Source organism: Schistocerca cancellata, chromosome 3 (genome assembly GCF_023864275.1).
Source record: "Schistocerca cancellata isolate TAMUIC-IGC-003103 chromosome 3, iqSchCanc2.1, whole genome shotgun sequence".
Classification (NCBI taxonomy): Eukaryota; Metazoa; Arthropoda; class Insecta; order Orthoptera; family Acrididae; genus Schistocerca; species Schistocerca cancellata.
In genome coordinates, this window is record NC_064628.1 from 241,496,211 (window position 1) to 241,740,003 (window position 243,793).

The 243,793-nt window shown below is 43.9% G+C and overlaps 1 protein-coding gene across 1 annotated transcript; it reads left to right on the top strand.

The window, feature by feature from the left end:
- The first annotated feature begins 36,504 nt into the window (after positions 1–36,504).
- On the top strand, positions 36,505–241,100 carry LOC126174874 (ATP-dependent translocase ABCB1-like). The gene is made up of 22 exons (XM_049921286.1): positions 36,505–36,570; positions 78,663–78,788; positions 84,238–84,304; positions 88,879–89,277; positions 103,026–103,126; positions 112,456–112,752; positions 120,396–120,591; positions 123,395–123,619; positions 126,459–126,584; positions 134,899–135,102; positions 149,473–149,643; positions 158,004–158,211; positions 161,887–162,161; positions 171,614–171,718; positions 180,844–181,005; positions 187,205–187,408; positions 198,350–198,591; positions 211,600–211,759; positions 213,494–213,688; positions 223,637–223,843; positions 235,441–235,587; positions 239,405–241,100. The coding sequence occupies exons 2-22, from the start codon at positions 78,676–78,678 to the stop codon at positions 239,603–239,605; spliced, it is 4,005 nt and encodes a 1,334-aa protein (XP_049777243.1). The 5' UTR covers positions 36,505–36,570; positions 78,663–78,675; the 3' UTR covers positions 239,606–241,100.
- Positions 241,101–243,793: the final 2,693 nt, after the last annotated feature.

The window sequence follows — 243,793 nt, forward strand, 5'->3', positions numbered from 1 at the left end:
CCCTCTACGTGAATATAGATATGAATGTACAAGTGCAGGTTGTAGATGCATGGTTGACGACGTATGGAAGTTTGGGTGTGTTTGTGATATGTGATCGGATAGTCAAATGGTAAGGTGACAGCTCACGAAAGGCGGGAAATCCGGTGTTCGTACCCGGTCCGGCACAAATTTTCATTGTCGTCATTCCATTATACAGCTAATGGTTGCCCACATTCACAACTGTGGATACATTTCATGTATTTGATAATGGCATGTCTGAAGGAACATTGCATCGTATTTCTGAATAACACGGGCACTGCAGTATCCTATTTATCTTTCGACAGTGGACAAGCGCTTTTCGCTTTAAATGCATATGTATGTACGAGTACAGACTGTAGACACATGATTGAGAACATATGGAAGTTCGAGTCTGGCCGTGATTCGTCCTCGGATAGCCTCATGGATCACTTCTCCTACAGCAACGCCGGGCGATGTTGTTTATCTCTTGTGATTCTCTCAAGTAACTACGCTGAAGACACACATGGCTTACTCCTATAGAAAGTCAACCATCAAAATCAGCTTCTCTACTGGATTCGCGGATCTAAAGCCTTCCAAATCGAACGCTTCGTACGGGAAGAGATCAGAATAGATCCACAGAACCTGATAGGCACCTATCTATTATGAGTGGTGTGGTTTACCTTAAATTGATCAACAACACAGTATGCGATAAAATTGTACATGAGAATAAGAAAGGGCTAAAATTGAAACATTCTGATGGCAACATGGGGACAGTGTTAATCGATAACGCTGGACTTGAACTCCGCACTACTAGGGTTTTTGAATGTACCTTCGAGGTACCGGAAGATGTTGTGGTCAATGCTTTACAACCAAACGAGCGCGTCCTCAGCCCCGTCACAGAAAAATTGACCTCTTTTACAACATATCCCTTTCTTAAAGGGATGAGGCAAGTTCGGATCGTGTTTACAAGGGTTGTCCAATCTTATTTCCTTACTGGTGGCTGCAGAGCGATAATTAGTTACGAGGGCCGCCAAAGACCTGTTCGTATTGTGACAAGAAGGGCCACACACGCTCAGAATACGTCTAAAGGAGAATAATTCAAATACTGAAGAGCGAAGTTGTATCCTCCCCCACTACAGCATCCATGGCTTCTTTGAGAATAGTCCCCCTTGCACGTTCCACAGTACCAAATGACGGACGACCCCATGGAACAGTCGACACAGATGGATGATAATGTGTGCAAGATGTCAAACGAGGAACACCTAGCTGAGCGACTGAAACAGAAGTCTGACGTCGCGGAAACGGAGACGAGTATGGAAATCGGCCGGCTGGTGGTACCGACAGCCGCTTTTGTCCCCTACTTCCAAGACGATGATGGTTCAAAACACCATCCAGATATGGAGATGGATGTACGACATCCCAAACAGAGGTCACCAAAACGGCGAAAGAAAAGACGTCTCACACCATCGCACCATTGCTTTCTCCGTACGGGAGACCATAAACGAGAACAGGCGGACGATGACGACGCCACAGCAGAGAGCGTTGGAGTCTCCGGCGACGATACCATCGAATGTCAACGTCTTCTCTCCACCTTTTAGGTAGATCCCCATGAAGTCCCAGAACGCGGTACAGTGGTTGTAATAGCAGAGAGTGAGAAGGTTCGGCAGCAGGACTTGTCTTAACAGAATTGGACCGATGAAAGTGAGGAAATCCAGCCGCTTACAACCGCGGGAATCACGGTTGAGACAATCCCCCTCCCCCTTCCCGCCCCCTCCCCCCCCCCCCCCACACACACACAGAGCCCATTTTATAATTGACGCTGACCGACTGACTCGCACCGCCGACGTAGAGCGCACTGACCAGGGCAGTGTGCAAAAAACATGCATTGCGTACAACAAACAGGACAGCAGGCGTTCCGTATCGTATCCATTAAAGCCAATACCAGACGATCGGCTGTCAAGATGACCTTACTCGCATATATGTTAGAAGCGGCAGATAAAGTAATCGTTTGACGGCAGCATACGACGACGAATTCTCGTTCCTCTATGGTTACGACATGTTTATGACGCCAACTTCAGAAACCGGTCGCGGCAGAACGATACTTGCTACGCAGGGTATCGTTGCGTAGGACGTCACCTACTTACTATCGGCATAATGGCCGTGACTGTACTTGGCTTATCAGCATCTACGCACCGTCAGTCACGGACAAACAAAGAGAACCATCACGCCTCTTCGCGGAAGAAATAACCCCGCTCTTTCTACGACGGCACGCTCATTACATCCTGTAATTGTGTTCTGGCGACGAAGGATCTGTCCCCACTGCAGAACCCGTTGTAAGTAGGCTGCTTAGGTTTTTATAAAGCCACGTAGCGCTCTGTATGAAAATCACTGACTGTGCTGTGTGCAGTCTGTGGCTGGTTGGACTCATTGTTGGAATATTCGCTTGTGTAGTGTTGGGCGGTTAGATGTGAGCAGCGCGTAGCGTTGCACAGTTGGAGGTGAGCCGCCAGCAGTAGTGGATGTGGAGGGAGAGATGCCAGAGTTTTGAGCGGACGATCTGGACGTGTGTCTGTCAGAAAAACGAAATGTGTTTAATTGGATGTCATATAATTATTTTTGAACGCTATTAAGGTAAATACATTGTTCTCTATCAAAGTTCTCTATCAAAATCTTTCATTTGCTAAGTATGCCTATCGGTAGGTAGTGCCTTCAGTAGTTAGAATCTTTTATTTAGCTGGCAGTATTGGCGCTCGCTGTATTGCAGTAGTTCGAGTAACGAAGATTTTTGTGAGGTAAGCGATTCATGAAAGGTATAGGTTATTGTTAGTCAGGACCATTTTTTTGTAGAGACTATTGAAAGTCTGATTGTGTTGCGCTAAAAAAATATTATGTGTCTGTTTATTGACGATCAGAATGTGTAAAGAGACAAATGTCTGAGTACGTTCAGTTTTACTCAGCTGTCTCTGTATCAAATAACGCAGAAGTTTACTAGCACAGTAATTTATAATTTTTCTAAGGGGACATTTCATATGTCGACCCATAGCCGAGGATACATCACTGGAATCTTCTGATTTATTCTTGTAGTTTGTGTAATTAGTGTAGCTATCGTTTATTGCTAGCGCGTAATTGTACAGAGAATTTCCTTTGCAGTTGTAGTTATTCATTGTTTTACAGTAAAACAGTTGTGGCATGCATTTAGATTTGCCCCAAGTATTTCGCAGCTGCGCTTGCAATTAACTACATACTATTTTCAGTGTTCTGTTAATGTGTTTCCTTATTTTACTCTTCAAATTGTGCTTTTCTGTTTTACCGTGTGAAATATTGTGACAATTGTGGCGTGTGAAAAACGTAATACTAGGCTCCAAAGTAAACTGAGAAATGACAGTGAAGACGAGAGTAGTGTGTTAGCGCCACCGTGTAATGAATTAACAAATTTTCAACATAGTAATGTGGTAACTGTGCATAGGGAAGAGGACCAGACGGCAGATAATGGTGTATACAGTGAAACAATTAGTGAACAGGATAGTACTGTCGATCGATCTTTCGGAAACATCTCACCCCAGGAATCCGAAATGACAGGACACAATACCGTAGATTCAGGTTTTGCGTCCTAAACTTTTTCTCAATTAAGTCAAGACTTACTCTCTGCTTTTCAAAATGCGAATGTCGTCGGTGCAAATGCACTGCCGGAAAGCACAGAGGAACATGTTGCAGACATTAATGCATTGGTATTGCAATTCATGCAACGAATGGAACAAAATCAGAAACAAATGGGACAACAGCTTCAAAAGTTAGACACAATGGAACAAAATCAGGAACGAACACAGCAACAGTTACAAAAGTTAGACACAATGGAACAAAATCAGGAACGAACACAGCAACAGTTACAAAAGTCAGACACAATGGAACAAAACCTTAAAAAGTTAAATACAACCGAGCAAACGCTTGAAAACACACGTGAAGATTTAACTGCTGAGTTACTTAAAATTGAATCTAAATGTCAAAAAGTCTGTAATGACATTAGAACACAAATTTGTGAGCATTTTCAACCTATTTTTTCGCGGCTATAAAATGCATTACAGAACCACGAAGCTGCCATTAAAGAACTGCAAACTATTGTTCATGAAAATCACGAGACCTTGCGGGCTAAAATTGACTCAGTTGTATCTACCGATTCGGTTACGCAACTTGCAAAAACTCAGGAAAACTTAAATGACACAGTAGATACGCTCATTTTTTTGTCATTACTGTTTGTGTTAACTGTTTTGAGCTGCTGTGTTGCCTCGTCCCTTAGTTTATGCATCTCAGCTCAGTACGCTATATAAGAGAATAAGTTGTGAAGAATTGGAAGAAATGCATTGACAAGGTATAAGAAAAAGGTTTGGCCAAAAAAGTAGAGTAAAATGGAGAATAGTTATTTTGAAAGAGAATATGAACAACAAAGTAGGGTTTAGGGACAACAGGTTTAGATGGGACTTTTGGGAATACTGATGTACTACGGGAGATCTCCGAGAAGTAAAGAAAATTTTGTTTGCAAATCAAATAGTATAAATACTTCACTACCAAATGGCACACTGAAAACAAACCTTATCCTTTCCTTTTGCGTTATTCTGCTATGTATTTGTTTTCCCTTGTGTATTTGTGTTCTTCCTGTCTTTATGTGTTTAGCTGATAATAGTTATGTTGTAGAATTTTTCTAATACTATGCTACATTCACCATGATGAGGAATATTGTTATCCTCAAATATAATTTGCATTTATAATATGTTATTTACTTTGTTTAGACATTATTTATTCTGTTCAGTTTTAATGCTCATGGTTGAAGTTCATGTTTTGAAAACTATTCTCATTATTTTATTTATTCACTTATATCATAATTCCTGTAACACTGATGTATATGTTTATTTCTATTCTTTTGTAAAGCCTGTATTACTACAAATGTTACTGTATTATTATGTTCTTTAATGATGTATTTTGTACCTTTGTAATTGTATTCTCATGTTATAAAATTGTGATTGACACCAGTTCATCAAATTAAGTAACTTGTAGGGCTTCTTCAGTGCACTCATTTCTGTTGGTCATAGAATATGCACAATATGTGAGAAAAAAAGGACTGTTAGTGCTCGCATGTGTGTTGATAATTCAGCAAGGGACTTGTTAACAGCATTGCTGGTTCTAAGGACATTTAAAAAAATTGTGAGTGTACAAGTGGTGGTTCATGGATTTGCTATATTATCTGCAAGACACTTCGATGGTGATTGTACAGCCGCACAGTCTTGACAGATGGCTGTTGGCCATCTCTACTAGGTCTGCAGTGGGTCTGCACCTTTGATGGCCCACCAATACCATTATCTCTACACGCAACGGTCGCAGGTTCGAATCCTGCCTCGGGCAAGGCTGTGTGTGATATCCTTAGATTAGTTAGGTTTAAGTAGTTCTAAGTTCTAGGGGACTGATGACCTCAGACGTTAAGTCCCATAGTCCTCAGAGCCATTTGAACCATTACCTCTACGAGGACTACAGTTAGTCTGCACCTTTAATGGTCCACCAATACCATTATCTCTACAAGGACTATAGTGGGTCTGCACCTGTGGTGGCCCACTAATACCTATATCTCTCCAAGAAATACCGTGGATCTGCTCTGTGATGGCCTACCTACCTACACTCCTGGAAATTGAAATAAGAACACCATGAATTCATTGTCCCAGGAAGGGGAAACTTTATTGACACATTCCTGGGGTCAGATACATCACATGATCACACTGACAGAACCACAGGCACATAGACACAGGCAACAGAGCATGCACAATGTCGGCACTAGTACAGTGTATATCCACCTTTCGCAGCAATGCAGGCTGCTATTCTCCCATGGAGACGATCGTAGAGATGCTGGATGTAGTCCTGTGGAACGGCTTGCCATGCCATTTCCACCTGGCGCCTCAGTTGGACCAGCGTTCGTGCTGGACGTGCAGACCGCGTGAGACGACGCTTCATCCAGTCCCAAACATGCTCAATGGGGGACAGATCCGGAGATCTTGCTGGCCAGGGTAGTTGACTTACACCTTCTAGAGCACGTTGGATGGCACGGGATACATGCGGACGTGCATTGTCCTATTGGAACAGCAAGTTCCCTTGCCGGTCTAGGAATGGTAGAACGATGGGTTCGATGACGGTTTGGATGTACCGTGCACTATTCAGTGTCCCCTCGACGATCACCAGTGGTGTACGGCCAGTGTAGGAGATCGCTCCCCACACCATGATGCCGGGTGTTGGCCCTGTGTGCCTCGGTCGTATGCAGTCCTGATTGTGGCGCCCACCTGCACGGCGCCAAACACGCATACGACCATCATTGGCACCAAGGCAGAAGCGACTCTCATCGCTGAAGACGACACGTCTCCATTCGTCCCTCCATTCACGCCTGTCGCGACACCACTGGAGGCGGGCTGCACGATGTTGGGGCGTGAGCGGAAGACGGCCTAACGGTGTGCGGCACCGTAGCCCAGCTTCATGGAGACGGTTGCGAATGGTCCTCGCCGATACCCCAGGAGCAACAGTGTCCCTAATTTGCTGGGAAGTTGCGGTGCGGTCCCCTACGGCACTGCGTAGGATCCTACGGTCTTGGCGTGCATCCGTGCATTGCTGCGGTCCGGTCCCAGGTCGACGGGCACGTGCACCTTCTGCCGACCACTGGCGACAACATCGATGTACTGTGGAGACCTCACGCCCCACGTGTTGAGCAATTCGGCGGTACGTCCACCCGGCCTCCCGCATGCCCACTATACGCCCTCGCTCAAAGTCCGTCAACTGCACATACGGTTCACGTCCACGCTGTCGCGGCATGCTACCAGTGTTAAAGACTTTTTTTTTTCACTAGCTGCTTATATTTTATGACCCACCGTCTAATTTCTTATGGTGGGTCGTATATTGCCACTTAGCCGCTGTGACTGGGTCCGGGGTCCGCAGTGACAAAGTAACACCTCACCGCCTCCCGTCCCCACTCACACCGTTGCCCGTGTCCCGCCACGTGGAGGCGGGCTCTGTTTAGATCCATTTGATATCTTTTTTTGTGCAGCATTAGAAAAACGTATAACTAATACAAAATCAAGTAAGATATTAATAAACAAAACGAAATTAAATATTTAGAAAGAAGGAAGGAAGAGAACTAAATAGAGAAGTTATAGGTATAATATTGCCCGTCACGTGGTTGTGGGCGGCGGCCCGGGTCTTGGAATGAACCTCAAGACGCTGGCCGTTGCTCACCATGCCTTTAACATCTACTATCCTAAAAACTACCTTAACTAGAAGAGATTAGGGTACGTTAAAGCTAGAAACTAAGACTAAGACCTCCATGTCCAGCCTACTAAACTATTTACGATATACAATAGAGGGGTAACTGATTTTGTGCTTGGCTCAAAGTTGCTAATGAAAGGTTACTCGTAGTAAAAGTAATAAGGTAATGACGCTAACGGTTTGTGTTGAGCCTACAAGGCTCCTAGTAGAGTACATCAGGCGCAAGCACCTCCCGGCCCCGCCGACAACACGACCTGAACGGTGGTTTTCCCCGATCTACCATAGGTATCCGTCGGGTTGGGCTCAAAAGAGAGGAACCACAATTAAGATCCTTCCATCCAGGACGTGCGCCGCCTTTTACCAGGGGGGCGTGGGTCCCTTGAAGAGGTGCCCAACTTTAAGCTTCAGATGAGAAGTTCTTAGTATAGTGGAGGTTGAGGTATAGGCTGTGTAGGTTAGTTGTACAAACAGTTCACACTGAGCCAATGAGACTTACAATGATACGTGGTGTGGCAGTTAGCACCTTCCGGCCCCGCCAGCAACACAGCCTGAGCGGTGGTTTTCCCCGATCTACCATAGGTATCCGTCGGGTTGGGCTCAAAAGAGAGGGACCACAATTAAGATCCTTCCATACAGACTGTGCGCTGCCTCTTAACGGAAGGCGTAGGTCCCTTGAAGAGGTACCTAGCTTTAAGCTCTTATTGAACATGGAGATGCTGTTAACTGTTTATATATAAGGTGCAATCTGTTTTTAGGATTGTGTGTGACTTGTGCACCTCATTGTCGGTTGTTCCACTCTATTCTTTGAATTTAACTTGGTTGACACTATGGATCATCCGCGCTGGACGCTTCAATATCTGTGTTGGTGTCCTGGTCTGTATCTGTTTCTTCTTCATCACTCGTGGTGCTAATCATATCTGTTTCCCCCTGGGCATCGTGACGTCTGTTTGGACCGACTTGCCTTCGGTAGGGTCTGTTGCGCAAGTATTCTATTTGTTGGATCTTCGAGATTTCGTCCGTTAGTTTGTTGAGTTCAGTCCACCTTTCCGGGTCGCGTATTATGGCATGTAGTTCGTTCTGTGTGTTCAGGCGATTTATGTGTACTGTGTGTCTTATGTTCGTGCGTTATCCGCAGAAGAAGACAGTATGTTCAGGGGAACCTTCTTCCCCGCATGTGCATCTATTAGTCTGCTGCAGACTCACGCGGTACAGGTGCGTAGGATAAGGGCCATGTCCTGTGATGAAATGTACCATACCGCGGCTGGGATCAATATGTTTTAGTTTTAGTCTTTCCCGGATGTCAGGGAAGAAGTTGTATACACGGCGGCCCTTATCGCTGTTGGCCCACTCGCTCTGCCAGGTATCCACTCGCCATGCTCTGAGTTGGCGTGTTGTCTCAATCGGTACACCAGTGATCTGCCGAACCTGGTCTATTCTCCCCATCCTAAGCCAGTACATTGCTGCGCGGTACCTGATGGTGATATCTATGGGGAAAATTCCCATGACGACACATAGTGCGTCATTTGATGTTGTGTTAAATGCCCCTGTTAGTCGAAGTAGAACACTTCTTTGGCCTCGATGTACAATGGTTCTGTTGGTTGAGAGATTTAACCTGTGGGCCCACGTACTGGCAGCAAAGCATAGTACTGACTCGAAGAGAGCGCAATGGTATGTTCGTGTCACTGACAGGGGTAGTCTGAATTGTTCCGAATTTAGCCTAGCCAGTTTGTGTAGTATCTTTTCTGCTTTGTTTGTGCATATTCGCATGTGTTCGTGGAAGTTCAATCGTTCATCAATGTATACACCTAGATAGCGTGTGACTGCTAGTCTTTTTATGTTAGTGTCCCCGATTTTGACTATTGGGTTCCTGCGCAGGATACCCTTTAGCAATGTATAAGTTGTTTTGTTTCCTGCTATCTTTAATTTATTATCTGTGCACCATTGGGTTATTGTCCTAAGTGTTCCATTGGCTCTTTCTTCTAGCTGGGCACGGTTATTTGCTGAAACTACGACGAGTAGATCATCAGCATAAGCGACAGCTCCATCTGTCAAGATGTGCTCCTCTAGTAACAGTAGGAGCGGTTCTGTTCTGTAAAAGACTGCGATGGAGCTCCGTATGCCACGGCAAACTGGCTGACACTGACGGCGGCGGTGCACAAATGCTACGCAGCTAGCGCCATTCGACGGCCAACACCGCGGTTCCTGGTGTGTCCGCTGTGCCGTGCGTGTGATCATTGCTTGTACAGCCCTCTCGCAGTGTCCGGAGCAAGTATGGTGGGTCTGACACACCGGTGTCAATGTGTTCTTTTTTCCATTTCCAGGAGTGTATATCCTTCAAAACTTCAACTGACTCTGCTGTGGGTTTGCTCTGTTGTGGCCAATTACCTGTCTGCATGTCAAGAGTCAGCAGTGTCTTTCCATAGGAAGGACAACAATATTTCTTAAAGACTGCATGGAAATCCACTACTCTGTGTGCATTTTCTTTTAGTGCACTGACTTTGAAAAAAAAAAAACTGCAATTACTGCTGTGATGAACGATCAGGACTGTCTTTATGAGAACAATTTTTGCTTTTGACCATCATTGTATCAACAACTGTGTGCATTTGATATATTTGTTAGCGTAAACATAAATTTTTTTAACAAATATGTATTGGGCACTGCCGAAAGTAATTTGTAAAATTTTTGTGGGGAGCATGGGGGCTATGTAAGTAGTCTGTTTAGGTTTTTATGTTGGTAATCCCACATAGCACTCTGTATGAAAATCACTGACTGTGCTGTGTGCAGTCTGTGGCTGGTCGGACTCATTGTTGGAATATTCACTTGCGTAGTGTTAGGCAGTTTGATGTGAACAGCGCGTAGCGTTGATTACTTGGAGGTGAGCCGCCAGCAGTGGTGAATGTGGAGAGATGTCGGAGTTTTGAGCGGACGATCTGGACGTGTGTCCGTCAGAAAAAGGAAATGTGTTTAATTGGATGTCACAAAATCATATATATATATATATATATATATATATATATATATATATAATGACTTTTGAACGCTATTAAGGTAAAAGTTAGTGCCTTCAGTAGTTAGAATATTTTATTCAGCTGACAGTACTGGCGCTCGCTGTATTGCAGTAGTTCGAGTAACGAAGATTTTTGTGAGGTAAGTGATTCATGAGAGGCCCATTACTGTTAGTTCTAATTGTTCAAATGGCTCTGAGCGCTGTGGGACTTAACTTGTGAGGTCATCAGTCCCCTAGAACTAGGAACTACTTAAGCCTAACTAAGTAGCTCTGTACGGGCTTTTGTTGAAGTTTAGAGAACATTCCTTGACCGAGGAGTCAAGTAGTATATTGCTCCCTCTTTCCACGAACAATACGAGACTGGAATAGATGTGAGAACATATATAGGTACTCAGGGCACCCTCCGCCACACACCGTCAGGTGGCTTGCCGAGTAGGGCTGTGGATGCAGATGTAGATACAGAACCAAAGGACATCACACACACCCATGCCCGAGGCAGGATTCGAACCTGCAACAGTAGCGGTCGCGTGGTTCCTGACTATAGTGCCTAGAGCCCCTCCGATACCCTGGCCGGCCGTATTGTTAGTCAGGGCCGGTTTTTTTGTAGGGATTATTGAAAGTCAGATTGCATTGCGCTAAAAAAAAATATTGTGTGTCAGTTTATTGATAATCAGAATAAGTAAAGAGAGAAATGTCTGAGTATGTTCAGTTTTACTCAGCTGTCTCTGTGTCAAATAACGTAGAAGTTTACCAGCACAGTAATTCATAATTTTTCTAACGGGACGTTTCACCACGCCCAGAACTGAGGACATTGGTAGAAGATCTGAGGTTGGTAAATTCTTGGGAAAATATCCATGGAGACCAGACTGGATATACGTATGTAACCTCTGCCTTATTTGATCTTAAGTCCTCCAAAGGTCTCTCAAATTCCGATTCTAATACTGCATCCCCTATCTCTTCTAAATCGACTAGTCTTTCTTCTTCTATTACATCAGACAAATCATGCCCCTCATAGAGGCCTTCAATGTATCTTTCCATCTAGCCGCTCTCTTGTCTCTGTGTATCAATGGAATTCCCATTGCACTGTTAATGTTACCACCCTTGCTTTTAATTTCACTGAAAGTTGTTTTGACGTTCTTACATGCTCAGTCAGTCCTTCCGAAATCATTTCTCTTTCGATTTCTTCGTATTTTCATGCTGCCATTTAGTCTTAGCTTCCCGACACTTCCTATTTGTTTCACTCCGCAGCGACTTTTATTTCTGTTTCCTGAATTTAACTGAACATTTTTGTACTTCCTTCTTTCATCGATCGACTCAAGTATTTCTTCTGTTACCCATCGTTTCTTCGCAGTTACCTTCTTTGTACCTACGTTTCTCTTTCCAACTTTTGTGATTCCAGATACAGGACAGTATAAAGTGCCTGGGGAACGTCCTTACAAATGACGTGAGCGCATAATGGCGATGAACTTCAAGAAGCCGCTCCAAGCCTTCCAGAATGGTTTCAGATCGAGCAACATGAGCACCTTGGACATGATTCAATGGGTCACCTACATAAATACCCACTTGGCGTCGCGAATCCCCCACTAAACACAGTTTCTTCAAATGCCGAAGACGATCACTCGATGCGTTCTGGCAGCATTTGGATACTTCGTCAGCACGGGGTTGCTCTTCCAGATCCGATATAATGCCCTGACCCTACCCATTGATAGATGAAGCCTCGGGCTCGTACATGTTTACGATCGTATGGTGACCGTTTATCTCGTCGTGATATTGAGAATATGGGATAGACAACAGCTGAGACTGTCAGGACTCTTGGTAGACGAACTGGCAGAAGCTTTTGGAATTGCAATATTGGCTATGAAAAATATTTCCCAACTATTTCATCGTATCAGAGATTTTTTCTTTCAATATATAGCTACGCTATGAAAGATCTCCCGGCCAATAGACACCTGACAGCGCAAGCCGTCTATAGGTTACTCACGAACAGCTGTCCCGCCAAGTGTGTGGAAGGAAGGCACTCCACAATCCACTGGCCAGTGATATGGCAGACACTTCATCATACCATCTTTGACGTCTAAAAGCTGATTTCCTTCCTTCTCCATTTGGGACAACAATCATTTGAACCTACAACTGCCATCCGGAGTGGCCGAGCGGTTCTCTGGAACCACGTGACCGCTGCGGTCGCAGGTTCGAATCCTGCCTCGGGCATGGATGTGTGTAATGTCTTTAGGTTAGTTAGGTTTAAGTAGTTCTAAGTTCTATGGGACTGATGACGTCAGAAGTTAAATCCCATAGTGCTCAGAGCCATTTGAATCATTTTTGAACCTACAACTGTTCTATTTCCGGACAGAACTTACTAAACACGAGACAAGACGTGTGCAGTGACGTAGATACAAGGCTAAGCGGTGCATTACCCGCTTCGCAACGACCTGAAGAATGTGCTGGACTTCTGGACCCATTTGCATGATCGACATACGGCCACTGTATGCAGCACGAAATACCAACAATATTATTCTGATTACCTAGGGAGTGCTTTACGAGATTCCCCGCGCAGGTGGAACGTCCCGCATATGAGAAGCTGATGTCGAAGTCGATGAAAAGGGATACACTGGCCATGATGAAATCATTATCTCCTTCAGTTCTACGAGACGACATACCCTGAGGCAGCAGCGCCGGCGAGGACCACTCATACTCACCCACCAGCGGAGATTTCTTCCTCTCTTCTTATTCGACAACACGTATTATTTTCTTAGTGAACAGCACCGGTGGCTTTTTAAATTGTTTTAAAAAATGGTTCAAATGGCTCTGAGCACTATGCGACTTAACATCTGAGTCATCAGTCCCCTAGAACTTAGAACTACTTAAACCTAAGTAACCTAAGGACATCACACACATCCATGCCCGAAGCAGGATTCGAACCTGCGACCGTAGCGGTCGCGCGGTTCCAGACTGAAGCGCCTAGAACCGCTCGGCCACAAAGGCCGGCAATTGTTTTCATTTCTCTGCTAATTATGAGCTGTAAAAAATAAAATAAAATGAAAAAAAACATATGTCTGGCTTCAACCCGAGACACAGCGGTATTGGCGAGAAATGCGACCACGAAGAGGGAAGCAGTCCATTATTGTTTTGGTCTGCACGAAGCAGTTTATGTCTATTATTAGTTCCACCATTCCACTTATTAAATCCTATTCCTTAATAAATAAAATAAATCCCTCATTTATACTTTTATTTAAACATGGGACAATGCGGTGCAGGATGTGGCTTGTGCCTGCCGGAGCGCTCGCTACGGATGCGGCGCACGAGTTGGATGTCCTTGGGCATGATGGTGACTCACTTCCTGTGGATGGCACACAGGTTGGCGTCTTCGAAGGCCTCGCTGGCCTCCTGCAGGGCCATGACGGTGGAGCTCTGAATGCACAGGTCGGTCTTGACATCCTGGGCGATCTCGCGCACTAGGCGCTGGAACGGCAGCTTTCGGTTGAGCAGTTCGGCGCTCTTTTGATAGCGGCGGAAATCTCGCAGGGCGACGGTTGCCGGCCTGTAGCTGTGGGGCCTCTTGACGCCGTCGGTGGCAGGCGCGCTCTTCCTCGCCGCCTTGGTGGCGAGCTGTTTGCGCGGCGCCTTTGCACCCGTCGACTTGTAGACCGTTTGCTTTGTGCGGGCCATGACGAAAGCGGTAGCGAGACGTAGCGGAGCGGCGTGGAGGCGTCTGTGCGACATCTCTGTGTGGCGATGAGCGGGAAATACGGGTTCGCGTTCCGGTCCGGCAAAAGTTTTCATTGCACAGCTGACGGTTGTCCATATTCGCAACTGCGAATACATTTAGTGTATTTCATAACGGCTGTAGTCACCACAGTGCCTGCTCCTGCACTGCAATGTCGTATCCTTCGAATTTTTTGATGTTCTCCGTCAATCCTATCTGATACGGATCCCATACCGTGGAGCAATACTCCAGAAGAGGACGTAGGGCCTTGACATGTTTCGGGCCGAAGCACGGAGTGTTAGCTCCCTTAATCAGGTAGCTAAGTTAGAGAAATTAGAAAGGGAAACAGGCATTCTGGAGTCAGATATATCGGGTATTAGTGAAATGATCAGCAGGAAGAAGAAGACTTCTTGTCAGGTCAGTACAAGGTTATCAACAGAAAATGGGCTAGGTTAATACACTGCATGATGAGACATGGAAACTATTCAGGTAGTTAAAGCAGATAAAATTTAATTGGGATGTGAGAATGGAATTCGATAGAAGGCAAAGAAAGAGAAGGCAAAATAGGAGAACATGGACGGCGGGAAAATAAATGAATCAGGAAGCCACCCAGTAGAATTTTGCACATAACATAATTTAACCATCGAGAGAATTGGATTTAAGAATCATGAGAAAAATTTCTATACGTTAAAGACTCCTGGGGCTACCAGAAGATTTTATATCGATTATATAATGGTAAGACAGACCAAAATGTAAACTACAGGACATTTCCAGAGACAGATAAAGATCATTTGTTTGAGCGGCAGACCAGAAGTGAAGAAAATCAAAAAATTTAGATTAAAGAGATCGAACCTAGACAAACTGAAGCTTCCAAAAGCAGTCGAGATTTTCAGAGGGAGCATTACACAACGTTTGCCTGATACAGGGGAAAGTAATGTAACGGAAAATTTATGGGTGGCTTTGAGAGATGAATAGTGAAGGCAGCAGATGATCACACAGATAAGAAGACAAGAAGTAATAGAAATCACAGGAGATATTGAATGTAATTGGTGAAAAGAGAAAATATGGAATGGCTCCAAGCACTATGGGACTTAACATCTAAGGTCATCAGTATCCTAAAAATGGTTTATATGGCTCTGAGCACTATGGGGCTCAATTTCTGAACTCATTAGTCCCCTAGAACTTTGAACTAGTTAAACCTAACTAACCTAAGGACATCACACACATCCATGCCCGAGGCAGGATTCGAACCTGCGACACTAGCGGTCTCGCAGTTCCGGACTGCAGCGCCTAGAACCGCACGGCCACTTCGGCCAGCAATCAGTCCCCTAGACTTATAGGTACTTAAACCTAACTAACCTAAGGACATCACACAGATCCATGTCCGAGGCAGGATTCGAACCTGCGTCCGTAGCAGTCACGCGGTTCCGGACTGAAGTGCTTGTAAACGCTCGCTCACAGCGGGCAGCAGAAAATACACTCCTGGAAATGGAAAAAAGAACACATTGACACCGGTGTGTCAGACCCACCATACTTGCTCTGGACACTGCGAGAGGGCTGTACAAGCAATGATCACACGCACGGCACAGCGGACACACCAGGAACCGCGGTGTTGGCCGTCGAATGGCGCTAGCTGCGCAGCATTTGTGCACCGCCGCCGTCAGTGTCAGCCAGTTTGCCGTGGCATACGGAGCTCCATCGCAGTCTTTAACACTGGTAGCATGCCGCGACAGCGTGGACGTGAACCGTATGTGCAGTTGACGGACTTTGAGCGAGGGCGTATAGTGGGCATGCGGGAGGCCGGGTGGACGTACCGCCGAATTGCTCAACAGTGGTCGGCGGAAGGTGCACGTGCCCGTCGACCTGGGACCGGACCGCAGCGACGCACGGATGCACGCCAAGACCGTAGGATCCTACGCAGTGCCATAGGGGACCGCACCGTCACTTCCCAGCAAATTAGGGACACTGTTGCTCCTGGGGTATCGGCGAGGACCATTCGCAACCGTCTCCATGAAGCTGGGCTACGGTCCCGCACACCGTTAGGCCGTCTTCCGCTCACGCCCCAACATCGTGCAGCCCGCCTCCAGTGGTGTCGCGACAGGCGTGAATGGAGGGACGAATGGAGACGTGTCGTCTTCAGCGATGAGAGTCGCTTCTGCCTTGGTGCCAATGATGGTCGTATGCGTGTTTGGCGCCGTGCAGGTGAGCGCCACAATCAGGACTGCATACGACCGAGGCACACAGGGCCAACACACGGCATCATGGTGTGGGGAGCGATCTCCTACACTGGCCGTACACCACTGGTGATCGTCGAGGGGACACTGAATAGAGCACGGTACATCCAAACCGTCATCGAACCCATCGTTCTACCATTCCTAGACCGGCAAGGGAACTTGCTGTTCCAACAGGACAATGCACGTCCGCATGTATCCCGTGCCACCCAACGTGCTCTAGAAGGTGTAAGTCAACTACCCTGGCCAGCAAGATCGGATCTGTCCCCCATTGAGCATGTTTGGGACTGGATGAAGCGTCGTCTCACGCGGTCTGCACGTCCAGCACGAACGCTGGTCCAACTGAGGCGCCAGGTGGAAATGGCATGGCAAGCCGTTCCACAGGACTACATCCAGCATCTCTACGATCGTCTCCATGGGAGAATAGCAGCCTGCATTGCTGCGAAAGGTGGATATACACTGTACTAGTGCCGACATTGTGCATGCTCTGTTGCCTGTGTCTATGTGCCTGTGGTTCTGTCAGTGTGATCATGTGATGTATCTGACTCCAGGAATGTGTCAATAAAGTTTCCCCTTCCTGGGACAATGAATTCACGGTGTTATATTTCAATTTCCAGGAGTGTATAATACTGGAGCAAATGAATCAGGAGGAAGGGAATAAAGACATCTAAAAATTGATATTGAAAGAAAATCCTTAAATATTAAGTACGCAAAACAAAAATCCAACGAGGAAAGATAAGTGCTGCCTACAAGAAAAGCAGAGCGACCTTTGGAGGGAAGTGAAAGAACTCTGTGAACATGATGATTTCAGACGGTGTTATGCACAGAAGAGAAAGCCGAAAGAAGTGAGGAATATAATATAGGACCTCTTGAGGGAAATGAACTGGATGATAATATTTTGGAAAAGGAAGTTGAAAGTAGGTGAAGATCAGGCGGAAGTTATGATACTGCGAGATAAATTTGACAGAGTAATGAAAGAAGTGGAAACAAGGCCCCTGGAGTAGATGACATTTCCTCCGAATCGTTGAAGTGTTTGTGAGAGCCAGCCAGCTATGACAAAATTATTCATCTTTCCGTGCACAGTATTTGAAACAGGCGAAATACCCTCAGAATTCAGAAAGAATGGAACAATGCGAATTCCAAAGGAGGCAGTTGTTGTCAGGAGTGAATATCACTATCGGACCACAAGCCATGTTTGCGAAATACAGACACGAATTATTTAGAGAAGAATGGAAAAACGGGTAAACGGTGACCTTGGGAAATATCAGTTTGCGTTTCTGGGAAACCGAAGAACGCGTGAGGCAACACTGACCTATTACCAATCCTAGCAGAAAGATTGCGAAAAGGCAAATCTACGTCTACACCATTTGTAGATTTAGGAAAAGTTTTGACAATGTTGACTGGACTGTACTCATTGAACATTAGAAAAATGGTTGGGAAAAAATACGAAGGCCAAAAGCTTATCTGCAACCAGGCTGCAATTATAAGAGCCGAAACAAATAAAAGGGAAGCAGTAGCTGGGAAAGCAATGAGATAGGATTATAAACTATCAAAATGGTTCTAATGGCTCTGAGCACTGTGGGACTTAACATCTGAGGTCATCAGTCCCCTAGAACTTAGAACTACTTAAACCTAACTAACCTAAGGACATCACACACATCCATGCCCGAGGCAGGATTCGAACCTGCAACCGTAGCAGCAGCACGGTTCCAAACTGAAGCGCCTAGAACCGCTCGGTCATACCGACCAGCTATTAATTATCGGTGAAGTTATTCAATATGTACACTGAGCAAGTTGTGAAGATAATGAGAGAGAAATTTGGGAAGGGGATTAAAATTCAGGAAGAAGAAATAACAACTTTTGCTCTCGGCTGATAACATGTTTCTGTAAGAGACGCTTAAGGACCTGAAGATCTTTTGAACGGAGTGAATAGTGTCTTGAGAGGAGATTATAACATGACCATAAATGATAGTAAAAGTAATGCTAATGGAATGTAGTAGAGCTACATCACTGAGGGTATTACATTAGGAAATGAAACACTAAAAGCAGTGTATGAGTTCCGTTGGTTGAAATGCAAAGTAACAGATGATGGCCGAAGCATGAAAGAAATAAGGTGCAGACTGGCAGTTGGAAGTAAAGCATTTCTGAGAAACAGGCGTTCGTTAACATCTAATATAAACCTTAGTGTTGGGAAATCTTTGCTGAAGTTACATGTCTGGAGCATAGCCTTTTATGGAAGACAAAGGTCGGCGATAGACAATTTAGACCAGAATAAGATAAAAGGTGATATGTGATGCAATAAAAAAAATGCCGAATAGCTCGAATAACCAGTGAGGAGTTACTGGTATAAACCGGGAAAAATGAAATTTAAGCAGATTTGACTGAAAGAATAGATCGCTTGATGAGGCACATCCTGAGGCATCAGTGAATTATCAGTTTATTAATGGAGGCAAGTGCGTGTGTGTATGCGTGCGTGCGTGTGTGTGTGTGTGTGTGTGTGTGTGTGTGTGTGTGTGTGTGTGTGGAGCGGGGGGAGGGCAGGGGTGGGTCGGGGGAGGTAGTAAATACTGTGGAGGGAGACCAGGACGAAAGAATAGATCGCTTGATGAGGCACATCCTGAGGCATCAGTGAATTATCAGTTTATTAATGGAGGCAAGTGCGTGTGTGTATGCGTGCGTGCGTGTGTGTGTGTGTGTGTGTGTGTGTGTGTGTGTGTGTGGAGCGGGGGGAGGGCAGGGGTGGGTCGGGGGAGGTAGTAAATACTGTGGAGGGAGACCAGGACTTGAACTGAATACAGCAAGCCGGTTAAAATGGATGTAGCTCGGTCATACCGACCAGCTATTAATTATCGGTGAAGTTATTCAATATGTACACTGAGCAAGTTGTGAAGATAATGAGAGAGAAATTTGGGAAGGGGATTAAAATTCAGGAAGAAGAAATAACAACTTTTGCTCTCGGCTGATAACATGTTTCTGTAAGAGACGCTTAAGGACCTGAAGATCTTTTGAACGGAGTGAATAGTGTCTTGAGAGGAGATTATAACATGACCATAAATGATAGTAAAAGTAATGCTAATGGAATGTAGTAGAGCTACATCACTGAGGGTATTACATTAGGAAATGAAACACTAAAAGCAGTGTATGAGTTCCGTTGGTTGAAATGCAAAGTAACAGATGATGGCCGAAGCATGAAAGAAATAAGGTGCAGACTGGCAGTTGGAAGTAAAGCATTTCTGAGAAACAGGCGTTCGTTAACATCTAATATAAACCTTAGTGTTGGGAAATCTTTGCTGAAGTTACATGTCTGGAGCATAGCCTTTTATGGAAGACAAAGGTCGGCGATAGACAATTTAGACCAGAATAAGATAAAAGGTGATATGTGATGCAATAAAAAAAATGCCGAATAGCTCGAATAACCAGTGAGGAGTTACTGGTATAAACCGGGAAAAATGAAATTTAAGCAGATTTGACTGAAAGAATAGATCGCTTGATGAGGCACATCCTGAGGCATCAGTGAATTATCAGTTTATTAATGGAGGCAAGTGCGTGTGTGTATGCGTGCGTGCGTGTGTGTGTGTGTGTGTGTGTGTGTGTGTGTGTGTGTGTGTGTGTGGAGCGGGGGGAGGGCAGGGGTGGGTCGGGGGAGGTAGTAAATACTGTGGAGGGAGACCAGGACGAAAGAATAGATCGCTTGATGAGGCACATCCTGAGGCATCAGTGAATTATCAGTTTATTAATGGAGGCAAGTGCGTGTGTGTATGCGTGCGTGCGTGTGTGTGTGTGTGTGTGTGTGTGTGTGTGTGTGTGTGGAGCGGGGGGAGGGCAGGGGTGGGTCGGGGGAGGTAGTAAATACTGTGGAGGGAGACCAGGACTTGAACTGAATACAGCAAGCCGGTTAAAATGGATGTAGGCTGTGGTTGTTACGCAGAGATGAAGAGGCGTACACAGAAGAGACCAGCAGGTAGGCAGGGCAGGTTTAAGGCCAATCCGCACCTTGGCGAACCAAGCCAGGAGCGGCACCAAAGGCACCATAACTGAAAGGTTTCCATACACGAAGCTCTGAGGGGTGCCAATGACGCCAAAGCGCAGGATTTGTATACATTTCTATCACAGTCAGTAGCGAAAACTGAGACGGGTAAAAGTGCATGCGAGAAAACGAAGGGCTGGGGGAGGGGGCATCAAATGGTAAGTCACTTGTGTGGAAAGATGTTCTGGAATCGACCCTGCATGGAGAACTGCATCAAACCATTCTTTTGACTGGAAGATCGCAACATCAACAACAGAATAAAATTATTGCACGTACAATAAAATGAAAATAAAACAATACGTCTTATTTTTTTATGTCGGCGACTGCACACTGATTTTTTGTGATGCATATTAACACGATTTTATTTCTTCGTCATAAATTATTAATAGTGTGTAACCTCCCCCTCACTTACCGACCTTAATGACAGTGAAAAATGAAACCGCGTGTACCTAATGGGAGTTTTGGAAAAGCAATCGTCACCGAAGTTAACGTGTCGGTAAAGAGGGAGGAAAGGGTTACATCTAAATGAAAGGAACTGTGCTAATGAAACTGGTGGAAATTAATTTTGAAAAGGGGTAAAGTTAATAAAGAAAGTAAATGTGCAGCCGTTACGTTAACAATTAACTAGCGGTAATTAGGTATTTGAGATTTGGGGGAGATCATGGTCGCCAGTCCTGAGGACAATTACTATAGTAACTGAAAAAGAAAGGTTATTACACATATAATTAGCACTAGAAGCGTGGCAACTGAAGGTTGACACGTGTAGTGTGAAAACTGAAAGTTTGTCAGAAGTAATAAATTTCGCTACACCCTGACTTAATTTAGCAAAAGAATTAATAAAACCGGAAAATCGAAAGTTAATTTAGTGACTGAAGTTAATAGTGAGCTTTCTTTCTGAAGCACATCGAAATTCAGTAAAATACGGATAGTCTTGGACTACCTCAACAATCATTTCAAAAGCTACTTGAATCTACGCAATTTAGAAAGAAGAGATTTAACTTTGAGCCTGAATTAAATGATTCTGAACAATTAACAATAGTAAAATTTAGTATGTACCAAGCTGAGCTTCAGTCACAGGTAAGCTAAAATACGATAACAAAACTCTCACTCTTAATTTGTGCTTGTGTAATCTGAATATTGAAGCCAGCTATGAATACCTTTGAGATTAAAGCAGTGAAATGATGTTACTTTAATGCTGGCGTCTGAATTTCAACGACACTCGGGTGCATTCCGGAAAAGGAAGGGACCCTGCTTGGTAATGCAATTGGGACAATGAGCAACAAAGGTTCATGCTAAGTTGCTGTAATTTTGCGAGGCAAATGGAACAAGATTAAAAGCTGAGGTCTGCCATACAGTTCTAAAACTTTACTTGCTTCCAGTCTTCCTTGTTGGTGGATTGAAGGTTTGAAGCCGTCGATCGAGGAGGTGGCGACAGTCACTCATTGTCGGCCGTCGCTGTTGCAGAAGCTGGATGTTGGCGCGCCTTCTTCTCGACACGGTCACCAGGCGAAACGGGCTCTTGATGTGCGCTAGCTAATGCTTCCCGTCCGCGACACCATGTCAGAAACTATCATCGCAAGTCGAGCGCAATTACACGCTGCCAAACCCCGAAAACGCGGCAACTCGCGGGAGCGTCACACAACACACCTGCTCCACTCGCTACTCCAGCCAGACTCGTTCTGCTCAGCCCGCGCTCCACGCGGCAGAGTTAACACTACCAAAGATCCTACCCACTTTGATTCTTCACACGACCTATCGACGTAATCGTTCGATAGCAGTTTTCCCTAGGCAAGACCCAGCGTAAAAATACAAATAATATTTACGAAACAAACCAATTATACATCGACATAAATGTATAAATCTATATATACAAACAGTAAAACAATTACAATATACAAAAAGACAGAAATGTCATATCTTGAGGTAACAAAGCAAGGAAAAAAAATTAGTACAATAGATGGAAATAGGAGGCTATGCATTTCCGGCGTTACACGTGCCCCACATTGTCTGAGGATGTTCGTGTAACGTAAACAGACTCAGAAAATGTCCCAAAAAAGAAACAGCGGAAATGCATACGCTCAAAACATCAAAAAAATTTTGCATTCGTCTAATTAATCATAAACCAATTTTTATACAATAGTAATTGAGTGGAGATACTCCTAATCTTATTCCACTCTGTCATCTTGCACAAAGTAAAACAGGTTGACAACATATCAAAATTCATAAAAAACATAGAAAATGGTTTAGCTATTCCAAAATCATTAAAATTCGTAACACTATAAGAAATGGAATACTATTTGCAAAATTAATCAGAGTACATGGTCATAAAAAATAGGTATATCAAAATACGCAAACAAATGATTAATTACATAGAATACACATTTTTATGTAACCTTTTCATAATTAATTTTCTCGTCATGTCCAATTAACGCTAAACAAGAAAATAATATACAGCAGATCGAAAAAAACATAAATATTGACAGCAGAATTCTTTCACATCAGCTGTCCGGGAAGAAAAGCAACTCCACATTCCGTACTCGCGAGTACATAGAATGCCGGCAGTGGCACAAGAGCCGATAGCGGCATAAGAGCCGACAGCGGCTTCGCCTCGCAAGTATTGTTGCGCCCGCCTGTGCGGCACGCTTGATCTCACTCGCCCTGTGTAACGGCATTTGCAGAACGTCCGTTTCACTGAATTCTTTCGGAAAAACTCACTCCCGAGTAATCTCAAGGAGTCCATAAACACTATCACAGTGGATAACTCAACACTGACCATCATCACACGCATGTACTAGCCTGAAACTTAAAACAGCGTTCAAGTACATCGGCAATGACTAGTAAATCACATATTTATTAAATCTTACAGCTATTTACAAAATCATATTTACATTACTTATTCTACTGTGACTCAGCTGAAAACTTAAACTAGCAGCTTGGATTTTTCAGTTGATTAGATCATGATTAAAATGATTAAAATTAAATTGATTAATCAAAATTAATTACTTATTAATTACAATTTCTTTAATGACCTTGGTCAGTCAAAAGCATGGAAATCTAGCAAATCGTTAAATCTTACACTCTATTTTACATACTGTACAAATTACCCATTGTGTGGTATTAATCGATCCTAGGTTGGTACAATTTCAAGTCTACAATGTTCCGTATACCTAATAGTTTTCCAAAGCTTGGATACTCTAAGCAATAAGCATTTGTGTGAGGTATACCAATGACTTTATATGGTCCATTATAAACAAACTTAAATTTAGAGATTTCATGGTCTATCTCGCTCGATTTCTCATGAGCTTTTACAAGTACTAAGTCTCCGATTGCAAACTTAGCAAAACGCGCTTTAGCGTCATGACGACGTATGCGAATATCGGTTCTTAGCTTCATTATTTCTGGCAAACGATCTTTTTTCACACCAATACTAATGTCAATCCGTGGAGGGAATTTGATTATCTCTTCCAATTCACTTTCTACACTTTTGTCACTGCCGAGATTCCTTACGTTACGGCAGTTCAAATTCATTCCTATGTCAATAGCATCCGGCCAGTTAACAATGTGTATAGGCTGGTATAGCCTATGCACACAGTCTCCTGCCTCGTCAAAACTAACTGCTATTGCTTTATCTTGTGACACACATGTCAAAGTCTCGCTTTCGCAATTAATCACTGCATGGTACTTTAATAGCCAATCTAACCCGATAATTACTTCCGTAGTTAAGTCTGGCACCACGACAAACTCTTGTTCAAATCGTGCCCCACATATCTCGAAGTGGACGAAAATCTGTTTTGTGACCGTTTTACTGGCCTTCCCAGTAGCACCGATAATTTTCACTCCTGTTACTGGCATAACTACGATGCCAGGTCTGTCTTTCAGTAACTCACATATTTTCCCAGATACAGCACTCAATTCTGCACCGGTGTCAATCAACACGTTTAGTTGTAAGTCGTGCATATTAACAGACACTACTATCTGTCTACACTTGTCCTCGACTGTTTCTTTATTTTCACACAGTAAATCCTCGTCTATATCCAGGTCATTCCAGAAAAAACCATCCGGCTTTGATCCTAAATCCGGCTTATCTGGCGGCTTTTTCAGCCTCTGTTCACATACAGTTTTAATTTCAACACGTTTGTCCTGAGGCTTAGTCTGTAGCTTCGCCTCCAATACCGAAACCTTTTCCTTTAACTCGTCACCTAGTGAGTGTTGCCCTGCTATCATTTCACTAATTGTCACCTTCGTTGATTCCTCTTTGGCCAGATTGATCTCATCCGCCAATCTACCTGGAGGAATGTGCCCAGTACTTTCTGCAATTACTTCCGCTAGATCTGCGCAACCCACAGTGCTATCGTCTGACCGTATAATGTCAGCTCTAACCTCATACACGCTGTAATCTATGTGCTTTTCTACCAATCGTGTCCGGCTATCACTAAAATTTTCGTAATCTTTCTCCTTAATACTCTCGCATTGTTTAAACTGGAGGTTTGCGTCGGATGGGTCGGTTACTTCTACCACTGAAACTTTCGGTAAGGTCTGCCGGTTAGGGCCAGAACTTTCCGTTACTACTTCAACATCTAACTCCTGCGGGACGAAACACGACGAATCTTGCTCGTGCTCCCCCTTAACATCAACTATTTCTAGTAAAGTCTGCCGATTAGGGCCAGAACTTTCTATCATTTCACAAACACTATCTTCCTGCGGGACGAGACGCGGAAAATCCTGCACGCGCTCCCCATAAACGCTTCTCCCATACAGACCCCTATAATCTCTTAGTTCGTCGTATAAGCGACCGAACTGCCTTAACCAGACCTCATCCCTCTCTGCATCCCCTCGCTCGATGACGGACGTTTTATCCGACATCTGATCTTCTCTCAACACTTGTGAATCATTATTAAACTCAATCTCCAGTTCCGCTGTGGGTATTACAGCTGCCACTTTATGATCGATTTCCGGAACACTACTTAAATTGTTCTCACTGACAGTGAATGTACTACCTACTGCCGTGTATACAGCTGATCTACTACTCGTGGGCGCACTCCTTTCTCCTAACACTGGCACACACTCCCGCCGTTGATTATTCCACACGGAATTTTCATAATGACGATACCTGGGTTTTCTCCTGTTATTGGGCCGCCAAAATTTCTCCACGCCCGCTCGGCCCCTCACCGGCGCGGCTAATGGTTTCCCTGTCTCGTCCCAGCAGATACGCTCCCCGGATGCTGCTGAGGCGGCTGATCACACCCTCTGGCGTTATTACTATTCTGTGAAGCCCGTATCACGTTAGTATGATACTGGTTTCTGTCATTCCTGTTATTATTTGCATTGTACCGATTGTTATTACGGTCCGAACCATTATTGTTATTGCTGCGGTATGCATTATTCCCATGGTTATCATTGTTGTGGTTGCTGTGGTACTCGTTAATGTTACCACGGCCTCTACCACTGTCGCGATTATTGCGCCAATTGTCCTCGTCCTAACTCTTTCCAGGAAATCATTCACTGTCCTATAATTGCTTCCTACGTAGCGTTTTGTATCATCTGGAAGCTTCTTGTAGAGTTCCCAGACTATTTCGGATTCCGTGCGGCGATCACGCAAATATTCCAACTTGCGGATCCAGCCCTCACAAAACTCCTTCATCGAGCCGCGCGAATTCGCATCGAAAGCCCTCGATACGACAAATTCGCGCCAGACACTTTGCTGTTTTTGCTCTGACCAGTATTCAGCCAGAAACAAATTTTTAAACTCGTCAAAAGTCAGGTTCGTAATGTTGAGGTTTAAGCCCCAACGCTTGGCATCACCAGCCAGCACATCAATAACCGCATTAATTTTTCTCTCATTTGTCCATGATCTGGGTAAAACTCTTTCACAATTTTTAATGAAATCCGTCGCGTGTATACCGCCTTTTTTCAAGGGGTCGAACCGCTCCTCTTTCGTCAACAATTCCGAACTATGTGCATAGATTGGCACATAGCTCTGTTTTTCGTCAAGTTTCTTTTCTAATTCCGACACTCTAGTAATTACTTGGAAAGTGGTTGTCGCAAGCGTTTCCACTTCCCTCCTTTTCTCTACGCAGGTATTAGCCTGCTCCCTCACTTTAGTATCTACTTCGGACACTAAAGCCTTTAAAGTTTCCACTTTCTTTTGATCCTCTTTTTTCACTAATTGAATTTGTTCCGTCACCTTATTCTCGATGATCGGAGCAACTGGCTCTCCTACACTTTTCTCGATTCTGCTAATTTCGGAATCAAAACGAGTATTTATGCTCGCAATTTCCGCCTGAACGCCTATCATTTCCTGTTTAAGATTACCGATTTCGGTATTAATTACAACAATATCTTCTTTGATTTTATCAACTTTTGTATTAACAACTCCAACATTGTTGTTAACAACGTTAATAGCTTTGTTCTGATTGTCTAGCATCCGTTCAATTTTTTCAGACTGAGCTTCTTGCTTGGCAGCCTGAGCTTCTTGCTTGGCAGCCCGAGCCTCTTGCTTGACAGCCTGAGCTTCTTGCTTGGCAGCCTGAGCTTCTTGCTTGGCAGCCTGATCTTCTTGCTTGGCAGACAGAGCTTTAATTTTTGCCGATTGACTCTTGATTTCGTTAATCAAAACATTCAATAAATCAGTTAAATTCCCGGAAACTACCGGTTTTACTTCCGTAGCGGCTTCCTCTTTAATTGTCCCCCCGTATTCGTCATCAAGGGATTCACATTTGATTTTCACTTCCGATTCCGAAACATTTTCTAAAGTGTGGAATTCCATTTCTGCTCTTTGTTGCGTTTCGGCGGTCGCGTCTTTCATGCTAGCCGCCTGCCCCTGAACAATGGGTACCGCGGTGCGCGTTTCCCACTGTTCGACCGATTGTTCCGTATCCAAGTCTACCAAATTTTGGCAATTGTTGCCTTCACTCATTTTAATAATTTTCAATATAAATGCCAAACCTCAAATATAATTAGGATTACTCCCACTACTTATTCTCGCTGACGTAACGGCCTGTACGTAACCAGTACTTTGTTACGAGATTTGCACAATGCAAAATTCGTGTCCAGAACAACCTCAAATTTGAAGATTGTCCTGTCACCAGGTCGCCACGTGTAACCTCCCCCTCACTTACCGACCTTAATGACAGTGAAAAATGAAACCGCGTGTACCTAATGGGAGTTTTGGAAAAGCAATCGTCACCGAAGTTAACGTGTCGGTAAAGAGGGAGGAAAGGGTTACATCTAAATGAAAGGAACTGTGCTAATGAAACTGGTGGAAATTAATTTTGAAAAGGGGTAAAGTTAATAAAGAAAGTAAATGTGCAGCCGTTACGTTAACAATTAACTAGCGGTAATTAGGTATTTGAGATTTGGGGGAGATCACGGTCGCCAGTCCTGAGGACAATTACTATAGTAACTGAAAAAGAAAGGTTATTACACATATAATTAGCACTAGAAGCGTGGCAACTGAAGGTTGACACGTGTAGTGTGAAAACTGAAAGTTTGTCAGAAGTAATAAATTTCGCTACACCCTGACTTAATTTAGCAAAAGAATTAATAAAACCGGAAAATCGAAAGTTAATTTAGTGACTGAAGTTAATAGTGAGCTTTCTTTCTGAAGCACATCGAAATTCAGTAAAATACGGATAGTCTTGGACTACCTCAACAACCATTTCAAAAGCTACTTGAATCTACGCAATTTAGAAAGAAGAGATTTAACTTTGAGCCTGAATTAAATGATTCTGAACAATTAACAATAGTAAAATTTAGTACGTACCAAGCTGAGCTTCAGTCACAGGTAAGCTAAAATACGATAACAAAACTCGCACTCTTAATTTGTGCTTGTGTAATCTGAATATTGAAGCCAGCTATGAATACCTTTGAGATTAAAGCAGTGAAATGATGTTACTTTAATGCTGGCGTCTGAATTTCAACGACACTCGGGTTCATTCCGGAAAAGGAAGGGACCCTGCTTGGTAATGCAATTGGGACAATGAGCAACAAAGGTTCATGCTAAGTTGCTGTAATTTTGCGAGGCAAATGGAACAAGATTAAAAGCTGAGGTTTGCCATACAGTTCTAAAACTTTACTTGCTTCCAGTCTTCCTTGTTGGTGGATTGAAGGTTTGAAGCCGTCGATCGAGGAGGTGGCGACAGTCACTCATTGTCGGCCGTCGCTGTTGCAGAAGCTGGATGTTGGCGCGCCTTCTTCTCGACACGGTCACCAGGCGAAACGGGCTCTTGATGTGCGCTAGCTAATGCTTCCCGTCCGCGACACCATGTCAGAAACTATCATCGCAAGTCGAGCGCAATTACACGCTGCCAAACCCCGAAAACGCGGCAACTCGCGGGAGCGTCACACAACACACCTGCTCCACTCGCTACTCCAGCCAGACTCGTTCTGCTCAGCCCGCGCTCCACGCGGCAGAGTTAACACTACCAAAGATCCTACCCACTTTGATTCTTCACACGACCTATCGACGTAATCGTTCGATAGCAGTTTTCCCTAGGCAAGACCCAGCGTAAAAATACAAATAATATTTACGAAACAAACCAATTATACATCGACATAAATGTATAAATCTATATATACAAACAGTAAAACAATTACAATATACAAAGAGACAGAAATGTCATATCTTGAGGTAATAAAGTAAGGAAAAAAAATTAGTACAATAGATGGAAATAGGAGGCTATGCATTTCCGGCGTTACAAGTGTATACTTTATTAGCTGTAAATGAAAAGAAAATCGCTGTAGCGAAGTGTTGAGGACATGTTTCTTTTCTAGAATTACGTTTTTATATAATTTTAGTTTCCATATTCTTCTGTTGGCTACCTCATTCAAGTCAGATTTAACAGCTGTGTCATATTCTGTTGACAAGATAGCTGAATTTGAAAGTCAGCGTCACCTTTGCTCAATCGTACGTAGTTCTTACCATGTTTAATCTGGTGAAACTGCGTTGACCAGACGCTGCAGTCAATGGAACTGTCATAAGTTGTAAGCCGCTATTTAATTAACAAGCTCACCTGCATTTATGTTTCTGCTGTATAAGGTAAAGAGCTCATTTTAGGTTTCTGTGAGAAGAAATTGAAGTGAGTTGATATGTTTTTTGTGAGATCTGTTTCCTATTTCACTTTTTATTTTTTTTTAATATTTTGATGCACACTAGCTTAAACAGTTTCACTTCAGCCGTCAGGTGCCAGAAATCAACATATACGTAGATTGAAGTGACGAATGAAAATTTGTACAAAGGACGGGACTCGAAACCGGGTCTCCTGCTCACTAGTCATATGCACTAACCGCTATGTCATCCTGACAGAGTGGTTATGGACAATTGCACAGACTGCCCTAGTATGTTTTTTTCCTCAGTCAATATTCTCATTTAGGCCTCATTGCACTTAGTACTCCCTCTAAAGCCGAAGAGCATTGCAGATGTCCTCCAACGGTATTGGAATAACACCTCAGCACAGTGCGAAAAGCGGGATCCTGTCTCCCAGGCATAGATGGTTTTCATGAAATGAAACTATATGCTTGCAGAGACCTTCTCACGTCTCGAACATCTATGACGTACTTATGGAGACTGAAGCAACTAATGAAAATTCGTTTTGCAGTTCGGGTAGAAGGAAAGGCTTCTTCTCGCAGGCAGGAGATAGCAACACGTCGAGCAAGTGAATCGACATACTTCTCCAGGTTTATTCTTCAACAGTCTTTCTAGACATTTTATTTTTTAATTTTTCAGTCAGTTATTGACCCGCTCCTCTGTGCCGGCGCCCTTGGCAGAGGCTAATGTCGTCAAGGCCCGAGTACTGCCCTGCTTGTACACCAGACGCAAATTCCCCGAAATTTCTTTCTCACCTGAAGTTCCATGTTTAATGAAAAATAGACTTCCTTTGACCAGGAATTATTTCTTTGTCTGAGCTGGTCTGCTTCTTGTGTTTTCCTTGCTTCATACGTCATGCGTTATTTTTATTTCCAAGGTGGTGGAATACCGTAATTTTTTCTATTAAATGGGCCCAACACGTCCAGTGATAAAGTGCTCGATATTTTTACAGAGGACAGCAATGCCATCAGTGATTCTTGTCGTTGATACCCTTTCACCCTGAATTTGGATCATTATGAACATTTCTTTTATCTCCTTCATCGCTTCTACGATAATGTTAGAACAGGAGAGGAGAATACCCTATTGATACCCATATATGTAGTACATTGCGCGTCTTTACCCGTAACGCATACTTGTTTCTACATTATGATCATCTTGCAGTACTTTACTAGGTCGCACGCTTCTGAATCGTCTTGCTTCAATTATTACAAGTCTTGTAACACCAGCCTCTCTCGAACCTTTGCTTTTCCTCAAGGCAAAATCGTCGTCATTCAAAAGACCCACTCTTCTTCTTTCTTTTGTGTATTATTGTGTTCATCAACTAAGACGAGCGAGCTTTGAGATTTTTTACGCCATAATTCCCGCATTTATCCCATCTTATTAACTTCAGCGCTGTTGGATCACATTCTTCAGAAATGCAGTGGTATTTCTCGATCCTAATAGATTCTACACACTGAAAGCTCACTGTTACCTAATATTTCCAGTTAAGAATATTTGAAATTAGTTTTAAGCCATTTCGAGATAAGCCCATTCAATTATGCATCTGACTTTATAATCTGTGTAACATGGGGTCAACAATTAGTCCTCCCAATACAAAGCGCAACGTACATAGCCTATGACGCGTCACCGGAAATGATTAAGTGCAATAATAACTACGAACCCAAAAAATTAGTCATCTTTTGGATGATATTTAGTATAAAAGCAATTTTCCGTATAGGAATAGTCCTTGCTATACACATGTGGTACTTTTTTGTACAATCTGCAAAATCTATGAGTGTTTCTTAAGTGAGTTGATAGAATAATTTCCCTAAGACTGTTAACTGAATGTTTGAAGGGAATTTATCTGAAGGCCCATGATTATGCTTCAGGCTGTTGCCACCAGGTTTACTGCTCGAAGACTTATCTTTTACGGTTGAAAACACATATAATGTTAAAAACCAGAAGTGCTGCGGAAGGTGCGAAACATTTGTAGAGACTGACGTAGTCGCATGCTACATGCTATTAGTATACGTAAAACCATGACGATGGAAAACAAAGGAAATCTCGAGAGAAAGCAGTTATATTCACAATAGTAGTTGAATCACTATAGACAAGAAATAGCTTTTGCGGGGCAAAAAAGTGCACATTTAGTGTCATTAAGCAACGCCACGCGGTCCCACCAAGTGAATATGAACATGTTACAGACAAGGAAATTTCTGTAGTCCTTAAGCACTAGAATTCTGAAGACATATTTTACCAAAAGCTATTCAAGTACTATGGGAAAATAATGGTTTTTGTGGGCCGTGATACATTTTCCCAGCTTTCGAAACTGTGATATTAATTTCATACGAAAATATACTCGAAACAAGTACAAAATAGATTACTTCGAGGGAAAGCATCACAAACAAAGATTTTCGCTATAATCAGAGTAACTTGCTGCCAGTTGAGAAAGGGCACGTACGTATAACAGAGGCACTGTTACCGATAGTGGATAAACAAGCCCACATGAGCACGAGGCCAAACCCATCCACGAAATAAAAGTTCCAGTTTCAATCAGAAAGCAAAAAAAGGAAGAATTTGCATAAAAGCGTGATCTGGGATGAAAATATTCGTTACAAGTGAGTACAGTAGATAGTAAAAACAATGTGTTTCCTAGCCAGAAGCATATCACCATCTCACCAGTAACAGCAGCATCTTGGTCCGCGATCATTTACCTCAGTAAAAAACCACTGGCAACAACGTGTACAGAACGCCGACCGAGAGCAGGACAACGAACGAACGACTGCAAAAATTTAACCGCTGTGAATAGAATCTTCGTGGAAAAGCGTCTCAGTGGCTTAATCTACGCAAAGCGCAAAACCTTGAGAGATGTCTACCTGCTAGTCCAAATAGCTGCCCATGATATTTCTGTCATTTGATTTTGTGGTCGTTCCAAGATTTTCCTTACACAGGACACGGATGTCGGACATAGTAGGCTGGGCAGATAGGTAAAACAGGCGGCGAATGGGGCGGAATTCTCATCAGACTTTAATGTTGGGCAAGATCAGACTTTAATGTTGGGCAGGGTATAAGTGTGTCTGAACACACAGTCCACCGAACACTCCTATCGATGGGCCTTCGCAGCCGACGACCTGTGCATGTGCCAATGTTAACACCACAACATCGGCAACAACCACTCAGATGGGCACGTGAGTAACGGCACTGGACGTTGGTCTAACGAATACCGATACCTTCGTCATCGTGCCTATGGGAAGGAGCGAATCCGTCGTCTTACAAGGGAACTGCTTTTTGACACCTATACGGTGGGACGGAGACAAGCTGCTGGCCGCTCCATTATGCCCCGGGGAACATTCAGTGGGCGTCCATGGGTCCAGTAGCTCGTGCAAGGCACTGTGACGGCCAAAGAGTATCGTTCACTGGTTTAAGAGCACGTACATCCCTACATGAGAATCATGTTTCCCAACTGCAGTGCAATTTCAACAAAATAATGCGCCATGTCACAAGGCCAGGAGTGTGATGGAGTAGTTTGAGGAACACAGTGGTGAGTTCTAATTGATGTGCTGGTCCCCCATCTCGCCAGATCTGAACGCGATCGAACACATCTGGGATGTGATTCAACGTCTTGTCAAAGCTCCTCGCCCCCGTACCTAGAATTTGTGGATGATATATATGACTTATGTGTGCAGATTTGCCAAAGGTCAAAGGTTGACACATGGGCTATTGCGTAAGCCAGTACAATATATATATATATATATATATATATATATATATATATATATATATATATATATATATATATATACAGAGAGAGAGAGAGAGAGAGAGACAAAGAAACTGGTACACCTGCCTAATATTGTGTAGGGCCACCACGAGCAAGCAGAAGTGTCGCAACACGACGTAACATGGACTGGACTAATGCCTGAAGTAGTGCTGGAGGGAATTGACGCCATAAATCCTGCAGGGCTGTCCATAAATACGTAAGAGTACGAGGGGGTGGAGATCTCTTCTGAGCAGCACGTTGCAAGGCATCCATGAGATACTCAATAATGTTCATGTCTGGAGCGTTTGGTGGCCAGAGGAAGTGTTTAAACACAGAAGACTGTTCCTGGAGCCAATCTGTAGCAATTATGGACGTATGGGGTGTCGCATTGTCCTGCTGGAATTGCCGAAGTCCGTCGGAATGCACAATGGACATGAATGGATGCAGGTGATCAGACACGGTGCTTACGTACGTGTCACCTGCCAGAGTCGAATTTAGACGTATCAGGGGTCCAATACCACTCCAACTACCCACGCCGCACACCATTACAGAGCCTCCACCAGCTTGAACAGTCCCCTGCTGACATTAAGGGTCCATGGAATCATGAGGTTGTCTCCATACCCGCACATGTCCATCGCTCGATGAAATTTAAAACGAGACTCGTCCGACCAGGCAACTTGTATCCAATCATCAACAGTCCAATGTCGGTGTTGACAGGCCCAGGTGAGGCGTAAATCTTTGTGTCGTGCAGTCATCAAGGGTACACAAATGGGCTTTCGGCTCCGAAAGCACATATCGATGATGTTCCGTTCAATGGTTCGCACGCGGACACTTGTTGGTGGCTCAGCATTTAAATCTGCAGCACTTATGTCTCGTTGAACGATTCTCTTCAGTCGTGGTGGTACCGTTCTTACAGGATCTTTTTCCGGCGGCAGCGATGTCGGAGACTGATATTCACGGTACACTAGTGAAATAGTCATAAGGGAAAATCCTCACTTCTTCGCTACCTCGGAGATGCTGTGTCCCATTGCTCGTACGCCGATTATAGCACGACGTTCAAACTCATATATATCTTGATAACCTGCCATTGTAGCAGCAGTAACAGATCTAACAACTGCGCCAGACACTTGTCTTATACAGAAGTTGCTTCTTTAAATATCTCTGTATTTGAGTATGCCTACTTATACCTGTTTCTTTGGCGCGTCTAGAACTATATCTGAACTGACCTCGTATTCTGTGATGCCAAGGGCTGGCTATCACTTCATTGAGGATGGTGATTGGTGGTGGAGGGAGGAGGGGAAGGAAGGGAGGTGGATGGTCTGGAGATTTTGGTTCTGGGGAAAGGCATTATGTTTACATTTGGACCAAATGAAATGTGGAGAGCTTCTGTAGGAACATGAAGTTTGGGGATATTAAGATGAAGTCTTTCCGCACTGTGATCTGGTTTATATGTGAGGAAGTGGTGCTTCTTTTGATTTCAGATATGAAAGGATTCAGATTTACTTGTTTCAGTCTTAACGGGAAACAAGAAAGGTGTGAGAGGATGTTATTCTTACAATTAATTAATGAATAGCCACCCCAGATGCTGATATGTTCTTTATTTAAGTCCACGATCTGTTTCAACCTTCATTTCCAGGCCATTTTTAATTGGATCAGAAAATTTTCTTATGTTTAAGTAATATAAAAAATATTCTTAAGGTCGGTGATAGGAGCATGAAGATATTAACATGTTGCAGTCTATAGCTAATACCCGCTTGCGAAGATAACGTTAAAGCTGCTGCAGATGATATTGTTATTTCGATGTATAGTGCTGATGTTGTTGTTGTAGTGGTCTGATCGATGACGCTCTCGATCCACATGCTCCTGGTATGCTTGATGTAGAACACGCAGGAGAGGGGTAGGTTGGAAAAAGAGGGTATTTCCCTGTAAGCCAGAGCAACTACTAGAAGAATGGCTGATTGATAAACGGTCTGACGATTGAGGTTGTGGACGATGATTCACTGACCGACAGATGATGATGTAGCAATTGCTGCCGAAGACGTGATATTGACGACAGATGACATGTTGCAGACTAGCGAAAGTACGAAAGGCGAAGCCAAAGGTAACTGTATGGACGATGAGGCTATGGGCGAAGGTGACTAATAGAGGATAAAATAACAGCTGCTTAACAGCGATACTGAGTATTGATTGAGTATTAGTCTAGTTAGTAGGTGCGAAACTGAAAGCTCAGTAATGGTTTAAGGTAGTTCCGTTAGAGATGTATGAAGGAAATGAAAGAATATCGTGGGAAAGTTGGTAAATGACACGGATGAATGCGATGACAGTAAATAAAATAGCAGGAGGAAGGAAGGAGAGAAGACTGGAAGTGGAGAGGAAATAATTTTGGAGTCACAGAATGTAGTAAGTTAGTAAAGACCAGTAACCCCCCCCCCCCCCCACCTGTCTTTTAAGAGTCGAAATTCCGCCCAAAAAATCAAACTTATAATTACTTTACAAATAAATTAATGTGCTAAATAACTGACGTTGTTTATAAGAAATTATGTTTAAATTTTGTTGGAAGTCCCTAAGTGCTTTCACTACCAAACAGTGGATGAACATATTATGTATAATTTGCAAAAGCTAGTTTTTCACGTATCCCGCTGCTGATGACGTCTCCCGAACTACGTGTCGTACAACGATACAATCTTACAGGTATATTCAATGGATACTGCCTGCAAAACTTATGTTGTGAATAGAGTTAGTAATGAAGAATAAGTTAAAACTTAAAGCCCGGAGCTGAAGATTTGAAACCATGTGTGAAGTTTCTTGCAAGTCACTAAGTGATCTCATTCTCAAATACTCGATGAATACAGTGTGGGTATCTACGCGCGATCAGCTATGCTGCATGTAGATATATTTTCAGTTTCCTGCTGTAATACTTGTGTTACTTGTTAAAACTTTAAAATGAGTATATTGTGAGAGAGTCTTAAATTTTTGAATTAGGCCCTTAACTATACGATGTATTAAAAATGAAATTGTTTTGCTCATGGAAGCTGTTAGAATGCACAATGAACCTTGTATTGAGTTAGGCGTTCAGTAATATACGCGATGGGATTAGAAAGAGAGAACGTTTTCAGAGTACGAGAGGGGCGGATAACGGAAAGGAAGAACTCTTTGGCCGATATTGTAAATCAGCCTGTCTCTGTCTCGTGCTTACACTGTCCGTCGGTGGTGCCTTACACTACCGCACAGTGACTTAGTGAGGTAGGCCTACGCTGGTTGGAAACTTAGTGCACAGAACTCGCGGCTTCACAGCGCAAGTCACCCGTTATCTCTGACGCTGTCTCTAGATAAAAGTTCCGTCCACGTATTTTCAGCTCATATCGATTCGCTGGACTCTGGCCGCCTCTTACGTAAAGCACATTGGTTTTATCCTGTCAGTGTAGAATTTCCATCGCAGTGCAGGTGGCAGCTCACAGGTGACCAGTGACTGTCTGGCGTCGGAGGAACTGGTAAGTTCAGTGGCACTTTCTCAATACGGCTTCAGTCTTGTCTGTCCCTGAGTTGGGAAATCTACAAAAATCGTTTTGTTTGGTTTTCAAAGTACTTTGAAGTTACTATTTACTGAACTGAGCAGGTTTTATACAAGCATGCTGCGTATCCCTGCTAAATTACTGCTTTAGGACAGTAATTTAATTTGTTGTGAATGACACAGATTCTAGCACTGTCCCCTACTTAATTTGGTCAACACTGTTTAACAATTTCTGAAATGAATATAAGCAGTTACTGGCAGATACTAGCAGTTTTTCACTATCTAAACCTTTTCATCCAACAACGGATCGTTAACTACAACATCAAATCTAAACGTTTATCCTGTGTGTGTGTGTGTGTGTGTGTGTGTGTGTCTCATTAAAAAATGGTTCAAATGGCTCTGAGCACTATGGGACCTAACTTCTGAGGTCATCAGTCCCCTAGCACTCAGAACTACTTAAACCTAACTAACCTAAGGACATCACACACATCCATGTCCGAGGCAGGATTCGAACCTGCGACCGTAGCAGTCGCGCGGTTCCAGACTGTAGCGCCTAGAACCGCTCGGCCACCACGGTCGGCTGTCTGATTATAACAGCTCTTCAACTTGGCCACTAAATTTTCCTAAGATCTTTCCTAAGATCTAAGTATTATAATTTTTATTTTTTGCTCTTTCGGTAAGAGCCTACATTTTCTTTTGTAAATTTGAAAAGTGTGTACTGGGAATAGAGGAAGGCAAAGTTATACTGGTACTGCGTCTCAGTAGCTCTGAAATTCTTGTTCTTGTGTTAAAGCTTTCAAATGACTCCATTGTATCATAGCACCATGTACACTGAAGAGATAAAGAACAACTGTACTCGAGGGAACAGAATTTCGTAATACTTCTACAAAAACTATGCACGCGTGAACATTTTTGAATCTTATTGGTTCAAGGTACTGTCTGACGAACGGTAAATAGTTTCTTTTCACATAACGAAAACATTCCCAGACTTCGCAAACTCTAATTTTCTTTTTTTACTAATTCAATTTTATAAAACTTCCAGCTTTTTAGGCCCCTGACACTTGCCTACTCTCCACGTGGTTCATGATAAGAAATTTTCGTTTTTAGAAAATTGAATTATCACCCTTGTTAATCTACCCCTCCCGAGTAACTATACGGAATGTTTAAGATACATTATTTTCTTCCAGAAACCTCGAAAAAGTAAAAAAAAAGTGACTAACGAAAAACATAAACGGTAATCATAGCCACCACGACTTACTTCTCGTTTCCTTTGTAATCATAGCCACCACAACTTACTTCTCGTTTCCTCTAAGGAACACGTCTTCCACTCAATGTGGGCGATGGAAAGTAAATAATAAATGAGGACACCTACATTCCTAAAGAACGGTGCAATTTTAAAAGATGGAGTAACTGCGTGCTGAAGAAAACTGCACGTGAAAGAACAGGGCGATGGCAAAACTCAAAAGACAGTTTGTCACCGAAATCCACATCCGTGCTGAAGTTTGACAACCTATTCTGCTGATGATCATATAAGTTGCGGCAGCAAAAGGTGAAAAATATTTGAATCACAGTACTTTTTCTTATGTCTTGTTTATCTACTAGCCGTATCCGTGCACCCCACCACACAAGTAATCGAAGCACTTATGGAAACTGAACTGAGGACTATTTAATACACAATGGGCAAGTAAGGAAATGGGACGTTGAAGTTATTAGAGATAGAAAACTAGCGCAGATTTGGAAAACAGGAAGTGTTTTCTCGTGAAATTTCTGATGAAATCATTCCAGTACTCCACTGAAGTGTCTTAGGGAAACTCGGTAAACCTAAACCACTACGTTCTCTTGTATACAAGTCCAGAATTATAACCAAAACTACTTTTTTTCTGTAAACAGTGCTGCACAGCTTCTATGATTTTAAAGAACGAGCTCCTGAAATCACCAAAAGCAGTGGTAATCAATATTTATTTCCAGATAGTTAGTTTCGGTTAAGTGATCGTTTTCAAGCCATCAACGTGTGCATCAACAATTATAACAAATATTACATGACAAAACTGTTGCGGTAAACCATTGTACCTAAAAGATTCTTACGGAAGAACACTACACAAATTTTAAGGAAGCTTCCTTGGCATCAGATACATGTTTCTTTCTTTCTGCATCTACAAGAGAGTTAAAAATAAGATATGTATAACATCACTAAAATACAGAGTCATTAAAAAAGATTGTACAAATTTCAGTTGTTTATTACACACAAGCTAAGAAAAATAGAAACACATTACGAACGTCGCTGCATAGAGGAAGACTGAAAGTTTATGGTCCGTATAGACAGTACACCATGCACTCAACATGAGCACCTCACGTTCCTCAAGAAACATCGAAACGGTAGTCCATTTTACTCCACATACGAGTCAACAGGTCACCGTTTATGGAATCGACAGCTTCAACAATTAAATTTCTCAGCTCTTGAAGAGTAGCTGCCATAGGTGAAACAAAGATTTTGCATTTTATGTTCCCTATGGGGAAAAAAAAACAAACCACAGCGCAGCTGTGTCAAAACTTTCAACATTCCCGCATAAGGAGACATGCGCATTGCGGTTCTGTCTTTCATACTTTACAATAAACAACTGAAATCTGTTCTTTGTCTTTGAATATCCAGGTATTTAGTTTACCAATTTATACAAGTTATCTGCAGTATGTATACATAGTTTTATCACGAGTACCTTTCGCATACAAGTACTTCTATTACCTCATACGATTTCCAGAAGTCTCCAAGAACAAAAATCAGTAGTGTGTTACAATGCTGAGGCCGAGCGAGGTGGCGCAGTGGTTAGCACACTGAACTCACATTCGGGAGGACGATGGTTCAATCCCACGTACGGCTATCCTGATTTAGGTATTCCATGATTTCCCTAATTCGCTTCAGGTAAATGCCGGGATCGTTCCTCTGAGAGGGCACGGCCAATTTCCTTCCCTAATCCGATGAGACCGGCGACGACGCTGTCTGGTCTCTTCCACTAAATCAATCCAATCCTATGAAGCTGAGAATTTATGACTCTATCAGCCGACGTTTGCTTTACTCACGAGTACAGCGACATTTGTTAGAAGTTTGCACATCCAAATGTATGTAGAAAAGCGATCATAACTTTCTCAAAGATGCATTACATGAGTACATTGTGTCCTTTATTGTGGATGATGAGGAATTATACGTCATACGTCTGTGTGGAACAATCGTTGTAAACTCGTGTAGCCTTGGCTGTTAGTTATATAAAAAAATAGCAATATATTATAACGTAATTGTCTAAAAGCAAGATTGTTTTATGGATGGCAGATAATACAAAGCAACTGCGCCGTACCTTAACTTACATGACGTATCAGGTTCTATAGGTTAACGTACATTTTTCGTTTATGCTAGTATAATCCACGCTTCAGCACAGTCATTTTATGGTTTGGCAGTCCATATGGCTTATTATATGTTACCAACGTTATTTTTAATCATCCATAACTAAGAACATACGAGATATTTTTACTTGTAAAAATTCAATTATCAGTATCTGGTACCACTCTGGTCTGACAGTGAGGTTAACAAAGTAATATTGTGTTGAATTTTGTACTTAATGACTGTTGTAAAATTTATGAGATAACAGAAGCACGATTATGTCACGGATATTGGAATACACATTTTTATACTATTCATTATAATATTTAACATGTGTTTTACTTTTTACTAACTGCTGTAGATGATCTAACTAAGAAACATTTATGTAGTGACGCCAAGCAATCTTCTTGAAACTTGAGGTATACTAGCGTTTAAGTATCTGTTGCATACAATAGCTCACTGCAACGATTTTGCCATGTAACGCATCCATACACAGGTTAGCTAAAGATGTTAGCCTGATTGAAACTAGTTGTCTGGATATAAATATTCATTACAAAAAGCTACTGCTGCTTCCGCGATGTCGTTGTTAACCACTGTATAACCGTTAGTTTAATCAATGTACGATTTAATTTAGCGACGCTGGTGGTGTTTACGTCGTTTCTCTGACCGTATAATGGCATAGCTTGATACAAAACGACTAATATAAATGTGAAAAAAGGTTAAAAAATGGTTCAAATGGCTCTGAGCGCTATGGGACTTAGCTTCTTAGGTCAGCAGTCCCCTAGAACTTAGAACTACTTAAACCTAACTAACCTAAGGACATCACACACATACCGCTCGGCCACCCCTGCCGGCTGAAAAAAGGTTACTAAATTAATTCATTTACCCTGTTATGTGTTTGCCTCTGGGTTATCATATTCTTCAAAATGTTTTTCTTCTCCAGATAAGTTTCACAAACTTTTAATGTACGGTTCTGTCCAGTCACCTGTAAGCGATGGCAGGCAGCGAATTTCCGTAATCTTAATTCCATTTGTTTTCTTCGAGTTCAACAAATGATTGTTCACTATATGATTGTTATTGCCCTTTCATCTTCAATATGGCAGCGATCCTAGAAGAGAGAAGTAACATGATCTCTCTACTGTTCAGTAGTATTCCTATCGGCAGGTGACCGCGTCATGATATAAAGTAACAACTGACGTTTAGGCTGTTGTTATAGACACCAATCTTCATGGTGACTAGATCAAATCATACATGATGACGTGGTCGAACATATAAAAGCACTTTGGAGAATTGGTCTCTAATAGCGGAAACCAGCGCTGGAAGGTCCTCAAAGTCTAATAAGATGCTCATTAAGGCAATCAGGCTACAAGCGCTCAAGTCGGTTTGAGAATTAGATTCTTATCACGGGATATGCCGTTTATTGAGTACCACAATATCTCACTAGTAATAACATTCAGTGAACCAGGGAAGTTTATATAAGTTGCTAATGCACCCATATTCTGCACTAGACATGCGCGCCATGACAGCATTTCATTTTGACAGAAACCGTTGCTTTGGCGGAAATGAACGGAGTTGTCAAACGCACCTAGCTTGCAAGAAGTTCATGAAACAGAAATCAAATCGCTAGTTTCGCTAAGCGTATCAGCAGTCCGTATATTTTTTACACCATTCAGCGGTCACCGATCTAGTCATCGGATACCAAACACGATCAATAGCCTTATGTGCTTAGTGTGGAACACGTGTCCAATTAGAGGCTTAAACATCCCGCTTCATATTATTTTCAGTCATTAATCTATAATTTGGCATGTACATTCGAAAAGACGAAACTGTTTCGCAGGAAAATCCGAAGGGCCTCGGCTGGAATGGCCGTAAGTGGGTCACAAGGTCGTGGATATATTCTCGAGGTGAGCACTGGTCGGTAGGACAGTCAACTGATTCACAGTCGATAAGTACCGGTCGCTGAATTCGAAGCTTCCCTCAACTCTGAAACTCCCACTACATTTCTGATTTGTGCTGACAGGTGACAGTTTCTCCGTGTTCATTCCGACGATACACCATCGCTGTTCTATTCTCACACAAACGCAACAGTTTGAACGATAATTGTCAAAAATCATGTGGAACCCCATCGTTCCTCCTTTATCCGTGTAAATACCACCTATTGTCTGATCAGTACCCTCACACTGTGCGAAGATGAGGTGGCTGAGTTGTATCGTGGCCAACAAGTGAGTTACGTAGTACTTATGATTCAGTATAGTCTCGTATATATTGTTTAAATGTACCTTTAGATTTATTTCGTGTTACTGTTAAGTAATTTTAAAAAGAAGATTACTGACCACTTGGAGACTACGTCACTGTACAACAACGGCTAAGAACGTAGCACATTATGCTACAAAAGCAATGACATTGGGCAAGTGGTGTTTTGCACAGCAACAGAAATTGCATTCACACATAATAAGAGACATACCAGCCATGGAATAATATGAAGTTCAGTCATATACACTCCTGGAAATTGAAATAAGAACACCGTGAATTCATTGTCCCAGGAAGGGGAAACTTCATTGACACATTCCTGGGGTCAGATACATCACATGATCACACTGACAGAACCACAGGCACATAGACACAGGCAACAGAGCATGCACAATGTCGGCACTAGTACAGTGTATATCCACCTTTCGCAGCAATGCAGGCTGCTATTCTCCCATGGAGACGATCGTAGAGATGCTGGATGTAGTCCTGTGGAACGGCTTGCCATGCCATTTCCACCTGACGCCTCAGTTGGACCAGCGTTCGTGCTGGACGTGCAGACCGCGTTAGACGACGCTTCATCCAGTCCCAAACATGCTCAATGGGGGACAGATCCGGAGATCTTGCTGGCCAGGGTAGTTGACTTACATCTTCTAGAGCGCGTTGGGTGGCACGGGATACATGCGGACGTGCATTGTCCTGTTGGAACAGCAAGTTCCCTTGCCGGTCTAGGAATGGTAGAACGATGGGTTCGATGACGGTTTGGATGTACCGTGCACTATTCAGTGTCCCCTCGACGATCACCAGTGGTGTACGGCCAGTGTAGGAGATCGCTCCCCACACCATGATGCCGGGTGTTGGCCCTGTGTGCCTCGGTCGTATGCAGTCCTGATTGTGGCGCTCACCTGCACGGCGCCAAACACGCATACGACCATCATTGGCACCAAGGCAGAAGCGACTCTCATCGCTGAAGACGACACGTCTCCATTCGTCCCTCCATTCACGCCTGTCGCGACACCACTGGAGGCGGGCTGCACGATGTTGGGGCGTGAGCGGAAGACGGCCTAACGGTGTGCGGGACCGTAGCCCAGCTTCATGGAGACGGTTGCGAATGGTCCTCGCCGATACCCCAGGAGCAACAGTGTCCCTGATTTGCTGGGAAGTGGCGGTGCGGTCCCCTACGGCACTGCGTAGGATCCTACGGTCTTGGCGTGCATCCGTGCGTCGCTGCGGTCCGGTCCCAGGTCGACGGGCACGTGCACCTTCCGCCGACCACTGGCGACAACATCGATGTACTGTGGAGACCTCACGCCCCACGTGTTGAGCAATTCGGCGGTACGTCCACCCGGCCTCCCGCATGCCCACTATACGCCCTCGCTCAAAGTCCGTCAACTGCACATACGGTTCACGTCCACGCTGTCGCGGCATGCTACCAGTGTTAAAGACTGCGATGGAGCTCCGTATGCCACGGCAAACTGGCTGACACTGACGGCGGCGGTGCACAAATGCTGCGCAGCTAGCGCCATTCGACGGCCAACACCGCAGTTCCTGGTGTGTCCGCTGTGCCGTGCGTGTGATCATTGCTTGTACAGCCCTCTCGCAGTGTCCGGAGCAAGTATGGTGGGTCTGACACACCGGTGTCAATGTGTTCTTTTTTCCATTTCCAGGAGTGTAGTTCGAGGCAGGAGCTGCACCAGAGCATAGCACCAAAGAGAAGAATAAACACGCGGGACACTTAATGAGGATAGACTACATTACGTAGAACACAATAAGTTTAAGTAGAAGTAGGAAGTAAGAAAATACTGGGATGTAATTGACATTTTCGCGGTAACATTCACAGATGTCGGTACAAGATCAGAATACTAATGAAAGATTATAGGCAAGCTTAGACTAGAAAATAGACTCAGGCCAATGAAGTAGAGAAACAGCACGAAAAGAGAACCATTAATCCACTGACCTTGTTGTTCAGGGCTCTGTTGGATCGAAACCTACCTCGGAAAATCTAATAAATGATGTGTCCAATTAACGGTTGACAAATTATCGAGGTGATTCAGAATGAAAATATTATCTCTCAAGAGCGATCAAGATCACTTTTCGTAAACTATTTCTGGAGATACGTTGAGGTTGTAACGTTTTTCATTATACAGAGCATAACAGAAAATAGAAGATAAATGTCTTCCATCAAATTTAAATAACGTTGCATACTTGCACCTGTATGAAAATGTGGCATTCTTTCAGACACCTATCGATGTATTGAATTCAAAGACTAGTACTGTGTAATGAGCTATGCATGGTTACTTTTGTAACAAATTTTTTATATCAGTAAAACACAGAACAGGTTTTAAATAATTTGAATCGTTTCTTAATAATATGATATAGCACATTTTATTGCTTCTATTACCAAGATCTACACATATTATGCAGCTAACTAAGAAATAGACTCGAACCAATGAAGCAGAGAAAAAACACGAAAAGAGATCAGCTGATCCATTGAAATTGTCACTCAGGACCATTATGGTTCGAACTCTCCCAGATAAAAATTTAATAAATGATACAACACGTCCCTTTAGTGGTGGATAATTAACCACGGTGATTCAGAATGAAAATGTTACTTCTCCAGAGTGATAGTGACTTCCTTTCTTAAGGTTTTCTAGGGACAATCTCAAGATATAAAGTTCTTCATCATATAAAGTTAATCAGAAAGTAGAATACAGGTTCCTTCAATCAGAATTCAATTTTAAACAAACGTTCACATTTTCACCAGGAAAAAAACGTACCATTCTTTCAGACACAGATCGATGTACTAAATTTAGACACTTGCAATATGCAGTGAGCTTCCTTCGTTAGCTTTATATCAGATTTTTTTACATCATCAAAATACAGAGAGGATTTTAAATAAATTTACACATTTACACAATTATACATTTTACACATTTACTTCTTTTGTTACCAATATCTGTAATATTAAGCAGTTAACTACGGCATCGTCTATAAGAAGATCAGACCTGCTTTTTCAGTGAGATAGTTGGGTGAATTTGACACTCCTATTAACGATGTGGTAAGTCAGTTCAAAAGTATTTTCTGAATATTTTCGCGATGTTGTCATCAAACGATCTTGCCAGTAGACTGTTACATAACAGCATTTATGTAACGGTACAGTCAGCAGCACTCTTTTTATATAACCAGTCGCAAGTGATAGCGACCGCTATCTACCATTGTCCTCTGACGATAATTCTTTTAAAAGGTTATTGCAACACGGCAAAGGAAGTAGTTTTGCAACCCTGATCTACGTCATTCTTGAGCATGATACATTCGCACAGTGTTCGATTAAGACTTCGAGACATAACGGTGTTCTTTGTGTCGAACTTCACGATTCGACACAGAGACGTTTGTTTGAGTGAGTAACCTCAACGACAAGAATTTTCGATTCTTCTGTTTACGGATGAATTTTCGACATTTATTGGCAGTTTCGACGTAAACTTGTCCTTATATTCCAGGAAGTACACTTCACGCCAACAGATGAAAGTACTAGGACGCGCAGGAGTGGAAATGCAAGGGAGTGGAAGAGGTACTGCAGAGTAGCGGACGGGCAAAGGGGTTAGGGGCGGCACGAATGTAGATGCGAAAATATAAGCGAGTTTTTTCGTAAGCACTGTGACGAGAAAATTTGGTTGCAAACAGTAGCTTTACTGTTAAGAGGACCTTCACAGAGCTATAGAGTAATTGCAGACACAACGGCACACTAAAAATAATACAGTTCATCGTTCGACATAATGCTGTGGATCTTTCACTGTCTGTATTTCCACACCCAAAACACATTTAGAAAACGCTCCACCCTACGTTTCTTCATTTTCAGTAGCCGCATCTGCTTCACTTCCACTGGCAGTGTCAATGGATTCACATTCATCTTATTTTTCGGAATTAATATTGCTTGCATCGCTATGACTGTACCACTTCCCAAGTTTATGATCTTCTCCAGCGCTTGGCCCAGTAAACCATCACTGGAAATCATCGGAGCTTTTATTTCGCTCTTCTTTTGTCATGGAAGTAACTTGTTAATCTATAAGTCTTTATAATGTGTTCATTCTGAATGTCGCATTGCGTTCAGAACGCCCTCTTGATTCTTGGCCATTTCAGCACCTTATCTACATCTATATGGACACTCTGCTAATCACATTTAAGTGTCTAGCAAAGGGGTTTATCGAACCACCTTCACAATTCTCTATTGTTCAAATAAGTTATACCACGCGGAAAGAACGAACACCTATATCTTTCCGTACGAGCGCTGATTTCCCTTATTTTATCATGCTGATCGTTTTTCACTATGTAGGTTGGTATCAACAAAATATTTTCGCATTCGGAGGAGAAAGTTTTAAATTGTAATTTCGTGAGAAGACTACTCTGCGATGAAAAACGCCTTTGTTTTAATTATGTCCATCCCAAATCCTGTATCATTTCAGTGACACTCTCTCCCCTGTTTCGCGATAATACAAAAAGTGCTGCCCTTCTTTGAACTTATTCGATGTACTTCATCAGTGCTACCTGGTAAGGATCCCACACCGCTCAGCAGTATTCTAAAAGAGGACGGACAAGCGTGGTGTAGGTAGTCTCCTTCGTAGATCTGTTACATTTTTTAAGTGTCCTGCCAATAAAACGCAGTCTTTGGTTAGCCTTCCCCACAACATTTTCTGTGTGTTCCTTCTTATTTAAGTTGTTCGTAATTGTAATTCCTAGGTATTTAGTTGATTTTACGGCCTTTGATGTGACCTATGCAACTTTCCAGTCTTTGGGTACGGGTCTTTCGTAGAGCGAACGGTTGCGAGGTGCCGTGGTGGAGAAGAGTTTGTACTCCTTTAATTCTGGGGAATTTTGCATGGGAACTGGACATACACTCCATCTCCTCCTTACCTACCACCTAATTATGTGCGCAACGGTAAGGAAAGGTATTGATGGTGGACCCTGATAGTTGGTAAAATAAGGAGTGCACACTCACAATAATTTAGTAAAAATCATTATCTACTCAGTAAAGAAAAAGCGAAATTTTATCGTAATAAACGACAGGAAATGGGATTCTACATCTATCTATGAAATGATATGCGGATTAAATATTACAATGTGATTTATTACAAATCAGAACACAAAGGTACTTGATTGCCAATACAAACAGTAGGCTATAGCGTAGGTTATACAGAACTATTTTTGAGAATGAGAGTTGGCTCGAGAACAAGTGGCTTCTACTCTCTGTGATGTAATAGATTGACGATAATGACTGGACGTCATAATGAATCAAATATTACTCCCCAAACTCTAATTGCGATTAGTAGTGAGAGCTCAAATGGGGTCACATGGAAAAACAAGCAAGATGGACTTGTAGCAAAGCGAGCGTGCTGCTGAAGGATTCAGTATAAAAATGATAGGTTCTACAAGGCCGAAGTCGCAATATACTGTACCAGTTCTGAAATCTGCAGCACGTCGTCGGTAGGCAACGTTCTGATGATGTAGGCGCCGACGTCTGCAGTGCATCAACACTGTTTCAACCCCTGGCCTCTAAGGCTGTCTGAGTATTGTAAGTTCTGCCGAAAAAGTGCGACTAAGTCACAAGACCTTCCGACTCTGACGAAGATCAGATCCCGAATGCCCTACGCCCGCACAACGAAAGAGCGAAGCCGACATTGCTCAACTCCCTACTACCCTCGAAAACCGTGAATCAGCATTCAGTGCTGATTCTAAAATTCCCTCACACTATCTGAGACCATCATTCGCGCCAATAGCGACCGTTCCCTCCAATTTCGAGCAGGGCTTTATGACGTCAACTAAGTTTAAATTGACCAATCATGCCTCTGCTATTTAGTTGAGAGCACTGAACTTGCCGTTTGACCGGCTACGAAAATATGCCTAGACCACTGCCCATACGGCGCCAGGCAGACGCGCCCAGCAGGGCACGGTCCACAAGTATTCTCAGAATGATGCGGACAATGCAGTCAGTCGTCACCAGCAGTCAGACGCGCCGGAGCGGTAAACACATAAACTGCGGTGACACTCAGAGGTCTCACAGGTCGTTTCGCCCTGCATACAATAGGCGAAACTCGACCGACATTAGTCGTTCCGCCAGGCGCTTAAGCCCATTGATGAACGACCCTCTCAGTATTCGTGGAAGTGCAGCTCCCAACCGGAAACGCAGCGTGCCGCGTCCTCCAGTTCTCGCCTCGCACTGGCCACCCAGGGAAGTAACCCAACATGCATAGGAATCAAGTGAAAAGTATTTTGAGCTCTCAGTACAAATACTCTCATTACAATAACCTTATTTGGCCTGTTATCACCGTGCAATGACATAAAACATTAATAAAATTTATGAAAATGAGAGGCTACATGCAAAGGAGGGCATGGAACCTATCACGGTTGTATATGATTGTTAAGTATGGAGCTATTGCATCAGCATACGCTGAAACCTAATTGGTATATAGTCTGGACCAGTAGACTTGTTTTTATTAAGTCATTCAAGTTGCTTCACTGCTCCGAAGACATCTACTTTTACGTTACTCATGTTGGGAGCTGTTCTTGATTCGAATTCTGCAATATTTATGTCGTCTTCTTTTCTGAATGCATTTCACAAGGCTGTGTTTAGTGACTGCTTTGGCAGCACTGTCTTCGATAGCATCAGGCACTGAAGCCCACACTAAATTTCGAGCTTATGTAAAAGATCGCCAATCTTGGAGATTTTGCGTCTGTTTAAATTTGTCACCTTTTCCTCATTGTTTCTGTAACAGTGTTCTGATCCATTTTGTGTAGCATAGGAAACAGTAACACAGTATGACTATGATTGGTTAAAATAGTATAAGTGATGTAATCTAGTTTGTTCAGGTTGATCAGTGTACATAATTACGGTCTAAACATTCCCTTGTGGAAAGGAATTCGCTTTTCTGTTAACCAGGACATCCTTTGTCTCCTCATGAAGATTGATATTGGACAACGAGTCAGTTGCTTCTTGTTGTAAGGGACGTTATCTATAACAGTATGAGGTAGTAGATTAGGTATTAATCCGACCCTGAGCCACTTCTGGTAATTTGAGAGATCCATGACGTTTTGATAATCCCCTGTTTTCTGGCCAGATTTAAACATTATGCAGGCGTTCGGTGCAAACCGTTTTCGCCGCCAATATCGATTATGACGGTTTCGCTTTTTTTCGAAACAAATTTCGACAGACCCCGTAGTGAATTATCACGATACCCATACGAACCTGTTTGACAACTGTGAACACATGTCTCATTCATATAGATATATGGACGATATTCACGACTGCCTGCCTACTATCGGGTACTTTTTAAGTAAGAAGTTCGTTTTGCCCTAATACTACTATGGTCCTTCAAAATACAGGGTGTTACAAAAAAGTACGGCCAAGCTTTCAGGAAACATTCTTCACACACAAATAAAGAAAAGATGTTATGTGTACATGTGTCCGGAAACGCTTAATTTCCATTTTAGAGCTCATTTTAGTTTCGTCAGTATGTTCTTCCACCTACGCTCAATGGAGCACGTTATCATAATTTCATACGGGATACTCTGCCTGTGCTGCTAGAACATGTGCCTTTACAAGTACGACAAAACATGTGGTTCATGCACGATGGAGATCCTGCACATTTGAGTCAAGTGTTCGTACGCTTCTCAACAACAGATTCGGTGACCGATGGATTGGTAGAAGCGGACCAATTCCATCGCCTCCACGCTCTCCTGACCTCAACCCTCTTGAGTTTCATTTATGGGGGCATTTGAAAGCTCTTGTCTACGCAACCCCGGTACCAAATGTAGCGACTCTTCGTGCTCGTATTGTGGACGGCTGTGATAACAATACGCCATTCTCCAGGGCTGCATCAGCGCATCGGGTATTCCATGCGGCGGAGGGTGGATGCATGTATCCTCGCTAATGGAGGACATTTTCAACATTTCCTGTAACAAAGTGTTTGAAGCCACAATGGTACGTTCTGTTGCTGTGTGTTTCCATACCATGATTAATGTGATTTGAAGAGAAGTAATAAAATGAGCTCTAACATGGAAAGTAAGCGTTTCCGGACACATGTCCACATAACATATTTTCTTTCTCTGTGTGTGAGGAATGTTTCCTGAAAGTGTGGCCGCACCTTTTTGTAACACCCTGTATATTGAATTCAGTAATTTTTTAAATCTAATTTAAAGTGGATCTTCTTTATCGGTAATGTAGAAATTTTTCACCATCCGGCGGCCGGCTTGCTCATTAAAATTGTCTGAAATGGCCTTCCTAGAGCTTCTGGGCCTTTCCTCATTAGGCGTTGAAAATGTCGAGGAATCATCTACCTGGTCCCTTTGAAAATGTCGAGGATTCAGCTACCTGGACTCTTCCCAGATCTCCTGATCGCTTAACGGAGGTAAATTATACACAATTTGCTTCTTCCATTCTGTTCAACGTGGATTTCAGTTTGAATGGAGCACCTGACACATCTCCTTTCTTCATAAAATGGTAGAAATTTGAGAAAACTTCGCGCGTTAGGCTATGAAGAACTTTACCATTTAACTTGCTTTGTATCAGTGGAGATTTCAACTATGAAAGTGTTCTCCCAGAGTATTTACTAGTGGACTTGACTTGATAGCAGCACGCAACACGCCCGACGCCGGTGGTCGACTGAACGGGACCTGCTGCATATTGTGTTTACTGTGTTCACGTCTGTTTGCGTGAATCGTACACCTCTCTTAACCTAAAGAATATATACCTGATTGGTTGTTTGGCTAAAATGGTTCAAATGGCTCTGAGCACAATGGGAGTTAACAGCTGAGGTCATCACTCCCATAGAACTGAGAACTACTTAAACCTAACTAACCTAAGGACATCACACACATCCATACCCGAAGCAGGATTCGAATCTGCGACCGTAGCGGTCGCGCGGTTCCTGACTGAAGCGCCTAGAACCACTCGGTCACACCGGCCGCCGATTGGTTGTTTCTCACGGTATTTGTATACAGGATGAAGAAAAAATGCCGCACTTGGTGGTCGGCTTGCGGCTCCTCATCATAGTTCAAGACAAAAGTCTATCTGGCAAAACCTAGTCTCAGCAACAGATTTAAAAACCGGGGCTCTGGCATCGCTGTAACTGTGTGCAGCACGGCCAGGAATAGGTAGCATGAAATGTGTGCTCCGCGGGAGTTGTCCCATTGGTTTAGTAAGGCATTCCTACTCGCGCGTTGAGGTAGCAGGTTGTCCTAGTTCCTCCTCTTACCGAGCATCCCGTGTCTCCCTTGGTTGCGTTCACTGTCACTGGAGTCCTTACGTGCATTGACTGCATAGTTACTGGTGTTTGGGGTGCCCTTTCTGAAGCGGTGTTGTCTTGTGCTGTGATTTACAACATGCTTCCCACGTCGATTCCACATACAGTTACTATCAGCTTCAGTTTGATAAATCCACGCAGAATGTGCAACCCGGCTCTTTAGAGATACACGACGAGTTGGTGGACAAGATCAAGGTTACCAAAGATCAAGGGCATACTGCGTACTTTGACTCGGAATTGTAAGTGTTTTTTGTTAAATTTCTTGACCACTTCAGGTAGACAGGATGTTATTACGTCCGGATCTCAGGTGCCCTTTACTCATCGTGATGGTTCCTCTAGCATGGTTGTTTTGGCGAATGCGGAAGTGGTCCTTATAAATGTTCGGGTTCTCAATCTTCTGCCCGAGATAAATGACAATTTTCTGAAATTCATACTGCCCTTTTATGGTGATGGGTAATAGAAGTGATTGTTCAGTCGGTGGAAACGGTGATTAAAAAATTATTCCTTCTCATATGTAGGTATGTGGTTATCGGGTTCATATTATTTATACTGGCCAGGAACGAACCTGCTTTTTTTGTAATCTGAGCGGCCACCTCCGTACGAACTGTCCGCGTCGTGTGGGTGGTATTAAAATCCGCTTATAGAAAGCGTAAAACATTGACTTTGTAGATCTTCTCCCACAAGCTGAGCAAACCATTGTCACCGAAGATCAAGGTGGATACTTGAGATGTAAAGCTCGTGATTTTTCCCTGCTGCCCACACGTAGAGGCATTAACGTCGTCACTCCCCTCAATGCCGGCCACGTCACAGAACGCAGGACGATGATGCAGTTGAGGAATCTTTCATTGGGTTCTCCCTTTGGATAGTCTTTCATTGAAGGACCTTTTCTTCAGCCTGAATTTGTGGACGAGGAAGGCTGCTTATGCACTTCGTCAGGTGGTTTGTGATACGGGAGACAGCCTTGTAGGTACGGCAACCACAGCTATGTGTAATCATGTTGGTTATTAACCAACCGCTTCAGATGTATTTAGTCCTTTAGTTTTAGATTGCTACCGATTTCGCGGCACTAAAAGATGAATTTACAGGTGAACATGTAACTAAAACGTAAAAGCTAAAATGCTCCAAGGTGAAAGCGAACATATAACTATAACATTGGAGCTAAAAAGCTCTAATGTTTTAATTGTATGTTCACCTAAAGATGTGGCTTTTAGTGTAAAGAAACTGGTAGTGAGATCATAACGAGTTTCGTGATAAGGACGAAACACAGTTGAAGCGGCTGATTAACATCAAAGATGGTTACTGATACGTCATCTGGCGATATTCTCGTCATCCAGGCCGCTTCGTCGCCGCCACCTATTAGGGTATCTGTTTCAGAACCCCACTTTCTCCCTCGGCTCTATCGATACGTCTCCTGTTGTCTCAGCTTCCCAAACTATTTCCGCACCACCTATCACAGCCTCCATGACACAGCCATATAAGAGCAAGACTTGATTGATTCCCAATGACAGGAGTACCTCGTCGTTATTGAACAAACCTCCACACGCGAACTCCTGTCCGGCGACGAATGGGCTGCGGAGGTCTCCTCTCTCAGAAGTGGACTTTCTGCATGACCCATCCACACAAGCGCACGACAGTAAACAACGTATGCAGGCTGAGAGAGCCGCATCATCGAAGAAGAAAAAACAACTGCAAGTTAGGGGAGATGTTCATACTTCTTCTCCTTCCATTTCGTCTACTGTTTCTGTCATGGATAATGATACATGCTTTTGTTCGATGATGGTTTTGTAATTTTGTAGCTTTTGTTCCAGTTCAAATGTCTATGTAAGCACACGCTTTCCTCACTTTGGATATTAACAGGGCTAGTTGCGAACTCCGGCTCCCCGGTTTACCACAGTTTATATATCACTCTGGTGCAGACGTTATTTTTTTACCGGATGTGTTATTTGAACCGTTTTCAATTCCTGGGTACTCTACCCTTTTTAATGCGGCTTCCGAACTCTCTATGAGTATATGGAACGAATTTCATTAAGAGATTTCTAATTTCACGATAATGGTAGGGGTATAGGATGCACCTTTTGTAATCTCACTTTAATTCTTCTTTATGCCCCTTTCGGCTGCGGTCGTTCTATGGAAAGTTCGCGTTCGTACAGAGAGGAAGTCACTTATCTCCTTCGTAAATCTTTTTTGACGCATGGGTTTGTCGGTATCCCACACTTTTCCGATACACTTTTTTTACTGCCACCTCTAGCAGTCGATCGCCTTTACTTTTCTGATTCCTTGTGCGGGCCGTTTCTGGACGTTGACATGATACCCGCCCGTTTTACTGATCACTGTGCTGTAGCGGTCACATTTAATTACGTGCAGCAGCCGGTAAAACTGTATCGCCTTCCCTAGATGCTCAGTATAGCCTACCTACAGGACCATTCCCTTGGTGTCGTCATTCGGCAAGAGTGGGCCAGTTGCTCTCGTTCTATAGGACGATACTAGGAATGATGGACGCTGCACGCCAACCCAAAACTTCGTAATGTACTCGTGCGTTTTGGTGCTGTAAGGCGGCAGACGTCGGGAGGACCAAAGAATTTTATCACTCCGTATTACTTTTACGATAGCGCTAAGCAAGTTCCTCTATGGATTATTGATGTACGGCGAACCAAAGCGAAATTGCTACAGTTAAATCAATTTCAGGTGGAAGGACTCCAGTCGAGATCTCAACCACGTTCCGTTTTACAAGGCGAACTGACTTCGCTGTACCATCTTATCCCTATGAGGGCACGCAGGAAATGAATTTCCACTGTATCCCTTGCTAACGCCAATTGTCGAGTGCCTACGTCCCGTTGTGATATTTTCAGCTTAATTTCTGACTACTCTGCTGAACTGTAAGATTCCCACCTTCCGGCTGAAAAGTTTCCTGCGACTTTACCCCTTTGCTGGTTTGCGTCGTCACCTCTGAACTAAATGACGTTTTTTTGAATGATTTCCGCAAGGAAAATATATGTGATGTTGCTACCAAGTCTCAATCACGCAAGTCATCTGGATTGGGTGGTATTCCTAACGAATTTTATGATCACTTTTGGTCTCTAATAAATGACACAGTAACGTCGATGGTCAATGAAGTGATACAGGGTGTTTCGCTACCTGCTCCTTTCAAGGAAGGTAAAATGGTCCTCATCCCGAAAACCAAGCATCGACCCGATCTTGACTCACTTCGTCCGATTATTCACCTAAACTTCGATATAAAATTGTCGCTGGAGCTATAAACACCCGTCTGTTTAAGTTGTTTCACAAAATCATTGCTGTTCACGATGGTTGTGTGCCTAGACGCACGATACGGACTTCTGTTATCGAATGTTGAGATGTCGTTTCGGTGGCTGCGGCCACTAATGTCTTGGAAGCCTTTATTTTTTCGACTTCCACAAGGCATCTGACCGTATCAGTCAGTATTTTAATGAGTATGTTAACTTCTGGATTTAACGCATGACGCATGCCAGCTCCCAGTAAATCTTTTCTCAGTGGTTCTGAATGGCCACCTTACCACCTTCCCTCACCCCGGCCCCACCTGTATTTCGATCGACGGGCTCTACCCCAGGGAAGCCCAATATCACGTCACTTCGTTTTGTTCTTAGAACTCTTGCTTCGGTTTATTGCCGTGGAATTGTATTGCTGGACTCTATTGTGAGAACGATTCTCGGTCCGCGCTTCCGCTGGTGGCGTCACGGCTTTAGTACGAAATAGCGACATTTCCGGACTCGAAGATACCGCTGATTATTTTAGTTCCTTAGCTGATGCCCACATCAATGATCTCGAATGCACGTCACTGGGCTGTAACCAAATGGTAATACCTTGTGCGACGGTGGTCGATCGTCTCATTACTTTAAGAATTAACCCCACCAAAATTGCGGCTCTTAATTGGCGGAAGGTTACTACTCGTGTTCAGGTAGCGACTCTTTAACATGAACTCCGTTTCCTTAGCCTTCTTCACCAAGTATTGGTCTTGGACGCCTGTGTTATCATTAAAGACTATTAAACTCCACAGATATTCCCTCTTCTTACAATGATGGCCCGTAGACTCAAAGAATTATCCAGTCGATTGCTGTGGCGGTGACACATCTTTCGAGTTTAGTCTAAAGCGGTGGCCAGGCCCCACAAACATCAAGAATTAAGCCTTTCCAATATTAAAGTGAAGACCTCCATCTTGTTTGTACGACGCAGTGTTTTAACATGTACACAGGCGCCGTATTCCATTACATCTCGTTTATTTTCCTCCACTAACATTTTATTATTGTCAGTTTCTTAGGTACTAACATCCCTTCGAAGACGCATTTCACTGTCGGAGACTTATTACCCCTTTAAGGTCAACTGTCTTGCATCTCCCTTATTGAAACAGCTTCCCCGTCAACACCGTGGAAAACTGTCTGGTCCCATATTAACCTTCGCATATTTCCGGTGGATACTGCTTCGTCGTGTTATAGAATCAGTCATCGTTTGATTCCGACTGTCGACCGTCTTTTTCACATAGGGTTTTGCCCGACTGATCCGTGTAACGAATGTCATCACACTGATACCTTACTTCACCGGCTGGTATGTTGTGGTCGGAATCATTGACTCTGGATTCGTCGACATTTGGATTTTCTTTCCCGAGAGCCTAAATTCGCTTTTTCGGATGAATTTCCTATTCGTCCGGAAGTATCCTTTTTTCCTCAGACGAAAAAGAATTCGGTCGTCTGGCTCTTGGGTCACTGCGTTGTTGAGGGAGGGAACGACCCTCATCCCCGTGTCTTTCACCAGTATTTGAAGACGGCGCTTTGGTAGTGGCTGAGGTTCCCACGTTATCGAGTGCTTTTCGCAAATATGCTTTTTCTTGTTTTTAATCGACAGGGTGTTGTTTAAGTTCACCTGTAGTATTTGTTTCTGGTGCCCAGTCACGTGAAGCCTTGTCTCTTTATCTTTTCTTCCTTATAAAAAAAATTAAATAAAAAGAGATAAAAATATAAATTAGTAAAATTAAAAAATTTACAATCGGTTGCGAGTTAGTGGCCTGGTTATTCAGAAACTTTTTCTCTTGTTTTGTTACTAAAAATTGTATTTTAAGTTTGCAGCTCATATTAAACGGTGCTTTTGACTGTGGTTTTCTGCATGCTCATGTAAGTACCGAGTCAATTTGATAACAAAAAGATGTGAGACGACGCAAATGCCGTGGGGAACGGGTACGCAGACTCGCCGATATTCGATTAGCGTTCGCGCCTATAATTTTATCAGTTAAAAAGTCGAATTATATCCAATTACACTTCCACAATGCGGTATGTTGCGTATTTCTTTCTGTAACTGTTACTTCAATTTAAACATTAAGGCATAATATGAAATTCTTACAGACGGAAATCACCAGTTTGTTTCGCCCATGACACAAATAAAGCCGAACGATGTTCAAAATGGTTCAAATGGCTCTGAGTACTATGGGACTTAACAGCTGTGGTCATCAGTCCCCTAGAACTTGGAACCACTTAAACCTAACTAACCTAAGGACATCACACACATCCATGCCCGAGGCAGGATTCGAACCTGCGACCGTAGCGGTCATGCGGTTCCAGACTGAAGCGTCTAGAACCGCACGGCCACACCGGCCGGCGCCGAAAGATGTTAATAGTGGATACAGTAACATGGTGTGTTTCTAATGATCTACAAAAAACATAATATGTAGGCTACACTAGATGGCTAATTATGCGTCCCGGCTTATCTACTCAGAGCCGGTACGTACACGTACGGGCAAAGTTCACAACGACCGCCTTGAATCTGCAAGTGCTTCGCCACTCGGTCGACCCTATGTAGCGCACCTGCATCCATCATTGCCGAAGTGACATGCACGCGAGCCACTATGCCTTGTACATCCATAGGTGGAGTACTATAAACTTTTTCCATTAAGTGTCCCCAAAACTAAAAATCTACATGCGGACCTGCACGACCAACTCACTTACCTTGAAACGGTTCATTTAAATAGCAAAGAATATTCATTCCAAAGTGTGATCGTGCACTGTCACTATAAAACCATAGCTGTCACCGAACATCAAGTGCAGCATTTCCTAATGTGTCAGATAAAGTACTGCAAAGTTACCTACTATACTGGGGCTCATTTAACTTGTCCGGCAATAGGTAAGGGCCCAAAAGTACTTCCCCACGATTTAAGCCCACAGGTTTATGCATTAGCGTGCGTGCAAGTCACGTTCAAGGTTACATTTGGATTGTGTTCCCATCAACAATGACCTTTTGGAGGTTGGAAAGAGCTTCACGAGTGAAGCTATATTCATCAGTTATTGTCACGTTATTTATAAAATGTTTGTTATCTTCCACTTGCTGCAAGAGCCATTCGCAAAACTGTACTCGTCGAAAGTCGTCTTTTAGCCGCTAGTGTTGAGTGAATGTGTAATAATATGGATGCAGTTCTTCATCGTGCAACACTTTAACAACCAGTCTTTGAGATATCTGGAACTGTCTTGCAATATCACGGGTACATCAGTGACGCGATATGTGAATGGCGTCAAGAACCGCTTCCTCTTGTCGTGGAGTACGTCTCGTCCTTGATCAACCTCTGTCCATTACTTGTGGACGAAAATTACCGGTATCACGAAGCGTTACTCCAGGTGACGAGAAACATTTACACCGGGGATGGCGCCTTACATGGTACCGTGCAGCATACACAGGAGGTACTGCAGCAGCAACAGCTTGGTTATCGGAATCATCCAACACCAAAAGCATATCGACGGATTGATCGTTTGTGTACTTTATCGAAGAGCCACCCTACATGAACTTTACAGGACCATTGTTGTGTACTGCATGGTTCCCTAGACACATGCATGCAGTTTAACGAATCCCACTATCATGTGATAGGCTATTCTCACGTGACAATATTATGTCCTGTTTATAAACGACGAGAAATAGGGCACTGGTGTCTTAAAAATAAAAGAAGGACCTAACTAAGATTCGAAGCATATGGTAGCCGCATTGTAGATGGGGGTTTGACGTCCCAGCGGTCTACTCAGTGAGCTACGATGACTGGTAAGGTATTGCCGGGTGGTACATATTTCTCTGTACATTCCGATGTACTGCACAACATGTCTTGCTAGCTCCTCGTTTTCACACTTGTGTTTTCAAAATGCACTCGATCTGGTTTTGCTAGATGAACTTGTCTCTTGAATCTGGATGACCAATCGCATGCCGACCTCCAAGTACCACATTTTTTCTTCGCCCTGTATATCTATATCTTGTGACAAAGAGAGACGCCGGACAGCCGTTTGTACATTGTTGTCATGATCCTGCTACAGATAACGATATTATAGCCTCCAGTGCCGTGTTTTTACCGGTAACTATCGGTAGAACATGGGTGTTCACAAGGACTTGACTGTAACAGGCAAGAACAAATGTTATTCGATAACTTCTGAGATATTATATCTACTATCTCCCCATTGCTTTCCGCCCCTTGCTGGTAGGGTAAGCGTAATAGGAATTATGTGGGTGACATCATGCGTTGCCCCACGAATTTCTCTCTTCATCTGAGATAAGCAGTTGCACCCGACATCCCCGATTATTTGCTGCATGTGTTACAATCTCTGTCATCCCCTACAGTTTTTGCCCTCCATAAATCCTTCTAATACCATGGACTTTAGTCCCTGATGTCTTAACATACACTCCTGGAAATTGAAATAAGAACACCGTGAATTCATTGTCTCAGGAAGGGGAAACTTTATTGACACATTCCTGGGCTCAGATACATCACATGATCACACTGACAGAACCACAGGCACATAGACACAGGCAACAGAGCATGCACAATGTCGGCACTAGTACAGTGTATATCCACCTTTCGCAGCAATGCAGGCTGCTATTCTCCCATGGAGACGATCGTAGAGACGCTGGATGTAGTCCTGTGGAACGGCTTGCCATGCCATTTCCACCTGGCGCCTCAGTTGGACCAGCGTTCGTGCTGGACGTGCAGACCGCGTGAGACGACGCTTCATCCAGTCCCAAACATGCTCAATGGGGGACAGATCCGGAGATCTTGCTGGCCAGGGTAGTTGATTTACACCTTCTAGAGCAAGTTGGGTGGCACGGGATACATGCGGACGTGCATTGTCCTGTTGGAACAGTAAATTCCCTTGCCGGTCTAGGAATGGTAGAACGATGGGTTCGATGACGGTTTGGATGTACCGTGCACTATTCAGTGTCCCCTCGACGATCACCTGTGGTGTACGGCCAGTGTAGGAGATCGCTCCCCACACCATGATGCCGGGTGTTGGCCCTGTGTGCCTCGGTCGTATGCAGTCCTGATTGTGGCGCTCACCTGCACGGCGCCAAACACGCATACAACCATCATTGGCACCAAGGCAGAAGCGACTCTCATCGCTGAAGACGACACGTCTCCATTCGTCCCTCCATTCACGCCTGTCGCGACACTACTGGAGGCGGGCTGCACGATGTTGGGGCGTGAGCGGAAGACGGCCTAACGGTGTGCGGGACCGTAGCCCAGCTTCATGGAGACGGTTGCGAATGGTCCTCGCCGATACCTCAGGAGCAACAGTGTCCCTAATTTGCTGGGAAGTGGCGGTGCGGTCCCCTACGGCACTGCGTAGGATCCTACGGTCTTGGCGTGCATCCGTGCGTCGCTGCGGTCCGGTCCCAGGTCGACGGGCACGTGCACCTTCCGCCGACCACTGGCGACAACATCGATGTACTGTGGAGACCTCACGCCCCTCGTGTTGAGCAATTCGGCGGTACGTCCACCCGGCCTCCCGCATGCCCACTATACGCCCTCGCTCAAAGTCCGTCAACTGCACATACGGTTCACGTCCACGCTGTCGCGGCATGCTACCAGTGTTAAAGACTGCGATGGAGCTCCGTATGCCATGGCAAACTGGCTGACACTGACGGCGGCGGTGCACAAATGCTGCGCAGCTAGCGCCATTCGACGGCCAACACCGCGGTTCCTGGTGTGTCCGCTGTGCCGTGCGTGTGATCATTGCTTGTACAGCCCTCTCGCAGTGTCCGGAGCAAGTATGGTGGGTCTGACACACCGGTGTCAATGTGTTCTTTTTTCCATTTCCAGGAGTGTATATCCTATCATCCTGTTCTTTTTACTTTGTTGTGTTTTCCGTATGTTCCTTTCCTCATCGCTGTTGATTTTCAGCGTTCTTTTGCATGTCAAACGTCTGGATTCTTTTGTTTTCCGTTGTTCCCACAGTTCAAGATTCCCTACCATAGAATGAAGTGCTCCAAACGTACATTTTCAGGAATTTTGTTCTTATATTAAGCCCTTTATTTCATCCTAGGAGACTTCTTTTGGCCACGAATGCACTCTTCTCCTGTGAACCTTGCTTCCATCACGTTTGCATCTATTTCTACATCTGTACTCTGCAAACCACTGCGAAGTGCATGGCAGAGGGTCCGTCTCACTGCACCACTTATACGGGCTTTCTTCCGTTTCATGCACGCATCGATCACGGTGAGAATGATTGGTTAACTGCCTGTGTGCGTGGTCTAATTACTTTAATGTCGTCTTAGTGATCAATATGTGAGTGGTACGAAGGGCTTGTAATACAGCTAAATTCAGCACTTTGGTTCATCACTTAGAAACTTACTAACTTGGTTGCCACGGTATAGTTTGCCTCTATGTTCAAGCATCTGCCACTTCAGCTTCTTCGTGGCACTCTTCCGTGGATCGAATAGCTTGGTGATCATTCTTGCAGTCCTTCTTTTTATCGTTCAATATCCTTGTTAATCTATTTGGTATACACACGTTTGAGCAATATTCCATGATGGTCATACGACGCTCGGTGGAGAACATCGAGAAGAAGCGCCTGAGGCAGCTGGCTTATATCTCTTTAACTAAGCTTCTAAAACACACAGCGGCTGCGGTATGTGCATTTTCATATTTGCCCTTCATTTATAACAGCTTAGTTCTGTGGAGCATATATTATGTATTCCCACTGGAACCAGGATGCGCGATGGAAAGGAGGAGTTCAACGGTCGTTGGTATTTGTGCGAGGAAATCATACGACATCATGCGAGAGACCGTCAAACGATGTTCAGAAACTACACATATATCGAATAACGCGCAAGGTCTGTTCACAATGATTCAAAACGCTAAGTTCAAGTGTTAGGATTAACTGGTGTCGGCCTACCCATTTCAATTATCACGCTATAAATACATTTCTTCTTTTTCCTTTCATTTTTTCTTTCGATTGGTTAGTTTTTGTTCTCCTTCTCTTCCCATCAAAAACACGTTTCCTTCTCTACATATGTACTATTCTTAATACCTGCGAGCGAGACGGCGCAGTTGTTAATGTGCTGGACCCGTATTCGGGAAGAGCGACTGTCATAATCCCGACCACCCGCTTCCCATGAGTTTCCATAAAGTTTAGCTCGTAAATGGCGAGATGATTCGTTGAAGAAAGACGGCCAGTCTTCCTCCCCATACTCATCCTGAGGTTCATACCCTCCTCCTCGACGGGACCTTAAACACCAAACCTTTTCCTTTTTTTACCAACATCACCTCTTCCATATATTATGGCATTTCCCCATCACTAAAATTCTCTACGTATTAATTTTCTTATATTGCGTTCGAACCTTTATACTGGCTGTTCCTTTATTACAGTCTTGAATAAATTTCCTTTCACACACCCAAAAAGCAGCTGAAAACCGTCACATCACTGTTTCCTCATTTTCACGAAGCCGTGTTGCGTAATATGTCGGTCGGCAAAATGTCCCCCGTCGCGTGTTATTAGTTTCTGAAAACTTGTTCCTATAGCTTGCTTTGTTTATATACACTATTTCATTACGTGACAAAAACAGTGTATCATCCAGGTTAACATTGTAATTTCGTATACATGCATACCATCAACGGATATTTGAAAGACTAGAGCTGCAATTCTCTGTAACAGATACAACGGCTGCCGGAGTGTGTAGTGTCATTACCAGGTCTGGTACGGTGCGTGAAGAGCGTCATATGCTATGTGGTCAAAAAAAAAAAAAAATGTGAAATCTTATGGGACTTAACTGCTAAGGTCATCAGTCCCTAAGCTTACACACTACCTAACTTAAATTATCCTAAGGACAAACACACACACCCATGCCCGAGGGAGGACTCGAACCTCTGCCGGGACCAGCCGCACGGGCTATGAGGTCACTGTGAAAGACACGGACATGACGCGTAACGTATGAGACAACGCTATCAGCATCTGACAGCGTTTGAAAGGGCCTCATTATGGGACTCCATTTAGTCGACTAGTCGAATCGTGCAACATCCAGATTTGTGGGGCATTCGGATGTTGGGCTGCATGGGAACGTGATGGAAGGCACACCCTTCGTCAAGATTCCAGCCGACCACGTTTGATCGTGTCAAGGGAGGATCGCCATATTGTTGACCAAGCACCCGAAAACTCTTCATATCTGTACGTTCCAACCACGAACGAGTAAAGGACTCTCGGAAACGTTCTGTCATTCCGCACCATTAGTCTGAAACCAGTAGAAGCCAGACTACGGACCGACCGCTGTGGCCGAGCGGCTCTAGGCGTTTCAGTCCGGAACCGCGCTGCTGCTACGGTCGCAGGTTTGAATCCTGCCTCGGGCATGCATGTGTGTGATGTCCTTAGGTTAGATAGGTTTAATTAGTTCTAAGTCTACGTGACTAATGACCTCAGATGTTAAGTCCCATAGTGCTCGGAGCCATTTGAACCATTTTGAACCAGACCAGGGAATTACCGTGCCCTGGGTAGGCCGCCGCTAACGCTTCAACACAAGTACCGAGCGAGGTGGTGCAGTGGTAGGACACTGGACTCGCATTCGGGAGGACGACGGTTCAATCCCGCGTCCGGCCATCCTGATTTAGGTTTTCCGTGATTTTCCCTAGATCACTCCAGGCAAATGCCGGGATGGTTCCTTTGAAAGGGAACGGCCGACTTCCTTCCCCATCCTTCCCTAATCCGAGCTTGTGCTCCGTCTGTAAAGATCCTCGTTGTCGACGGGACGTTAAACACCAATATCCTCCTCCTCCTCCTCCTCCTCCTCCTCTTCTGCTTCAACACAAACCGTTACGTCTGGAGTCGTGTCGTGAGCGGAAGGATGGACTGCTGATGAATGGCGTCGCTCTGTGTTTAACAGTGAACCACGGTTCTGCTGTATCTCCGGCGAGCATTTGTGGTGGAGACAATGGATGCGGTCACATTCTTCTAATGTTCCAGAGAGGCACAGCGGTGTTGCCCTTGGCGTCCTGGTCACGGATGGAAGTCACTCACGGAACTCTGACGGTGTGACGGTACGTCAAACACATTCTGCGTCCTCGTGCGCTACATCTCATGTGGCTTAATCGTGATGCCATTTTTCAGTAGGACAGTACTCGTCCACGCATGACACTTGTCTCTATAAACTGCCTGATTAATGATGAAGTGCTCCTGTGGCAACAAAATACTCAGAAGTGGCTAGGTAAGACTTGGGGCTAAGTAAGACGTTGATTCCGTCATGGTGCCTATATCCAGGATATTAAGGACCAACTATAACAATTTTGGCCCAGCTCGCTTCAGGTGAGAATACCACGACTTCATGACAACGTTCCCAATCAAATCAGTGCATGCATCCGGGCCAAAGGGGTTGTAAATTCACAATGAAAAGTAACCTCACACTGCCAAGTTCTTTGGAAACTGTACTCGATTTTGTAATTCCTGAATCACATACCTTCTCAACCTGTGAAGTTTCATTCATTTTTCTCCTCCTTTTCTGTGTGTGTGTGTGTGCGTGTTTTTTCTATTTTGCAGGCACTCTGTTACGGGTATTCGTCTCACAGCTTTATTTACATAGTACAAGTAATTTTGAGGTAAATTCTAGAGAAAGGCGCTACCACGAAAGTGTTTCGAAATCTAAAGAACACAGTATGCATGAAAACATTACCCCAGCGACTGGCATAACACCTTCTTCAACACTTTCGCATCACTTCTTGACTTTACTGATCAAATGAGAAACAGAGATCAACAATTAACAGTGATAAAATTTTTTAATTAGAAGTCTCCAGTTTCTGGTGGTAGTTAATTGGAAGATGTCGACCTGAACACAAATTTTCGTAATAAGTTTAGTACCTAATTTTTTTTAAGCAACTTCGTACGAAAATGTGCAAAACTACTTCCAGAAGAGTTGGTCAAGTTAATAACATTTGTTCTTGCCTGTTACAGTCAAGTCCTTGAGAACGCCCATGCTCTACCGATAGTTACCGGTAAAAACACGGTACTGCAGGCTATAATATCGTTATCTGTAGCAGGATCATGACAACAATGTATAAACGGCTAAAGATATACAGGGTGAAGAAAAAATGTGGTACTTGTAGAACAGCATGCGATTCTCATCCGGATTCAAGCCACAAGTTTATCTAGCGAAACCAGATCGAGTGCATTTTGAAAATACATCTATGAAAACGAGGAGCTGGCAAGACAGTCATATCGTGCAGCACATCGGACTGTCTATGTACCACCTGGCAATACCTTACCAGGCTTCGTAGCCCACTGAGTAGGCTGCTGGGACACGAAGCCACCATCCGCAATGGCGCTACAACATGGTTCCAATGTTCGTTAGGTCCTTGTTTTATTTTTAAGACACCAGTGCCCTAGTTCTCGTCGTTTATAAACAGGACATAATTTCGTCACGTGAAAATAGCCTATCACATGATAGTGGGATTCGTTAAACTGCATACATATGTCTAGGGACCCATGCAGTACACAACCATGGTCCTGTAAAGTTCATGTAGGATGGCTTCTCGATAAAGTATACGAACGGTCAATACGTCGATATGCTTTTGGTGTTGGATGATTCCGATAACCAAGTTGTTACTGCTGCAGCACCTCGCGTCTATGCTGCACAGTACCATGTAAGGCGCCATCCCCGGTAAAAATGCCTTTTGTCACCTGCAGCAATGCTTCGTGAAACCGGTAATTTTCATCCAAAAGTAATGGGCAGAGGTTGATCAAGGACGACACGTATCCCACGACAAGAGGAAGCGGTTCTTGACACGGTTCACCTATCAGCTCGCTGATGTACCCGTGATATTGCAAGACAGTCCCAGATACTCGTATGTCAAAGACTGGTTGTTAAAGTGTTGCGCGATGAAGAACTGCATCCATATTATTACACATTCACTCAACACTAGCGGCTAAAAGAAGGCTTTCGACGAGATTTTAGGAGTAATACTGCACTGTAAATGCGAAGATGTTAGGTTAGGGTTTACTGTGTTATTGATATTAAATGAAACAATAAGTTTACTGTTACCAGTCGCTGTTTATTTATCTCCACGACGCGTTTCAAAGGTTTTATTCATTTAATAGTATATTGCCCAGTCATATTAAACTGACCACTTGTCAAAATCATTTTCAATCAACTTTTGCAGCTCAAAAAATGCAGAAAGAAAGTCTGTGACGTTGGAAGATACCGACAGGGATGTGGAACAATGGCTATGGCAGTGCTGTGGCAGGCGGGGCTAGGTTAAGGATCCTCGGTTAAAGGATAAATGGAGCAAACAGCCCGATTGGGATGGTCCCACAGATTCTCGATTGGCTTTAAATATGGGGAATTTGGTTGCAAGAGGAGTCCGATAAACTCATCCTGGTGATGGTGCTCTTTAAACCACTCAGGTGCAATACGAGCTGTGTGACACTTCGCATTGTCCTGCTCGTAGATGCGATCGGACAGAGGCAAAACAAACTGCATCCAGGAGTAGACACGGTCCCCAAGGACAGATACGTACTTATGTTGATCCATTGTGCGTTCAAGAATGACGAGACCACACAGGGAAAGCCACTAAAGTTTCCCCAGACCGTAACGTCCCCTCCTCCGGCCTCTAACCTTTCGATGAATGTTGTAGGATGTTTGCTTCCAGACGTTTCACGACGTACACACCAACGGCCACCTACCCAATGGAGCATAAAACGAGATTTTTCGGAAATGGCTACCTGTCGCCACTCAGTGGACGTCCAGTTTCGTTACTGGCGTGCAATTTCAAGCCTTCGTAGCCGATGAGCAGCGGTCAGCATGGGTGCAAGAAGCAGGGCCTGTTGCGGAGGTAAGCTCCTCTACACTTGCTCGTGTATTCACCTGCGCACATCTTCGCAGCCCTCGTTCACCCCTGTCATTTACGGCCCATGGGCACCATAGTTACCTTGGCATTAGTTTTGCCGTTTAGCTATGCATGGTCTACCATAACCATGGCGGCTCGCGAACAGCTGCCAAAGTTAGACCCTTCGGAAATTGTTACACCCTTGGCCCGATAAGCTATGATCAGGCCATTTTGTATGAAGCAGCCACCTGCCGTCTGTGAATGGTTACTGCACGTTGATGTCGAACATAGCTGTTGGTCACATTAATGCGACCGTATCGAGTAAGACGTGATATGGAATGGGACAGTCAGGTGAAATCACTATTAGGGAACTCGAATGGAAGATTTAAGTTAGTTTCACGTATCCTGGAAAAATACATTGAATCTGCAGGACTTGGCGTCCTTACCAAACATGAATGAGAACAGACACCGAAGAGATTCAGAGATGCGTTGTCAGGATCGTAACAAGTCAGTGAAGCAGACAGGAAAGCGTAACATAAATGATCGCTAAAGTTAAATGGCAATCCTTGAAAGGAGACGATGTGGTTGTTGCTAAATATTATTGAGTAAATTTGGAAAACATCTTCTCGAAGAAGATGTTGTTGTGGTCTTCAGTCCTGAGACTGGTTTGATGCAGCTCTCCATGCTACTCTATCCTGTGCAAGCTTCTTCATCTCCCAGTACTTACTGCAACCTATATCCTTCTTAATCTGTTTAGTGTATTCATCTCTTGGTCGCCCTCTAGAATTTTTACCCTCCACGCTGCCCTCCAATGCTAAACTTGTGATCCCTTGATGCCTGAGAACATGTCCTACCAAGCGGTCCCTTCTTCTAGTCAAGTTGTGCCACATACTCCTCTTCTCCCCAATTCTATTCAATACTTCATCATTAGTTATGTGATCTACCCATCTAATCTTCAGCATTCTTCTGTAGCACCACATTTCGAAAGCTTCTATTCTCTTCTTGTCCAAACAATTTATCGTCCATGTTTCACTTCCATACATGGCTACACTCCTTGCCATTGCCAGCCTACATTTTATATCCTCTCTACTTCGACCATCATCAGTTATTTTGCTCCCCAAATAGCAAAACTCCTTTACTACTTTAAGTGTCTCATTTCCTAATCTAATTCCCTCAGCATCACCCGACTTAATTTGACTACATTCCATTATCCTCCTTTTGTTTTTGTTGATGTTCGTCTTATATCCTCCTTTCAAGACACTGTCCATTCCGTTCAACTGCTCTTCCAAGTTCTTTGCTGTCTCTAACAGAATTACAATGTCATCGGCGAACCTCAAAGTTTTTATTTCTTCTCCATGGATTTTAATACCTACTCCGAATTTTTGTTTTGTTTTCTTTACTGCTTGCTCAATATAGAGATTGAATAATATTGGGGACAGGCTACAACCCTGTCTCACTCCCTTCCAAACCGCTGTTTCCCTTTCATGCCCCTCGACTCTTATACTGCCATCTGGTTTCTGTACAAATTCTAAATAGCCTTTCGCTCCCTGTATTTTACCCCTGCCACGATCAGAATTTGAGAGAGAGTATTCCAGTCAACATTGTCAAAAGCTTTCTCTAAGTCTACAAATGCTAAAAACGTAGGTTTGCCTTTCCTTAATCTATTTTCTAAGATAAGTCGTAGGGTCAGTATTGCCTCACGTGTTCCAACATTTCTACGGAATCCAAACTGATCTTCCCCGAGGTCGGCTTCCACCAGTTTTTTCATTCGTCTGTAAGGAATCCGCGTTAATATTTTGCAGCTGTGACTTATTAAACTGATAGTTCGGTAATTTTCACATCTGTCAACATCTGATTTCTTTGGTATTGGAATTATTATATTCTTCTTGAAGTCTGAGGGTATTTCACCTGTCTCATACATCTTGCTCACCAGATGATAGAGTTTTGTCAGGACTGGCTCTCCCAAGGCCGTCAGTAGTTCCAATGGAATGTTGTCTACTTCCGGGGCCTTGTTTTGACTCAGGTCTTTCAGTGCTCTATGAAACTCTTCACGCAATATCGTATCTCCCATTTCATCTTGATCTACATCCTCTTCCATTTCCATAATACTGTCCTCAAGTACATCGCCCTTGTATAGACCCTCAATATACTCCTTCCATCTTTCTGCATTCCCTTCTTTGCTAAAAACTGGGTTTCGATCTGAGCTCTTGATATTCATACAAGTAGCTCTCTTTTCTCAAAAGGTCTCTTTAATTTTCCTGTAGGCAGTATCTATCTTGCCCCTAGTGTGATAAGCCTCTACATCCTGAGAAGTGCGACCATTAAGCTGTGACCACCGGATACTGATCATGATAAAAAGATAGAAATATTAGGGAATGTACAAAGACATACAGACAGTCCTTTTGTCTCGCTCAATTGATGAACTGCATAGGAAAGAAAATCAATAATACTGGTACGGTGTACTCTCGGGCATACAGTTTATTGTAGCTTGTGCAGTATAGAGTACAAATATTATGATCATTTGTATCTAAACAAGTATCCACTTCAGTGTGTTCATTGTTTCGTCTCTGCATATAAAAGTATTCCCACGAGAACGTCACATATTTATTACCTGATGTTTTGTGCAATAGTCGTAACTACACCGCTAAATGGACTACGATTGTCAGTAGAAATTAATCTTCGTGCGTCGAAGCTTCAGAACTTGAACACCTGACGTGCTGCCCAAGGAGAAATAAGCATTAATGGCTTTCTCTTGCCACATGTACTTGGAGATACCAACCTAAAAACATACTACTCCTAATAGCTTTAATCATTAGTCTGCAAATGAATTAAATACTGACGTAACGTTGTTCAGTATACCGTCCTCAGTCACCAATAAAAGCCGGCCGCGGTGGTCTAGCGGTTCTGGCGCTGCAGTCCGAAACCGCGGGTCTGCTACGGTCGCAGGTTCGAATCCTGCCTCGGGCATGGGTGTGTGTGATGTCCTTAGGTTAGTTAGGTTTAAGTAGTTCTAAGTTCTAGGGGACTTATGACCTAAGATGTTGAGTCCCATAGTGCTCAGAGCCATTTGAACCATCACCAATAAAAATATCTACACTTCTACCTAGCACCCTATATGCGTAGGGACGACGCGTGGCGTTCCACGATAAGACAGTAGTGCCACATTGTCGGAAGAGAGCACGTGTTACGGGTTTACTGCAGACACGGTTCTGCTGCGGTATTCACCACAGTGTGTGAGTGAAATGGCACGCCAACTGGGAATGTATTCTGAAGTACATGGGAGAGTAGGCCTACAATTCTTGTGGTCAAGACGTCTAAATTTCACACAGATATTCGCTGCGGTATTCTAGAGGTATATTGAACAATGCTACGCCGCGTCCGGTCCTAGTGAAATGGTGCTAACAATCTAATCAAGGGCGCCCATAATCGGTTGATGCTGATCCGCCATACATTTGAGATATGCATCATGCGATTTCCATCTTTTTGGCAATCTGTAAGAAAATCTGGGGAAATGAGACTTTCCTACGACGAAGACATTCACAAACCGGTTCTCGAAAGGCTTCGTGACCGAGGAGCGGGTCCCTCGTCGGGGGACTGAACAACTGGTAGATTTGGTAACTGTGTTGGAAAATATTGTCATTTTTCTGTGTCACATTGACGATTAGTGAGGCATTCAATAGAAATTACTTACCCTGCCGTAACAACATGTAGCTTGCTTTTGGAAATCCCATATTATCTCGATGAAGCTGTAGAATCAGTGGCCTAAGCGAAGGAAGTATTCAGTTTCTTTTGTACACTTTATAACATAAACAAATATACAATTACATAGTTTTTCTTGAGTGGAAAATAAAGATTAGAATTTAACGTAGCGTTGACGAAACGGTCATTAGCGACACCGCAAAAGCCGGGATTGAGGAGGGGTGAGGAACACCTACGTTCTGTACCATGGTTCCGCCTCAACATTCGACTTAATGGATTTGAGAAAACGATGGGTGGCCTATTTCTGGATAATCACTGGGGAATTCGAAGCCTGTTCCTCTAGAAATCTTCTCCAGTCCGCTAACCACAGAACCACGTCGCTCTCTGCTTTTCTACTGGTGAACTGCCATAAAAACGTGTTTTTATTTCAAGGTGTAGGTTCGAAAAATTGTTACTCAGATAAGACGTGAACCAGCTCAACAAGAACATGGTGGTGTGGAGAGCATTTCGGTAAGTGGAGAGCTTCCATTTTGAAGTGCCAATGAAAATTTCAGGGAATAGTTCTCTTAAGAAGAATCCGGTTCTCCATTATGTGCCTAGTCATATGATGTCGCATTGAGGTTGTGTTGAGGTTCGTATATGAGGTTGTTGTGGGAGGTGACGCGATAAAACTGACGGAAGTACTTTATCTGAAATTTATATAAATCTGTCTGTCCAACACTTATTTCGGTGCGAAAATGGACGTAAGGGTAGCCCAGCCTAGATCAAGACTTTATACAAATCAGTAAATGAAAAACAGAAATGGTTCCACCGTTCCTGATTGTCGGGCCGTATGCGGACGACTGTGTCGTTGGTATCCTGCGTAAGTCCGAGGTGTCTCCAGGCACGCCTTAGGTAGTTAACGGACCTCATTTTGGAGCGTGACTCATCACCGAAGACTGTTCTACTTCAATGAGATTCCAGGCCGAAGAACTGTCTCTTGGCCCCAGACACCCCTGGGATATCAACCTGACTGTGCCCGCCGTACGGCCCAACAACCAGGCATGGTTGTCTGGGGTGCCACATCTTTCACAGAAGAACCATTTTGGTCGCATCCACGGCACGTCAACGACATTCTACGCCCCGTTTTGTTGCCCTTCTTGGGAAGTCTCCAGGGTTTAAATTTTTACAAGATACTGTCTGTCCGCGCACGGCGAGAGTTTCTACTGCTTGCCTTCGAACTTGCCAAACCCTTACCTTGATCAGAAAGGTCACTGGATCTCTCCCTAATGAGAACGGTTGCAGCATTACAAGCTGGGCCCTCCATCCATCTCGGGATTTTGTCCATCTAACCCGCTAATTGGACATAATTTGGCATTATATCTCACAAGAGAGTATCCAACAGTTCTATCAATCAGTGTCAAGCCGAATAACTGCTTGCATAAGGGAAATAGGTGGACCAACGCATTATTGACTTTCTCAGTTAGTGAAGCCGTTTCTCTTGAAAAAATCATCCAATTTTTGTGGTACTGTAATCATTTGTTTGTCTGCAAATGTACATCACATCCACCGATTTCCGGCCTACTCCGATAATTTCGCCATGGTGGGTCATTTTGTATGTCTTAGAGTGTATTTAAGAGTCTGACAGCTTGTTGTTGTGTTACTCCTCTTGCCCTGACGTAACTGTTTAATACACACTGGTGGCAGGACTGCGTCTCACCCATTGCACTTTTAACCTGTCAAGGCGTTTCACGATTTCTTCTGCTTCTGTGCTGTACCGTTTAGGACTGGATGTCCTCTGAACGCATGTAGCAAAAGAATTCGAAATAACTTTAAACAACTGCTGTGAAGACATCCAAAAGACGAGAAACCAAAAGAAATAAATTTAAAATAACTGACGTATGTGATACAAGATCCTCTGCACTAATGCCCGAACTTTGTCTTAAAAGTAATAAAAAGTGCGTATGTGTAGGTTTTACACAAGAGATACAAAGTCAACATCGTGTATACACCTCTAGTTTTCAGAATAAACAAAACTCAGAGACACCAGATCTCTATTTTCAGACAATGGCGCACAAAAAGGCAATGTGGATCAGTGCGGTTTCAAGACTCGCTGACAGGCGCAAAAGCGACTGATCGTATCGTTATCTTATCTCAAAACTCAGACGGTGTAGTACTTTCGCAATCGAACGTGACCAACGGATGTTCCAGATATTTATCAGAATACTGATCGAAAAGCGACAGATATGTGGTTCTCAATAAATATCAGATGAGGAATGTAGTTCGAAGACAATGTACCTAATGCGCATAGAGACAGGGAACATGGATGAGTAGAACGTGACGTCACAACTACTGTGAGGCAGTTGGAGACAGAATACTGAAACAGGAGAGCTCTTCGTTACTTAAATTACTTACCTACTAACGTACGGTATTTTAATTTGGCAAGTCACACATATTATGAGGACGAAACACTGAAGACCTAATCTTATACACGAAGTGACGCGTTTGGATCACAGTAAATGGTGGAAAGCACGCTGTGAAATATACAGTACGCAACACGCGTTTATTACATTGAGAGTAGGATATACGTCATAAGGCCACGTGCCCGCAACAAAGATCACAAAATTCAAAAAAACAATTCATAAATCATCTGAAACTTTGACGATAATTATGCGAAACAAGAATTTAGAAATGGCCAACCCTACGTCCTGATAACGCGTTTGATTTCCTCAATGAACAAAGTAGGTGAAACATTATCTTCCCAAAAGTGACACGAAGTATATACCTCTCTTTCCTAGAGTGCATCCTATCTTAGGGGTTCCACTGTTTTCATGGTGTGACAAATTTAGTTTCATTTAATTTGTGGTCGGATGTTCTTCCTGTCTCCCGTGTCGTCAGTTCACGTCAGGGTGATGGAGAGAGAGAGAGGGAGAGAGAGAGAGAGAGAGAGAGAGAGAGAGAGAGAGAGAGAGAGAGAGAAGACGTGTGAACCATCTCTGAATATTGTAAACTTTGATGTGTGACGTATTACCTAGATCATCTGATCGACTCTTTTAGGGAAATTATGTGGAATGAGTCAGATTACAAGAAAGCTACAGTGAATTTTTTTTACTGATTAGCAGTTTTTATACATAAATGTTCAATGGACTTGAAGTACTGGTGCAGAAGGAATAATTTTAAATTAGATTTAAAACTTGCTTGGCAACCCGTAATAAATTTTATGTTACTCAGCAAATTATCAAAATATTTTGTTGCTCCAAACTGAATTCCTTTCTGAGCCATTGACAGCATTAACAATTGGTAATAAAAATCATTTTTCCATCAAATGTTGTACATATGGACATCACTGTTCTTCTCAAATTGTAAAGGATTATTTATGACGAATTTCATTAGAAAATATTTATATTGTGGCGGTGCAATTAAAATGCCTAGTTCAATGAAGAGATACCTATCTACATGAATTCAGTGCGTCAACATTACATATAATTCCTACTGCTCGCTTTTGTGCAAACAATACTTTAAGTGCTGAGTTGTCCCAGAAAATTATTCCGTACGATAACATTGTGTGGAAATATGCAAATTATGTCAAGAGATTAATATTTCAAATTTTCATCAATATGTACTCCAACAATTTGGAGCCTTCTACCCGATTTACTGACCCTTGCTCGTGTACTACATCAGCCATTGGTGTGATTTTTTTGTTGTATAGAACTGAATGTAGGGCGCTTATTTGAAAATATAGGGTGAGTCCATTTTCAGAGAACCACTTAATAATTCTTTGGAAAATATCATTTCCCTCTTGTATTGTTTTCTCTCTAATAGGATTTATTGTAATACTAGTATCGCCTGCAAAAAGTACCAATTTTGCTTGTTGAATGTGAAGTGGGAGCTCATTCACATATATAAGGAAATGGAGCAGAAGCAAACTCGAACGCTGTATGACTTCCTTTGTGATTTATTCCCCAATCACTAAAATGTTCTACCTTTCCCGACTTAGCCAGAACAATGCAGCACAACCTGTAATAAGTTAAATAAATTGTTTCCACTTAATGAAACAACTATTCAGAATTTTGCCTGAAATTCTATCAACCCCACATGAGCTTTTGTTTTTTAGAATTTTTATAAATGTATTAATTTCAGTGAAGTGTGTTGGTGCTGCTTCTAGCTGCTAAAAGTTCTCTGAAACGATGTTTTTAATGTATTCTCTACTTCTTCAAATGTACCACCTAATCCTATATTTGCTGCTACTGCTTTAAGTCTGCCAAAGACAGTGCTGCACAGCCGTCCAAAACGCTGCAATACTACAGCTAAACTCCAAAGTGTACAGCTTGAAGTGTTTATGTGAATTCTCAGTTCTCCAAAAAATAGACAGTACGATACATGATCAAATGCAGCCTGATACTAATCTGAAGCTGAAGTCGAATTTTTTTAAAGTCTAACTGATGTAGCTACAGTCACTGCAGTTGTGATTCGTCTTTCACTATAATGGCCGCAGAAATTCTTACCGATATGGTTTCTATTAAATACATGAAAAAGTCTTGTAGAAATACTGTTCATCAACCTTTTTTGCGTTGGTTCCGATCGAAGTGCGGCATGTATAAACATATGAGCGATATCTGCTGACCACTGCCATCATTGACATCTACTTGACATCTACCTTTGGTTGAAGGACTTCTCTTTTTTCCATGCATTGTGGTCTTCAGCTATAATACCCACATTACTCTTGCATGTTCTCTACTGTTATCTGTCCGCCTTCCACTATTCATATTCTCCGTCTATTTATCTCTTCTAAACCAATAAACAACCTTCTTGGTCTCATCTACCTCTATTGCCCGCCTTTTTTTTTGTTTTCATTACAATCAGGTTTATGTTTTCCACTCTGTTCTGTACCCTAACCTATTTCTTTCTTTCCTATCTCCACTAATAATTCCTAACACACAAATCGCGAAATTTGGCACGAAGTAAGTTTCCAAGGTATAAATAAAGGAAAAAATCCAGAAATTGCTAATTTCTAATTATATCGCACGAAAAAAATTTTTTTTATTTGTTAGCTGTCTGTGTGCCTGTCTGCCTATTAAGATCCCCTTTTTCTCAGGAACGAGTAGACGTATCAACTTCAAATTTACGTCACACACTAATATCTATGACCACTTGGCGATGTAAGAAATCAAAAGATACAGCCTTTTATGTCACATATTTTTATACTCGTAAATTCACTCATCAAAACCTGTAAGATACTTCCCGTTGACCTAGAGTCACGAAATTTGGCAAGGAGCGAGTGTTCTGTAGAAATGAAGGAAAGGTCCTAAAGTTGTTAATTTGTAATTATATCACACGAAAAAACTTTTTTGTCACTCGTTATCCGACTATCTGTCCTTCTGTTAAGACCCCTTTTCCTCAGGAATTGCAATAGGATAGGAGAAATTTCACAAAAGAATTTAAACTTACCGAAATTCTCGGGACAAATATCTCGCCGTTATCGATATTCCACTTACTTAATTCCTGTTTCAGTTCTAAATTTGTCCACAGCTCGTGGTCTAGTGGGTAGCGTTGCTGCTTCCGGATCACGCGGTCCCGGGTTCGATTCCCGGTCGGGTTGGCGATCTTCTCTGTCCGGGGACTGGGTGTTTAAGTTGTCCTCATCATTTCATCATCATCATCATCATCATCATCATCATTCGTGACAGTGGCTAGATTGGACTGCGAAAAAGAAAACTGGACTGTGTAAAAATTGATGGCTGATGACCTCGCGGTTGAGCGACCCTCAAACCAAACATCATCACCATCAGTTCTAAATTTCTCACGGTTCTGATACCGTCTAATGAAAGCTGGAACAATGATGTAAATTTTCTACTGTGTTCTCAATTGTCTTTAACGTACGTTACGTTCTAACTAGGAATTTACATTCTTGAAATCTATATGGCGTTAATAAACCAAATAATCCATTGTGCTATACCCACTGAAGCCAATTTGTTCGTATACCACGTTTAAATTATAAAATATAAGCGTACGCAACAGAAAAATACTTCCAGGAAGAATTTCGTAACTCACGTCTCTGGCAGAATTACAGTGCCACTGACAAAACTTTAAGTTCATGATACTTCTTCAATGAACATTAACTTGTTTTCTTCGTCTCTCCCTTAATTTACTGCTGTTTACTCGTGGTCTCGCGGTAGCGTTCTCGTTTCCCGAGCACGGAGTCCCTGGTTCGATTCCCGGCGGTGTCAGGGATTTATACCTGCTCCGAGATGACTGACTTTTGTTGCGTCGTTTTCATCATCATCATTCATCCCTATTCCGGTTGGAGGAAGGCTACGGCAAACCACCTCCATTAGAACCTTGTCTAGTACGGCGGTGCGGGTCTCCCGCATCGTTCCCCAACATTCTGTCAAGAAACATGGGACTTCATTTCCATTTCCATGCTGACTGAATAATACGGGGATAGATTAGAGTTCTGAATTGCTGCCTCCTTTTCGCATTCTTGAACTCACATAACTGCAGCCTGGTTTATGTACAACTTGCAGTTAACGTATCGTCCTTTGTATTTTATCCCTTTACGGACGTATCCTCTTAATAGACACTGCTCAACAGAATTGAAGGATCACTTTTTTTGAAAGGCCGTAATTGCTTCCTATTGAGATGCAGGTTTAAGATTTGTTCCAACGGTGCCTAAAACCTTATTATGTATGGTGCAAAGCGTGGCGTCACCAAAGGGCTCAGCGACGCTCCGAACAGCAAAGTGCCGAGACATGCGAAAGAAAGACCAAAGTCCAGAAGTTCATGTGAGCGCAGGAATTGTGACCATTTCGCCAGGCCAGCCAAGCAACCGAGCATTTTGACCAAAAACTTTGCGGCATTTATAGATATACGAAAGCAAGTAGTACACTGATAACCTACCACCACTGATTTCTCTTGATCATCAATAGTACATCGGACTGGATCAGCAGTTTAATCTTTTAATCCAACATGACTGATTTTATTGGGAAATGCCTTCCCTTTACATAGTAGTCATAAAATTCGATATCTTTAGCCTTTATCCCCTATCTCCCTCTGGTATCCCCACTCTCAAAAATCCAAGAACAGCGAAAAGCGCTATCGATAGATAAGGATCCTTGAAGCTGACAAGAGGTTCGACAGAAGTTACGTAATATGTAAATTTCATGTTATCTACAAATCTTTGGGAGTAACCTGTATAGATCTTATCTCGATACTTGATCGAGTATCAGGCCACAGTTCAGTCTTCATATTAACGAACATACGTAAGGCAATTCTTGTAAAACCATTACTGCTGAGAAAATCTTCACTTCTTCTTCTTCAGTAGCTCTACCGCCCTTGGTGAGCCTTGGCTTCTTCAACAATCTTCCTCCACACTTCTCGCTTATTTGCTGCTCTTTTCCACCCCCGGACTCCCATATTGCTGATATCCATTATTACCTCATCGATCCATCTTCTTCTAGGTCTCCCTTTTCGCCTAACTGAATGGATCATACCTTTCATCATTTTCTTTGGAATTCTATCCTCTGCCATTCTCTCCAAGTGTCCTAGCCATCGTATTCGCTGTGATTTCACAAATTTGCCTGCCTTGAATTAACTCTTGTAATTCGGCATTGTAGCGTATTCTCCAGCCTTCTTCCTCCCTTATTGGCCCATAGATTTTGCGTAGTATTTTCCGCTCAATGCTTCTTAGAGCATTTTTATCGTGTTCTGTCAACGTCCATACCTCTGAGCCGTATGTGATAACTGGGCGGACTAGGGAATTATATATTAGCAATTTAGTTTTTCTTGTAACAAGGCTAATTTTGAAAAGCTGCATATTTGAAAAGTAAGCTCTGTTTCCTGCTTGTATTCTTTCCCTTATAGCCTTTCCAATACTGTTATCATTTGTTATTAGGGCTCCCAAGTAGTTAAAAGAGGACACTCCATTGAAGCATTTCCCATTGATGTTTAGGTTTTTGGGGGTTCTTCTGGCCTCAGATTGTGACATTACCATATGTTTTGTTTTGTTTACATTTACTAAGAGGCCAATTTTTAAGGCTTCTGTTTCCATTGCCCGGTATGTTTCTTGGAGTGTATGGTATTTCTTCCCACTATAGCAATGTCATCAGCGTATGCACATATCTGGCTAGTTTTCATAAATATGGTACCTCTTTTGTTGATTTTATTTACTGCACTATGCAGGGCTATGTTGAATAGGACAGTGGAGAGACTATCCCCTTGCTTCACACCTTTATTAAAGACAAAGCTTTCACTTGTTCTGCTAAGCACCTTTACTTTTGCTCTTGTCTCTGTCATTGTCATTCTGATTAGCCCTATTAATTTAGCACATATACCAACTTCTTTCAGTACTCTGTATAAAAGAAAATCTTCACTGGAAGTTTAAATTTTTATTTTGTTTATCTTTCTAACAGGGTTCGCAGAAACATGAAGAACTCCGCAGAAAATGGCATTAATAGTGCGGACGACGTCCACGTGATGAGGGTCAAAAGACTGGACGAAGATGAAACAATTGGAAAGAAACAGGATCCTTTGGATGTGTAAGACACTGTCAAATTTGTTGGATTCGTTTTTTATAGTGTTTAACAATTGGAAAGAAACAGGATTCTTTGGATGTGTAAGACATTGTCAAATTTGTTGGATTCGTTTTTATAGTGTTTGCTTTAGTCCCCAATTTCATGGTTGAGTATACATTTTATATTCATGTCCTTTAAGATAAAGTTTGTGACAGCTCTGATAAATACATACTAGTGGTTAGCGGCGGCATCATAAACTGATGTTTCATGAGAGTAATAAGCAATAATAAACAACAAAAATAACGCAGTTTTTGGTCTTAGTTGAGGTAAAATTATTACGGTGTATAGCTTACACTGAATTATTCACTTCATTTGTTCCCGGTGCACGCTGAACCATGCAGCAAAGTTAGTGCTACTAGGTGTAGTACTTTGTATCCAACGCTACAGAAACAGATGTGGAGATGGCGAGCGATACCAGCAAGAACGTCGTCAAGACAACGTCAGATGTGGAGCTGGACAGTCATCGCGAATGTACACAGTCCTAACAGCAAAACGCGCAGCCATCTAGGATCAAGATGCTGATCTCCCAGATCACAGGCAGACCTTTGTTTACAGCCACGAGCTTCGGAACTGCAACACCCGGAATATTTTGGACCGTCACGACCGATACTCAATACAAACAGAGTATCGCGACGACTTATTGCCAAACAGCTTATTGTGCTTGTGATTGTCTTGTTAGTAATTATTGGCGCTGGTTCTCTCTAGGAACAGCAGTTCATAACACTGCAGGATATTAAACGGCCATCTCTTGGAGAGACTACATTCATACAAATGTTGAGGCAAACGGACAATGAAGCCACTACAGGGACGGACATTGTTTACTTAGATTCTACTGCTAGCCTTGTGCTAGGAGGAGCCCTACACATTGTGATTTGGAACGAGGCATTCTGTAATTATCAGAAGAATAAAGACAAAGTGCACCACAGACAGGAGAGTAATCGAAATCTAAAAGTAAGAATGAGTTGAAAAAATGTAAGGTCACGATAGCCATTCTAAAAAGGGTTCAAGACATAGTTACAGTTTACGCTCACACTGTCTAGGAAATGTGTAAGCGAAGCAAATTTTAGCAGAAAAATAACAGTCATGGAGAACAGGTAACATAGCTCTTTATTTCATGAGTTTTTCTCTCAATACTTCTGCTAAGACCAGGACGTCAACTTCCGGTGAATGTCGAGAACAGGTTACAAGTTTTTTCTTCACTGTTCCTTCGAGCCTCAGCTACCACCTTTAAAGGTTGGAGGCATGCTGGCAGCAGCCATACAACCACTCTTACGACTGGTGATATAAAAAAATACATACATACACTCCTGGAAATTGAAATAAGAACACCGTGAATTCATTGTCCCAGGAAGGGGAAACTTTATTGACACATTCCTAGGGTCAGATACATCACATGATCACACTGACAGAACTTCAGGCACATAGACACAGGCAACAGAGCATGCACAATGTCGGCACTAGTACAGTGTATATCCACCTTTCGCAGCAATGCAGGCTGCTATTCTCCCATGGAGACGATCGTAGAGATGCTGGATGTAGTCCTGTGGAACGGCTTGCCATGCCATTTCCACCTGGCGCCTCAGTTGGACCAGCGTTCGTGCTGCACGTGCAGACCGCGTGAGACGACGCTTCATCCAGTCCCAAACATGCTCAATGGGGGACAGATCCGGAGATCTTGCTGGCCAGGGTAGTTGACTTACACCTTCTAGAGCACGTTGGGTGGCACGGGATACATGCGGACGTGCATTGTCCTGTTGGAACAGTAAGTTCCCTTGCCGGTCTAGGAATGGTAGAACGATGGGTTCGATGACGGTTTGGATGTACCGTGCACTATTCAGTGTCCCCTCGACGATCACCAGTGGTGTACGGCCAGTGTAGGAGATCGCTCCCCACACCATGATGCCGGGTGTTGGCCGTGTGTGCCTCGGTCGTATGCAGTCCTGATTGTGGTGCTCACCTGCACGGCGCCAAACACGCATACGACCATCATTGGCACCAAGGCAGAAGCGACTCTCATCGCTGAAGGCGACACGTCTCCATTCGTCCCTCCATTCACGCCTGTCGCGACACCACTGGAGGCGGGCTGCACAATGTTGGGGCGTGAGCGGAAGACGGCCTAACGGTGTGCGGGACCGTAGCCCAGCTTCATGGAGACGGTTGCGAATGGTCCTCGCCGATACCCCAGGAGCAACAGTGTCCCTAATTTGCTGGGAAGTGGCGGTGCGGTCCCCTAAGGCACTGCGTAGGATCCTACGGTCTTGGCGTGCATCCGTGCGTCGCTGCGGTCCGGTCTCAGGTCGACGGGCACGTGCACCTTCCGCCGACCACTGGCGACAACATCGATGTACTGTGGAGACCTCACGCCCCACGTGTTGAGCAATTCGGCGGTACGTCCACCCGGCCTCCCGCATGCCCACTATACGCCCTCGCTCAAAGTCCGTCAACTGCACATACGGTTCACGTCCACGCTGTCGCGGCATGCTATCAGTGTTAAAGGCTGCGATGGAGCTCCGTATGCCACGGCAAACTGGCTGACACTGACGGCGGCGGTGCACAAATGCTGCGCAGCTAGCGCCATTCGACGGCCAACACCGCGGTTCCTGGTGTGTCCGCTGTGCCGTGCGTGTGATCATTGCTTGTACAGCCCTCTCGCAGTGTCCGGAGCAAGTATGGTGGGTCTGACACACCGGTGTTAATGTGCTCTTTTTTCCATTTCCAGGAGTGTAGTTTTCACAATTGAAACGAATAAAATAATAAGATCAAAGATAAAGGAAGATGATTTTTTTGTAGTATTACTACGAAAAATACAGTTGGTAAAGGTGAGTCTTGTGCTATGGTGAAGATGAAGATCCTTCTTCTGCCAACTACTCCCAGCAAATGCCATCAATTTAGGAAAAGAGAATGGAAGGAAGAGGGGGAAGACTACTGGTACGCATCGGTATGTACGAAGGTAGGAATTTTATAGTGGCAAAACAGTCCTGAAGATGCAATGCCATTGAATTAAATGTCAAATAGCCCACACATTATTTATAACATCAACATCGCAAATGGACTCTTCTTTCCACATCACGCGCATGTGCAGTTGTAAGAAGAATAAAGCCTCGTGTAGCGCACTATCTAACGTAGTGCTGTCACATTGTTTTCGAAACAAGGACAAGGAAGTTGGATAAAAATTGAGTATTCCAGTAAGGTCTTAAAAGAGGCTTGCAAGGAATCTCCGTTGTCTTGTGCAACATGGCACAGTGAGTAAAAGCTACCAACGAGGAACGCCAAAATGTAATATCGGTCATCCCGTCACCAGTGTCAGTCTTTGGTATTACCGCATTACTGAACGGTCAACGACTCCAAATGATTTGTAAGCTGGCCTGAGAGACTGAGGTACAACGTACGGCTGAACTGTACACTCTAAAGGAACGCCTGGGCAAGACACAAATGGTATCATAATGGGTTCGGCATGAATTAACGCAATAGCGGGAACGGCTATGATACGAGGCTATCACGCTACAAACGTGAAGGATATCTCGTACAGTATTATCTACAAGTCACCAAATGAGACGTCATCAATGTGAAAGATATGGTGATTCTCGTATAGAACCGAGCTGGTGTTATCCTAACGTATACCGTTACCCAACGGCATACCGTGATTCCGCAATATTACCGTTCATTCCAGGAACTCGCGATCAACCCTGAGAAAGAGGCGGCAACATTTTCTGCAGAATCCACCCATCACTTTTCGGGTCAATGCTCGCAAGCCTACGGTGCAAGCTATGACTAATTTGTTCCATCGATGATTCTGGGAAGTGCTGTAGTATTCACGATACGCCCTGTCATTAATCTTTGCGGCTTCGACTTGATTCCTAAGATAAAGGACGCGCTTCGTAGCACACGTTTCAGAATTAATACAGAGATTCGTCAGCTAACAGACCACTCCGTTCGATCAACACAACTGGCGCTGGTGAAAGTACTCTACAACTTCCACGTCGTAGCTAGCGGGCTATATAAAAACATGGGGACTACTTTGAAGGACAGTTAAGCTACGAAACATGTATCTCTGCTGTATCAGCTGTAAGTTCGTAGTTGCACTATTAAAGTTCCAACCGTCACAGATACAAAATATTGGTTGCACGTCTTCCCTCCCGTCGAGAGCAGGACCCTGTATCCAAATGTACTGCATTTGAGACACTCCACTGATGTGTGACATTGTCGATTTGCGCATTCGTGGAGTTGAAGCTCGTTAGTCAAATCATCAGTCGTAAAATGCTACTGAAGACGTTTTCCTGAATTTCAGCAGAAATATTGAGGCGAAAAAGTATCTCTTGGGATATGGACTTACGTTATCTGAAGAACTCAACATCATCCGGAAGTGACCTAGAAATTTTATGAAATACTCATTCTGCCAGAAAAGTAAAGATGTACAAATCTAGTTCACCTAAGTCATAACCGATCTGCCCGTGAATGCGTGATATTTAGCGGAACTCTTTAAATGAATGGATAAAGGACTAAGAAGTATTCATTATAAATGATGGAAAGTAACATAAATTTCTACAGCTAGTTGTTAACCTTCAAAATTGAGGAAAAATGGAAGAAGAAGAGTTTTAATACCTTCCCCATGGGGGAGACAAGTTTGTGCAAGACATTCGAAGTAAGAAAAGTATGAGATACAAATTTCTGCAGACGAAGGGTTTTTCACTCAAGCTTCACTAGTGACACGAAACTTAAGTTATTGCTAAAGTAGTAGGCCTGAAATATAGTACTGTACAAAGGGAAATCTGGCGAGTGCCGAACCTAACAAGACATTGGAGGAATTTGAAATGTAGTATTACAGAAATATTTTAAAACGTATTTGGCACGTGATGTAAGAATACAGATGCGATATACCATGCAAGGAAAGAATTATAAGAAAGACGTTTTCCAAATGAAAGGTCATGTTACTGCCGCATCTTCTAGTGTAGTTAACCTAGTAATGGATGGGGAGAACCATTATAATGTAAGACAAAATGTAAAATATATAAACATAGCGAAGTTCGCCAGCGAATGAAGCCATGTTTTACAGCAAAGTAAGACCATTTTTTAGCACTTCCCCCGAACCAATCATCGCCAAAAATACTCCATATTACGCTGCTTGAAATTCCTATCCCCACTACGCTGCTTTTAAAGAATGTCTGTTGTACTTGAGAAAACGCTGGTACCTGTTATTTGCTTCTCTGATGCAATATGTACTTTATACCACAGGAAGCCGACTCTGTTTTAGTTCGAAAATTCCATCATTTATTAACACCTTTATACAAATTATTTTTGTGTGGTATAAATTTCGTGATCTTATGAATATTTCTTTACTTTACTGCAATTTTTTTATGTCGCAATGTAAAATATGTAGTTAAAAAATCACGAAGTGACTTGCTCTCTTTTTCAGACAATTCACAGATAAACCCAAAGAAAAGGGCCCAGAACCACCTCCACCAGTGGGTTTCTTTAAACTGGTAAGTATGCCAGAGTGCACTCAGATTTTAACATATGTATGTATTAATATGAAGATTAAGTTTCTCCAAGCAAGGCACGCCACAGCTAGAACCATTGTGAATAGGCTGTGGAGTCAGACGAAGTAAAATATATTAATTTGTGCAATTCATTGTTACGTAATATCATAATATCCGCTACATTCTAAATTATCTGATAAGAGAACTAAAGTAATATGTTTCATTGGAAATGATCACAATGAAGGAAAAATTATAATGAGTAGTTTTGTATCCCACCTGGATAGGCGGCGCGTGGATCTGCTCCGGCCAGCCGGGGTGGCCGATCGGTTCTAGGCGCTGCAGTCTGGAACAGCGCGACCGACACGGTCGCAGGTTCGAATCCTGCCTCGGGCATGGATTAGTGTGATGTCCTTAGGTTAGTTAGGTTTAAGTAGTTCTAAGTTCTAGGGGACTGATGACCTCAGAAGTTAAGTTCCATAGTGCTCAGAGCCATTTGAACCATTTGATCTGCTCCTGTGAACTGCTTCTGCAAAATAGGCCGAGAGTGAAGGACGCGAGTAGGAGCAGGAAAAGGTGAAGTACTTCGGTACTGCGTATAAGTGAAAGCTCTTTTACTGGTGTATGAATATATACAATCGATAATATTACTTAACTTTGCGTACAGATGAGCACGTGCGAAACCGTTCATGTATCAAAGCTAACAGCTACGAGAAGTTACAAAGGCAAGCCTGTAGTGGCTCACCCCAACAGAAAGAATGTTGCTTGGTCGTCTACTCGGAATCAAATGGGTAGAATGTGGAGCGGCGCTCGTAGAGCTGCACAACGCCGGCTAGAGGGCGCTGTCGTCGGTGTCGGTGTCGTAGTGCCAACCTTAACCTTGTACCTACGCTATGGCATTGTAGCTATCGATACCACAAGTAGTAAAATAACGGAATCAGTTAACCACTGAGATTCTTAGACTATACACCAACGTGCCATAAAATACCGTATCGGTCCTCCTTTTGGCCGATGTGGCATGGAAGACCCCTAAGAAAGCGGACAAAATATGTTTCATTTGAGGTGATCAAACTGAAGCGAAAATTACTATGAATAGTAAAATAAAGGAACCAGTTAATCTCCGAGATTCTTAGACTATACACCGAGGTGACGAAAGTCATTGGACACCTCCCAGTATCGTGTCAGACCTTCTTTTATCCGTCGTAGTTCAACAACTCGACGTGGCATGCACTCAACAACTCGCAGGAAGTCCCTGGAGAAATATTTGCCATTCTGCCCCTGTAGCCGTCCACAATTTCGAAAGTGTTGCCAGTGCGAGGAGTTGTGTACAAACTGACCACTCGATTAAATTCAATAAATGTTCGATGGGATTCATGTCAGGCTATCTATGTGGCCAAATAGTTCTCTAGAATTGTCCAGAACATTCTTCAAACCAATGGCGAACAATCGTGGCCCAGTGGCACGACATAATTGTTTGGGAACATGACGTGGATAAATGGCTGGAAATGGTTTCCAAGTAGCCGAACGTAACCATTGCCAGTCAGTGATAGGTTCATTTTGACCAGAGGATCCAGTCCATTCCATGTCACACTGCCCACACCATTGTCGAGTCACCACCTGCTTGCGCAATGCCTTGTTGACAACTTCGGTCCATGGGTTCGTGTCTGCACCACTTTCTAACCCTAACATCAGCTCCTACCAGCTGAATTCGGGACTAACTGAGCAAGGCACAATTTTCGAATAGTATAGAGTCCAGCCCATATACTCACGAGCCCAGGAAAGGCACCGCAGGCAATGTCGTTCTGTTAGCAAAAGCACTCACATCAGTCTCCAGCTGCCATAGCCCATTAACGCCACATTTCGCCGGACTGTCCCAATTGATACGTTCGTCGTGGGTCCCACATTGATTTCTGCAGTTATTTCACGCAGTGTTACTTGTCTGTTAGCACTGACAACTCTACGAAAATGCTGCTGTTCTCGGTTGATATGTGAAGGCCGTCAGGCACTGTGTTGGCTGTGTGAGAAGTAAAGCCTGAAATTTGGTATTCTCGGCACAGTGTTGACACTATGGATCTCAGAATATTGAATTCCCTAATGATTTCTGAAATGGAATGACCCTTGCATCTAGCTCCAACTACCAGACCGCGTTCAAAGTCTGTTAGTTCCCGCCTTGCTGCCGTAATCACGTCGGAAACTTTACGCGTGGATCAAATGGCTCTGAGCACTATGGGACTTAACTTCTGAGTCATCAGTCCCCTAGAACTTAGAACTACTTAAACCTAACTAACCTAAGGCATCACACACATACATGCCCGAGGCAGGATTCGAACCCGCGACCGTATCGGTCGCGCGGTTCCGGACTGAAGCGCCTAGAACCGCTCGGTCACCGCGGCCGGCTCACATGGATCACCTGAGTACAAATGAGAGCTCCTCGAATGCACTGCCCTTTCATACCTTGTGTACGCGATATTACCGCCATCTGTATATGTGTATAACAAAATACTAGTATGAAAATTACAAGGATATTAAAATTGTTAAAGAGCTAGAATAAATGCAGAAGTGGTAGAAAAATAACAAAAACTGGGAAGATTACTTTTAAATACCAGCTTTGCGTATAATATTAAGATGATAATTTTTGTACGCCGGGCAAAAGAAGGTCTGACACGATACAGGGAGGTATCCAATGACTTTTGTCGCCTCGGTGTATAGATCTGTCTCATCACAACCAAATAAAACAAAATTTTATGCCCTTACGCGTTTCGCCTGTATTACTTGCAAGGTAGGTTCAGTGTCAGATCTCGTTCAGTTGAATTGCAAATACTACACACGTATATGTAAGAACGAAAACTTGAAAAAACAACACAGCAAACAGAGTTTGGAAGGCACAGTAGGCTGCAGGCTGGACGCTTCTGGTGGCATCTCCGTTAACAGCGTTCGTTATGAACAAGTGAATGTATAGCTACTAACGGTCTCGTCTAGGAGCTAGACGAGCGGGAAGAATCGCGGACCACTTTAAACAACTTCCTCTCAATCTCGGGGCGGATTAAACCTTTCTCATACTTGATCGCACTCTATTGTTCAGAAAAAGCAGAACACTTTGAACGACTAGAGATAGGAGGTTCATATTCACATTTGTATGTTCTGCAGGAATGATTAGCATTAGTAATATGTCAGCCCGCGGATTCGAGGTCAACATCGACATCGCGGCGCAACACACCCCATCGGTAGAATGTGCCCGCCGCTCTCACTGCCGCTAATAACCGATGGTAATAGATCAGTGTTACTTGAGCAGAAGTGCAGGATGCCTCGCAGACGTACGTGGGAAGCGTACCGTCAAATCAGTGAGTTTGAAACAGGGCACATTATTGGAATGAGAGAATGTGATGTAACCATACGGGAAATTGTTGCTCGTGTAGGGCGAAGTGTTTCGGCAGTGCAATGGGTATGTGCAGAATGGTTGACGGAAGGACGTACCCCCCCCCCCCCCCCGCCCCCGAGAAGATCGTCACCGCATCCGAATGTCATTGCAGGACAGATCTGCGCCGTCCTCTGCTCTGGTGCAACATTGGAATAACGTAACACATCTTACCGTATCAGGTATGACAGTCCGTCGCCATTTATTACGACGTGTGTTCTGTGTGAGTCGTCCATTTCTCTGCCTACCTTTAACGAAAGTACAGAAAAATGCTAGATGGCAATGGTGCATGCAGCGACGTCACTGGGGACAGGAATGGCATCAGATAGTGTTTTCGGGCGATTCCAGGTTCTCTTTGCTTGAAAAATATGGCAACATTTTGGTTCGCTGCAGACAGGGGGAGCAGCATCACAGTGACTGCATAATGTCAACTCAAGGCCTTATAGTGTGGGGATGCAACCAAAAATCAAAGTTGGTGTGTGTCCTGGGCACTGTGATCCCTGTCACGTACGTGAATGACATCCTGCTACCTGTAGCAGTACCCTTTCTGTACAATGCACCAGACGTCATTTTTCCGCAATACAATGCACGACCACATGTTGCTACAAGAACACGTGCCTTTTTGGTGTCACAGAATGTCAGCCTTTTGCCGTGGCCAGATCAAGAGACTTGTCATCAATCGAAAATGTGTGTGATGAGTATAGTGCTGTGACTCAGTGCCAACTACAACAGATCGATTTTGGAACCAGGTGAATGCAGCATGGGTAGCCATCCTTGGCGACATTCGAGTCTAATACGCGTCGATGCCATCACGTGTGGAACAAATTATCAGGGTCCATGTCTACTAGGCACCAGGACACATGATGAACCGAGGTAAGAGAAATGCTAATCATTTCTGCAGAACATACCAATGTACATGTTCTGTGAATATGACCGCCCTATCTCTAGTCGTTCAAAGCGTTCTGTTTCTTTCTGGACATGAGTGTCTTTGGAGACCCCTCGGTAAGAGCAGTGTCTGCGAAAGACAAGCTTCTGGGTTAGAGTCTCTGTCCGGTGCACAGTTTTAATCTGCCAGGGAGTTTCGTAACAGCACCAACTCCACAGCTGAGCGAAAGTCTCTCAAACCTGCCTGTTTTTCACTGACGCGCCTCTCCCCTGTGCACAGTTCCGCTTCTCGACTACATTTGAGCGTCTACTGATGCTGGTCGCCGTGCTGTCAACGGTGGTGTCGGCCGCGTGCCAGCCGCTCAACACGCTCTTCTTTGGCACCCTGACGGGCGTCATGGTGGAGTACGCGGCGCAGATGAGCGAGGCGGTGGCTCGCGCGGTCGACGACTACCTGCAGGGCCGCTGCGCCCCGGAGGACACCGTCAACGACGTCGTACTGCGCGCCATGTTCGACCCCAACGAGGTCATTGCCAACGGCCAGACCCGGGAGGACGCGAGCGTGGCGTTCCTCGACGGCATTCGGCAGTACTCGGTCCGCGTCGCCAGTCTGGGTGGCATCATGTTCGTCGCCACCTACATCTCCATCACGCTCTTCAACTACGTCGCCACCAGACAGGTACGCATCTAGCACATGTATTTCAGGGTGTGGCTGTATTCGTACTGTACATAACTATCGATAGAAGGGGAATTCAATAATTCTACATCTACATTTATACTCCGCAAGCCACCCAACGGTGTGTGGCGGAGGGCACTTTACGTGCCACTGTCATTACCTCCCTTTCCTGTTCCAGTCGCGTATGGTTCGCGGGAAGAACGACTGCCGGAAAGCCTCCGTGCCCGCTCGAATCTGTCTAATTTTGCATTCGTGATCTCCTCGGGAGATATAAGTAGGGGGAAGCAATATATTCGATACCTCATCCAGAAACGCACCCTCTCGAAACCTGGACAGCAAGCTACACCGCGATGCAGAGCGCCTCTCTTGCAGAGTCTGCAACTTGAGTTTGCTGAACATCTCCCTAACGCTATCACGCTTACCAAATAACCCTGTAACGAAACGCGCCGCTCTTCTTTGGATCTTCTCTACGTCCTCTGTCAACCCGACCTGGTACGGGTCCCACACTGATGAGCAACATTCAAGTATAGGTCGAACGAGTGTTTTGTAAGCCACCTCCTTTGTTGATGGACTACATTTTCTAAGGACTCACCCAATGAATCTCAACCTGGCACCCACCTTACCAACAATTAATTTTATATGATCATTCCACTTCAAATCGTTCCGTACGCATACTCCCACATATTTTACAGAAGTAACTGCTACCACTGTTTGTTCCGCTATCATATAATCATACAATAAAGAGTCCTTCTTTCTATGTATTCGCAATACATTACATTTGTCTATGTTAAGGGTCAGTTGCCACTCCCTGCACCAAGTGCCTATCCGCTGTAGATCTTCCTGCATTTCGCTGCAATTTTCTAATGCTGCAACTTCTCTGTATACCACAGCATCATCCGCGAAAAGCCGCATGGAACTTCCGACACTATCTACTAGGTCATTTATATATATTGTGAAAAGCAATGGTCCCATAACACTCCCCTGTGGCACGCCAGAGGTTACTTTAACGTCTGTAGACGTCTCTCCGTTGATAACAACATGCTGTGTTCTGTTTGCTAAAAACTCTTCAATCCAGCCACACAGCTGGTCTGATATTCCATAGGCTCTGACTTTGTTTATCAGGCGACAGTGCGAAACTGTATCGAACAGTTGATGCAACATTTTTTTTCTGAAAGCAGGTTAGTTTCATTCAGGATTCCAATGCACCTATTAGTCCCCACTCATTTGCCTACAAAACTCTATTTTTCAACATAATCTCCGTTCAATGCGACGCCCTTGCGCCACCTTACTGGAAGGAACTGTATGTCCGCGTCGGAGCCGACGTCGTGCTGCGTCCAGATGAACAGCGAGGCATTTGTTCGTAATCCGCCAATCACCTCAGATGAGGGTGTCCGCACGTTTCAACATTGCAGGCGTCACAGCTGTGCGAAGCCGGCCGGAACACGGAGGATTGGACAGATTTGCGAGACCTTGTTGCGATGACGGCAGGCGCCTCGTCCAGCTACTGCTTTTGTTCACTTCCAAGTCTCTGTAGACGTTCTGCAAGCGCCTGTGAATATCTATGATGCTCTGGTTTTCCGCTAAAAGGAACTCAGTGACAGCTCTCTCCTTGAAATGCACCTCCGTTACAGACACCCTTTTGAAAACTGCTTATAGCGCCGTCTCCTATCAGAACTTCGTAAAATTATAGGGGCTGAAGCAAGAATATTACACGATGTCCCATAGCAAATTCCACATTTGTCTTCTTTCTTTCTTCTTTTTCTTTCTTTTGCTACTGCCTTTATCCTGCATCGTGCGCAGGGTCGGCAGGGTTAAGTGCATAAGTGGCATTGTTAATGCTAAGGGGTGGCCAGATGCCCATCCTGCCGCCACCCCATACCCCCCATGACGGAATTAGTGTACCCCAGCTGTCTGCGTCTACTGTAAATAGTGAAATAGGGTGAATGTGTTTCAAATGTCTGCGAGTCGTGTAGCTGAGGCGGGACGTGGGGACCAGCCCGGTATTCACCTAGGATGATGTGGAAAACTGCCTAAAAACCACATCCAGGCTGGCCGGCACACCGGCCGTCGTCGTTAATCCACCGGGCGGATTCGATCCGGGGCCGGCGCGCCTACCCGAGTCCAGGAAGCAGGGCTTTAGCGCTCTCGGCTACCCTGGCGGGTACGGTAATTCCACTTTTTTTCTCAACCGAAATTATCTTAGGAAAAATATGCGCATTACTTATTGAACAACCCTCGTACTTTCTATCATTAATACTAGATAATACCTAGACTCTCCTTCCCTTCATAGAAGCACCTCGGAAAAATTATTTTATTTTAGCTTTGTAGTGGGATTACTTAGTTATTGCATCATGTAAATTACAATCCTTTGTGTCTAGAAAAGGATCGTGCATTACATTCACAACTTTGGAAGTTTCTTACATAGTACTGCATTTTTTTTCTGAATTCTTGATTTGAATATCCAATAATGACAATATACCTTAAGAATAAATATACAAAAATTCATGATTAGAAAGAATGTGAAAAGAAAATAAGCAATGAAACAAAAAAAATGGAATGTATTGGTGTTGCCTCTGAAGTCTATTGTTGCGCTTCTGTTTGCGGCTTCCTCGGTATGACTTCGAATTTTGCCTACCCAAAGTGGGATAATAGCCTTCTCATTACGTGTCAGCACCATCCCACTACAGATCAGTTGTTCTGTACTGTGCGAGTAGCCCTACAGTTATTGTGTGGCTTGGTAAACATCGACCCAGCACAACATAATGTACTCAGCGCTTCTCTAAGACATCGGGTCATCATAATTTCTTGTAGACGTACATACTATCCTGTTGATAGTTACTAACGTGTTTAGTTCAACTAAATTACAATTACATATCCTACTATACAACAAACACAACATTTTAGTGATAGACAAGTATTTTCGTTATGCATGCCTTTAATTGTTGGTATGGTCACTTGCCTATCACATCGCGTCGCTCATTCTTTCGCCATCGGAGCTACTGTCGTCTAATTACACCCCCAATAACTGTCATCTTGCCTCTCACTCACCCCCTTACCTCCGTTAAAATCTCGCTGACAAGTGTTTCTGATTCTGCTATTAATCGGACTTTGTTTATTCATCACTAGATATGCTGCTTTTTTTTTACTTTCTTCATTTGTACAACAACCAAAATGCATCTACTTTTTTTCTTTTCGGGTTTTCTACAGTCCATGATTGATTTCCATACAAGTATTTACACAAGCGCACACTCTCAGAAATTTCTTCCTCAAATTTAGGTCTATGTTTGGTACCGGTAGACTTCTTTTCATTAAGAATGCCGTCTTTACCTGTGTTACTCTTTCATCGGTTTGCTCTCAATTCTTATTCTGCACTCATTAGACTGTTTATTCCATTCAATACGCCCTGCAACTATTCTTCGCTTTCATTGAAGATAAGAATATCATCAGCGAATCTTATCATTGATATTCTTTCACCCTTAATATAAATAACGCTTTCCAATCTTCCCTTTCTTTTCACCATTGCTTATAACAGATATAGAGTGAACAGTAGGGGTGAAAGATCGCATCCCTGTTTTACGTATTATTTAATCCGCGGACTTCGTTCTTGACCTTACATTGAGATTGTTTCCTCTTGTTTCTTGTACTTACGGTAGCGTCCCCCTACTGTCGAGAAGTTATAATGTTTCACGTAATATTCTAGCGAAGGGGTCGGTTGAATGAGCTGAGTGCAAATGAGCAGCCGATTGTACAGGCATGGTCCGAGATGGGGAATTTCCTCGTCGCATGATTAAATGTGTTACAGAGTGATGGGATACTTCTGAGCAACATTGCCAGCCTTCATCCGGGGATTGAGTGCTTGGCCACAGGCGCCGTATAATCGTATGATTGATGTTAATGGATTTTAGAGTAGTTAGAGATTTGACGGTGTACTTATACGAATTATGCCGAACTGTGTTACCTTTAATTGTCTACGAACGTGGACTAATAGTTCACGTGATATATTACGTCATGGTTTTCAGGGCGATTGTAATGAACTGACCTATGATAAATAAATTAGCGATCAGGTTATGAATTGTATTTAATCTATTCTGCGAAGCTGTATTATATCTTTCCTCACGTCTGGTTAAAATTGTAAGAAATTACACACGATTTCTTCTAATTACTCTGAGTTAGTTAGGACAAAACGATTAGCAAAAAATCGTTTATATGTAGGGAATTACATTTCAGAAGTTTAGCCGTTGGTTGTGTGGGATCCGTCGGAGGTGATAATTACAGTTTGTAACCCTCAGGTTCGAAGTAGGTCAGATGGTGGACAGAACTATTCCTGAAGCAGATGCAAGATCGACTGATACAGAGAGTCCCCACAATATTGTATTTTACCTGTCTTTGCCAATAGCTTACTACTACGTTTGAAAGAATTTCGAAAATCTTGCGCCATTTTACATTGTCGAACGCTTTTTCTAGGTCGACGATTGTATCACTGTGTCTAGATTTTCTTCAGCCTTGTTTCCATTATCAAGCGCAATGCGAGAACTGCCTCTCTAGTGCCTTTACCTTTCAAACAGCCAAACTGATTGTTACCTAACAGATCCTCAATTTTCTGTTCCACTCTTCTGTATATTATTCGTGTCAGCAGCTTGGATGCATTAGCTGTTGATTGTACGATAGTTCGCGCACTTTATTTGCCCTCGGTATCATCGGAACAGTCTGGAAGATATTTTTCCGAAAGTGTGATGGTACGTCCTCAGTCTCATAGACTCTGTACACTAATTTGAATAATGGTTTGGTTGGCACTTCCTCAATGATTTTACAAATTCAGTAGAAATGTTTTCAGTGCTTTCCGGTTGATTTGATGGCCAGTTACCCAAAGCTGTGTTTACCAGTGGGTCTCATATCTACTCCCAAGTCTTCTTATGTCACGTCATCAGACAAGTCCTCCCCCACATAGAGGCTGTCAATGCACTCTTTTCCATCTACCGCTTTTTTGTATGCATTTAACACCAGCATTACCATTGCACTCTTAAGCTCGATGAATCTGCTTTTAAGTTTGCTGACGGTGAAGATTATTTTGACTTTTCCATAGCCTGAATCTGAACTTCCAACGACCATCTCTCTTTCTTCATGTTTTCTCTGAAACTGTTTATCACTTGGTTCCCTGATCTATTTATTTCATTCCTGATTATACTTCTGTAATCCTTTTGAACCTCCTTCTTTTTTCGATCAGTTAAAATGTTCCTTCTGTTACGCAAGGTTTTTGTAGTTACCTTCGATGCATTTGTGTTTTTCTGTCCATTCTCTGTGGTCGCCTTAAGTAGAGACGCTCATTCTTCTCCATCTGAACTGCCTACAGTGGTATTCATTATCGAATTATCTGCAAGCTTACAGAATTTCAAATGCATCTCATAATTCCTCAGTATTTCAGTACCTCACTTCTTTCAGTAATTTTTTGGTCGATTTTATAAAGCTTCAGTCTACTCTTCATCATTTCTAAATTGCAATCGGAATCTGTATGGCATTTGGGTACGCCTTGCGATCCAATATCTGATTGCGGAATCTCCGTCTGACCATGATAGAATCCAGCTGAAATCGTCCCATCTCTCGGGGACTTTTCCAAATATACTACATCCTTTAGCGACTTTTGAGTAGTGCATTCGCTGTTACTAGTTGAAATTTATGGCAGAACTCTATTAGTGTCTCTCCTCTCTCATTATTACTCTACTCTTTTTGCTGCCGCATTCCAACCCTCGTAATTATTACTTTATTATTATATTCATATACACTCCTGGAAATGGAAAAAAGAACACATTGACACCGGTGTGTCAGACCCACCATACTTGCTCCGGACACTGCGAGAGGGCTGTACAAGCAATGATCACACGCACGGCACAGCGGACACACCAGGAACCGCGGTGTTGGCCGTCGAATGGCGCTAGCTGCGCAGCATTTGTGCACCGCCGCCGTCAGTGTCAGCCAGTTTGCCGTGGCATACAGAGCTCCATCGCAGTCTTTAACACTGGTAGCATGCCGCGACAGCGTGGACGTGAACCGTATGTGCAGTTGACGGACTTTGAGCGAGGGCGTATAGTGAGCATGCGGGAGGCCGGGTGGACGTACCGCCGAATTGCTCAACACGTGGGGCGTGAGGTCTCCACAGTACATCGATGTTGTCGCCAGTGGTCGGCGGAAGGTGCACGTGCCCGTCGACCTGGGACCAGACCGCAGCGACGCACGGATGCACGCCAAGACCGTAGGATCCTACGCAGTGCCATAGGGGACTGCACCGCCACTTCCCAGCAAATTAGGGACACTGTTGCTCCTGGGGTATCGGCGAGGACCATTCGCAACCGTCTCCATGCAGCTGGGCTACGGTCCCGCACACCGTTAGGCCGTCTTCCGCTCACGCCCCAACATCGTGCAGCCCGCCTCCAGTGGTGTCGCGACAGGCGTGAATGGAGGGACGAATGGAGACGTGTCGTCTTCAGCGATGAGAGTAGCTTCTGCCTTGGTGCCAATGATGGTCGTATGCGTGTTTGGCGCCGTGCAGGTGAGCGCCACAATCAGGACTGCATACGACCGAGCACGCAGGGCCAACACCCGGCATCATGGTGTGGGGAGCGATCTCCTACACTGGCCGTACACCACTGGTGATCGTCGAGGGGACACTGAATAGTGCACGGTACATCCAAACCGTCATCGAACCCATCGTTCTACCATTCCTAGACCGGCAAGGGAACTTGCTGTTCCAACAGGATAATGCACGTCCGCATGTATCCCGTGCCACCCAACGTGCTCTAGAAGGTGTAAGTCAACTACCCTGGCCAGCAAGATCTCCGGATCTGTCCCCCATTGAGCATGTTTGGGACTGGATGAAGCGTCGTCTCACGCGGTCTGCACGTCCAGCACGAACGCTGGTCCAGCTGAGGCGCCAGGTGGAAATGGCATGGCAAGCCGTTCCACAGGACTACATCCAGCATCTCTACGATCGTCTCCATGGGAGAATAGCAGCCTGCATTGCTGCGAAAGGTGGATATACACTGTACTAGTGCCGACATTGTGCATGCTCTGTTGCCTGTGTCTATGTGCCTGTGGTTCTGTCAGTGTGATCATGTGATGTATCTGACCCCAGGAATGTGTCAATAAAGTTTCCCCTTCGTGGGACAATGAATTCACGGTGTTCTTATTTCAATTTCCAGGAGTGTAGTTTCTCTACCAGTTCATCTCCTGTTTGTGACGTCGTATGGCTGAACTGTTGTGGTTGGCTTTGTTTTGCTCTCGATTCTGATGAGAATAAACTTAGAAACTGACTATTCACGGCAACCCACACTCTGCCTTATTTGTAAAGAATCCTACTCCTGTTACACCATTATTTGCTGCTGCTGATATTTCTCTTTATTTGTGGGAACAGTAACGTTGTCTTCTTCCCATTTCACTCCACTGTCTTCCACTATGGCTAGATAGAACTTTTGCGTGTCCTGGTCAGTTTTCGTTTCCTGTCTAGTGTTCCTATCTTCCCCGCCACGTTCAAACATCTGACATTCAATGCTCCGACATGCAGAATGTTGGTTATTCAACATTTTTTCTCATGGCTACCTCCCCTCAGCGAACCAAAGTCGTTAACCAATGGAGAAATCATTGTGGAACCTCTCATTTACAGGAATACTTATTGAAAATGCAATGGCTTCTATTGGCCCGCCCCGATAGACGCGAGTGTTCTGGGACTCGGGGAGACGGGCTGGCAGCGGATCGAATCTTCCCAGAGGATTAACGCCGAGGGCCGACGTGCCAGCCAGTCTTGATGTGATTTTGACGCCAACGTCTGTCTAGTTACACGATTCGCATACTTTTCGGAAAAAATCTCACACTTCCACGTGGGATAATACTAGACGCAGACAGATACGGTACACAATTTCCATCCCGTGGGAAAGGAGTGGTGACAGAAAGGGCATCCACTAACGTTGCCAAATGCAAATTAAAATGCCCATCCCGTGAAGGTACGGGATAAACGCCTGCAAGAGGAAGGAATGCTGTGGCTTCCACAGGCTTCTGCATCTTCATGCCGTTGATTATTGCTGACTCTTCAGCCTTTTTGTCACAGTTTACCACCTCATGGGCGAGAAGCTGCCCCGACGCCCTTACATTCTGTCCGTTCCACCGTTGACTTTGGCAAGGCTGTTGGCAGGGCGAGGGACTATACCGAAAATCTTCGACCGTCATTTCGGATGATTTTTATTCAAAATTTAAGCAGCTGCTGGATCGAACCATTGCGTGAAGACGACCAGTAAAGGCGCTACCTCTCTTTTTTCCCTCCAAAAACGCCTGTTTTAATTCTTGGGATTATATTTCTTCATATATAAAATGAAAAAGAAAAGTGTTGTTCTTCGGGATTATGATATCCTTTGTGGTCCAGTAAAGATTAATACCTCTTCAAAAAGCGTCGTCGGTCGTAGTTGAATTCCAGTTTGTATTCCTCGTGACTGCAAACCTAGACAGATGGTTCAAATGGTTCAAATGGCTCTGAGCATTATGGGACTTAACTTCTCAGGTCATCAGTCCCCTAGAACTTAGAACTACTTAAACCTACCTAACCTAAGGACATCACACACATCCATGCCCGAGGCAGGATTCGAACCTGCGACCGCAGCGGTCGCGCGGTTCCAGACTGTAGCGCCTAGAACCGCTCGGCCACTACGGCCGGCCTAGAGAGATGATTAAAAATTTTGGAATCACTCAACATATTTCCTGATACACCTTAGTCATGATTCAGGGTCGCTTTGCAGATAAGACTGAAAGTCGAAATGGCCAGAATAGCTGTGGTTATCGAATAGTGAATGAAATGAGCGACATACCACGTATACGACTGGCGTTTTGTTCTTGGGAATATACGCCAGTCCAGTTGGAAAATGATGTTCAAGACTACGGGCCCGTTCTAGTAATTAAAGTACCGGAAATGTAAAATGTTCGACCGAGTCCGAGTCTAAAGAGCTCAAATTTCACGCACTGTCTACCGCATCAAGAAATAAAATACTTCCTCAGTAAGTTACAAGTCACAGTTTCGTGTGCACCCGTACCTGTTAGAAGTGCTGTTCTGGTTTTCGGCGTGTCGTTCGCAGATTTGGTGAAACCTACTCTGCACTCCTCTCTACCGTGAATTACATATTCTTTAAAATACCCCCTTTACTCATTGCAAAACTGTACATCTCGTTGTTCCAGTTCTTCATCCACAGCAATGAGAGCCTTGTACACTTCAGTTCTGAGATGGCTCCAGATAGAAAAATTCAGAGGAGTGACGTTAGGTGACCTTGGAGGCCAAGGTGCAAGCTGTGTTCTATTTATCCATATTTGGACCATATTCGATCGTTTAATGTCGTCTTATACTAGGAAGAATACAGGCTGTCCATAGTTAAAATTACATTTTCGAAACGCTGTACAAATAGAAACATTGTTCAGAATGACGTCATCATCGAACAGCATATTATTGACGCAGCGGGAAATGTCATGAGAAAATAAAATTACCAAAATTTTACCAATAGATGGCGCTGTAAACGTCTTAACGTAAATGAGGTCGGCTACAAATGTCAGATGAATTACGATACGACGGCCTTTTGAGTTGTGCACATTGCACTGTTCAATGCGCGTGACTCGATAAGTTCGATAGGCAACAGTTGTTGCACTGTTAGTTAGGTAAACCCATCCACCATGGCGAGCTCGTACCAAATCGAATAGGAAAAATTGGTTTTTAACTGTCCTGAAGCCAAAAACAGCATGAAAAGCAAAATGACATCGCTTTATAGTTGCGACGCGGGCGCAAGTTCATGTTCAATATTCTGTCCACCCTTTTCTGCCACAAGTTGAAATCGAGAAGCAGGATGTCCCACAAAGGACCGCAGTGTCTCGGGGGTCACGTTCAAAATGCATTGCGCTTTGGGTGCCTTCAGTTCATGTACGTCCGTAACTAGTACACTGAACACAACGTCCTACCGATAACGCCCCCGCCAGAAGTCACAAGGATAAGGATCAGCTGATCAGGACGGCCAGACTGTAGTGAAGCGACGGCTGACAGTTTCAGCACATCCGAAATCCCTATGCAGCAGCTGCCTCTTTGGCTTGTAATGTGCGGAAGAGCGCCATCTTGCATAAAAATGATCCTAACCATACATCCACGCTGTTGAAGGGTTGGGGAATGACGTTGTGCATAAAGTACTCTTACAGCATTTACCAGCGACGGTACAGGTAACAGGATCCTCACGATCCTCCACAGTTACCATTGCAGAAAGAGGTGCTACCGGTTGGTGTGCATACGGATTTTCCGTCGCCCATATTCTACAATTCTCCTTATCGAAATATCTTTGGAGACGTAAATGGTCTTCGTCTGTCCACAGAATGTTCCATGACCTTTCATTGTCCATCCACGCCCGCTAGAAATTTCAGTGCGAAAATTTCTCTTGCTGGCAGGTCAGCAGGAAGAAACTTCTGGATATGGAAGATTTGATATGGATCGCAACGCAGTGTGTTGCGTAGGATTTTACGCACCGTGCTCTTAGGCATGTCCAACGTTTGGGCAATTCCCCAAGCACTGCATGTCTCCACACTACCGCTCGACCTCTCCTGCAATGCTGTGACCACATCTTAGACAGACGGCAGATCAGCTGCTTTCCTCCATCTGCCACATTGCACTTCAAAATAACTTGTCTTTTCGAATTTTGTAATCATTTCCTCCAGACCCTTGAGTGCCCGCAACTTCTGCAGGGCTACTGGTCCACAGTCATCGTTCTAGTAAAAGAGCTTCAGCAACATCGCGCCACGCTTCATGGAGGCAGTCATGTTGGGCGTCTCCGACGCAAACTGAGGAACAACCGCGTGCTGCGCGTCTGTTGGTGTGCGTATCCTGACGGTTACACAGCCATCTATCGGCCAAATTTTCGTTATTTTTTTATGGAATTTCCCCTTGCGCCAGTAATACACTGTTCAAATTTGATGTCGTTCCCAGCAGTGGTTCCCTTCTACAGCGGTTTGAAACTGGACCTGTAATTATGGACATCCTATTATTTCCTATGCCCCATCATGCAAATGTCACATTGTTGTACAAGTTGAGGTAGGCCATGAGTGAAAATTGATACCGAGTTTACTCTCGTTGGCAGCATCTAAAGTACCATATGGTGGTCGATCATCACCACAACACAACAACTACGAAAAACGCTGCACCGAGCGAGGTGGCGCAGACGTTAGCGCACTGGACTCGTATACGGGAGGACGACGGTTCAATTCCGCGTCCGGTCGTCCTGGTTTAGGTTTTCCGTGGTTTCCTTAAATCGCTTCAGGCAAATGCCGGGATGGTTCCTTTCAAAGGGCGCGGCCGACTTCCTTCCCCATCCTTCCTTAATCCGATGAGACCGATGACCTCGCAGTTTGGTCTCCTCCCCAAATCAACCCAACCTAACCCAACCCAAAAGCACTGCGGAATTTACACCAAGATGTGCACAGTTTTCTGTCCAATCGCACTAATTCAGTGAACTTGTATCTGTCGCTGATTGCGCGAGATTTCCTGTTATCTGGCTACGCAAGGACTGTGGCCATACTGGAAAATTATGCCACTTAACAAGTTGTCGTACGATAAGAGGCACTGGGGAATCGATCTTGTGTATGAAGGACAAGTTGCGATAACCGGCCTTGGAGGGCAGCTGCGTGATTCCATCTCACAATTCGGCATGACCTATCCAGTTGGCGTCGCTAACAGAGAAATGCGATATCTTCGACTGACATTCATAACCACGTGTACGCTGCACAAAAGTCGTTACCGTAGAGCAGGCGCAGAGGACGGAGTGACCTTGACTACCCGTCTTTTGACCGTCTGACTACGGCATTACTTGGATGGCAAAGTTGGAGGGAAATGTGCTCAGTAAATGCTCATCAATAACGTAGATTTCTGAGCTAAAGCCGTTACAGCTGCATTATATCGGTTCCTAACTTTTCTTACTATTACGTGGCTCAGCGGTGCCGTCTCCAGCTCTTCCACCAAATTAGATTTTTCATTGATACCGGGTACCGTTCCCGTTCTGTGCGCATGTCAGACATGCTGACTATTTACATGAAACAGAAATATGATAAGTATGAAATTGTAATTACTAGAAAAATCTTCTCCTTGTATTGGTCAGGCTTGATGACTACTCAAGTGAGAAAGAAATATAACGTCGTGGAAAATGTCTCTGACAGTATGATGTAAAAAAAGAAAAAGATTTGAATTCGTCTGATGAATGTGGACAAAATTCAGGGAGAGAAATAAAGTTTACACACACTTAAGTGTGAGTGACAAACAAAGAAAGACAAGCTGACATGAAGATACGGCTTACAGCCACTGTTGATTTACATTTATGGTCCACATTAATTGAGAGACTGACTGTACGTAAGAGTGCACTGAAACACACACTATTGGTAAGATTTGATGACATAGTTTATATGAAAGGAATTTAAATGACCGTCTGCTTACAACAGAGTATGGACCGGGGGTAAAGAAATCTAAGACAAAGGTAAACGAGTACAGTGATTTTGTTAAACATCATAAAGAAGCAGGAGGAAGTCAAGACAGGAAATAGATCTGCAAAATAGTAAATAAATTAGGAGTAGTCCTGATCGTTTAACTATTTTATTGGTGAGCGGTTTCGATCTTTTTATCAGATCATCTTCGGACCATGAATGTCTGCCGGAGGCGGTGGCGCATGGCATACCTGTTGTTTGTGGCTGGTGGTGTACTGCCTAGCGATCAATACTGCTTCTAATTTATTCATAATAATTACAGATCGCTGTTTTCCTATATAAGAACCACGTTCTTTAACATTGCAAATACATAGTAGTGCAGGTGAATATAACCTTGTAATGCTACTGAAAAGTCAATGTAGTAAAACTAGGAACCCTCTAAACTGTGTACTACAGGGTAATAATTATATTACGCGGGCGATAGAGGAAATACACGCTGTTTACCTGTAATCTTTTCGTGTATTTCAGTTGCAGTATTGTTCCGAATTGACAGAACGTCTATTTTCTGCCGAGGTAGGGATACCGCTAATGTGCTCGTGTTCAGTAGATACATAAATATGTAACAGTGATATCTGTTGAAACGTCCCCTTAGAACAATTTATACAACACTGTGCTTAACCTGACACACAATATTATTTAGCGCAACGCAATCTGACTTTCAAAAATCCCTACAAAAGAATGGCCCTGACTAACATTAACCTATACCTTTCACAAATCACTTACCTCACAAAAATCTTCATTACTCGAACTACTGCAATACAGCGAGCGCCACTATTGCCAGCTAAATAAAAGATTAAAACTACAGAAGGCACTAACTACTGATAGGGATAGTTAGCAAATGAAAGATATTAATAGAGAACAAACAATGTATTTACCTTAATAGTCATAATATATATATCAGTTCATGACAAATTACAAAACTCCGCCATCTCTCTCCCCACATCCACCACTGCTGGCGGCTCACCTCCAACTGTGCAACGCTACGCGCTGTTCACATCCAGCTGCCGCTGCCTAACACTACAATGGCAAACAACAATGCAAACTAGCCACAGGCTGCACACAGCACAGCCAGTGATTTTCATACAGAGCGCTACGTAACGTTGCCAATAAGAAAACATAAACAGCCTACTTACATAAAGAAAACATAAACAGCCTACTTACACTGTAAAACTGAGATTTTGTGATTACCGTATCTAAAAACTTATCTTTTTGCGTTACAGATCTACCGAATACGTGACATCTACCTGAAATCAGTGCTACAGCAAGACATCGGTTGGTACGATATGCACCAGTCTGGAGATTTCGCCAGTCGAATGGCTGAGTGAGTATTAGTAACTTTTTAATATATTATTTTATTTTATATTACGCTGAGGTGACAAAACTCATGGGATACATCTTACTATCCTCTGGAACTCCCTTTTGCCCAGCGTATTGCATCATCTTGACGTGACGTGGACTCAAGAAGTAGCTGGAAGTCTCCTGAAGAAATACTGAGTCATGCTGCCTATATAGCCGTTGATAAACGCGAAATCGTTTCTGGAGCACAATTTTGTGCATGGACCAACTTCTCGCTTACGTCCCGTGAATGTTCGATGAGTGGCCAAATTATTTGCTCGAATCGTCCAGAATGTTCTTTAAACTAATGGCGAACAATTGTGGCCCAGTGACATGACGCATTGTCATCCGTCAAAATTCCATCGTTGTTTGGGAACATGAAGTCCACGAATGGTTACAAATGGTCTCCAGGTAAATTAACATAGAAGTTTACAGTCAATGATCGATTCAGCTCGACCAGAAGACCCAATCCATTCCATGTAAACACAGCCCACGCCATTTATGGAGCCACCACCAGCTTGCACAGTTCCTTGTAGGCAACTTGAATTCACGGCTTCGTGCTGTCTGTGTCACACTCTAACCCTACCACCAGCTCTTACCGACTGAAATAGGGACTCATCTGACCAGACTATGCTTTCCCAGCAGTCTAGCCTTCAATCTCGTGTTGCCAGCAAAGGCACTCGCGTCGTCCACTGCTGCCGTAGCGTATTGACGCCAGATTTCACCACACTTCCCTAATGGATACGTTCGTCGTATGTCCCACATTGATTTCTGCAGTTCTTTCAAGCAGTGTTGCTGGTCTGTTAGCGCTGACAACTCTACGCAAACGCCGCTGTTCTCGGTCGTTAAGTGAAGGCCTTCGGATACCGCATTTTCCGAGATGACATGTAATGCCTGAATTTTGGTATTCTCTCCACGCTCCTCACACTATCGATCTCGGAATATTGAACTGCCTAACGATTTCCGAAGTGGAATGTCCTACGCGTGTAGTTCCAACTACCACACCGCGTACAAAGTCTGTTAATTCCCGTCGTGTGACCATAATCACATAAGAAAATTTTTCACATGAAATACCGGAGTACATATGAAAGCTCCGTCGATGCAATGCCCTTTTATACCATGAGTAAGCGATACAACCGCCACCTATATACGTGCCTATCGCTGTCCGATAACTTTTGTAACCTCAGTTCATAGTGCTCCCACAGTAAGTTTATGAGCAGTATTTTTCATTTTGCTAGTGCGATACAATTTTGGATAAAGGACATCTGAATGCTCACTATGAGTCGCACTTCAAAAGTATTTCCAGAATGAGATTTTCACTCTGCAGTGGAGTGTGCGCTGATATGAAATTTCCTGACATATTAAAACTGTGTGCCAAACCGAGACTCGAACTCGGGACCTTTGCCTTTCGCGGGCAAGTGCTCTACCAACTGAGTTACCCAAGCACGACTCACGGCCCATCCTCACAGCTTTACTTCTGCCAGTATTTCGTCTCCTACTTTCCAAACTTTACAGAAGCTCTCCTGCGGGATTTTTATAAAGAAAGTCTTCGTGCTACAAAAACGTCATAATTCTTGAGCATAAAACATGTTACGTTCTGTTTTAGAAGAAGTACTTTAAAGCATTGGTCCCTTACATATCTTGCATTTATCGCGAATATCCCGCCCAGTGCACAGTCCCAAGCGATTAGAAAACAGCACAGGAACAGTTAAAAGAACGAACCGGCAAAATTATAGACCAATATTTTTAACATCGGTTTGCTGGAGCATCCTTAATCATATCATCAGCTCGAATGTAACAAATCTCCTTGAGAGGGAACAGCTTCTGTCCACAAATCATCACGGTTTTAGGAAACATCATTCGTGCGAAACACAGCTTTTTTTCACATGAGTTCCTGCGAACCACGGATGAAGGTCAACAAGCGGATTCCATAATCCTAGATTTCCGTGAAGCATCTGACACGGTGCTGCACTACCGAGTGTTAGGGAAGATACAAGCACACGGGATAGGTTCCCACGTATATGAGTGGCTGGAAGACTCGAAGCAACAGAACCCAGTATGTCGTCCTCGACGGCGAGTGTTCATCAGAGACAAGCGTATTGTCAGGGGTGCCCCAGGGAAGCGAGCATGGTAAACAACAGTCTGCGGCCGTTCGCTGATGATGCTGTGATGTATTGGCAGGTGTCATCGTTGAGTGATTGCAGGAGCATACAAGACGACTTCGACAAAACTTCTAGTTGGTGTGATGATTGGTAGCTGTCTCTAAATATAGAGAAATGGAAGTTAATGCAGATGAGTAGGGAAAACAACCCAAAATGATTGATTACAATATTAGAAGTTAGCTGCCTGACACAGTCACGTCACGTGAAAGATCTAGGCGTAACGTTGCAAAGCAATATGAAATTAAAGGACTATATAAGAATTGTAGCAGGGAAGATGAATGGTCGACTTCGGTTCATCGGAAGAATTTTAAGAAGGTATGGTTCATCTGTAAAGCAGATCGCATGTAGGATAGTAGTGCGACCCATTGTTGAGTACTGTTCGAATGTTTGGGATCCGCACCAGGTTGGATTTTAAAGGAAGACATCGAATCAATTCAGAGGCGGGCTGCTAGATTAGTTACAGGAAGGTTCGAACAACACGCAAGTATTACAGAGATGCTTCAGGCACTCAAAGGGGAATCACTGGAGGGAAGACGACGTTCTTTACAAGGAGCACTATTTAAAAAATTTAGAAAAGCGACATTAGAGGCGAACTGCAGCATGATTCTTCTGCCGGCAACGAACATTTTGCGTAAGGCCCGTGAAGATACTATTAGAGAGATTAGGGCTTGTTCAGAAGCATATGGGCATTCGTTTTCCCTTGCTCCGCTAACGAGTCAAACAGGAAAGGAAATGGTTCAAAAATGGTTCAAATGGCTCTGAGCACTATGCGACTTAACTTCTGAGGTCATCAGTCGTCTAGAACTTAGAACTAATTAAACCTAACTAACCTAAGGACATCACAAACATCCATGCCCGAGGCAGGATTCGAACCTGCGACCGTAATGGTCCCTCGGCTCCAGACTGTAGCGCCTAGAAAGGAAATGACTAGTAATGGTACAGCGTACACTCCGCCACGCACCATACGGTTGCTTGCGGAGTATGCACGTAATTGTGGATGTAGATGTACATTATTCTACTACAGATTGACGTCAACGATATAGGCCATAATTACATACATCTGTTCTACGACCCTTCTTGAAAGCGGAATGATCTGCGCTGTTTTCCATTCGCTGTTCGTTGCTCCAGCGAACTGCGATAATCTGCTGCTAGAAGGGGAACAAGTTCTTTCACACAATCTTTGTAGAAACTTAGAGGAAGTTCTGATGCTCTTTGACTGCAAAGCGGTTGTAGTTGGTTTTCCATTCCACAATCGATTACCTCAGTACCTGCCATTTCGGCATTCGTGAAACAATTTCGAAAGACCGAATTCAGCATTTCGATCTTCTCTCTGTCGTTTTGAGTTTTTCGTGCTTTTATGCTCACTGAGCGATGGAATAGATAATTTCGAATGTCTTACTGACTTTACGTAATACCAAAAATTCTTAGGACCTTTAGTCAGATTGTCTGGCAAAATTTTACTTTGTAACTGATTGAAAGCTTCTCGCATAGCTCTCTTCACGCTCATTTTCGCTTCACTCAGCTTCTGTTTTCCTACCCGGTTGCCGCCACGACGTTAAGTAATTCGAAAGATCTAGGACGTTGTCCTCACACATTGCTGCAGTATCTGCTCGAAAGAATTTTTAGACGACACGTTCAGATTAATCTCACACGAATCGCGTTCTCTGTCACTTGTTTCAGTTGCGTGACTCTCCCATTGTATAGCTGGCAACATGAAGTCTCCCCCCTGCCACTGTAGCATGGTCAGGGGACTTATTCGTGATATTGTCCATGTTCTCTGTGAATCATTCTGCCACTACAGCTTCTGACCTAACTCAGTTGGTCTGTCTATCAACACATCCAATTACCATGTTTGACTCACCTTTGATGCTTATTGTTAGAAGGTCTTTATAAAAGTAAACAATGCTAGAAGACAATTTCCTCCAATAAACAGCTTGATTAGAGACGAAGAAGGAAACATAATAAGTGAGAGTAAACAGACTCTGGAAAGATGGCGAAGATACTTTAATGACCTGCTGAATCGAGAGATAGAGCAAACAGAGGGTATCTCTAATGACTGTGAGCACGAACTGCATGATGAACAGCCACTGGATGGCCTAGGGTTAATGGACGTTAAGAAAGCTTTAAGGAAACTGAAGAATAACAAGACACAGGGCAATGATAGCATTTCTGCAGAATTGCTAAAATGGGGAGAGCAACATTAGAGCACTCTCTGTTTGAACTTACCACTCCCACATGGGAACAGGAAAGGGTACCAGATGAATGGAATGTAGGAATATTATGTCCCATACATTAAAAGGGCGACCGAATGGAGTGTAGAAACCACCGTGGAATCACCCTCCTGTACCTGGGTTACAAGGTGTTATCTAATATTATTTTTGATTGACTACCCCCACAGGTGGAAGAAATTATAATATACCAAAGCTTATTTCGACGAGAAAGATCAACAATAGATCAGATTTTCAATCTGCGCCAAATTTTGGAGAAAACTATTGAATATAGAATTGGAACACATCACCTCTTTATTGACTTTAAGGCTGCATACGACAACGTCAATAGAAACAAGTTGTTTCATGCCTTACAGGAGATGGAGATACAGGGAACGCTCCTGGGAATCGTTAAAATGATGATGTCTGACGTAAGAAGCTGCATTCGAGTTCGAGGAAATTATTCAGATTCGCTGGAAATAAAAAATGGGCTAGGTCAAGGTGATGTATTAGCATGCTTATTATTTAATGTAGCAGTAGAGAAGGTGATTAGGGAAGCAGGCCTACAGACCAAGGGCACCATCTTCTACACGTCAGTGCAGATTTTAGCATATGCGGATGACGTAGACATCATCGCACGGCCAGTAGCAGCACTGAAAGAAGCTTTTATACCCTTAAGTCAAGAAAGTAAGAAGACGGATCTTATGAGAAATGAAGATAAAACTAAGTACATGGCCTGTGGGAAAACATGTCAACTAAATATGCCGTCAACGTTCAGTGTGAATGGATACACATAGGAAAGAGGCGATAGCTTCAAGTGCCTTGGTTCCTCAGTCACTTGCTTTAATGATATCTCAACTGAAATTAAGTTTAGGCTGATATCAGCAAATAAGGCATATTTCACCTTGAGTAATTTATTCCGGTCAAGACTCCTCAGCAGCCCAAGAAAATTCATTATTTATAAAACCCTTGTTAGACCAGTTCTCACTTATGCTTCGGAAACATGGCTCGTGACGGAAATCGATGCAAGGTTGCTCGACGGATTTGAGAGGAAAGTTTTGAGGAGAATAATTGGCCCTTTGTATGACAGAGAACAATGGAGGAAAAGGTACAATACAGAATTGTACACTATATATCCTGATGCTCCTGTAACAATAATATTACGATCAGGAAGGATAAGATGGGCAGGCCATGTGGCAAGAATGGAGGAGTCTGAGGTGATAAAGATGACTCTCTTTGGTAATCAAGGAGGACAAAGAGGGCGAAGTCGACCTCGAGCAAGATGGATGGATGGAGTAGAAGAAGGCTTACGGAAGCTTGGATGCAGAAACTAGAGGAGGGTAGAATGTGACCGTGATGGATGGCGGAAGCTCGTTGGGGAGGCCAGGGTTCATCCTAGACTGAAGCGCCACAGCAAAAGAAGAAGGAGCAGTGTTCAACACGTACTTAGATATTCCAGTTGGTTTCTTTTGAAAAGTGATGCATCACACGTTAGCAGTTGTGTCGTTACCCAAAGTGGCGCTATGACTAATTAGAAGCTTCTCTCATTTTTATGATGTTGTCACAGCCCACCTGACTGTGTAGTAAGCGTATTTGACGTTTAATGGGTTGGCTTACACGTAGCATATGCAAAACATTACGGTTATTTTACAGTTAGAGCCTGTAGTCCACTGGTAGCATCTTAAAATACCAAAGCATATAGCTATTAAAATTATATTGATTCATATGGTGTCGACCAGAGATCGCGGTGCCACACAAAAATTTGGCAATATTAATCGATAACACAGACATTTGCGACGTCTCGCTGCGATCCGTGACAACTAATGGGAGGAACTCCAGGAGAACAACCCCGCCCCATCTCCCCCCAGCATATCAGCGCCCTCACGCTGGGGTCAATATAGTGTCGAGCATACAAGAGCTCTGCCCAATTCTTGACCTCATCTGAAAGAGTCATCATAGTGTAGGATAGAAAAGTTGTTCAAGTTTCTAATGAACTTGTACCATACAAAATCTTGGAAAAAGTGCATCAACAGAACAGTTTGTTTATTAGTGCATCAACTGATACTTAGATTGCCCACGACAATCGTAAATTATCCTTAACTGCTGTGGCAAAGATGTGCTTCAAAGTTAAGTAAATCTTTCGTATATTAATGTCATAAAATGAGCTAATATTTCATGTGTACTAGTTAGATGAGGCTTGTCCTAGATCAATCACAAAATCCACAGCTAAGGTTGGACAAAAGTATTCCGTCTGGTTACAACAATATGTGCCGAATGACTTCAGGTTTCAGCGAAATCAGTAGTGAAATTAAAGCATTTCTTTAGCAGCAGCTGAAATGATTTCCAGAGTGAACATTACATTCTGCCGTGAAGTGTGCGCTATTTTGCAAATTTGTGGCTAATTAAAACAGTGTGTCGAGCTTGCCTCTTACCGACTGAGATAACTACGCACAATTCATGTCACCCTGTCACATTTTATTTCCTCTAATACATATTTTCCGAACTAAAGCTGTGAGTGCGGGTCCTGGATAGCGCACTTGGTAATAGCACTGCCTGGGAAAGACAGGTTCTGGCCCAAAGTTTCAATCCATCAGGAAGTTCAGTTCAGGTGATGATTTAAATATAATTTACAGTTTATCATACGGTTGAACTCATTATTAGGCTACTGTAAGAGTGCCTACCATACAGTAGATGTGTGTTTTGACCGTTACTGCTCAACACTGCGCTATACCAAAACTACACTTTGATATTTTTGGTACACTACATAAAATACACTCCTGGAAATTGAAATAAGAACACCGTGAATTCATTGTCCCAGGAAGGGGAAACTTTATTGACACATTCCTGGGGTCAGATACATTACATGATCTCACTGACAGAACCACAGGCACATAGACACAGGCAACAGAGCATGCACAATGTCGGCACTAGTACAGTGTATATCCACCTTTCGCAGCAATGCAGGCTGCTATTCTCCCATGGAGACGATCGTAGAGATGCTGGATGTAGTCCTGTGGAACGGCTTGCCATGCCATTTCCACCTGGCACCTCAGTTGGACCAGCGTTCGTGCTGGACGTGCAGACCGCGTGAGACGACGCTTCATCCAGTCCCAAACATGCTCAATGGGGGACAGATCCGGAGATCTTGCTGGCCAGGGTAGTTGACTTACACCTTCTAGAGCACGTTGGGTGGCACGGGATACATGCGGACGTGCATTGTCCTGTTGGAACAGCAAGTTCCCTTGCCGGTCTAGGAATGGTAGAACGATGGGTTCGATGACGGTTTGGATGTACCGTGCACTATTCAGTGTCCCCTCGACGATCACCAGTGGTGTACGGCCAGTGTAGGAGATCGCTCCCCACACCATGATGCCGGGTGTTGGCCCTGTGTGCCTCGGTCGTATGCAGTCCTGATTGTGGCGCTCACCTGCACGGCGCCAAACACGCATACGACCATCATTGGCACCAAGGCAGAAGCTACTCTCATCGCTGAAGACGACACGTCTCCATTCGTCCCTCCATTCACGCCTGTCGCGACACCACTGGAGGCGGGCTGCACGATGTTGGGGCGTGAGCGGAAGACGGCCTAACGGTGTGCGGGACCGTAGCCCAGCTGCATGGAGACGGTTGCGAATGGTCCTCGCCGATGCCCCAGGAGCAACAGTGTCCCTAATTTGCTGGAAGTGGCGGTGCAGTCCCCTACGGCACTGCGTAGGATCCTACGGTCTTGGCGTGCATCCGTGCGTCGCTGCGGTCTGGTCCCAGGTCGACGGGCACGTGCACCTTCCGCCGACCACTGGCGACAACATCGATGTACTGTGGAGACCTCACGCCCCACGTGTTGAGCAATTCGGCGGTACGTCCCCCCAGCCTCCCGCATGCTCACTATACGCCCTCGCTCAAAGTCCATCAACTGCACATACGGTTCACGTCCACGCTGTCGCGGCATGCTACCAGTGTTAAAGACTGCGATGGAGCTCCGTATGCCACGGCAAACTGGCTGACACTGACGGCGGCGGTGCACAAATGCTGCGCAGCTAGCGCCATTCGACGGCCACCACCGCGGTTCCTGGTGTGTCCGCTGTGCCGTGCGTGTGATCATTGCTTGTACAGCCCTCTCGCAGTGTCCGGAGCAAGTATGGTGGGTCTGACACACCGGTGTCAATGTGTTCTTTTTTCCATTTCCAGGAGTGTACATAGTCAATGGTGGGATAATTGTATTGGTAGAATTGTAGGGAAAGAACGTCAATTATTGCTGTTATTTTGTAGTCAACAGAACGTCCTTCATCTTGATCAAAGGCAAGAGTTTCCTATTGTTACTGATAAATGTAAAAGTTGTTTACGAATAGCGGAAACAAGTTTTATATAAGTTTGACGAAGAATTGAAGCGATGTTTGACATATTTTGTTTTGTGTTTCTTTCTCTTTATTTTAGCTTATTGTTGAGGAATCTCTATTGTTTTCTTTATTTTTATTACAACGTCCCTCCGTTTCATATCACAAAATAATAATTTTCAAATAAAACCTGAATTAAACGTTGACAATTTCAGTTTTATTATAAATACTGTTTATTCTTAAGCTATGTAGAATAGGAATTTTCAGTACGTTACCCCTCCCTTTATATATATTTACTCAGTTTCTCAATGGTTGACCGCTTCTGGTTTTTAGGAGACTCTTATAAGACACTGACTGCATACGATAAGAAAGCGATCGTTATGAGGTAACGACTGACAGGCATGCAACACACCCAGTGCACGGGTAACGCCGGTATGACCTGAACAGACCAAAGCTAGCAGGAATACTATCGTAGTCTACACTTACCACGGTTACACTAGCCTACGGTTGTTTTACATCTCTACTATTGCTATCTTTCATCAAAGTATCACTGTTGTTTATGACTGCTTGTCCTCGTATTGTGACTTTACTTATTGCGCTGTGCACCTGCAGGGACCTGCTGAAACTTGAGGAGGGCATGGGTGAGAAAGTGGCCATGTTCCTGCACCTGCTGCTGGGGTTCGTGGGCAGCCTGGTGCTCGCGCTGGTCAAGGGCTGGGAGCTGGCACTCATCTGCCTCATCTCACTGCCCATCACCATGATCGCCATGGTCACCATCAACATCATCTCGTCCCGCCTGGCGCGCCGAGAGCTCGAAGAATACGCCAAGGCCGGCTCCATCGCCTCCGAGGTGCTGGGCGCCGTGCGTACCGTCATAGCGTTCTCCGGGCAGGCCACTGAGGCGGAAAGGTACTAGAGCGAGTTGCGTTTGCCGTTCTTCAGTATATCACTAGCTTAGTACCTGGCGTTGCCCGGGTATGCATGTCCAATCTTCTATTAGTCCGTATGCTCCTTCCACTCTCTCAGTCGATCTCCATCACCTTCTCTCTGTACCCATCTTCTCCACCCCCTCTGTGACCGACTCCTCCAGTCCCTCTCACTGTCATCTCCTTCTCCCCCTTCCTCTCTCAATTTGCGCCTCCCCTGTCCGTCCATCTGCTCCTTCTTTACCTCCTCCTTCCTTCTGTAATTCCCTCTCCCCCACACTTTCTCAGTTTCCCCTTCTCTTCTATCTATCCACCTCCTCCTCCATCCTCTTTCTCACCACCTCTTCCTCCCCTGTTCATACCCTCCCCTTTACTTTCTGTGTCCATCTCCTCCTTTCCTCCATCTCTTTCCATCACTTCCTATTCCACTGTTCATTTCCTCCTCCCCCTTTGCTACTCATCTCCTCCTCCCCCATCTCTCTGCCTATCTCTTCCTTCCCCTGTCTCAGTTCGTCTCTTTCTCTCTCCTTTCTTTGGCCATCTCTTCCTCTCGACTCTTTCCTCCCATTTCCTCCTCCCTCTGTCCCTCTTCTCCTCTTCCTATCTCTATCTCCTTCTTCTCCCTCGCTATCTGTCCATCTCATCGTCCTGCCTTCTCTTTCCAAGTTATCGCATTTTCTACAGTAAGAGGCTGGTGGTTGTTACCTCTACAGTACTTCTTTCCAAAGTGTAACTAATATGTGTACCAAATTTGATTGAAATCGCTCCAGGGGTTTAGGATGAGATTTTTACACGTGGCTTTGTTCTCATACGCACATGTCAAATATATTTCACAGATATTTAACATATTTTATACGTATTTGTACACGTATTTCAACCAAATTTCTAGCGAATTTCGTCCTTCAGTTTCATTTTTATGAAACTTAATGTTTGTGACGTCACATCTCCTGACCTTCCTGCTGTACAATGATATAATTTCGCAGGTACATTCAGTGGTACATGTGCCTTATGTGCCAAAGGTATTGTGAATAGAGTTGATAGTAAAGAAGTAATTAACTAAAACGTCATGCATGATGCTACATTTTACCAAGCGCCTCAGTGTTTATGACTTCGTATCTTCTGAACTATGTGTCGTAGAATCATATACTTTTTATAGGTAAATTCAACTGAAAATTTGGTTATTATGTGCGAGAAGTGTTGCGAATCAAGTATGTGTTAACGAAATAATAAATTTAAACATCTCGCATGATGCAGTAGTTATTCACACGTTCAGTGTTTATGACGTCATATCTCCTGAAGTAAGTGTCTTACAACGATATAATTTTTCTGGGACGTTCAATGGTATTTGTGAATATTGTCTGAAAAATGTCTCACGAGTATAGCTGGTAGTAAAGAAATAATAAATTATAACATCGCGCTTCGCGTGACAGTTTTACTGTATTTTCAGCGAATGTGTAGTTAGAGATGGGCTGTTTTTCATCATTTTGTAGGGTCGTCAGCGAGGAAAGTATCTTGAAGCTACGCAATTATGTGTAAAGTTTGTTTCAGATCTATAAGTGCTCTCATTCTCAAGTACTGGATGACTGAAGTGTGACTATTCTCGTGTAGTGGGCTACACTGCTTTTTAACCCCATCTCCACCCTTTGGCAGGTGGGTGGTTCTTACCTCCACAGTTAGTCTTTGCGGACAGAAAGTGGTACGTGTACCAAGTTGAGTCGAAATTGGTTCAGTTGTTTAGGAGGAGATGTGGAACATGCATACATATGAGTGATACCCAAAAGAAACCGAACAAATTTTTTAGTGGGCAGAGCTTTTGTAGTACCTAGTTTGCCGCTAACAGTGCATAGAGCGAACATTCCAGAGTGAGTATGCCGAGTGCCGTTGCTGAAGAAGGTCAGTACTAGTTTCAGCAGATTTTATAGTGACAACTGTTTTTGCGTGATTCTCGTTTTTGCAATAGCTGATTTTCGTGAACAGCATGCAGCGGGAAATTCTTCTTTTTGCTCGGAAAAAAAAAAGAAATAGAAACTCTTGACATGTGAAAAACAGCGTACAAGGACAATGGTCTGGGGTAAAATCAAGTTTTTGAGTGGTTTTTCCCGTTTCAGAAATGGTGAAACATCAACTGATGTCAAACATCCTTCTGGTCGTCCTTCACGGCCCGATCACATGAAAATGTTGAAAACATTCGTGCAATCATCAAAGAGGATTTACGACTGACCATTGAAGAGCTGCCGCCAAATTCGTGCCACGACTGCTGACTGCTGATCAAAAGCAAGGTCGCGTGGAAGCATGCTGTTCTTTGGATGACGACTCCCGAAATAATATGAACTTTTTTTAAAAACTATCACCAGTGATGAAACTTGGTGCTATGCTTACGATCCTGAATCAGAGCAACAATCGAGCCAGTAGACGACTGCAAGTTCGCCCCGACCCTGGGAAGTCCATCAGGTGAAATCAAACATTAAAACACTGTTGATTTGTTCTTTCGATGTGAGAGAGGTCGTTCATTCATAGTTTGTTCCGCAGGGTCAGATAGTTAACCAAGCTTTCCACTTGGAAGTTTTCAAAAAATGTGTAACATTGTGTGGCAGAGGTGGCGTTATTTCTGGCTGTCGGGTGACTGGTTTGCCCATCATGACAATGCCTCTGCTCACACACCCCCTACCTGTGGGATTTCTTGACCAAAAATGGTATGACCCCTGTTTATAACCCATCACACCCACCCGACCTTTCCCAGTGCGACTTTTTTGTTCCCTAGAAGGAAAGGAGACATGAAAGGAAACCGTTTTACTGATGTTGTTGGGGGTTTGAAAAAAAAAATAAATAAAGAAGAAGAAGAAAAAAGGAAGAGCCGGAGGTGCTGTCAGGCATGGCATGAGATGAATTTAAGCAATATTTGGAAACATGGAATAAAAGATCAGACGAATGTATTTGCACAATCGGAGAGAAATTCGAAAGGGATTTAAGGTTTGTGTTTAAAATGTGAGTAAATAAAAATTTATTAAAAAAGTTTGGTTTCTTTTCGGTACCTCCTCGTACATACATACGAGCACATACATACGTACATACATCCATTTTTATGGTTTATATGGATTCGCATCTTTATGCGCCAGGGCTATTAACAAGGTGAAGCAGAAGAAACGTATGAATCTGAAATTTTCTACCTGTCAAAAAAAAAAGAAAAAATGAAACACTCAGAAGACATGACCGGATGTCAACGTAACTCTGGTCACATGTACACCATGGCTGAGAATGTATTATTATTACATTAGTAAATAACTGTGACAGGAAGAACGCCACCAGAATGCATCAGCGTTGTTTATGTTTAGCGGTCATAGCAAGCTTGGTAGGTTAAATAAGGGACGGGAACAGCGTCATGTGCTGAGTGATCATTGTGAAGGACACAAAGGTCCGTGTACTCGTGTGAGAGAGTGTCATCAGCATCCTGGGCTTCATTTGGTCAGCTTGTCGAATCTTGCAATGTCCAGATTTGTGAGGCGTTCAGAAATGACAGTGATCCGACGCTGGACGCCATAGAAACTTGAGGGCAGATGGTCAACCACGTCTGACGGCTAGATGAAAAGATTGCCGTACTGTGCATCAGTGACTTCGTAACCCTGTCACATTTGCGCGTACCATCCGAGGACAAGTAGTAGATTCTGTGTGATATGCTTACGTGTTTGAGGTATGGTGAAACAGAAGAATCGTGAAAATTAAGTGAAATGTTACGAAATGAGGAGGTTTTCTGTAGAATCGGGGAGGAAAGGAATACATAGAAGACGATAACTAGAAGAAGGGACAGAGTGATAGGGCTTGTGTTAAGACATCAAGGAATAGTTTCCGCCCGTGATACCAGAGAGCGCTCCAGAAAGCAAAAGTGGGAAGCAAGCCAGTAGTTAAGAGTATACCCATCCAGTGCTGTAGGACATCATCACACTATTGACAAGCTTGATAAACTGATGCCGCATCATAGGTTGGAGATTACCGGCAGGCAGAGTACGGATTTACCGTTCCATACGAGGACTGCCGTTAACGCCACAACACAAACGGCTGCGTTTAGAATGGTATTCTGACTGGGAAGCATGGACTGCTGGTGAATGTCATTAGTGAATGTCGTTGTTGTGCTCATGGATGAACTGCCACCCAGATGGCCATCATCGCCGAGTATGGCGGTTACTTGTGGAAATGTCCTATTTTTCCAATGTTTTGGAGAGGCACAGCAGTGCTACTTCTGGTGTGGAGGTGTGGAGAGCTGTCGGATATGATTTTTGGTCAGGGCTGGTAGTGACTGAGGGAGCTCTGCTGGCACAACGGTACGTTCTCACGTGACAATATCATGGAGCCATTTTTCTATAGAACAATGCACTGTCTCTACGAAACGTCTGCGTGATATAATTAAGTGTGCTTGTGCGGCCACGGTTATTTGAGATAAAACTTTTCTGAGTGTAGTACCACGTCACATGAAAGAGCTATATTGGAATACCAACCTTTCGGCCACAGTTACTGCAGCCTTCTTCTGGGTACGAATCAGTCCATACGTTCAGGGCAGAGAGGGTGCAACGTGATACAGACAAGTGAGCTTATATTGTCAACTTCCTTCCAAAATGGACTCGATTATGTAATCACAGAAGTAATATCGTATACCCTCCCAGTCTGTGTGGTTTCCTTTCGTTTGCTCCTCTGCTTCTGATGCTTTACGTTTTTCGTCACGTAGAGAACGAGCAATTTGACATACATCGGACTGCACAAATCTTCTAGGTGAAAGGAGCTAGGAATTTTAGGTGGTTTTTAACTTACACATTGAAACTAAATGTTTATTCCCTATCAGCGGTAGACTGCCAGTTCACTCGTTGTCGGTAGCGATCTGCCTGGTGCAGTTGGGGCGCTCGTTGCACGTCTGGCATTTCGAAGTATTTGGTACCACCAGTTTCAAGACTGATGGTCTGTGTAACGGGAAGCTCACATGTCGCCCCCTTGTGCTCGTTCAGGAGATACACTATATTCCACAGTTTTTCACGTTGTCCATTGAAGTCAACCCGTCGTGTGGGTCTCTCTGGCGTGTCAGACGGCTACGTTTGTGCTTCAAACTATACAAGATTCAGTTGCTGTGAGCCCTTCATGATGGTAATGGACTACAACTTAAAGAGTTTTCAGAATTGCTTCGAACTGGAGATGAAAGATAAAAATTGTCCTTTACCTTTAGTTTTCATTGATGAGGTTAAGTTGCATTTCAGTAAGATTATATAAAATACAGGTGCCACATACCACCGCCAAGAACGAGAGAGGCCCGCCTGAGTTTCACATATTTCGCACATTTACTCTTTTTATTTTGCGGAATATTTTGGAGATGCTACAGAGATCCGACCTTTCCGCAGTTGCGATTGCATACCGAATGTTTCATGTTTGAGAGTAGTATAATTTCGTACTGACAGTGCACATAAGAATGTGTATTAACAATGAGCTGTCGCAATGGTGGATCGGTCATAAAGGACGTATGAGTCATCCATTGCAATATTCGCCTCCTAGGCCGTCAGATCTGACAATATGCGATTTATTTCTTTTTGTGAAAGACTCCGTCTATGCTGTCATCCTTGATGTCATTCTGTTCACAACATCATGACTCCAAACTCGTTCATAAAAGTGTGGGACAAAGTTAACTATCGTCTGGATGTTCGTCGTGCGTCCGACATAGTGCGCATCAGCCATTTGTTAAATGAAAAAGCAAACTTTGAACCTGTATGTATTTGAAAGACGTGCTCCTAGGTTGCACGTGGTTGCATGTAAAACATATACCCTACTAAAATTCTATGCCTTTTCTTGTAAATGAAATGTAGTCCCATGCGTATGTTAAATTCAACCGAATTTTCTATTATCTTTTGTCTTGAAGGTCCTGCAAAACGGTGTGAGTCTTTTTTAATCACCTTGTATTTTTTATATACTGTGAACAAAAATTAAGATACGTCGTTGTAAAAACGCCCAGGAGCAAATAATTTTATTTTAGTTCATCAGTTTTATCAATCTTGCGAATAGTGTGATGATGTCCTACAGCACTGGATGGGTATACTCTTTACCTCCCTCCCCACTTTTTGCTTTCTGGAGCGCTCTCTGGTATCATGGGCGGAAACTATTCCTTGATGTCTTAACACAAGCCCTATCACTCTCTCCCTTCTTCTAGTTATCGTTTTCTGTGTATTCCTTTCCTCACCCATTTTACAGAAAACCTCCTCATTTCGTAACATTTCACTTAATTTTCGTGATTCTTCTGTTTCACTATACCTCAAACACCTCTTCTTGTCCGACAACGCCACAGTCCATGATTCACAGAAATTCTTTCTCAAATTAGGGCCTATTTTTTTTACGAGTATGTTTTGTACATGAATGCTCTCTTTACCTAAGCTAGTCTGATACTTGTATCCTTCTCAGATATGTCTGTCACGTGTTAGTTTGCTTTCAAGGTAGCAGAATTTCTTCACTTCGCCTATTGCATGGTACTACCACTGACAAAATTACCATCGAAATTGGTGTCCTCGTGGATTTGTGGAATATTATGTATGGAAGGTAACATACTATCAAGAAGTATTTTCCATAATTTCAGTCATTTAATCCGGACTGCTGAGCAGAGTTGTCCTGGCAGTCTCTAGCATCTAGATTGCTGTACGTGGTTTCTGTAGATAACTCATAGGTGTGTGATACTCCATCATCCTCTCAATCTTTCAAACAAACGAGATATCACGTACTGATAAATCAGGTTTGCACTGCGGCCACGCAACAAAAATAATCCTCTCTAGGCTGTTCTTAAATTCCCGTCACAAAGTTGTAGGACTTATAGAGCGGAATGAGTAGGTAATATGTTGAGTAGGACATATGTTCGGAAACGTACCGTTTCAGTTCTACAACTATTTCAAGTTTGATTTACGAGACTCCACTAGAGACAGAGGAAGATCTGCTGGGAAGAGTTCTGGTAGCTGCACTAGAAACTGAAGAAGCACCAGGTGAAGTGGAGAGTATGCACCAGCACATGCCTAGTGGTCGCGACATCGAATCGCTGTATTAATACATCAGTACTGTTCTGTACGTACAGTATGCTGGGTTATTTACTGGTTTGAAATAATTTAAACGCGTCATGTTTAAGTGTTAATACAAACAAATGTGCTTAAGTGATAATGGATGTCTCGTTATGTTTCTTTTAGAATCATTACTTACTAACTGCGCCGCCTCATTCCTAATTCAGTTCCTCATATAGAAGTGGGTGAGTTAAACTTTTGAACTGAAACCGTCGTAGAACCGAAACGCTAAGTTTAAAGTCATGGGTTCGTATTCAAATTGATATTCAAATTAGTATGCACTCACTCCCCTCTACAAGTCCTACAAGTTTGTAACGGGAGTTTCCGAACTTCCTGCATGAGACATACGTTTAATATACGTATATAAAACGTATATAAAATGCAGAATGTAACAGGGATGGGAGTGGGAGTGATCCAGCAGGGAAATACAGAAGCAGTGCATAATGGTGAACGTTAAAGGAATGAATTACATGGAGGAATGTTAACATTTTTATTTACTTTTACGTTTTTAGTTACAGTCCACTTCTACACTATACAACATTCCCTCATCTGTCTGCAGGTACGAAAAGAACCTCGTGTCCGCAAAGAACATAAACATAAAGCGCAGCTTCTTCACGGCTCTGGGCTTCGGCGTGCTGTGGTTCTGTATCTACTCCAGTTATGCTCTGGCCTTCTACTATGGAGTGGGGCTAGTCATCAAGGAAATCGGCTGGAACTACGAGGACAAGGTGTACACCCCGGCCACGATGATCACGGTGAGTTGTTACAGCAGGGGCGGCAAACCGCGAGCAATGAGATCATTCAGGCATGTTTCGCCGCAGCTCATTTCCTCAGAGAAATCCCTAAAACATTTAAGAAAAGAAACATACAAGAAGAACACTATTTGTTCTACTCTGGATCTAGTGATACTGGTCAAAACAGGACACAAAATAGTAAGCACTATCTTTTCCTAGAAACATACAGGTAGGACGGTGTAAGCTGTAAAAGTCAATAGTACTGTCGGCCCAACAAAGAATGGGTCTAACTCAGCCAAAAGAATGATATTAAGGGTTAAATCAGTTCATAAGTGCTGTGGTCACAGTAATACCATAACTGTGGCGCGAAAGACCAACGAATCAAGATGTTACGAGAGGGATCGTCCACAATATAACTCATAGACCGTAGCGGCAGAACAATCTTCGTGCACGTTATAGACTTCGCCTTTGGTGATTCACCACAGGCTTCAGCACTTTGTACGGGCCATCAGTGGCACGGTGGGACAGGGATAGAGAAACAATTAAAATCGCTCAAAAGAGGAAAGGCCGCTGGACCTGATGGGATACCAGTTCGATTTTACACAGAGTACGCGAAGGAACTTGCCCCCCTTCTTGCAGCGGTGTACCGTAGGTCTCTAGAAGAGCGTAACGTTCCAAAGGATTGGAAAAGGGCACAGGTCATCCCCGTTTTCAAGAAGGGACGTCGAACAGATGTGCAGAACTATAGACCAATATCTCTAACGTCGATCAGTTGTAGAATTTTGGAACACGTATTATGTTCGAGTATAATGACTTTTCTGGAGACTAGAAATCTACTCTGTAGGAATCAGCACGGGTTTCGAAAAAGACGGTCATGTGAAACCCAGCTCTCGCTATTCGTCCACGAGACTCAGAGGGCCATAGACACGGGTTCACAGGTAGATGTCGTATTTCTTGACTTCCGCAAGGCGTTCGATACAGTTCCCCACAGTCGTTTAATGAACAAAGTAAGAGCATATGGACTATCAGACCAATTGTGTGATTGGATTGAAGATTTCCTAGATAACAGAACGCAGCATGTCATTCTCAATGGAGAGAAGTCTTCCGAAGTAAGAGTGATTTCAGGTGTGCCGCAGGGGAGTGTCATAGGACCGTTGCTATTCACAATATACATAAATGACCTGGTGGATGACATCGGAAGTTCACTGAGGCTTTTTGCAGATGATGCTGTGGTGTATCGAGAGGTTGTAACAATGGAAAATTGTACTGAAATGCAGGAGGATCTGCAGCGAATTGACGCATGGGGCAGGGAATGGCAATTGAATCTCAATGTAGACAAGTGTAATGTGCTGCGAATACACAGAAAGAAAGTTGCTTTATCATTTAGCTACAATATAGCAGGTCAGCAACTAGAAGCACTTAATTCCATAAATTATCTGGGAGTAGGTATTAGGAGTGATTTAAAATGGAATGGTCATATAATGTTGATCGTCGGTAAAGCAGATGCCAGACTGAGATTCATTGGAAGAATCCTAAGGAAATGCAATCCGAAAACAAAGGAAGTAGGTTACAGTACGCTTGTTCGCCCACTGCTTGAATACTGCTCAGCAATGTGGGATCCGTACCAGATAGGGTTGATACAAGACATAGAGAAGATCCAACGGAGAGCAGCGCGCTTCGTTACAGGGTCATTTAGTAATCGCGAAAGCGTTACGGAGATGACAGATAAACTCCAGTGGAAGACTCTGCAGGAGAGACGCTCAGTAGCTCGGTACGGGCTATTGTCAAAGTTTCGAGAACATACCTTCACCGAAGAGTCAAGCAGTATATTGCTCCCTCCTACGTATATCTCGCGAAGAGACCATGAGGATAAAATCAGAGAGATCAGAGCCCACACAGAGGCATATCGACAATCCTTCTTTCCACGAACAATACGAGACTGGAATAGAAGGGACAACCGATAAAGGTACTGAAGGTACCCTCCGCCACACACCGTCAGGTGGCTTGCGGAGTATGGATGTAGATGTAGATGTAGATGTAGATGTAGTTACAAGATATTTATTATTTTCTTATCGCAATTAGTGAAACATTTTAGATTTCATTCACCATCGAGCCATTTGGAGCCTACATCAACCAGATAAAACCTTAAATCGAAGCGAAATATGAATCTTTAGTACATAACAAGTATACTAACCAACAAGCTTAAGTCGTGATCTGGCTTAAGCAGCTCAGTGTGATGATTTTCATTCCATTGAAAGAATGAATAGCTGTGTGAGAGTAGTACCGTGGTAGCACAAACTCACGTGTTTGTTTAAGAAACCGACATGCGTTGGGAAGTTGTGTATGGTCTTCAATTGTGGGTGTCTACAGCACACCCCAATGCGCTGAATAACCGGTCAGTGTATTCAGTGTAGCCGTCCGTTGTGACCGAGCTTCAGTCCGGAACCGCGCTGCTGCTACGGTCGCACGTTCGAATCCTGCCTCGGGCATGGATGTGTGTGATGTCCTTAGGTTAGTTAAGTTTAAGTAGTTCTAAGTCTATGGGACTGATGACCTCAGATGTTAAGTCGCATAGTGCCTAGAGTCATTTGAAGCATTTTTTAATCAGTGTACTAAGCGACTGCGATTACACAATCGGATCTTTGCTTTATTTACTTTATTACCGTATTGAGACCTCTCTAAATGAATCCTACAAACACTCTCATTCGAAAATGACCATGAATTTTAGTCTACTAACATCGAGCAGGTGACGATTTTTGTATCACGAGACATCTTGCTGTAGGAAAGTAAGCGGAAATGACACTGTATTGTTCCTTGTGCCCAGGTTTTCTTCTCCGTTATGATGGGTTCCATGATGTTCGGTATGGCTTCGCCGTACATCGAAGCTTTCTCCATCGCAAAAGGTGCAGCCGCCAAGGTGTACAGCGTGGTGGACCGGGTATCTCCAATCAACAGCATGTCTGAGGAGGGCGACAGGCTCAAGGAAGTCAACGGCAACGTGAGCTTCAAGAACGTTCACTTCGAGTATCCGTCTCGCAAAGGCGTCAAGGTGAGCGCTTCATAAACTGCCGCCTTATGAAACTGGGCATGTACCCTTCAAGTGGCACGTAATTGTTGATGTATTTATACACTGAACAATATAGTTTGTATATAATTTATAGTGGTTCTAGATCAGCGATACCATCACGTATTAAGACGTGAAAATTTTTTGATATTTAGAAATTCTTTGTACTTAGCGCCATTTTTTCCGTTTTCCGTTATTCCTTAGTTACTTCATAATTGATGGAAGTACTTTCCGTCCTTACAACTTTTCAGTTTGTTTGTTGCCATACGCGTTTCGCTTCTTTCATTTACGAAGCGTTTTCAGTGGCCAATATATATATATATATATATATATATATATATATATATATAGTCGCAAGTATATTAACATGACACGTTTTCTCTTATTTATCTGGTGAGAAACAACTTATGCAGCATCAATTTCGTGTGGTTAAATTATCGTTTGGTGTTGCTAGTTCATATGTGTGGTTCTAGAGATGTTGTTACTCGGTTCCCACACTCCAGATGGCCGATTTCCGGTGTTTTTTTGCCCACATTTATTACATCGCTTCACGTGCATTTATCATTCATTGTTGTTTGTTTGTTTACAATGAGTAGTGTAGCCAGCTGTTCCTGTGCGTATATCTTTTGTCTTTTGTTTGTGTTTGTGTGGTTTGATATCTGTTCATTTGTTCGTGTGTGTGTATGTGTGTGTGTGTGTGTGTGTGTGTGTGTGTGTGTGTGGATGAGAGAGAGAGAGAGCGAGAGAGAGGGAGAGAGAGAGAGAGAGAGAGAGAGAGAGAGAGAGAGAGAGAGAGGAGGGAGAGGGATTCATTATTTATTTGTTTTGGTTATGTTTCAAATTTCTGTTTGTTATTGTATTAGTGGCTAACATGATCAGTGAGTTATTGCTTATATTGATTTGGTCAAATTTCTTCCTTTTTCATTACAAGGGTTCTCCATATATGAAAATTTTCCTGTAATGTGAGGAGTTTAGTCACTCTAATAATTTTCATGTCTTGGTCTATGTTCAGTGGTTCATGTCCACGTTTTATCAGCTGTTCAGCAACAGCAGAATGGCTATATTCCTACTTCGAGGTTCGCGTATGTTAAATGTAAGCGCAGGATCCCGCGACAGTGGCCATGACCAGCAAAACACTTTTGGATATGTGACCGCATTGTCAGCGTGTAAAATTCCCAGACGTTTCGGCCGCTGTTGCAAGTGGACTGCTCCAGGGTGTTTTTGCCAACTGCTCAATGAGGAAAGTTCTAGTTCTTATATCCTCAGTATCCTATCAGACTACAATAACAGTCTCTTCCGTCTGTATATAACAACACTAACGTTCGACATGCAATGAAAAGTGCAATTGAAATGTTGTAGTAAACGTGGATGAGAAAAAGAAAGCCGGATATCGCTCACCTTGAGTATGGGGAGCGAGTAAACACATCTCCAGCACCACCCATATGGACTAGCAACACTGAAAAACGTAACACCATACATTAATTCAGTGTAATGAAGCCTGTGCTACAAAAGTTGTTTCCAGCACGAAAACAAGAGAAAACATGTGTGAAAACGTATCATAGTGACATAGTTATAACTACATTATAATGCATTTATTACGCATGTAAAAACGAACAGTCCGCAGCTCGTGGTCGTGAGGTAGCGTTCTCGCTTCCCGCGCCCGGGTTCCCGGGTTCGATTCCCGGCGGGGTCAGGGATTTTCTCTGCCTCGTGATGACTGGGTGTTGTGTGATGTCCTTAGGTTAGTTAAGTTTAAGTAGTTCTAAGTTCTAGGGGACTGATGACCATAGATGTTAAGTCCCATAGTACTCAGAGCCATTTGAACCATTTACAAACGAACATGTATTATAAGCTACTGAAGATGGTTCATAAGTAAAAGAAGCGAAACGATTATGGCAACAAACAAACTGTCTTTCATTTAGCTGCCAAAACGGAAACACCTCCACGAATTATTTTGGCATAAGACGACAGGATAGAAATCAATAGCATGGCAAAGACGTTGAACGATATTATCCACATTAAGACCCAGCGTTTCACTCAAGTGAGAATACCCGAAGGCCATAACGGCGCGTGAATTTACGTCTCCTTTATATTACACTAGCGACCCGCCTCGGCTTCGCACAGGTAGAAGGAAGTATTTGTGGCCAGAGAAGACCTGTCGCGCGTAGCGGTAATTTTTATTTATTTTTATTCTTTTTATGGGGCACTGCGTAGAGTTATAATTAGAAATCTGAGAACAACGCTGGGTACTGAATATCATCTTTCATACAAATTAAAAGGCTTAAGCAGTTCACGCCACCTGACGGAATACTGCAGTGCGTAAAGGCATGAACGGACTATCAGACCGCAACCGCAGCCGTGCATGGAAAACACCGCGCCTCCGCGGCCGTCAATTTGTCAGCCGCGATTATCACATCTATAGTTCCTGATACTACACTCCGCATACTCTGTACATACAGACAGAAATTCTGTGATCTGACTGGGATTGGATCCCGCGACTTTTCAGTTCTGAGGCATACGCTAACGACACTCCCGACAGGCATTCTGCTCAAGCTTCTCTACTGTTACATCTGCGGCGGCAGAACCGCTACATGCATTGTCATCATTTTCACAGAGGCATTGGACGTATATTCCGCAAAATATTTGTAAATTAAATCCGTGAACTTTCCTCGTGAATCAGTCTATCTATCAGCCAAAACAGGATGAAAACCCCTACAGTAGTTTTTGAGATTATCCCGTACATACAGACAAAAGCGAGTAGGGAACTTGAATTTATCTATCTAGAGAAGGTGTACTGCAGCTTCCGTGTTTGTGTGCTGTGCAGATTCTGCGAGGACTCAACTTGACCATCAACCGTGGGGAGACAGTGGCCTTGGTCGGCGGGTCCGGCTGCGGAAAGTCGACGTGCATTCAGCTGGTCCAGAGGTTCTACGACCCGCTGCAAGGCTCGGTAAGATCACAAACGTGTAATCCCAGTTCCTACTCACTTTCTAAAGTTGCACTAACATTATTTGATAAATAGTTATTTCACGTCAGCCAATTTTGTTTCACACACAATGTAGCCACTACACGTTAGACCACTGCACATTAAATAAAGAACAGACTTTTCCCCACTAAAGTGCAAATAGGGTTACAAACACCATCAGTGGGCCACCGTGCGATCAAACATCTTAAGTTACTATTTCGGAGGCCGATTCATGTTACGAGCAACAAATGAAAAATGACTTATTGCTCGAGGAAAAAATTACAACTAAACAGTTTTTAGGAAATATTTTAAATGAAATCGTTCTGATTTTGGCTGTTTAAACGTTGTTTATTGCGACTGCAGTTTCGACATGTGGTCATTTAGAAGCATTCTGAAAGCAATTAGTCGTCAAATATAATACACCTAATTAAGAAAGTGACAAACATTGAAAGTGAAAATTTTAAAGCTCCTTATGTGGGTACCGTAACCCACTCAACAATGTAAAGCTGTCACCGCTGTGTAAGAGCAGTTGCGTCTGGTGTTGTGAATTTATCTGCTGTTCCATACATTGTACAATTGTCAAAAGCAGTTGAAATAAAGGTACAAAAACCTAAGTGTAAAACGTAGCAGCCGTCGTACGTGGATCGTAAAGACGGCAAATGTGTAAATATTCAGAGAGTAAGTGATATGGAGTGTAGAGATGCTATTGTATGGACTCCATATCACGTGATTTGTGAAATGTGTGCGTAGAAATAGGAAAAGTGGCAGAAATATGTGTTAAATAAAAAAAGGAAGAGAGACTGAGAATATATGTTAAAAATAGGTAAAAATATGAAGTTACTACCGAGTCACAATAAAACATTAGCCAAAGTTTTAGGAAACTTCTTGCGAACAGACATCTAAAATGCACAGACACAGTTATTAAAAACTTGTTTGGTGTATCAGCTGTAGCGGAATGCACAAGACAGTAGGAATAGAAACACTTCATGAGTAAAGAAAATTTCGGAAGTGGGTTTTCCTGGTTTCGTAGCGATTCAAGCACATCTTGAATATTAATAAATCATTTAATTCACTATGGGCCGGTAGTTACGATATTGTAACTGACAATTTGAAAGTTTTTACAACACAACTTTTATTTACGTGACTCTACATGGAAATAACTGAATAACAACGAAAAGTCACAATCACAAAGCCAGTAAGAATTTCCTACTAGAGGCAACAAAAGATAACTTCAAAGTTTCACACAAGAGTCCGTGGTAACACAAATACACTTAATTACACTTAATTCCAAGTCCTATTCCGTTGGCGAAGACGTAGTCTTCCGTGGCGACATCCTTGAGGTCGGTATTCGACGTGAACTGACGTCCGGTGCTGGTTCTAGCCTTTAAATAGTATGGGCCAGCCAATCAGATGTTGGTGTAGTAATACTTCCCGCAGTCCATCTCCAACTCCCTCTGCAGGAAGTAATGCGCGGAATGTCTGTTTCCAAAAAAGCCGATGTTTACCATTGCTTACGCCTTGGGCGTAGACAACCTCGGTCCTGTGTGGTGTTAGATGTGTTGCCGGCCCACAGGGGCTACCTTGGCGACGGCGTAACACCCCTCCCCCTTGGAAGAGCTGGAGAGGCATGGGCGACGACGGGGGAGAGAGCACCAACGGAACCCGGTGCCGTAGGCCGATCGGCAGCTAAGTCGATCTGAAGGAGGCGGTGCAAACCGGCAACCGGTAAGCAGGGTGCTGCCTTCGCGCGATGCGGAGGGAACGTGGAAGCGGTGGCGGTTGCGAAGCGACGGTGGGTTGAGCAAGCGGGATGGGAACGTCCGCGTAGTCCAACCGGGGCGGCGAAGAGGGGCCGAGAAGTGGATCCCGGGGAAGGTCCCGAGGTTGCCCCAGGTCCAGAGGAGGCGGCGGTGGCGCGGGGCTAGCAGCCGGCGGCTGTTGGCCATTTTCTGGAAGATCCCCCACTAACTGAGGAGAGGGCAGCAACGTAAGCCTCACAGAAGGGGCCGGCAACGGGAGAGAGAGAAGCCGGCATTTGGGGCTGCGGCTGGTCGAGGAAACAAGGACGAAGTTGGTTGCGATGACGTGAAACCACCCTGTCGTGCAGGCAGACGTCGAACAGTTGTCGACCAGAGAGTGACCCCTGGCAACCAGCGGGGCCGGGACACGTGGAGCCGAATGAATATCTGGAAGCGCCGGGCCAGGTACAAGATGCCATCTCCGACAGGAGGAGATGGAGTAGCATCTGAGGCTGGTGACCATGGAGCAGTTCGGCTGGTATTGTCCTGTAGGAACTGAGAAATAATGTAAGAGCGTCTTCCGGAGAACGGTCCTGCGTGTACTTCTGCATCTGAGTTTTAAACGTGTGAACGAGGCACTGGATCCCGCCATTGGATTGTGGATGAAAAGGCCGGGTAAAGACACGGTGGATAACATTATCGTGGCAGTATTTGGTGAACTCTTGACTGCGAAAATGCGGGCCGCTATCAGTGACCGAGGTGACGGGAAGGCCTTCAATGGGAAATATTTTGGACAGGGCCATGATAGTAGTCTCCATGTTGATAGAGGAGCATCGGACAATGAAAGGGAAGTGGGAGTAGGCATTCAACCCAAAGAGGTCCGTGGTTGCTGCAATGTTGACCACAAGGAAGGTAACTTTCCAGTGAACTGATTTATACTGGTCGGAAGCCGTGAATTGACCCAAGACAGCAATGTCTAGCTTATTATAAGTAAGGAAGTGTGGCGCCTGGGGGGGGGGGGGGGGGGCTGCCCAAGAGGAATTTTTGATCAGTGAGACTGCTGCTCTGGTATCCATCTGGATCTGCAGTGGCAGACTGTTGACCTGAACGTTGATCATCAGGTTGGAAGATCCCGAAGATTGCACCTGGTTGACGTCGATGGGTATAGGCCTCCGACGGTCTTTGGCTGGAGGAGGAGGAGGAGGAGGAGGCAGCCAAGATCAGCAGACCGAACTGACATGTCCGTTACGGGTACACACCCCCACACACTCGCCCACCTATCAGGGCAGTCTTCCAGTGCATGGTCGTGAAAGCATCCTGGGCAGGACGGCAGCCGGAGGGGCTGGCGGCGCTTGCGAGGGCCTCTGTGCACCGACGGTCCGCGCCGGATCCGCGGAGCCGGCCGAGGGTGCGAAGTCCTGGACAGGGCAGTCGCTCTGCCGATGCAGTGCTGAACCTGGCGGCCGGCGCCGGTCATCGGAATGGATGGCCTCTACCAGCGATGCGACAGGCTCCGAGGCGTCGTGGTCTCTGAGGGACGCCACTTCCGCCCAGGATTCCAAACGCTTGTCGACCGCCATAGAGAATGCCAGGTCAATTCAGAGTAGGATCTGTAGGATCTTCGAGTCTGAGGGAGTCGCATCGGAAAGTCGAGTCATGGGCAGCCTGGATGAGGTGGTCTCGGACCATCTCGTCCGCGTAGGATCCTTTGGAGACCCGTGTGGTGAAGTGACACTTCCGGTTGAGACCTTGGAGTTCCGCTGTCCACTGGCGATAGGATTGTCCTGCCTTCTTGCGATACTGGTAGAATTCGACACTGGCAGCCAACAAGTGGAACCGTCGTCGGTAGTAAGCCGTGAGAATCTCATAAATCTGGGAGAAAGTCGAAGAATCTGGAGGTTGAGGCTGTAGTTTCGTCAAGAGAACATACACTTAGGACTGGTATCAGGACAAAAAGCAGGAACGACGAGCAGCCTCTTGGACAACGTGGTGTTGTGAAAATGCTGAAGGAGCCGCTTCTCATTTGTTTACCAGTCTTCAGTATCCTCGTTGAAAGCGGGAAACGGTGGGGGGAGGCGGAACCGGTGGGTTTTTCAAGAGTTCCGTAAAGAAACGTTCCTGTGTATCCTGAGATTTCTGACAAAACCGTTTAAACCTTGTAGTAGGTAGTGTACACTTTGGCCATGATGAAGATACACGCAGGCACAAACTCATCGCCACTTGTGTTGTAACTGACAATTTGTGTTTTTACAACACAACTTTTTTTACGTGAGTCTACATGGAAATGACTGAATAACAACGAAAAGTCACAATCACAAAGTCAGTACGAATTTCCTATAAGAGGCAACAAAAGATAACGTCTACGTTTCGGACAAGAGTCCGTGGTAACACACATCCACTTAATTCCAAGTCCTATTCCGCTGGCGAAGACGTAGTCTTCCGTGCCGACGTCCTTGAGGTCGGCATTCGGCGTGAACTGACGTCCGATGCTGGTTCTAGCCTTTAAATAATATGGGCCAGCCAATCAGATGTTGGTGTAGTAATACTCTCTGCAGGCCATCCCAACTCCCTCTGCAGGAAGTAGTGCGCGGAATGTCTGTTTCCAAAAAGCCGATGTTTACCATTGCTGACGCCTTGGGCTTAGACAACCTCGATCCTGTGTGGTGTTAGATGTGTTGCCAGCCCGCAGGGGCTACCTTGACGACGGCGTAACATAGGACCTCCAGATAAAAGAGCAGTGCACTGGTGGAGCTGTCACTTGTACTCAGGTAATTCATATGAAAATGTTTCCGACGTGATTATGGCAGCACGACGGCAATTAGCAGACTTCGAAGGCGGACTGGTAGTTGCACCTAGACGCATGAGATAATTCATTTTGGAAATTATTAGGGAATTCACTATTCCGAGATCCACAGTGTCAAGACTGTGACAAGAATACCGAATTCCAGGCATTATCTCTCACCACGGACAACACAGTGGCCGACGGCCTCCACTTAACTACCGAGAACAGCCGCATTTACGTAGAGTTGCCAGTGCTAACAGACAAGCAACAATACGTGAAGTAACAGAAGAAATTAATATGGGGCATTCGACGAACGTAGGCGCTAGGAGAGTGTGGCGAAACTTGTCCTTAATGGGCTGTGGCAGCAAACGCCAGACGTGATTGCGTTTTGTAACAGCACGACATCGCCTGCTGTGCCTCTCCTGGACTCGTGACCAAAACCAAAAAATAGTAAATTAACGACTACTTCTGATGGGGAAATTTAATCCAAATCCCTCAAATATCCCCTCTTATATGATTCTCCCTATTCATTATATTTTCGGCTACATTAATTTTATTTAATCAAATAAACTTTTTTTCATTTAAACCAAATCTTATTAAAAGAGCAGAAAAAAGAACAATTGATATAAAAAACTTAAATTGAAAATGATAACAAATTTATTTTCAACATTTGACCCGACCATATGAGTTAGTCCCTGGACGACTGGAAAACCGTGACCTAATCAGATGAGTCCCGATTTCTGTTGGTAAGAGTTGATGGTACGATTCGAGCATGGCGCAGACCCCACGAAGCTGTGGACCCAACTGTGGCACTAACCAAGCTTGTAGTGGTGTGAGCTATGTTTACACAGAATGGAATGGGCCCTCTAATGCAAATGAAACGACTCTTGATTACAAATGGCTATGTTCGACTTCCTGGAGACCATTTCCAGCTATTCATGGACTTCATGTTATGGATGACAGTGCGCCATGTCACGGGTCCACGATTATTCGCAATTCATTTGAAGAACATTCTGGATAATTCGAGCAAATGATTTGACACGACCTACATGAATCTCAACGAACATTTATGGGACATAATCGAGAGGTCAGCTCGTCGTGCACAAAATCCTGTACCGGCAACACTTTCGCAATTGTGGACGGCTATAGATGCAGCATGGCTGAATATTTAAGAAGGGGACTTCCAACGACTTGCTGAGTCTGTTCCACATCTAGTTGCTGTACTGCGTCGGAGAAAAGAAGGTTCGACACGCACTATATTAGGAGATATCCAACAACTTTTCTCATCTCAGTGTACATGTTTGGAGTCGTGGTAAACATTGAATTCGCCGCAGCCGAAACCTAACACGCCGACGAGGAGTCAGATCAAAATAGAGTGCAATATCGCATAGTAATTCGTTAACGGCAGCACGGCAGCAGTGGAAATGCTCTGCTGTGTCAGATCAACTCACTTGAGTTAATAAGTCAATGGGCTGTGCCATTTTGTTTTAAGTACTCTAGCGGCCAGTCAGTCACGCAACACACACACACACACACACACACACACACACACACACACACACACACACAGGCGCGCGAAAGCACGTGCGCGCTCGTACTCTCACGCACGCCTGCGCGCTCGCGCTCGCACACACACACACACACACACACACACACACGTGCACACGCGCGGACACGAAAAAGATGTGAATAGAGACATTTGATCTTCACGTTATTATCTAGGGCAACATTATCGCAGAAATAAATTGAAACGGTTGCATTATCGTAGTCCCGACCAAAGTTGTTACTTTACTTTGCTTATCAGAGAAATACCGCAGGTGGTACTTTGTCTACTCCGTCCACCCTCCCCAGCGTTCAATACTCCCAATTCTGACGGGATGTAAAAGGTGCAAAATAATATCTTGCTGGAGGCCAGCCAGTGACCAAACGTAAGACAACTGATCGAAGTGCCTGACGAAGAAGATAAGTTCTCTCTTTCAAATATTGTAAGCAAAACGATGTCAACGATTCCGACAGAAGATGGACAATATACCATAAACCGAGAAAACTTCAACGACCACATCACTTCTAAGATTCATAGTTTGCTTACTGTTTCTGACGAAAAATAAGAATCAGGAGAAAGTAATGAGGCTGGAATTAACAGGATAATTAGCTAAGCAGACAGCCAAGTCTAAAATAGTTCTGGAGGACTTCCTAGGAGGTACAGCACGAGAGGCGTTCGACAAGTAATGCAATACATTTTTTTCCACCCAATTTCAGTTGAAAATTGCGGAATTTATTGTGGAACATCATGGAATATTCCCACTTAAGCCCCTAGAGTTTCATAAAGTTCCGATAAGTGACGCGCTATACGTAGCCTTCAAAGTGGCGGCTGCAGCGGAGGTGCGTTCTAAGCAGGGAGCTGTCAGTTAGTTCATTTTGCGGAAAACCATAGCGTCGCAAGTGCCTGCGGGATATCTACGAAGACCTGTCAGTAAACAAAAGCAAGGTGTGTCGTAAGGCGAGGCGTACGTCATTATCGCGGCAAGGTCGTGCAAACCCGTACGATATCCCGCATGACAGCCGGCTGCACACATTTGCATCTCCTTCCATACTGAACTTGCGGACACTCTCATTCGAGGTGATCGACGGATCACAATCAAACAACTCGCTGCACAACTAAACGTCTCTGCTGGTAGTGTTGACAGACTCGTCGATCAGGTGGGGTACTCAGAGGTGTGTGTGTGTGTGTGTGTGTGTGTGTGTGTGTGTGTGTGTGTGTGTGTGCTAGGTTCCTTGCCGCCAATGCACCTTCCGACTTCCGTCTATTTGGCCCAATGAAGGATTAACTTCGCGGGATGCAGTACGCGAATGACTGGGAGGTTATTTACGCATCAAGACGTTGGCTCCGACGTTGACCAGTAGAGTGGTACCATACAGCTACACAGCTGGCGTAAGGCAATCGTATCACACAAAGATTATATTGAAAAATGCGGTTTCTTAGCCAAAAGAGTGGGGAATAATGTGGCTTGTTGCAATCCTGAATAAAACCAACCCGTTTTCTGGAAAAAAGTGTTGCATTACTTATTGAACGTCCTCCTTATAATGATGTATGTTGACTACCTCCACAGACCAAAGAAATCTTGAATACCACACTTGTTAGGTAACGCCCAGGATAGGTAGGTGAAGAATGGATGTGAACAAATGGTTGATCGGTGTAAAGAACAGAAAATTGAGAATGGAAGAAACACAGACATTCTAGGAAATAAACTGTTCGTGACACAGGAAATGAGGAGAAGTAGGAAAAATGATGAACATATCTAAATGAAGTGGGAATCCCTGAAAGAAAGACGTAGCTCTCAGGAGATCCTGTTCGTTAAATTTAGAGAACCATCACGCTGTAACCAACGTATGTTTCGCATAGGAAACGTGAGAGGAAGATGAGCTATCAGGGTTCTTACGAAGCCATTTCGACGATCATCTTTTCCTCGTTCAAACGATACTGAAATGTGAATGAAAACAATATTGATACGACGTACTCTCCGCCAAGCTCTGTACAGTGACTTTCGGAGTATTTACGTAGATGTAGAAATTTATGGTAACCAGAGATGGGAATACAAATTTTTTTTTGCTTATTTTCTGGAATATCATAGCTCACTGCTGGATATCGCCCTGTAACACTGGTCTCCTTTAATGACGACGTTCTGTTTTATTTTTAACCGTCTTGTGTTTCTTTGAGATGTTCAGAGTGCTAATGGTGAAAACCAACGTTGAGGCGGATGCTGGTGTTTGCACACAGGTGGAGCTGGATGGCCATGACATCCGGAAGCTGAATGTTGGCTGGCTACGGTCGCAGATTGGCGTGGTGGGACAGGAGCCAGTACTCTTCCAGACCAGCATTGCAGAGAACATTCGCTACGGACGAGACGGTTCAACCATGGACGAAATAATACAGGCAGCCAAAATGGCCAACGCGCATGACTTCATTTCCAAGCTCCCGCAGGTAAACTCTAGACATATGCTACTTTTTAACAAACCATGGTTGGCATTTATACAGTTACTACTTTTTCTACTGTTTCGATTCTATGTTTCCTCTGTTTGTATAATGTGTCAATGCTTCACTTTTGTTTCTTCAGTGCGCAGTACACTGTTCTGTGGGGTGTGGCAAATAAAAGTGGCCTGGAGAGCAGAGTTTCAGGGTACAAAGAAACACAGTAGAGAAAAGTAAATATAGTACTAACCTGGTTAAACATAGGTACAAAGAAGGTAACTGCTAAGAAACCGTGGGTAACAGAAGAAATACTTCAGTTGATTGATGAAAGAAGGAACTACAAAAATGTTCAGGGAAATTCAGGAATACAGAAATACAAGTGGCTCAGAAATGAAGTAAACAGGAAGTGCAGGGAAGCTAAGACGAAATGGCTGCATCAAAAATGCGAAGAAATTGAGAAAGAAAAGATTGTCGGAAGAACTGACTCAGAATATAGATCAAAACAATATTCGGCGAAATTAATAATGTACAGAAGAATGGAAAATAAAATTGAGGGTGTGTTGGATGATGATCAGTTTGGCTCTGGGAATAGTAAAGGCACCAGAAAGGCAATTCTGACGTTGTGGTCGATAATGGAAGCAAGACTAAAGAATACATAAGACACGTTCATAGGATTTCTCGACCTAGAAAAAGCGTTCGACAAAGTAAAATGGTGCAAGATGTTCGTAATTCTGAGAAAAATAGGGATAAGCTATATGGAGAGGCAGGTAATGTACAACATGTACGAGAGCTAAGAGGGAATAATAAGAGAGGACGGCCAAGAACGAAGTGCTCGGATTAAAACAGGGATGTAGTCTTCCGCCCTTACTGTTGCATCTGTACAGCGAAGAATCAATGGTGGAAATAAAGGAAAAGATCTGGAGAGGAAGGAATTAAAATTCAAGGTGAAAGGATTTCAATGATACGATTCGCTGATGACATTGCTATCCAGAGTGAAAGTAAAAAAGAATTACACGATCTGCTGAGTGGAATGAACAGTCTTATAAGTACAGAATATGGACTGAGAGTGAATCGAAAAAAGAGAAAATAAAAAGAAGTAGCAGAAATGAGAACAGGGAGGAACTTAACGTCAGGATTGATGGTCAAGAAGTAGATGAAGTTAAGGAATTCTGCTACCTAGGCAGCAAATTAACCAGTGACGGACGGAGCAAGGGGGACATCAAAAGCAGACTAGCACTAGACAAAGGGCATTCCTGGTCAAGAGAAGTCTACTAGTAACAAACATAGGCCTTAATTTCAGGAAGAAATTCCTGAGAATGTATATTTGGAGCACAGCATTGTATGGTAGTGAAACATGGACTGTGAGAAAACCGGGAAAGAGTAGGATGAAAGCATTTGAGATTTGATGCTACAGACGAATTTTGAAAAGTAGATGGGTTGATAACGTAAGGAATGAGAGCTCCCTTGACACTGTCACTGCCCGCAATACGCTCTAAACCGGTATCAATCACGCGGCGGAGGTACACATGTTGTGCGCATCACGGGGTGTGGTTCTACGCATACATACATTTCCAATCGCATCCAGTCATCCGATCCACTTTTATTTGCCCTACCCTGTACGAGCTCTCCTCCACTGCACTTTTCATTTTCTATACACATAAATAATCTGACGGACAGGGTAAGCAGCAGTCTGCAACTGTTTACTGATAACGTTGTGGAGTATGGGAAGGTGTCATCGTTGAGCGACCAGAACGACATCACATGACTTAGACAAAATTTCTAGTTGGTGGATGAACGCTAGCTAGTTCTGAATGAAAAAAAAACGTAATTTAATGCAGATGAGAATGAAAAACAACCCATACTGTTCGAATGCAGCGTTGGTAGTGTGCTGCTTCACACCGTCACGTCGATTAAAAATGAAATGGACTATAGTAAGGTATACTGGGATAATTTTAGTAATGTGTGGTTCATCTGTGAAGGAGACCGCACATAAGACACTAGCGCGGCCTTTTGAGTACTGTTCTAGTGTTTGGGATCCGCACAAGGTTGGATCAAAAGAAGACATCGAAGTAATTCAGATGTGGTCTGCTGGATTTTTTACCAGTAGGCTAGAAAAACATGCAAGCGTTGCGGAGGTGCTTCTGGAACTCTACTGAGAATCACTGGAGGAAAGGCAACGTCCTTTTCGAGAAGCAGTGACGAGAAAATTTAGAGAACTAGCATTTGATGATGGCCGCAGAATTATTCTACTGCCGCCATTGTACATTTTGCGTAAGGGCCATGAAGATAATACACTTGCCATTAAAATTGATACACCACGAAGATGACGTGTTACAGTCGCAAAATTTATCGACAGGGAGAAGATGCTGTGATATGCAAATTATTAGCTTTTCAGAGCATTCACACAAGGCTGGCACCAGTGGCGACACCTATAACGTGCTGACATGAGGAAAGTTTCCAACCGATTTCTCATACACAAACAGCAGTGGACCGGCGTTGCCTGGTGAAACGTTATTGTGATGCCTCGTGTACCATCACGTTCCCGACTTTGATGAAGGTCGGATTGTAACCTATCGCGATTGCGGTTTATCGTATCGCGACATTGCTGCTCGCCTTGGTCGAGATCCAATGCCTGTTAGCAGAATATGGAATTGGTGGGTTCAGGAGGGTAATACGGAACGCCGTGCTGGATCCCAACGGCCTCGTATCACTAGCAGTAGAGATGACAGGCATCTTATCAGCATGACTGTAATGGATCGTGCAGCCACGTCTCGATCCCTGAGTCAACAGATGGGGACGTTTGCAAGACAACAACCATCTGCACCAACAGTTCGACGACGTTTGCAGCAACATGAACTATCAGCTCGGAGACCATGGATGCGGTTACCCTTGAAGTTGCATCACAGACAGAAGCGCCTGCGATGGTGTACTCAACGACTAACCTGGGTGCACGAATGGCAAAACATCATTATTTCGGATGAATCCAGGTTCTGTTTACGGCATCATGATGGTCGCATCCATGTTTGGCGACATCGCGGTGAACGCACATTGGAAGCGTGTATTCGTCATCGCCATACTGGCGTATCACCCGGCGTGATGGTATTGGTTACACGTCTCGGTCACCTCTTGTTCGCATTGACGGCACTTTGAACAGTGGACGTTACATTTCAGATGTGTTACGACCCGTGGCTCTATCCTTTATTCGATCCCTGCGAAACCCTACTTTTCTCCAGGATAATGCACAACCGCATGTTGCAGGTTGAGTTCGGGCGTTTCTGGATACAAAAATGTTAGACTGCTGCCCTGGCCAGCACATTCTCCAGATCTCTCACCAACTGAAAACGTTTGGTCATTGCTGGCCGAGCAACTGGCTCGTCACAATACGCCAGTCACTACTCTTGATGAACTGTGGTAGCGTGTTGAAGCTGTATGGGCAGATGTACATGTACACGCCACCCAAGCTCTGTTTGACTCAATGCCCAGGCGTATCAAGGCCGTTATTACGGCAAGAGGTGGTTGTTCTGATTTCTCAGGATCTATGCATCCAAATTACGTGAAAATGTAATCACATGTCAGTTCTAGTATAATATATTTGTCCATTGAATACCCGTTTATCATCTGCATTTCTTCTTAGTGTGGTAATTTTAATGGCCAGTAGTGTACTACAGAGATTAAGGCTCGTATGGAGGAATATAGTCCCTTTTCCCTTGCTCTGTTTTCGGATGGAACAGCAAACCTCATTTCATACGTTATCTGACCATATAATGTTTAGCATAATGTAATCTGTGGTATTGCAAACACTATACTTTGATCTTTCCACGGTTGTGACTGCGTTCCGCCTACGGTTCCTGGACCGATGTTAAGTTACAAGCTGTTTCTGTTGCACTAAATATGCAGTTAATGTAGTCCATTCCTGCGCAACTATCGACCTTTCGCTGAGTATATTTCAGTTATCTCACCGTTAATAAAATAGCTGCCCTGAAAGCAAAACATACTTCACAAAAGTAGCAAAGCGTTCACGACTTGGTTCTTCTTGAAGCTTAGGAAGAATTCAGTTTTCTTGCGCTGAAGCAACAATTATTTTGTATCTCAGTCATTTGATGTATAATGGCGGTTGTAATGCAAAATGTAGAGAAGTATTGTTTAAGATTTTCTCTCTTGCCTGACTGCATTTCAGTCACATGCAACACGCATTTTCAGTTGCCACTATATGTTCATTACACTTGAAACGCGTCAGACTGGCGCCAGTCCGTCGTTTAATTTTTCGGATTACGCTTAACCAGTCTTCGATCATGCAGTAGTGAGACGGAAACCAGATGACATCTTGATAGGGCCATGAGAGTGCAAAATTTATGGAATGTTACGCGCGCTTTGAAAAAAGCCCTCATACGACTTCCTGTCGTCGGGCCATGGAGCTTGTTGAACCGATTATTCAAGAAAAGATCAGTTGGTGATGTCCATAAAATTAGATGGAGTGGGAGATCGGAAACTCTGTCCTGAGAAAAGCTTTGCTCTTATCGGTCAGGGCTGCAACGTGTCACGAGATTGGGAGTTCGCCACCAAAATATTAGGATTTAGCATCTTCATATTTTCGCGGCGCAAAGACTGTTCCATAAAATTTCTTCTTCTGAGAAGTTGAATTACTGCGGCTGCACTTCCGAAATTTTGTGGAACTGTTAGAATTTTGTATAATTGAAAAAGTAAGTGATTGGCTAGCAGTTAAATAGACTATTCGGAGGAGGGAGGCAAATTTTTGTTGCGTGGTATCCAGAATATGACTACCACCGGAGTACAGTTATTTTGGCGACAGGTAGAGTTTGGATTCGGGATGAGAGACATCGATTGCGACTTTAGAAACTTGGATTTAGACTTAGGAAGACAAACCTTGTTTTGGAGACTTGGAAAGTGACTATGGCTCTGGAGATTTTGGCACTGGATTTCGTTTCTCCAGATGGCGGATGTACGAGTAGTCCACATTCTCGTGACGAAGAAGTATGGTAAGATGACGCTGCCAAAATGAATGGCGGATGAGAGTGACGAGAAAGATGTAAAGTTAGTGGGACGTCGTTTTAGAGTTACTCTGGGTACTTGGTGTCTCACTCATGGTTCGGGCACTTTTTGTTCCTACATTTGAGTTTTTTTGCGCCACAGTAGATGGATTCAGTCATCATTTGCGATGCCGAATCACTTATTGGATTTATCTCAGAGGATTAATTACCAGATACCATTCTCTACCCTTTCCACGTGGATGTTGCCGTTTAGTGCTTATACTTAAATTATTTTAGTTGCAAGTATTTGTGTACCAATTATCTCTTATCTCTGTAGGTTTGTAGATGATACTTGGTTTGGAGGTGATAGGGTACCATTTCTGAATCATACTGGTGTTCCTGTTTCCATTTTTATAACAAAAAATTATGGTCAAACTAGACCTATCTTTAATTTCAGCATACAGATGAACTCCATAGCTTCCTTTAATACCACTAATTTCTGTTAGGACCACACCCTGGACTCATCTGTTAGGGCGTCGTTGCTTCCGTTACGCAGTTTTTCACTTCATACCCGAGTCCGTGTGGGACAATCTGCGTATCGTGGGGTTCATTCTATGCAGACCAGAGAGGCATAGTTTACAATTAGCCGTAGCATAATGGCGTCTTACACACTGTAGGAGCAGCATATCTGAACGGATCGAAATGACATAGTCATGTCATTGCATCTTCAATGGTTCAAGTACATCGATTAGTTCTTTTCATTTTAGTGAATTTCATTCCTGAATTATATCGTTAATGTCATTAACTATCGGTGGTCTAAAAGTCACATAAGAATAGAAAAATATTAAATCTCTCTTACTTCCAGTGGGGATGTTGAAAGTAAATGGAGAGCATTCGACGTTCCTATCATGAACCTGGGTTACTGATCAAGGCATTTCGTGTTGTTTGTGAAATGTAGCTTTTCCAGCGGAGTGAGTAACCGTTAGTCGTTAAACACGTTGCAAATCAGTTTAATCATTACAAGAGGATGCTTTCACAATCATCTTCCGCCATGGTAAAATGGACTCATACAGGCGAGTGGCTCTAGCAGACGCTGGGACACTTAAGCTGCCTGTTGTGATACGTCAGAGGTGCGATACCGCACGCCATTGTGCAGATACGACGAATGCAGTCTGTGTTCCATGGTTTTAACATTTTGTTTTGAGTCATCGGTATTCTTACAGGTTTGATTGCTCTCTTGTGCCAGTCTCTTCCACCTGCACTTATACTTACACCGTACTCAATCAGTTCGTGAATGTTTCCGATATATGTCTTCCCTAGTAGTTTTTACTCCCTACAGTTCCCTCTAGCACCAAGGAACTTAATCGCTGGTGTCGTAACACATGTGCAATTATACTCTTCCGTCTTTTTGTCAATGTTTTGCGTATCTATATCTACATCTACCTCTACACAGATACTCTGCAAATCACATTTAGGTGCCTGACAGAGGGTTAATTGAACCATCTTCACAATAATTCTCTGTTATTCTACTCTAGAACACCGCACGGAGAAAACGAACACTTATATCTTCCCGTGCCAGATTTGATTTGCCTTATTTTATTATGATGGTCATTTCTCCCTGTGTGGGTCAGAGTCAAAAAAATATTTTGCACTCGGAGGAGAAAGCTGGTTATTAAAATTTCGTGAGAAGATCTCGCCGTAACGAGAAACGCCTTTGTTTTTAACGATATCCACCCCAAATCCTGAATCGTGTCCATAAAACTCTCTTCACTATTTCTCGATAATACAAAACATGCTGCCCTTCTTTAAACTTTTTCGATGTACTCCGTTTACCCTATCTGGTAAGGATCCCACACCGCGCAGCAGTACTCCAAAACAGGACGGAAAAGGGCAGTGTAGGCAGTCTGTTGCATCTTCTAAGTGTTTTGCCAATAAAACGCAGTCCCTGGTTCGATTTCCCCAGAACATTTTATGTGTGGTCTTTCCAATTTAAGTTGTTCGTAACTGTAATTCCTAGGTATTTAGTTGAATTTTCTGACTTTATATTTGATTGATTTATCGTGGCACCGAAGTTCAACGGACACCTTTTAGTACTCATGTAGATGATCTCACACATTTCATTATTTAGGGTCAATTGCCAATTTTGGCACCACACTAATATCTTTTCTAATTCGTTTTGCAATTGGTTTTGATCTGATGATTTTACTAGGCGGTAACGACAGTGTCATCTGCAGACAACCTAAGGCTGTTGCTCAGATTGTCTTCTAAATCGTTTATGTACAGAAGGTGCAGCAGAGGGCCTATAACACTACCATGGGGTACGCCAGAAATCACTTCTGTTTTAGTCGATGACTTTCCGTTAATGACTGCGAACTGCGACCTCTTTGACGGATAATCACGAATCCAGTAGTAATAACTGATATGATATTCCATAAGCACGCAGTTTTATTACAAGCCGCTTGTGAGGTGCGGTGTAGAAAACATTCTGGAAATCTATAAATACGAATCAGTTTGAAATACCTTGTCGATAGCACTAAAACTTCGTGTTTCACAAGAACGATGTTTTCTAAATCCGTGTGTCAATAGATCGTTCTCTTGGAGATAATTCATAATGCTCAAACACAATATACGTTCCATAATCGTGCTGAATATCGACGTTAACGATATGGGCCTGCAATTTAGCGGATTACTTCCGTTGCCTTGCTTGAACATTGGTGTGACCTGTGCAACTTTCCAGCCTTTGGGTAGGAGTCTTTCGTCGAGCGAGCGATTGTATATGATTGTTAAGTATGGAGCTATTGCAACAGCATACTCTGAAAGAAACGTGACTGGTATCGAGTCTAGAGCGGAAGACTCACTTTTATTAAGTGATTTAAGTTGCTTCACTACTCCAAGGATACTACTTCTAGGGCAGCTGTTCTTGATTTGTGTGGCCGAGCAATTCTAGGCGCTTCAGTCTGGAACTGCACGACCGCTACGGTCGCAGGTTCGAATCCTGCCTAGCGCATGGATGTGTGTGATGTCCTTATGATAGTTAGGTTTAAGTAGTTCTAAGTCCTAGGGGACTGATGACCTCAGATGTTAAGTCCCATAGTGCTCAGAGTCATTTGAACCATTTGTTCTTGATTTGAATTCTCGAATATTTACTTGGTCTGTTGTGGCGAAGGAATTTCGGAAGGCTGTGTTTAGCAACTCTGCTTTAGCAGCACTGTCATCGATAATATTTCAATTGCTATAGCGCATAGAAGGCATTTGAATGAGTATTGTCGCTATCGTACTTTACATTCGACCAGAATGAGAGATGCTTTATAAGCATCTCGCATTGAAGTCTGCACCAAATTTCGAGTTTCTGTCAAAGATCACCAATCTTGGAGATTTTGCGTTCGTTTAAATTTGGTATGCTTTTTTCACTGTTTCTGTAACAGTATTCTGACCTGATTTGTGTGCCGCGGGGGATCAGTTCCATCGTTTGTTTTTTTGTTTGGTATAAATCCCGCAATTTCTTTCTTCACCGGTTCTGCGGAGAACCTCATTCCTTACCTTCTTCCAGTCCCCTAATTACCGACATCCTTCTGTGGCACAACACCTCAGACGCTTCGAATCTCTTTTCCGGATTTCCCGCAGACCGTATTCTCTACCACACAATGCTATACGGGAAACGTACATTATCAGAAATTTCTTCCTCAATAGTAGACATCTTTTAAACAGGATTGCCTTATTTGCCTGTGCTAATCTGCTTTTTTATGTCCTCCTTGCTTCGTCCGATATGTTGTATTTTTCTTCCAAGGTAGCAGATTTCCATAATCAACAATTTTGATGTTAAGTTTGTCGCTAATCTCATCTGCTACTCTTTATAAGTTTCGTCTTTCTTGGGTTTAAGTCAATAATTTTAATGTTAAATTTATCGCTAATTTCATTTCTGCTAATCGTCATAATTTTTGTCTTTCTCCGATTCACTCTAGATTAATATTATATACTGATTAGACCGCTCGCTCCAGTCAACAGATCGCGTAATTCTTCTTCACTTTCACCGAACATAGTAATGCCATCGTCCAATACTATCGTCGATATCCTTTCACCTCGAATTTCAATCCCACTCTTCAATCTTTGTTTTATTTCCATCATTGCTTTTTGGATGTGTAGATCTTTCAGTAGGGACGAAAGACTGCTTCTCTTACACTCATCTTAATCCAGGTGCATCTTTCTTGTTCCTCCATTCTTGTCTTACCCTCTTGGTTCCTGTACTTACGGTATATTTCTGCCCGTCTTTCCCAATACTCCTATAGTTCAGATAATTTCGAACATCTTGTAGCATTTCACACTAAATAATGTCTTTATTAGTTCTTCATATGATATTAATGATAAAAATTCCTTATAGATATTGCTCAGTCGGCCTTTATCTGGCGTCGTACTTTCTGCACAGATGTAGATGTTCAAGCTATTTCTTTCATTAGGTTTGTAGTTGTGTGAAATAAAGCTTGGTACAGGCTACAGTTCACTTATCACAGAGAGCCTGAGATGTGCCCACACTAGATAGCCGTTTGCCTGTATCGAATCTGTGCTCACAGTAGCAACATGTAGATAGTTTTTGCTGTGTGGCCTTAAGATTTAGTTGATGTTATGATCATTTTATTGACAACAAAAGGCTGAAATGACTAAACATACAAAATTCTCTTCATGCTGAGTATTTTACACCGCCGGAAAATAAAAATCCAACGCCCTCAAGATAAGGTCATTTTATTGGTTGTTCATCATTGTAAGAGTATATGGTAACAAATTCAGAGCAAATGATACACGCTTCTGATAGTAAAGGATGTCCAAACAATCGCATCAGAACACAGTGTACCCTGCTCTGGCAGCAATGGAGGCGTGTAGTCTCACATGTAAATAATCACATAGGAGCAGAACGGCACCCTGCGATTGATTCTCCCAAGCACCTTACGACTTAATTCGGCAATGGTTCTTGCAGACTCTGGAGAACAATAAGTTCATCGTGTCCCATTATGTGTTTATTTGGTGAGAGATCTAGTAATCTTGCCACCAGGGCAATTGTTTTACTCGATGGAGAGCACGATGCATAGTAGTACCCGCATATAGACGTGCATTGTCTGGTTGAAAAAGTGCATCACCTTTTTTCGAAGAAATGGCAGTAGCGTGGAACTAACAGCCTGTGCAATGTTGCAGGCACTGGTTACCTTAGCCAGCAGAAACATCAAATGTTAACGCGAGATGTAACTGATTGCCCCCAACAGCATGGAGCCCGGAATGGGACATGTGTGTTGTGGGCGAACACATTCCACAATAGGCAGTTTACCAGGGCTAGCCACATACAAGTACACTCCTGGAAATTGAAATAAGAACACCGTGAACTCATTGTCCCAGGAAGGGAAAACATTATTGACACATTCCTGGGGTCAGATACATCACATGATCACACTGACAGAACCACAGGCAAATAGACACAGGCAACAGAGCATGCACAATGTCGGCACTAGTACAGTGTATATCCACCTTTCGCAGCAATGCAGGCTGCTATTCTCCCATGGAGACGATCGTAGAGATGCTGGATGTAGTCCTGTGGAACGGCTTGCCATGCCATTTCCACCTGGCGCCTCAGTTGGACCAGCGTTCGTGCTGGACGTGCAGACCGCGTGAGACGACGCTTCATCCAGTCCCAACCATGCTCAATGGGGGACAGATCCGGAGATCTTGCTGGCCAGGGTAGTTGACTTACACCTTCTAGAGCACGTTGGGTGGCACGGGATACATGCGGACGTGCATTGTCCTGTTGGAACAGCAAGTTCCCTTGCCGGTCTAGGAATGGTAGAACGATGGGTTCGATGACGGTTTGGATGTACCGTGCACTATTCAGTGTCCCCTCGACGATCACCAGTGGTGTACGGCCAGTGTAGGAGATCGCTCCCCACACCATGATGCCGGGTGTTGGCCCTGTGTGCCTCGGTCGTATGCAGTCCTGATTGTGGCGCTCACCTGCACGGCGCCAAACACGCATACGACCATCATTGGCACCAAGGCAGAAGCGACTCTCATCGCTGAAGACGACACGTCTCCATTCGTCCCTCCATTCACGCCTGTCGCGACACCACTAGAGGCGGGCTGCACGATGTTGGGGCGTGAGCGGAAGACGGCCTAACGGTGTGCGGGACCGTAGCCCAGCTTCATGGAGACGGTTGCGAATGGCCCTCGCCGATACCCCAGGAGCAACAGTGTCCCTAATTTGCTGGGAAGTGGCGGTGCGGTCCCCTACGGCACTGCGTAGGATCCTACGGTCGTGGCGTGCATCCGTGCGTCGCTGCGGTCCGGTCCCAGGTCGACGGGCACGTGCACCTTCCACCGACCACTGGCGACAACATCGATGTACTGTGGAGACCTCACGCCCCACGTGTTGAGCAATTCGGCGGTACGTCCACCAGGCCTCCCGCATGCCCACTATACGCCCTCGCTCAAAGTCCGTCAACTGCACATACGGTTCACGTCCACGCTTTCGCGGCATGCTACCAGTGTTAAAGACTGCGTTGGAGCTCCGTATGCCACGGCAAACTGGCTGACACTGACGGCGGCGGTGCACAAATGCTGCGCAGCTAGCGCCATTCGACGGCCAACACCGCGGTTCCTGGTGTGTCCGCTGTGCCGTGCGTGTGATCATTGCTTGTACAACCCTCTCGCAGTGTCCGGAGCAAGTATGGTGGGTCTGACACACCGGTGTCAATGTGTTCTTTTTTCCATTTCCAGGAGTGTATATCCATCACTCTCATACAGGCAGAACTCACTCTCTGTAAGGACGATAATAGAGCGCCGTACCACTCTGCAGTTGACTCTTTCACGACACCAGAGCAGCCATGTTTGGTGTTTTCGCTGTACGATTGATAGCATCGTGAGAGGCACACGTGATGGTCGTGCTGCAAGTACAGGGTTCTCAGTGGTCCCTGGTGACACAGAACGTGGCAACATGGGCCACAATTTCGTTCGTGGATGCTTTTGGGTCGGCCACCACTGCTCACGTAATACGTACATCTTGACGTGAGCCTGCACTACGCGGACGTCCAGAACTTCGTCTAATGGTGTGGCAAAGTTCCACAGACCACTGCTGAAAGCAGCGACACACCACCGATACACTGTGGCTAACACGTGGAGCAATCCGTTGATACTTCCATCCAGCCTCCTGTAGTGTGATCCCGCTCAAATGGCTGAAGATCTTCAACCAGAGTATGTACCACGGAACGAATGTTTCTACCTCCAGAGTCAAAACAGAGCGTATACAAAGAGGCCTCCTGAGCGCCTTCTGATCGCGAACACCATGAAAAATGAGCCACTAACACAGTATGCATATATTATACAAAGGTGCCACCGAACACAGTACTTGAGGCTGTTGTATTTTTCGCCAGAAGTGTATATTGATCTAACTGTTACTGAACAGACACAGACACGTCCGCGAGAAGAGGACAAGACAGCATTACCTGGAGTACTTTCCTTTCTATAGCACATTCGTTTTTGCTTTCTTTTTTCTTGTCAAATTCTAATCATAGGAATTATTTACTATGGAAAAATGTATCACTCTCTTGAGCCGACCATGTGCCGAACTTGCTATACTTGCCCCTTGGAAATAAGCTAAAAGTTGGTCTTTCCTTTGTAACATTGTAATATTTTCTTTGGCAGGTAATAAGAATGTAACCTTGATTTTGTTTGGCAAATTACTATTTTATCTGTACTCCTATATGGATCTTTATTAAATACACTACTGGCCATTATAATTGCTACACCAAGAAGAAATGCAGATGATAAACAGATATTCATTGGACCAATATATTATACTAGAACTGACATGTGATTACATTTTCACGCAATTTGGGTACATAGATCCTGAGAAATCAGTACCCAGAACAACCACCTCTGGCCGTAATAACGGCCTTGATACGCCTGCGCATTGAGTCAAACAGAGCTTGGATGGCGTGTGCAGGTACAGCTACCCATGCAGCTTCAACACGATACCACAGTTCATCAAGAGTAGTGACTAGCGTATTGTGACGAGCCAGTTGCTCAGCCACCATTGACCAGACGTTTTCAATTGGTGAGAGATCTGGAGAATGTGCTGGCAAGGGCAGCAGTCGAACATTTTCTGTATCCAGAAAGTCCCGTACAGGACCAGCAACTTGCGGTCGTGCATTATCCTGCTGAAATGCAGGGTTTCGCAGGGATCGTATGAAAGTTAGAGCCACGGGTCGTAACACATCTGAAATGTAAAGTCCACTGTTCAAAGTGCCATCAATGCGAACAAGAGGTGACCGAGACGTGCAACCAATGGCACCTCATACCATCACGCCGGGGGATACGCCAGTATGGCGATGACGAATACACGCTTCCAATGTACGTTAACCGCGATATCGCCAAACACGTATGCGACCATCATGATACTGTAAACAGAACCTGGATTCATCCGAAAAAAAATGACGTTTTGCCATTCGTGCACCCAGGTTCGTCGTTGAGTACACTATCGCAGGCGCTCCTGTCTGTGACGCAACGTCAAGGGTAACCGCAGCCATGGTCTCCGCGCTGATAGTCCATGCTACTGCAAACGTCGTCGAATTGTTCGTGAAGATGGTTGTTGTCTTGCAAACGTCCCCATCTGTTGATTCAGGGATCGAGACGTTGCTGCACGATCCGTTACAACCAAGCGGTTAAGATGCCTGTCATCTCGACTGCTAGTGATACGAGGCCGTTGGGATCCAGCACGGCGTTCCGTATGACCCTCCTAAACCTACCGATTCCATATTCTGCTTACAGTCATTGTATCTCGCCCAAGGCGAGCAGCAATGTCGCGATACGATGAACCGCAATCGCGATAGGCTACAATCCAACCTTTACCCCAAAGTCGGAAACGTGATGGTACACATTTCTCCTGCTTACATGAGTCATCACAACAACATTTCACCAGGCAATGCCGGTCAATTGCTGTTTGTGTATGAGAAATCGGTTGGAAACGTTCCTCATGTCAGTACGTTGTAGGTGTCGCCACCGGCGCCAACAGTGTGTGAATTCTCTGAAAAGCTAATCATTTGCATATCACAGCATCTTCTTCCTGTCTGTTAAATGTCGCGTCTGTAGCACGTCATTTTCGTGGTGTAGCAATTTTAATAGCCAGTAGTGTACTTAAACATAACTAACCTAAGGACATCACACACATCCATGCCCGAGGCAGGACTCGAACCTGCGAATCCCGCCTGAAGCACCTAGAACCATTCGGCCATACCTGCTGGCGGCTACAGCAAAACTCTTGATTTCGATGGCAGTGGATGAGGCTATGATAGTTCTTTGGACACTTTAGGATTATACGTCTACTGCAAGCCATTCGGACGTAATGTCTTCCCCTGTGCAGGGCTACGACACGCTGGTGGGCGAGCGCGGCGCCCAGCTGTCGGGCGGCCAGAAGCAGCGCATCGCCATCGCCAGGGCGCTGGTGCGCCGCCCCAAGATCCTGCTGCTGGACGAGGCCACCTCTGCCCTGGACACCGGCAGCGAGGCCAAGGTGCAGGCCGCGCTAGACAAGGTGAGTGCAACGCACCAAAAGTTAATTCCAGCAACGCGCTTGAACAGAATTCTTGCAGACTTGGTTATTTGTAGTTCCTTATTTACCACCAGTTACGCAGCTTTATTGTGATATGACGCTCGTAGTGTAGCAGTTCAGAAAGCCAAATGAACAGATGCAAGAACCCGCATCGCCGTTCTTGGTCAGGTCTTAATGGAGTTGGTTTCTCGATACCTTCCTCCACCTGTTATGAAGTGACAAGTGTGTATCTGTGTCGCGGGAGTGACTGCTTGTGCAGTGTAGTGTTGAGTTTGTGTTGTTATGGGTGAACGGAAGGGAGAGGGTGAAACTCGGTGTCGGCATATAGCCTGCTCCTCTCGAATAGCACCGAGAGGGCTCTTGAGCTTAACGTCTGCAACAGACGGATGGATCACCATCAACGATGTCATATGCCTTGATTTCAGGAGACACTGCGGAGAGATTTGGAATTTAATATACGATGCTGGTGCAAAGTTTGGTGATCAAGAATTTTACGCCACCACCTCTCCTCCAAATATTGACAGTGAACATTTTATACGGGCAATATTTGAATTGACTTACTTCCGAGGGCCATCACATAGTTGTGCGCTAGCGACCTCGGCTACGGAAGCAGTTAGTGTTTCAATCACATCCAATTGACATAAAAATGTGGAGAAACCAACGTTCCTGGCACCGTTACAGTGGCCTCCTTCTGAGTGTTCCGAGTCTACGTTAGTTTATCCAGTATAGTTTATTTACATTACTACGCCGTACGATACCCATGCCTACGCGGTTATATCATTTATATACGCTCTAAGCCATACAATCGCGGAAGGCAAACTTGCCATATGTGCATTTTTTGCGGATCTTCTTACACACAGTGCAAAGAACTCAGCCTCACAGTAAGTACAAGCAGCAGATGCCTTACCGTTTATGAAAGTAATGAGTGTCGATACACTGATAAATCTGCAGACAGGGATGAAGATTTTTCGCCAGTCAATGAACCCAGTGCAAACCTCTCAAAGTGTCTCTGTGGTTGTGACTGGGACCTATCAGCTGTTGCTCTGCAAGTGATAAAAAATTGAAATGCCGTGTGGCTAGGGCCTCCCGTCAGGTAGACCGTTCGCCTGGTGAAAGCCTTTCGAGTGGACGCCACTTCGGCGACTTGCATGTCGATGGGGATGAAATGATGATAATAAGGACTACACAACACACTGTCCCTGAGCGGAGAAAATCTCCGACCCAGCCGGGAATGGAACCCGGGCCGTTAGGTAAGACATTCCGTCGCGCTGACCACTCAGCTACCAGGGGCGGACTGCAGGTGATGATAATAACGCAGAATTATTCGATTCCAGTATCAGAAAATTTGTGTCTCAGCATAAAATATATGTTGCAGATTACTGTAGAGATACTGGCATTACTCAAGAATACATTCAGGACAAAATTATTTAAAAGGAAGCTCTAGTCACGAGCATCAGTAACTCAACTGATGACACTAAGAGTCTGTCTGTCCAATCAAGATAAGAACACTATTATGGTGGCGATTGAAGTGGAGTATAGGAAAGAAGAGTTTCTGATATAGCTATACTGAATAGGACGTTGTTGCAATCTCTGACATTAGATGCCTTGGTTTCCGATGGAATGTCACTCTCTACTTTCGTTGGGAGCGTCAGCGATAACTATCGATCTGAAACGTTGCCGGCAGACGGTGAATCTAGTTTGTACTGTCGACTGTGACAGAGACGACCACTGTACGCAGATTCCAGGGAACAAAATTGAATCTTTGCGAATGTTGACGCCACCAACAAAACACCTGCCTTGTAATAACGACGTACAATAAAGCACCCCTGGCAGACTCCAGCTGCCAATGTTCTGCTTGCCTCAAAGTAATAACTAACATCTAGAAAAGTGATCCTAAAATAATTGTTAATAAGGTTTAAAAAATTCATAGTAATGGAGACATGTGGCTTTGTTGCTTTGTGGTTCTGAGTAACGTATTAAGTAACTTGGTAAATGGTAAATTTAGCGATGCTCCAAACCATATAAAGTTTGTGGACATCAGAGTAATTATGATGTACTTTACATTCTGCACCTGACTGGGAGTCAAAGTCACTTAGAAGTGTCTAAGCATTTGACTGTTCTTTTATTCTTCTTTTCTACAATATTGAAATTTCAGATCTGTACTCGTTTTCAGGTGATTCATGGTTCTTCCACAGTAATTTTACACATTGAATGCTGTAGGACATGCCACAATGGTCATCCGCAATATATGACCGTAAATCGAATATAATATGAACGCCACTTATATGAATACAGACATTATCAGTCGGTGCTCTCACATGTTGTTTTTGGTTGGACACGTTACAACACTTCAGTCATTTTCAATAGCTAGGCTGACCAGACGTCAAAGACATAAAAACTGTGACTCTTGTGGCTGCAGTTTATACTTAAGCTTGTATTTCATGTCAGATTTTGAAATCTACTACAGGGATACGCCGTTGCAGCAACTGAAAAACCTAGGGCAAGAATGACTTTTCTTTTTGTGAATTGGAAAGAAAAATGTAGGTGCATTACAAATGAGTAAAATTCTTTTCTTCAGAAATAGACTGGATGTATTTTCTGCAATGTTCAGTCACTATTTTAAATAGGTAAAATTTGTTAGTCCTGCAAACTTTGTAATATTATTTATCAGATACAATTTTTCGTTCTAAGATTTACTTTGCTGTATTTATCAGGAGACTGAACTGATTGTAGCAGTTCCTTGTCAGAAAGAAAATAATTATAAAATTCTGTGCAAGAAAACTGAAATGAGTTTTCACAATAATAACAGCTGTTACTTTATTTAAATTAGCACGACCTTTCATCAGGATCTTCTGCAAGGCAGGAAGAAGACACAGCCAACTTGTTTTCCTGTTATGTAACAGGGACTTGTATTCAACTCCAGTAAACTCATAGACTTCTTTTAAGGCTCGGTCTCTTACGGTACAAGTTTTAAAACATTTGTAAATTTTGAACATAGTCACCTCAACATCAATAGACAGACCATTTGCTACTGATTGAACACTACTGTGCAAAACGTTAGCACCACATCGAACATCAACACGTGACTTATTTAGTTTTGCTTAGAGATACTGGTAAACATTGAGTGTTCCATTACAATTGGCTCCCCCAAAATTGGTATTTGTATTGTCTGCAGAATATGCAATTACTTTGTCCATTAAAACGTATTTCTGTGTCAGCTGTTTCGTTTTGAACTTAGATAACAACCAAACTTTTTACTTTTACGTCGAAAGCAGGAATGTAATATCGAAATATTAATAGAATCATTTTCATTGATTTGAGATTTAATACATCATTCATTGTGGAAACATATTTTTCTTTTTGTGATTCATTAGCTATTACTGTAAGAACATGAGTGACAAACAATTAACAACAATTGCTTCACTTTTAGTTCTGGCACAACAATATTTGGGCCTGCCGAACAGCTTACGAATCAGAGAAGAAGTGCAGTGATTTAATCGAAAGCTATGATTTTGATAGATGACGTGATACGCAAACGTGCTTTCTTCAGCAGACAGTTTTAATTCAAGCATTCTTGAAGTGTTTCTCTTAAAAAAAGAATTCATCTCCTTGCTACTTGTAGATGTCGATGATGCTTCCTTGAACTTCTCCTTTTGTAAATCGCTTCTCCTGCCGCGATCTATTGAAAACACCGATCTGCATAACGTACATTCAACTTTACCCTTTATGACGCTTTCGCAAAGAAATGGAAATTCTTTCTTTAACCTTTCATTAAATGAACACCTCCAGTTGGGCATTTTCACCAGACACCACACTTCCTTTATTTAATATCCACATTCATTGACTTCTAACAAAACGAGGTAGTAACTTTTCGCGCACAGTTGATCAGCCACCGACTTTTACTTCTAGTCTAGTGCATACATGCCAAGCAATATTCAATAAGCACCGCTAACACGAGCTGCATCGCTCACATTCTTCACAAAGTTAACTTCCATTTGGCTGCAGTCCCGTTAGGAGAATGGTTCTCTTTTATACCTCCTTTTATTTTGGTTTTAATTGTCTCGACGGCCGAAAAGTAGAAGATCGGCAAGTTTGGGGCGAGAGTAGGTAATACCTATTTGTCTTTCCAACACCTCTCATTCTTTCTTTAGGCAGAAGATGAGTTAATGAAATGTGGTATATATTGTGAAAATAAATATTTCCATAACGTTCTTCTTCTAGGAAATTTGTTTTACACAGATATTTAATTAAATGAGAAATATTATTCCTCTCATTTCCTTTCTCGACACAAAACCGGGACAATTGTGTGTTCCAATTATTATTACGGGACACCGGGACATTTATGTGAAAACCGGGTCTTTCCCGGCAAAACCGGGACGTCTGGTCAATATCCCTACGAAACTAGATACAATATACAAAAATGCTCTTGTCATCGTTACATTAACAAATTAGACCTAACTACACTATGCAAATTAAAGTTATTCCATCATATTTCTTAGCACATGGCTGCGTCACTATTATTTATGTCGTGTAATTATGTGTTTATCTAATTTTTGATGTAGTATTGATAAGTGTATATGTTGCCTATTGTTTCTTGTTTCATAGGGCTGTTGAAAAAGAATTAAGTGTCGAAACCGATTCAACCAATAAACACTATATGTGAGCATAGACCGGTATGCACCAACTACGAATCAAACATGAACGAGCTACTTATATGGCATATCTTACCAATATTATCTCACAATGCAACATCAGTCCAACTTAGAACTAACAGTTGACAGAGCTACAGATATATTTCATCTCTGACGCAGACACGGATACTTCATACTGTATCAGCGATTCATCATGTTTACAACTGCGTCAGGAGTTGCATTGTGTTTTGGACTGTTGTTGAACTGAGAACTAATGTTGGTTTTAAATAGCAGTGTTCGTTGTATGGTCAGTTGTTGCACATGATCTTCTTGCCATCTGCTACGGCTACAGTGCAGCGTCCCTCGTCCATTAACGTTCTGCTCGCAAATTACTGATTCCCGCAGGGTTTCAGACGATACTACTGCATTCGCACTGAAGTGAATGTCATGGATCCATCACGCTATTACAGAAATGCATATATATACACGAGCAGTGTCTGTTCTGTCGGACACGTGCAACGGAACAGACACCACTCGTATACACACACATGTCAGTAGTTTATATCCGTGATTGTGCTAATGTGAGATAACTATGCTCTGATTAAGGGATACTTTTGGATTTAACTGTTTCAAGTTAAGTAATGTTATTATGTCATTCGTATGACGACGTGTACTTCTAACTATTTCTGCTTTCTGTCCGAGTACCCACCTATTCCTCGGCACTCGGTCGCATCCAACACCAGATATGGCAGTTAACCTCAACTACTGTCCTTACACAGAGTTAGCTAATATATGATTGCACGAATCTTGGTTGGGCAAAGAATTTTAGACGTTAGCGCTATTACGACAAGGGAAGATGCGCCAATATTGGCGTAGAGTGAGAGTACTTGGCACTTCACGGTAAGGCATCCGTCGGATAGGGATGATACGTATGGCGGCCTCATTGGTGTTAATAGATTGGACGAGATTATATACTGGCACCTAGTTTTACTATCCCGTGTTATCATTAGAACCAATAGCAGAAACACGATGCAATACTACACACACACTCGCCAAACTCAACGACACTTTCCGTTAACATAGTGACACTTCCGGTACTAAAGTGGCGCGGAAAGAGTTGCATCAGGAAATAAGCCACTGCAAAAGCAATGTAAGCAGGTTTGTTTCCTAGGAGACAGAAAAGATCGCAGAATAGTTAGTAAAAAACTGGTAGGCGATTCTGATATTGGCTTTGCTGTTGTTATTGTACTTGGAGTTCTCCACTGGTGACAGGACTTCTTAAAGTATGTCTCGTTTTTCCAGGCCAACAGAAATAATACAACATTGTTCCAGTATTCTTCTGCTGATAACTAATGAATTATTATAGTTATAAGGATTTTACCATAATTTCTGACAAATTCACGTTTGCAATCGTGCACCAAATATTCAAAGTGGTCCAAAAAGTGTACGTTGGTTAATTATCATTACTTCCTAATTAATTTGCCGAAACATGTCATATTTTGCTGTTGTCTGTCAGCTGCCACATATCCTTTATTTTGTTGCATGATGGTCGCCACACAAGTGTTGTTTTGCTTTTTTTCATGTTAGACACCACACAAGCGTTGTTTTGTACATGGCTAGTACAACGCTGACATTCGATAAAAGGAAAATAGTTTTGAACTGGTAAATTAAGTATGAAAACATTAATGAGGTTCAACGCCAATGGAAATATGAGTTTCAAACAGAGGCATCGACAAGTGTAGCAGTTGCACACATTTGAAACAAGTTTGAAGTCGAAGGCTGTGTTATAAATGTTCACAAACAATGATACGGAAACCCTCTAACAGCAACACGTCCAGCGAATTCCCGTACTGTGTTACAACAATTCGCTCGGTCATGACAGATGTCTGAGAGACAGCGAGCCCCTGAAACCACTCTGAGCCGCTCAGGCGTCAGCGCGTTTAGAAGACTGCGAAGTTTAAGCGCTACATCCCAAGACCAAACACACTAAACGAGGACAACGCATATCGTAGAATGTAGAACTGCGAGTGGGTTAATAGTATGGCGCACGGAGATGAAGCGTTTGTAGAGATAATTGCGTGGTCTACAGCGGTGCACGTTAATGCGGTGGTACAGAAAACCGGCACAGTTGCGCCTAATGGACTGCAGCAAATTGGCACTTCAATGTGAAAAGAAACGTAAGTTTATCGGGAGTGAATCTGTGGTGTGGGGTATCTTATCGGGCTTTGATCGGGCCATTTTTCTCTGAAGGCACTGTTAGCAGTGAGATGTAACCAGAGAAACTTGAGACATCTATTTTATCTCCCGACCGTTAATTGCATGGGGACGAAAGTCTTTACGACTTTAATTTATTTTGTCGCTACCAGTTTCAACGCTTCATTGCGTCATCTTCAGGACTATATGCATAAAACATTAAAGATAGCATTATCAGCTTATCAATCAAGTTACATAGAAACAGATTAAAACAGATTGAGAACAATGGCAAGACTCTACAATGAATTTACACCGAGCATCTGACAGAAAGAACAGATAAATCCATTGTCACATATCTAAAACGTACCATCACGAATTTCCACTCAATACATTGTACAATTATACTATCTATTAAAACTTCTTTAAATACTATTCATGAGTTTTATCTGACAGTCGGACATGCATTATCCGCACAATCCTGAAACAACTTACTGTAAGACAAAATAACTGTAAAAGGTGATTAATGGAAGGAAACAATACCTCACAAAGAAGTAAAAACAAGGAACATGACCTATTTGTCGTATCAAAGTAAGTATAAAGTGCTTATTTGTACACAGATAAGGGGCATACACTACGTCATATCTACAAAATGAACGTCCAAGACGTGATATAAACTGAATGTAGGACCCACATATATAGAAAAATGGTTCAAATGGCTCTGAGCACTATGGGACTTAACATCTATGGTCATCAGTCCCCTAGAACTTAGAACTACTTAAACCTAACTAACCTAAGGACATCACACAACACCCGCATATATAGAACGTATATATAGAAGGTATAAGCTGATAATGCTATCTTTAATGTTTTATGCATACAGGCCTGAAGATGACGCGATGAAGCGTTGAAACTGGTAGCGACTAAATAAATTAAAATCATAAGGACGGCTGTACGTGTTATTATTTCTTGTCACGATAGTAAACGGCCGTCGTTCCAGAGACCTCCTGCTAAAAGGATGGATATACAAAAGAAAGGCTTCACTTTCAACAAAACGGTGTCCCACCCCACTACCATAATCGTGTCAGTGAGCGCCTCAACAAAATTCTATCCTCACGATGGACAGGTGCAAGAGATTCTGTCAAGTGTCCACCACGTCCTCCAGATTTAACGACTCTGAAATTTACCCGATGGGTAACACTAAAGGACGTCGTTTATCGACACAAAAACTACCCACACTGGATGAACGTCGAGGATGCATACAACATTCATGTACAGGTATCCAACTGGACACGTTAAAGTGAGTAGGTCGTGCAGAATTTCTGCGACATCACCTCTGTAAGGATGTTAATGGTGACCATTTCCAACACCTGCACTGATTTCAATAAGTTACACTTTCACGGAAAATGAGACGTTTTCGTCAATTAATTTCGAAGTTATGTGTAACTAAAGAGTGTATTCATTTTCTGGGCTTCTCTGTGTTTGTCGCCTTTTGAAACTCTCTAGTTCCAACTCTTCCAGGCCAGCGTCGGACGCACGACCATCATCGTGGCACACCGACTGTCAACCATCCGCAACGCGGACAGGATCGTGGTGATCAGCGGAGGCTCCGTCGTCGAGGAGGGTCCGCACGACGCGCTCATGGCACTGCAGGGCCATTACCACAACCTCGTCACCACACAGGTCACCGACTCTGAAGACACTTCCAAATCTCCAAATGAATCTGCGGGTAAGCCTCTTAGAGCCCGTCGTCCGTTCACAGCCGCTTAGTTACGAAGAACGAGTGTCCTCGCCTGTTACCCATTTTCCAGCGTTTTTAAAGAAGGGTGCATGCAGTTATAGTTGCGTCATGTCCAGGAAACTAAAAGTATGTTCACCGTATCTTGCCACTCTGATTACACTTTGCATGGCACATATTACGTTCCAATATATGTCCAAAAATCTTGATGAGTAGATCACTTCTCTATAGAAACGTACACTATGTGAGCAAAAGTATCCGGACACATCCAAAAACATACGTTTTTCATATTAGGTGCATTATGCTGCCACCTACTGCCAAGTAGTACACCATATCAACGACCTCAGTAGTCATTAGACATCGTGAGAGAGCAGAATGGGGCGCTCCGCGGAACTCACGGGCTTCGAACGTGGTCAGGTGATTCGGTTCACTTGTGTCATACGTCCGTACGCGAGATTTCCACACTACTGAACATCCCTAGGTCCACTGTTTCCGATGTGATACTGAAGTGGAAACGTGAACGAACACGTAAGCACAAGAGCGTACAGGCCGACCTCGTCTGTTGACCGCCGACAGTTGAAGAGGGTCATAATGTGTAATAGGCAGACACCTAATCAGACCATCACACAGGAATTCCAAACGGCATCAGGATCCACTGCAAGTACTATGAGAGTTAAGCGGGAGGTGAGAAAACTGATTTCATGGTCGAGCGGCTGGTCATAAGACACACATCACGCCGGTAAATGCCAAACGACGCCTCGCTTGGTGTAAGGAGCGTAAACATTGGACGATTGACAGTGGAAAAACGTTGTATGGAGTGATAAATAACGGTACACAATGTGGCGATCCGACGGCGGGGTGTTGGTATGGTGAATGCCCGGTGAGCCTCATCTGCCAGCGTGTGTAGTGCGAACAGCAAAATTCTGGTGTGGTCGTGTTTTTCAAGGAGGGGGCTTGCACCACTTGTTTAGTTTGCGTTGCACTATCACAGCACAGCCCTACATTGACGTTTTAAGCACCTTCTTGCTTCCCACTGTTGAAGAGCAATTCTGGGATGGCGATTGCATCTTTCAACACGATCGAGCACCTGTTCATAATACACGGCCTGTGGTGGAGTGGTTACACGACAATAACATCCCTGTAATGGACTAGCCTGCATAGAATCCTGTCTTGAAGTCTACAGTACATCTTTGGGATGTTTTGGAATGCCGACTTCGTGGCAGACCTCAACGACCGACATCGATACCTCTGCTTAGTGCAGCACTCCATGAGGAATGGGCTGCCATTCCCCGAGAAACCTCCCAGCACCTGATTGAACGTATGCCTGCGAGAGTGGAAGCTGCCATCAAGGCTAAGGGTGGGCCAAGATATTGTATCCCAGAATTACCGATGGAGGGCGCCACGAACTTGTGAGTCATTTTCAGCCAGGTGTCCGGATACGTTTGATCACATAGTGTATATTAAAAATTTCCGCATGCGCATGAAGTGACGAGGCGAGAAGTGTCACTATCGTCGTCTACACTGAACAGAAGCATATTATTCGCTTACTACAGCCAGGGAACACAGTATTATGAAGACTCGTAATATAACAGGAAGCAACAACAGAAATTATTGTAAAACGCGACAACAGCTATAGAAACATAAGCCGTGAAGGAGAACAATTATTTGTTATTAACTTACTGATGTATTTCCCTAGAGTAATCGTCTAATATACACTGATGTGGCTAAAAATCGTGTCGGACCTCCATTTGCCACACGTAGTGCAGCAGCTCGACGGTTGGAAGTCCCTGCAGAAATGCTGCGCCATGTTGCCTCCATAGCCGTCCATAGTGCGAAAGTGTTGCAGGTACATGATTTTGTGTAGGTACTCACCTCCCGATTATGGGCCATAAATGTTCGATATGATTCGTGTCGGCCGATCTGGACGGCCAAATCATTCGTTCTAACTGTCCAGAACGTTCTTCAAACCAATCTCGAACATCTGTGAAGTGGTTACGTGACGCATTGTCATCCATAGAACTGCCATCATTGTTTGGGAATATGAAGTTCGTCAATGACTGCAAATGGTCTCCAAGTAGCTGAACACAACCATTTCCAGTCAGTAATTGATTCAGCTGGACCAGAGGACCCATTCCAGTCCTTGTAAACACAGCACGCACCGCTGTCGTGGCAACACCAGCTTCCACAGTGACGACTTTGGTCCATGGCTTCATGGAGTTTGCGTCTCATTCGAACGCTACCATCAGTTCTTACCAACTGAAATCGGGACTAATCTGGTGAAGCCACGGCTTTCCAGTCTTCTAGGGTCCAACCGATATGGTTACGAACCGAGAGTGTCGTTGCAGGCGATGTTCTGTTGGCAAACGCACTCGCCTCGGTCGTCTGCTGCCATAGCCCATTAGCGAAAGATTTCATCTTACTGTCCTAACGGATACCCTCATCATATCTCCAACAACGATTTCTGCGGTTATTTCTCGCAGTGCTACTTGTCTGTCAATGCTGACAATCCTATACTAACGCCGCTGCTCTCGATCGTTAAGTCAGTGCAATGGGCCACTGCGTTGTTCGTGGTGAGAGGTAATTCGGTATTCTCAGCACACTCTTGCCACTGTGGATCTCGGAATATTAAATTTTCTAACGATTTCCGAAATGGAATGTCTAGCTGCAACTACTGCTCCGCGTTCAATGTCTGTTAATTTCCGTCATGCAGCCATAATCACGTTGGCAACCTTTTCACTTGAATCACCTGAGTACAAATGACAGGTCCGCCATAGCACTGCCCTTTTATACCTCGTGTAAGCGACACTATCGCCGTCTGTACATGCGCATATCGCTATCCCATGACTGTTGTCACGTCATACGACGTTCTGAGCCGCGACCTTTTCTCCACATGTCACTCTGTTGTTTGAAGCGTTGCCGAACCCGAGGGTGACGTCGCAGGGCGCTACAGTTTTTTACCATTACAGAGAAAGGTTGTAGGCACCTTTGAACCAAATTTCAGACTTACGGGTCACAATTAGCGACTGTTTTCGGGTTTCGGAGAAGTGGTATTTTCTTGGGCAGTCTGTTTTCTGTACGCCATGTAGTTTTCGTGCAGTCATATTTTGAAATTCCAGAGGTATGTATGAATAACCCTGTATTGGATACATAACACCATTTCCAGTGTTACTTTGCACAGCAGCCGTTACATTTATTATGTGTTAGAATCGGTGGCTGTGCCCCATTTTCGAGGTGTCTATGACGTTATATTTTCAACAAGATAGCGCAAGAATATTTTTGCTCTTGCTGTGCTAACCTAGCTCGATACATGGCACTCTGAACTACTTCCGTTGTCATCACATACTAAAGACCCCTCACCCATCGAAAACACACGTTGTATTGGAGACCAACATTCCACCAGTCGATTGACTGGAACAGACCTGCATCTGTCACGCAAGACCATTTCGACTCCATACGGGCGGGCAACAGAGCTGTTGCTGCTGCCAGAGGTGACTGATCTGTTTTAAGATTCAGACTGCGCGTACCTCTGAATCATATACAAATTTAATCATGTTTTCTGCCCACTATACTGTACGCATGCAGTAAGTAAAATTTTGTTGCAACTTTGGTATCCAGTAGGGTAGATGTGAATGGGGTAGATGTGTCACTTGGAACCGGGGGTTGCAGACGCGAGCCGCGTGAGGCCGGAACGCCTGCTGAGTGTGCGCAGTGACGCGTCGTCGGCTGCGGGGGAGGAGGAGGCGGAGGAGCAGGAGATGAACCCCGCGCTGCGCGCCGCCGCCGAGAGGTACGCCGAGCAGCCGCCGCGGCCGGTGGGCGTGCTCGAGGTGATGCGCCTCAACAGCCCCGAGTGGCCGCAGCTTGCCATCGGCACCGTCTTCTCCATAGTCGCCGGCTGCGCCATGCCCGTCTTCGCCGTACTCTTCGGTGACGTCATCGGGGTAAGGGAATGAGCCACATTTTGACGATTAGCCCTATTTCTTTCCGAATGGGTACCAAACAAATTTGTGTGGACAACCAAGTAATGCTATCCACACGTCCCTTAAGCCGTCGGCACACGGACCGTGCATCCGAACGTTGAGCGTTGAGCGTGCCGAGTTTCTGACGTCATAGCGTGGAATAGCACGTACGGGAGTCTTTCCGAGCGTGGAGAGCAATATCTGGCGTGTCAGATATTCTGAGCGTGCGTCTCAGCGTTGACCAATGAGATGGCACAATGCCACCTACTCACACGCACGCCGTCTCCCTTCAGTACGGAGTTGTGAGGCGCCATATTGGCATTCATTACAAGCCTATATGTATATAAGCCGTTTCTCAGCACCATCAAATTGAGAATCACTGGAAACCCGTTGTTAACTGTGTTATTCGTTCCAATACAATAATGAGAAACATCACATTCGTGGCAAAAGAATTGTTGCAACTTGCGTATTGTGAGAGTAGGCTATTTGAAGGCAGCGACACACTGAAGATCCACCCAAACCACATTGTTCTTGGTACAATTTGTTATAGTTAAATTTCAGTTAAGTAATAAAATTATCTACGATTAACGTTTTTAGCAAGGGCTAACACAATATGGCTACGGCTAAAGAGTGTATTGCTGATTGAGTCTGCTTTAGGCAGTGGAGCGGCACGGACCTGCTGTCCCGGCCGCGGGCGCGCGTGGACGAGGAAGTGTTTACACCGTCGGTACTAGCGCGTGTTGTTGTCTGACTCGATCACCATGGCACACAATTTTCGAAAGACTACGCTCCAATTTACGTTCGACAACGAATTTGCCAGACCAAAAGCTTTCGAAATAGAGCGTTTTTTGAGGGAAGAAGTTCGTTTACCTGCTACGGACATAATTGGCATACACCTGTCCATTGTAAGCAGTACAATGTACGTAAAGATGACCGATGAAGCTGCGTGTGAAAGAACTCTCTCCGCTGCTCAAAGAGGATTTAAATTTCGACACTCTGATGGCCATATCAGCGATGTAACAGTAGCTCCTTCAGGATTGGGTGTGAGGATGATTCGGATCTTTGAACTGCCGTTTGAGGTGCCAGAATCGATGGTGACTGAATCGCTGCGACCATATGGAACGGTACTTAGTCATACGCCTGAACGCTGGGCAAGTTTTAGTACCTATCCTGTGCTAAACGGCGTGCGACAGGTGCGGATCGTCCTTACTAAACATATCCCGTCTTATTTATACATTGGCGGGTGTCGAGCTATTGTGATCTACGATGGCCAGCCACGCACTTGTTCTGGCTGTGGTGGAGAAGGACATATCCGCTCGGAGTGCATACAACGCCGCGTCGTGCAACTGCCACATGGAGACGCGTCACAGCGAGAAGTTCCCACGCAACTGCCGATAACGTACGTGTCGGTGGCTCGCCGGGAGGTGTTGCCCAGTTCGGAGCGAGAAGCAGACGTGTTTATGCAAGAGCCGACCGAGTTACCGGAGCGTGGAGGTGACTCGGAGAATGTCCCTACGCCCACGTCACGTCGGTTGAGGGAGGAACCTTCTGACAACTCACATGAAGCACGCGTCTTGGAAGTAGAGGTCGAGACAGTGGCGCCGGCAACGGACCAACGAACGATCGACGAACACAGTGAGGCAGCAGAGGGCAGGGCACGCAAACAGCGATCGCCGAAGCGTCGCAAAAAGCGTCGCCATAATTCGGGTGATACGTCCCCCCCTAGCCTAGGGGACACGGAACTTATCCTAGCCGACGAACTGTCTGACACAGAACACGTGCCTTTAGAGAACGCTGACAGGATTCCGTCAGATGGAGACCGGATGTCCTGCCTTTCAGATGGTCCCTCTTCATTGACACCGACTGACCCAGACCTGCCGACGAAGGAGTCCGGGATACCAATGTCCCAGCAACCTCGTCGAAATACATCAGAGGACGTTTCTCGGATGGATGACCACTGTGATTGGGCGGAACCAGTCGAGGACATACAGGAATTGCCAACCCCTAATGATGACCACTCACCTACAGGATGCACACCACGGAACGACAACAAAGGAGGGCAGCCCGTTGGCGGGCACCCCTCTGAGCACGAATAGTGGCCTAACGCCCTTGGAGTTCTCAGTGACATGACACGAGCATGACAACGACAACGAACCAAGCATATAAGGTGGGCACAGTGAACATTAACACCGCACGTTCGCTTGCAAAGATGCAACTTCTCCGGGACATGATTTACGCCACTGACGTTGATATTCTGCTGATGCAGGAAACCTGCAATGCTGCTTTTCCCGACGTGCACGGATACAACACTTACCTAGCGCCGACTCCAGATGGAGGACGTGGCACAGCAATACTAGTCCGGGAAGGGATTCCGATGTGTGACCTCGATTACCTTCCTTCGGCTCGGGGTTTGGCTATGACCGTGAACGGCATTCGTATCGTCAACATCTATGCACCCTCCGGATCTGACAATCGACAGGCGCGTGCACGATTCTACTCGGAGGAGATTGCCCCCCTATTCCATGGACGGTATGACCACATCTTGATAGGGGGGTATTTTAACTGTGTACTCGCCCCGAAGGATCAAACTCCTAATTTCAGCTCATGCCACGCATTGAACACGATGTGCCGGGACATGGCCCTTATGGACACGTGGGAAAAGATCCATGGGCAGCGAGAGGGCTACACGTATTTTACTAGCCATTCGGCGAGCAGGCTGGATCGGATTTATGTTTCTGACGGGTTAAGAGATCACGTGTTGGCTGCTGAACGTTGGCCCACAGCTTTTACGGATCACCTTGCATATTTATGCACGTTAACCCTCCCACGGCAGAGGGTCTGGCGGAGTCGTAGTTCCTGGAAACTCAATTCATCCTTATTGGTGGATCTCGAATGTCGCCAGCAGATCGAAGAAACATGGCAGACTTGCACTCGCCGTCTGCCGCTGCACCGTACGGTTCTTTCGTGGTGGCTGCAGTGTGCAAAACCGGCGATACGAAGAGCTCTCATCACGTATGGCAAGGAAAAAGCGAAATGGCTCCGAGATACACTTGACTATTTCTACATGGTGCTCCGCGACCTGTCCTCCATGGCCCCATCGCTCGAGCGTCAAGCGGAAGTCCATCGCATTCAGGCCTGTATTTTATCGATCACGAGACGTCGACTGGAGGGACTTTCGATCCGTGCTCGGTGCTTGGACAACGTCGATGGAGAACGTATCGGCATGCATCAAGTGTCCAAGGGAAATGCGCGTAATCGCCGATCCCTAATCACAGTACTCCATGATGACGATGGTCGGCCCTTGACGTCACAACGGGACATTGCTGCTGAGTTTCTGGAGCATTATCGCCTCCTTTTCACTGGGACGCCGACGGACAATCGGACAGGAGAAGAACTTTTGCGACAGATGCAAACGGAGGTGGATGGTTCGGATGCAGAGGCGTTATTGGAACCCCTAACGGAAGATGACATCCGGGGCGCACTCGCGAAGGGTGCGGTGCATAAATCCCCTGGGCCAGATGGGTTGACACTCGAATTTTACCGCGCATTTGCGGATTTAATGATGTCCCAGTTGGTATTGATGTATAATGAGTTATTGAGCCCTGACATGGACGTTCCGTCGCAGTTCATGGCGGGACTGCTTATACCAATACCGAAATCGACAGCGAGTGTCAGCGCCCATCAATTTAGACCGCTCACGATGCTCAATACTGATTATAAGCTCTTTGCGCGAATGTTGGCGGCAAGGCTCAAGACTGTACTATCCAAGACAATACCACCAGACCAGGCTTGTCTAGGGGTTCGGAGCAACATACATACTATCCTCGGCGAATACCGTGACGTAATTTCACTGACGGAAGCTTGTCGCATGCGAGCGGCGTTCGTATCGGTGGACTTTGATCGTGCCTTTGACAGGATCAACCATGATTTCCTTGACTCGACCATGCGACGCATGGCGATACCACAGGATTTTATTACCGTCCTCATGCGCCTCCTTCGCGGCGCTTCTTCGACGGTGAGAGTCAATGGCAGGGAGGTAGGGCCGATTCCTGTTTGCAGCTCAGTTAGGCAGGGATGTCCCTTGTCGATGTTACTGTTTACAATAGCGCTCGAACCATTGATGCAGACTCTTAGACGGACTCTAACAGGCGTCCGACTCCGTGCGAGCTCCTTCACGTGTCGTGCATATGCCGACGACTTGATGATACTCGTCCGGTCGGAGAACGAAGTAAGTCAGGTGGTTACCCTTCTTACTACGTACGGAGTAGCTGCGGGAAGCAGGGTCAACATGAATAAAACCAAGATCATGCACATCGGTCGAGGGCTGGACGATCTGCACAGTCCGTTTACGACGGTGGACATCTTGCGATGCTTAGGTGTATTGTTCACCCGATCGCTACGGCAATCAGCGGCGGCGAGCTATCGACGTCTCCTCCAGAACGTCCGACTGCACATACGCAACAATTCACTCCGAACGCACGACCTGCTCCAAAGGGTGGACTACACTAATGTTCACCTGGCCTCGCGACTGCCGCACCTGGCACAGGTACTGCCAATGCCACATGGTATTGCTGACAGATTAATGGCGGCCTTTGGATACTATGTCAGCCACGGAATGTTGTTTAAGGTCAAATACAAGACTTTAACTCTCCCACACCATGCTGGAGGACTTAACCTCACGGATGTGCGGAACAAGGCTCTAGCTCTATACCTGCGAGCGACGCTACGCACTTGGAACCAACGGCAACACGCCATCACGTCGGCCATCCTGGATGTGCTTCGTCCCACGTCCTTTGAACCACCGGTCGCTGTAGGCACAATCTCACCCTCTTTTTCTCACGTCGCGCGATTTTTTGTTGATTTTAGTTATGTTCAGTTACAGATACCTTCTACAAGAATCCCCACTACCCGTGAGATATATCGATACTTGCGGCGTCATCATGGCAGCAATGTTGTCGAACTTAAATACCCAACACGAAACTGGCGACAGATTTGGCGAGCTGTCCATACACCTCTCCTCACCACAGCAGCGCGATCGTCATGGTATACACTAATCAACCGCAAGACAGTCAACCGCCAACGTTTGTACGACATTCGCATGGTAGATTCCCCGCTCTGCCTTATATGTGGCATGCAGGACACCGACGAACATTCTCTGCAGTGCGGTGAGGCGAAGGATGTTTGGCGGCTGACGCAACGCATCATGGCCCTCCTCAGACGCACCGATGAATCAACGATCACGACGGACGCTTTATTTTTCCCTGACGCTGTATTTTTCCCCTCACAAAAAACTTCGGCAATCCGATGGATTGGTGGACACGCATCGCACTACGTGCTCTCGCGGACATTGATATCGGGCATGGACTATTGGCATTATCTACTAGAACAACACGAAATCATCCGACGCCACTCTAAATATAAAACGAATTTTGCGAACTTTCTAGGCAGCATGTTTCATAACCCCCCGAAGCGGTGGGGAGTCCCAGGTTTACGTTGTTTCGAGGGATAGAATGTACTCCCAGTGAAGTGACGAGGATGTCACTTCAGTCCTATATTTCTTTTCCTTCTTGTTTATATATGATTTTTCTTTTGGGACATTAAAATAAAATAAAAAAAAATGACCATAGCAGTTAAGTCCAAAAAAAACAAAAAAAAAAAAAGAAAGAAAAAAAAAAAAAACGTAATGAGTAACTACTCTGACCATTAATGAGTTTCTGTTAGGGCGGTGGTTCGCGTCGTAACACTCCCAAATTTTTTTTCTTAACATTCGCGTTTTTATTAGGTTCTGATACTTTATTATTAGTTTAATATATGTTATAATATTTGACGTTATGTAAATATAACCTCACCTTTTTTTGAGGGGTGACTTTGTTTGATTGGCTGAATCTACAGAACAGCTTGCGCTACTTGTATAAAGATATTTTACTCCTTTTTCTTTTACGTTTCGTAATTCACATATTGCAAAGATTCTGCTACTGGGTAGGAACAGTGATCAAGTAAGACTGACCTTGGGGTTTTACTAAAATGTGGGAATGATGAAATAATGTTTATCTTATGCGGAGAAGTTTTCCATATTTGTACCGCACTGTTTGTAATGGAACTTTTATAAGCCTGTGTCCTTACTGATTGGACGTGGTACTTTCCTTTTCGTGGACGATGAAGGAAATGTGCATTTTAATAGAGCTAACGTGAGAATTTTACTCGCGCCCGTTGAGTAAACAGTGTGATTTACGAACTAGAAACGTCGCTCAACTGCCGCTGGAGTGCGTTGCGATCGCGTATACCACGTTGAGGCCCATGTACCTTACGCACAAGTCGCATCGTTCTTGAGCGTTCAGCAGCACGTTGAACTTGGCACGCTCAACGTTGACGTTCGACAGCGCGGTCCGTGTGCCGACGGCTTTATTCGCGCCTCCAAGCGTATCCGCAAGTCTTTGATCTGCATGCACTCGTAACTCCGCCTCCCTAAATGAATGATCAGCATATCTGCAGTTCTGGAGTTCAGTTCCCAGTACTGTCAGCGGGAGGATGGAGGGGGTACAGTAAGTCTCGGCGTATATGCTATGATCTCTGCTTCCAGAGATGTTTGTGATATGAGGCTCTTCTCTTTTCTTTTCCTCTTCGTCACTGAAGAGCATTGTCTGAATCTTGTTCCTAAACAAACACGTGTTATTGCTTCTTTTAGGTCTCGGTTGTCCATTCAGCTTTTTAAATTTTCTAAATATTTGCTTCGTCGGTCTGTCACCATCCAGTCTATCCAAATTTCCGAAGAGCGACAGTCTTCTTTTGCACGTTGTGTTTATTCTCAGCATGTTGGTAGAGTTCTTTATGAGGTTGTGGTCTTTTCAATTCTGTGTCAGTTGCACTTGGGCTAATTTTGCTTCTAAGCAATCTTCTTTCTATATTCATAAATTTGTTTATGCCGCCTTTGCGCATTAGTTTTTGCGTATCCCCGCCGTAAAGAGTCTCAGGTCTCAGTATTATTGCAGAACGCGTAAGGAGACCTGGCAGTGAACAAAAGCACGGTGATTCGCGGGGCAGGGAATCTGTCTTCAAACAGCAACCTGCTCGATCTCATGCGCGCCGACCGGCCGCACGCAGCTGTGATTCCTGCAATGTTAGAACGTGCGGACACACCCATTCGATGTGATCGTCGGATCACAAATATCTCGCTGTTCAAATAACTACAAACAACTCTGGGCACATGAGAAGAGCTCACGAAACTTCACGGAACTCTTCTTTCTCATCCGCCCTACAGCCCGGATTTCGCACCTTCCGACTTCCACCTGTTTGGCCCAACGAAGGATGCACTCTGCGGAAAGCAGTACATATATGAGGTTATTGATCCACGAAAACGTCGGCTCCGACGTCGAAAAGTAGAGTGGTACAAGGCCCTCCCAGCACGGCGGCGTAAGGTCGTCGCACTGAACGCAGATTATGTTGAAACTAATTTTTTGTAGCCAAGAAAGTGGAGAATAATATGGTGAATAGGAATCCTGAATAAGACCAACCAGCTTCCAGGAAAAAATGTTTTATTTATTGAACGCCTTCTGAGTAATGTTTAATTATTCCAGTGTTCTGGAATACAATGTTCATCTTATTCGCTCTTTTATGTAGACTTCATTTCACTTGTTGTTTATGCTTAGCCATTCATGTAAATATTTGAATGAGCTCACTTTTATGAATTTGCACTGATTTTTTAATAATTTCTGTGGAATATTTTCAATAATTGTTCTAAATTCTGTCTCCGACAGAAGTAGCATTTTTTGTGTGTCTGGTACCAAGGCAGTGCCATTTGCGACTGTCAGGGAGTCCTTATTGACGTTATCTTTTTGGTTTCCCAGTTCGTTGCACTTTCGTTCTCGGTTATCAGTCTTCTGAATAGTTCGATGCGGCCCACCATGAATTTCTCTCCTGCGCTAACCTCATCATCTCAGAGTAGCATTGGCACCCGGTCTCCAATTTTTATCTCAAAGTTTTTGGAGAGCTAAAATACTGATCAGTGTTGGTAACATTGATTATTAAAAACTCAAAATCACACGCCATAATCGTAATCGGTTACGATTTTATCAAAAAGAATCTTCAGACCATGTCTCATCAGGTAGTGAGCAGAGACGACGGTGGAGCATTGTTAAGGGGACACCAGTGGAGATGTATGGGAGTGAAGGTAATACGTTGTTCGACTCTTCCTAGGACGTACTCTCTCGACATTTTAGTAGTAAACCTCTCCGTGATGCGCAGCGTCTCTCTTGCCGCGCGTGCCATAGGAGTTTTTTGAGCACATCTGTGGTGCTTTCGTGTCCATTAAACGATCTCGTGAAGAAACGTGCCGCTCTTCGTTGGATCCTCTCGAACTGTTCTGTCAGTTCTACCTTATAAGGATACCAGAGTGATGAACAATACTCACCAATCTGTCGGACAAGTGCTTTGTTAGCGACTAAATTTGTGATTGAATTACATTTCCTTGAGTTTCTTCCTATGAATCTGGAATTATTTGTTTTATGTGGTTATTCCATTTTAGGTCTTTCCTAGTTATTTTACTGTAATTACTTTGTCCAACGATCCGCCAGCAAGGTCTATTTGTAGAGAATGGGTTTATTCGTCCATTTATGACCAATATATCACATATATTCACGTTCAAGATCAACTAACAGTCCCTGCACCGTAAATAGAACTTCTGCAGGTACTGTCTCATGTCGTTGCTATTCTACGACTGACGTATTACAACGAAACGTTTCTGTATTTCAGCGCTGCAAGTGCCTCCTTCAGGTACCTGGAAAACTGTAGCGGTATGTTTCTCCACGTAATTATCTCCCCGGGAAGCCATGAACAAACTTCATTGTGTACGTCTGGAGTGATGGAGGGGGAGGAGTGGAGGTGAAGGAGAGGATGATGAAAAAATATCTTCGTGAACAGAATTATGTAGTCAATCAGATAATTAAAAATGGCCAATATGTAAGAGCGTCACAGTACACATCATTACCTTTATCGTAGCTAAGGTTTATGGAATATGTAAAAACAGTAAAATCATCAGATGCAAATAATTTATATGGTATGGATCATTCGAATGCTTCAGCGACCTGGTAACTGCACGAGCATCACCACAATAATGTAATAAGCAAACAGTTGTTTAGGTACACACGGGTTGCTCTACTGCTTGGTAATCTGGTCAGCTGTACCATTCAATTCGTCTGTTACTGCAAGTTCAATTACCTACACAAACTAACGAAGGAAAAATCTTACAGTTTTCACAAGTCTGAGATACAGTTAGTGTACCAGGCACAAGACGTTAGTGACAACAAGATGAATGGTGATCATAGAATTAAGGTACTGCACACATTTGTTACTCCTGACGTTACAAAACCAACCTGCAAAAGGTTAGCCATCTAACGGGAAGTAAAGCGATACTATTTAATTGTGTGTTTCTGTTTCAGACACTCAGCTTGCAAGATGGAGATCAAATGCGGAAAGATACGAACCGCTACTGTGTGCTCTTCGTTATTGTTGGCGTCGTCATAGGATGCAGCTACTTCTTGCAGGTAATGTTTAAGGCATAACGACTGGATAAATTCAAAATGGTTCAACCAAATCAAATTTTATCCTTTAAAGGAAAAAAATGGTATATTACAAGGCAAAAACTACGCCACGCTGTTTTTATCAACATTAATAAGATGCGAAGATAGCTATACAATGTGTGAGGTAACATATGATTAAATCAATCATAAATAGAGCGATGCGACATTGTAGTTTCGGAGCCCTGTAGAAACATAGGATTCTAAAAGCTAGCTACCAATGTTCTAATTATGTCTGATAAAGGATATATGTTGAGTACGTGCTACTTATTTAATATCTTTCATATGATAAGAGAAGCCATACAACAGGTGAGAGCATTCAAATATTTGGGAAGTATGGTGAAGGAAGATAAGCATTGTGAACAGGACACCAAAGTCAGAATGTCTAGCAAACTCAGAAAAGACTCTTAGCAAGTGATTTACACAGAGTTAAGGAAGCGACTAGTGAAATGCCTGATGTGGAGCGCGGCCTTCTACGGGACAGGAGCATGCACACTGAGCAAGCAGGAAGGGAGGAGAACTGAAGCTTGTGTAGTGTGGATACAGCGCAGCCTGGAGAAAGTATGGAGAAAATCAACTGGACTGATAAAGTCAGGAATTAGGAGGTACTGAGAAGTGCTGGAAAAGGTCGGAGGATGTTGCTGACAGTGAAGAATAGGATAACAGGCTGCATAGCACATAATTTGAGACGAGATTGCTTCTACTAGAAGCAAACTGGACGTTTTAGTCCGAGGAAGAGAGGGAATGTCAGAAGAAGACATCAGAATCCGGATGACGTAAGCTGACCTCAAGGAGGGTACCACAGAATGAAGAGAAAATCAGAGCACAGAGAAGCATGGAAGGCTATGAAGCCTAAACCTGGCGCAAGGCCGATAACCAAATGATAACGATGATAAACTGACCTGTTAGTCTTAAATTAATTGTCTTAAAACTGTGCTAAATATGGTATAACTATATGGTTCGGAGCACTATGGGACTTAACTTCTGAGGTTATCAGTCCCCTATAACTTACAACTACTTAAACCTAACTAACCTAAGAACATCACAAACATCCATGTCCGAGGCAGGATTCTAACCTGCGACCGTAGCGGTCGCGCGGTTCCAGACTCTAGCGCCTAGAACAGCTCGGCCACCGCAGCCGGCTATAACTATATAATTGGCGTGTGTTTCGATATTGTTTCAGACCAGACGAAAATTACTGAGCTCGTCATGTGTTATCAAATGAGCTACTAGTAATTATAAGGAAAATCTGTGGGGGGGGGAGGGAAGGGGGGGAAGAGGGGGAAGAAAATAAGTTCATGTCAACTTACTAGCGTCAAAGGAGATTGTAACACATAGAAAGCGCATGACAAATGGAGTAGTACGAAAATAATCTGGCATAGAAATAGAAACAATGTAACAAAAATCATATAACTATTCACCATGCAACAATGTGCATTCACATCCAACATGTAAATTCATAGACAAAGGAAGAACGATGAAAGCTTTTTCTGTACCTCCTGTTACATTTTATTCATTTATTTATACCTGAATTTAACGATTTACTTGTCCTGGCCAGATAACGTCTAACCTGACATTATAAATATTTCATTTTATGTTCTTAGAACGCAGAGATGGTGTACAGAATTAGAGCAAATACGTTTCATGAGGTTGCTGCCTTATTTTACTCATCGATTTTTCTACGTACGTATAACATACGTATTTCAAGGTAGTGATAAGACTGGAATGTAAAAGGTTTTATTTTTTTTATTTGGTCAACGGTCTTATGGACGGTGTGATGTGACCTACGACGATTTCCTCTTTTGTACGTATCTCAGAATAGCACCTAGCTCCAAAGAAAGTTCTCAGTTACTTGTGCAGAGTGAATTTGGAATGATGATACAAACTTTCACGGTGATAGAGAACGGTAAATGTATCAACTTGAGGTAAGGGATCCTACTCCGAAACAACCGATTCGAAAGTTACTAGTGAAAATCGTTCTGATACACTATGTGATCAAAAGTATCCGGACGCCTGGCTGAAAACGACTTACAAGTTCGTGGCGACCTCCATCGGTGTGCTGGAATTCAATATAGTGTTTGCCGATCCTTAGCCCTGATGTCAGTTGGAATTCAGTATGGTGTTGGCCTTGATGACAGCTTCCACTCTCGTAGGCATACGTTCAATCAGGTGCTGGGAGGTTTCTCGGGGAATGACAGCCCATTCTTCTCAGAGTGCTGCACTGAGGAGAGGTATCGATGTCGGTCGGTGAGGCCTGACACGAAGTCGGCGTTCCAAATATCCCAAAGGTGTTTTATAGGATTCAGGTCAGATTTATGTGCAGGCCAGTCCATTAGAGGGAAGTTATTGTCGTGTAACTATTCCGCCACCGGCCGTGCATTATGAACAGGTGCTCGATCGTGTTGAAAGATGCAATCGCCATCCCCGAATTGCTCTTCAACAATGGGAAGCTAGAAGGTACTTTAAACATCAGTGTAGGCCTGTGCTGTGACAGTGCCACGCAAAACAACAAGTGGTAGAAGACCCTCCCCCCCCCTCCCCACCCACCCCGGCCCCCTATGAAAAACACGACCACACCAGAAAACCACCGCCTCCGAATTTTACTGTTGGCGCTACACACGCTGGCACATGACGTTCACCGAGCATTCGCCATACCAACACCCTGCCATCGGATCACGACGTTGTGTACCGTGATTCGTGCTCCACACAACGTTTTTACACTGTTCAATCGTTCAATGTTTACGCTCCTTACACCAAGAGAGGCGTGGTATGGCATTTACCGTTTGATGTGTGGCTTATGGCCATCCGCTCGACCATGAAATCCAAGTTTTCTCACCTCCCGCCTAACTGTCATAGTACTTGCCGTGGATCCTGATGCAGTTTGGAATTACTGCGTGATGGTCTGGATTGATGTCTGCCTATTACACATTACGACTCTCTTCAACTGTAGGCGGTCTGTGTCAGTCAACAGACGAGGTCGACCTGTACGCTTTTGTGTTGTACGTGTCCCTTTACGTTTCCACTTCACTATCACATCGGAAATAGTGGATCTAAGGATGTTTAGGAGTGTGGAAGTCTCGCGTACAGTCGTATGACACAAGTGGCACTCAATCACCTCACCACTTTCTGAATCCGTGAGTTCCACGGAGGGTCCCATTCTGCTTCCTCACGATGTCTAATGACTACTGAGGTCGCTGAAATGGAATACCCGGCAGCATGTGTCAGCACAATGCACCTAATATGATAAACGTATGTTTTTGGGGTGTTCGGATACTTTTGTTCCCAAAGTGTATCTCTGACAGTGGAAAACATGTACCGGTTTTGTTTTTGCTAAGACTGTACAGTAGACAATTTCCACTGGTGTTAGTAGGAGAGTAACACACAATAAATGTTTAGTAAACATGGGCTCTAAAATGAATACCTTAAGAACTATGAGCTCTTTTTCTGCTTCGCTACTTCTGCTCGTAGCTCTGAAGGTACGAGACGTGTTCTTTAAGTAAATACCGTTTTCGAATAAAAATAAAAGACGTAGATTTTTCTTAGCATATTTATTTTTATATGAAAGGCAGCACTTTAATCTGCTTTTCCACAGAATTCCCACTAATGTGAAGTCACTTATCCTGTCATACAACAAGCTTTCGAATACGATCCTCATAGAAATCTACCACCTAATTAGGCAACAACTGCATAAAGCATCCTCCTTGACACTTGATAAAACTCATCACATAACGTCGAAAGCGTTCTCTTTCACATTTTTATCAACTTTCTGCAGCATATCATCAATAAATACTGAAAGTCGCCCACTTAGTTCCTCATTTTGCACATTCTCAAAGCCATCTTTAAAAGCGCTCACCCATTTCCGTACAATTCCACCGCTCATAATGTTTTACCCATTCATTTCACTGATTTAAAGATGAATTTCAGTCACTTCACACCATTAGCACTAAGAAAACGAGTCACAGATCGTACTTCACGGGCTGCGGGATTCTCAATCGGAGGAGGCATTTCAAATACTCACAGACAAACGTAAATAGCCGAGTATTGGTGGTAATTATATAGAACAAGAAGATTAAAGTACTGGCTTTCATGTAAAAATGAAATTGCTTGGAAAAGTCAAATTGGTTCTTATTTAAAAATCATGTCTCGTATGTATTTCAGTGGCCGTGTTTACCAGTCATTTTGCTCCTTTTTCGGCCCATACTGCCACCTCTGGAAGTTGCCTATCCTACAATCTTAGCAACAACGGTACTAGTACATTCATTTCACTATCAGAGGTATCAGAACGATTTTCGCTCAGTCTTTGGAATCATCGTTTCCGGACCAGGGTCCTTTACTTAAAATTGATACATTTACCCTTCTGTATAAACTATGGAAGTTTGAACATCATCACGGAATCACTCGGTATACATCCGAATCTGTGTGCTACTCTACAATGCAAATCATTCCCACATGTCTTAACACTTGTCAGCGTAACTGAATTCAATTTTGATTGATTCAAACTTTGCACTTTAGCTATTTAACGCAAGCGAAATTCGCATTATAAAAATGACTGTCCTTATTTATAGTGATATACGCTAACCAGTTTTCTCTCCCCGCTCATTAACTGTATCTAATTCAGTAGATTAAAACAGTGAGCCGGACGTGGACAAGAGCCTGTGACTTTAGCCTTTTGCGGGCAAGTGGTCTATCAACTGAACTATCCAAGCACGATTCACGACCTGCTCTGACCGTTGCTCTTCGGCAAGTACCTCTTCTCCTACCTTTCTTCCAGGAATGCTAGTCCCACAACGTAGGCTAGGGAACTTCTCTGGAGCTTGGAAGGTAGGAGAAGAGAACTGTTGGACGTGAAGCTGTAACAGCGGTTCATGAATCGTGCTTGGATAGTTCTGTCGGTAGAGCTCTCGCTCGCGGGTGGCAAAAATCTCAGGTTCGAGTCCCGATCCGGCAAACAGTTTTAATTTTCTTGGAGGTATCATATCAGCTCACACCTCGCAGAACAGTGAAAATTTATTCAGGAAAGACTATCTTTACGATTGATTTGAGAGAAGCTATACTTCATGACATATCTGTGGACTGCAGTGTTTTTAGATTTCCTGAACAGACAGTTCACATTGTTCTTAGTACTGTATTTTCGCGATGCAAACAGCTGAAGTCTCGCACCATGTATACAGGCTACTAGAAGCGGCGAAAGCGTCTTGTGATACTGGAGCAAAAGGTTGTGATTACTAACTTCTTCTATTTATTGACATTTCGCAGATTATATATCCTTAGGCGGTACTTGCGTACAATTACGTTTCCTGTTGGATATTCCTGCCCCTATATAGCATGAAGTGATACAGCCATTAGCAGAACACTGTATTTCTGTAAAATCTGTAGTTGTCCACAACGAAACTATTTACGACCGAGTCGCCGTTCAGTTGTTAGAAAACGCTTTGAGGGAAGGCCATGACCAAAGATGTTTACTTCCAAGTCGGCGTACGTTTCAGTCAAAATATTTCTGCTAAATCCTTATTTTCCGTTCGGATCTCATCCGTATATTATCTCCTCCTGACGAAAATTTCTTCTGAGAATATGGTACTTGTTCCCTCCTGTTCCATATGTAGACTTTAGAGTTTATCTTCAAAGCTAACTGTACTCTGCTTACAAGCATTGAGGATTGCCCCACATACTTAACTGTTAGCACTGGCGCCTACTGTACGTCTTTATCGTTACAAATTATGAAACTCCTTCCCATCCGTCCAATATACTTCTATTTTTTATGGAGGGCATAGATAAGGAGCATTTTATTATTGAACACACAACAACTTTGTCCCGTGACTTCAGATTTCCAAATGCCTGCAACTAGCCTACTGAAGTTTCCCACTCCATCTGCCCGTGTCGTACGGGAGCTATGCCTCGTTGCAGATGTGCGCCTAAGACTGACATTCTCTATTATCTGCGAATATACCACTGTCTGAATCTCCAAATGGATAATTGCACAATACTGTATTCCGAGAAGACATACCCGAATCCCCGTAATGGAGATTTGAGCCACGGCAGTGGTTTTTTCTGATGTTTCCGAGTGGTCGTCGTTTTATATTGTACTACTGGAACAGTATCCATAGTTGACGAAATAAATCTCGGGTGAACAGCCTGGTATGAGTGTGCATAGGACACGGTCTTTAGATGGTCCAATTTGGAAGGAAGACCGTCTTTCGGAGGAACGGTTACAAGGAAGGGCAAATTCGGAAGGCTCTACATCCCACACCTGCAGCACCGGCGGAAACTGAGGATGAACCTCAGGAGGAGGCGGCCTTGGCTATTATTCCGTTTTGTGGGGCCTTATCCCGAAAAATTGGATGCATTTTACATAAACACCACGTCAAATCCTTCATCCGTCCTCGGAGCAAAACCAAGAGCCTTCTTGGTAGTGTCAAGAACAACCTCCGTCTACGTAAATCAGGGGTGTATCAGGTACCTTGCCAATGCGGAAGTGTATATATGGGTCTGACGATTCGTACCATTGAGGACCTACGCCGAGAACATTAACGGCACACTAGACTGCAGCAGCCCAGTAAGTCGGCAATCGCTGAGCATTGCCTGTCGGAACTCCATAGCATGGATTATAACCAATCCAAAGTCCTGACACAGAATTCCAAATACTGGGACTGTGTCCTCAACGAAGCCATAGAGATTAGAGTAAGGGAGCCACAACTAAATCGCGACAGCGGTACATCCTTAGCAAGGTGTGAGAATCCGCGATCACCCAGATTAAGAAGAAAAAGGATATTTCCCAGAGTGTACCGACTTCGGGTGAGGAGGCAAGAATAACGAGAGCGGTGCCGGCAGACCCTCCTGAACGAGAAGACCTAAGACGCAGCGCCCAGACGGCGGGAGAACGGACGCTGTATCTGGTCCGCGCGCGGGGCACGGACCGCACCGACTCATAGGAAGCGCCTGAGGGAGGAGCGAGATCGTCCTATTCATACCTGGCGCCGGCCCACCGCCGGTCAGAACATCAGCGCACCTGATGATGGCAACGTGGTCAATTGCCGAAATATTGTGTCCTATGCACACTGATACCAAGCTGTTCACCCGAGATTTATTTCGTCATAAAATACTCCTGGAGAAATTGAAGGAGCGTATCCGTAGTTTTTTATTGTAATGCGTTTTATGTTATTTGCGAATGAAGTGCAATGCTGGCACAGAAAAAAAATGTGGATTAACGGCAACAGTAAACTAACCTGAAATGCAAGTCCACCGAGCGAGGTGGCGCAGTGGTTACCACACTGGACTCGCATTCGAGAGGACGGCCATCCTGGTCTAGGTTTTCCGTGATTTCATTAAATCATTTCACGCGAATGCCGGGATGGTTACTCTGAAAGGGCACAGTCGGTTTCCTTCTGCATCCTTCCCTAATCCGAGCTTGTGCTCCGTCTCTTATGACCTCGTTGTCGACGGGACGTTAAACACTAATCTCCTCCTCCTCAAATGCAAGTCTTGCTAGTGCATCGTACACAGAAGAGTAAACAGCAATTCTCTGTTTGTAGTAGCTCAAGGAAGGATTGACAACCGTCTAACGACACCTTTTGCGAGATTTGAGTGATAGTACCGTTTCCTTTTGAACGTCATTATCTCTAAAAGATTGTAAAACAATGTTAGTAGGGACATAGTGAATGCGATGTTAATATGTCAGAATCTTAACGTCGTATAAAATGACCCTTTAAAGCAACCACGTGTAGTGCACTGATCTCCTTACATTTACGGGATATTTAATCACGCCCATACGAGTTTGTACTTCATGTCTAGTATCTCTCTCAGTCTTCTCCTTGTTTGCAGCAGCCTCGGAGCACTAAATTGTAAACGATTTGCGTACTCGTGTATTAATATTGGATTCAAATTTTCAGATATTAAATATTAAATATTAAATAAATGATTAATAATTTAAGAAATTAATGGAGGACAAATAATATTATTATTGCTTTAACAACATATATTTTAAGTACGGCATATGGTATTCTAGAATTCTTATTTCCAACATACTCTTACGTTTGTCTAAATAACGATTACCGCTTTCATTCAAATTTTAAACATCTTCAAATCCATTGTAGTCGCAGAGCAACCCGTTACTTTTATGTGCTACTCTACAGCGGTATCACAATTAATTTTTGTCGCTGAATTCATGTACAGCTGATTGGAAGACTATATATAATTCTTATGAGGTGCGTCCAGAACACAAGAATGACACAATAAAATCTGCCGAAGTGTCGAGTTTAGCATGTTACTGCTCCACACGAGACTTCAGCTGATATCCTTGTGGTATCCTCTAGATTTTGACGAATGCTCGCGGTACTAGAATTTGAAGGTCGTCTGGTGCCTGTTGATGAGACTACATATAGTGTATGTAAGTTTGACGTGATGTTAAGTGAGGGTATATCCGCTATACCTCATTATTATTCTAACATTTTGTATTGCAGTCTAATGTCGCATTAGTCTGTATAACGATTACCGAGTTTTTCAGATTTTGAACACGTTCAGATCCGTCGTAGTCGCAGAGAAACCGGTCAGTTTTATCTGCTGTACGCAGCCTTCATAATTCTCCTTTCTAATTCACGACTTTTCAATATATGTGCCCTAGAGACTTTTGGCAGCTGCGCGTAGCACATAAAAGTAACGGATAGCTCGGCGACTACAGTGGATCTGAGGACGTTTAAAATTTGAATGAAAGCCATAATCATTATTTACACAAATGTAACAGTATGTTGCTATTCAGAATGTTAGAATACTATATGCCATACTCACGTCGATTTCGAATTAACTAAGTATCTAAATAAATTTTGATACTGACTTGTGGAAATATTGGCAGCAGTACTAAAATAAATTGGACATTTCAAAACGCCCGTTCACATGTCCTATCGACAATGGATTACTTTCTGCGGTGGCTCCCCGTAAAAGTGATAGGCAAGAAATGACGAGTCTTGTAGAGTATTTGTAACAACCGTTGTCAGACTACCTCTTCGACTATTCTGTTGCCTACAGTTTCATTGACAGTAGCTCCGTGTGTCACCTAACAGAAGAGCGATGAATGTGTGCTTGTGTTCGTACGGTTACAGATTTTCATGTACGGCATAGCTGGAGAGAAGCTGACGATGCGAGTCCGAAGCCTCATGTTCTCGGCGATGCTGCGCCAGGAGGTGGCCTGGTTCGACGACAAGAACAACAGCACGGGAGCGCTCTGCGCCCGTCTCTCCGGTGACGCTGCCAGCGTTCAGGGGGTGAGTACGAACTCACTCGTAACTGAAGGGGTGCAGGCGTTCCGAGCTCGACTTCGTGTTGTATAATTCCACAGTGCATTAGCAGTCTTATGATGTCCTCAGCTTACTCTCTTTTCTGTGAAAACCTTTATTATGGTTTTTGTTTTATCTAGATAACCCAGCGTAAGGGATTACAAAATTCTACGTATTACTACTGCAAAACAATTCCTTACTACTAACTACACCTGTAGCTACCTTATCCTCGATGGCTGGTACTCGTGAATATTAATGCTTACTTTTTCTATATTTGTACTCCTAACTCCTACAGTGACTACGCATTATACAGGGTTGTCGGAAACAGAATGAAAAGCTTGTAAGGGTGTTGGAAGATGGGTTGTGGTCGGAAATGGTTGTTAAGGGAAAAAAATCGTTACGTTGGGCCCTATCTGAGTTAATTAGCACTGAAGTTAGCCAATCATGCCGTTGCGCACACAAATACAGGCGGCCCTCTAGAGACAGTGTCGCCAAAAGTGTTATTCGTTTGGTTTCCTAAAACCGAACAAGAAAGCGATACCAAAATTGGACATGGGACGGTAATAAGGATCGAATCCGAGCCACAGCCTGAGCAGTCTCTTGCGCTGTCATCTAGTCTACGAGAACAACTGACAAAAATTCTGTCTGACGGCCTGCTTGAATTTGCGCACTCAACGGCCTGATTGGCTAACTTCAATGCTAATTGGCTCAGATAGGGCGCAACGTAACGAATTGTTTTTCTGAATAAATATTTCTTGTCACAACCTTCCATGTAAGGTCATTACAAGCTCTTCTTTCCGATCACACAGTGCTTCTTCCAGTTCGTCACAATTGTACAGTGGTTTCAGACAAACTCTTCCCTGTATCAGATTTATGTCATGACGAATAGGTACTTCCAGGTGGACAACTGTTAACTGTAAACATGGAGGTGTCAATAAATTATAACATTTGTGGACCATCAGAACACCACGTTTGGTTGAAGCTGAACAGTACTAATCATGCAATTAATTTTCGCTTGGAATAAACGTTCGCATGATGGTTCTCATAAAATGAGTCTCTCTTTTCTGTTTACAGTTTTATTGTAGTTACAGCACTACTGGACATGAAATTCTTTCTAAAGTACTGTGCTTGAAACCGGTATCCCTATTACGCAGAAATGCTGTCAGTAAACAATCTTAATTTTTCACCAAGTGTTCAGCACATAGATACAAAGTTTTAAAGCAATGAAAGCTACGAAAAAACCCAGTACTTTTCCCTATCGTTAATAATTACAACTTACTACTTGTATCTAGGTATCTGATAGGTCTGGAGTATAGTAATGTAACTCACCTTAATATTAGAATGGGATGCTTGTAGCTGAAAATAAATGTCCGCAATGACGTGTTTCACAAAAGTAAGGGGTAAATATGCCAAGCGCGAAGTTCAGCGTAACGTTGCTTTAGACTTGTATTTTTATATGGAATTCCACGTGCCAATAGAAAGTTGGGCGGTTATTTTTGCGAAATGTTTGATTCTAAACTGACACTGGCAACATGGTGAAAAAAAAAGTTGATCAAGGATTTCGAAATTTGCGAGAAGGGAGTATTGTTCGTACTACCGGGTACACATTTCTGATGTGAGGACAAAGCGAAAGGTCGTCGGTGTGGCTTTGAAAGACTGACAGTCTTCAGATAAAACTGCATTTAGTTTGCTACATAGCGTTTTTTTATGTCAAGTATTTTGTCAAATGATTTTTAGTGAGCAGATTCTACCGCTGACTTGCGTTTTGGAAAGATCTGTAAGATACTCATTTATGAATGTCATGGATCCAAGACGACATTCTGAAAGAAATTACAATTTATGTAGGAACATCCTTAACTCACTCAGAGAAAGCCGTATCGGATGGCTTCATTCGATTTTTTTATTTATTATTTAATTTTTTCGAACAATAGCGTCTGATCTATTTTTTTTATTTGTTAGTCATATTACTGGTGAGATCGGATGCTGCCATAATCACACATTGTAATTAAGGTTACAAATAACACAATGATGCAAAGTGTTATATAGTGTCGAACATAAGGTTAACAACCAACTTCTTAGGATTAGAGTATGTGTCTGGAGAAACGAACTGAGGTTGGGAACGCATGTCCGAACACGTCATCCAGTGGAACTTTCAAGCTGTAGGAACATACGACTTTTGCTAGGCTACTCTTCTGCAACATGCGTGAATTTGTTCAGAGAGCGATCGCAAGCGGTATCACATTGGCCCTAACAACACACAGTTCGTCAGTTCCTTAGATGGCGTCGAACGCTGCACGCCTAATACACTCCTGGAAATTGAAATAAGAACACCGTGAATTCATTGTTCCAGGAAGGGGAAACTTTATTGACACATTCCTGGGGTCAGATACATCACATGATCACACTGACAGAACCACAGGCACATAGACACAGGCAACAGAGCATGCACAATGTCGGCACTAGTACAGTGTATATCCACCTTTCGCAGCAATGCAGGCTGCTATTCTCCCATGGAGACGATCGTAGAGATGCTGGATGTAGTCCTGTGGAACGGCTTGCCATGCCATTTCCACCTGGCGCCTCAGCTGGACCAGCGTTCGTGCTGGACGTGCAGACCGCGTGAGACGACGCTTCATCCAGTCCCAAACATGCTCAATGGGGGACAGATCCGGAGATCTTGCTGGCCAGGGTAGTTGACTCACACTTTCTAGAGCACGTTGGGTGGCACGGGATACATGCGGACAACGATGGGTTCGATAACGGTTTGGATGTACCGTGCACTATTCAGTGTCCCCTCGACGATCACCAGTGGTGTACGGCCAGTGTAGGAGATCGCTCCCCACACCATGATGCTGGGTGTTGGCCCTGTGTGCCTCGGTCGTATGCAGTCCTGATTGTGGCGCTCACCTGGACGGTGCCAAACACGCATACGACCATAATTGGCACCAAGGCAGAAGCGACTCTCATCGCTGAAGACGATACGTCTCCATTCGTCCCTCCATTCACGCCTGTCGCGACACCACTGGAGGCGGGCTGCACGATGTTGGGGCGTGAGCGGAAGACGGCCTAACGGTGTGCGGGACCGTAGCCCAGCTTCATGGAGACGGTTGCGAATGGTCCTCGCCGATACCCCAGGAGCAACAGTGTCCCTAATTTGCTGGGAAGTGGCAGTGCGGTCCCCTACGGCACTGCGTAGGATCCTACGGTCTTGGCGTGCATCCGTGCGTCGCTGCGGTCCGGTCCCAGGTCGACGGGCACGTGCACCTTCCGCCGACCACTGGCGACAACATCGATGTACTGTGGAGACCTCACGCCCCACGTGTTGAGAAATTCGGCGGTACGTCCACCCGGCCTCCCGCATGCCCACTATACGCCCTCGCTCAAAGTCCGTCAACTGCACATACGGTTCACGTCCACGCTGTCGCGGCATGCTACCAGTGTTAAAGACTGCGATGGAGCTCCGTATGCCACGGCAAAGTGGCTGACACTGACGGCGGCGGTGCACAACTGCTGCGCAGCTAGCGCCATTCGACGGCCAACACCGCGGTTCCTGGTGTGTCCGCTGTGCCGTGCGTGTGATCATTGCTTGTACAGCCCTCTCGCAGTGTCCGGAGCAAGTATGGTGGGTCTGACACACCGGTGTCAATGTGTTCTTTTTTCCATTTCCAGGAGTGTACATCACCGTAGAGACCGCTAAGCGCAGAGGTGGCAGAGGCAACGACGTACAAATTCTTGTTACTGCCAGTGAGGTTTCCTAATGACCGGGCATTTTAAATTAGAGACACTGAAACATGGTTCGGTGGCATCTCCGTAAATGGACTGCTACCCTCGGTAAAAAGACGAGGGCTAATAGAAATGCTTGGGTAACAGAAGAAATATTGAATTTAATTGATGAAAGGAGAAAATATAAAAATGCAGTAAATGAAGCAGGCAAAAAGGAATACAAACGTCTCAAAAATGATATCGACAGGAAGTGCAAAATGGCTAAGCAGGGATGGCTAGAGGACAAATGTAAGGATGTAGAGGCTTGTCTCACTAGGGGTAAGATAGATACTGCCTACAGGTAAATTAAAGAGACCTTTGGAGAGAAGAGAACCACTTGTATGAATATCAAGAGCTCAGATGGCAACCCAGTTCTAAGCAAAGAAGGGAAGGCAGAAAGGTGGAAGGAGTATTTAGAGGGTCTATACAAGGGCGATGTACTTGAGGACAATATTATGGAAATGGAAGAGGATGTAGATGAAGACGAAATGGGAGATAAGATACTGCGTGAAGAGTTTGACAGAGCACTGAAAGACCTGAGTCGAAACAAGGCCCCGGGAGTAGACAACATTCCATTTGAACTACTGATGGCCTCGGGAGAGCCAGTCATGACAAAACTCTACCATCTGGTGAGCACGATGTATGAGACAGGGGAAATACCCTCAGACTTCAATAAGAATATAATAATTCCAATCCCAAAGAAAGCAGGTGTTGACAGATGTGAAAATTACCGAACTATCAGTTTAATAAGTCACAGCTGCAAAATACTAACGCGAATTCTTTACAGACGAATGGAAAAACTGGTAGAAGCCGACCTCGGGGAAGATCAGTTTGGATTCCGTAGAAATGTTGGAACACGTGAGGCAATACTGACCTTACGACTTATCTTAGAAGAAAGATTAAGAATAGGCAAACCTATGTTTCTAGCATTAGTAGACTTAGAGAAAGCTTTTGACAATGTTAACTGGAATACTCTCTTTCAAATTCTGAAGGTGGCAGGGGTAAAATACAGGGAGCGAAAGGCTATTTACAGTTTGTACAGAAACCAGATGGCAGTTATAAGAGTCGAGGGGCATGAAAGGGAAGCAGTGGTTGGGAAAGGAGTAAGACAGGGTTGTAGCCTCTCCCCGATGTTATTTAATCTGTATATTGAGCAAGCAGTAAAGGAAACAAAAGAAAAATTCGGAGTAGGTATTAAAATCCATGGAGAAGAAGTAAAAACTTTGAGGTTCGCCGATGACATTGTAATTCTGTCAGAGACAGCAAGGGACTTGGAAGAGCAGTTGAACGGAATGGACAGTGTCTTGAAAGGAGGATATAAGATGAACATCAACAAAAGCAAAACCAGGATAATGGAATGTAGTCAAACTAAGTCGGGTGATGCTGAGGGAATTAGATTAGGAAATGAGACACATAAAGTAGTAAAGGAGTTTTGCTATTTAGGGAGTAAAATAACCGATGATGGTCGAAGTAGAGAGGATATAAAATGTAGACTGGCAATGGCAAGGAAAGCGTTTCTCAAGAAGAGAAATTTGTTAACATCGAGTATAGATTTAAGTGTCAGGAAGTCATTTCTGAAAGTATTTGTATGGAGTGTAGCCATGTATGGAAGTGAAACATGGACGATAACTAGTTTGGACAAGAAGAGAATAGAAGCTTTCGAAATGTGGTGCTACAGAAGAATGCTGAAGATAAGGTGGGTAGATCACGTAACTAATGAGGAGGTATTGAATAGGATTGGGGAGAAGAGAAGTTTGTGGCACAACTTGACTAGAAGAAGGGATCGGTTGGTAGGACATGTTTTGAGGCATCAAGGGATCACAAATTTAGCATTGGAGGGCAGTGTGGAGGGTAAAAATCGTAGAGGGAGACCAAGAGATGAATACACTAAGCAGATTCAGAAGGATGTAGGTTGCAGTAGATACTGGGAGATGAAGAAGCTTGCACAGGATAGAGAAGCATGGAGAGCTGCATCAAACCAGTCTCAGGACTGAATACCACAACAACAACAACCCTCGATTTGTTGCTCAATGCATTCTCCATAGCCCTTTCGTCCGTGTTGTTTTGTTATATCCTGCATTAAACTGCCTGTCACAATGTTTAAAAACTACAGGCGTGTGCTTCGCTTATTATTTGTTGTTACGACAACTCGTACTTATAATCACTCACCTTTTCTGTTGCTAAATCACGTTTGTGAGCTTGTACGTAGACTTGAGGAGAGATGATTCAATTTTTTCTGGCTTGCTGGTGTTATGAGCTCATAATTTTTCGAATCGGAATATTCGGTACCTACTTGTCAGCATATTGTTCAATACATTACTGTGACATAAGCAGCTATATGACGTTCGTATATCTAAACTTTTTCGAGTGTAAGTGGGCCGTGCTGTAGCGGATGTTGTAAACGGGTGTACACGTATATCCACAGGCGACGGGCCAGCGGATCGGCTCGATCGTGCAGTCGCTGGCGACGCTGGTGCTGGCGGTGGGTCTGGCCGTGTACTACGAGTGGCGCCTGGGGCTGGTCGCCGTTTCCTTCACGCCCTTCATGCTGGCCGCGCAAGTCATGCAGCGCAAGCTGGTGCGGGGAGAGACGCTGGGCCAAGCTGACGCCATGGAGAAGGCCATCAAGGTACGGCAGTCTGCTAACGGCCTCCACCAATATCAGAATTCGACGACCGTGTTATGCTCCGACTTCGGACCCGCGAGGGTAGCCGAGAGCGCTAACGCGCTGCTTCCTGCACTCTGGTAGGCGCGCCGGCCCCGGATCGCATCCGCCCGGCGGATTAACGACGAGGGCCGGTGTGCCAGGCAGCCTGGATGTGGTTTTTAGGCGGTTTTCCTCATACCGCTAAGTGAATACCAGGCTGGTCCCCACGTTCCGCCTCAGTTACACGACTCGCAGACATCTGAACACGCTCGCACTATTCCATTAATTACACTCAACGCAGACAGTAGGAGTACGCTAATTTCGTCCCAGGGGATACGGGGGTGGCGGCAGGAAGGCCATCCGGCCACCCCTTTCCAGTAACCTTGCCAAATCCGTTCCTAAAAATGCCGACACCGCGTCAGCGCGGGAAATGGCACCAGAGAAAGAAAGAAAGAAAGAAAGAAGTTATGCTCCGACTTCTCTCTCTCCCTCTCCCTCTCTCTCTGCGTCAGTTTTCTTGCTAGTGAGGCCCGCTACGACTTCTCGTCTGATAACCTCTTCAGCTCAGTGTAGCACTTACACACATCGTACGCGGTTATTTGTTGGATACACCCCAATACCTGTCTTCCTCTACAGTTTTTTAGCCTCTACAGCTCCCTCTAATCCGCCTCCGTAGCTGAGTGGTTTCTATTCCCGAAACTGCCAGGGATTTTTCCTAGGGGAAAGACTGGCGACAAGGATTGAGTTAAATCACGTGAGGGTGACTGAAGAGCTTCTATAGTGATCAGTGGCGGTTCCAACGTCAAAAATCGACAGGGTTAGCAGAGTGCTGACTACATGTCCCTCCTTACGGCACCCGACATCGGAACTGGTAGAGGATGACACGGCTGTCAATAGGGTCGGATTGGTTTGTAAATGGCCAGGAAGTGGAACTTCATCTTTATAGCCGCCTCTGATACCGTGGAAGTTATTCGCTCGGTCGTAACACATCGTCCTATCGCCCTGTTCCTTCGTTTTGTCATTTCTACAAATTAATTTGGTCGTCGATTCTGCGGAGAAGCTCTTCACTTCTTACCTTATCAGTACACATAACTTTCAGCACTTCATTTCGTTTTCTTTCATGTTTTCCCACAGTCCATGACATCTTACAATGCTGTGCTTCAGATGTAACTTTTCATAAATTTTTGCTCCAAGTTAAGGCCAATGCCTGACACTAATATATTTCCTTTCGATAGGAATACCCTCTTTGAATGTGATAGATGCCTTTTATGATCGTCTTGCTTCGTCTGGCATTCACTTATTCGAAATGGCTCTGAGCACTATGGGACTCAACTGCTGAGGTCATTAGTCCCCTAGAACTTAGAACTAGTTAAACCTAACTAACCTAAGGACATCACAAACATCCATGCCCGAGGCAGGATTCGAACCTGCGACCGTAGCGGTCTTGCGGTTCCAGACTGCAGCGCCTTTAACCGCACGGCCACTTCGGCCGGCTTCATTTATTCGCTTTCAGGGTAGAAGACGTGACTTCTACTTCGTTGTCCCCAATTTTCATGATATGTTCATCTCATTTCTTGTATGTCGTTCATTACTTTCACCTTTCTTTCATTTAATTTGGATCCATTTTCTATGCTCTTTAGAATCCGAAATTGTGCTTGGCGTAGTCTCTGAAAATTATTTCAAGCAGTTACTTCATGAGTCCACGCGAATAGTAAACGGTTGTGAAAACACATTTGACCTATTAGCAACAAATAATCCTGAGCTAATAACGAGCATCAAAACGTATGCACTTATTAGTGAACACAGGGTTGTCGTAGCGAGACTGAGTATTGTATCCCCCAAATCCTAGAAAAATAAACGAAAATGATACCTGTTCAAGAAAGCTGATAAAAATTCACTTGACTCCTTCCTGAGAGACAATCTCCAGTCCTTCCACATTAACATTATTAGTATAGACCGAATTCTACCGGCCGTAAATTCAATTAAATACCTAGGTATTACGATTATAAACAACATAAATTGGAAAGAACACATAGAAAATATTGTGGAGCAGGCAAACCAAAGACTGCGTTTTATTGGCAGAACGCTTAGAAAATGCAACAGATCTACTAAAGCGACTGCCTACAATACGCTAGTCCGTCTTATTTTGGAGTACTGCTGCGGAGTCTGGGATCCTTAACAGATAGGGTTAACGGATTACATCGAGAAAGTTCAAAGAAGAGCAGCACGTTTTATATTATCGGGAAATACGGAAGAGAGTGTCACTGACATGATACAGGATTTGAGGTGGACGTCGTTAAAACAAAGGCGTTTTCCATTGCGGTGGAATCTTCTCATAAAATTTCAGTCACCAACTTTCTCCTCAGAGAGCGAAAATATTTTGTAGACGCTTACCTACATAGGGAGAAACGATCATTATAATAAAATAGGGAAATCAGAGCTCGCACGGAAAGGTATATGTGTTCGTTTTTTCCCCGCCCTGTTCAAATGGTTCAAATGGCTCTAAGCACTGTGGGACTTAACATCTGAGGTCATTTCAGTCCCCCTAGACTTAGAACTACTTAAACCAGCTAACGTAGGGACAGCACACACATCCACGCCCGAGGCAGGATTCGAACCTGCGACCGTAGCAGCAGAGTTGCTCCGGACTGAAGCGCCTAGGACCTCTCGGCCACAGCTGCCGGCCCGGGTGCTGTTCGAGGCTAGAATAATAGGGAATTATTGTGAGGGCGGTTCAATAAACCCTCTGCCACACAATTAAGTGTGATTTGCAGAGTAACCATGTAGATGTAGATGTAGATATGATGCGGAGTTACACAGTATACCTGCAGTATCTCCGCCCCCTCCCCTCCCCCTCCCACTTTCCCTTTCCGAACTTTGCATAATTGGAAGAATGACGCTCGTTACGCCTCCACATAAGCAAATTTGTCTAATTATAATTTCATAATAATTCAATCTTGGCCGTCTCCTATAATTTAGCGCGCAGAGAACTAGCATACCATACAAGGATGTGTCAGACTCGCATTGAACCCGCGATGAGTAATAAGGTCTAACGGCATGGAACATCTGCCAACCTCAGTCTTTCTGTCCTGTTTTCCACACTGGTTTCGGTAAATGCAGAACTGGTCGTCAGTCACGTTCTGCCTATAAACTATGTCTCACATCTAAAGGTGGGCCAGTTTAAAACAGAACACCACTGCTTACTGCCGGCAGCCAATTAAATTCAACCTCGTTCCGGGAGTCTTCCATGAGGAACTCTGCACGGCTCTAGAACGCGCTGTGGTCACGCTTCGACGACGATACAATCAGAAGCTATGAGAGATGATCGTGACTTATACCCAAATAATATTACACAACGCATGGTGTGTTTGGAGACCCTCTCAGCGATCAGTTTCAGCGAGCTTATAAGTTAAAATTTCGAAGTAGATTAGTGGATTACCATCTGGAACAGTGACACTGCATCAGTAACTTTCAACGGGTTTACTCGAACATGTTATGTGGAGTGTGGGAAAAACTGGATTACAGACTCGATATCTGCACTCCACTAACGGTAACAAAAGTTTTACGAGTTTATATGTTGTAACTGTCCAGTTTTCGTTTAGTACTGGGATTAGTTTTTCAAGATTTGGCGTATTTTAGGTTATTATTTAACTTCGTCGAAGGATGCCCTCACTAACAGCACAGTCGTCAAGACAGAGTAATGGAGGGAAGTCGAGCGCGCTGTCTGATTGTGAATCGTGCAACCATTGCTGTTGTTATCGTACTTTAACTACTTGCGTGTCGTATTCTCTGAGGTGGAAATTATGCATTTGCCTAAAGGAGCGTGGGAAACAACTTAAAAAAAACACATTAAGGCTGGTCAGTGTACCAAATCACCGTTATGAATCCGCCGTCGAGTTTCGATTCCAGTCTGTTGCACCTCCCGCTCTCGCAATCTAGCGCCCTGCGCTATGTTCCATACGAGCAGGTCAAGAAACACATCAAGTGATGTGAAGTGTGCTGAAATTTCTTAAATAATTTGTGATAATCTTGTACTTATGAGGGCATGGCATTGCTTAGAAAAAGATACTTTTTTTTTTACTTGCACCCAGATGTTAATTTTGAATTACCGCCAATGAGATCATTCGTTCCCTAAATTAAAGAATTTTCTCTTTTGCTCCCATGCTGTTATTCGCTTCATGTAAGAAGGCAGCCCAATTTTCAGCCGTTCTGCGCATCCCCCTCCACTAGCCACTGGCAGCCAATAATATTCATTCTCTTTCCGAGCGGCTAGGAGAGAGTTATAACTAGAGAGCGAGAATCTCACACCTACATGCTGCACTGTTGCTGCACTTCGAGACAACCGAACTGTTCATTCACCTATCCATTTTTTCGTTTCCTTTGCTTTTTCTTGCAGCAGTATAGCTGTGAATGTGTAACTTGTAAATGTTTAAGTGTGATTAAAAAAAGGCAGGTGATGGCAATAAACGTGAAGCGCTTCACAAGCATGCTAGGCGGATTATTTACCGCATTTATAACTTTTTCAAACGTGAATTTAAAAGCAGGTCTCCTATTGTTGACATTGGAAAACACAAGAACGGACTCCAGAACCATGTGGTGTCGGCCAAGAGAAATGTAAAGAGAATTGTAAAGGAAAGTGTCAGAGCTGTAGGAACCGTAGAAACAGTTGGCTACATGTCGCCTGGAAAGCACCTAAATCGCAAGGAACGTGGAACACAAATGAATGGTTTTAACAAGGATGCTTTAAAGTGCTCCATGTGGATGATGAATGCCCAACACAACAAAAACGTGTAACAGTTATGCAGGCTTCAATGGTAAGCGCTTCGCCAAGATAAAGAATTTTAGAAGACGCTGGTTCCAGATATGTTAAGAAGAGCGTTTTCAGTTCGAAGAAGTGACCTAGGTGCAGCGTGAATTATATCCCATATAAAGATTCACGATACAAGAGAAAGAGGTGGTTCAAAAGTGTATTACCTTGATGAAACGTGGGTCAATTAGAATCATTCAAAGATCTGCTGAAAAATGAGTGGCGGTTTTAAAATTCTCATAGGGATAGGTTCTCGGCTAATTATTCTGCATGCAGACTCTTCTTCTGGTTTTATTTCTGAGAATAAACTTGTATTTACGTGCAAGAGAAAAAGCAGTGATTACCATTCGGCAATGAACGCTGTCAGTTTCGTGATGATTCACAATTTTTGTCATATCTTGCTTCGAAGTCGGTCATTGCCAGTTATAGTTCAACTCATATAGAGAAAAAGTCAAGCACAAACACAAGAAAAGCGGATATTTTATAAGAAAAGCGAATACTTTTCCCTGGCTTAAAAATAAAAATATTAAGCACCGTGTAAACCAGACTCGTGCAACTCGTTAATTTGTACTGTACAATTCACGTGACAGAGCGTACAAACTTGACTTCCTTGCACGTGAATGGGATCACGCAGTTTTGCGTTTACTCACGTGTCACTGTCATTGTAGCCCCATGGAATTAATTTGGGCAAAGGGTTTTAAGGATATGTTGGAGAAAAAAAAACATTCAAGATAATACACAGTGACTCGCTTGTGCATGAGGCAACAGACAATGAGGCAACAGACAACATCCCACCTGTAGCGTGGACACAGACTGAGTGGCATGCTGAAAAGCTTCAGAAGGAAGAATTTGACAGGAAAGTGATAATGGATATAAGCCTTGAACTTACCACCGTAAATTTAAAATCATATTGCTCAGTAATAGAGTCAAATAGAAGTGACGATGGTATTACGAAATAAACTTGGAACAAAATAATAATATTTCTTAGTTGTAAGGACTCATGGTTTAAAAAAATGTGTTTGTCAACATATCAGTTGCACATTTGATAATGAGAGCTTCATAGTCTTTTTGATTAGGACTTTTAATTATGCAGACTATAATGTTCAACATATCGCCCAAGGAGAAGTTAAGCTTCTCCAAAAAAATTGTTCAAATGGCTCTGAGCACTATGGGACTTAACTGCTGTGGTCATCAGTCCCCTAGAATTTAGTCCTACTTAAACCTAACTAACCTAAGGACATCACACACATCCATGCCCAAGGCAGGATTCGAACCTGCGACCATAGCGGTCGCGTGGTTCCAGACTGTAGTGCCTAGAACCGCTCGGCCACTCTGGTCGGCTAAGCTTCTTCCACCATGTTGTAAGCCTCTGTCATTTTAAAGGCACGAACTGGGTAAGGCCCTAAAATGACAGTAACTGTTACTTGTCAAGATATCGGTGGTTTTAGATGTTATCGGTCAGATTTCCTGAAGTCATTCAGAGACGGTTAATTGTTTGCTTTTTCAATGGATTATAAATCCGATCGGTTACTGTAATATCGAACATGCATGCTAGTTTACACTCATAATGCGCAGTAACAATGAAAAATGTGACAACTTACTGACCATTTTTACGATAGTCTTTTACATTAGTCTTTTCTACTACTAATTCTTTTCTATCACTAATTCGTGTTTACACGCAGTGATTACACTTAACTATCATCAAACACACACACACACACACACACACACACACACACACACACACCTCATATTTTTAAAAATTATATTGAACAGAAGCGGTTTGTGCTTAAAGTTAATTCTGTTGTCTATTAAATTTTTACTTATAATGCAGTTCAAATCGCAATAAATGGTAATTATTACAATCAGTTTCAACGTCGTTTTGAGAAAAATCGTACTTCACGTCTTCACAAAGCTGTGTCAGCTGTTCTCGCCTCCCTACGTCAATCAGGGTAAATCTGTGGAGCAGTGGATGTGAATTAATGAGGTGAATTAATATTTTTCTCATGATGATTGATCAAAATTGGTTTTATTATTTGTTACTCCCCTCATAGATTTGAACGTATAATACAACGTACCGTATGCAAAAGAGCCTGACTGTTATCCACAGCAATGCAGTTAGGCAACACGGACTTTGTTTGCCCGCATCTGCTGCCGCACCCCACACGCTTCCTTTCCGCTGCGCCTCTATGCGCGGAAGCGCCGTCCTAGGTGACGCGGGCTTTAGTATCAGCTTACGGTAGGCTGTTTGAGAAACGGAGGGTACCTGGCGACTGGGAAAAAGATCAGGCCATTCCCATTTTCAAAAAGGTTGGTAGGACAGACGCATATCATTATGAGCCCACGTCGCTGAGGTGAATCTTCGCAGAATTACGGACCATATACTATGCTCACGTATTATGACGTTTTAAGAGAACGAAAATCTCCTCTTTGGACGTTAACATGGAATCCACAAACAGAGATCTTGCGAAACCGAGCTCCCTCTGCTGCTACTTGAGATCCATAGTGCCGTAGATATCAGAACTCAGGCTGATGCCGTGATCCCTGTCTTGAGGAAGGCAGTTGACACGGTCCCACACTGCCGTTTCGTGAAAAAAATATGAGCCTACATAGTATCTGGGCACATTTGCGGCTGGATTCAATACTTCGTTGCAGACAGAACTCAACACGTCGATTCTTCAAGGAAACAAAATTGATAGACGTAAAGGTAATTTCGGGAAGGTTCAAATGGCTCTAAGCACTATGGGACTTAACATTTGAGGTCATCAGTTCCGTAGACTTAGAACTACTTAAACCTAACTAACCTAAGGACATCACACACATCCATGCCCGAGGCAGGATTCGAACCTGCGACCGTAGCGGTCGCGCGGTTCCAGACTGAAGCGCCTAGAACCGCTCGGCCACTCCGGCCGGCAATGAATAGTGCAGGGACTGGTTTTTGACCCTGGACGTAAATAAATATAACATATTGTGCATACATAGGGAAAGAAATCCACTATTGCAGAACCACACTATTGATGACAAACGTATCTACCTTAAAATAAATACTAGGAGAAGCAGATACTATACTGAGATTCACACGAAGAATGTTAAGGAAATGTAACCCATCCAAAAAAAGAAGTAGCTCATAATACACTTGTTTGACTGATTCTTGAGTTTTGTTCGTTAGTATGGGACCCATACAAGGCAGGACGGATAGAAGAGATAGCAAACATCCAACGAAGAGCAGTGCATTTCGTCACGCGGTCGTTTAGTCGGCGCGGGAGCTTTGCAGAGATGTTGAACTAGCTCCAATGGCAAACCTACAAGAGAGGCGTTCTGCATCACGGGATGGTTTACCATTGAAATTCCTAGAGAGCACTAAATGGTTCAAATGGCTCTGAGCACTATGGGACTTAACGTCTGAGGTCATCAGTCCCCTAGAACTTAGAACTACTTAAACCTAACTAACCAACGGACAACACACACATCCATGCCCGAGGTAGGATTCGAACCTGCGACCGTAGCGGTCGCGCGGTTCCAGACTGAAGCGCCTAGAACCACTCGGCCACTCCGGCAAGCCCTAGAGAGTACTCTTCGAGAACAGTCAAATGACTACCGCACTGCAGGTGATAGCAGGGAACCCCACCCCACCTTCAGTTGACATACAGTGTTTCTCAGCTGCGGGCTCTGCGTGGTGTCTGTTCCTTCGAAGGAACAGTCACCATCCATTCAAACGCAACATGACATATTACTTCCTCCCGAATACGCCCTGCGAAAAGACAACGAGAAAATTCGTTAAACTATAGCTAATACAAAGACTTATCGACAGTTAATCTTCCCACGCGACGTTCGTGAATGGATCAGGGAACGGGGAAACAGACAGTAGTATGAGAAGTACCCTCCGCCACGCACTATCAGGTGACCTGCGGAGTATTATCGTACGAGAGGCGTTTCATAAAAAAAATGGATTACATTTTTTTCTTGGCCAGTTTTGGCTGAAAAGATGCGGAATTTGTCGTGGAACATCGAGGAATATTCCCGCTTCAAAGTCTATATTTTCGTGAAGTTCCGATTAGTAGCCTTCTAAATGGCATCTGTAACGAGGTGTGTTCCAGGCAGACAGCTGTCATTGAGTTTCTTTTGGCGGAAAAACAGAGCATCACAGATATTCATAGGCACTTACATAATGTCTAAGGAGACTTGGCAGTGAAGAAATGCACGGTGAGTTGTCTGCCATAATCGTAACAACGTCGCGCAAACCTGTCCGATATCCCGACGACCGGCAGCACACATCTGTGGCTTCCGCATTGTTGGAATTTCAGCGTTTTCATCGCCATAAAAATGCAAATGAACATCTCCTTCTCCACGACTACGCAAGGCGTCACACAAGTCTGCGAACCCGAGAGGAGCGCAAAGAATTTCACTGGACTGTTTCTCCTCTTCCACCATACAGCCCGGATCTAGCACCTTCCGTCATTCAGATGTTTGGATGATAAGAGGTTATTGATGCAGCAGGACATTGTCTCCGACGTTGACCACTCGAGGAGTACCATGCGTGTCTACAGTCCCTCCTAGTACACTACTGGCCATTATAATTGCTACACCAAGAAGAAATGCAGATGATAAACGGGTATTCATTGGACAGATATATTATACTAGAACTGACATGTGATTACATTTTCGCGCAATTTGGGTGCATAGATCCTGAAAAATCAGTACCCAGAACAACCACCTCTGGCCGTAATAACGGCCTTGATTCGCCTGGGCATTGAATCAAATAGAGCTTGGATGGCGTGTCGAGGTACAGCTGCCCATGCAGCTTCAACACGATACCACAGTGCATCAAGAGTAGTGACTGGCGTATTGCGACGAGCCAGTTGCTCGGCCACCATTAACCAAACGTTTTCAATTTGTGAGAGATCAGGAGAATGTACTGGCCAGGGCAGCAGTCGAACATTTTCTGTATCCAGAAAGGCCCCTACAGGACCTGCAACATGCTGTCGTGCATTATCCTGCTGAAATGCAATGTTTTGCAGGGATCGAATGAAGGGTAGAGCTACGGGTCGTAACACATCTGAAATGTAACGTCCACTGTTCAAAGTGCCGTCAATGCGAACAAGAGGTGACCGGGACGTGTAACCAATGGCACCCCATACCATCACACCGGGAGATACGCCAGTATGGCGATGACAAATACACGTTTCCAATGTGCGTTCACCGCGATGTCGCCAAACACGGATTCGACCATCATGAAGCTGTAAACAGAACTTGGATTCATCCGACAAAATGATGTTTTGCCATTCGTGCACCCAGGTTCGTCGTTGAGTACACCATCGCAGGCGCTCCTGTCTGTGATGCAGCGTCAAGGGTAACCGCAGCCACGGTCTCCGAGCTGATAGTCCATGCTGCTGCAAACGTCGTCGAACTGTTCGTGCAGATGGTTGTTGTCTTGCAAACGTCCCCATCTGTTGACTCAGGGATCGAGACGTGGCTGCACGATCCGTTACAGCCATGCGGATAAGATGCCTGTCATCTCGACTGCTAGTGATACGAGGCGGTTGGGATCCGGCACGGCGTTCCCTATTACCCTCCGGAACCCACCGATTCCATATTCTGCTAACAGTAATTGGATATCGACCAATGCGAGTAGCAATGTCGCAATACGATAAACCGCAATCGCGATAGGCTACAATCCGACCTTTATCAAAGTCGGAAACGTGATGGTACGCATTTCTCCTCCTTGCAAGAGGCATCACAACCACGTTTGACCTGGTAACGCCGGTCAACTGCAGTTTGTGTATGACAAATCGGTTGGAAAGTTTCCTCATGTCAGCACGTTGTAGGTGTCGCCACCGGCGCCAACCTTGTGTGAATGCTCTGAAAAGCTAATCATCTTTGTGATGCAGCAATTTTAATGGCCATTAATGTATGACAGCATAAGATCACCGCATTTACGTTCAAAAATAGAATATTGTAGCCAAAACGAGCTGGCAATAATATTGTGTGCTGCAATCTTGAATAAAACAAACTAGCTTTCAGAAAAAAGTATAATCCTAGTAGATGGAGCTGATGTAGATATTCTACACAGCGACCTGCTTGCATTGTGCAGCCAGTGACACTCTGGTTCGTTGCAGCTAGCAGTCGAGGCGGTGGGCAACATCCGCACGGTGGCGGGCCTGTGCAAGGAGCGCTACTTCCACCAGCAGTACATGCTGGAGCTGCGGCCCAGCTACCGGCTGGCGCGGCGCAACGTGCACGTCCGCGGCGTCGTCTTCGGCCTGTCTCGCAGCATCGGCTTCTTCGCCTACTCCGCCTGCATGTTTTACGGAGGCTCGCTCGTCGAAGCAGAGGGCTTGCCTTACAAGGACGTCTTCAAGTGAGTACTGTGAGCCTGCCAATTCCCACCTCAAAACCTTCCATTCTGGAAATGTCGTACTCCGCTCCTTCCAAAATAGAGGCGGTCGGAAACAGTGAGACCGGTTACTACATGTAACTTTTTAATATGTCTTAATCACTACACCTATTACCAGTGGTTGACAACCGGGACGAATTGCTGTATCGCCTAAAGAAGACCGCATAAGGCGACTGAAACTGATCTATACATACAGAGTAGGTTCCATAGTTTCGGCACTAGCTCACAATAAAACACAAAATATAATTTAAAAAATTTTCGTTTACAAACTGGTCACTGTCTTCACGTCTACAAGATGACGGGAGCTATGTGGTCTGGATGGAAGAGGTTGTTTGTTACGGGTCATTGGTATCATACATTGTCTGCGTTTACTGCAGTTAAGGGTTTACATAGGGACCGTCCGCGATGGATGCACTAATACCGTGCCAGCATCATAGGCAACTGCGGTGGGTGGTCAAAACATATTAGAAAGGAACAGTAATAGTTCAGGAATGAATGCTGAATAACAGAGAAAAGGGCAATTGTAGGTTAAAAGGGAGAAAGAGGCAGACGAAAAGCTGGAATACAAGAGAGACAGGGGCACTTGTCCCAAGTCCATTACACCCGGTGTAATAACTCTTGAACGGATCTTTGAATTTGCTGCCGGATCCTAAAATCAACTTGATGCAATGTTTCAGCGGTCCAAATGTCCGCCATCTTCAAATGGCTCAAATGGCTCTGAGCACTATGGGACTTAACATCTGAGGTCATCAGTCCCCTAGATCTTAGAACTACTTAAACCGAACTAACCTAAGGACATCACACACATCCATGCCCGAGGCAGGATTCGAACCTGCGACCGTAGCGGTCGCGCGGTTCCAGACTGAAGCGCCTAGAACCGCACGGCCACATCAGCCGGCTCCGCCATCTTCAGGAACACTTTTCTGCTGCTAAGTCCCAATGCAAATTGATACCAAGTCTGCAAATAATCGTCCTGTATAAGCCTCCGTATCCTACACGGCGCTTGCACCGCCCATCACAGTTGCTGTGCTCCAAGACTGGGCAGATGACGCCGCCCTTAGCAGAACACCGGCAGCAACGACAACTCGCACTCAGAGGGGAATGCCATGGTTGTATTGACACCGGATGATTACGTTCTTAAAATGGATTTACTACTCCACGACCCCACTTAAAGAAGACCATTTAGGGGCACCACAGAAAGGACTGAGCGCAAGACACTTTTGGAAAAGGCTTCGTCGTCAGAATATTTACGTAGGAAACTTCATCCTGGTCCCGCCGTGGCGCCTAGCTTGCATGGTCTGCCTAACTTGCATAAAGAAGTGGTTTCTCTACGCCCTGTTGATAGTAATCCGGGTGCATCCACTTATAATCTGGCGAAGTGCTTAACGTCTGTTCTCACCCCATATTTTGACAAGTGTGAACATATCATCTCCAATTCGATGAATGAAATTTTTGAGGCTGCGTCCTCCGGATTTACTAGTGAGTTTTGATGTGATATCTCTCCTTACACGAGTCCCTCTGGAAAAGTGCCTGAGTTTGATTATTGAGAAACTGCATGAAGAGTTGATGGAGCTTTGTTGTCATGTGCCGATATCCACGTATTTTTAATTTAACTGAAATATTTTTGCACAGAATAACGGAATGGCTACGGGTAGTTCTTTATCGCCCATAGTAGCTAATTTATTTATGGAGAAATTCGAAGATACGGCACTGAGGAGTTCAGCTTTGTAACAAATGTGCCTCTGGAGGTACATAGATGATACCGTTTTCGTTCTAGCATGAAGAGCGTGTTCCGTCCACCTCCCAGTTCTGGGGCACTATTCTGCTTTGTGGAAGATAATGTGGGGCTTAGGAAGCATTGCATATACAAAATTCCGTTTGAATGTGAGAAGGATTACATCGGCCATTCGATTATATGAGTCTACAACAGCCGAAGAAAACGGCGGTAGCAGAACACTGCTTAAATGAGGAACACGGATGAAATTTGACGATACTATGATAGTTTCCAACGCTGCCGGTTTTTGGAACAGCATTTATAAAGAAGCAATTGAAATGTGGTACGCAGACGATTTGATTAATAGAGACAATGGCTTTCCTCTTAGCAAAACGTGGAGCCCTGTATTATTCCTCATAAAAATAGAACGTTCTTCGAATCGGCCAGTCTGAATGTTTGAAAATAGTCTTTGCGTGAGATATATTGTCTCCTCCGGTGTTCTGCTAAGTTCATCACCACCTGCCCAGTCTTCAAGGGCAGCAACTGTGACGGACGGCGCTTGCGCTGTGTACGGTGCAGAGGCCTACGTAGACGAACTTTTTGCAGACTTTGCATCAATTTGCAGCGGGACTCAGCAGGAGAAGCGTGTTCCTGAAGATGGCAGACAGTTGGATCGCCGAAAAATTGAATGAAGTGACTTTAGGATCCGGCAGCAAAGCCGAGAACACTTTAAATACTGGACTATGCTGCGTCTTTAAATGTGCTCCGTATTGTATTTGTAGGTACTTTGGTGGATCGATTTTGAACTCTGATTTACTGGTTGGAACGATTCGGCTCTGAATGTAGAAACTTAACGGGTTCAAAAGGCAATATGAATTATTAAATGATAATTAAATCAACACCCTAAGCTGTCGACAGGCATTGATATACATTAACGGGGACAGTTGAAAATGTGTGCCCCAACCAGGACTCGAAATCAGGATCTCCTGCTTACATAGCACACACTCTATCCCTTTTTTTTAATGTCATTTTGTTCGTTTTCGTTCGTTGTATCTGCTCGGGGCGGACGTCCCAAGACACCCGTTTCAGTTCGTCGTTTATCCATTAACTCAGTGTTTTTATTACAGAGGGCAGCGAACCCCCTGACCGAACACGCTGAGGTACCTTGCCGGCAGTCATCTCAGCCACCGAGGGCACAGAGGATGGTGTGACTGCAGGAATTTATCCCTTGCACGCTTCCCGCGAGACCCACATTCCCAGCTGTCCACAACCTACATTCGTAGTGTTCCTAATATTCACTCATTACCCGCGCCAGACTAAGCTGACGAGTCCCGTAAAAGTCCGGGCAAAGCGTGTGCATTCGGACAGAAGAAGGTTAATGGCCGAGTAGAATTTAGCTATATGAAGATGGTGTCTGTTCCCTAAAGAACAGATACCATTGATGACCGTGCAGCTTCTCTAGAATGATAATTAAATCGAAACCCTTAGTTGCCGACAGGTGTTGTTGAAATACATCAATGGGCCTCGCGGGAAGCGTGCAAGGGATAAATCTCTGCAGTCGCACTATCCTCTGTGTCCTCGGTGGCTCAGATGGATACAGCGTCTGCTATGTAAGCAGGAGAACGTGGGTTCGAGTCCCGGTCGGGCCACACATTTTCAACTGTCCCCGGTGATGTATAGATATTAGATTAGATTAGATTAGTATATCAACGCCTGTCGACAGCTTAGGGTGTTGATTCAATTATCATTTCATTCTAGAGAGCTGCATGATCAATGGTAGTATCTGTTCTTTCGGACATGTTCCGAAAGAACAGATACCATCTTCACATAGGTTAGGCTAACCGTCCATTGACCTTCTTCTGTGCGGAAGCACACGCATTGCCCGAACTCTTACGGGACTCAGTAAGATTTTCTGCCACCAGTAATGAGTGTAGTGGGCAGGGGTACTGCCAGTGTAGTCTGTGGACGTTAAGTTGGGAATATGGGCCGGCCGGAGTGGCCGTGCGGTTCTGGCGCTACAGTCTGGAGCCGAGCGACTGCTACGGTAGCAGGTTCGAATCCTGCCTCGGGCATGGATGTGTGTGATGTCCTTAGGTTAGTTAGGTTTAATTAGTTCTAAGTTCTAGGCGACTGATGACCTCAGAAGTTAAGTCGCTTAGTGCTCAGAGCAATTTGAACCATATTTTTTTTTTTTTATGTGGGTCTCATGGGGAGCGTGCAATGGATAAATCCCTGAAGTCGCACTTCCTCTGTGCCCTAGGTGGCTCAGATGGATAGAGCGTCTGCCACGTAAGCAGGAGATCCCGGGTTCGAGTCTCGGTTGGGGCACACACTTTCAACTGTTCCCGTTGATGTATATCAACGCCTGTCGACAGCTTAGGTTCGTTGTTTTAATCATCATTTCATTCTAGAGAGCTGCACGGTCATCTTCATATGAATTATTAATTAGTGTGAGTCCATGTTGCGAGTGAAGCTGGTGCTATACACCCGCAGGACAGTATGTCTAGTCTGTGTAAAATGCAAAATGTATATTTCCAACACGCATGCATTACTTTGTCACACACTTGCAGCAGGCTGTCAAACACTTTACCAAAGGCTTCATTTGGAATGCTGTTGGAATTCGTTATCACTTTGCGTCGAATCGATTCAAGTATATGAAGAGCATAAAATCTGCAAAGGCCAAATAAGTCAAATATGAGTGTTTTGACCTCATTAGGCCAAAGACTGAAGCGAAAAGACGTGAGTTACTATCGAAACATCAGATATTATTTAACAATGGTCAGTTAGACTGTGTGTAGTTATAGGTTTGGTTAAAGGCTGTAGTGATGCTGCGTTATTTTTTTATAAAATAATAAAAACTTATACTCCTTGCGCCTTAAAATTTTTAGGAGTAGGTCACGTACAAGTGCAAAAACATTTTTGGTGCAACACACGTCAAACATTGCCCATAAATAAACACGCCCTCTCGCTGATCTAGTGCTCTAGAAGCAGACTGTCGCCAGTCATCAAAACGAAAAAAATTAGTACATTCGTACTGTCTACATAGTTTCATATTTGTTCGAGTGGCAGCTACACTTGATTCTTGCGCAAATGTCAGTTGGTTGGTTGATTATGAGTGGGAACAAACAGCAAAGTCGTCAGTCCCATCGGATTAGAGTAGGAAGTCGGCCGCACCCTTTCAAAGGAACCATCCCAACATCTGCCTGAAGTGATTTAGGGAAATCACGGAAAACCTAAATCAGTATGGCCGGACGCAGGTTTGAACCGTCGTTCTCCCGAATGTGAGTCAAATGTGCTAACCACTGCGCTACCTCGCTCGGTGCAAATGTCAGTCCTGGGACTTATTTTGTATCTATTAAAGATTCTTATTTGTTAAACTGATATAGCATCCTCCTTAGTTTAACTATATTAGATATCATGCTAACGGCTATCGCAGTCAGCATGCGCGAAATTCTGTGCAGGCACTAGATGTACGCCACGTAAACTAAGGAATCCATTTTCCCAAATACCCTTATCTGCTACACAAAGCTTTACTTCGGTGAATGAAAGAGTTAGTAGGGACGGACCGAAAAAGCTGACCCTACATTATACAGTATATGACGTGCGCACAATATTTCACCTACTTCGAAAAAGGTATGAAGGGAGGAAATCCATAGTTTTAGGTTCAAAGAATAGTGTATATACGTATTAGGCTCGCTGAAAATCTGGAGGAAGGAACTCTAATATTCTTACATAATGGCTTGACGCTCTAATCCTCGGGGTGGGAACCCATCTCCATGTTGTAATTCATTAACACACGTTTCTGTGAAGGCACTCGGCCCGAAGACATTGTTGTCTTCAGTTCGAAGACAGCTCTGATGCAGTTCACCACGACGTTCAGTCCTGGGCAGTTGTCTTCATCTCCGAATAACTACTGCAAATGCTCAACCGTCTGAACCCACTTTATGCATTTGTCTCTTGCTCTCTCTCAAATGTTTATCTCCAACATTTACCGCCAGTACTAAACTGACGATTCCTTTGACGTATCATCAGATTGCGTGCTATCAACCGATCCCATCTTTTAGTCAAGCTGTGCCAAAAATTTCTTTTCTCTCCGGTTCTATTGAGTACCTCCTCATTAGTTACATGATCTACCTATCTAAACTTCAGAATTCTTCTCCAGCGCCACATTTCAAAAGCTTCTATTCTCGTCTTGTCTGAACTGCTAATCGCTACCGTTTCACTTCCATAAAGGCTACACATCAGATAACTAACTTCAGAAAAGCTCTCATACGAGTTAAATGTATATTCGATGTTAACAAATTATTTTTTTTCCCGAAAGATTTGTCTTGCCATTTTACATAGTCTCTAATTCGGCCATCGTCAGTTACTTTACCGTCCACATAGCAGAACTCATCTACTACATTTAGTGTGTCGCTCTCTCGTCTATTTCCCTCAGCCATCGTCTGGTTTAATTCGGCTATATTCCATTACCCTTCTTTTTGTTTTATTGATGGTCATCTTATATCCACCTTTCAAGAAACTCTCCAATTCATTCAACGGGTCTTCCAAGTTCTTTGTGCTCTCTGACAGAATTACAGTGTCATCAGCAATCCTCAAAGTTTTTATTTCTGCTTCGTGAACTTTAAATTTCTTCTCGAAATATTTCTTTGGTTTCCTTTACTACTAGCTCAATGTACAAATTAAATAACATCGGGGATAAGCCACAACCATGTCTCACTCCCTTCTCAACCAGTGCTTCCCTCTCACGCTCATCGACTCGCAATAACCTTCTGGTTTCTATACAACTCGCAAATAGCCTTTCGTTCCCTGTATTTCACCGCTGCTTCCTTTATAATTTTAAAGAGTGTATTCCAGTCAACATCATCAAAAACTTTCTTTAAGTCTACAAATGCTATAAACGTGGGTTTGCCTCTCCTTAACCTATCTTCTAAGGGAATTCGTACCGTCAATACTGCGCCACGTATTCCTACATTTCTCTAAATCCAAACTGATCTCTCCGAGAGCGGTTTCTACTAGTTTTTCCATTTTTTTGTAAAAAAATCGTGACAGTCTGCACCCATTTTCTTTGTAATTGTAATTATTATATTGTTCTTGAAGTTTGAGTGTATTTTCCCTGCCTCATGTTTCTTGCACACCAATTGTAATAGTTTAGCATGGCTGGCTGCCTCTAGGATATCTTCATTTCTGATGGAATATTGGCTACTCCAGGGGCCTTGTTTCGTCTTAGAATTTTCAGCGCCCTGTCACATTATTCTTGCGCCATTATACATCGAATCTCATATTCAGCTATTTACTATTCCCTTCTCATAATATTGTCTTCAAGATTATTTCCGTCTGTACATTCCTTTTATCTTCCAGTTTTCCCCTCTTTACTTAGTTCTGGTTTTCCATTTGTGTTCTTGGTATTCAGACGGCTGATTTTCTTTTCTCCAAAGGCGTATCTATCTTTATCTTAGTTATACATGCTTCAATAGACTTTCGTTTGTCCTCTAGCCATTCAAGCTAAGCCAGTTTGCGCTTCCTATCAGTGTCATTTTTTGGAGGTTTTTATTCCCTCTTGTTGTTATTGTTGTGGTCTTTAGTCCTGAGACTGGTTTGTTGCAGCTCTCCATGCTACTCTATCCTGTGCAAGCTTCTTCATCTCCCAGTACCTACTGCAGCCTACATCCTTCTGAATCCGCTTAGTGTATTCATCTCTTGGTCTCCCTCTACGAATTTTACCCTCCACGCTGCCCTCCAATACTAAATTGGTGAGCCCTCGATGTCTCAGAACATGTCCTACCAACCGATTCCTTCTTCTAGTCAAGTTGTGCCACAAGCTCCTCTTCTCCCCAATTCTATTCAATACCTACTCATTAGTTATGTGATCAACCCATCTAATCTTCAGCATTCTTCTGTAGCACCACATTTCGAAAGCTTCTATTCTCTTCTTGTCTAAACTATTTATCGTCCACGTTTCACTTCCATACATGGCTACACTCCATACAAATACTTTCAGAAATGGCTTCCTGACATTTAAATCTATACTCGATGTTAACAAATTTTTCTTCTTCAGAAACGCTTTCCTTGCCATTGCCAGTCTACATTTTATATCCTCTCTACTTCGACCATCATCAGTTATTTTGCTCCCCAAATAGCAAAACTCCTTTACTACTTTAAGTCTATCATTTCCTAAGCTAATTCCCTCAACATCACCCGACTTAATTCGACTACATTCCATTATCCTGGTTTTGCTTTTGTTGATGTTCATCTTATGCCCTCCTTTCAAGACACTGTCCATTCCGTTCAACTGCTCTTCCAAGTCCTTTGCTGTCTCTGACAGAATTACAATGTCATCGGCGAACCTCAAAGTTTTTATTTCTTCAGAATGAGATTTTCACTCTGCAGCGGAGTGTGCGCTGATATGAAACTTCTTGGCAGATTAAAACTGTGTGCCCGACCGAGACTCGAACTCGGGACCTTTGCCTTTCGCGGGCAAGTGCTCTACCAACTGAGCTACCGAAGCACGACTCACGCCCGGTAGTTCTGCAAGGTTCGTAGGAGAGCTTCTGTAAAGTCTGGAAGGTAGGAGACGAGGTACTGGCAGAAGTAAAGCTGTGAGTACCGGGCGTGAGTCGTGCTTCGGTAGCTCAGTTGGTAGAGCACTTGCCCGCGAAAGGCAAAGGTCCCGAGTTACAGTCTCGGTCGGGCACACAGTTTTAATCTGCCAGGAAGTTTTTTATTTCTTCTCCATGGATTTTAATACCTACTCCGAACTTTTCTGTTGTTTCCTTCACTGATTGCTCAATATACAGATTGAATAACATCGGGGATAGGCTACAACCCTGTCTCACTCCCTTCCCAACCACTGCTTCCCTTTCATACCCCTCGACTCATATGACTGCCATCTGCTTTCTGTACAAATTGTAAATAGCCTTTCGCTCTCTGTGTTTTACCCCTGCCGCCTTCAGAATTTGAAAGAGAGTATTCCAATCAACATTGTCAAAAGCTTTCTCTAAGTCTACAAATGCTAGAAACGTAGGTTTGCCTTTCCTTAATCTTTCTTCTAAGATAAGTCGTAGGGTCAGTATTGCCTCACGTGTTCCAACATTTCTACGGAATCCAAACTGTTCTTCCCCGAGGTCGGCTTCTATCAGTTTTTCCATTCGTCTGTAAGGAATTCGCGTTAGTATTTTGCAGCTGTGAGTTATTAAACTGATAGTTCGGTAATTTTCACATCTGTCAACACCTGCTTTCTTTGGGATTGGGATTATTATGTTCTTCTTGAAGTCTGAGGGTATTTCGCCTGTCTCATTCATCTTGCTCACCAGATGGTAGAGTTTTGTCAGTAAATGAAGGAGGCGAGAGGGAATAGAAGGAGGCGAGAGGGAATAGTAGTCCAAACTATTCCCTCTCGCCTCCTTCATTTACTGCATTTTTATATTTTCCCCTTTCCTCAATTACATTCAGTATCTCCTATGATATCCAAGATCTACTAAGCACCGTCTTTCTACCTGTTTCACTCAACGCTGACTTCACTATTTCGTCTCTCGAAACTGTCCATCCATCTTCTATTGCATTTCTTTCCCCTGTTGTAGCCAATCGTTGCCTAATGCTCCCAGTGAAATTGTCATCTAACTCTGGTTCTTTCAAATTATCCAAGTCACATTTCTTTAGTCTCCTACTTTTAAGCAAATTCTTCTGTTTTAATCTACATTTAAACATCACTAAATTATGGTTACACTCCAGGAGCTACATACAGTCAATGTAAATCGTGGAGTAGTCACTAGTCCCACATACACTATGTGATCAAAAGTATCCGGACACACTCACAAGTTCGTGGCGCCCTTCATCGGTAACGCTCGAATTCAATATGGTGTTGGCCCACCCTTAGCCCTGATGACAGCTTCCACTCTCCAGGCATACGTCCAGTCAGGTGCTGGAAGGTTTCTTGGGGAATGGCAGCCCATTCTTCACGGAGTGCTGCACTGAGGAGAGGTATCGATGTCGGTCGGTGAGGCCTGTCACCAAGTCGGCGTTCCAAAACGTCCCAGAGATGTTCTATAGGATTCAGGTCAGGATCCTGTGCAGGCCAGTCCATTACAGGAATGTTATTGTCGTGTAACCACTCCGCCACAGGCCGTGCATTATGAACAGGTGCTCGATCATGATGAAAGATGGAATCGCCGTCTCCGAGTTGCTCTTCAACAGTGGGATGCTAGAAGGTGCTTAAAACGTCAATGTAGGCCTGTTCTGTGACAGTGCCACGCAAAACAACACGTGGTGCAAGACCCCCCCCCCCCCATGAAAAGCACGACCACACCAGAACACCACTGCCTCCGAATTTTACTGTCGGCGCTACACACGCTGGCAGATGACGTTCACCGAGCATTCACCATACCAACACTTCGCCATCGGATCGCCACATTGTGTACCGTGATTCGTCACTCCACACAACGTTTTCCACTGTGCAATCGTTCAATGCTTACGCTCCTTACACCTAGCGATGCGTCGTATGGCATTTACTGGCGTGACGTTCACCGAGCATTCGCCATACCAACACTTCGCCATCGGATCGCCACATTGCGTACCGTGATGCGTCACTCCACACAACGATTTTCCACTGTTCAATCGTCCAATGTTTACGCTCCTTACACCGAGCGAGGCAGTTTGGAATTCCTGTGTGACGTTCTGGATAGACGTCTGCCTATTACACATTACGCCCGTCTTCAACTGTCGGCGGTCTCTGTCAGTCAAGTGGTCGGCCTGTACGCTTTTGTTCTGTACGTGTCCCTTCACATTTCCACTTCACTACCACACAGGAAACAGTGGTCCTAGGGATGTTTAGGAGTGTGGAAATCTCACGTATAGACGTATGACACAAGTGACACCCAATCACCTGACCACTATCCAAGTCCGTGAGTTTCGCCGAGCGCCCCATTCTGCTCTCTCACGATGTATAATGACTACTGATTTCGCTGGTATGAAGTACCTGGAAGTAGGTGACAGCACAATGGGGGCAGCAGAATGGGGGTGTCGGGATACTTTTGATCACATAGTTTAGCTTTCCTTTACTGACTTGTTTCAGTCGACAGACGCGAAAATCAAATCTTCGTAAATTTAACAGCCAAGGACCACACTTTAAATATATCTGGCTTTATGTTCGTACGTGAACTACGACAATGGAACTATAGCCAGATACATTTAACTTGTGGCTCTTTGCTACTAAATTTCCGAAGATGCGCGTGACTCTCGAGTGAAGCATGTCAGTAAAGGTCGTTTTTTTCCTTGCAGGCGACGCCTGCGTTCGCTGTACATACAGTCGTTTCTCCCTCGGCCCATACACGGTTAGGGAAGTACTGAGGGTCTCTAATATTGTTATGGAGTCGCAGCACTAAGCACTGGACATTTTCTGGAGGGATATATGCATACATACACATTGAGTAGACGAAAGTCATGGGTACCTCCTAATATCGTGCTCGGCATCCTTTTGCCCAGCGTAATACATCAGCTCCAAGTTTTTTTCTTTTCTTTATGGACTCAACAAGTCTTTGGAAGTTTCCTGCAGAAATATTGAGGCATACTGCCTTCTTTGAAAGTCCCCTGCAGAAATATTGGGGCATGTTGCCTCTATAGCCGTCCATACTTGTGGAAATGTTGCTGGTGCAGGATCTGTGCACGAACTGACCTCTTGATTATGCCCCATAAATGTTAAATGAGATTCATGTCGGTTGATCTTGATGGACAATTCATTCGCTCAAATTATCCAGAATGTTCTTCAAACCAACAGCGAACAACTGTCAACCGGTAACATGGCGCATTGTCATACATAATATTTTCATCGATTTTTGCGAACATGAAGTCCGTGAATGGCTGCAAATGGTCTCCAGGTAGCAGAACATAACCATTTCCTAGCAGTGTTTGGTTCAGTTGGACCAGAGGACCCAGTCCATTCCTTGTAAGCAGAGCTCACACCATTATGGAGCCACCACCAACTTGCACAGTGCCTTGTTGACAACGTGGGTACATGGCTTCGTGAGGTCTGCGCCACACTTGAATCGTACCATCATCTCTTACCAATTGAAATAGGGACTCATCTGACCAGGTCATGGTTTTCCAGTCGTCTAGGGTCCAACCTATACGGCCACAAGCTCAGGAGAGGCACTGCAGGCGATGTCGTGCTGTTACCAAAGGCACTCATGTCGGTAGTCTGCTGCTATAGGTCATTAATGCCTAATTACGCCAGCACCTTCGTGACAGATGCGTTAGTCGTACGTACCACGTTGATTTTTACGGCTATTTCACGCTGGGTTGCTGTCTGTTAGCACTGAAAACTCTACACAAACGCCGCTGCTCTCGGTCGTTATGTGAAGGCCGTCAGCCACTGCCCTGTCTGTGGTAAGAGGTGATGCCTGAAATTTGGAATTCTTAGCACACTCTTGGCCTGTGGATCTCGGACAGTTGAATTCTCTCACGCTTTCCGAAATGAAATATGCTATCCTTATGTCTACAACTACCATTCCGCGTTCAAAAACTATCAGTTTCCGTCGTACGGCCGTAATTTCGTCGGAAACCTTTTCACATGAATCACCTGAGTACAAACGACAGCTCCGTCAATACACTATCCACTTACACCTTGTGAAAGCGATACGAACTTCATCTGTATATGTGAATATGACTATCTCATGATTTAGTCAACTGTAGATGTATGGTGTTAATACAGCTTCATATTTTATTGTGAGGAAAGTATTAAGTTGTAAACAAAAATATACCACACGAAAGAGTTGAGGAAAAATCTGTATCTCATTATTAAATGAAAGTATCGGTGGAACAATCGTTGAAATTTCTTTCCGTGGTACATGTGGTTGAACGTGATGGATGCAGTTATAATGCTGGATAGTATGTCGTTCTGGATAGTTACAAGGAATGGCTTCACCGTGTAGGCGCCCATCTACGTGGCACCTGAATGATAACGTTAGATAGCAATACCACAATTGTAAACCACATATACTTGATAATGAATAATTAATTGGTCGCTGCTATAGCGAATGTTCCTTCAACGAAAATATTATATATTACGCAATTAAGCTCTAAGTTTCTTTTTTTCTGATAATGACGTCATAACGTAAAAGTCTTTGCCCTCTTTGTTAGCAGTGTATATCATTTTGTAGTAGCTTTGTTGAGGATTAATGGCTTCCTCAATACTGGTACACAACGCATTTTAGGAATGAAACGTGTCTCGTCGCTATCTGATGGCATGCCCTCCCACTGTTTAGAGTGTCGCAGTCGCTCATCATGGGCACCACGGTCGTGGCCAACGCGCTGTCCTTCGCGCCCAACTTGCAGAAGGGCATCGACGCAGCTGCCAACGTGTTCCACCTCCTGAGGCGGGAACCCCGCATCACAGACCCAGCAAATCCCTCCAAGGAAATGCGCGTGAGTAACAGCCATGCTCTTGCCCATCGTGAGTCCCACAGGCAAGCTCTTGTTCAGGTAGTTTCTCACTGGTTCTCTCTGACCATTTCATTCTAACCATACCTCTTAGTGTGATTTCCTGAAACTATGTTCATTTTTCTCAGATTTCAAAGCAAATCCACCCTTATTTCTGTGTTTAGCTTATTCCCTTAAAGGGTTCAATGAACTGCAAAACAATTTATTTTTAAACAAAAGTCTTCCTCCTCCATCTCTTCGCGTCGTGTGCTGTCACACACAACGTCTTTGGTAGTCAGCTTTACATATGCTGATATTCGCTAATATTCGTATGCTCCCATTTTTATTTTCAGCTTCTCCTCATACTGATGAATTAAGGTTTCTGAGTGTTTTATCATGTCTTCCGAGACTGTGATGTTTCTTCTGGGAAGACTGCATATCAGACGTCCTCGCCCTTTATTCCTAGTATTTCTGCTTATCTGTACGTTTATATGGTTTCTCGCTTCTCACCTTCCTTATTTTCGCTCTACACAATGTTCCCTCTTGGAAGTTTCTAGAATGCATGGCTTTCTAGACATTTCTCATAGTTATTCTCGTTTCCTTTTTCCCTGTTGGAGCTAATCCCATCTTCTTTGCCTATATATTACAATCCACTCATTCTAAATGGCCATACGACAGTAACCTATTCCTATCAGTAACTTCTATTATGTTTGCTTCTAGTTCCACCATTTTTATGATTTCTTCATTTATGTTGTCGTTTAATAGTGAGACTCCTGCACTTCGTCTCCTGTAATCAATTTCCGTGAACAACAGTTGATCTTTTTCTCTCTTTCGTATTTTCTAAACTTCTGACTCGTATGTTCATGTGCTTCCTACTATAGTTTTGTGTATAATATTCTTTTCTAAATATATCTATGAATTTTGTCAAAGCCCAGTTTACGCTGTGTGCCGGAACGTCATGCCTTTCTGTTTTATTCGCAGATGAGGAATGGAAAGAATGACTACAGTTCTCCACCCGAGCTCATATCTTTTGCAATTTATTTGTTTTCGTGCAAATATACGAAATTGATACTTTGATTTACTCTTCTTGGAACATGTAATCTGTAAATCTTAACAAATAACAACAATGTACTTCGCCTCTTTTGTGACGTCCATCGCTGCAACGAAATGAAAAGTGCTCTAGCACCTAAGGAATAAACTCAGCAAAAAGTATCTAATTCTTCACTAAATCTCTTCTGTATCCCTAATTTACGCTACTCAACATTTTTGTCATTCTGACGCGAAAGAAGACTCGGTGGAACGTGGGCTTAGTAATTCACCTCCTTCGTGGATGAATTTACATTTCCTTTAAATTCAGGAAATAAATCTCCATCGGCATTTCCTACAACTAAATCTGTGTGGGCATTCCAACTGTTCCTAGACATTTGAAGATAGTGGCAGCTTCCAATGAAGAGCAACATATTTTGTGCAGTATATCAACGGTGTCTGTTCCACTAACACTTTTATTTGTGTTATGAGATCTTGTTTCGGTTTCTTCGCTGTCATTCGATACTGAATTTAAGCAACAATACTCTTCATATTATCCACATGGGAAATAATTTTCTCTTTTTCGTAATTATATTTTTCATTTTTTTCTTACATATTATTTCATTCCATTGCTTAGTATTTATTGAGAAATAAAGTAATATTGTAATGATAAACACGGTGAGCGAATTAAAAGTGAGATGGTCTTGTGCTTAGGAGACACGTGGAGAGGTGCAGTACGAGTCGGTGGAGTTCGCGTATCCGACACGGCTTACCACAATGGTGCTGCGTGGGCTCAGAATGGAGGTACGGCCCGGTCAGACGGTGGCGCTGGTGGGCCCCTCTGGCTGCGGCAAGTCCACCTGCATACAGCTGCTGGAGAGGTTCTACGACCCCATATCTGGCATTGTGGTGAGTAATCGCCTCCGACATACCGCAACCAGCCTCCCAAGTTTTCTTATTCAATTCTGGCTTCGTCACTAATGTTACTACACTCTTCCAACAGCAACAAGTCGACCACAACATGATTTTTAAAACTGCTATCACAGAGAACGAGGTCTGATTCCTAGGAGAAAAGACAACCCAATAAATTCCAATTGAAATATGTCCTGGATTCGTACACTACTAAAAATGGCTCTGAGCACTATGGAACTTAACATCTGAGGTCATCAGTCCGCTAGAACTTAGAACTACTTAAACCTAACTAACCTACAGACATCACACACATCAATGCCCGAGGCAGGATTCGAACCTACGACCGCAGCAGTCGCGCGGTTCCGGGCTGAAGTGCCTAGAACCGCTCGGTCACCGCGGCCGCCCGGTACACTACTGGCCATTAAAATTGCTACACCAAGAAGAAATGAAGATGATAAACGGGTATTCATTGGACAAATATATTATACTAGAACTGACATGTGATTACATTTTCACGAAATTTGGGTGCATAGATCCTGAGAAATCAGTACCCAGAACAACCACCTCTGGCCGTAATAACGGCCTTGATTCGCCTGGGCATTGAGTCAAACAGAGCTTGGATGGCGTGTACAGGTACAGCTGCCCATGCAGCTTCAACACGATACCACAGTTCATCGAGAGTAGTGACTGGCGTATTGTGACGAGCCAGTTGCTCGGCCACCAATGACCAGATGTTTTCAATTGGTGAGAAATCTGGAGAAAGCGCTGGCCAGGGCAGCAGTCGAACATTTTCTGTATCCATAAAGGCCCTTTTAGGACCTGCAACATGCTGTCGTGCACTATCCTGCTAAAATGTAGGGTATCGCAGGGATCGAATGAAGAGTAGAGCCACGGGTCGTAACACATCTGTAATGTAACGTCCACTGTTCAAAGTGCCGTCAATGCGAACAAGAGGTGACCGAGACATGTAACCAATGGTACCCCATACCATTACACCGGGTGATACGCTAGTATGGCGATTACGAATACACGTTTCCAATGTGCGTTGACAGCGATGTCGCCAAACACGGATGCGACCATCATGATACTGTAAACAGAACTTGGATTCATCCGAAAAAATGATGTTTTGCCATTCGTGCACCCAGGTTCGTCGTTCACTACACCATCGCAGGCGCTCCTGTCTGTGATGCAGCGTCAAGGGTAACCGCAGTCATGGCCTCCAAGCTGATAGTCCATGCTGCTGAAAACGTCGTCGAACTGTTCGTGCAGATGGTTGTTGTCTTGGAAACGTCCCCATCTGTTGACTCAGGGATCGAGACGTGGCTGCACGATCCGTTACAGCCATGCGGATAAGATGCCTCTCATATCGACTGCTAGTGATACGAGGCCGTTGGGATCCAGCACGGCGTTCCGTATGACCCTCCTGAACCTACCGATTCCATATTCTGCTAACAGTCATTGGATCTCGACCAAGGTGAGCAGCAATGTCGCGATACGATGAACCGCAATCGCGATAGGCTACAGTCCAACCTTTACCCCAAAGTCGGAAACCCGATGGTACACATTTCTCCTCCTTACATGAGTCATCACAACAACATTTCACCAGGCAATGCCGGTCAATTGCTGTTTGTGTATGAGAAATCGGTTGGAAACTTTCCTCATGTCAGCACGTTGTAGGTGTCGCCACCGGCGCCAACCTTGTGTGAATGCTCTGAAAAGCTAATCATTTGCATATTACAGCATCTTCTTCCTGTCGGTTAAATGTCGCGTCTGTAGCACGTCATCTTCATGGTGTAGCAATTTTAATGGCCAGTAGTGCATTTACACAAAATGTTGTAAGGTGCATATCTACTGAACAGTGTTTTGGAGTGATTATTCGTTCTAGAGACTTCTGTACTAGACCACAGGCAGTACGAAACAAACGCGTTTCGATGTGTGATACACCTAGCGCAACTTCAGTCATTCACGTCAAAAGGTCGACGAGTGGTGTACAGTTCAACAGGGCATGTAGCATCACATGTGTAAAATACGGAACATTATTTGAAAATGGAACATGGAGACACGATGTTAATGTGTAGACATGCAAGGTGTGAAAAAATACTCCTGCGTCGGGAACATTTTCTGTACACGAAACTTGTTACCTGTAGCAGTGCATTGTTGCGTGCATGAGATGGACTCAGTACTACTGGAAAAACGAGCCTTACAATAAAAATGGATTAGAAAGTCTTGCCTGCAATAAAATATTTATTTGCAGTGGTTACTGGGTTCGCTTACAATGTGACCGTCTTCAGATCCTTTATACCAAGATGAAAGCGGTAGGATAAACGGAGCAGGCGTAGTGACTCCACAAATGTCAACTGCTCACATTCTGGTCGAAAACGGTAACCACTGCAAATAAATATTTTACTGCGCCAAAAATTGTTTCTAATTTATTTTTACAGTATTCTAGCAAGACCGGTGAATTTCTCCATAAGAAATGTTCTAAAAAATTACAGAGCATTACAAAGTGTAGATTACGATCCAGCTACAAGCGCACGACGAGAGATCTGTGAAATGCATGTACCTGACCTGTCTGGAACATTTTCAGTAACATGTCTTATATAGTAAGTGCAAAGAGAATAGGGAGTAATAGACATTGATTTCTACCCGTAACCAGAATTCTTCGTAACGTGATATGACCACTACCACACGGATAATTATATCGTACGCTTCACTCGCCTTCTAAGCCATATTTAGACGACTTGTGACCATGAATTTACAAAACTTTCGCAGAATGAAAGATCTAATCTCCATGGTAAGGTCGCACATAATCGTTAACGCAGATTCGGACCGTATTTGTGGCGTGGTATTATACTAACGTCATCCTCCAATTGACGCTACCGCGACGGCTGCAGAACACGTTGCTTATCACGCTCTAAAATGTGTCCCTAGCAGTTATCTGCGCAGAGCAGTGGACAGAATGCTAGAAATCGTGCCCAAATGTAAAACAAATAAGTAATTTTAGATGGAGTGAAAGAATTCTAATGTTTATATTAAATCCTGATGGACCAAAGTGAACACATTTCATTTGTGTACTAAGGTGTTCAGTTCGTGTGCATAAAAAATATATGAACATGTGCCAAATTCTGTAGATGTGATGCAATTTTGACAATATGTAAGTTATTTACTACGACTAAATGTGGAATAGTGACGACACATGTTTAGGTAATTTAAATGTCAGTCTCTACATAAAATTTCCAAGTACTCTTGCCCTGTTTATTTGTTTGCTAGTTTACAGTATAAGGAACTTTTTTCAAATTAGCTGGGGATATTTTTCTGTTTTTCTTTTATAACATGAAATCTAGGTATCCTAAAAACTGATTCACATCGCAAATAACATTGGTGATAATTTACAGTAAATGTAAACAAACTATTAGGAAGATAATTACCTAACAATACAGAGGCAGAATCGTCCAGATTATATTATTGCATGAATGTGGCTATTATAAACACGCGGAAACCTTACAGAAGCTATTCTTTAAGACAAATGAAAGCGACAATGATTTTCAAGGAAATTAGACTGCATTTTAACAAAAAATCAATATTGTCCCATTATTAGTCTACCACACTTTTTATAATTCCTCATTCGCGAACGCCAAGTCATCTAAATTAAGTAGTCCCACATCGGACTTCCACTCTAGTAGTGAACGTCTTAAACATAGGAGAAGCAGAGAAAAAACAACACACACTGGATAAATTGGCAATATGAAAGCAGTTCACTAGGTATTTCGGATGATTTTCAAACAAATTAAATTTTGCAAGCAAATCACCGACCCCACTTTGCATTCGCCATTTCAGTTTTCATAAAGTACCTTTACGGCATTATTTGTAAATACAAAATACACTCCGTCAGTCCATATAGTTTAGAGACTTGATTAATAGGAAAACATAGAAAAAATATGTTAGTGGTGTTCCGCGCCGTGCGAAACTGTCTGAGAGTCCCTCCTTTCGGATCTTGTTCAACTCGCGCACCCCATTGGAGTGAATGTGTGCGGTTATGTCGTCAAAGCGTTGAGGCTTCATGCGAATTTCAGCACTTCGTCGTGTTGTGATAGGTTCGTGTTGACAATACTAAGTCTCAACATCTGTGATGAATTTTTACAGAAAATAATTGTCCGCGTTTTGCATTTCAGTCAAGTTGCGGCAGGCATCCGCGGTCGTTGTTTCTGTTCGGAAGGCAATGTGTGCAGGCCAGACACTGAACACACTTTTTCTTGAGAGTACTGTGGGAATGTAATGAACACGTGATTTGGAGATGTTTCCCCATTGCGATTTGGGACACAGCAACCTTGAGTCAGCGTGTAAAAAAAACTGCACATACAAAACTTTAAAGCAGAATGGATAAAAAGAAACACTTTTTATGTGGCAAAAGTTGCGCAGGTGCAGCCTTATCTCTATGGTGATCCATCAGAGTTTTGACGCTAATGACAATCAGACGTGGAGTGAAACATCTTTATCAAATAAAGAAGTATTTCTTCTTTTCTCCTCTAGACACTAAAATGTTGTGTACGTAACTTTTACACACTATTAAAAAAATAGAAACACCCGGAAGACATGGTCGGATGTCAATGTAACTTCATACACGAATACACCGTCGACAGCTAAATCAATAGTCAGAGTTGCAATCCTCTGTGTCAGCTAGAAAGCCCACCAAAGTGTATTAATGCTGTACTTCTTCAGGCTTTCCCGGCGGTCTGTTGACATTTTGAATAAACGGGACTTCTGCCGGATGTTCGCGTCGTCCTCGCACGAAATTTCGACGGCGTAACTCGCTGTCTTCTTCATGGGCTACCTGAGAATGGTCCTTGTCTTTTTTCTTTTTTGCACACCCGTTCCTGAAGGGTATCGGAGTTTTTTTGAGGTCTTGCATTATCCTAATGGTTCAAATGGCTCTGGGCACTATGGGACTTAACTTCTAAAGGTCATCAGTCCCCTAGAACTTAGAACTACTTAAACCTAACTAACCTAAGGACATCACACACATCCATGCCCGAGGCAGGATTCGAACCTGCGACCTTAGCGCTCGCGCGGTTCCAAACTGAAGCGCCTAGAACCGCTCGGCCACATCGGCCGGCTGCATTACCCTTTTCAGCCTTTTGTTGTACAGGTACATTTCATTTAGTTATTTGTTCAGTTTTCTTGCAAAGGTGCATTTGATCAGTTTTACAATACAGAATATAATATTTTAAGTCATATTGAAATACAGAACAAGTGCTATAGATTACAGAATATTTTACATCACGATTATTCCATATACCATATTGGAATACATTAACATAGAATAAAGTTAGTAGAATACAATAAAAATACAATACAATAAACTGCAATACAACGGTTTACGGTTAATGCTTTGCACTTTGAGGCGACTGTTGTGTGTGCTTTTATTTAGATCTTGTGGTGTTGCTTCATTTTGTGTGTGTGAGTGGTGGTGTTGTTGTTTTACAGTGCCACTTTTCTTTATATTGTCCACTGTAGGTGGGAGGCGAGGATAATCTGAAAATATACAGTTGATTTGATTATACAATTGAATTTAGAGAGTAGTTGCGAATCGGGTGTTTAAGGTGCTCTCCTGTTTACATCAGGTCTTCCAGTCACCTTCGGAGAATGACATTCGTGGCAGTGGTGAACAATTAGATACTGTATTTTTTTTTAAATTTTAAGCCTATGCTACTTTTTATGTCTAACTTGATTCTATAGTGGGTGTTCGTGTGTGTGTGTGGGGGGGGGGGGGGTTGGATGTATTTGAATTTTGGTCGCCTGTTCACTCGTGGTCTTGTTGTCAGGATGTCTTCAATGTCTGGGTGTTTCGTTAATATGTATCTCCCGGAGTTTGTTCTGAGTTTAGTTAGCCAGGCGTGTAGCGGCTCCACGCCTGTCGTGTCATATACGTCGTCACTGGGCGGGAGCCTTAGCAGTCTTGAGATGCTGCGCAAGGAGTCGTCTCTCGGTCGAGTAAAGTCATTCTGCTACCGTTTTATGCAGGCCCTCTAAGGGGGCTGCAGCATACTCTATCACATGTCTGATGTACGTCTTGTAGGTGTGAATTGCAGTTTGGTCGTCATATCCGTGGAATCGTCCTTCTATTCGTCTAATTAGACTTTGTCTTTTTCTTGTCTTGTTTAGCAGGTTTGTGAGGTGTGTTTTCCAATTTAGATGTTTGTGTAGGTACACGCCTAGGTACCTGACAGTGTCATTAAGTCTTAGTGGTGTGTCCTAGAGCCTCAGTTGTATGCCATCTGTGTTTTGTTGTCGTTTTTTGTCAGTTTCTGTTTCTAAATAAAACCATTCGGGTTTTGGATCGGTGTGGACTGATTCTAGATTTTGCTATCCAGGTTTCTAGTCGTTGTAGGTAGGTCTGTGTCTCGTTGTACGGTTGTCGTCTTCATTTTCTGTACTCCAGTAGGCAGTGTCGTCAGCGTAAAGTCATACCGTTTCTGTAGAGGTTGTTGTCGTTGGCACGTCAGCCGTGCAAAGCGCGTACTGGAGCAGGGACAATATGCCTTTTTATGGTACTCCTGCTTGGGGTGTAAATCCTTGAGAGGAAGCACCGCCCGGCTCGACCGCGGGAACACCAGCCACCAGAGAGGACCATGGGAGCCGCGTCTGGCGGACGCGGACCGCGGAGAAACAGTCGATGAGGCACGGACCGGTTAGGGAGCGCTCAGCGCCTTACAGGCATAAATACTGCATACGATCCGCCCAAGGACCATGCTAGGGTAGCACCTGAAGAAGACAGCGAGTTCCGCCGTTTAGATGTCGTGCGAGAACGACACGAACATCCGACAGAAGTCCCGCTTTTTTCAAAATGTATTAATGCTGTTTGTAGACCAGATAAGGTATATAAGGAGCGTGTACAGCGTCAGATGTTGGGCGATCACTGCGAAGGACACGGGCACGGCGCATACGTATGAGACTACGTTATCAGCACCTGACGAGTTATTGCCGGTCTGCATTCGTCTGGCTGGTCGAGTCGAGCAATACACAGATTTGTGTGGCTTTCGGATGTGACAGTGGTCCAGTACTGGACTATAGGAACTGGCAGGCATGCTTGTCGTCAGGGTTCCGGTCGACCAAGTCTGTCCAACCACAAGGGAGTCTCGCCATATTGTACACCAAGGACTTCGTCAGCTCTTCACATCTGCGCCTGCCATCCTAGAACAAGTAAATGGACTCCACGCGATATCTTGTGTTATCCTGCACCACTGGTTGGAGACTAGCAGCAGCTGTACTAAGGAGTTATCGTCCCACGCGTCAACACCAACATAAACGAGCTGCATGGACTGATAGCGATGTTTCACGTGGCAACATGTTGCGGGGAGCCATTACATATAGCTTCTGGTCACAGCTGGTTGTGACTGAGGGAGCTCTGACCGCATAATGGTGTGGCACATACACTCCTGGAAATTGAAATAAGAACACCGTGAATTCATTGTCCCAGGAAGGGGAAACTTTATTGACACATTCCTGGGGTCAGATACATCACATGATCACACTGACAGAACCACAGGCACATAGACACAGGCAACAGAGCATGCACAATGTCGGCACTAGTACAGTGTATATCCACCTTTCGCAGCAATGCAGGCTGCTATTCTCCCATGGAGACGATCGTAGAGATGCTGGATGTAGTCCTGTGGAACGGCTTGCCATGCCATTTCCACCTGGCGCCTCAGTTGGACCAGCGTTCGTGCTGGACGTGCAGACCGCGTGAGACGACGCTTCATCCAGTCCCAAACATGCTCAATGGGGGACAGATCCGGAGATCTTGCTGGCCAGGGTAGTTGACTTACACCTTCTAGAGCACGTTGGGTGGCACGGGATACATGCGGACGTGCATTGTCCTGTTGGAACAGCAAGTTCCCTTGCCGGTCTAGGAATCGTAGAACGATGGGTTCGATGACGGTTTGGATGTACCGTGCACTATTCAGTGTCCCCTCGACGATCACCAGTGGTGTACGGCCAGTGTAGGAGATCGCTCCCCACACCATGATGCCGGGTGTTGGCCCTGTGTGCCTCGGTCGTATGCAGTCCTGATTGTGGCGCTCACCTGCACGGCGCCAAACACGCATACGACCATCATTGGCACCAAGGCAGAAGCGCCTCTCATCGCTGAAGACGACACGTCTCCATTCGTCCCTCCATTCACGCCTGTCGCGACACCACTGGAGGCGGGCTGCACGATGTTGGGGCGTGAGCGGAAGACGGCCTAACGGTGTGCGGGACCGTAGCCCAGCTTCATGGAGACGGTTGCGAATGGTCCTCGCCGATACCCCAGGAGCAACAGTGTCCCTAATTTGCTGGGAAGTGGCGGTGCGGTCCCCTACGGCACTGCGTAGGATCCTACGGTCTTGGCGTGCATCCGTGCGTCGCTGCGGTCCGGTCCCAGGTCGACGGGCACGTGCACCTTCCGCCGACCACTGGCGACAACATCGATGTACTGTGGAGACCTTACGCCCCACGTGTTGAGCAATTCGGCGGTACGTCCACCCGGCCTCCCGCATGCCCACTATACGCCCTCGCTCAAAGTCCGTCAACTGCACATACGGTTCACGTCCACGCTGTTGCGGCATGCTACCAGTGTTAAAGACTGCGATGGAACTCCGTATGCCACGGCAAACTGGCTGACACTGACGGCGGCGGTGCACAAATGCTGCGCAGCTAGCGCCATTCGACGGCCAACACCGCGGTTCCTTGTGTGTCCGCTGTGCCGTGCGTGTGATCGTTGCTTGTACAGCCCTCTCGCAGTGTCCGGAGCAAGTATGGTGGGTCTGACACACCGGTGTCATTGTGTTCTTTTTTCCATTTCCAGGAGTGTACATGCTGCGTTCTCAAGTGTTTCCTGTCATGTGACAGTATCGTGGTGCGATTTTTCGAAAGAGCCATTCTGGCCCACATATGGCACATGTCTCAACTGTCTGTGTCATGTTGAGGTACACCCGTGACCAGCGCAGTTCTTTAGATCCATCCCCGATAGAAAATGTCTGGGGTAGCCTCGGACGTCAGCTCTGTCCCAGTATCAATATCCACGATACCAAGGAACAGTTAACAAAAGTCAATTGCTCCAGGAAAGGGTACAATGGCGTCATGACGCTGCTCCCAACTGGATCTGTGGATGCATCCAGGACAGAGGTGGTGCAACATCATACTGGTATATGGGCTCATACTGCCTCGTTCTTTGTGAATACGACACGATTTTCGGATCGTCGAACTAACACCACACACCCTCTCAGCCAGAGATGTTTCGTTTCCCCGTCTCATTCTGGGTGCTTCACTTTTTGTCAGGTAGTGTATTCACCACATTAGAATGAGCTGTGGTAAGCAAGAAGATTTACTTGTGAATGTATTTAATTTCTATAACTGTACGTAAATATTTAGGATGACGCCATCAAAAGCTTCGAAATCCATTGCAAAGAAGACAAACAACCAACTCATCTGAATGGAAAATTGGTTTGAAAATAGAATAAGTGCTCCGAAATAAAATAATTCATTGGTAAAAGTCCCCATTATACAGTGTCACGGAGGCAACAAGACTGTCATTTCCAATTTCCTCTTTGAAATATGCCAGAAATTTCTAATGGATTTTTGCACATCATATGTATAAAAGTCAGATAGGGATGTATAGTCTGCTTGGAAACCATTTCTACTTCTAGTATGAGGTCTCAGTTTGACAGTACATCCCAAATTCCCTTGCGTTAGTGGACGAGACTCTTCTTCTGCTCTGCCATAGACTTCTTTCCTTTCCGTTTCTTTTCACGTGCCAACAGTCCTTGCTTCATTCACTCATTTCCTTATCAGCACTTCATATCAATAAACTTCTTGTGGCGAATGTCACTCATTTTCTGAAGCTTTGAGATTAGTGTACATTCACGAAGCGATTCCTGAGAACTCTTCGGTTTTCTGTTTCAGTCCATGGACGGAAAAGACGTGTCTTCGATCCTGATGTCGGAGCTTCGCGCTCCGCTCGGCATCGTGTCTCAGGAGCCGGTTCTTTTCGACAGGACGGTAGCAGAGAACATCGCGTACGGAGACAACACCAGAACAGTGCCAATGGCGGAGATCATTGAGGCTGCCAAGAAGTCCAACATCCACAACTTCATCGCCTCACTACCTCAGGTACTGCAATCATTTAACGTGGTCGTACAACTCAAATCCCACTACACTAGGCAAATAACTTACATATAATAATTTGTAATTTCTATTACTAACTAATAATTTATTGGCTATCCGTTTTCACCACGTCAGTTGTCAAATTTGTGGAAAATATAAACATTCCGCACAAAATATTAATCAGTCCGTTAAAAGAGCCCACGGTCCCTGTGCAGCGCTGTAGATGGTGCACAGCTGGTACCAGTCGGTCAAGTCATCCTCTACCCCTGAAATAAGTCATGGTACTAAAGTATTACGAGTGTCCATTGCATGGGATGAGAGCAGCAAAGTCGGCCGAAGTGGGTACTTGACATAGTGACAGAAGGAAGATATCGTATTTGGGCACGCCCTTGGCGACAACATGAATCACAATCCAAGATTTGTAAGTATATCAATGCAGATTGTCCAGCGTTTCTGCAAGGAATCGTGTGCCAGTCGTAGCAATGTAAAACGGCTTGAGAGCAGCAGTTCAAAGAGATCCTGAGCGATAGAACTGTGCCTTATCAATGACAATCTGTTTCAAAACAGACAGGAATTACTGCTATCAGCGAATGCGGATCCAACTACACCATTTTCCGATAGATTATTGTGAAGGGAGTCGCATACCTCGCATTGTTCACAGCAGTACATGAGGCTGTGAGCCTGTATTAGGCCAAACAGCACAGAAACTGGGCATTAGTTGACTTGGACCTCTAGTGTGACACGGGGAGTGTACCGATGACACAGTGAGGTGTCTAAACCACATTGTTTGGAGGGTGTAGTTCATACCATACTTGGTTCTTGGAGGTTTTGGCGGTATGTTTCGTGCCATGACTTGGGCGCACTCATTCACGTTAGTATGAACATGATCCATAATGCTTATTTTAGTATTCGTGTTACCGTTTCTTCTACTGGGTGAACCAGAACTCTCCACCGACAAACTTTCAGAGATTGTTCAGTGATATCCCCTGAGTATTTCGTACAAGTGACCCATGGCCTCCGGCGGATAGTTATAGAGCTATTGCAAATCATTTGGATTCTTGCCCCAGTTAGCTCTTTATCTGTATTCCACTGAAAAAAGTGGGCAACAGTGAACACGACGACATAATGCGCAGTGTGTCCTGTCTCTCATTCGCTCACGGTTTCTGCTGTGGAGAACAGTAATGCCCTCTTTAACTCGTTGCCCTTCAGTTTGCATTCAGTACTGCTCGGATATGGTTAGGTTTTTTTCCAGCGGTGTTGGTTGTACGTTAAGAGTGACACACAGCAGCACTACGGACGGTTTACTGAAGTTTGGCCGATATGCACCTTTTGTGTTGGTCCGCTGAATGCAGTGGACCTGGTCCCAAAGTCTGGCAATCACATCACAGCACTTTTGCCGACGGAGGTTGTTTCATTAGTCTGTGTTTTGTGTTGTATGTTTAGGTTATTGAACATAACATATCTTCACAGCTGCGAAGGTATATCCACAGAAATTAGCGTAATTGCGGTGACAAACCAAATGAATCATACTTACATTATTGATCTGTAACAATCTGCCAGAGACCGTGGTTCCCTTATCCTAAAATACTACGAAGATATCCCTGAAGAACCTCTGAAAGTTTGTCCGTGAAGTGCTGGTTGGCCCTGCATGCCATCATGATGTAGTATGCTGTATGTATGCTGTGGACAATCTCGTCTAATGGACATGAGGTAATGAACAAGGCTAGGGGCCTCTGCTTGAGGTGACTAATTTTTGTTCCGGCATACTTGTAATCTCTGCTGTTAAAACAGATTCATGGGTAAGTTTACGTATAACATAACCGCTTAAACTTCCGCTTTTGGTTTCGTTAAAGTACTTCACAGTTGCAGCGTAACTCAAAATTCTTAAAATGAGCAACATTTCAGCTCCATTGTGAAGGCCTAAGGAAATCGGCGTTTTGTACTGAATGTGGTTATTTATTGCATGGTATCAACGATGTGGTAAGACTGGAGACAGCATTATCTGTCTATCCATCCTTTTCTTCTTCTAACTTCAACACATATTAAACTCGGCAAGAAAAGTGACAAAAGTCGAAAACCGACAATTTTAGTTTGTCACTGAAAAATACGCCTGCACTAAAAATGCAATGGAATTGACAGCCAACAATAGTTACTCGAAATTTTGAGGAAGGTTGCACTATTTGAATATAAGTTTTATAGAATTAATTCTTTAAGTGGAGTTTCCGCAAGTATTGCTTTTTTTAGTTGTGTCGCTGTTCTTGCCTGGGTCAGAACAGACTATAAAGCTTTTAAGAGAGTTGCAAGGGCAGTTTTGGTGAGAAACAGTGTTAAGAAAAAAAATCTATACGTTCATCCGTTTCATCACTGAAGCAAGCCAATCAGGTCGCTACAAGCGCAATTTCAACGAGCCTGGCGCAAACGAGTAGTGTCAATTGCTCTCATAGCGTAGACGATAGCGCAACAGACCGTTGAGTCTTTGACTCTGGTTTGATCCTTACTATTGTCCCCTGGACGCTTTTGTATCTCTCTCTCGTTCGGTTTTAGGAGACGAAACGAAGAACACGTTTGGTGACACTGTCTCTATCAGGCCAGTTGAATTCGCGCGCGCCTCGCCATTTTTGACTAACTTCAGTACTAATTTACTCGGAAACGGAGCCATGTATCTAAGTTTATCCTTGTTATTTCACAGCACAAGTGCACCCTGCCACACCCTTACAAGCTTTTCAGACGGTTTCTAACCACCCTGTACAAAGTCCTCACCGAAGTGTCAGTTAGTATGCTTGCACGAATCGCAGGAACTACTGTAAGTATGTTGATAGGGTTTTCAACACTAAGTAAATTAATTTGCAAGAAATATTTGTGCGTATAATACACAAATATTTTGTTGAAATTGGCTCAACTAATTAAAGTTCGTCAAAATTGTGAAAAGATACCATTGCCACCAAGTGGTGAATGACAGAACTCCTTGGAATCATCCATAGATATTATAAATTAAAGGCACCTGACACGTGTTTCTTGTCTGTATGTTCTGGATAATCTCAGAAAATACTATAAAAAGTTTGATGCTGTTTTAATTCATACACACACAGAGTCACGAGGGAGGTTTGTGGGCTCAGGAGAAAGGCATAAGGTTACCCGACCCCAATGACAGGCAGGCGCGAGCTACTGCTACTAGAAGGCCGGCCTTAGCTAATGCTGACAGCCTAACTTTGGCGGTGTGACCCAAAACGCATGAAAAGGTCATAAAGAAAATGTCTCAAGCGCCGGAATTGCTCTGGTGTGGGGCTGCCAGAAAGTCGCTGTAGATCGCATCGAACTCCATAGCGGCCTGGTGACCACCAAGTGGCCGTAGCTCACTCCACGACATGTCACTCCAAGAAATCAACCGCATGTACAACAGGAAACATTTGCCTCCTGACGACTTTCCTGTCGTTTGTTGATTAACTCATTGAAGTTATATGAAAGAACTTTACACAGTGGCCTGGAAAACAAAGTAACCGCCACGCCAGACAACTCGTCTGCCCAGAAGTGTCTCTCACTTCCCGAATGTAGGCAAGATGTAATAGTTGACGATGAGTTTACTTACAAGCATACTAATGAGCAGCTTGACATTGCCTGAGATACAATATATAAGAGCACCCAAATTCACTAAAAGAAGCCTTTCCCTGACAAATGATCACTGCAGTACAGGTTAAATGCTGCTTATTTTATTAACCTAAGAGTACACCCAGAAGTCTTTTAAGGAAGTTCTACTATGATATTTGATGGAAAACGTAAAACACCTTTTTCAGTCACAGTGCGACACAATGGCATTTGATCATATACAGAATTTATGTTAGTGTCGGGCAAGTGATGCAACTAAGCGTAAACACAGAAAAGTGTCGTCAGCACTGTTGTTACAGACGTTTCATTTAACAATTTACTTAGTGATAATTATTTGTATTATGTTTTTTTACTATTCAGTAACATCACGTGTGCTTATTCAGTCTGTTACAAATTTAAAAAATTGGGTGAAACATCGGTATTTTAATATAGCAAAATTTATAAGTAAACACAAATATTTGAGAGGTCTACTAGAATTTTTGAGTACGTGCAACATCAACACATGGGCACCTGACGATATTTTTTTTACAACAATACAGTCTAAAATTTCAAAATCTATTTCTTCAACATCGAATTGAGGTAATAATAAAATGTTCGTTGTTCTTGGTAATCATTAGGACACTAGGGACATTTACTATTGTATCTTTCATCAGAACGTGGCGACTGACCTGTGTATATGTCAGAAAAAGCTATATGTCTTATATCATGTACTCCTCCAGTTTCATAAGATCAGAAAAGGAAGAGCAATACCATAAACAATACTTACACGTCATACTCATCGTACCTACCATCTCAGTGTATCTGTACATTTTATGGATCGACGCGAAACTTCAAGCTGATTATGATTATGCAATGCCAACCAGAGGCCGACATCCTACACCTTTTTAATCTGCAAAGGTGTCTGGTACTGATACTTCTCAGTAACTCAGTAATTTTGACGGTATATGTAAGAGGGAGAAAAGGTCCTCGAATCTGAAAACTGTAATGTTCAGCCATTTTCACTGCAGAAATTAGAAGAGGATAGATGTGTCGGACGAAAGATTAGATAGGGTATCAATCAACTAATGACCTCTATCTGATTAATGAGGCTGATTACAGAAATACGTTTTATGTTCCCTAGTTGACCTTCGCCACTGCTTGGACACAGTTAACAGCAGCCTAATCTTGTATAAGCCAAAAGTGATTTATATGCACAGAAATGTAGGGACTGTGTCTATGACTATTTCTTACCAAAGACCTTTTTACTTATCTTATCTTTGACGATTCTCAGTTCATGTTCTTTATTCAACAAAATAAAATGTAACACAACCGTTCTTTAATGAGAGCTGCAGTTCTAACAGAGTGACGCTATGACACTAGCAAAATTTTTGTGAAACTGTCTTAAAACAGTCATAAATTTCTATTCTTGCCCAATTCCTGTAGCACCTCTCCATTCCGTAGATTGTTTAGCTTTGCATGTCATCAATAATAATTCTTGCCACACAGTCGTAGTGTTTCTGTTATATTACTGACGCACCAGTTCTTACCAAGTAAGTGCATCTTATACTACACAACCACTCAGACTGCCTAAATAGATGAAACTGCTCAGTAGTGGTAAATGCAAAATATAGGTTATTTTAAAACAACCAATGAGAGCTAGCAGATAGTTATCATTCACATTTACGTCTAGAAAAAATCTTTAAATTGGATGAGTAGGATTTGGCAGCTGTAAAATAGGGACTTACTTGTGAGACCTTCCAGAACCACGGTTTAGAGACGGATTCTATCCAATGAAAAGCGGTTGATAAAACACTTGACCTGAAAGGTCGATACGTCGAAAACTGTGCTTTTCTTATGTCAAAACACGTTATTTCACTGCCAGCGTGATCATTCTTCACCATGCACAGTTATATTGTCGTAAGTAATAATAGAATTAAAGTTCTAAAAAATGATATCGATTTTGATAAACAGTATTTGGGAACAAACACTAATTAAGGATATTACATCTACATCTACATCTACACCTACATCTACATCCACACTCCGCAAGCCACCTGACGGTGTGTGTCGGAGGGTACCTTGAGTACCTATATCGGTTCTCCCTTCTATTCCAGTCTCGTATTGTTCGTGGAAAGAAATATTTTCGGTATGCCTCTGTGTGGGCTCTAATCTCTCTAATTTTATCCTCATGGTCTCTTCGCGAGATATACGTAGGGGGGAGCAATATACTGCTTGACTTCTCGGTGAAGGTATGTTCTCGAAACTTCAACAAAAGCCCGACCGAGCTACAGAGCGTCTCTCCTGCAGAGTCTTCCACTGGAGTTTATCTATTATCTCCGTAACGCTTTCGCGATTACTAAATGACCCTGTAACGAAGCGCGCTGCTCTCCGTTGGATCTTCTCTATCTCTTCTATCAAACCTATCTGGTACAGATCCCATACTGGTGAGCAATATTCAAGCAGTGGGCGAACAAGTGTACTGTAACCTACTTGCTTTGTTTTCGGATTGCATTTCCTTAGGATTTTTACAATCAATCTCAGTCTGGCATCCTTTACCGACGATCAATTTTTTATGATCATTGCATTTTAAATCACTCCTAATGCCTACTCCCAGATAATTTATGGAATTAACTGCTACTAGTTGCTGACCTGCTATATTGTAGCTAAATGATAAGGGGCCTTTCTTTCTATGAACTTCCGATGTTATCCACAAGGTCATTTATGTATATTGTGAATAGCAACGGTCCTACGACACGCCCCTGCGGCACACCTGAAATCACTCTTACTTCAGAAGACTTCTCTCCATTGAGAATGACATGCTGCGTTCTGTTATCTAGGAACTCTTCAATCCAATCACACAATTGGTCTGATAGTCCGTATGCTCTTACTTTGTTCATTAAACGACTGTGGGGAACTGTATCGAACGCCTTGCGGAAGCCAAGAAACACGGCATCTACCTGGGAACCCGTGTCTATAGCCCCCTGAGTCTCGTGGACGAATAGCGCCAGCTAGGTTTCACACGATCGTCTTTTTCGAAACCCATGCTGATTCCTACAGAGTAGATTTCTAGTCTCCAGAAAAGGCATTCTACTGGAACATAATACGTGTTCCAAAATTCTACAACTGATCGACGTTAGAGATATAGGTCTATAGTTCTGCACATCTGTTCGACGTCCCTTCTTGAAAACGGGGATGACCTGTGCCCTTTTCCACACCTTTGGAACGCTACGCTCTTCTAGAGACCTGCGGTACACCGCTGCAAGAAGTTCCTTCGTGTACTCTGTGTAAAATGCAACTGGTATCCCATCAGGTCCAGCGGCCTGTCCTCTTTTGAGCTATTTTAATTGTTTCTCTATCCTTCTGTCGTATAATTCGATATCTACCATTTTGTCATCTGTGCGACAATCTAGAGAAGGAACTACAGTGCAGTCTTCCTCTGTGAGATAGCTTTGGAAAAAGACATTTTGGTCACAGTGTCTGGACATTTTGTATTGATCCACCTACCGCTTTGACATAAGACCAAAATTTCTTAGGATTTTCTGCCAAGTCAGTACATAGAACTTTACACAGTTAGAACGAATAAAATGTGGTGCGCTTATGAAGTAGATAAGAATAAATATTATTTGTTGCGCACCTGCATGTTTATTGTGTTTTCAGCCAAACACGTTTCACCTGTTCATATTAGGCCCTATCAATGGTCTACAAAATGAAATGTAATTGTTCAAGTGTACATATTTTCTTGTGAGGCGAGAGACGAGTAACATTTTCTGGCGGCAGGTTTAGGTTATCTTAATACACCCTAAAACAAAAAAGACGACCCAGGGAGCACTTACCTGAGTAGAACGGAAATCGGTAGATGTGACGCACATGTAAAGAGAAACAAATGGTTACAATTTCAGAAAAAAATTGATGATTTATTCAAGGGAAAGAGCATCACAAACTGAACAGGTCAACAACGCGTTGGGCCTTTATGGAAGCAGTTATTTGGTTTGGCATTGATTGATAGTTGATGGATGTGCTGGGGAATATCGTGCCAGATTCTGTACAATTTGCACGTAAGATCGTCAGAATACCGAGCTGGTTGGAGGTCCCTGTCTGTAATAATCCAAACGTTTTCTATTGGGGAGAGATTAGACGACCTTTCTGGCCACGGTAGATTTTAACAAGTACGAAGGCAAGCATTAGAAACGCTCACCGTTTGCGGGTGGGTATTATCTTGCTAGAATGTAAGCCCAGGATGGTTTGCCATCAAGGACAACAAAACGGGGTATGGAATGTCATCGACGTACCGCTGTGCTGTAAGGGTGCCGCGGATGACACCCAAAGGCGTCCTGCTATGGAAGGAAATGGCACCCCAGATCATGACTCCTGGTTATCGGGTCGTATGGTGCGCGACAGTCGGATCGGAGCTCAAGGTGAAGGAGGACTCGTCACTGAAGACAATTCTACTCCTGTCAATGACATTCCAGGCCGAAGGTGTATCCGGGGACGCCCTGGACAGCGGTGGAATACAAACTAGACGGTCGCCCGTCGTACGGCCTGACAACGAGGCGTGATGGTCTGGGGTGCTATTTCTTTTTGTAGCAGAACACGTTTGGCTGTCAACTGCGGTCCGTCGACGATGCCGTACATACCGTTCCTCTTCGCGCCAAGCCATCCTGGGCTAACATTTCAGCAAGATAATGCCCGTCCGAATGCAGCGCAAGTTTCTAATGCTTCCCTTCGTGCTTGCCAAACCCTGACTTGGGCTGCAAGGTCACCAGATCTCTCCCCAATTGAGAACTTGAAGCACTATGGGCAGGGCCCTCCAACCAGCTTGGGATGTTGACGATCGAACGCGCCAGTTGATATAACTTGGTACGATGTCCCCCACGAGGAACTCCAACAACTCTATCAATCAATGCCAAACAGAATAACTGTTTGCATGGAGGCCAGATTTGGCTGTTCACAGCAGGATCCTCAGCCGAGAAATCTAGCGCAACCGGTCACAGCAGTGGAGTCGGCATTGCTCCGAATCAATGTTGGTGCCTTGTGATGCACTTTCTCTTGAATAAACCATAGATTTTTCCGAAATTATAATAATTTGTTTACCTCTATACGTACGTTACACTTATCTATTTCCGTCCCATTTGGATAATTCCGTCGGCGTGCATCGTTTTTTTCCCCTTAGAGTGTGTTTACGATCATAGGGTTGTGATTAATCATTTATTATTTTGTGTCCTATTCTTTTCATAAGTGTATTGGCTCATCTGTAGGAATGGATACACCCTAAATAAGTTTCCAATTGAATGCATGTGACAAGTGTGCCCCTCACTGTGCACTTCACACGTGCTTGCTGCTGCAGAATCAACTGAGGTATCCAGTGCAGTAAGATGTTACAGTGTGGAGGGACGGTGTGTGGATAGTGTACTACCACTCTCACTCTCTCTCTCTCTCTCTCTCTCTCTCTCTCTCTCCCTGTGTGTGTGTGTGTGTGTGTGTGTGTGTGTGTGTGTGTGTGTGTGTGTTTGTGTGTGTGTGGGGGGGGGGGGGGTGCTTGCACGCTATTATCTTAATCTGATTTTTACTTCTATTTTTAATAACTAATCTGTGAATTAGTTGGGTTATTGTCCTTCTATTATTTCTTATTTGGTCATTGAGCAACCTTCCATTTTTGTTGATGCCTCCTTGCATAAAATAGACGTTCTGAGTGAGCAGGCCCTTTCTTTTCTTCAGAGTAATGCCCAGCACCCCCACCGCCACTGCCCCTCTTTACCACGTACCATTCTTTCAAGAATCGAACTCTCATTTATAAAACAGCTTCAAACGAACTTCCGTCGTACGATGACTTAATTTTGCAGGTACATCCAGTAGCATATGTGGTTAAACTCTGCAAATCGTGTTGTAAATAAAGTTAGCAGTAGAGGAGTAAATTAAAATGTCATACGTGATGCCGAAGATTTAGATCAACAGCAAAAATGTTGTAAGAGATAAATTTTTCATATTATTACACGGCCCAGTCAGATTAATGTGGCCACCGCCTATGTTAGACGTCAACGTACTGTAACCGCTCGCAGGTGGCAGGTCGCAGTACTAGCAGTAGGGGGTATATGAAGCGTGTCAGAGGGATGAGAAACTCCTTCTCGTTAGGAGGGAACGGAGCGATTTATCCGATTTTCAAAACCGCGTGATCACTGGCTTTTAGGCCAAGGTTGGAAGAATTTCCGAAACGTCTAAGTTCGTAAACTGATAGCGTGCCGCAGTGGTTAATTTGCACCGTGCATAGCAAGATGGCGCTGTACGAAACCGATGCCGAAGGAACTGTGGTGCACAACGGGCCATAGATGAAGGTGGTGGGAACGGCTGCGGAGACTACGGGCGAGTAGACGTGCAGTTGCTAAGCAACTGATCGCCTTGATGAACCAAGGAGCGACCAACACTGTCTCTCCAACAACTGTTCAGCAAACATTGCCGCGTATGGGCATCCGAAGTGCCTGGTTCAGGCATCCATTCTGTTATTCATTGGCGACGTAGTCCGCTCCAATAACTGAATGGTCAGCGTAACGGACTGCCGTCCTAAGGGGCTCGGGTTCGATTCCCGGCTGGGTGTGGGATTTACTCCGCTCAGGGACTGGGTGTTGTGTTGTCTTCATCATTATTTCAGCCGAATCCGGCGCGCAGGTCGCCCAATGTGGCGTCGAATGTAATGAGACCTGCACCAAGGCGGCCGCACCTGCACCGTCAGGGGCCTCCCGGCCAATGACGCCAAACGCTCATTTCCATTTCCATTGGCGACGTAGGCTGGAATTTGCACGCCAGTACCGCAACTGGACGTCCAATGAGTGGCGACAAGTGGCATTTTCAGACGAATCACGTTTTATTCACCATCGGATACATGGCCTTTGGCATGTACGGAGTAAAATGTCTGAAAACAGACGCCCTGCAAGAATCATCCGAAGGGTCCACATCAGAGAAGGGAGCGATCTGGTCTGTGGAATGTTTACGTGGCATTCCCTCAATAATATTGGCATTCTGGAAGCCATAAGGGATCAACACAACTGTGCCTCTATGGTTGAGGAACAACACCCTGCATGCAGTTTGTTTTTCCTCGGCATGATGGCATCTACCAGCAGGACGAGGCAAAGCGTTACAGAACTCACAGTATACGTGTATAGTCTGAAGAGCATCAGGATATGTTTATCGTACTCCCATGGCCATAAAACTCACCGTATTTAAACCCAATGGAAAATCTGTAGGACCAATTCGATTTGGCCGTTCGCACCAGAATCCTCAGCCGAGAAACCTAGCGCAGCCGGTCACAGCAGTGGAGTCGGCATGGCTCCAAATCACTGTAGGTGCCTTTCAATACTTCATTAACTCTCTTCCTGCACATCTTGCAGCGGTCCGCGCTACAAAAGGTGGTTTTTCAGGCTTTCGGAGGGTGGTCACACTAATGTGACTGTACGTGCAGTTTGTGGGAGATGCCAGAGAGAAAAAGTTGAGAAAACGATTGATATTATGTTTAAAGTTTGATGGAAGTGATTTCATTATCAGACACTGAATGAATATGGTGTAACTTACGCGTCGTGAGTTACGCTGCGTCAAAGCAGTTTCTAACTTTAACACTGGGCTTACTGTGTTAAACCTTTAATATGGGATCTTATGTCTTAATGAGTATAACATTACAGCAATTCAAAAGTTTAAACACGGTCAATAGTTACATGAAGTACTGTAATTTTTTTTTCTGCCCCTGGAAGCCGTCAGATAGACGAACTGCAGCCTGCACTGATCGTCTTTTGCCGTTTAGCAATACAGACAGTAGTTTCTTTTTATCCTCATGCGGTGGTGAAATATGTTGGTTGGAAAGGAAATAAATATTCATCTGCAAAAGACGAATGATATTTACTCTCTTCTGCATTATAAACACAACAGAAATACGAAATGAGTAAGAATGGGTGCAAATATGAACAGAAGAAAATTAGCTTCTCACAGTTTCGATGCTGAGCATGACGGGACGTGTCGCACTTGATGTGTTTTTGCAGGGCTACGACACGCGCATGGGGGAGAAGGGCACGCAGCTGTCTGGAGGGCAGAAGCAGCGCGTGGCCATTGCCAGGGCGCTCGTCCGGAACCCCAAGATACTGCTGCTCGACGAAGCTACATCTGCACTCGATGCCGAGAGTGAAAAGGTAGGTACCAAAAATCGGTTTTACTACAGTGTATGTGCAGTTTCTTGCCTCCGTGTATGCAATAGGTACAGCTGTAAAACTACCGTAGGCTATCATAAGCAAGTGCAGACTACGGTAGTTTTCCTGGTAGCCTTGGTCATTTAAGATTGTAACCGCATTACCTGTACATCAGGTGTGCTGCATACCTATCGGGCGTTACCTCGTTTCGAAGGCTTTATTTGCTTTTTGCGATTATTGTCCTAACCACATTACCCTAGAAACCAGAAGCAGTGAAACGTCTAGATAATATGTGAGGGTATATAATAGGCTGCATAAACTGCGAGACATGTCTGCTCTACTTAGTTAACCTCCTGTTTGTTACTTATAAATAATCAGTATTTTTAAGAAAAATGAAATTTTCGTGGTTTAATTCAGGATTTATTCAAAAAATTGTTGATCTGTAATGTGAGACAGAGGAATGTTGTAGTGAAAATAAAAGCATAATAAAAAGTTACAGACTTACCATATAGTGCCAAAAAACACAATTTCCTAAAAAAAGAAAAATTAAAGAAACTACAAAACAAAAACATATCAAAAATCGCTTCAATACATCGTTGCGCCTACATAAAACATCTTTCTATTAGTCACAAACAACATTCGCACCTATCGACAATGACAGAAAGCTGCCCTTGATCATGTTGAAGAACGTTCCACTGAGTACAAAATAACAAGAACAAGTATACAGATTTTTTATGTTTATGTATACAAACTGTACTTCCACCGAAAGTAACTGCTTTGTTTGCGTAGAGGCGCAGAAGGTATAAGAGTGGCTAATTTTATGACTTATAAAATGCAATTTATATTTTGTAAGGACGTAAAATACATTATGGACTAACACTGAACGAAGTGTGGTTTTAATTATGTGCGAAACAGACAAAGAAACGAAAAATACACCTCTACAGAATCGCTTTTTGGTAGAGCGCAGTTGCTGTGTGACCAGATCGCCTAAGGACCGTCTATGCGGAAAATGTAGCATGTAACCATGGTCTTCGCTGTTACTGTGTTCGTCTGACAATAAGCAGTCTTTTGAAAAAAAGCAAAGTCCGAGAAACGTTCGAATAATCGTATTAGGTAACTTAGAGTACCAGGATGCGTCAGATTATTGAGAAATTCGGGCACTAACACCTAAAAAAACTTCATACAGCTTCTAACTTGTGTGCCGTACATAACTTTACATCACCTGCAGCTTTAAGTGTGTTAATAGCGCTACGCAACACACTTCATTGAGCATTTCGGTGGAGCTCACAGACGTCCAAATTAGTCATCTGTTTCTATTCCAGTGGTGTGGCAAGTGGATTATAAAGAACACAGTTTTTACACGTACACTAATTGCTGTTGTATGTTGCACGTGAATACATCAAAATTATTTCTTTTCAAAGTCCTCCAAACAAATCTCAAAAAGTCTACATTGTCTATTAGATTTAATATTAATAAATTTGACATTAATTTCATTTTTTCCGCCTGATTTTTGCGGAAAGATTAAAGACACTGTGCCATTACCGAGCAGCAAACGTACCAACACTACGAGCAGTTCACCTCATCCACTTAATTTCATTATACATACTCCTGTATAAGCAGTAAGGGTTACACAGGAAATAGAAATCAGTTAATGACCTCGATCCGTTACATACAATGAAAAGCATTACGGAGAAAATATGCTGTCATCAGTGGCATTACTCGGAAAACACAGTGGAACCAAAATTTTTTTGAAAGAGCTCGTGTTCATCTTTGACTGTGAAAAATATTCATTCACGAAATCCACCATATTACACACACCAAAAAAAGTTTTCTATCACGTCGGTTCCGAGAGTTCTGGAACTTGTGCAGAAAATTGGAATAGAGATCAACATAAAAATCATTTCCGCCCTTTTTATTGCTCATGAAAACACACATTGTATGTTGTACCACCATACAACGAGACCTTCAGGTGGTGGTCCAGATTTCTGTACACACCGGTACCTCTAATACCCAGTAGCTTGTTTTCTTCCATTGATGCATGCCTGTATTCGTCGTGGCATACTAACCATAAGTTCATCAAGGCACTGTTGGTCCAGATTGTCCCACTCCTCAACCGCGATTCGGCGTAGATCCCTCAGAGTGATTGGTGGGTCACGTCGTCCATAAACAGCCATTTTCAATCGGTCCCAGGCATGTTCGATAGTGTTTATGTCAGGAGAAAATGCTGGCCACTCCAGTCGAACGATGTCGTTATCCTGAAGGCAGTCATTCACAAGATGTGCACGATGGCGGCGCGAATTATTGTCGTCGATGAAGACGATTGCCTCGCCAATATGCTGCCGATACGGTTGCACTATCGGTCGGAGGGTGGTATTCACGTATCGTACAGCCGTTACGGCGCCTTCCGGGACCACCAGCGGCTTACGCCGCCCACACATAATGCCACCCCAAAACAGCAGGTAACCTCCACCTTGCTGCACTCGCTGGACAGTGCGTCTAAGGTGTTCAGCCTGACTAGGTTGCCTCCAAACACGCCTCCGACGATTGTCTGGTTCAAGGCATATGCGACACTCATCGGTGAAGAGAACGTGATGGCAATCCTGAGTGGTCCATTCGGCATATTGTTGGGCCCATCTGTACCACGCTGCATGGTGTCGTGGTTGCAAAGAAGGACCTCGCCATGCACGTCAGGAATGAAGTTGTGCATCATGCAGCCTATTGCGCACAGTTTGAGTCGTAACACGAAAAGCATTATTCAACATGATGGTGTTGCTGTCAGGGTTCCTCCGAGCCATAATCCGTAGGCAGCGGTCATCCACTGCAGTAGTTGCCCTTGGGGGGTCTGAGCGAGGCATGTCATCAACAGTTCCAGTCTCTGTATCTGCTCCATGTCCGAACAACATCGCTTTGGTTTACTCCGAGACATCTAGACACTTCCCTTGTTGAGAGCCCTTCCTGGTACATAGCAATAATGCGTAGGCGATCGAACCGTGGTATTGACCGTCTAGGCATGGTTGAACTACAGACAACACGAGACGTGTCCACCTCCTTCCTTGTGGAATAACTGAAACTGATCGGCTGTCGGCTGTCGGACACTGCTCATCCATGGTTGTTTACATCTTTGGGCTGGTTTAGTGACATCTCTGAACAGCCAAAGGGACTGTGTCTGTGATACAATATCCACAGTCAGTCTGTCTTCAGGATTTCTGCGAACCGGGGTGATACAAAACTTTTTTTGATGTATTTACTTTAGGACATGTGGCCACATCAAGTATTTGGAAAATTTTATGCTGCAAGCAAACGTAAGTTTTAAAAAAAGTATCTGCCATACACATACCATCACGTTCATAGGATGAGTACGTAAGAGAGGTCTCATCTTCTCCATAAATAACATTAAACCAACACACTTGTAAATATGTTCAGTATAACTACTTCACTACGTTACTTCCATCAAGCAGTTAGTTTAGGAAATAGTTCTTGAGACGAACGAAACGAGGAAGAAGGAAGATTAGGGTTTAACGTTCCGTCGACAACGAGGTCATTTGGGACGAAGCACAGGCTCGTATTAGGGCAGGATGCAGAAAGAAATTGGTCATTTGCCTTAAACCATTTAGGGAAACCGCCGGAGACCTAAATTTGAATAGTGGGAGTAGAATGTGAACCATTCTACTTCCCCCCTCGCCCCCCCCCTCCCCCCGAAATCAAGTCCAGTGTGCTAACTAATGCACACCACCTCACTCGGTTTAGACGAGTCATACTTGCTATTACTGCCACATTTATCTTCAGTATATTTCTTTAAAGACGTGTGATCGTCCAACAGGTGGTACAGGAGGCCCTCGACAAGGCGAAGGAGGGGCGCACGTGCATCACCATCGCGCACCGACTGTCAACCATCCAGGACGCGGACGTCATCTGCGTCATCAACGAAGGTCGCGTCGCTGAGCTCGGGAAACACACAGAGCTGCTGGAGCGACGGGGCATCTACCACAAGCTGCACAGCCTGCAGTCGGGCCGCCGGTAGCCGGCACTTGTCTACTGTCTCTAGCGAGGAAAGGGTGCACTGGCACTCGACGGCTGCAAAAAGGCAGCTGCAAGAAACATTATGTACAATACTGTATTTTCATTTAGTCGTTGTCATTAGTGACAACACAATTTTTGTGTCGTTTGCTTTCAAATTCCAGTCGTTAAAATTTTTTTTAGCTCTGATGTGGTGTCAGTTCCATGCTATATGTTAAGAATACTATTGAACACTGATCCTTTATTATCTTTTCTTATTATTAGCCTTCTTACCCCTATTTATTTTATACGTGCACTTTTTCTTCCGCATTTACTTCCTCCAGGTCAGGGATGCTCAACGTTTTTACTTACCACCAACTTTTGTATCATTGTTAGTTTAACATTTTCTAACCGACCTTCGTTTCCTCAGTAATGGTGATGTATAAAGTAGGGAAGTTACGTACTTTACAAAATCTGTAAAGCAGAGTTATAGGAAATCAGAGCATATAGTAATAGTTAACGTACCAGACATTCTACGTCAAAATTTTATAAAACCCCTGCACCTAACGCCCATCATGAAAGCTGAAACTCCCTCTGGTGAAGGGTAGGGACCAAGTGGACTACCATTGCTCTAGGTATTCTTTCAAAAATTTAATTTCTTACTTCGTTTCAGAAATTTTTTCCAAGATCACCCTCTTTCCCACTGTCGAAGTTGAGTATTTAATGTTCGATATGCACTGAAAACTAAAGAAAGCATTTTATTTTAGCAGGAAGATGATCGTTTGTCGGCTTGTCGACAACGTGGCCATTAAAAACGGAACACGTTCTCAACAGATGAAAGACAGCGGAAAAAGTCTTCCTTGATCACCCACTTGTAGGAAACATCAGTGTCTCATTTTACCCGCTACATTCCAAATCAAGCCTACTGAACAAGTGATACGTATGAATAATGCTCACATTTTCTTGACAAGTGTACTGCTGACCGTCCAGTTACATTATCATCTGAGTTTTCGTTGTATTTCGGTCGTGTTTTTCCTTTACTATCAAAGGAGATAGTACAAAGTTTTATCTAAATTTACTCAAAAACTTCAAGCAGATTTTACAAATAAAGACCGAGTTTGAAACTATAGTTCCTAATAAATAAGCTGTATGAAAATGATCTGCAGTTATTTAAATCAACTTGCTATTCCATGGGTACTGAACATTGGGAAATTTTTAAGTATATATTCTGGGAAGGGATCAAGATGTCCCAGCAGCAAGGGCAGCCAAAAACACCCAATGTAACCAAAGACTCTCAAGCACTGTGTTTCTTTCACTAATCACGCACAGATTTTGAGTTTTATTAAATTTACAAATTTTTTATTCATTATTTTACATGGATTCCAGCAGTAGTTAATTATTTGTTTCTTTGTTGACAATTGTGGTGTATTTTCTCACTTCTAAGTATAATCTACATGGCAGTAAGTGCTCGAAAAACCATAAATGTAATATAAGTTATAAATAATATTGTATGTGATTGTATGTACAGTGTGAAAATATTTGATTGTATTTATTTTCTTAGTTAGATCATTTATTAAAATTGATTTTGTAATACATACTTTTATTTATTAAAACATCCAGAGCTGCCGTGTAAATAGTGCTACCGACCCTAAAACACTAATTCAAGATGAGAAATAAAAGCATAACTCCTAAAGCACAATGTAAATTTGAGAAAATGGTTCAAATGGCTGTGAGCACAATGGGACTTAACATCTGAGGTCAACAGTCCCTTAGAACTCAAAACTACTTAAACCTAACTAACCTAAGGACATCACACACATCCATGGCCGAGGCTGGATTCGAACATGCGATCGTAGCGGTCACGCGATTCCAGACGGAAGCGCCTAGAACCGCTCGGTCACAGCGGCCGGCTGTAAATTTGAAAATGTTTGATATTGGATGTCTTGCTGTTATATGCGCGAAGAATTATATCTCAGTGTTCCTAGAGAAACTTTACTGCTGTCACAGATCACATTCGTACCGCTTGTTAATCCTCAAGAATGGTCCAAGACCTTGGCATAACAAGACTGAAATGAAACTTCATGACTGCTGTTATTAGAAATCCAATTCCAAACGTCCTTAAGGTTTATAGTACCGGCTTTGGTGCTGGTCCTATAACATCTCTGAAGAACGAACGAAATAGTTATTGTGTACAAGCCGGAAATTATTAATGTATTAGTAATCCTAAGACGTTGATTAAAAGGTGGAAATTGCGTTCATCTCGTTACGCGTAACTCCTTTTCATTTAGTAATAACCGTATCAGGGAACAGCGGATCGATTTAGAACGTGCATTCACCCTGAAAGCACTTTAGAACGATGCTGACAGTCTTTCTGTAAAGAAATCAGTTGATATCAGCAATAATTGAAAGAAAGACATAATGGAAAGTGTGAATACCTAGAGGTGGCACTGGGCTGGTCATGTCACTCGAAGAGAAGATGGTGGGTGGTCAAAGTAAGCGCAAGACTGGAACCAAATTTACATAAAACGCGAAGGGAAAGACCACTGGATATATTGAACGGAGACTTAAGAAAGACAACCGAACTGACTTGGCAACGGGAAGCTCAAGATCGGCATAAATGGAAGAACCTGGAGAGATCCTACGTAGGGCGCCGACTCAAACGGGGCACATCACCGAGTGATCAAACTGGCTGATGATAATGACGATGATGAGTCTGATTGGTAATCGACGTGAGTTTCGACAACATGCGCTCCACCTTATCAGGCGATAAAGACATGGGTTCAGAATTTCGAAGAAGTGGATTCTGTTCTTAAAAAGAATCGACCAGGAGGTAAGCCACTCAACGGACACCAGGAAACATTGAATAAATTTGGTAAGAATACACGTAGCAACATTAAACCTAAATCGGACAACCCTGTCCGTGGAATGCTTTAGCAAAATGAAAGTTATTCAGGAACAGAAATCATCAGACATGGAACGGCAGTAAAAATGTGCAACAACTATGGAAAAGATTGACAACAATTTTGTTGACAGTCGTTTCATGCTGGATGAGACTCATTGGCATATTAGTGGGTACGGAAACAAGTATAATTCCAGTTTTGGGGCACCTGAAAAACACTCTTAAGTCGCACGAAAGAGCATTACACAATATAAAGTTTACACTTCGGTGTGATACACAAAGAAATAAGACTGCCCCTCTCTTCTTTGAAAATGGTACATGAAATGCAACGATAGTCATGTCTGAACGATATGTGGGTATGCTCGATACTTTTGTAGTAGAATAACTTCAGAACTCTTCAGATGTTCATAATCCTTGATTTCAGCAAAACCGGACCCAAGGATCATACAGCCAGAATGACAATTGCAGCTGCTCGACATTTCTTTGGTAAGCTCGTTATTTGCAGAACAACAGTCGCTGAGTTGTAACAAGGGTTCGTGAAAAAGTCATTTCAGTTCCCATGGACGTGTTTCATACCACCTTGCAAAATCTCAGTACTTGCTTCCAGGAATGCATACACTTGAACTTACATCATCGTCCAAACTTAGAAAGTATTTTATTTGACACCACGCTTAACTGCATATTATTTATCGTTAGCATTCAACAATAAAATTTGAAATTTTTTTTTTACTTTTGTTAGATCTGGTTCCCTGTCCCCATGAACCATGGACCTTGCCGTTGGTGGGGAGGCTTGCATGCCTCAGCGATACAGATGGCCGTACCATAGGTGCAACCACAATGGAGGGGTATCTGTTGAGAGGCCAGACAAACGTGTGGTTCCTGAAGAGGGGCAGCACCCTTTTCAGTATGAGGAGATAAAAGAGGTTGTACAGAGTTTCAGGGAGAGCATAAGCGAACAATTGACAGGAATGGGGGAAAGAAGTACAGTAGAAGAAGATTGGGTAGCTCTGAGGGATGAAGTACTGAAGGCAGCAGAGGATCAAGTAGGTAAAAGGACGAGGGATAGTAGAGCTCCTTGGGTAACCGAAGAAATATTGAACTTAATTGATAAAAGGAGAAAATATAAAAATGCAGTAAATGAAGCACGCAAAAAGGAATACAGACGTCTCAAAAATGAGATCGACAGGGAGTGCAAAATGGCTAAGCAAGGATGGCTAGAGGACAAATGTAAGGATGTAGAGGCTTATCTCACTAGGGGTAAGATAGATACTGCCTACAGGAAAATTAAAGAGACCTTTGGAGAAAAGAGAACCA

What these genes read in the sequence shown, in the direction of transcription:
- LOC126174874 (XM_049921286.1), top strand. Translation starts at nt 78,676, where the DNA reads ATGAAGAACTCCGCAGAAAATGGCATTAATAGTGCGGACGACGTCCAC. An exon ending in CGTCTCGCAAAGGCGTCAAG is followed by an intron (nt 123,620 to 126,458) that starts GTGAGCGCTTCA and finishes TGTGCTGTGCAG; the next exon opens with ATTCTGCGAGGACTCAACTT. An exon ending in CCTTACAAGGACGTCTTCAA is followed by an intron (nt 198,592 to 211,599) that starts GTGAGTACTGTG and finishes CCCACTGTTTAG; the next exon opens with AGTGTCGCAGTCGCTCATCA.